At 43.0% G+C, this 254,213-nt stretch overlaps 2 protein-coding genes and 1 pseudogene across 3 annotated transcripts; 2 read left to right on the forward strand and 1 right to left on the reverse strand.

The window, feature by feature from the left end:
* The first annotated feature begins 11,757 nt into the window (after positions 1-11,757).
* On the forward strand, positions 11,758-110,614 carry C1QTNF12 (C1q and TNF related 12). 2 transcript variants are annotated; one of them, XM_033922972.1, is made up of 9 exons: positions 11,758-12,418; positions 12,678-12,954; positions 64,747-64,866; positions 73,604-73,715; positions 80,202-80,371; positions 88,619-88,727; positions 90,522-90,612; positions 107,605-107,683; positions 107,834-110,614. In XM_033922972.1, the coding sequence occupies exons 2-9, from the start codon at positions 12,790-12,792 to the stop codon at positions 107,930-107,932; spliced, it is 945 nt and encodes a 314-aa protein (XP_033778863.1). In that variant the 5' UTR covers positions 11,758-12,418; positions 12,678-12,789; the 3' UTR covers positions 107,933-110,614. The 2 variants fall into 2 exon arrangements, with proteins under 2 accessions (XP_033778863.1, XP_033778864.1); XM_033922973.1 differs by lacking the exons at positions 11,758-12,418; positions 12,678-12,954 and adding an exon at positions 21,145-21,371.
* A 98,703-nt stretch (positions 110,615-209,317) lies between these two features.
* LOC117349480 lies at positions 209,318-209,411 on the reverse strand (annotated as a pseudogene).
* Positions 209,412-230,694: 21,283 nt separating this feature from the next.
* B3GALT6 (beta-1,3-galactosyltransferase 6) lies at positions 230,695-233,439 on the forward strand. The gene has a single exon (XM_033921134.1). It carries the CDS (start codon positions 230,973-230,975, stop codon positions 231,969-231,971), a length of 999 nt encoding a protein of 332 aa, XP_033777025.1. The 5' UTR covers positions 230,695-230,972; the 3' UTR covers positions 231,972-233,439.
* Positions 233,440-254,213: the final 20,774 nt, after the last annotated feature.

The following is a 254,213-nucleotide window of genomic DNA, read 5'->3' on the forward strand; positions in this document are numbered from 1 at the left end:
GTCCCGGCGCGCCTTTGTCCCGGCGCACTTTTGACCTGACACCTAAACCCAGAGTTGTCCCTGGAAGGCAAGATTACCAGACAGAAATTGGTCTATTTTGGATGGGTGATGAGGGTGAATTCACTAAAAAAGGAGGGGCTACTTGGAATAGTCGGTAGTAAAAGGAAGCAGGGCGACCAAAGACCTGTTAGCTGGATACACGGGACTGAACATTAAGCAATTGAAAGAAGTCATGGAAAACGGAAGCATGGCAAGGACTGGGCTACAGCGTATCCAAGCTTTAATACAGACCTATGCAAATTGCTAAATAAACTAAACTATTTCTGACCCAGACTGACTAGTATGGACCTTGGTCTGATTCAGCAAGGCATATCTTATATTCTTATATTGTGTCAGGTCAAAAGCGCGCCGGGACAAAGGCGCGCGCAGACAACTGACCGCAACGCGGAGGTGCGCACCAAAGAAAATGACTGTTTTAAAGGGCTCCGATGGGGTGTGTGGGGGGAACCCCCCCCACTATACTTTATACAGATCGCACCGCGTTGTGGGGGGTTTGGGGGGTTGTAACCGCCCTCATTATACTGGAAACTTAACTGTTTCCCTGTTTTGTAGGGAAAAAGTGAAGTTTTCAGTAAAATGTGGGGGCAACATGCAGGAACATGCAGGAACTCCTAGAGAGATCTCTCAGTCTGGTGAGACTCCTATCGGCTTCCTGCAGGGGCTGGCGGCTAGCGACAGCATGCAGGACTTCCAGGAGAGATTTCTCGACCGGGCAAGTTGCAGTCGGGGGGGTTGACTGAGCCAGGATGTCCTGGAGGCTCCTCACCGGATTCGTCTGTGGATCCCCCGCTGCTACGCTCCGATGAGGATGGCTGCTGGAGGAAGATTCTCGGGCCTCACTTCTCTTCATGAAGTCTCTCAGTGCCCTCTTCCTTAGCTTGCGTGCACGTGGTGACATGTGCGCACAATGCAAGCCACACGGAAACCTCGAGCGCCGGATCCAATCAGTGGGCGCACAATTCATGAAGATCCAGTGTGTTCATCCTCCTCCTGCATCCCAGTTGTTTCTTTAGATGATTCAGGCATCTTCAAGTTGATGAGTAGAAAAGTTGTAATGGAGAGCTGTAGAAAAATCCGACCGATGGGAACGGGTGGAAATTAAAGACTGGGGATTAGGGGGAAGCAGGGGGAAATGGGTAGGGCTCGGGCATGCCCAGTGGGGCCCGGGCACTGCACATGCTCAGAAAAAAAAAAAAAAATCTCTCTGAGCTATTGGAGAGCTTATCCGCAAATTGGGAGGTGTTGGGACAACACCCATATGTGGCTGACTCATCCTGCTTGTCCTAGGAGAATTGCAGTTTTCCTTCCGGCTATCTTTGCACTCATCTCATTTACTGTATCTCTGGGACTTATGCTAGGAATTCACTCTACCACTAGATGTGTGTGCTATATAGGATGATTTTTTAAAACATTCTATATGGCTTTGCTAATATGTTTAATCTTAAACTTGGCAGTAGTATAGAGTTTTATATATGGTTTTAACTTCTGAAATTTTAAATTCAATATTATTTTAGTTTCCCACGTACTCACCTTTATAGGACCCCCAGGGTATGTATTCCTCATTCATTTTTTGTCCTATATAGTTCCCTTTCTGTCTTTCTAGCTTGTTTAAACACAAGTATTCACTGATCATTCACACGTCCACCATTTTTATAATACAATTAAGTTTTTCACTTCACTCTGCATTTTGCATAGATCCAAACATCTTCTGTTTTCACATTTTTATGACATTTATCACCAACTCATTTTTATTAGTGCCATTTACATCACTGTGTCCTTCATCACATATCTTTCATACTCTTTGCATGCCAGATATCATTCACAGTTTCACATTTTATCACCACTACTATTCATAACTTACATGCATTCTTAATGTACCCCTCATTACTTATAGGACCCCTGAAGAAGACTTTTTGTCGAAACGCGGACCGTGTTGGGTCCTGTATCCCTAGCAGACTAGGTCCTTTAAGGCTCTTATGTGGATGATTTACTTTTATATGGATGGAATTATTTTATGTGGATGATTTTAGTGTACCTTTGGAACTTTGATACTTTCAAATAAAGTCCATTTAGGAACATCGTCACTCCACAGAGTTTTTTTGGTTTTCTCTATATAGGATGCAAAATGTTTTCTACCTAATTATCAATTGAAATTAAAATGATCATGATTTCCATAGTGCATACTATGGGTGTCAGCTCTGTGGGTGCTAAACATGGCTGATATTGAGCAATGTCTTTCACAATATGTGTGAGGGGTAATTAGTGTTAAGTTTAGCTCTCTCGGTCATTTTGAAAAGTTGCCTTCTATGGTGCATGCCAGAGGGAGCACTATGCAGAGACACCGAAAGGAAAGTTCCTGCACACTGAAGCTTACAGTCTGATCAAGACAGAAAGAAACAAAAGATTAAATCTTTTGTTTCTTACGGGTCCCCTTGCATTTCTACAGCTCTTCTTTATATTTTCCTGTATCAGAGCATTCTGGTAAAGATCACATTAGTGTCTTACATGACTTAGATTTTAATAGCTTGATCAAGAGGAACAATTTCAAGTTTCAAGTTTAATATATCTCTTGATTGTCAAATTTCAAAGCGATGAACAATTTAAAATACATTCATTAAAAATTACAAAATAAACAATACAATACAAACTTTGAATAGTAACATTGGGTTAAAAACTAAGACATCATTTAAGGAACATAGGGAAGGAATTTCTCTTAAAGAATCAAGTTGCCCCTTCCTCAAATAATTCCACCTATTACCTACTTGGTTTAATTGCTCCCAATCAGGGCCTCATTGTTTTAAGACCCAACCTCTTATTTCTTTCTTGTCTCTGTGTCCCCCCTAATCTGTCTTGATCAGACTGTAAGCTTCAGATTAAAAGTTGCATCTTAATTGTAAAAAAAAAAAAAAAGTATAAAAGAAGCAGAGACAATAAACCATGAAGCTCCTATTCCAAGAAAATGACCTAGTGTTTCACATTTTAAAAGCATTGATGATAATTTTTTTTTTTTTTTTAATCTGTCTCAGGGGTTCTCCACCCAGACCTCAGGACACACCTACTCAATTGGATTTCCAGGATACCTATCATAACCCTCCCTCCCCCCCCCCTTTTAATAAGCTGTGGTAATATATTGGGAAGAATGAGATTTGGACTTTTATACCGCCTTTTTGTAGTTATATAACCACACTCTTAAGTGGTTTACGTACAGGTACTAAAGCATTTTCGCTATCCTGGTGGGCTCACACTCTAATGTAACGGGGGCAGTGGAAGATTAGGTGACTTGCCCAGGGTCTCCAGGAATAGCGTGGGGTTTCAACCCACAACATCTATATGCTGAGGCTGTAGCTCTAACCCCCAACTCACACTAACAGACCCTTCCCACACACACTTTGAACAAACCCTTTAAACTCAGTGAAAATAGCCTTGGCAAAATTTTGAATGCAAATTGATTTTTGAGTTCTTGGCATTTATGAGGGGGGTGCTGAAAAGTTCTCAGCCCAGCCAACTAGTCTCCTAAATTCTGAGCATCCTGCCACCGTAGCTGTGGCATTATCTTATTTCACTATGTGCCAATTTGCATAAACAATATTCTCTGTTTTAACATATCATTGATTGAACCATATCCATCTCATTCTTGGTTGGGCTGAGAACTTTTCAGCACCTCCTCATATCATCTTCATTTGTTCACATAAACTTTTCAAAGTGCCTTTATTATGTGAAGTTTGCAAAGAATATTTATCGTGCTACATGTTTATTGCATGATCATTTTCTGGATGAAGGCCTGCCCTTAGTAAGAGCTACAGTAAACCATCTTTGTTGCACTTAACCAGGGACTGGTCTTGGTTGTGTTACTGCTGGAGGATTAGTAAGAAATAGAATAGTGAATAGTAGATCTGACCTGGCCACAGGGTCGAGCTGCAGAGCTGCCCAAGACTGGATGGCATAGGGCTGGGGGAGCCAGGAACAGTACATTTCTATAGTACTGCTAGAGCTATGCGGCACTGTACATTAAAGCATCCAAGAGATAGTCCCTGCTCAGTAGAGCTTACAATCTAGCCAACAGACAAACAGGACAAATAGGGGGTTAGGATGTTTCTCAGGCATGGATGCTTTACAAGCTAGTGGAGGTAGTGAGAGTGGTGAATGACATAAGCAGGGCTATGGAGTCGGTAGATAAATGTTCCGACTCCTCAGTTTTTTGTACTTCTGACTCTGACTCCGACTCCCCGACTCCGACTCCTAGATAAATTTCTGTTAATTTTCAGATCGTTAAAATGGAATGTCACGTTGAGAGAAATGAGCATTTTCGACACCACCTTCTTTTTGCTTTTAATCAAGGTTCTACGGCCGCAGAAGCTGCTCGCAACATTTGTGCTGTGTATATAGTGGGTGCTATTGCTGAAAGAATCGCTTGTGATTGGTATGCCAAGTTCAAAAATGGAAATTTTGACCTCAATGACGCACCTCGTTCTGGCCGCCCAGTTGAGTTCGATGAAGAGCGATTAAACCAACTTTTGCACGAAAATCCATGTCAAACGACAAGGGAACTGGCAGAGAAAATGGAATGCTCTCACACTGCTATAGAGAAGAATCTTCACTTGATGGGAAAGGTTCAGAAGTGTGGAGCATGAGTTCCGCATGCTTTAAGTGACGACAACAAAAATCAACGAGCCACAATCTCCGCTGGTTTGCTTGCTCGTCACCGTTCAACTCATGGACACAAGGAACGATTTCTTTACCGAATCGTTACTGGCGACGAAAAATGGTGCCTGTACATCAATATGAAGCAGCGTAAGGAATGGCTTAGCCCCGGTAAACAAACGACCCCGCGCGTGAAACAAGATCTTCATCTGCGTAAAAAGATGTTGTGCGTATGGTGGGAGAGCTTGGTTGGATGAATGTTTCGAGTCTACACCAGGTGGTTTCTATCAACGAGGTATTGAAAACCTTGTTGAACGTTGGAAATAAGTTGTAAACAACAACAAGGGAGAATACATTTATAAGTATTGGTGCTCCGAATTGTGCGTTGCGTGCCATTTAGTGAAGCACGTGTTCGTTTTGCGGTTACGTGAGGCACTGCATGCATTGGTCTTTATTCTTACAGTAGAGAAGTCATTAATTATAACTTTTTGTGAATTGGGACATTTAAACTTGCTTTTTTTAAATTCCAATCTAAATTTAGTCGGAGTCGGAGTCGGTGCATTGTTTGGCGACTCCGACTCCAGGTACCTGAAATTTCCTCCGACTCCGACTCCTCGACTCCAAGTCCACTCCACAGCACTGGACATAAGAATATTAGAAGCAAGAAGTACATAAAAAGTTCCACCAGCCTTTCCTCTTTAGTTCTGCTTGTTTTTGTTATAGGTGCCAAGAAAGCTTGGGCTAGCTATAGAAGTACCTGTGAATGACCGAGCAGGGAAGGTCTTTCCTCCTCCCTTGGACAAAAAATATATAGTCAGAGGAATGGAGAATTTGAGCTACGAGGAACGTCTCGGTAAACTGGGACTGTTCGCCCTAGAGAAGAGAAGACTGCGAGGGGATTTGATAGAGACTTTTAAAATATTAAAAGGATTTGATAAAATAGACCAAGAAGCAGCATTGTTAACATTTTCGGAAGTCACACGGACACAGGGTCACAGCCTGAAACTGAGTGGCAGCAGATTCAGGACAAACGTCAGGAAGTTCTGTTTCTCACAGAGAGTGGTTGGCGCTTGGAATGCTCTCCCGGAGGAGGTTGTGGCGGAGACTACTTTTCTGGGTTTCAAGCGCAAGTTGGATGCACATCTTCTTGAAAACCATATCGAGGGATACGGGAAATCCGGGTCTCCCAAAAGATGTACTTAAAAGGGCCACCGCGTGTGCGGATCGACGAACAGGATGGACCTAGGTCTGATCCGGTGAAGGCATTTCTTATGTTCTTATGTTCTAGTGCCGATAAACGTATTATAGTAGTAATATCCATGTTCCCTTTACCATGGGATATCATGCGAAAGATGTACAGGTTTACAATATTGGTTTTATTCTAAGTAGCATGTATTTCCCTGTTACAGGACATTCCCCTAAAACGGGCTTTGGTGGAGACAGGAGTTCAGGGAAATTCACACTTAACATGAGCCTAACATGTAAGGAGTGAGTGAAAAGCTCACGAGGTGGGGTGTCAGATATGACCAGTCCAAGCAATAGTGCTTTCAAAGGTCTAGCAGTTCTTCATTCATCCCCCTCTGTCTTCTTATATATAATAATTTTTGAATTTTTTGAATTTTTTATATATTCATGTTTCTATTCAAAAGGCTTATCTTATAAGAACTTATCTTCAATTCATTATAGGCATTGATAGAACATGTCTTATGTTCCGACATTCACTTAGTACTCCCCTCTGCCGACGCGTTTCGCGGAGCTTTGTCAAGGCAGGGGCACTACAAAAAAACATAAGACAAAACAGCCCATTAGATAGGAAGACCATTCTTATACAAAAACGTAAAACTACAGATAGTACTGACCTGCATAATTGAAAATATCCTAAATGTCTTGAAGAGCGGCTTCTGAAAAATGGCCGCGGCGTCTGATTTCACTCACTAATAAAGGTTACCCCCCTGACGTCATGCCTAAAGGTTAGAAACTGAGGTCAACCTGCGCTAACCAATCAGACGTTTCATTTAACCCCTCCGGGGCCATGGAATTCAACATAAACAATGAAGAACTGCTAGACCTTTGAAAGCACTATTGCTTGGACTGGTCATATCTGACACCCCACCTCGTGAGCTTTTCACTCACTCTTTATATTTAAGTTTAGTTGTTCACTTTTTGCTTATTCACGAAACGTATTTAAAGGATAACATGTAAGGAGGCATCACTGCTTAAAAGGCAAAAATCACTTTTGGGGAGCGAGACTGAATGATGGTCCTTTTTGTCTCTGGCAGGACTCACACCAATTCCTGTGGTGTTAATGCTTAAAAGGGGTTTCTGGTAAAACTTTCTAGATGCCTGGTGCCTTGAGTCCATTATTTCACTTTCCCTGCAGTGCAACTTTTCTATGCACAAGTGAAATGACGTCCAGCTTCAGCTTGCCTGTCTACATTACAGGACGTCGATAGTGTTTTCTGTTTATGTTAATCAGCAACTTTGCAGTAAAATTGAAAGCCTTGCACCCAGCCTGAAACATCAAATTTTGTCCCCTCCCCCCCCTTTCCTACACGTCACCCACTACATTGGAGTTTCCCCGTTCCTCCAACACCGACCTTAGACATGGCAGAGACTCATCCTTCTTGCCACTTATCTCACATACTGCAGTGAAATGTCAATGGTCCCTCCCATCAATCTCACACCCTATTATGAAGTCTCCCTCATTCCTTCCATCACTGACATCATATGCTGCAGGTGAGCAGGACAGTAGCTGAAAACAAAAACAAAAAACTGTGGATACAGATGTTCTGGAGATAATTTATTATACACTGACATATAAAAACATGAAAATTCATTGAAAAAAGTACAATGATAAAAAATGCAATGATAAAAATCCAACCGGACCCTACACGGTCCGTGTTTCGGCGAACATGCCTTCCTCAGGGGCCAATGGTTTGCAAACTCATATAAAGAATTGGACTGAAAACTGTCTATTGTCTTTAAACATGTGAGCAATGAACACTGCAGACAAGCTGAAGTAGCAAAAAAAATGCTTATTCCTTCCATCACTGACATCATATACACAGGTGAGCAGGGCAGTAGCTGGCCATAATGGCGCTCCTCTTTGAGACTCCATGCTCACAGACTGACTCAAAAGGTGCTCCAGTCCCCTTCCTCAGCTTGGCACCCTCTGCAGATCTCCTTCTTACCCACCCCTTGCAATGGCACCAAGTGGAGCCGTTCTCATTTCTCGCAGCACTTGATCTTAAGCAAGAGCAGTGGATTCTCATTCATTTCTGCCATCAAATAATCCGCAACACTTTAACATTTATAAACCAGGACCCTGGGACTAAACCACTACCAAGCCAGGGAAGTCTCTCTGTTCCTCCTCTCAGTGATTTCACGCACTAGAGTGGAGTTTCGCTCATTCTTTCTATTGATGACCTCACAATGCAGGAGAGTCTCCCTCATTTCTCCCACTGCTGTCCTCCTGCATGTCACACCACAGGTCAGCAAAAATCTAAGCATTTGAAGTAGAGAATGACACGGTGACAAAATTCATCACCGTTCCCGTGGATAACTGTGGGAAACCATCTTCATGTCATTCTTTAAGGAGAGAGGGAAGAATCAGAGTGTAATTGGGCACAACCACTGACCCGCAAGCTTTGCTTTGAAGAATGCTGGTGTAGAAGGACTGAGGTTGAAACAGACACTACAGAATGACAGTCTCTGATATCCAGAGCAGATATTGTGATGTCATAATGCCTCATTCCACCAGTGCCTAAGAGCCAATCACATCAGTGATGTCACAATGGCTTCATTATCCTTGGCTCCAATAAGAATCAGAGTATGAATGGCCACAACCACTGACCCGCAAGCTTTGCTTTGAAGACTGCTGGTGTAGAAGGACTGAGGTTGATATAGACACTACAGAATGACAGTCTGGTATCCAGAGCAGATATTGTGATGTCATAATGCCTCATTCCACCAGTGCCTAAGAGCCAATCACATCAGTGATGTCACAATGGCTTCATTATCCTTGGCTCCCATAAGAATCAGAGTATGAATGGCCACAACCACTGACCCGCAAGCTTTGCTTTGAGGAATGCTGGTGTAGAAGGACCGAGGTTGAAATAGACACTAGAAAATGACATGGGATTATTTCCCACGGTTATCCGTAGGGACGGGAACGGTGATGAATTTTGTCACCGTGTCATTCTCTAATTTGAAGTCATGGGGAACACGGTTTAATTTAAAAAAGGGAAAATAAACATTGCTAGCCTATTTTTTTTTTTTTTTTTTTAAACCAAACTCTAAGCTCTATTTCTCCATATTTTGGATCTGAAGCTCTCTGTGGTTTATAAATGCATCGGGAGTCCTGTAAAACCGCCCGAGTCTGGGTATCGAGGATGCACCAACCCTGGCAAGGCTTGCAGCAGCAGGAGACGTCAAGAAAAAATATATATCTATATCTATATGTAAAGAAATTGCAGGCTCAGAGAAGGTAAATGTTTGCCACGGTCTGTGGATCTGTCAGTGCTGTTTAGCTGCTGTATGACAGATCATCCTATTAATGTGTCATCGAGTGTACTTTTAGCAAATTCATAGCTTGTCTACAGCTAACCTGAAAAGGAGGCTTAAGTAGTGTAAGGCGCCAAAGAAGGTTAAATGTTATTAAGAAATAAAGACTGGCACGTAGTTTGGCTGGAATGTGAGTTACTTGGGGGACGGGACGACGTGCTGTTAACTCTTCCCTTGCCCAGAAAAGCTTTTGTCGTCGTCGTTCGGAAATTAATAGACTGTGTATGAATATATGAGGAGGGGGGGGGGGTAGTTGAAAAATGCAGTCTCTCGGCTGCAAAATATAAATGTACAAGAAAAAACGTTGAAAACTCGTAGAATGTTTAGGGGCTGACTGAACAGTTGGACGTACTAGGTTAAATAAAGTCTCCACTGAAAACTCCTCTTTGTGTACTCGTAGAGATCGCTGAACTTGTCAGTCAGTTCTCTGAGAGACAGTCAGGGAGCTCTTTTGGTTGGAGTCTCTGAAGAGAGCGGGGCTAGTCACGTGTCAGCCGTTCTGTAATAGGCAGGGGACTGGCATTTTGTTTGGCCCCGATGAACCTGTTGGTCAGTTCTCTGAGAGACAGTCAGGGAGCTCTTTTGGTTGGAGTCTCTGAAGAGAGCGGGGCTAGTCACGTGTCAGCCGTTCTGTAATAGGCAGGGGACTGGCATTTTGTTTGGCCCCGATGAACCTGTTGGTCAGTTCTCTGAGAGACAGTCAGGGAGCTCTTTTGGTTGGAGTCTCTGAAGAGAGCGGGGCTAGTCACGTGTCAGCTGTTTTGTAATAGGCAGGGGACTGGAATTTTGTTTGGCCCCGCTGAACCTGTCGGTCAGTTCTCTGAGAGACAGTCAGGGAGCTCTTTTGGTTGGAGTCTCTGAAGAGAGTGGGGCTAGTCACGTCTCAGCCGTTCTGTAATAGGCAGGGGACTGGCATTTTGTTTGACCCCGCTGAACCTGTCGGTCAGTTCTCTGAGAGACAGTCAGGGAGCTCTTTTGGTTGGAGTCTCTGAAGAGAGCGGGGCTAGTCACGTGTCAGCCGTTCTGTGATAGGCAGGGGACTGGCATTTTGTTTGGACCCGCTGAACCTGTTGGTCAGTTCTCTGAGAGACAGTCAGGGATCTCTTTTGGTTGGAGTCTCTGAAGAGAGCGGGGCTAGTCACGTGTCAGCTGTTCTGTAATAGGCAGGGGACTGGCATTTCGTTTGGACCCGCTGAACCTGTTGGTCAGTTCTCTGAGAGACAGTCAGGGAGCTCTTTTGGTTGGAGTCTCTGAAGAGAGCGGGGCTAGTCACGTGTCAGCTGTTCTGTAATAGGCAGGGGACTGGCATTTTGTTTGGACCCGCTGAACCTGTTGGTCAGTTCTCTGAGAGACAGTCAGGGATCTCTTTTGGTTGGAGTCTCTGAAGAGAGCGGGGCTAGTCACGTGTCAGCTGTTCTGTAATAGGCAGGGGACTGGCATTTTTTTGGACCTGCTGAACCTGTTGGTCAGTTCTCTGAGAGACAGTCGGGGAGCTCTTTTGGTTGGAGTCTCTGAAGAGAGTGGGGCTAGTCACGTGTCAGCCGTTCTGTAATAGGCAGGGGACTGGCATTTCGTTTGGACCTGCTGAACCTGTCGATCAGTTCTCTGAGAGACAGCCAGGGATCTCTTTTGGTTAGAGTCTCTGAAGAGAGCGGGGCTAGTCACGTGTCAGCTGTTCTGTAATAGGCAGGGGACTGGCATTTTGTTTGGACCCGCTGAACCTGTTGGTCAGTTCTCTGAGAGACAGTCAGGGATCTCTTTTGGTTGGAGTCTCTGAAGTGAGCGGGGCTAGTCATGTGTCAGTCGTTCTGTAATAGGCAGGGGACTGGCATTTCGTTTGGACCTGCTGAACCTGTTGGTCAGTTCTCTGAGAGACAGTCAGGGAGCTCTTTTGGTTGGAGTCTCTGAAGAGAGCGGGGCTAGTCACGTGTCAGCCGTTCTGCAATAGGCAGGGGACTGGCATTTTGTGTGGCTCCGCTGAAGCTGTCGATCAGTTCTCTGAGAGACAGTCAGGGATCTCTTTTGGTTAGAGTCTCTGAAGAGAGCGGGGCTAGTCACGTCTCAGCCGTTCTGTAATAGGCAGGGGACTGGCATTTTGTGTGGCCCCGCTGAAGCTGTCGATCAGTTCTCTGAGAGACAGTCAGGGATCTCTTTTGGTTGGAGTCTCTGAAGAGAGTGGGGCTAGTCACGTCTCAGCCATTCTGTAATAGGCAGGGGACTGGCATTTGTTTGGCCCCGCTGAACCTGTTGGTCAGTTCTCTGAGAGACAGTCAGGGAGTCATGTCTCAGCCATTCTGTAATAGGCAGGGGACTGGCATTTTGTTTGGACCCGCTGAACCTGTCGGTCAGTTCTCTGTGAGACAGTCAGGGAGCTCTTTTGGTTGGAGTCTCTGAAGAGAGCAGGGCTAGTCACGTCTCAGCCATTCTTGTAATAGGGGACTGGCAGTTTATTTGGACCAGCCCCTTTTCTTTCAGTTTGATGGAAAGAGATCATTTATTTGTGGAGGGGTAAGCCTGGCTGAGCTCTGATTGCCAACGTGCGAGATAGGGGGGGGAGAGAGAGACGCAGAGAAATAGTTCAAGAAATGAAATAAACTATTAAAAAAAAAATCCTTCAGGCGTACTGCTGCAAAAAAAAAATAAAAAAAAGCCCCAGAAAAAAAAAAAAACCCAACTTCAGAGAAAACCTTAATTCTAAGCAGAACAAAGAGGCAGAGAGACTGAAGACCCGGGACGATGACAAGTATTTAGAAAAGTTGGATTGATTGCGTGTTCAAGCGCTAACGTCAAGGAGACCTGAAGCCAAGAGCGAAGCAGAAAGTGCCCCTGGGACAGCCTCGTCTGCTCCCACGGGATTTAAGAACCTTTCACTCATTGCTACTTTCATATGGAAGCAAACATCTAGCGCCGAGCGTGATGCCCTGCTCGGAAGAAGCAGCTCTAGAGTGCTAGATATTACTTGTAAATTCATTTAATCCGACTTTCAGTCGAGCAGAGAAGTTCTGGCTTTACTGTACTTCTGGCTTGACCTTCTTGATCTTCCATCACTGGTTATGGCAAAACAAGGTCCTCACCCAGCACGTGCAGAGATGAGCTCTCTTTGATGGACTTGCCACATCGCCTTCCTGACCTTGGGTGACCTTATTGACAGAAGGTGAAGTGGGATTATTTTAGGAGGAAAGAGATTGACCCAGAGAGCATTGATTGAGGGCTGTGCGATCCATTCTAGGGCTACTATTCTGAGCCATTTTTTTGTATGTAGCTTCCATAGCTGAGTGCTTTAAATACCTTTCTGGGGGGGGGGGGGTGGCTTTGGTGGGGGTGGCGGGTGCCTTTGGATTGCCTGGGAATGGGATCGCCATCTCTTTTGCCTACACTGAGCATCTGCCCTTTTTTTTTTGTCTTGTTTCCAGCTGTCATCCCTGCAAAGGGAGCTGTCACTGCAGCAGCCTCAGGGGCCAGTCCGAGGGGACGGTTGCTCTTTGGAAGTTCTTTGCTCTCACTTGCACACCCTTATCAAGCGATATGAGAGGCTGGATTCTGGCAATTGTGGCCACGATTCTATGCCAGCAGCTTGCCCTGTTCAGGGTGACGGCTGCCAAGAAAGAGCGAAAAAAGGGGAAAGAGCCCAGCCAGTACACAGAGCCGTTAAACATGACCCTCTCCAACAGTGAGGAAATCTACCCAGAGGTATGTAAAAAAAATAAAATAAAAAATCAAGCCTGCGTTCACATGCAGTCCGATATGTAGGCTAGAATAGATTATCTATGAATACACATAAATCTGTGACTACACATCCCTGTGTGCCTATATGTCACGTAAGTTTTCATATATCCTTTCTTTCTCTTAAGCATAAACTTGCACAGAACATGTGAGCTGCATACAGGATACATTTTTAATAGTAAATAGTTATTCCCCACTCCGATGGCTTGAACCTTTTCCTAAACCCATTGACATATTAGATCTATGTATCTTCCAAGTAGATGGCATGGATATGCAAACTAGATAAGCCATATGGTCTTCATCTGCTTTCATTTGTCTCTGTTTCTCAGTCACCTGTTTGTCATATGTGTGTGTGTGTATGTGCTTACTCAAATGCATAAGGACTGGGCAGAATTAACTACTTCAAACACTTTTTTTTTTACTACCTTATGATTGAAATCAGTGTGCATTAATAATAATAATAATAATAATAATAATAATATAATAACTTTATTCTTATATACCGCCAACAATCTTGCGACTTCTAGGCGATTTACAATGAAGATAAATTGCACAGACATCAAATTACAGAGTGTAGCAGTGAATATCTGATAGTAGCAACAATAAAAATAGTAACAACAGTTTATATATTGCGGGACCGTGAAGTTCCATGCGGTTTGCAATGAATTAGAAAAATTCCATAAATTGTGAGGAATAGTTAGAGATTAGAGGTTAACAGTTTACAGGATCTAAATTGGGGGGGGGGGGGGGATTGCGATGGGGGCTATTGTTCTGATTCGTTACCTAGGTATTTCGAGAACAGGTATGTTTTTAGGTGTTTCCTAAATTCACCATAATTGTTTGAGTGTGTAATTAGTTTTTCCAAGTCTTTGATCCATAAGGCTGCTTGGTATGATAGAAGTTGTTGATGGTGCCTCTTATATTTGCATCCTCTGGCTGGTGGGGAAACGAATTTCTGGTGTGCTCTTCTCTCATGTCTGTTGGTTGGGAATGAGAAGAGATCTGTAAGGCATTTCTCTTTCTGTTGCATTAATGTCATTTTTAAAGACAAAACTGCAGGTGAATCCTTTAGTGATGTTGCCAGTCACATGTGAGAGACGCGGGCACAGTGGTTGCCCTGCATCAGCCCATCCAGGGTAAATGGGCTAATCTATTAATTCCTTGTAGATGGCCTAGTAATCTTTTATTCTTATCCATACTATATACATTGCAAAGTGCTCTGTGCACGCCCAGCACTTTGAAAATGATAATCATTCCCACCCCCCCCAGTGGCACGCGCATAGTAAATATGTTTTATGAAGAACGGGCTGAATGTTTGATCGTGACAGGTCAGAACTTGCCAGTTATGCTGCACTTTTCACGATTGTATAGGTTCAGTATTAACACCTAGACACAAGCCCCGAAGCATTTCCCATCTGAGAAAATTTCCAGCCAAGTGGAAGGAATGCTTCTAGATTCTAACCTGAAGGTTGGATTTATAGTGGGGTTTTTTTTTTTTTAAGTCTTGTAAAATGTATATAGCAAATAAACTCCTAAAGTCTGGATAATGAAATCATAACAACGAATGGTGATTTCAACATACAAATTTGATTTAAGATGTAAGATACATTGAGTAGGTTTGAAGCCCTGGGGCCAGTAAGTTTGAGAGTTTATGGGTAGGCTAAAGGAGCTGTGGTGGAGGAGGAATTGAAGGGTGGGGGGGGAGGAGGGAGGGGGTGAAAAGTGCCTTTACTGCAGTAGGCCATGAGATTACAGAGAGGCTTTAGGATTTGGGATACACTTTTGGAATGGTATGTGATGCAAGACTAGGACAGAGCTTTCCCTGTACTTAACACAGTGCAGTTAAAACTTGCTTTAGTTGTGGAAAGAAGTGATAGGGCATAGGAAAAAGTGTAGGACACGGGTCCCACCTTAGGCTCCCAGAGGAGGCGCCAATGGTAAAACTCAGCAAACTGTAGAGAATGATACAGGGACAAATTTGTCCCCATCCTTGCAGGAACTCAATTTCCCCATTAGTTAGATTGTGAGCCTTCGGGACAGAAAGGGAATTTTTTAAAGTACCTTTATTATTTTCATATTTTTAATTTTAATGTATATTTTCTGTAAACCGCTTAGAACTTAACGGATGTAGCGGTATATAAGAAATAAATTACATTACATTACATTACATTACATCCTGTCTCCATGAGTTTTGTCACTCTGTCTTAACCACACAAGCCTCGAACACTTATGATTTTAAAGTGTTTGAGGTTTGTGCAGATGAGGACGGAGCTTAGGCATTGGTGGAATGAGGAATTATGACATCACAATCTGAGCCCTAGAATGTTGCTACTTATGATTTTAAAGTGTTTGAGACTTGTGCAGATGAGGCTAGAGCTTGCAAGAATGGAGCAGGGACAGGAAAAGAACTTGTGAGGATGGGACGGGAAAATGAGTTGCTGCGGGGACAAGAAAAAAATTTGTCCCCGTGTCATTCTCTACTGTAGAGCTACCTTTGGAGTAGGGTGCAGAAACTAAGGCCTCTGACCACAAGGAGCAATGAGCGTGCAAGAATCACCCTCCTCTTGCTGCATGCCTTCATCTCTGCAGGGTGAAACTCAATCTCTGGAAACAAAAAAGGGGGAAGAATTCCTGTAACCCCCTCCCAGTTCACAATGAAGACAATGCAGGTGGTTACACAGATGAATGACCACTCCCCAGGGAATAACAAGGCAGTCTTCCACAATAGCCCTCTTTGTTTTTTAAACAGTTTAAAACAAAAAAAAAAAAGTTGTTAGGTCTGAGGCAAGGGAAAACAGTGAGGACATGAATAGGAGTCATACTGGCATTTACCATTAATTGTTCTCTTAGGCTTCAGCGGCTGGCGTCATGATTGTTGCAATTGTCTGGGTCTTGCCAGGTCTGGGTAGGTAGAACCAATGTTTCAGCGATCGTGCTGTGGCTTTCTTCAGGGTGTGCAATGAGGTTTGCAGCTTGTCTTTATATATAGTGGGTCCTCAAACCTGATTGGCTGGGATTTGAGATGCTTGAGGTGGGAAAGTCCATTGGTCATGAATTTGAATTTTGGCAGGAAGGTCCTTTAGTCACAAATTTGAATGTATGGTGGGACCAAATGGTGACCAATGGACTTTCCCATCAAAATTTCTGACCAACGGACTTTCCCGCCAAAATTCAAATTTGTGACTAATGGACTTTCCTAAGAACATAAGAACATAAGAAGTTGCCTCCACTGGGTCAGACCAGAGGTCCATCCTGCCCAGCGGTCCGCTCCCGCGGCGGCCCATCAGGTCCGCGACCTGTGAAGTGGTTACTGATCATTTCTATAACCTACCTCAAGTTCTATCTGTACCCCTCTATCCCCTTATCCTCTAGGAACCTATCCAAACCCTTCTTGAAACCCTGTATAGAGTTCTGGCTTATCACCTCCTCCGGAAGCTTGTTCCATGTGTCCACCACCCTCTGGGTAAAAAAGAACTTCCTAGCATTTGTTCTAAACCTGTCCCCTTTCAATTTCTCCGAGTGACCCCTAGTGCTTGTGGCTCCCCACAGTTTGAAGAATCTGTTTTTATTCACTTTCTCTATGCCCTTTAGGATTTTGAAGGTTTCTATCATGTCCCCTCTAAGTCTCCTCTTCTCCAGAGAGAACAGCCCCAGCGTTTTTAACCTGTCAGCGTATGAGAAATTTTCCGTACCTTTTATAAGTTTAGTCGCCCTCCTCTGCACTCCTTCGAGTACTGCCATATCCTTTTTGAGGTACGGCGACCAGTATTGAACACAGTACTCCAGGTGCGGGCGCACCATTGCGCGATACAGCGGCATGATGACTTCCTTTGTCCTGGTTGTGATACCCTTTTTGATGATGCCCAGCATTCTGTTTGCTTTTTTTGAGGCTGTCGCACACTGCGCCGATGGTTTCAGTGATGTGTCAACCATCACCCCCAGATCCCTTTCAAGGTTACTCACCCCTAGCCGTGTTCCCCCCATTTTGTAGCTGAACATCGGGTTCTTTTTCCCTACATGCATGACTTTGCATTTCTCTACGTTAAAACTCATTTGCCACTTATTTGCCCAGTCTACCAGTCTCGTTAGGTCCCTTTGCAGGTTTTCACAGTCTTCCGTGTTCCTAACCCTGCTGCAGAGTTTGGTGTCATCAGCAAATTTGATAACCTCACATTTTGTCCCGGTCTCCAGATCGTCAATAAATATATTAAACAATAGAGGTCCCAGCACTGACCCTTGTGGAACTCCGCTCGTGACCCATTGCCAGTCTGAATATTGGCCCTTTACACCAACCCTCTGTTTCCTGCCTGCCAACCAGTGTTTGATCCATCGGTAGATATCCCCTTGCACCCCGTGGTTCCACAGCTTTTTTAATAGCCGTTCGTGAGGTACCTTGTCGAAGGCTTTTTGGAAGTCAAGGTAAATGATGTCTATGGATTTCCCCTTATCTATCTGGTTGTTTATTCCCTCGAAGAAGTACAGCAAGTTTGTGAGGCACGACCTTCCCTTGCAGAAGCCATGCTGGCTCGCCTTCAGTTGTCCATTCAAGTCATTTCAAGTCATTTCAAGTCCCAGCCAGTCAGGTATGAGAACCCACTATATATAAAGAGAAACTGCAGACCTCATAGCACACCCTGAAGAAAGCCACAGCATGATGGCTAAAAAGTTGGTTCTACCTATCCAGTTGAAGCGAAACCTGCACAACTGCAACAATTATTTACTGTTAAAGTTCAGGGCACATTTCTGCGGTATTTGGCCAGTTATACGTATTAATCACTCTTTGGGGGAAATTCTGTATAAACTAGGTGGTGGAATGATCCACACTAAGCCAGTGGCACAGCGAGGGTAAGAGGCGTCTGGGGGCAGTGGTGCCCCTCCCCTGCCCTCTTCTCTGCCTTCCTACCCCCATCTGCTCCTTCGCTGCCCCCTTCTGCTGTGCGTGCGTGCCCCTTCCCTTCTTCCGTACCTCTTTAACATTCCCAGCGTGAGCAGCAACCCCGACTTGCTGCTCATGCTAGTGTCAGCTCTTCATCTGATGTCACTTCCTGGACCCGCGCCAAGGAAGTGACATCAGAGGAAGAGCTGACGCTGGCGCGAGCAGCAGGTTGGGGTTGTTGCTCGCGCCTGGAATATTAAAGAGGTACGGGGGAAGGGAAGGGGCACACGCATGCGATAGTAGGGGGGTGGGTGGAGAGGAGGACCGGTGCTGGTGCCCCCAACAAGACGGTGCCTGGGGCAGACTGCCCCACCCCCTTATTACGCCACTGTGCTATGCAAATATTCTATAAAGTTTGTTCTGTGCAGTATGGCCTTTACAGAATACAGTGTTCCCTTGCGAATTCGCAGTTCTTGGACTCACTAATTTGCGATATTCTCCAACTGCCTTTTCCTGTACTAAAGTTGAGTTACACCAATCAGGAGCTGCGTGTCAGAGCAGTTCCTGATTGGTGTAGCCTTACTTTAGTAACAGGAAGAGGTGGTCGGAGCATACCGTAAGTGATTTTCTTCACTCGCCGGCGCTCCAGCTGCCCTCTCCTGCCTTATGACAGGCGAAAAACCATATTCGCGGTTTTTCAAAATTTGCGGGGGTTTCTGGAACGGAACTCCCACGAATATTGTGGGAGTACTGTATTAGCTTAGCATGCATTTTTATGCCTAACTTCAAGTTCTCTTATCCCTAACAGAGCTTCTCTAATCTTGTTGCTAAGGGAACTATCATCAACTGATGTCATCACCCTTGCTCTATGACATCACAATTGTCTTAGTAATGAAGCAGCAAATGGCGAACTGTGACAGCAGCAAAGGGCCAGCCATTCTATGAGAGGGTAACACGTGCCCTCTGAATATAATTTGTAAGCAGAATGAATTAAAACACTGAGAAGCTTTAGCTGCATGGTAGGGGGGGTCTCCTCTTTAGAACTCTGTCTGAGGTATCTATCTTTCAAGAAGTGTCAGGTGATCGTGTCTAATAACTCCATCCTAAAACTGCATTCACTTGCATGTCAGCTGTTTTGAGTTCCTTGATAGCCTTAAGTTAGTCCTTTGGGAATTCCCAGCGAATGACAAGTTGGAGGATGCTAGGATAAGGCAAGGAGGGGAACAAATACCTTAGTCTCCACTCAAACCATGAACTCCTTTCTTTGATGTAGACCAGTGGTCTCAAACTTGCGACCCAGGGGCCACATACGGTCCGCCAGGTACTATTTTGAGAACCTTGGTATGTTTATCATAAATCTTTCCTTTTGGCTAAGTCTTAATAATGATATTGTAATTTATAGCTAAAGAGACATATGATCAAGAAACTGTTTTACTTTTGTGATTATGATAAACATACTGAGGGCCTCAAAACAGTACCTGGCGGGCCACATGTGGCCCCCGGGCCGCAAGTTTGAGACCATTGCTCTGGAGAGAAGGTAGAAATCCAGCCCGTTCAAAGTGCTTGAGGGCAAAACGACTAAAACCAGCAACACTGAACTGCAGAGATAAACCAGTAAAATTAAAAGTTTCTAGAATGATTTATTATCCATTTTTGGTACCTCGGTGACTTGCAACGTTTAAATGACTTGGTTCTTTTCCTTTCCAGCATTTCTTTGCTGTTTCTGCATACACTCTAAGGGACCCTTTCATTAAAGTGTGGTAAAACTTTGCAGTTACCATGTGATAGGTCCAAAAATTAACATGCAATAACTGCAAGGTCTCTGTGGTAAGTTCTGCGGGTGGACTTAGCATTTTCCCATACAGTTAACATAGAGAAAAATATTTACCATTCGTTAACTGCTTTGCAGATAATGTAGATGCACTTAAGACTTGCCACTGAGGTGGCATTAAGAACATAAGAACGTAAGAAATGCCTGCACTGGATCAGACCCGGGGTCCTGTGCCTTCAAGGATGAGCTTTGTCCATCTCTACCCCTAACGAGCAGCTCTCCTAGCTCCCATTCACCTTGGTGACCCCCAGGAGATCCACCTATTTTTGCCCTGCAGCAGAGAGATCTCCATATGGGTTACATGCAACATAGCCAACAAAACAAAGGCATTGCCCCAGGGCCCAGCCATATGAAAAGAGGAAAAGGAAGGTATAGGAGAGGGTGAGCAGACCAGACACAAGGACAAGTAATAAAGGTAGCTGAGTTTAGTGAAAGCCGGAGAAATCTCAGACCTCGGGGAGCAAATATAAAGTCATCGAAAAGGCTAGAAAATGCTTTGCAATCCTTATAACTTCCGAAAGTATATTGGCACATTCCCCTCTCCTTAATCTGGTACCTATCACAGATATGTGCCATGCTGGATCATGTGTGTCTCCAGGACAGATGCTCGCTATGTGACTCATTCAGTGCTGATATGATGTAGATCCCATACAATGGAAAGAAGAACATGACGGGACAGGCTGCCTCTGAATGCGCCTGCAATTCCACACCTAGCACGGGGAAGAAGGTTCTGAAATATTGTTCTTACATTTATTGCACAATAGATGCAGGGATGATGGAATAAATAATGGCATAGTTTGTAATCCATTTGGGGGAGGAGAAGGCAGGAAGGAACTATATTTGTTTTGCTGTTCAAAATCCATTTTAAAATCCCTACAAATAGCTGCCGGTCCATAGTCATTCATCACCTTTCCTTAAGACAGTCTTCTTTTGAAACCCATATGGTATGCCTTAGTAATACATGTTCCTTCTCTTGCTGAAGACTACAAGGAAGTCTTCACAGAGACTGGCCTTCTGTGCCACTCTTGCCAAGAGGGGTGGTCCTTGGGGGACCCTTCCTCTGAGACACTCTTATGTATATAATGGAACTCCATCAAATAGGGAGGCGAATAAGGTAGGAGAACATAGGCTTTCTGTAGCTGAGGTGAATTTTAAACTAATCACCAAGAAAATGTACAGTTCAGTTTAAGTAAATTTTGGCTTTTAAGGAACTAATCAAATGGCGTCTAGTTATTGTAAATAAGGGAACACGGGAGCCCAGGGGAGGGCTGAGAGTGCTGGGCCAATCAGGGGCCAAGGCGGGCCTGCCAGAAGAGGAAGCCAATAGGAGAGGAGACAACAGACAGCCAATCACTCAGACTGGCGCCAAATTTGAACAAATTGAAGAAAGATGGAGAGTCACTGCCTAGCAACAATAACCTGCACCAATCGGACACCAAGGAGAAGAACCCCAAGGGAGACTGGGGCGGGACCAGAAAGCAGGTCAGTGAGGAGCCATGCGGCTGGAGAGAGAGGGAGCAGGCAGGCCCTGAGAGAGCAGCAAACAGTGTGGAATGAGAAGGACCAGCCCAAGCAAGTGGGAGAGAAGCAGTCAAGCTGGAAACAGAAGAAGAGCCACTGGCTGGAATGAAGAGAAGCTTGCAGACTAAAAAAAAAAAGGAGCTGCTACTGGAAGAGGTGAGCCTTTGGAGAAGCTGATGGGGCAGATGGGCTGAAGTGAGAGGGCCTGTTGGAGAGAGAGAGAGAGAGAGTGCCTAGCTACTGAGACACTGCTCTACATGGGAGAGAGAGAGAGCCCAGCTAGAAGCAGGGAGGAGAGCTGGGTGTGGGAGAAAGGAGAAGAAGCCCAGGTGAGCCCCAAGCAGCCACATCCCACTCCTTTGAGAACTTTGCTTTGAGCCTGCCCCCCACCACAAGAACTCTGCTTAAAGCCTGTTTTAGAGTCTGCCTCAGGGGGTTAGTGCTAGTTAGCCAGTGGTTGTAGTCAGCACGAAGGGTGAGAACAGCCAACCGAAAGGGACATAGCAGATACTGCTGTTGGGTGGGCTAGTTAGGAACCCCTTCTTTCTCAATTTTTTTTTTTGCATTTAGTCAACCCTCCCTTTCTCTGCCAAGTCCCCTGTTTTAGATCAGGGTTTTCCTTTATTGATTTGTTTATAGTCAGCCTAGTAGGTGCTCCAGAGTTCCTGAGTAGATGAGCTGACTTCAGTGGCCAATAGAGACGCAGACACTGAGGATCATGGTACTAGAGAATGACAGGGTGACAAAATTCATCACCGTTCCCGTCCCCACGGATAACTGCGGGAAACCATCTTCATGTCATTCTTTAAGGAGAGAGGGAAGAATCAGACTATGAATGGCCTCAACCACTGACCCACAAGCATTGCTTTGAAGAATGCTGGTGTAGAAGGACCGAGGTTGAGATAGACACTAGAAAATGACATGAGTTTATTTCCCGCGGTTATCCGCAGGGACGGGAACGGTGATGAATTTTGTCACCGTGTCATTCTCTACATGGTACCTAATGCAAGACAGCTGGGCAGAGGTGACAGACATGTAGATCTGTCTCATTAGAGATAGTTTGAAAACCTGATTGGCTGGTGGTTCCCAGTACAGGTTTGAGAAACATGACTGATTTATGAGATTGTCTAGCAGTGTCTCTCAAACTTTCTCAAGCCGGGGCACACTAAAGGTAGTGGCCACGGCTTAAGGCACCCAGAAGTACACTGACGTCGCTGTGATGATATCACGAGTATGCATGACATCATCACGACGACATCCATGCATGTGCAGAGGCCCTCCAGATGGGCCCTGAGATGCCAGTAGGGGGTGCCAGCAGGGAAGTGTTTCTCAACTACTTCAAGCTAAGTACCCCCTAAGTCTAACAAATATCAGTTGAGTACCCCAACCACAGACCTGCCTAGGCCCACCCAAGCTCTGTCCCAGATCCCATCTCCTTTACTAATGGTAATGCAACTTTTTCCATTCATTTTTCATATGCACGGCAGATATAAATTCTCAGAACTGACACATTTTAATCACTATATTGAAAATAAAATAATTTTACCTACCAGCAATCCTCTGCAGGCTGCTGTAATTATCTTTAAAGGTGAGACCAGGGGGGAACATGTAGGCCTTCGGCGAATCGGGCAGCACTGGCGCCGTACTGCGTAGGGAAGTCAGCTGGCAGGCGCCTCTCTTCCTCCTCAGTGTACCCCGTCACACAGTTTGAAATACACTGGTCTAGAACTACATTTGTATATACCCAAGATCCATTGTATGCAAATCTATCTCATGATGGGCCATTTGGCCTTTATCTGCCATCATGTTTCGATATTCATTGTGGTGATCCTGAAAACCTTCTCACAAATTGAGAAGCACTGGTCTTGAGAACCTAGGTTTCAAGTTCATTTCAAATTTCATATACCGCCCAATCAGCCTTCTAGGCGGTGCACACTGTCTTTAAAAGGTATATAAGATACCAATTAGAGATTGACACGGGACATAGCAGATACTGCTGTTGGGTGGGCTAGTTAGGAACCCCTTCTTTCTCAATTTATTTATTTATTTTTTTTTTGCATTTAGTCAGCCCTCCCTTTCTCTGCCAAGTCCCCTGTTTTAGATCAGGGTTTTCCTTTATTGATTTGTTTATAGTCAGCCTAGTAGGTGCTCCAGAGTTCCTGAGTAGATGAGCTGACTTCAGTGGCCAATAGAGACGCAGACACTGAGGATCATGGTACTAGAGAATGACACGGTGACAAAAATCATCACCGTTCCCGTCCCCACGGATAACCGTGGGAAACCATCTTCATGTCATTCTTTAAGGAGAGAGGGAAGAATCAGAGTCTGAATGGCCACAACCACTGACCCGCAAGCTTTGCTTTGAAGAATGCTGGTGTAGAAGGACTGAGGTTGAAATAGACACTACAGAATGACAGTCTCTGGTATCCAGAGCAGATACTGTGATGTCATAATGCCTCATTCCAGCAGTGCCTAAGAGCCAATCACATCAGTGATATCACAATGGCTTCATTATCCTTGGCTCCCATAAAAATCAGAGTATGAATGGCCACAACCACTGACCCGCAAGGTTTGCTTTGAAAAATGCTGGTGTAGAAGGACTGAGATTGAAATAGACACTAGAAAATGACATGGGATTATTTCCCGCGGTTATCTGCGGGGACGGGAACGGTGATGAATTTTGTCACCGTGTCATTCTCTAATACCAATACATAATTTAAAACAATAATAGTTATTAAGAACAATTTAAACATGAACAGAAACAAAAAAGGAAACCTACATATGCCTTTTCCTGCATTATTCTAGGTTCTAGTGGACTTTAAAAACTGTAGTGGAGAATTAGTAAGGTTTAGTGTTACTTTACTTGTTGAATCAGCTGACCCTGTGGTGGATGGGGATTCCAATGCTGGAATTAATGATGTAATAGTTTGGAGGATTGTAAGTAGTTCTGTGGAGGGATTTGATTCAATGAGAGTTGGCTCAGTTAGTGGTAGTCACTGCTTCAGAGTGGTAGGAATGTGCAATTTATCACTGCACACAAGTTTGCGGGGACGAGGGGGCCAGTGATCATACTAGGGATAATGGAGTAGAAAGATCATCTTTTTTGCCTAGCCACACATTTGAGTTAGGGAAATTACCATCTGCAGTGCATTTTACAACTTGTGTACTGAGTCCTGATTTTTCCAGGATTGTGAAGATACTATGAAATAGTATTTTATGAGCCCCTTCAACATAGGGTGGCCAGATTTCTTCTTTGAAAAAAAAGAGGACGCCTGGCCCTGCCCCGTTTTGCCCCCAGTCCCGCCCCCCAAATGAACCTCCCCGAGCTCGAAGGCCGCATTTGAAAGCTTTTGCACATGCGCGGATGTCGATGCAATGACGTCACACACATGCGTGCGTGGGTATAATGTCATCACGGTGACGGCTGCACATGTGTAAAGGTTTCCAGATGTGGCCTCCGAGCTCAGGATTTCCAAAACCTGGACAAACCGCCAGGTTTTGGAAATCCCTCGGGGCACCCAGGATCCTCTAAAAAGAGTCTAGGTCCGGTTCACCACACAATTGTTTCCCACGTACTCACCTTTATAGAACCCCCAGGGACCCCTGAAGAAGACTTTTTGTCGAAACGCGGACCGTGTTGGGTCCTGTATCCCTAGCGGACTAGGTCCTTTAAGGCTCTTATGTGGATGATTTACTTTTAAGTGGATGGAATTATTTTATGTGGATGATTTTAGTGTACCTTTGGAACTTTGATACTTTCAAATAAAGTCCATTTGGGAACATCGTCACTCCACAGAGTTTTTTTGGTTTTCTCTGGATTTTCTTCTTTGTGGATATTTTGGGGTCAATTCCTTTTGTTTTTTGCTACTCAGGATTTTAAAGTGTTTGAGGCTTGTGCAGATGAGGATGGAGCTTAGGCATTGGTGGAATGAGGCATTATGACATCACAATCTCAGCTCTAGAATGTTGCTACTTATGATTTGAAAGTGTTTGAGGCTTGTGCAGATGAGGACGGAGCTTAGACATTGGTGGAATGAGGCATTATGACATCACAGTCTGAGCTCTAGAATGTTGCAAACACAAGCAGTGTCTCACTTCCGGCTCACCACACAATTGTTTCCCATGTACTCACCTTTATAGGACTCCCAGGGACCCCTGAAGAAGACTTTTTGTCGAAACGCGGACCGTGTTGGGTCCTGTATCCCTAGCGGACTAGGTCCTTTAAGGCTCTTATGTGGATGATTTACTTTTATGTGGATGGAATTATTTTATGTGGATGATTTTAGTGAACCTTTGGAACTTTGATACTTTCAAATAAAGTCCATTTGTGAACATCGTCACTCCACAGAGTTTTTTTGGTTTTCTCTGGTAACCCTACTTCAACAGATTATCAGCCTTTCTTTGCAGACAGCTTCTATTCTTTCTTGGAAAAAAAGCAGTAATTAAATCAGTTCTGAAGTGTTGCCTTTTTATTAAACTATCTTATTACCAATATCAAATCTTGATTTTGTGGCCAAAACAGTAGAAAAAGCATGGCATTCAATTTGTGGCATGTATTGAACAGCGCTGGATTCTTCACATTAATCAGTCTGGGATAGGATTGGTCATGGCACATACACTTTTCTGCTCATCCTATAGATATGTGGAGACATATTGATTAGAGAATTGTATGATTGATTTTTTATTAGAAGTGCAGCAGCCTTTGATACTTTAAATCACAATTTGTTTTTGACAAAGCCTTTTGTTTTTTTACCATAATTGTCTCCTTTTCTATCAATCAAATTGCATTTCTTTTCCCATCCTTTCCTCGTGTTTTATTATGGTTGTAAAGTTAGTCTTTGATATGGTTTGTAAGGTTTGGTTCTTTGTTTTGCTACCCCCCTCAATTTTGTAATTCTACTGATATGTTCATTGCTTAGAATTTTGAATACGCGATTAATCAAATTTATAATAAACTTGAAACTTGTATGGATGGGTCACTTTTGGCTTGATTTGCCAACAGGATTTGCTGTGTGCAGTGGAATAGGGAACTTTCAGAGGAGGTGAATCATTATTGGGGTGTTTCTCAGTGTTCAGTTCTCTCCTCTTTTGTCTCTACTTGTTTAGATTATCAAACACTATGGACTAAGTCACATATATTCAGATGACATTCAGGTGGCAGATAACATTGGATTTTCAGTTGGGAATGATATTGCTAAATTAGGGGCTCTTGTACTAAATTGTGCTAAGAAATGGGTATAATGAGCCCAATATTCGAGGAGCACAGAGAAAGGGGGGACATGATAGAAACATTCAAATACATCACGGGTCGAATTGAGGTGGAGGAAGAAATCTTTTTTCTTACAGGTCCCACGGCGACAAGAGGGCATCCGCTAAAACTTAAGGGGGGAAGATTTCATAGTGACACCAGGAAATACTTCTTCACCGAACGGGTGATTGATCGATGGAATAAACTTCCACGCCAGGTGGTCAAGGCCAGTAGTGTACCTGACTTCAAAAGTTGATGGGACAAACTGGTGGGAGGGCTACAAAGATGTGCATGAAAGAGGGGCACCAGGGAGGGAGGGTTCTTAAGTGGGCATTGTTGGGCCGCTGGCCCTCTTCTGCCGTCATACTCTATGTTTCTATGTTATTCAGCCCATGGGAGGCGCACACTTAGCCTATCAAATCAATTTTCATTGGCTGGCTGGCTAATTTATTTGTTTACTTATAACATTAATATCTCATGTATCCAGAAATCTATGCAGGTTACAAAAAAAAAAAAACAAAACCCCACATATAAGCTAAAACACACAAACATAAAACACCAGAATGTTACATTCAAATTAAAACATCCTACCTAAAATATCATAAAAGTTAAATAAACTAAGGGTTCCTTTTACGAAGGTGCGCTAGCGTTTTTAGCGCAAGCACTGGATTAGTGTGCACTAGCCGAAAAACTACCGCTTGCTCAAGAAGAGGTGGTAGTGGCTAGCGTGTGCGGCATTTTAGCGTGCACTATTCCAAGCGTTAAGGCCCTAACGCACCTTCGTGAAAGGAGCCCTATATCTAATACTTTTCATAATTAAACAGACAATCCAAAACTAATAATACTAACACATCACAAATCGTGAAAAGCTTCCTAAAAATCAAAGGCCTTCACACACCGACGAAAAGCTAAGAATGATGTAATTGATGAAAAGTATCTGAAAGAGCATTCCACAAATGAGGGCCTACCCCACAAAAATTTCTGGAGGCCACATCTTGCTGAGAGTTGAGTCGGTTCAGCGAATGGCCACCAGGTTGGTCTCGGGGCTCAAGGACCTTACGTACGAAGAAAGGCTGAACAAATTGCAGCTATACTCTCTCGAAGAACGTAGAGAGAGGGGAGACATGATTGAGACGTTTAAGTATATCACTGGTCGCATCGAGGTAGAAGATGATATTTTCTTTCTTAGAGGACCCTCGGCCACAAGGGGGCATCCGCTGAAAATAAAGGGCGGGAAGTTTCATGGCGACACCAGGAAGTACTTCTTCACCGAAAGAGTGGTTGACAATTGGAATGAGCTTCCGGTACAGGTGATCGAGACCGGCAGTGTGCCAGATTTTAAGAACAGATGGGATGCTCATGTCGGATCTCTATGAGGGAATGGGTCATCAGAGTGCGATCTCTCAAAGGGTAGCTAGGGGGATGGGTCAATAGAGTGGGCAGACTTGATGGGCCTTGGCCCTTTTCTGCCATCACTTTCTATGTTTCTATGTAAAAATACAAGAGCCGATAGTTCCCCTAGCTATAAAAACATAGTGAAGTGAACGCAAAGGACGAGAATGTAAAACTAAAGAAGCCACTACATTTGGCAAAATTTGATGCAAAGCCTTGTACACCAACACCTAGGGTTACCAGATTTTCAGAAATGAAAATCCAGACCCATGGCCCTGCTCCCAGGCCTACCCTGTTCCGTCCCCCCATGTCCATCCCCCTTAACCTGTTCGCTTGTCACGAGGGCATCTGCGCATGTGCTGGTGTGACGTGATGACATCACACGCACGCCTGTAACGTCGCCGGGTTGCATCCGCACATGCGTAGATGCTGTCCCGACGTCGCTGCTAGCTGGAAGCTTTTCAAAACCCAAAGTGCCAGGTTTTGAAAAGCCACCCAGACCCCAGGATATGTCCTCGAAAAGGAGGGCATGTTCGGGGAAATCTGGCGTCTGGTAACCCTACTAACACTACTATTTTAATCTGAATTCTCTAAGCTGCTGGAAGCCAGTGCAAATCGGCCAACAAAGAAGACACAAGTTCCCTACGAGAAATATCACCAATTATTTATTTATTTAATTCATTTTTCTATCCTATTCTCCCCAACGAGCTTAGATCGGGTTACAGGTTAAAATACATAATACAATTTGCTAAACTTACTATACAATATTATACAATGTGTATTCTAATAGAACAGGCACCTAGAACCAACCCTAGAAGCATGCAAATGCTTGTGCACAAATTTATACCAGCTCCAAAGATATACAGTGTATATATATAAATATATATATCTCAGTGGACTCAAACTCACGGCCCGCCAGATACTATTTTGAGGCCCTCGGTATGTTTATCATAATCACAAAAGTAAAACAGTTTCTTGATCATATGTGTCTTTAGCTATAAATTGCAATATTATTATTAAGATTTAGCCAAAAGGAAAGATTTAGAAACTATAAAGAGTTTTTTACCTCATGCAAAATTGTCATTTCTGTAATAAGACATTAACTATTTTTTCTGAGGCCCTCCAAGTACCTACAAATCCAAAATGTGGCCCTGCAAAGGGTTTGAGTTTGAGACCACTGGCTTAACTGTAACCATCCTGACACTGGTAAAGGAACCAATTAAGCTACTTTAAATGCTTTTAACCTAGAGTAGTGCTCAGACTCCAAAGATGGATTGTAAGAACTCAATATGGGGACAAACCCCTGTAGAGATTCTTATGGTATCTATCATTGCACCATTTTGTGGTTAAAGGTAGTTTAAAGTACTGTTAAAGCCATGTTCATGATTGAATTAGTCCATAAAGAAGCGTATTGTCCAATTATAAATAAACTTCAAATTGATAATCTCAAAAATAGACTTAGCTTGAAAAATATCAACAGCAAGTGTTCAGCTGGGTCCTAGAATATTTATATACCTAGAATAGGACCCAGCTGAACACTTGCTGTTGATATTTTTCAAGCTAAGTCTATTTTTGAGATTATCAATTTGAAGTTTATTTATAATTGGACAATACGCTTCTTTATGGACTAATTCAATCATGAACATGGCTTTAACAGTACTTTAAACTACCTTTAACCACAAAATGGTGCAATGATAGATACCATAAGAATCTCTACAGGGGTTTGTCCCCATATTGAGTTCTTACAATCCATCTTTGGAGTCTGAGCACTACTCTAGGTTAAAAGCATTTAAAGTAGCTTAATTGGTTCCTTTACCAGTGTCAGGATATCATTGACCTTTAGGAACTTCCTTCTTGTATCTCCCCAGTCATTTATATTGTTAACTGTAACCATGACATCCTGTTTGTCTTTGGGAAGCAGAGCTGAGATTGTGATGTCATAATGCCTCATTCCACCAATAAGAGCCAACCCCATCAGTGATGTCACAATGGCTTGATTGTCCTGTTCTCCCCTCTGCCTTCCAACCCAGCCAGCAGATTAATTGTTCCCCTTAACTCAGTGGTCTCAAACTCTTTAATAAGACATTAACTATTGTTTCTGAGGCTCTTTAAGTACCTACAGATCCAAAATGCGGCTCTGCAAAGGGTTTGAATTTGAGACCACTGATATATATATATATATGTGTGTGTGTGTGTATACTAGAGCTATACTGAGTAACATATTTTACTAATTTGGCCGAATACGAAGAATGAAAAATTTTATTCAGACGAATATGAATAATGGGCATTAAGTTTTAACATAACAAATAATAAAAGAAGCAATATGAAATCAGAGATCAAGTGTTTATTTCAGTAGAGCCCTGGATTATTCCTATTTGAATTTAACCCCCTCCGTTACATTTTCCCACTGCTGACTTTGGGCGTCTAGCGCCATACAGCCAAATCGGACCTAGACTTATGTTTTGATTATGTGCCTCTACCTTAATAGACAAACAAAATACCATCTAATAACAAATATATATATATATATATATATATATATATATATATATATATATATATATATATATAAAATAATAATGTGCCCCTAGGGCCTGATTATATATTTAACACCTAAAAAATTGGGGCAGATCATAATAGCGCTTAGCGCAAAAGAATGGGCCACCTATAGAATCACTAACATTTAGGCGCACCCATCTAGGCCAAGAAAAACCAGGCCTAAATACCTACGCCTAAGTTGTGCGTGGATCAGGCATATTCTATACCTGCGCGCTTAGGCTTATATTTTATAAATGGTACTGGTTTTTTAGGTACTGGTAGGTGCCCAAGCTAAGTGATGCGATTCACGTCAAAAGTAGACACTAGAAATGCAGGCCTTGAAAACCCTGGCCTACATTTCCAGGGCCCACCTTTGCCCAAGACGCATTTCTCTAAATGGTGCCATCGTGTGATTGAAACGTGATCGGTGGCCACTTTTAAGGCAGCCACCAACAATGGCACCATTGAGAGAATCTAGGCCTTAACTTTTAGGAGGGCCCATCAGTAGTGTAGCGAGGGTGAGAAGCACTCGGGGTGGTGGCATCCCTCCCCCAACCTCTTCTCCACCCCCACCCCCACTCCTTCCCTGCCCCCCCCCCATGCTGTGCACACGCACCCCTTTCCTACCCCAGACCTCTTTCAACTTCCACAGTGTGAGCAGCATCACCAACTCGCTGCCCGCATCGGCATCAGCTCTCCCTCTGACATCACCCGGGACACGGAAGTGACGGCAGAGGAAGAGCCAACGCTGGTGCACGCAGCAGGTTGGAGTCGCTGCTTACTCTGGCGAAAAGGTAGAGGTGTGGTGGGGGGAAGTGAAGGCATGCGTGCGGTGGGGGGAGGAGTGAGAAAGAGCATGGCGGTGCCAAGATGGCGCCCAGAGTGGACCGCCCTGCCCCCATACTATGCCACTGGTGCCTAGGTTCACCTGTATGCCCCCTTTTTGAGATTTACACACTAGAACTAACATGCACCACTTTATAGAATTTGCCAACCAAGGTGCGCATGTAACTTCTTTTTCTTTTTTTAATTCTTTATTCATTTTGAAAACTTACAGCAAGCGTACAGGAATATATCATTAGTAACAACAATAACACTTGTAATTCTCATATAATTCTAAAAACATAAAAATTATATCCCGTCCCACCCACCTTCTTTCAAATATTATAATCAATTATATCATAAATATAATATAAACATATAATTTAGTGAAATTTTCAGAAAAACTCCCCCCCGCCCCCCATGTGTACATATATTCATCCAAGGAAAATGATGTTTACTCATTACAATATCGTTCCAATGGTCCCCAGATCTTTATAAAATTATTATAGTTCCCTTTCTGTTTTGCAATTGCTCTTTCCATCTTAAAAATATGGCATACCAAATTCCACCAAAATGTATAATTAAGATTAGTATAATTTTCCCAGTTATTGGTGATATGCTGAATAGCAACCCCAGTCAAGATTAATAATAGTTTGTTATTATGTGCTGATATTTGTCTTTTTTTCCTTATAGACATGTCAAACAGAATAGTATCATAGGATAATGCGACATGGTTTTCTAATAGACAATTTACTTGAGTCCAAATTGAATTCCAAAATAATCTTATACAGGGACATTGGTAAATTAAATGATCAAGTGTCCCCGCTTCCAGATTACAATGCCAGCATTTATTAGACTTAGAGCTATCTAACTTTTATAAACGAACAGGGGTCCAAAACGCTCTATGCAACAAAAAGAACCAAGTTTGCGCATGTAACTTCTAATTAGTGCCAATTAGACTCCATTACGAGGTGTTCATTGTCAATTAATCAATGCCGATTGGTCTTATTAAACAACTAAGTTGCGTATGCAAATCGGCTGTGCACAGCGATTTGAACGCCCAACTTATGGCACCAGAATTTGGGCCTTAGCATGCCAACAGGCAAAATATCATAAAACTCTTTAACACGTTTTGCAATAGACTTATTTTTCGCACACTAAGAGCATATTAGGGCTTAACACCCTGTAGTAAAATTGGTTCCTTTAATAAATATTTGGAAAAACAAATACAAAATTCACGATCTTTGTGGAGAAGTGATTTAAGTCTGGCTACTATTTCGGCTTATTCTTCTTGTCCTTTGCTACTGTTCAGTTGTAATAAAGATTGTTGTTGTAGCTAATAGAAAGCAATTTTTCAAAAAATAATGTTTGGAGTAGTAACTTTATGGTTTCATTATAATTGCTTGAAGTTTAAATCCAGCTAAGATGTTGAGTCTTTGGATAAGCCATGAATGATGGGGAGCTGGAATGTTACAACTATTGATTCTATTGTCATTCATTTGAAAGAAACGATAAAGAGTCTGGGTGCAATTTTAAATTAAAGCCTATGACGTCTCAGATTTCATCCATGGTTCAAGCCTTTTTTATTGCTCGAGACAGATTAAGCAGCTTTGAGACAGCACTGATGATTGCATAATTGGACTATTGCGATGCGCTTTATCAAGGGATTAAAGCTATTAGTCTCCATCGGTTTCAGATGGTGCCGATCGCTGCAGCTAAATTAATTGTGGATGCAAGGAAATTTGACTCAGTTAGTTCTAGTTTTAATGTTGCTTTTAAAGACTTTATTTTAAGGTATCCATGTTATTTATCTAAAGTAATGGTTCACAAACAGTGTATCAGGTCACCTAAATGGGGTCATATTGTCCATGGATGGGGTCACAGATAGAGGACTCTGCTTCCCCCTCCCTCTAGACCTCCATGGTGACCTATGCCCAGTATGGCAGACAGCATGGTGCCAGTAAGTCAATGAATGCTTCTAGGCCCTGCCCCCTTCTCCCATATGGGCCTCCTGTCAGACTGGAAACCTGCGCAGAGTACTGGCATCTGTGAGTACACACTGACACTGTTGCCAGCACTGGTGCTGTTGCTGCTGCCTTCATACTTTGGATAAGTGGGGGTTAGGGAAGGGGGAAAAGGACGGGAGAGTGGTAAGGAGGAAAGCTGAGGTCTGATACTTTGTTTTAATCATCATTTGGGACTACAGTGGTGCCTCACACAACGAACTTAATTGGTTCCAGGAGCAAGTTTGTTATGCGAAAAGTTCGTTATGTGAAACGCGTTTTCCCATAACAATACATGTTAAAAAAAATAATTCGTTCTGCAGCATAAAATATGCTAAGATGACATAAAAAAGATAAATTTGTCAAAATGGTGAAAATGGTGGTCTTGCTGAGGCCAAACTCTTTGACGAGGTCACACTGTTTTACCCCACATTCACTCCTTCTAATTATTTCCCGTTTCATTTCAACAGAAATCACCTTCCTGCTTTTTTTAGAAGCCATGATATATAAAAAATATTGAGTTTATCTTAAAAGGACGACTGTATACAGTGAGAGAGGGCAGTTAAGCGCAGTGACTAACGACTGCCTGCAGTGCCTGCGCGGAAGGATGCAATACATCGGCAGCTCGGGCGACTTCGTTGTGCGAAACGAAGTTCGTTGTGTGAAACGAAGTTCGTTGTGTGAAACGAAGTTCGTTGTGTGAAGTTCGTTGTGTGAAACGAAGTTCGTTTGTGAATCAAGACATGAAGTTCGTTGTGTGCAGCGTTCGTTGTGTGAGGCGTTCGTTATGCGAGGCACCACTGTACTTGGATTTTTATGCATTAAATTGGGGTCAAAGGTTGGGAAGCACCGATCTAAAATGTTAATTAGCTATATAGTTATAGGACCTCTGTGGTCCACGAATCACATTCTTTTAACTGTCCTATCTGAAGCCCAGCTTTACTGAATAGCATATTATACTATTTGGCTGAATACAAATAATGGAAAATATTATTCGGCCAAATAAGAATACTGAAAACAAATAATAAGCTTTAACATATCAGAGACTAAGGGCTCCTTTTACGAAGGCGCGCTAGGACCATGACGCGTGCAATAGCGCGTGCTAAAATGCCGCACGCGCTAGCCGCTACCGCCTCCTCTTGAGTAGGCGGTAGTTTATCGGCTAGCGTGCGCAAGGTGCGTGCGCTAAAAACGCTATCGCGCCTTCGTAAAAGGACCCCCAAGTATTTTTTCAGTAGTATTTAGCACAGTAGAACCCTGAATAATTCGTATTTGGATACATTATTCATATTTGGCCGAATACGAATAATGTTGTCCGAGGCACTATTCAAGGCCAAATTGAATCGAATTTGAGATGGTATTTAGCTTTATATGAGATGGTATTTAGCTTTTTAGGTCCTCATTGGTGGGGGAATACATTTTTTCTGTTTTAATTAGAGGTGTTTATTTAATATATGAATATAACAGTGCCATACTGGGACAAATTGAAGGTCCATCAAATCCAGTAATCTGTTTCCCAACAGTGGCCAACCCAGGTCACAAGTACTTGACAAGATCCCAAAAGAGTAAAACAGATTTCATGTTTTCCTAGACATAAGCAGTGGATTTCCTAGAAATAAGCAGTGGATTTTCCCAAGTTTTTTCTTAATGACTTATGGACTTTTTTTTAGGAGAGTATCCAAACATTTTTAAACCCTGCTGAGCTAACTGCTTACACCAAATTTACCACAAATTCCAGAGTTTAATTACACACTGAGTGAAGAAACATTTTCTCCAATTTGTTTGTACAGCGCTGTATATGCCTTTCAGTGCCATAGAAATGATAAATAGTAATAGTAGTAGTAGTAGTTATGCCCCCTAGTCCTAGTATTTTTGGAAAAAGTAAATAAGCTATTCACGTCTACCCATTTCACTCCACTCAGGGCTCGATTCACTAAGCAAACCAATCGGTTCGCGCCCCGATTTCCCTCCAACCTGATTCACTAAACTCGTGGCCGATCACCTCCGATCCGATCCGCGCATGCAAATGAGGGAAACGGCATCCAAAGTAGGAAGGGCTCCGATTCAATAACAAAAAGCAGGCACACTGACTGAGCTGGCCGATCCAAAATCAAGCAACTGCTCAGGACCAATCGCTTGTGTAAAAACTCTGCTCTCTGCCCAGATTCTCCTGCTCTGACCGCCCTGCTCTCTGCCCCGTTCTTCTGCTCCTGTCTGCCCCGATCTCCTGCTCTGGCCACTCTGCTCTTGCCCCGAATCTCTCCTGCCTGCCGTCCTGACTTGCCACCCTGCTCTCGTCCCGAATATCTCCTGCCGCCCTGACTCTCCTGCCCTTCCCCGCATTGCGAGCCTGTGGTTTTAACCCGCGGGTTTAAAGCGGGTTAAAACCAGGGGCTCTCAAAAAAGTTAAAAAAAAAAAAAAAAAGATTTTGTGCTGCTCTGCCGGGCACGGAGCGCCAGCGCATGTGCAGACCATCTTCAGATGGTCTGCTCATGCGTCAGGGTTGCTAGAGAGCGATCTGGGCGTTCTGTTGGGGGCGTGATTCCGATCAGCCTCATTTACATGAGGGCAATTCGTGAATAAGCCCCCTGGACACGGATCGGATCCCTCATGGATCGGATCCCATCCGTGCCCTTAGTGAGTCTAGCCCTCAGTATTTTATAGACCTCTATCTTATCTCCTCATACTTCCACTTCTGGAAAACACTTAAGACAGGGGAGCCCCTTCAGATGATTCAGACAGGTTGTGATCTGTTTGGGCCGCCGCGGGAGCGGACTGCTGGGCAGGATGGACCTATGGTCTGACCCGGCAGAGGCACTGCTTATGTTCTTATATCTCTTTTCCTTATAAGATAAGATGACTTGCCAGTATAGATGCCTTTACTGATTTCTCATGCCTCATACATTGATCCTACTGTAAACGCTGTATAAATTCTTTGGTTAACCACACTGAATCCTCGTTGAACAATTGCGAGATATAAGACCTGTGTAGTCTCATATAATATAGTATTATGCTTTTATAGATAACTTTCATTTTTGTAATTACATGTGATGCCGATATATATAGGTACTGTATTGTATTGTTTGAATTAAGGACCTTCAATCCTAGTCTGTGCATGCTGTCCTATCGATTTTGGAGTTCTGTATTTATTTTAATCAATTTATTTTATTTATTGTAAACCACTTGAATTGCCTTGATAGTAGAGTGGTATTACAAATTTAAATTAAAACTGTAAAACTATAAAAACTATAATAATTGGGTGGTAATAACCAATTGTTGGCGTAAATTAGCAAAAATTCAGATTTACATGATGCATTTTATATTTCATGCATTTTGCACTGTACTTTTTGCGCAGCAGAATGTGAAAAATGTACCAGCGTGTGAAGACTTTTACAAAGCAGTGTATATTTAACCTGTAGGTAGATGCCGGTCTGGATAAGGCAGACATTCTGGCTACGGAAGCATTATATCTTTCAGCGGGGTCAGCTGTGCAGAGAACAGAGGGGAAAGCCTTTGTTTTGAAAGCAGAGGCTTATAAAGTCGAAAAGCCACTCTGAAAGGCCAGTCCCACAAACGCAGCTTTGTGAAAATGGGCTCCATAATTATAAAGTGATTATTTTCAGAGGGAGAATTATTCTTAAAATCTCTGGTTGCTGCTGCTCAGCATGGTCGTTTTACAGGTTATTACGGAATCCACCGTTCTAGGATTTAAGGGTAAACTACACTTCCCCCTCCCCATTCGCGGTTTCGGTAATCGCGATTTCACATATTCGCGATTTTGTGGGGAGGGGGAAAAAAGAAAAAAAAAACCCATCCTTAAGTCTTCCCCCCGGCATCCAGGCCTTACCTGGTGGTCTAGTGGGCTTTCGGGGCAAGAGCGATCTTCCTACGCTCCTGCCCCGTGCAGATCGCCATTAGGAGTTCCCGTCGTAGTCTCGAGAGACTACGGGAACTCACAGCAGCCATTTTCTAATGGCGATCTGCACGGGGCAGGAGCGTAGAAAGATCGCTCCTGCCCCGAAAGCCTGCTAGACCACCAGGTAAGGCCGGGAAGGAGGGAGGGATGCGGGGGTGGGTCAGAGCCGGATATTCGCGGTTTTTCACCATTCGCGGTCCGCCTCTGCCCCTATCCCCCGCGAATCCAGAGGGAGAAGAGTAGATGCACATCTCCTTATGAGAGGAGGCATAGAGTAATACGGGTGACTAAAATTATGCCAGGGTACACCTGGCGGGGCCTCCGCGTGTGCAGATCGCTGGACTTGATGGACCTAAGGTCTGATCCGGAGATGGCAGCTCTTATATTCTTATGTTCAATGCAAAAATTCACTGCCCCTATGTTCTCTGGCCCAGGAGATGGAAGGGCAGAAAACCCCCAAAACCTGAGGATGAGCCCAGTCAAAGTAAACACAAGAGCCTCTCCCATACACATACAGCCTTTGCATGTTACACAGTACCTGAGCTGGTAGGAGCTGATTACCGCTGGAACTGCCAAGACAAATAAAAGACTGAAGGAGCTGCTCGTTCTGCATTGCTGACGCATGACATAGTAATGAAATAATCGCACCACTCAGACAGAGCCTTTCTTTCAGTTGTCTATCAAGGGAGGCAGGAGGATGTGCTGGCTTGTCTGGTCTGTCTGTCTTCCAGCCCATGGGTACCACCATTGTCTGCCTGCCTTCCAAGACAGCTGTCAGTGCTTGTTTTGGCTACCATTACTGCTCTCACTGGCTGCTGTAGCTACCATTACTGCTAGCCTTCCTGCAATGCTTAGGGCCTATACCTACCTGCTTTCCCTGCTCATCTGCTGCTTTTACCCACCTGCCGTCAGTGCTTCTTGCTTTCACAACCTGGCATGGCCACCGCTAGAACCCGATTGCCATAGGTGGGTAGCATCCATTATCTCTGCAAACAAAAGTAGCAGCGCAAACCAACCCGTGGCCATAGACTCCTGCAACCTTATCAGGAGAGCAACCTCTAATAGCCGTGCATGTGAATATTGTCTTTCCATTATAGATGTTACAGTCGACGCCCAGTATGTTTCAGCAATCAAATCATCAGGGGCACTGTTAAACACCGCTGCTAGGATGCACATTACACCTTAAAACATTACTCTAGTTCAAAGGGTGCCTTTACTAACCCTCTCCTTTACTAACGTGTAGCGAAGGTTTTAGCGCCGGCAGCGGCGGTAACTGCTCCGACGCTCATAGATGAGCGTCTAAAACCCGTGCTACGCGTTAGTAAAAAAATTCGCAAAGCCTAATAGGAACCGCTCCAAAACTGAATCAATGAGAATAACCACTGATGCAGGCACACGATTGACGGAACATGCAGGGCATCGATTGTAACTTCTAAATGGCAGGACAACACACTGCCATCAGAGATTGCTCTCCTAATAGATTTGTGCGCATCTACAATCACTGGTCAGTTTAACATAGAAACATATAGAAACTTAGAAGATGACGGCAGATAAGGGCCATAGCCCATCAGGTCTGCCCACTCTACTGACCCACCCCCAAGTCTACTATCCTAGGGATCACACTCCTGGTGACAGGTTCCCTTGGCTTAATCCTCTAAGGCAGGGGTGTCCAATGTCGGTCCTCGAGGGCCGCAGTCCAGTCGGATTTTCAGGATTTCCCCAATGAATATACATGAGGTCTATTTGCATGCACTGCTTTCATTGTATGCTAATAGATCTCATGCATATTCATTGGGGAAATCCTGAAAACCCGACTGGATTGCGGCCCTCGAGGACCGACATTGGACACCCCTGCTCTAAGGGATCCCACCTGGGCATCCCATTTGCTCTTAAATTCTTGCACGCTGTTTGCCTCGATCACCTGCACCGGGAGCTCGTTCCAAGGATCAACCACTCTCTCGCTGAAGAAATATTTCCTGGTGTCGCCATGAAATTTCCCACCCCCGAGTTTGAGCGGATGCCCTCTTGTGGCTGAGGGTCCTTTGAGAAAGAGAATCTCTTCTTCCATCTCGATACGGCCGGTAATATACTTAAACGTCTCGGTCATATCTCCTCTCTCCCTACGTTCCTCGAGTGAGTACAGCCGCAAATTTTTCAGCCTTTCCTCGTACGATACTTCTGTTTTCAGACCTGTGACTTGCTGTGGCTGTTTCATCTCTCTTCTTGCTGGTGCTACTCCATCGGCAGCACTGTCTCCTCACTGCCTGAGACCAGCTTGGTTCTAATCCCACTTTGGCTCTTAGTGACCTTGGGCAAGTCACTTACCCCTCCATTGCCTCGGGCGCAAACACAGATTGTGAGCCCTCTAGAGACAGAGACAATACCCACTATGCCCGAAAGTAACTTGCCTTAGAAAAAGATGTGGGCTAAATGATTATGCAAAAATATCAAAGAGGCAAAAAAACTTAAAACATTTGCTCCAGGAATTTATTTATTTATTTTAAAAATTTCTATACCGTTTTTATCCAAAATGGTTCACAAGAGGTTACATACATAAAATGTTAAAAGTCTCTACAAAATAAGAAAATAAAAAGACATATTCAATATAGCATAAATCAATTGCTCAGAAAAATGTATTAACAAATAGTTGAGTCTTCAACATTTTCTTCAAAGAATTCCTCTCTCCACATTTTCGAATCTGGCCAACAAGACCATTCCATAGCTTAACTCCTGCACGTGTAAAAGTCACAGCGTTTGAATCTACATGTGTAGGGTTGGCCTTTGCTTTCAACAATGCAGAACCTGCAGAACGCAGGGACCTTTGTGGTTGATAATGAGACATCATCTTCTTAAAAATTTCACATTTAATCACACGTCGGGTGAGCCCGAGGATGATTCACAGTTTATGCTCATATGGGCACATTGTTGTGACAGCTGGCGCATCAGGGGCCGTGTATACCCCGCTGCGAGCTGTGTGACTGAGGGCTCCCCGTTTATCACACAAATAATTTTCGTTTTGAGCTTTTTTTGTGGTGTGTAACTGTCTCTTCCCCTCACCCCTGTTGTAGGGTTAGGGAAGATTAGTTTTCTGCTTAAAAATTTCAGGCATTGTACCAGGCATAGTTTGGGGTGGACTTTGGGCAATGACTACCCCCCCCCCGCCCCAGTATCGTGGGTACTAATGCTGAATTTGCCCCTCCCCCACTGCCAATATGACTTGCCTGACAGAAAAAAAAAAACCAATCTGCATCGATATGTGGAGGGGAATTTTCAATAGAACGGCTAAGCCCGACGTTGGACATTTCCTGCAAGGTGCCCAAAGTTGCAGACAAATGGACATTTTTGAAACCAGCAAAACTGCTAGACATTCAAATTATTATTGTTTTTTGGGGGGGTTGTTTTTGTTTGTTTTTTTTAATTGCCTACTTAGATGTTTTGGCCGCCAGGCCGTCCAACCTTAGTAAGCCCAACTTTATTCGCCATTTTCGACCACAGAAACATCCAAGTGCAAAATGTCCAAACCCAGGCCATTTGGATATGGAAAGGGCCAGCATTACATTACATTACATTACATTACGGATTTCTATTCCGCCTATACCTTGCAGTTCAAGGCGGATTACAAAAGAATTGACTGGACATTTCCAGAGATGTAAACATTTCAGAGGAGATTACTGGACATTTTCCAGTGAGGATGCAATTTTTTTTTTTTTTTTTTTGGGGTAACTGGAATTTTCTGGATGAAGGTGAGAGTTGGTGAAGTGAGCTGGTGGTAGGTAAGGGGGTTAGGATTTTTGGATGAATTTTTTGAAGAGCAGGGTTTTGATTTGTTTGCGGAACGTTTTGAAGTCGTCCGATGTTGTCAGCAGGTTGTCAGCATTGTAATGGACTGGCCACACAGACATACCAACAGAGAGCAGTGGGCCACCTTAGAGGGCACTGCTGTGAACTTCACAAAAAGGGTGCCAGATGTATATCTCACCAGATACCCCTTATAATATATGCTCCAAAACCTCCCCTAAACCTACTATACCCACCTGTCTATCACCCTAAAAGCCCTTATGGCTGCAGGTCGCACTTATATGGATTTTGGTGGGCTCACACTTTCCACCATAAATGTAGTGGTTAGAGTGGCTTATGGGCCTGGATCCTCTTCTCTATGGCTCACTAGCCCATTCACCAGGCTATTAAGACACCTGAGTGATGCTGTACTTGGATTTCCCATATTAAGTGCTGCTGTCCTAGAGAGAGGCATGTACTGTTTCTTTAAGATTTTTATTTTTTTTTTGAGGGGGGAGGTCAGAGGGGGTCAGTGACCACTGGGTGATTCTTCTGGTCTGTTACCTTTTTGGCACTTAGACGCTTTTAAAACAGGTCTAACTTATAACGTCTAAGTTCCATCCATGACATCTTGGGAAATGTTCAATTATCGCTGCAAGACATCCAAGTCTAAGCCAGCCCGGTACACACTTCCAACATACCCCCTTTTGTCTTGGAAGCACAGAAACTGGGATACCTCGCAAGACGTCAATACTTGGACGTTATGGCAAGAAAGATGTCAAAGTGCCAATATATGCCTTTTTTTTTTTTTTTTTTTTTTAGATGTCTTAGAGTTCTGAAAATGTCCCTAATTGAATATTACAGGTTCAAAATCCTAGTCCATGAAGGAAGGACTGGCGCTTGCCTTAAGCAAATTAGGTGGTTTTCTAGAACAGAGGTTCTCAATCCAATCCTCAGGACACACCCAGCCGATCGGATTTCCAGGATGTCATGAATATAGATGAGATAGATTTGCATGCAGTGCTTTTGTTCTATTCAGGTCTATCTCATGTGTATTCATTGTGAATATCCTGAAAACCAGACTGGCTAGGTGTGCTCCAAGGACTGGGTTGTGAAGCAGTGGCCTCGAGCCCCAAGATTCTGGTAGCAGCAAAAGGCAGTAGGCAGGAATTTTAAACACTCTCCCTCCTCTGGAGGTCCTGCTCCGGCACTTACCCCAGTGCAAGGGTCCTTAAATGCAGTCTTCGTGGTCCACAACCCATCTTGGTTTTCAGGCTTTCCACAATGAATACGGACGAGATCTATTTGCATGCAATGGAAGCAGTGAATGCAAATAGATCTCATATATATATACATTGTGGAAATCCTGAAAACCAGGCTGGGTTGTGGACCTCAAGGACTGGATCTGAGGACCCCTGCCCCAGTGGCTCAGCCCACATGGCTGACAGGAAGGAAGGAACTTAATAATGCAATCTCCTCACTGGCACAGGACCAATCTCATGGCATAAGCCATGAAAACCTATGACCTTGTGGTTCATATCATCAGACTGGCTTCATATAGCCCTTTTTTTCCCTGCCAGCCATAAGGGCCGAGCTGCTGGGGTAGGGACTTTTTGGGCATAATAGAGAATGATATGGGAACAAGTACCTGTGGGGTGGGGACAGGGTCAGAGCACGCGGGGATGGGGACAGGGACGAACTTTGTCCCCATGTCATTCTCTAAAAACTTGAGACTAGTATCAATATGTAAAAATTTAACATATCTTAGACAATTGGCAACTGAATTCAGCCATGAAAAACTGCAGAAGCTACTTTTGGATATCAATGAACTACTGTTAAATGACTTCATTTGTGTCTTTTCTGCCATCTGCAACGTCCTTCCATCATGTGCCCAGCTGCTCAAGTATCTTACTGTTACTGCAACACATTCATCCATCGTTGCTGGCATCAAGGAACATTTCTAATTTTAACATTTTAATAGACACTTATTTTCCTGATCATCCACTACACAGTTTAGTTTCTCTTCTGCACCCATATCTGAAAGACAATTTAATTACTGCTACTACTATTAATTATTTCTATAGCGCTACCAGACATACGCAGCGCTTTACAGAGTCACAAAGAGTAAGAAAACAGTCCCTGCTCGAAAGAGCTTACAATCTAAACAGGCAAGGCAGACAAACAGGATGTCATGGATACAGTTAAGTGGAACGGTTACTCTATTGGCTTGGTTGATGGGCAGTGGGGAATGCAGGTCGGACAATCAAGCCATTGTGACATCACTGATGAGGTTGGCTCTTATTGGTGGAATGAGGCATTATGACATCACAGTCTCAGCTCTGCTTCCCAAAGACAAACAGGATGTCATGGATAGTTATGGGGAACGGTTAATCAGCTGGCTGGGTTGGAGGGCAGAGGAGAAAGGTTAAGGATTGAGATGATGTAAATACATAGGCAACTGAAACTTTGCGAAGGTTGTACCAAAACCAGATCAAAATGGAAAGCTCTGTTTGTGATTTATAAACAATTGTACAGAATATTGTCTCTTTTTATACTTTAATAAAAAGATATAAATACAAAATCATATGTGTTCGAAGCTTGTGCAAATGGGGGCAGAATCTGTGGGGACAGAGATGGAGCCTGCAGAGACAGGGACAATGCCCTTGGGGATGGGGACAGAGCTTGTGGGGATGAGGACAAACTTGGTCCCTGAGTCATTCTCTATGGCATGAGTGTCCTACTCGTATTTCCGGTGTTGGGTAGAGGAGACAAGAGAAATTGAGGAATGTCCTGACTGCCTGTTATGCTCCTCTTCAGAAGGTCCTGTCACACCCACATCAGAAAATGCTTCTTCATGCAATAGGTGTTAGGTGTCTGGAATACTCTCACCTTGGAAATGGTGGGGACAATAGCCGTGACAGAACTCAAAAAGACTTGGGATAAACACAGAGGATGGAATCAAAGCAAATCTTAAATGACTTTCACATTTCAAAAAAGGCAGAGAGGGGTGTAACCTTCAAGGACCAGCAGGCACAACTCTAGCCACCTTACTTGGCATAGTAAGAGGGAGGGGTTTCCACCCCAGGCACCATGTTGGTGGGGGCTCTCACACCCCTCCTCTCCACATCCGCCTCTTCCCACTCCTCCCTTTGCCATGCATGCACCCCACTTCCTTTCCCCCGTTCCCTTAGTCGTTCACCGCCACAAGCAAGAAGAAATTCAACGTGCTCCTTGGGACTGCATCGTCTCTCCCACTGACATCACTTCTGGGTGCCGCACATAGGAAGTGATGTCAAGAGGAGAGACAACGGGGTTGCGAGGAGCACGTTGAAGTTCTTGCTCGTGGCAGTGAACGACTAGGGGTACGGGGGGAAGGGAAGGGGGCGCATGAGGCAGGGGGGATCGGGGAAGGAGTGGGGGGCAGAGACCTCTCACCCTTGCTATGCCACTATCAGTAGCTGTACTAAATATTTGTATGCGATTCAATTTGGCCCAAATAGTGCCCTGAATACAATATTCATATTTGGCCACGTAGTGATTTACATTCAAATGTGAATAATCTGAGGCTCTAGTTTAATATAACATAACACAAGACTTTATTTATATACCCCTAAATGCCTTTCAGGGTGACGGGACAAAAGCGCGTAAGACACCAGCGTGCTGACAATCGAGCGCAGACAATTTGACGCAAGACACCAGCGCGCTGCGGGAAAACTTACTTTTAAAAAGCTTCGACGGGGGGGGGGGGGGAACCTCCCCACATTATAGAGAAAACTGAACTTTTTTCTGAAAAAATTGGAAAAAGTTCTGTTTTCTCTATAATGGAGGGTTCCAACTCCCCAACCCCCAACAACCCAACCCCCTTCCCCCAACAGTATGAAGTAAAGTGTGTGTGTGTGGGGGGGGGTTCCCCACTCACACCCCGCTTTGGAGCTCTTTAAAAGTAAGTTTTCCCATGGCGCGCTGGTGTCTTGCGCCAAATTGTCTGCATTCGATTGTCGGCGTGCTGATGTCTCGTGCGCGAATGACTATGAACCGCCTTTCGGTTCAATGCGGTTACAGAAAAATAGGTTCAACAAGGAAGAAGAAAAATTTTAACACTGAAAATTAACAGAACCACTTATATGTACAGTATAATCTCGTTATAACGGACTCGCTTACAACGGAATATCGTCTTTAGCGGATGAGGTCCGCTGGTCCTGGCTGTGCACCTTTACGAACATGCAGAAAAGCACCGCATATAGCGGACTCACATATAACGGAATTTCGCATATAACGGACAAACAATTTGGTCCCCAGAGCCACTTTTAGCTGTAGTTTTGTTCGGCTATAACGGACATGCAAGCTCCGCCTACAAGGCGCGTGGCGTGCCAGTGGTATAGTATCAAAATGCAGCTCAGAAGAAAATGACAGTTTTTTCTTTCCAGTACAGTGCGACATAATGCTTTAGAACATCTTTTATTCTGGTTTTGCAATCATTTCGTGCCAGGCCAGTGTTTTGTTGAGTTTTGTTCTTGATGTTGCTGATATGCTTGTGTTTTCACAGTCATAAGCGAACGAGACAAATGCGCGCTGACATTTGAGAGCGGACAATTGAGCGCAAGACTTCAGCGCGCCGCTCTAAAAGCTTATTTTAAAGGACTCTGACGGGGGTGGGTGGGGGAACCCCCCCACACACTTTACTTAATAGTGTTGGCTCTGCCGTTGGGGGTGGTTTTGGGGGGTTGCAACCCCCTATTATACAGAAAACTTAACTTTTCCCTGAAAAAATAGGTAAAAAGTCGAAGCCCTTTAAGCTTTTAGAGCGGCGCGCTGAAGTCTTGGGCTCAATTGTCCACTCTCAAATGTCGGCGCTTTTGTCCCGTCACCCTTGTGCAGTGACTGTTGTTCATTGATTGTACGTTGTTTCAAACTGACCAAAATAGAGTAAAAAAAAAAAATAAATAAAGTGCAACTCTGGATATAACGGACTGTTTTGCCAGGTCCCTTGAAGTCCATTATAATGAGATTATACTGTAGTATTAAGGCATATGAAGTTTCCTTGTCTGTCCCAATTGGGATCACAGTTTAAGTTTCCAAGTTTCCAAGTTTATTAAATGTCTTGATTTATCGCCTATTCACATTTCTAGGCGATGTACAAATTGTTCAAAAAATTAATTAATATATCATTTACAATAAAAACAAACCCAATAAAGGAAAATTAAACCTTAAATGGGATTTAACTGACAATACTAAAACATAAGGAAAGTTATTTAATTCGAAGGTTACATACAGTTATTATGTTTAAAAATTCAAGGGAAATACATTAGGAGGGGTAAACAATAAATTCAGAGAATTAAATTGACAAAGCAGAGAGATTTAGTCATTAATATACTTAATCATTAAATGCATCTGTAAATAAGAAACTTTTAAGATGAGCTTTAAATTTCCCTAAATTTTTTTCTAGTCTTAGGTAAAGTGGGAGGTTATTCCAGGACTGAGGGGCTGTTATAGAGAAGATTGTAGTACGTCTTGTGTTAATGACTTTCAATGAGGGGATAGCTAAGAGATGTTGATCCTGTGATCTGAGAGATCTAGAGGAAGTATATGGTATTAATACTCTGTAGATAAAGGCCGGAGTTTTAGATTCTAAAGTTTTATGTGTAAGTAGGCATTGTTTGTAAATGATACGGTGTGCGACCGGAAGCCAATGTGCTTTCTTGAGTAAAGGTGACACATGGTCAAATTTTTTGGCATTATATATAATTTTAATGGAGGCGTTCTGTATTATCTGTATTATCTGTATTAGCTGAGTGCCAAAGAAGTAAATGGTATGAATTATGTATAAAAGAAAAGAAAAATAAATAAACGGGGAAGAAAGCTATGTTAAGTCCTACTGAAAGAAACATGTATGGGAGATTACATTAGATTAGTGATTTATATTCTGCCTTAGCCTTGCAGTTCTAGGTGGATTACAAAAGAGGTAAACCGGACGTTACCAGAATAGATACAGGGTAAAGTATTAGTTACAGGAATAGAGAAAAATGTGGTGCTGAGTTAATCTGTGCTATTAACAGGTATAGAGATGAGTTACGGTCCTGCGTTACTTTGTCCTGACAAATTTTCTTTAGCAGGGTTTTTATTTCCCTTCGGAAGGTTTTTGTAATTGGTTTTGCTGCCTGAGACTACTGCAATGACATCGACTTAAGCCTACCAAAAAAAAGTCTTCCAAGACTCCAGCTAATCCAGAATACATAGAAACATAGAAACATAGAAATAGACGGCAGATAAGGGCCACGGCCCATCAAGTCTGCCTACTCCAATGACCCTCCCTATCTATCTTTGCGGATAGATCCCACATGTTTGTCCCATTTGGCCTTAAAATCTTGCACGCTTCTGGCCTCAATAACCTGAAGTGGAAGACTATTCCAGCGATCAACCACCCTTTCTGTGAAGAAGAACTTCCTAGTGTCACCGTGCAGTTTCCCGCCCCTGATTTTCCACTGATGTCCCCTTGTTGCCGCGGGACCCTTGAAAAAGAAGATATCCTCTTCTACTTCGATGCGACCCGTGAGGTACTTGAATGTCTCGATCATATCTCCCCTCTCTCTACGTTCCTCGAGTGAGTAGAGCTGCAACTTCCCTAACCGCTCCTCGTACGGGAGCTCCTTGAGTCCCGAGACCATCCTGGTGGCCATTCTCTGGACCGATTCCAGTCTCAGTACATCCTTGCGGTAATGTGGCTTCCAAAATTGTACACAGTACTCCAGGTGCGGTCTCACCATGGATCTATACAGTGGCATAATGACTTCCGGTTTACGGCTGACGAAACTCCTGCGTATGCAACCTATGATTTGCCTTGCTTTGGATGAAGCTTGCTCAACTTGATTTGCAGACTTCATGTCTTCCCTGACAATCACTCCTAAGTCTCTTTCTGCTTCAGTTTTTGTCAAGATCTCGCCATTTAGGGTGTAAAGTTTGCGTGGATTTCGGCTTCCCAGGTGCATGACTTTGCATTTTTTGGCATTGAAACTGAGTTGCCAGGACCTAGACCAGTGCTCCAGTAGAAGTAGGTCATGCATCATGTCATCTGCCATTGAATTATTGTCTGTTGTGCTCTTGTTCACTACATTGCTTAGCTTGGCATCATCGGCGAATAAAGTTATTCTTCCTCGGAGCCCTTCTGTCAAGTCTCCTATGTAGATGTTGAACAAGATCGGGCCCAGGACGGAGCCCTGTGGCACTCCACTTATCACCTCTGACATTTCTGCAGCCAATACTGCAGCCAAGTTGATCTTTGCAAAACGCAAGTCTGACCACGTCTCCCCACTCCTAGCCAAACTTCACTGGCTCCCAGTGATTTCCAGAATCCATTTCAAATGCTCTTGCCTGGCTTTTAAGATCATTCATGGCATACCTTCCTCCCTTAATTCCACTCTCTTATAACTCCTCAAGTCCTGACTCTACCAGACCCGCCCATAGCGATTACCGTGCCTGCATAGCGATTACCGTGTAGAGAGGGGAAGGATAGTTTATACCAGTGGTTTCCAAACCTGTCCTGGGGGACCCCCAGCCAGTCAGGTTTTCAAGATATCCCTAATGAATATGCATGAGAGAGATTTGCATATAATGGAAGTGACAGGTATGCAAATCTCTCTCATGCATATTCATTAGGGATATCTTGAAAACCTGACTGGCTGGGGGTCCCCCAGGACAGGTTTGGGAACCACTGGTATAAACTATCCTTCCCCTCTCTACACGGTATTCGCTATGCAGGCAAACTGGGAAAATCCCTTCTCTTCAGAATCACAGGTCTTTGGAACGACCTTACTCCCCCGCTGCGGAACCTGGGCTCCCTCCAATTATTCCGCAAGCAACCGAAAACCTGGCTTTTCCCTAAAATGTAATTCTATCCCCCCTTTACTCTTCTCTTCTATATATAAGTTCATGTAAACCTTTTTTTTCCCTTCTCTTCCTATATTTTAAGTTCTTGTAAACCGGGCCGAGCTCCACATCCGTGGAGATGATGCGGTATATAAACTTAAGGTTTAGTTTAGTTTAGTAGGCTAGCGTACATTTTTTTTGTGCCATGTGCCTTTGATTGGGGGGGGGGGGAGCGTGAGTAAATGGAGTCTGATGATGGTGAGATCTTCTTAGGGCAGATATGGCGATGTCTGTGAACATTAGTTACGGCTGAAGTCAAATGATTTTGGGCAATATTTGAGCTCAGGATTTTGGCTTTTTATATGTGCTTTTGTGTCAGTTCGTATATTTGATTATGTATGCTTTCTTGTGCTTCGCTTTGTACAAAGCGAACAGGAAATAAATAAACAAACTTGGGGCTCCTTTTACGAAGGCGCTTTAGGGCCTTAACGCGTGGAATAGCGCGCGCTAGCCGCTACCGCCTCCTTTGGAGCAGGCGGAAGTTTTTTGGCTAGCACGCACTATAGTGTACGCTAAAGACGCTAGCGCGCCTTCGTAAAAGGAGCCCATGGTCTTTGATTTCACGTTGCTTCTTTTATTATTTGTTATGTGAAACCTCAATACCCGTTATTCATATTTAGCCGAATAGTAAAATGTGGTGTTTGGTACAGTTCTATTTACTAGGCAGACTAGATGGACTACAGGCAGTCCCCGGCTTAAGAACGAGTTATATTTTTAAAGCTGTTCTTGTCGGATTTTTATGTAAGTCAGAACTTGTAGATTTTAAGATGCTCGCTGCTTACCCTTGCTCCCAGCTGACAAAAGGGCCAAATGTCCCTACCAGTGTTCCCTGTACGTTACAGCATGCACAACCACACACTGTTCTTAATGTGGCCATGCATCATTCCTGAATCTGCTACAGGAGAAGTGTAGGAGTCTAGGCCACTGGAAATACTGCTCAGTGAAATCAAATGAAGCTGTGACCACGTTCTTAAGTACGAGTCGTACTTAAGTCAGGCGTCTGTAACTCAGGAACTGCCTGTCCTTGACTCACATAAGAACATAAGAGTTGCCATACTGGGACAGACAGAAGATCCCTCAAGTCCAGTATCCTGTTTCCAACAGTGGCCAACCCAGGTCACAAATGCCTAAGAAGATCCTAAGGAGTAGCAACATTCTAGAGCTGAGATTGTGATGTCATAATGCCTCATTCCACCACTGCCTAAAAGCCAACCTCATCAGTGATGTCACAACGACTTGATTATTCCTATACAGGCAGTCCCCGGGTTAAGAACGAGTTACGTTTTTAAGGCTGTTCATAAGTCGGATTTGTTTGTAACTCAGAGCTTGCAGATTTTAAGGTTCTTGCTGCTTAACTCTGCTCCCAGCTGACAAAATGGCCAACTGTCCCTACCAGTGTTCCCTGTAAGGTACAGCATGCACAACCACACACGGTTCTTAATGTGGCCATGCATCGTTCCTGAATCTGCTACAGGAGAAGTGTAGGAGTCTAGGCCACTGGAAATACTGCTCAGTGAAATCAAATGAAGCTGTGACCACGTTCTTAAGTACGAGTCGTACTTAAGTCAGGCGTCTGTAACTCAGGAACTGCCTGTCCTTGACTCACATAAGAACATAAGAGTTGCCATACTGGGACAGACAGAAGATCCCTCAAGTCCAGTATCCTGTTTCCAACAGTGGCCAACCCAGGTCACAAATGCCTAAGAAGATCCTAAGGAGTAGCAACATTCTAGAGCTGAGATTGTGATGTCATAATGCCTCATTCCACCACTGCCTAAAAGCCAACCTCATCAGTGATGTCACAACGACTTGATTATTCCTATACAGGCAGTCCCCGGGTTAAGAACGAGTTACGTTTTTAAGGCTGTTCATAAGTCGGATTTGTTTGTAACTCAGAGCTTGCAGATTTTAAGGTTCTTGCTGCTTAACTCTGCTCCCAGCTGACAAAATGGCCAACTGTCCCTACCAGTGTTCCCTGTAAGGTACAGCATGCACAACCACACACGGTTCTTAATGTGGCCATGCATCGTTCCTGAATCTGCTACAGGAGAAGTGTAGGAGTCTTTGCCACTAGAAATACTGCTCAGTGAAATCAAATGAAGCCGCAACCGCGTACTTAAGTATGAGTCGTACTCAAGCTGGGTGTCTGTAACTCTGCGACTGCCTGTATACTGGTCTTTATCTGCCGTGTTACTACGTCACCCTTCCTTCTCATCTACTATTACCCTGTTGGCAGCTCCTTTGGTGAGTGATTGACCCAGCTTTGTCAGGAGGGATGCGAGTGTGACAGCTCTGTCTTTGACACCAATTACTTAATTACAGTGGAATGCGAGTAAAATGGCTAAGATTATGTACATTTTGGTTTCAGACAGGACTAGGTCCTGGAAGGAGGACAGCAAGTACAGGCAGGAAGGACCAGGGATAGAAAGAAACTCTTATCATGAAACAGATTATCTCTGGATACAGACGTTCAGATAAATGAGGCAGCCATGAGCTCCCTCCTTTCCCCCGCCACATTAAAAACCACACAGACACTTTGTTGCTAGGCAAAACAAGGTTTCAGCCTTATTGATCTAAACAGTGACGGCATAATCCGAACCAGTCTCTCCTAGTTAGGGTTACCAAACGTTCGGATTTCCCTGGAGGTCGTCTCCTTTTGAGGACGTGTCCGGGGGTCCGAACAGCTTTTCAAGACCCAGCACTTTGTCCGGATTTTGAAAAGCCTCCTCCCAAGCGCATGCGCTGATTGCCTCCTGCCCGACCAAAGCAGGCAGTGGGGCTTTCTTGACGACTCAATACCTTACTCCTAGACACATGCAACACTCAACACAGAGCAGGATCAATATTTAAGATTTGATTCATTCTTTCCAGCATACTCTTTTATTTTATTCACAGGCCTGGATTCCAGGCCACAACTCGTTATTCTCACTTTATTTCAGTGAAGGCCATGAGCCACAGACTACCAGTGACAATTAGGGGGGTAATTCCACATTTAGGTGCCAGACACACAAGAATACCAGCATATGGCTGAGGTGGTGATCTGGGGGTAGGAGGGAGATTATCAGTCCAGATATTCCTGAACGCCTGGTATCCCTACAATTCTTTCTCTCTCTCCTCCAACTGGTTAGGAAGACATCTCCAGATAACTAATTCAGATACCCAGTTTCAGGAGGGAGACCTTTTGACCGGTTCTGATTTTGAACTTACATCTTAAAACAGCGGGGCAAGTCCAGCATTGAATTTCTGGCCATAATGCCGATGGCCCTTTTGTTGGGTCGATGGCCCTTTTCTGCCGTCATATTCTATGTTTCTATATATGCACATATTCAATACACATGTGCTTATCTTTGACTTTGATAGCATGTAATTTGAGGGTGGGTGCAATGCTGGCCCACCCATTAGGCAGGTAGGTGGCTGCCTAAAGTGGCACAATTAGGGAAGCATCAGCATTTCATCTCTCCTTCCCTTTCCCCTCCCCCCTTCCCCAAGGAGTTTAGGCCTTATTTCTCTTTCTCCAGGGCAGCGACACAGCAGTTAGCAGCTTTAGAAAATACGTGGTGGCCAGTGTGGGGAATTTACCATGCTTAAGCCTTGCTCGTTCCCACCCCCTTTGAAAGAGAAAGTTCAGAGGGGGCAGAAGCCAGCAAGGCTTTAGCAGGTGTCAATGTTCAAGGCCCTGTGCTAGCCATGATACATCTTTTATAGCTTCTGCTGATGTTTTGCTGCACCTTATATGACCAGAGGAAGGGAGGGAAGGAAAGAGAGAGATATGCTGGAGACTACGGTAGTAGGGGAAGAGAAAGATGCTAGATAATATTTGGGGGGGGGGATTGTTGGGTTAGAGGAAAAAGATGGTGGTGACCATGGGGAAGGCAGGGGAGTGGAAAAAGAGATTTATTGGAGACCACATTGTAGGTGGGAATGTGGGTAGGATGGGGATGGAAGAGAGAGATGCTGGAGATCAAGGGGGGAGCATAGTAGGGAAAGAGAGAAATCCTGGACACCGGGAGGCACATCTGAAGGTTCACTTAGGGCATCCAATACTCTTGAGCCGACCCTGGGTGAATGTACACATAGGTGGAGGCTGAGCGGGGCATGAAGTTACACACATAAATTATAGAATACTATAAGTAATGAGGGGCATTATCGATAGGATGTCTAACTCTGAGTCTGGTAGAACCCAAAAAATAGCTAATAGGTATGGGTGGAATCGTATAACTTGGTGTTCAACTATACATTTAGAATTTTTTACCTAGGGGAAAAAAGATGTCAAGTGCCCGCGGTAGCAGCTATCATTAGTGAAAATCCCTTATTTTAGGTATATCCATTCATAAATTATTTAAATATATGATGCTTGAAACAGGTAAGCATAAATTAATAGTGATTGTACTTAGCTTAGTATCTAAATGTCCAAGCTTGATGTTGGTGATCAAGGGTACTGTTATAACTTAAATCTCTCAACAGAGCGTCCCCATTTCACTCTTCTTAGAGCTTCGTCAGGAGTGTAATTACCCTGTTATTGGCCTACTACGCTGTTGGAAAAGAAACCACACATTTAAAGAAGGTCCCCAGTTACTGCTCAGAATGTTTATCCCACATTTCCTCAATGTATCTATAAAACTGACCTCCCTTCCAAGAAAACCTTTAAATACGTTTTCGTTTTCCAATACTGTATATCCAAATTATTTAAAATTCTATTTAGAGCATTTGGTCTAAAAGTTTAGTACTAACCTTAGGAAAGAATCTGGATATCTTGGCAAAGATGTCCACAAATCCAGGAGAGGAAGGGGAAGTCCCGCCATTCTGAAGAGGTGGCCCTATTGGCAGGAGGGAATGGGCTTCCCTTCTGCCAATTTTTCATCAGAAGGTACGGGGGTGTTAGTTTCCCCCAGTTTCTAGTTTCAAAGCTGCTGTATCTCCTTTTTAAATGTTGATGCCAGCAGCCTGGTTCCACCCTGGTTATTGTGGAACAGGGTTTCCCCTTCCCCAGTATGTCGCCCAGTTCCTAACAAATCTAAAACCCTCCTCCCTGCACCATTGCCTCATCCATGCACTGAGTCTCCGGAGCTCTGCTGTACAATTACCTTTCACGTTTTTGCTTCCCAGAGGAACTGGCACACTGGAGGTGTTGTGCAGAATGGGCAGCTAAAGCGGCCTCTCTGAATGGAACTCGGCCTTGCAGAGCAACAAATATTAATGTCACTTTCAGGCTTGGCCAAGAGGAGAACTGCAACATCCCTTACTGAAAACAATTGTCCTTAGCACAAATGTTTCCTGACCTACTGTGTCAAGCGATGGTAGGAAATGTGTTTTTTGTTTATGCAGGAGGTTTAATTTTTCTGCTTTGGCAATAATCCTTACATCGGCATGTCCTCAATGGGATGAGGTGGCTGGGTATTAACTGCCCGTACAGATTATCAGTCTCAGCCAAAAGCCAAGAAAGGAAGGTCCTCTGCTCATGGCTCTGATCCCTTGGATCTGGCCCAGAATGTTCAGATGCGATCTTGCACGCTACTACTTTTAAAATGTATTTTTCTTGGGTCAGTATCTCCAAACAGGTTTATTTTGAGTGTGCATGTTTGATAATTCCAGCTACTATATAACCATGTTAGATGCTTAAAATCTGAACCTAAGTATCTGTCCTTACATTTAAATTTGTATAATACACAATTGACTTATAGAGATATTTATAATTTTGATTTGATGTTACTTTGAACATGGTTTTACTTGTGGAGATTTAACTGACTTATTATGGTGATTCCTCCTATGGTCATTTATGTGAAATCTTTTTTTTAATTATTGTTTCTAAAAATCAAATTCAGAACTTACCAAACAACAGTCCAATATATAAAACATAACAAACATTCACTTAAATCAGTGGTCCCCAACCCTGTCCTGGAGGACCACCAGACCAATTGGGTTTTCAGGCAAGCCCTAATGAATATGCATGAGAGAGATTTGCATATAATGGAAGTGACAGGCATGCAGATCTGCTCCATGCATATTCATTAGGGCTGGCCTGAAAACCTGATTGGCCTGGTGGTCTTCCAGGACAGGGCTGGAGACCACTGACTTAAATCATCTCTTTGCCAGACACAAATCTCCGCATTATCTATCAAAATTCCCAAACCCCTTAAGACTCAAGACAAGCAACCTTAGCCCAAATTCACTAAGGGCATGGATCCGATCCGTGAGCTATTCGATCCATGCCCGGGGGGGGGGGGGGGGGGGGTGGCTGATTCACAAATCGCCCTCAACTGAGTGCCCAGATCGCTCTATAGCGATCCCAACACATGCGCAGACCATCTGTAGATGGTCTGCGCATGTTTAAAGAGCAGAGACCTTTTTTATTTTTTCTAACTTTTAACTTTTGCGAACCCAGTGAGCCCGTGATTTAAACCTGCGGGTTAAAACCACGGACTCGCACTGCGGGGGAAGGCCGGGGCAGAAGCAGGGCAGCGCTTGGGGCAGAGAGGGCAGGAGAGTCGCAGCAGAAGCAGGGCAGCGCTCGGGGCAGAGAGCAGGAGCGACTCTCCTGCTCTCTCTCTCTCCGTCCTGACTTTGCAGCAGAAGCAGGGTGGTGCTCTGGGCAGAAAGAGTAGGAGAAGAGAGCAGGAAAGTCAGAGCAGAGAGCAGGAGGAGATGCAGTCAGAAAATAGTGAACGACTGGTCCCCGGCAGTCACGTAGGGAGATGGGAGACATGATCGAAACATTTAAGTACCTCACGGGACGTGTCGAAGTGGAAGATGATATTTTCTTTCTCAAGGGACTCTCGGCCACAAGAGGGCACCCGCTCAAACTCAGGGGCGGAAAATTTCATGGCGACACCAGAAAGTATTTCTTCACAGAGAGAGTGGTTGATCATTGGAACAAGCTTCCAGTGCAGGTGATCGAGGCAGACAGCGTGCCAGACTTTAAGAATAAATGGGATACCCATGTGGGATCCCTACGAGGGTAAAGATAAGGAAATTGGGTCATTAGGGCATAGACAGGGGGTGGGTAAGCAGAGTGGGCAGACTTGATGGGCTGTAGCCCTTTTCTGCCATCATCTTCTATGTTTCTATGTTTGTTGATCGGTCAGTCCAGTCAGTGTTGCAGTTTTTGGTTAATGAATCGCTGCCTGCCTACATTCGAATGCTGTTCCCTCTCATTTACATGCGCGGATCGAAGGATGACAGAGGTTAGTGAATCGGGTCGGAGGGAAATCAGGTCACAAAGGGGTCACAAACCGATCGGTACACAATTGGTTTGCTTAGTGAATCTAGCCCTTGTTTCTTATAGCCTTTCATCAACTCAACAATTGTCCCCTCAATCCCCACAGAATCCCCTAATCCCCTCATTAGCTCTGTCAATCATCAGCTTCAGAAGGGATGTCCATAAATGACACAGATAAAGTAACTAAGTTTGGCAATATAATCTCTGATTGCAATCAAGATCTAAACCGAATATCATACAAGTATGCAATCATATTAAATGTAAACACTTTTAATGGTCATTTCATCCTTTTTAGGATCCTCAGAACTGAGCGCAATAGTCCTTCATAATTTCTTAGAAAAACTGCTCAAATCGTCATCGATCCTTTTTTGTGTGTTTTTGTTTGTCTTTAATCATAATATCAGTATAAATACTTTCCCCTTTTATTATTTAAATAATGCTTAAAACGCACCCAAAATCAGGCACTTATCTTTTTGTATTACAGTTCGGTCGGTTCAGGACCTGCCGACATGTTTCGCTTCCTCAACTGTATCAATGCTGTCCTCTAAGCGTAAAAAAATATACAAAATTACTACACTCTGCCCCTGTTTGTTATTATAATTATGTTGTATAATCAGATTTTAATTCATATAGTCATTGGTCCTGAGAATATTGAGTCTTAATTTTAAATAAGCCCCAAATGTAACTGACAACATGCATTTGATAATGGATGAGTTTTACTTTATCTTTGTCCAGAGTAAATAGCGGGCTTGATGGTGAAGTATAATACCGCAAGGTAAGAGAACAAATAAAATTACTGTAATGCAGGGGTAGGGAACTCCGGTCCTCGAGAGCCATATTTCAGTCGGGTTTTCAGGATTTCCCCAATGAATCTGCATGAGATCTATTTGCATGCACTGCTTTCAATGCATATTCATTGGGGAAATCCTGAAAACCCGACTGGAATACGGCTCTTGAGGACCGGAGTTCCCTACCCCTGGACTATACATACAGGGTGAAGAAATACAAAAGTAACCCCCTACGGTTTTTTGCCTTTTTCTCAGCAACCGCTTTGAATTTCAACAGGAAATTCTGCATACGTATTTACTCATCATACTTACATATTACTATTAAACTACATTTAATTATCTTAAGCTATGTTGATGAGATTAACATTTTAGCGTTGCTACCTAGTGATTTTCGGTTCATAGACAACGGCGCAAAAGACAAAAGCGTGCGCCGACAATTGAGCGCAGTGCGCGCCGCCGCGCCGCTCTAAATTACAGTTTTTAGGGGCTCCGACGGGGGGTTTTGTTGGGGAACCCCCCCAGTTTACTTAATAGACATCACGCCGGCGTTATGGGGGGTTTGGGGGGGTTGTAACCCTCCACATTTTACTGTAAACTGAACTTTTTCCCTAAAAACAGGGAAAAAGTGAAGTTTTCAGTAAAATGTGGGGGGTTACAACCAGTGCTCCCTCTAAGCGGGCGGGTGTTGTGAGCAAAATTTTTTTCGCTGTGCGCTACAAATATCGGGCGCCAGCAAGTTATGAGCCAACTCGCCCGATTCTCCTCTCGCCGCCCTGCCCGCCATGCGCTGTGACGTGAAACTTGTGCGCTGGATGTAAATATTTTGTGCGCCAGCGCACGCCAGCGCAGCTTAGAGGGAACACTGGTTACAACCCCCCCCACCCCCACAACGTCCCCAAAACGCGGCGCGATGTCTATTAAGTAAAGTGGGGGGGTTCCCCCCCACGCCCCCTATCATAGCACTAAAAACAGTAATTTAGAGCGGCGTGGCGGCGCGCGCTGCTCTCAATTGTCTGGGCGCGCCTTTGTCCCGGCGCGCTTTTGACCTGACACCGTGATTTTGACCTGACACCGTGATTTTCACATGTTAAAAATGTTTGAGCTAAAACACAGGAAGATAACATCATTCCCTTTGGGTTTAATTGGATCTAACTGCAGTAGTGTAATAAGGGAGGGTGGCAGGCAGCAGATCATTCTGGGTGCCATCTTGGTGGGAGTGCTGGCACCTCTCTGCTCGCCGTGACCACTCTCGCGGCCTCCCTTCCCCTCGTAACTCTTTAAATCTTTGCCAGCACGAGCAACTTCTCCGGCCTGCTGCTCACGCCAGCCTAGCTCCCCCTCTGATAACCCTTTCTGGTTGTGGGGCCAGGAAGTGACATGGGTATAAAATCCACAGTTCTCAAATGGTTTGAGTCCTATTCCTCAAGACATTCGTGCTCAGCACATTTGAAAAGCATTCTGTCTCCTAAAGGTCCCCATGTTTCAGGCTCCCCACAAGGATGTTTACAATCTCCAGCTCTCTTTAATTTGTACTTGGAACCTTTTGCGAGACTCCTGAGGAAAAGACTTTAATTTCTTTGTGTATCACATCCAGATCCTTGTGTTTTTGGATGACAACCAGGAGGTAGCCATGTCTGACTTTAATATCTGACTTGGTTAAATAACTGACTGGCTGTCGGCAAATAATCTTGTTTTAAATGTTAGTAAATCTTCAGCACCGTGGATTTCTTGGGGGAAAAATGGGGTTTGAAAGTTCTGCCTGTTTTTTTTTTTATTTTTAGGATTTTTTTTTAAATGTATAACAATTTTTATTGAAAGAATCAAATAATCAGTACAATAGGATAATACAAAAATACATTCAATACAATAAGAATTACAATAATATTTCATACAAATTTAAATCATTCTTTCAAATTTAATTTCCTAGGAACTAATTCAATCTTATCTACACCCCCCTTAATTCCATCCCCTACCCACTATCTTCCCCTAAATGAAATCCCTCACCCTGGATGAAAGTTGACAAAAATAAAGAATTAAAATAAATAACTGGAATGTAATTATTAAACCTAATTTTCATAATAAATCATTGATAACCAAACTTCGTATTTTTGGTGAAAGATTCTGAATATAAGGATCCCAAACCTCCATAAAAAGACGAGTTTTTTTTAGGCGAACCTCGAACCTCCCAACTCTCAAATAAAAATAAGCGATGTAATTGATTCCTCCAATGCCAAAAACTTGGAGATTCTTTCTGCAACCAAAATTGCATAATACATTTATGCCCAATCATACAGGCTTTCTGAAATAAAAGACATTTTAGTTGGCCAAAAACCCCACAAGCTGATGCTTTACCAAAAATTATTCCCCTACGACAACCCACTATCGAATTACCCCATAAAGAACCCAAAAATAATAGGATGGCAGACCAAAATGAGTTGATCAAAGGACACAACCAAAAAGCATGAGATAATGTGCCAGGATCTTTATTACATTTAATACAAATTGTGGTATCTATTAAATTTGCATGAAAAGCTTGAATTTGGGAAAAATAAGCCCTATGTAAAGTTCTATAAGTACATTCTCTCCAAACATACCCTTTTATAATCTTTGGTAGTCTATTAATAGATTGAGTAAAATCAAGAAGAGAAATCTGAATTCTGCCTTTCTTGTTCTTCTCAGTTACTTGGGGAGTGCGGTGTGATGACCAGTTGAGCTTCAAGCCCCAAATTAGCCATGTAGTAAGGGCTTATTGTTATCACTTACGCTTGTTACGTCAATTAAGATCCCTTCTGACCAAATTAATTCATGCCTTCTTGACTAGTGTTATAGTCTTTTATTTGGTCTTAGTAAAAACAATCTGCAACGTTTGCAGGTTGTCCAGAACACTGCAGCTAAATTGCTTCTGGGGGAGGGGGGTGGGTTAAAAGATAAGAGCATATTTCCCCAGTTCTGTATGACCTGTACTGACTGCATATTTGTAAACGTATGAAATTCAAATTGCTCTACCTGATGTTCAAAGCGTGTAACATTGACCCAGTGGTGTAGTTTGAGAGGTGGGCGCCTGGGGCAGTAGCGCCTGGCATCGCCGGTGACAGATCAAATGCGCGCAAGACAATAGCGTGCAGACAAAAACGCGATGACAACTCAGCGCAAAGACAATAGCGCGCAAAGACAATAACGCGTGAGACAATTGAGCGCAAGCATAACTCAGCGCAAGACAATTGAGCGCAACGATAACTCAGCGCCCTGCCGGCGCTCAGTTGTCTCTTGCTCAATTGTCTTGCGCTCACCTGCCGTCGCTCAGTTGTCTCACGCTCAGTTGTCTTGCGCTCAATTGTCTTACGCTCACCTGCCGGCACTCACATGACTCTCGCTCAGTTGTCTCGTGCTCAGTTGTCCCACTCGTGCATATTACAGAAAATAATTTGCGCTGAATTGTCTTGCGCTCAAATGTCTTGCGCTAGGTTGTCTTTGCACTCAGTTGTCTTCGCGCTCAGTTGTCTTTGTGCTCATTTGACTAGCGCTCACTTGTCTTGCGCTAAGTTGTCCGCGCGCTATTGTCTTGCACGCAATTGTCTATGAACCGGCATCGCCGCACTGTGCGCCCTCTACTCTTCCCCACTGCCTCTTGTGCCCTCCACCCCTCTCCCCTCGCCACATGAGCGCCTCCCCAGCCCCCATCTATCTGTTGAAGTGTTCACCAGGGTGAGCAGCATCTTCCACCTGTTGCTCACGTCAGCCTTAGCTCCCTTTTGATGTCGCGATCAGGAAGTGACATCAGAAGGGAGCCGAGACCGGCACCGGCAGCAAGTGGAAGATGCTGCTCGTGCTAGTGAACATTTCTAGAGGTATGCGGGAGGGGGCAGAGAGGAGGATAAGCGCCGGCGCCGGGGCCCCCAGAGAGACAGCACTCAGGTTGTCCGCCTCCCCGCATTGGTCAGCCTGAATATTTGTCAAATAAATTGTCAAGATATCCACCAGCTAGACACTTGCGTTCTTCGCAAAGGGGTCTATTCGAACTGCCAGGTATGAAATTAATTAAATTGTCATCTACAAGACGTAGGGCTTTCCCTTATGCTCCAGCTCTTTGAAATTCATTATTAATGAGCTTTCATGGCGATTGCTCTTATTTAACTTTTCATAAGATGATTACATCTATCTTATTTTGGCAGTATTTGACGTAATTGCTGTTTTGATGGCTGCTTGATTATGATCTAAGCTGTAGACTGATTTTATTTGTTTGTTAGACTAAGGCCCTCTTCTATCAAACTGCGCTAGCGGTTTATAACGTGGGGAGCCGCGCTGAATGGCCTGCACTGAATGAGCTTCGGGAGCAGCGTGGGCCATTCAGCACGGCTCTCTGCGCTTAAAACTGCTCGCGCAGTTTGATAGAAAAGGCCCTAAGATTTTTTTGGGTTTGTATTTGTCTTTTACTAATGTAATATTTTTTTTATCGTAACTTGATTATATTGTAAACTGCTTAATACCTGGTTGTCAATAATGGTATATCAAATTGATAAATCCAATCCAATCTATTCAAACAATGCAATTAACAATGTCAGAATTTCACAGTCACTGTGAATGCTCAAAGTATTCACCTTGAGTTTTTAACCCAGGCCTTCACTCGTTTTGGGAAGTTCTTAAGAGATTTGTTGATCAGTCCCTGCGACAGGCATCTGAAGTGGCTTCCTTGAGTTTGGAGATTGTTTGTGGCTTTAGGTGAAGCCCGTGATAGGCTTCCGCCATTGCTCCATAGACTAATCTAATCTAATCTAATCCTTAGGTTTGTATACCGCATCATCTCCACGTTCGTAGAGCTCGACGCGGTTTACAGTAGGAGAAATAGGAAGGAACTACAACAGAGGGTTAGAGGTAGAAGTGGGAAGAAAATTTAGAGGACTTGGGATGCCAAGATATAAGAGTTTCCTTGATTCCTAAATTGGAGGGAGACTTACATTTTTTGAGAAAAGCCAGGTTTTCGGATGTTTGCGGAAAACTTGGAGAGAGCTCAAGTTCCGAAGAGGGGAGGTAAGGTTGTTCCAGAGCTCAGTGATTTTGAAGTGGAGGGAGGTCCCTAGCTTTCCTGTGTGGGAAATGCCTTTTAGCGAGGGGAAGGATAGTTTTAATTTGTGGGAGGATCTGGTGGTATTAGGGTTTGAGGAATTCCAAGAAAGAGGGATAAAGGGAGGGAGGATACCATATAGGATTTTGAAAGTTAAACAGGCGCATTTATAGTGGACCCTGGCGATTATCGGAAGCCAGTGGAGCGAAGATGAGCTTGGCCGTGGCATTCTGAATCTGTTGGAGTCTGTGGAGGTTTTTTCTTAGTTAGGCTTAAGTAGATAGAGTTGCAATAGTCCAATCTGGAGAGGATGATGGACTAAAGTTCATATCAATGTGATGTCATTAACACAAGCTGGCATCCCCTTTTATTTTTTCCAGTAATGGTAGTTTTACAGTGCAAACATTTTTGAAAGCATTAAAATCAGGTGGTCATGTTAAACAGTCTGTAACGTTGCCACTTGGCACAACAAACAAAAGCTGTAAAGTTTCACGTTGGAATTCCAAGTAGTTGCTAAGAAAATGCAAAAAAACTGTAGGGGGTTACTTTTTTTAGCCTCACCTTTCAGGTTTGCCAAATTAAAAGAAAGCATTTTTTTGTGGTTTGTTTTTTTTTTTAAAAAGGTTGCCTCTCTGGCTTCCCACATCATACGCAGGGTGCAACTGATTCATAAATTGCCAAAACAACAGAGTATCTCTTTGCACCCAAAGCTGGACAATACATTTCTTTTCCACCAAAGTGACTCTCTGAACAAAACTATGGTGACCTTTCCCCTTCACCCCCAAGTCACTGACTTTATCCAACCAGGGCCAGTGTTAGGGGGTAGGCAAACAGAGCAGTTACCCTGGGTTAGGGTTACCATATGGCTCCAGAAAAAGGAGGACGGATTAAGACATCCGGGTTTTAGTTCCATTACTTTCAAAGGAATTAAAATCCGGATGTCTCAATCCGTCCTCCTTTTTCTGGAGCTAAATGGTAACCCTACGCCTAGTTCCCCATGTAACAGGGGGCCCCCAAACCATCAGGAAGTCAAAGGAGCCACAGCCTGCATGCGAGCTTTGGGACCCCTTTCCTACATCTGCCCTGGGCCCCATCGTATTTAACATTGGCCCTGTATCCACTGAAAAGTATCTTCCTTACTATGCCTGGAATAAATTACCCAAGTTTGTCCATCAATCCCCTTCCCTTCCCGTGTTTAAAAGTAGACTGAAAACCCACCTTTTTTATATAGCCTTTAATCCTTAACCCTACTCTTGTGCCCTCCATCCCAGCCAGCTGATTAACCGTTCCCCTGAACTATTTCCATGCCATCCTGTTTGTCTGTCTTAGCTGTTTAGATTGCAAGCTCTTTCGAGCAGGGACTGTTTTCTTCTTTGTGACTCTGTACAGCGCTGCGTGTGTCTGGTAGCTCTATAGAAATAATTAATAGTAGTAGTAGTAGTAGTGGTAGTGTGAAGAGTTTCAGTCTTTGGGAAGCAGAGCTGAGATTGTGACATCATAATGCCTCATTCCACCAATGCTTAAGAGCGAAGCTCATCAGTGATGTCACAATGGCTTGATTGTCCTGTACTCCCCACTGCCCACCAACCCAGCCAGCAGATTAACCGTTCCCCTTTACTGTATCCATGCCATCCTGTTTGTCTGTTTAGATTGTAAGCTCTTTCAAGCAGGGACTGTTTTCTTCTTCTTTGTGACTTCTTTGTGACTCTGTGCAGCTCTTCGTGCGTCTGGTAGCGCTACAGAAATAATTAATACAGTGGTGCCTCGCATAACGAACGCCTCGCACAACGAACGCTGCACACAACGAACTTCATGTCTTGATTCACACAACGAACTTCGTTTCACACAACGAACTTCACACAACGAACTTCGTTTCACACAACGAAGTCGCCCGAGCTGCCGATGTATTGCATCCTTCCGCGCAGGCACTGCAGGCAGTCGTTAGTCACTGCGCTTAACTGCCCTCTCTCACTGTATACAGTCGTCCTTTTAAGATAAACTCAATATTTTTTATATATCATGGCTTCTAAAAAAAGCAGGAAGGTGATTTCTGTTGAAATGAAACGGGAAATAATTAGAAGGAGTGAATGTGGGGTAAAACAGTGTGACCTCGTCAAAGAGTTTGGCCTCAGCAAGACCACCATTTTCACCATTTTGACAAATTTATCTTTTTTTATGTCATCTTAGCATATTTTATGCTGCAGAACGAATAATTTTTTTTAACATGTATTGTTATGGGAAAACGCGTTTCACATAACGAACTTTTCGCATAACAAACTTGCTCCTGGAACCAATTAAGTTTGTTGTGTGAGGCACCACTGTAGTAGTAGGTGATTATTACATTCACTGAAGTCTTTTTCTCCTCTTATATTTTTCAGTTTATATTGCATCTGACTGGTTTGTATTAATAGTTTGCACATAGATTTTGGGGGGGTCCTGATTTTTCTTCATTTTCCACATCTCATGAAAATAATGAACCTCACTCCTAAGCCAGGTTATGCAGCTGTTTTCAGTCTCTCGAACTTTCTAACATTCACTGCATTGTGCCAAAGGGAGCTTGCTGTGAAGATCAGGAGATGTAACATACATGGGCAACTTATCACGGTGTACTTGAAAATTCCTTTTAATCAAACCTTATGGCTCCCGAAATGATGGGAAATATTATGTATCTGTCTGCCACATTTTCATGGTTTCCGATTGCATTTCTTCATACTTCTCAGTCTCCACATGATTCACAGTTAGCACTGAGATTCCTAGGCTGGTTTCGTTCTCTGATTTCAGCCGTGTGCTATTTCATTTCTGGAATAGTTAGATCCGTTTAATGTTACCACATTTCTGTTCACAGCTTTCAGAAGACCCAGATCCAGAAATAACCGACCCTCGGAAAACATGGATTAGTTTTGTCCATCGACCTGATGATGGCAACAATTCCAAAAAGAAATGCAAAGGAAAAGACAAGAAATTAGTAAGTTTGTTTAGGCAATGTCAGCAAACAAACAGGATTGAGACATGTGTACCATTTGGATTTTTTCACTAGAGTTAAACGTGTAAGTGTCCACACATGTAAGGTGGGCATGATTTCTGCAACTTACCCTTGTATTTTATAATATAGGGGCTCATTTTATCTGCCATCATGTTTCTATGTTTCCATTAGAGAGAGGAAGAGATAATGGTTACTGCGGGTGGGCAGACTGGATGGGCCATTTGGCCTTTATCTGCCATCATATTTCTATGTTTCTATTTTGAAATAAGAAAATATCCAAAACAATACTTTGTTAATGGCTCCCAAATATCTTGAAATTTCCTGAAACAACCCTGTTGTATTGCAATAAGTCTCTCCATTTTATAAATATGACATAAGGAGTTCCACCAAAAATTATAATTTAATCTATTCCAATTTTTCCAATTATATGTAATTTGTTGAATGGCAACCCCAGTCATTATAAGTAATAATTTGTTATTATTTGTAGATATCTGACTTTTTCTCTCATTGCCATACCAAACAGCACAGTATCATATGATAATGCCACAGGGTTATCTAATAAACAATTAATTTGGTCCCAAATTGATTTCCAAAAATTCATAATGAATGGACAATAGAATAATAAATGATCTAAAGTCCCTGCTTCGAGATGTATTGTAATGATTAGAAAAATCTTGTTTCCCTTAAATTTACAAGTTCAATTATGGGGTGGGAGGGAGGGAATTTTTATTGTTACATGTTGTATAAGTATTGATTATATGATAGATAAGGGTGGGGAGGGGGGAGATAAGAGAATATTATATGTATCATTGTTGATTATTAAGTGATATATTTATGGTTATTTGTATGGATATGTTATCACACTTATTATAAGTTTAAAAATGAATAAAGATTTTAAAAAAAGAAAAGAAAATATCCACAACGTGGCACAACAGGGCAGATGGACGTTTTTCTTGCCAAACACTTCCAAGTTGCTATTTTTCAAAACCTATTTTTTTGATGGATTTCAATGGTGTTCATCAGTAGTTTGTCTAAATCTCAAAGGGGTGTGTGTTAGAGGTGTGGTAAGGGCAGGCTTATGACTTGAATGCTTTTCTGCCATAATCAAACATTTAAGGATATGTCTGGGGCACAATTTGGATGTTTGGGGACAGACTTGTTCTAACAATGAATAAGTGCCAAAAAGGTGCCCAAACTGAGCAGATGACTACTGGAAGGATATAAGAATGATCCCCCCCCCCCCCCAAAGATGTGAATGAAACAGTACATACCTGCCTGTATGACAGCTTCAAATGTTATCACCAGTCGTATTAGAGCAGCAAGCAGGTCTCTGGAGTAGCCTGGCGGTCAGTGCAATGGACGACAGAGAAGGGGACCCAGGCCTATGTCCCACTCTAATTACTACACTTGTGGTGGAAAGCGTGAGCCCATCAAAACTCACCTAGAGCGTACATCATATAGGTGACATCTGTAGGCATAAGAGCTATTGTTGTGGTGTACAGTTGGGTACAGTGGATTATGGGTGGGTTTAGGAGAGTTCAATATACAATATAAGGGGGTTATGGTAGGGTGTGATCCTGGGACCTAGGGTTACCAGACATCCTGATTTCCCCGGTCAAGTCCTCCTTTTGAGATCCGGGGGTCCAGATGGCTTTTCAAAACCTAGTACTTTGTCCAGGTTTTGAAAAGAAATCACATCAGGAGAGGGCCACCCTACCAGGTTATACGGCAGGCCCAACGGAGGCTTACAAGTCTGGGAGGGGGGTGGGTGGGTGGACGCTGACCCAAATATAAGCCGAGACCCCCATTTTTGAGCCATTTTTTTGGCTCGGCTTATATTTGAGTATATACGGTATATGAGCCCCCTTACACAGAAACACCTACTGTACCTGAATTTATAAGACACCTGAAAGTGTGATTGCTCTTGTACTGGTGTACTTTTAGGTACAAGTAGGTTTTTATCTGTTCTTGGAGAGCTAACAATAACATATAAAGGAATTAAGGTGGGATTAGTACTTGGGTCCCAATGTTTAAAGTCCATTGCACTGACCACTAGGTTGCCCATCTGCTCTGCAGGGACATCTGTGTGGACACTTTTGTATAAATGATGCCAGATGAATGTTTTTGGGCCTGCTTTTTCTGGCATTCATATTTTGGATATTTCATTTTGGAAAATGACTGTTTATTTTGGATGTTTTCAGTGCAAGAACGTCTTTCTCATGTATTTTCGAACAGGAAATCCTGACCTTTTTTCCTGTTCAAAACTGGCTGTGAGATGGATATGTAGAGAATGACACGGGGACAAATTTTTCCCCCATCCCCGCGGGAACTCATTTTCCCGTCCCGTCCCCACGAGTTCTTTTCCTGTCCCTAACCCCATTTTTACAACTCTGTCCTCATCTGCACAAGCCTCAGACACTTTAAAATCATAAGCATTTGAGGCTTGTGCGGTTAAGGCAGAGCTTACAGGAACGGGGCAGGGGCCGGGACAAAACTCACAGGGCCGGGCCGGTGAAATTGAGTTCCTTTGGGGACGGGGACAAGTTTGTCCCCGTGTAATTATGTAATGGATAGCTTCTTTTAGACTTTATGAGCAAGATGTCCCAATTCTGACTTGCTTCTTTTAAACCCGAATGGTGCTCAGAATCCACGGGATGGATAGGAAAAAGCTTAACGTGGGGAACAAACCCCTAAAGCATTTTTCACGGAATCTATCATTGCACCATTGATTTTGGTAGAAAGGTGATTAAAAGTGTTTCTTAAAAACCGGTGTAATATTATTATATGTCCATAAAGTGAATAAATATCCAATGCATAAAAGCTTCAAAAATGGTGAACTTAATCAGACTTAACTTAAATAGAACCCTGCCGGACCATCGCTGTATGGACATTTAAGTTAAGTCTGATTAAGTTCACCATTTTTGAAGCTTTTATGCAATGGATATTTATTCACTTTATGGACATATAATAATATTACACCGGTTTTTTAGAAACACTTTTAATCACCTTTCTACCAAAATCGGTGGTGCAATGATAGATTCCGTGAAAAATGCTTTAGGGGTTTGTTCCCCACGTTAAGCTTTTTCCTATCCATCCGTGGATTCTGAGCACCATTCGGGTTTAAAAGGTGTTAAAAATTTCTGTGCATTGTTCCCTTTTTGTTTTTTGTGATTATCAAACTTTGGAACAATACTTTGTTTATTCTACACCCAGTTGTTGTGCTTTATTTATTTGTTTATTTGACTTGGACATTCTTTTGAAAATGCCCCTCATATGTCTTTAGCAAATAACACCTACTTAACCTTTTTAAACTAGGCATCCCCTTATAAAGTTACCCTTCACGTGTCTATTGATTGTGAATATTATTGTTGGCAGGATGTTCTTGTTCACGAGTAGTACAAACCCTGATACCTGACTTAGTAAGCATGGTCTTATTTTCCAGATGTAATAATTATTTGGTTAGGCTGAAAAAAGAATAGTGGTTCTGCCAGTCCAATTTTCTAATTAAACATCAGTGAAATCCATAAAACTCCCGCCTGCTTGCCACAGGGGATATAATTATGTAGTTTAATTGAATCTAATTTAATATAGCAGTTTATACGTTGCCAAATCAGGCCCAAAAGTCCTTCCTAGCAGTTTTTAAGCGTATGCACTGGACAATTTTTCATATTGTTTAGTTTTTCGCTCCAAGAAGTATTTCATTTTTGGCATTCTCTTTGTTATTAGGGGTTGCCATTCTTAAATACTGCACATTGTGTAAGAATGCATGTTATTAATGACACAAGGAAAAAAAAACCAAAATATCTAGGGTTTTTTTCTTTCTTTCTATTGTTCTATTTTGAAAAAGACAAGAAGCAACACATCTCTAGTGGTTTGCAATTTACACAATGTAGAGACAAAAGAGGAAAAAAAAACAAACCAGCCGACAAGCCTTACTTCCACCCTTCTAATATGACTGCAGATCAAATATGCCGCCAGGATTAAGCACAGGGAAATAGGTTTTCATTTTCTTTTGAAATCATAAGTAATTCAGCTATGACTGAACATCTACAGATAGATGGTTCCATACTAAAGGTTCCACATCAGAAAGGCCCTGATTCTATAAAGTCTGCCTAAATTTAGGCACTGATATTGGTGCGTAACTTACCCCTCCTCCCCTTTTTACAAAGCCACGTTAGGCTTTTTTTTATCACCGGCTGCAGCGGTATTACTTCCGACGCTCATAGGCATTCTATGAGCGTCGGAGCCAATAACTAGGGTTAGAGAATGACACGGTGACAAAATTCATCACCGTTCCCGTCCCCGTGGATAACCGCATTACTCTGATACCTCCGTTGAAACCTGTCCGCCTTGGGAGGCCCTGCTGGTAGTGAAACTACCAAGGACATAACGTTCAGCTTCTCAGATGCACGGAAGCCCCAGTGGCACAACAAGCCCATGTACCATGATTGGGGTTTCTTCGGTTTATATTCAGGGCAGTTTATGTTCAAGAATATACTGTACAGTAGGCAATGTTAAGTGTGATTCTATAATGGCCGTATACATGTTATAGAATTGCTGCCTATATCAGCACTTAGTTTTAGCTGGACTTTACAGAATCAGGGCCAAAAAGCCCTTGCCTATGTCCTGGTCATCTTCTAGAGCAGTGATTCCCAACCCTGTCCTGGAGGAACACCAGGCCAATCGGGTTTTCAGGCTAGCCCTAATGAATATGCATGAGAGAGATTTGCATATGATGGAAGTGATAGGCATGCAAATTTGCTTCATGCATATTCATTAGGGCTAGCCTGAAAACCCAATTGGCCTGGTGTTCCTCCAGGACAGGGTTGGGAACCACTACTCTAGAGAGTAGACTTCAAATTCCTTAAAGGGATATTCCATTCCATTCAATTTGACCCTTTTAATGATGTAATATCAAGGTTATCAACATGAATTGTGCATGGAGTTTCACAGGCAGCCAGTGTAAATGCTTGAGCAAGGGCATTACTGTATCTCATCTATTTTTCTCATGAACCATCTAGCTTTTAAGTTCAGCTGCAATCTTTTTGTCAGCCTGTCTGGTAACCTGAGAAAATATTTCAGTAATCCAGTATCGGTGAAGAAATTGCTGCCTTTAGGGTCTTCAGTTAAGGCAGTTAACTCTTTAATGGGCATAGGTCCTGGTGAAAACTGAGTTCTTTGCATTTTGTGATATTTTACATTTGGCCAACTATATGAGCTTTTGCGACCTCCTAAGTCCCTTTTTGTCAGATGCTAAGAGTTTCTGGAGCTCATGCTGCAATGCTATGAATCTGGAAAAGACTGATTCGTTTCTTAAGATGTTTTCTTCATTCATGGGTTTTGCGTTGCGAGTCTGATCTGGAGAAGTCAGGGACTAGTTCCAGGTCCTCCCCTGAAGTGGAGAATAATGATGCTAGAAAGTCTTAGCTACATTTAGTAGACGAAGAACAGAGGGAAAAAGTGACTTTCTTAGAATATCTATTACGTTACAGAGATTTGGAATTATAGGGGCTGCATGGTCCGGATGAGTTATAATAGGTAGGTTCCACCCCAAGGGGCCTTACAGCTAAGTCAGTACTTGGGGTAATGTGAATTGTCCAAAGTCATAAGCAGTGGCATATCTAGCATATGTGACACCCGGGGCCCATCATTTTTTGACACCCCCATCTATATCAAAAATATGATTTTTAGTAACAATCCACATATTGCACAAGAGTGTACCTAGGAAAAGGCAGCATCTTAAACACTGCAGTGAGCACTAGAACACCAATACATACATTGTAAAACTAAACAAACCAGATCCTGCACAGTCAATTGATCCTGTACAGTCGATGCTATCAGAAAGCCATGTCCCTTTCATACACACAGACAGATACACCCTTGCCCAATATGGAATAATCACAAACTAAAAATAAAAATATGTAGACAAAAGTTAAACTGAACTGCCTAGAAACCAGACTCTGCATACAATGCAACACCACAAAAACAGTAATACATGTCCTCTAATACTGTGCAAAATATAAAGACAGTAGATGTAAATTTGAAAAAACTGATACATAACAATCACCACTTTACAAATTAACAAATAAAAATAAAACAAATAATGAGAAATAAGAAAATACCATTTTATTGGACTAATCCATTTTTCAGTTAGCTTTCAGAGGCCAAATCTTTCTTCAGAACAGTACAGTATACTGCTGTTATGGTATCCTGTCCTGAGGAAAGGGGTTTAGTCCAAAAAATTGCCTTATTTCCATTTCCTATTTATAAACTTTTATCAATACAGTTACAATACTACTTGATCCTAAGTAAAGCAACAAAAAAAATCTTTCTACCTTTTGTCGTTTCTGCTTTAATCATCTTCTCTTTGCTCTCTTCTTTCTATACAGCGTTTGTTTTCTATCCCTTCCATGCAACATCTGCCCTCTCTTTACCCTTTCCACCCAGCTTCTGCCCTCTCTCTCTACCCCTTCCATCTACTGCCCACCCTCTCTCTCTTCCATATGGCATCTTCCCTCTTTCTATTTCCCTTCAATAAACTGTATATCTGGGGTCCCTTCTCTCCTTTGCACATGATTCATTTCAGCTTTATCCCCTCTCCATTTTTCTGTCTCCACCCCCTCCCCTATGCTTTGGCATCTCTCTCTTTCTCTTCTCCTTTCCTTCCTTTCTTCCCACTCCACACCATGGTGTGGTATCTCTATCTCCTTCCCTTCCCTCATGCTATGGCATCTCTTCCTTCCCCTCCATGGTCTGGTATCTCCTTTCCTTTTTTCCTTTCCCTCCCTCCCATGGTCTTGGCATCTCTTGTTCCTCTCCCTTGTCTTCCTTTTCCCTCCTTCCCTCTCGCTCCCCAATTGGGTGCTGCTGCAGCATTTCTATCCCCCTTCCCTGTGCAGCAGCAGCATTTCTTCCCCCCTTGCCTTTCCAGCATTTCTACCCTCCCCCTTCCCTGTGCAGTATTTCTACCCTCCCCCTTCCCTGTGCAGCAGCATGTCTCTCCCCTTGCCTTTGCAGCATTTTCCCCCCCCCCTTGCCTGTGCAGTATTTCTACCCTCCCCCCTTCCCTGTGCAGCATTTCTACCCTTCCCCCTTCCCTGTGCAGTATTTCTACCCTCTCTCTCTTCCCCGCCCAGCATTTCTACCCTCCCCCCTTCCCTGTCCAGCATGTCTGGCCGGTTCCCCTGCTGAAAGCCACGGGCATCTACACCTCACCAATCCGCGGCTGCATTGGAAGCCTTCTCTCTGACATTGTGACATCAGAGAGAACACTTCCGATGCAGCCGCTGATCGCGTGAGGATTGGACGACTGCGGCTTTCAGCAGGGAAGCCAGCCAGAAGCTGAGCAACGTCGGTGAGCACCCGCGGACACCCCTGTTTACTGCCGCTGCTGCTGGTTAAGGAAAGGCAGCAGCAGCAGAATAGGGAGAGTGGCCAGCTGTGCACTCCCTTGGGGCGTGCACCCGGGGCGGACCGCTCCCCTCCCCTCGCCCATCCTTGGTACGCCACTGGTCATAAGGAGTATCAGTGAGTGAAATGAGATTTAGACAACTGTTTCCTGGCTCTCAGCCTCCTGCTCTGACCTCTAGGCCATTCCTCGCTAATTTTCAATGTTGAGATCTTCATCTAGGACAGTGGGTCTGAACCCAGTCCTTGGGACATACCTAGCTATTCTGGTTTTCAGATATCCACAATGAGTAGATAGATTTGCGCATGCTGCCTCCATTATATGCAGATCTAGGTCATAGATATTTATTGTGAATATCATGAAAACCTAGTAAGATGAGTTGAGAACCACTGGTTCAGTAGGGTTGGTATGTTCTGTGCTTCTTGTACTTGCATACTGCTGTCCTTACACCTTTAGTGTCACTGGTGACCTTCAAAAGGCTACAAGCCAACCTAGTATGGAATCTAAGGCCCTGATTCCATAAAGTCTGCCTAAAGTTAGGCACCAATATCAACACCAATTCTGTAAAACATAGGTGCCCATTATAGAATCACGCTCAGCGTAGGCGGTGCTCAGCATCCTAACATGTAGGCATCTTCAATTTATGCCAGTGTTTTCTATGGCTAAAGTTAGGTGCCAATATCAGAGCCTAACGGCACCTGATTCACAAAGAGACGCCTAACTTAAAAACACACCCATGATCTGCCCTTAACTTGGCCCACTTTTATTAATAATAATAATAATCATAATAATAATAACTTTATTTTTCTATACTGCCATAATCAGATGACTTCTAGGCGGTTCACATCGAAAGAAGGCTGGACATTCAGCAAATTACAAATGCATGAGAGGAATGTTACAGAAGAAAAGGGTTGTAGGGGAGGGAATGTAAGAGGGATTGAAAGGGGGAGGGAATTGCCTGAAGATTGCTTCGGGTTTGTAGGGGGAAAAAGCATATTGTAGGCACTTTGGCTAGGCGCCTACTTTTTATAGAATCACGTGTTTTTGAGTTAGGTGCCTTTCAATTAAGTCCAATTAAGGCTGATTGTGAGGTGTTGAGTGTCGATATCAGCACCAATTAAGCCCATCACTCAATTAAAGCAGGCATTGATATCAACGCCTAAATGTAGACAGACTTTATAGAATCAGGACCTAAATGTCTAACTATTGAAATAAATGATATATCAATGGAATGAGGGATCAGAGGTTATAATGTAATGTAGACTGCTGACTGGATTTGACTCTTATGGTTTCTTTTGGCTGCTTTCTAAGCGTGGCCTTACAGGACCACCAGGGCCCCCAGGTCCCCAGGGACCTCCAGGACCAGCTGGAGCTGAAGTCACTCATGACGTCTTACTGCAGGAGTTCAAAGAGATGTTAAAAGGTGAAGTATGAACCATTAAAGTTTTTCTTTGCCTTTAAAAAAAAGATTATTGAAGGTCCTACATTTAACCCACTGTGGTCAGCGATCTTTAAGGCACTGATCCTGTGGGCAGAATTTGATTTGGATATTCTATTCTATTCTTTCATCTTCTATACTACAAAATTCCCTATAACAAGACAGGATCAACGAGGTTTACAGAAAAGCATATAAAAGGATAATACAGTAGCTCTCCTTTAAGATTGAGCTTATGAGGTTTGAAATAACAACCCCCCTCCGTTTTATGAAGCCGTGTCAGGTTTTTGTATCACCTGCTGTGACGGTAAAAACTCTGAACCCCATAGAATTCCTATGAGCATTGGAGCTAATACCGCCACGGCCGTCAATAAAAAAAGCCTAACGCAATTTCATAAGGGGGGAGAATTAAAAATTTTTTTTAAAAAAAAACAAAATAGGAATTACAGCCTCTTAGACAAGGAGGAAGATTTTTCCAGTGAAATATAAAATATAAAAATATTCAGTGGTGGGCCTAATCTGGATACTGGCACTGAATATCTGAGACATGCCTGGCAGCTGGAAATGCCAGTCAATATTCAGCACTGATATTCGGATAGCTACCTGGAAAAAGTTAGGACAACCTTTTGCTGTCCTAACTTCAGCGGACTGAAAAACTGGGTAGATCTTGGCTCTGCTCCCTAACCTCTCTGGCACTAACTGGATAGTGAAATCCAGGGAGCACCCAGTCATTGAGAGATAATCAGCTAACAGTCTCTCCTACCTGAATATCAGCACCAGACTGTTTAAAACGAGGTAGGGAGAACGAGAGGGCACTCTCTAAAGTTGAAAGGGGATAGATTCCGTACAAGCGTAAGGAAGTTCTTCACCCAGAGAGTGGTAGAAAGCTGGAACGCCCTTCCAGAGGCTGTTATAGGGGAAAACACCCTCCAGGGATTCAAGACAAAGTTAGACAAATTCCTGCTGAATAAGAATGGGCGCTGATAGGGCTAGTCTCAATTAGGGTGCTGGTCTTAGACCAGAGGGCCGCCGCGTGAGCGGACTGCTGGGCATGATGGACCACTGGTCTGACTCAGCAGTGTCAATTCTTATGTTCTTATTCAAAGAAGATAGAGCCATTTTTGGTAGAGCTAACGCATATTTTCCAGCTCAAGGTAGAATCACTCACAGTCTTTAGGAACCAATTAAAAACATATTTGTTCAGGAAAGCCATGGTATGATACGAGGGGGTGCTGAAAAGTTCACAGCACAACCAATCAACTTCCTAAATTCTGAGCGTTACGGTGCCACCGTAGCTGAAAAGAGCGTTATCTTATTTCGGGAAGTGCCAATTTGCAGAAACGAAATTCTCCGTTTTGACATTGTTTGAGATCATTGATTGAACCCTATCCACGTCATTCTCTTCTTGGTTGGGCTGAGAACTTTTCAGCACCCCCTCGTATGTAATAAAAGCCAAGTATAGGACAATCAAGCCATTGTGACATCACGGATGAGGTTGGCTGTTATTGGTGGAATGAGTCATTGTGACATCACAATCTCAGCTCTGGTTACTAGAGGCTGAAACTCTTCACACTATGAGGCGGGTGCTGAAAAGGTCTCAGCCCAACCAACCAACTTCCTAAATTCTGAGCGTTATTGTGTTTCGTTAAGGGCCAATTTGCAGAAACAAAATTCTATATTTTGACATTGTTTCAGATCATTCATTGAACCGTATCCACATCATTTTCCTCTCGGTTAGGCTGAGAACTTTCCAGTACCTCCTCGTACACTTTGTATCAGATGTGTTCTGATATTTTGATGATGGAATTGGATGTTGTTAGTCATGTTTGTTTATTTTTCTTATGCCTATCGAATAATGTATAAAATATGTTTGCTCACTTTCAAATCTATAATTTTCAAAACCCCAGCATTTATTTATAAAGTTTTAATTCCCTATAATACTTCTAGAATATTACGGTCAACAGAACAACATCTATTGGTTGTTCCTTCATTAAAAGTTATTAGTACACGATGTCATTCTATTTTTTCAGTTACGGCTCCCCTAGCTTGGAATGCCCTGCCAATTTATCTAAGAGAAGAACGAATTCTTGACAAATTTAAGAGCAAACTTAAGGGCTTCCTTTTTAAAGACGCTTCTAGTGATTAGCTGAATTCTTTTCATTTTTAATATTTTATATTAAATTTCTTCCCCTTTTCCCAATGTTATTTTACCTTAATTGTTTCTTTTATATTGAATTGTATTTCTTCCTTCAACTTTCCCTTTATTTGATCATGTATGTTAAACAGTCTTGTTAGTTATGTTTAGTCAAGTTATTTTATGTTATGTATTTTTATGATATTTTAATATGTTTATTATTAATTTTGTTAGTTATGTATGTTTCCCCAAATTTGTAATTTTTAGCTGTACATCGCTTAGAATCTGGAAAAGGCGATTAATCAAATCATATAATAAGCTTGGAAACTTGGATAGTTGGAATCCAACTAGAACTGTGAGATTGCGCAGAATAGAATTAAAAAAAAAAAAAAAAATCAATAAAAATCAGCTGAACTCTGGCTCAGAAAATGCGACGACCTCATGAATGATATTATGCATTATGGGAAATACAATGAAATCTCATATGTATTAGCTTGATTGACCTGTATAGGGATCAGAGATAACAATACTGTAGTTAAGTCCAGCACCTTTACTCTGAAAATTCCTGTGAGGGGTTATGAAGTATACTGTATGTTGGCAAAGATTAAAGTTACAGTCACACAGCACAGTCTCAGTGATAAGAAATATGGTCAGTTGATGGCAATATCATTAGACAAGACAAAGCGATCGAGTCATCCCTTTGAGCAAAATATGACGATCCCTGCATTTTTTTAAAAAAAGTGTATGAACTGGTTAACCCTTTCAGGACCAAGGGACCTATTTGTCCCATAACTTTAAAATCCTATAAATTTTGATTGGGATAGTCTACAGTTCTAAATTTGATATGTACGGATTCCATATGATACTGCCTTTATGTAAACAAACTGGTTCCGACATTCATTCATTAGCGTCGTTGCCAGATTGACGAGAAGATTCACTTGCCACACTGTCCATAAGCCAGAAGTGTGATTTTTTTTTTAAATAAAAATAATGATATTTCACAAAAAAAATCAATTTTTTGGCATCTGCAAGCCTTTTTACCATAAAAATGTCGTCAAAACCACAAAAATTGGCCTACGATCCTTATGGTCCTGAAAGGGTTAAGCAGCGTTAGTTAGTATCACTATTCAAATGACCGTTTGGGAATTTATGTAAGATTTTTTTTTTCATGAAAATGAAAGCCTTTACTTCTTGCAATCGGCGGAAGAGTTGGTCATGATTCTGCGTGATCCAAGGAGAACATCTTTCCTCCTTCCTCCTTTCTGATTAGTTTCCATATGGACAGAATTGCATCTGTTAAATTTCATCGCTTATGCCATGTCATCTTGTTGTAATTCAGGCAAGAAAGACAGTGAAGGCACCTTTGGGTGCTCAGTTTCTTTATTACCGTATATCTATTTTGGATTCAACACATATGTATTTCGTCCCTATGGCCTGCTTCAGGAGTCTGAATGATATTTTTGTGAAAGAAATTGAAAAGTGTCAACTGCTTATTGCCTTTCATCAATGTCCTTAATATTGAAATACTAAATGTAATGTAATTTATTTCTTATATACCGCTAAACTCCGTTAGGATTCTAAGCGGTTTACAGAAAAATAGACAATAGGGTGCATTAAAATTATAAGTAAAATAGGTACTTAGAAATTCCCTTACTGTCCCGAAGGCTCACAATTTAACTAAAGTACCTGGAAAAATGACAATTAGTAGAGTAATGAAGAAATAAAATAGAGAATAGATGAGAAAAATAAGAAAATAAACATTCTAATAAGACTACATTGATCTAAAGGACTTTGAAAGGTTGAAAAAAGAGGGGAGATAAGAATAGATGCAGAGGGAGAACCGTTGAAGCAATAGAATTCTGGGGAAATTTAAATGAAATTTGAATGATAAAATAAAACAAAATAAGTGGTAAAACAATAAGTGAGATTAAAAAATATATCATAAACTAAAAGGAATTGAAAATAAAATCAAAACAGTCAAAACTGAAGTCCAGCTTGAACGGGCCCCCGAGCCAACCGTTGGTCCGATGGCCGGACTGCAGCCCTCCTCCGTCGGCTCTACCCTGCTGGAATGGGGGAGGAGCGAAGACAGTGTCGGGTGCCCCGCTGGAACGGACCCCCAAGCCGACCGTTTCTAAAGAGAAAAAGAGTGTATGCTCTTGCAAACCAAATTTGTCTGCTGCTGAACACTCCAAAATGGCGGGCCTTCTACTTCCTGGTGCATTCTGGGATGCACCAGGGAGAGGCCTAAGGCTCTGATTGGCTCAGATGCCTAAGGTTCCTCCCATAAGAGGGGCCTTAGGCACCTGGGCCAACCGGAGTCTTAGGCCTAAGTAGGAGTGGCCTAAGTCTCCGGTTGGCACAGACTCCTATGGGAGAATCCTTACGCATCTGAGTCAATCAGAGCCTTAGTTCCCTCCCTGGTGCATCCCAGAATGCACCAGGAAGGGGAAGGCCCGCCATTTTGGAAAGATGAGCGTATTTGGTGGAGGGTGTGAGCATTCCTCCTGCTGTACATTCAACTGAAAGGTATGGGTGGGCTTGGGGGTAGAGTTAGGGGTGCAGGGCCTGAGCCTTGGGGGGTGTCAGGGGGGATTCAGGTTTAGGGGGTTTGAGTTCAGGGGGAAGTGTGGCAGCAGGAGGGAGTTAGTATCCCTCCTGCCCAGCTTGCCTCAGAGGGTTCCGGGGTAGGAGGGAGTGGGCATCACTCCTGCCAGCTTATTTCATGGGTGGGGTATTCAGGGGTTTCAGCAGGAGGGAGTGGGCATCACTCCTGCCAGCTTATTTCATGGGTGGGGTATTCAGGGGTTTCAGCAGGAGGGAGTGGGCATCCCTCCTGCGGGCTGACTTCGTGGTGGTGGTGGTGGTGGTGGGGGGTTATCCTGCCACAGTTACTCAGCTGATCGTGTCAGGGAGATTTCCTTGTTGCGATCAGTTCAGTAACCACGTCTGTTTGAAATGTAGGCCTACATTTCAGACATCTGTTGCGGCTCTGGGGAGACACCTAGGGCTGCCCAAGGCATCTCCCTAGACCCGCGAAAATGCCTACAGTGTAGGCCATCTGCCTACCGCTACCTACAATCAGGATGTCTGTTTATAGAATCAGCCCTTTGCTGTTTAACAATGTGAAAAAATGCAACTAAAAACTTTGTTTCCTTTCAACACGGAAATGAAACAAGAAACTCTCAAGAATTCGGTTTTATTTTTCCTTTCCTTTTTTTTTTTTCTTTTGGTCAACATGAAATAAGCCCCAGACATTTAGAACTGAAACCCCCCTCCTGGACCGTCTCCTATCCCCACCCCATTGGACCCCATCTGTGGAGTTTCTGTAGTCATAATAGGGCAGAAGTGACTGGAATCCTGCTTTGCCAGTTCCCATTTTCAAAGTAACTCTGGTTAAGAACATAAGAATAGCCTTACTGGGTCAGACCAATGGTCCATCAAGCCCAGTAGCCCGTTCTCACGGTGGCCAATACAGGTCACTAGTACCTGGCCAAAACCCTAAAGAATGGCGCCATTATACGAGCATTTCTGTAAGATGATATGGGCCATGTGAACCTTTTGAGATTTAGCTCCGTTGTTGCAAGTACGTATGTGTGGTCTGATTCTCTGAAGAAGATACTGCGAAACGGGCTTGTCCGAATTAGAATGAGTTTCTAGAACAAGTTGCCTGATACCACTAAGATAAGTGGATTTTTACATTTTGATATTATTTATACATTAAAAGTGTAATTTTGCACAGCATGATATTTGCACATTAATTGGGGGTGATGGAGGAAGGCCGGTGATTGAAACTGTTGTCCGTATTGGCTGAACAGCCATTGGGCTGGTATGTGAAAACGGACATATGGTCTGAGGCCTTTCTTCTTTGCCACCGACGATCTAACCTTTAAGGAAATATGCCAGATAATTGATGTATTTATTCAGTCTTACATTTGAAGAATATTTTTGTTTTGATTTTTGTAACTGTTGTTGGTTGTGAATTTTTGAATTTTGTTTTTGGGCATACGCTAATGCTGCCATTGGCACATGGGCATTATTAAAAATTGGCATATGAGCCCTTACCAACACCTATTTTGTAGGCAGTAAGGCCCCACGTTCTAATCCCGCACTAGTCAGCTAGCACAAAGCAATGTAGCTATGCTGATTAGGGCAGAAACACCCACTCTCTGACCCAGGCCTGCCCCCTCTGCACAAAAGTAAAATTTAATTTTTCATATGTCGTTTGTGTAAACTCAGTGTACGCAGAATGCCTTGCATAGAGTATCCTTGTACTTGCCCTGTCTAGATAAGGTAAAGGGAACTGATAGATGATTTTTTTTGTGTGTGTGTGTGTTCAGAAGCCACAGAGCGACGTTCAGCCGAGCACCCCAGTGAGCTCCCTCCGCTGCTACTGTCCTTGGAAGATATTGCGCCATACAGACCCGTGCAGGAGGCCTTCCACTGCAAGCTGAAGGGGCAGGTCAATGTGGACAAGAAGACTTTGGTAGAGCTCCACAACTTCCAGACGGTGAGAGAGCAGAGGGCAGGGGAAAACAGGGGTGAGCAGCCTATACCCAGAGGGCATTTTCTCACTAGGAGCCAAAGTCAGGAGCACAGGGATCTGAAAGGATATCTCAGATGACTCCAAAGTGGAATCATAGAAAAGTATTCTGCTCCTGCACTCCTGATGTGATGGCGCTACTAAGTAGCAGATGTAAAGCAAACCGGATAAAATATTTCTTCACACAGTGTGTAATTAAACTCTGGAATTCGTTGCTGGAGAATGTGGTGAAATCAGTTAGCTTAGCGGGGTTTAAAAAAAGGTTTGGATAATTTCCTAAAAGAGAAGTTCATAGGCCATTATTGAGATGGCCCGGGGAAATCCACTGCTTATTCCTAGGATAAGCAGCATAAAAGCTGTTTTACTACTTGGGATCTAGCTAGGTACTTGGGACCTGGGTTGGCCACTGTTAGAAACAGGATACTGGGCTTAATGGACCTTTGGTCTGTCCCAGTATGGCAAGTCTTATGTTCTTATGAAAGTCTCTTGAATGGTGGCGGTTTAAATTTTCTCCTGTTCTCCTTACGGGCAATAAGTTGTGACCATGTCAGCTTGAATGTGGCAGGGGGTTAAAACCGGTGTGAGACTGGAGGAGCACTCACTGTGATTCTCCCTCCTACCTGCTTCTACCATTCCACCCTCTCCCATTGTTTCTTGTCGTTGCAGAAGCCACAGGAGACATGAAGAGGCAAGCTCCTTTTATCGGAGATAATTTACTGCTGCCTTCAGTGTTCTTCTTCAATCAGTGGTTTTGGAATTAAGTTGCATCTTTTCTTAATTTTAATTACTTTAATTGAGAAAAGAATTTCAGGAACTTCCCTGCATACTTAATTATATTTTTGGAGCGGTGTTTTTACATTGGAATTGGAAAAGGTTCGTTTTAACCAGGGTTTAATTTGTAGTTAAGAAGGAAGTGGAACTGTGGGGTGGGGGAAGGGGGGGACTGGAGCAGGGTCAGATCACGCACACACATGCACGCACACACACACTCTCTCTCTTTCTTCTCTGTATCCCTCATGGAGCACTAGTGGGAGAAGGATGGCTGGAGACAGCGGTGAAGTAAGGGTAGGCGGCGCCTGGGGCGGTGATGCCCCCGCGCCCTCCTCTCCGAGCCCCATCGCTCCTCCTGGCCCCCCACTCTACACTCGTGCTCTCCCTTACCTCTAAATCTCCAGCATGCTCCTCGCACCAGCTTTGGATTTCCCTTTGATGTCACTTCCTGGCCCCTTGACCCAGAAGTGATTCAGAGGGGAACCAAGCTGGTGTGAGCAATAGGCTGGAGAAGTTGCTCGTGCTGGCGAAGATCTAGAGAGGTAGGGGGGAGTGGAGAGGGGGGAGGGATGGCACCCCTGCCCCTCCCCCCTTACTATGCCACTGGCTGGGAATTGATTACTAGTGGAGCAAGAGATGACGGATCACTGGAAATAAGGAAGAGGAGGAGAGTAGAAAGAATAGAGCTCTTTTTCGCTCCTCTCCTCTTTCTTATGATCCCAACTATTCATCCTGAGCTCCCGAGTCTCAAGTTCCAGTTCTTGGTGGTCTTTAGGCCTCCCTCCTGCAAGATGATCATAAGAACATAAAAACCATACTGAGTGAGACCAGACTCTATCCAGCTCAGCATGGTCGTCAATTCAGGTCACAAGTACCTGGCGGATCCCAAAAAGTAGATCTGTTTCTTGTAGCTTATTTCAAAGGAAAACAAATGACTTTCCCAAATTTACCTGAGGAATTATTTTTTATAGACTTTTCTTCCAGAAACTCATCCAAACCTCTTTTGTACCCTTAATTGTGATAAAAATGCTTTCTGCAATTAGTTTTTCAGTTTGCTCATTGTTTGCTGGAGAGTCCTCCCGTTGTAATGCTGTTTGAAGGGTTACATAATTATTCCCTGTTTAATCTTTCCACCTCACTTGTGATTTTATAAACTTTTATCATATCCCATCTCTGTAGTCTCTTTTCCAAGTTGAAGAGCCCTAATCTTTAGCTTTCTTTCATACAGAACTGTTCTAGTTCTTCAGGGTGAGGGGGAAAAAAACCCCAATAACCCCCTAGAGGTTTTTTTTTTTTCTGTTTTCTCAGCAAATGTTTGGAATTATAATGTGAAATTATAGAGCTGTATTTATTGTTACTATCTACATTTATGTGCAGAATGGAATGAGATTAACCTTAAACATGGTGAAATTACAGACTTTTTATGTGATCATCCAGTGATTTTCACATGTTCAAAAATGTTTGCACAAAACTACCATTATTTGAAAATAAAAAAATGGGGTACACAGTAACTTAGGCCTAGATTCACTAACCTTCCCGATCCTATCCAATCCGTGAGTGATCCGTGGCAGACCGACTGATTCACCATGCGTCCTCATGCAAATTGGAACGATCGGAGGCATGCCCCCCCCATCAACTGCACGGATCGCTGGAGAGCAATCCTGACGCATGCGCAGACCGTCTTCTTTGCCTGTAGATGGTCTGCGCATGCTCTCCGCGCAAGGAAGAGCTGGAAACTTTACTTTTTCATGAGCCTGTGGTTTTAACCAGTGGGTTCAAAGCGAGGCTGCACTGCGGCGTGTTCTGGAACTTAATCTTGAAACCCGCGGATTAAAACCACGGAGTTGGGGCTGCAGAGAGCAGGAGAGTTGGGCTTTTGGTCCTCAGCAGTCGCTTGTTTTTGGATCGGCCAGCCCAGTCGGTGCGCCTGCATTTGTTTAGCGAATCGAGGCCCTTCCTACTTTGCATGCCGTTTCCCCTAATTTGCATGCGGAGATCGGATCAGATCGGAAGATGATCGGCCTTGAGGTTAGTGAACGGGTCGAAGGAAAATCAGGTCGGTACACGATCACAAACACGATCGGTGGGCTTAGTGAATTTAGCCCAAAGACTTTTGTCTGAGGAGCAATGTTGAAGGCCTATCACAAGCTCCACACAAAGCCGTAAACACTCGCCAAACTCAAGGAAGTGCTGTAGGTGATCTGGGACAGCTTGCCATAAGGAAAGATCAACAAGGCTGTTAAAATACTTCCCAAAGTGACTGAAGGTCTGTGTTAAAACTGGAGGTAAATACGTTCCCCTTTTTATGAAGCCACATTAGGCTTTTTTTTAAATAATTGGTTGTGGTGGTAAAAGCTCCAACACTCATAGAATTCCTATGAACATCGGAGCTAATACCCCTGTGGCTGGTGATAAAAAAGCCTAACGCGGCTTCATAAAAGGGGGGCCTTTGAGCATTCACAGTGACTGTGAAATTCTGACCAGTGGCGTAGTAAGGGGGAGCAGCGAGGGAGGCGGTCTGCCCCGTCACCCCTTCTCCTCCCGGCCCCCCCTTCCCCTGACACATACGTGCCCCTTCCCTTCCCCCGCACCTTTTTAACTTTGGCACGAGCTGCCCACGTCGGCTTCGGCATCCGAGACCCGTACGTGACGTCAGAGAGAGTGCCAAAGTCCACACGGGCAGTAAGTTGGTGGAATCTCACGCCAACGGTAAAAAGGTACGGGGAAGGGGCAGGGGACGAGGCTGGGGAGGGGCGCCATCGCCTCAGGGGCCACTCACCCTTGGTACACCACTGATTCTGACATATTTGTTTGTTTGAATGATGATATTTTACTGGGTTTTAGCTCAAACCTTTTTTATATCCATTTATTTATGAAAACCATTTGTACAATACTACTTCCACTGCAAAAGGCATAATTCTTCCCCAAATTCCTATCCCCTCCCTCCCCCCCCCCCCCCCCGTCATGCTCAGAACAGATTGGGTGAGGTCCACAAACACTGAATAAAGAGAGTTAGGCCTAGGTGCACTAAACAGACTGCATTGGGTCCGCTGTGCTTCGATTTGTGGCCGATTCCAAAAAAGTGACTGATGTTCAAACAAGTTTGCATGCACATGATTTGAGCGGAGGTTTGTCATAATTCCCATCCGATTCTGCTTATGAATCGCTGTGAGAGCAACTTTCACACATGCGCAGAACCAGCAGGGGAAGCCTGAACAGCTGAGAGGCAGAGGAAAACCCCGAAGCAGCCTCCTGTCATTCAGCTGTTTGGGGCAGGAAACCTTAAGGGGTTTTAAAAAAAATTTATTAATGGACACAGATGTTGTGCATCTTACTCACGCACAATATCTGTTCCCATTAAAAAAAAAAAAAAGTTATGCTGGCCCCCCTCCTGAACACAGAATTCGCACCCCCTCCCGATGATAACCGCGGGTTCCCGAATCCCCTGATGATGACGGCCACCCCCGCGACAGTGATGCACCCAGAGAGACAGGAAAGATGCCCACTCTCTCCTACCTCAGAAACCTGGTTGTGTATCTGGGCCATCCCCCCCCCCCTACATGTAGATCCCCCCTCCCACCACCCCACCAACAAGACCCTATGACAGTGACGCACCCAGAGAGACAGGAGGGATGCCCACTTCATCCTGTCTTAGCAACTAGGTTGTGCCTCCAGGCCACCTGGACACCCCCAACACTCCACCCCCTACTCTCCCCTCGGCACTCCCCCACACTCCCCCCAATCCTACACAAACATCACCCCACCCACCACCCCACCAACAAGACCCCAAAAGCAACCCTGGTGGTTAGGAGGGGGGGGAGTGCCGGGGGGAGAGTCAGGGGTAGAGTGTCAGGGGTGGGGTCCAGGTGGCCCAGATGCACAACCAGGTTGCTAAGGCAGGAGGGAGTGGGTATCCCTCCTGTCTCTCTGGGTGTGTTGCTGTCATGGCTGTTATCGTTGGGGGGGGGGGGGGGCGGTTGGAGACCTGCGTTTGTCATCAGGGTGGTGCAGCAGCTTGTCATCAGTGTGGGCGGCTCGGCCTGCGGTTTGTTTGTTTTTAAATGGGACAGATATTGTGCATGTGCCCATTAAAAAAAAAAAAAAAAAGTATGGTAAATGTTGTAAATATATTAATTTCAGGGCTGAACTATCGGTAGGACAGGTAAGTGACTGGTCTTGGGTGGTCCCTTTTTTTTCGGATTGCTAAAAGCAATCACTTTTTTTGTGCATTGTGAAGCGATGGTAGAGCGTCAGTCGCTCGGCTAGTTTACATGGCATTTCAATATTAATGACCTTATTTGCATGGCCGGATCAGATTGTGCAGAAAACCACACGGTGAGCCATTTTGTGTGTCAGGTTGGCAAATCCGATTGTCGCTAAACCAGTCAAAATCGGTTTAGCGACGATCATTAGACAATCGCTGATTTAGTGTATCTGGGCCTTAATTGTCACCTTTTCCTTCCAGTCCAGGTCATGCCTCCCCCATCCATGTTTGGCAGCAACAACATAATGGTGTCTCATACTCTATAGAAGAAAAAGTCAAACTGCTTCTATATTATGCCAAGAAGATCGATATAATAATAATAATAATAATTTATTTTCATGTATACCGCCCCACCAGTAGTTCTAGGCGGTTCACAACAGCAAAGAAACCAAAACATTTCAGTTAGAAATACAATCTTGAACACACTACATTCTAACACATCAATTAATATAACATAATAAAAATGGGATTTTAAAAATACACAGCTATTAATACATCAGCAACAAAAAACTGCTATAATAAAAAGTTCGGAGATAAAAACTGTTAAAAACCTGATAAAAAAAAAAGGCACCATAGTAACATATACTTTAAAGGAATCAGCATTCTTGTTTATCAAATAAATGAGTTTTTAATAGTTTTCTAAATATAGGGTATGAATAAGCTTGGACAATCAACGGACTCATCCAAGAATTCATCTTACCCGCCTGATATTCCAGTGTCCTATCCAAAAAAGTCCTATAACGACAAACCCTTGGAGTAGGGAAGATAAACATACCTGAATTTCTGGTATGTTTTTTTTTTAATATAACAATTTCAAATAAGAATCCAGGTAAGAGGGTAATAATCCATAAAGAGCCTTGTAACAAAAACACCCAAACTTAAAGAACACTCTGGCCCCAAAAGGCAGCCAATGTAATCTAGCATAAAAAGGACTAACATGATCATATTTTTTAAGACCATAGATCAAACAAACTGCAGCATTCTGAACCAATTGGAGTCTTAATAAAATATTGTGGTAGAGACAGTATAGTTACCAGCTTTTTAGGTGTGCTAAACCCTTGATAAATTACCTCTTCTTGGACATAATGAAGTCATTTGCTCAATACTTGGGGGTTCTGAAGCACCCAGGGCTGCTACACTGCTGGCACCTATGGTGGACAGCAAATACCCCTGAAACACTCCACAATGGAGATGCAGTGGTACAGAATATTTTTTTTATTGAGGCTTCATCTCTGTAATCTAATATGAAGGAATGAACCAAAACAACTTAAGATATTGCTAAACCTTGGATATTGGCCAGGTACTAGTGACCTGGATTGGCCACCGTGAGAACGGACTACTGGGCTTGATGGACCATTGGTCTGACCCAGTATGTCTATTCTTATGTTCTTATTGTCCTAAATTTCAAGGACTTTCAAGTTATAAATAATAATAATAAAAAAATGATGGTTCATGGTACTAGAAGACAGAAGTCTAGAAGGATAATTACAGAATTTTGCCATCTGTCCTGTCTATCAAGGTTCTCTTCTCATTCTGTGTCCATGTGAAAAATATCTTCCTGGATCAATCTACTGGCTCCAGGGAGACTTTCTTGAAACATCATATGGGTAGAATCTTTTATTCTGACCAGATCGTCACTTACTCATTCCTTACTCCAATATTAGAAGTAGAAAACATTGTAGGCCTTACTCTCATACTGTTTTATTGGAATAATATGCCCCATCTGTGAATAAATTTCTTATAGGGCAAAAGTCTATTAATTATTAGATTGTGGACAAAATCAGATTCTTGGCAACTTATGTTTACTTTTCATTAGGGTTACCATATGGCTCCAGAAAAAGGATGGATTGAGCCATCTGGGTTTTACTTCCATTGAAAGCAACGGAAGTAAAACCTGGATGGCTCAATCCGTCCTCTTTTTTCTGGAGTCATATGGTAACCCTATCTTTCATTGAAGCAACACATGGTTTCTCTAAAGGTGTTACGTGCATAAATTCTTCTTGGGTTCTGAAGTATGAAGGCATCTGCAGGGTCAGAATCTTGACATCCTGCAACGATCTTTGAGCTATTGTAATGAGCAGAGTCAGTGCTGAATCTGGGTTCTTTAGCAGGCAGCCTGTGCCGGTGGCATGTGTATTCCCCTACTCATAAGCTACTTGCTGGCTTTCTTTGTTGCAGCAGCTCAAAGACTGATGTGGGACACTGAAGCTGTTTGGAGCAGGAGTAGGTGAGGGAAAGTCAGAGAGGCATGAGATAGGTGGGAGGAGGATACCAGTTCCTGGGTGCTATGCAAAAGAGCACCCTTGGATCTTACATGCAGATGTGGGGGGTCCTCTGTGAAATGTTGACATGGGAGCCAGAAGTTGAATGCACACCTCTACCTTTTCTGGGTTCAAAAATTCCTGCACAGCATCTTTGGATAATTTTGATGTTAGTCTAATAAAAGTTATCACAGCCCTCAGTTAATTCTGAAAAGCCTTTACATGATTTTCATAGCTCATGCAAGGTGTTATTTAGAATATTATCTCTAAGTTGTGATAAATGGTTTCTCCTCAGTCATTTGACAGGAGAAATTCTATAGTGAATCAGGCACTAGTTATTATATGAAGTTACACTATCAGCGACTGTAGGCCACACTCGAGTAGCCTCATTGCTTTGAAGGACTTGAAGTCCTGTATCTGTAAAGAAAGTAGAATTACCAGTTCATACAGGTTAAACCAGGACTAGCCTATCCGCTCTTTGATTCTAACTGGAGTCATCCAAGACTGGCTTTGGGGCACATGGAATCATGAGTTGATGGTCCCTCCACCTCTCTCCCTCGAGAGAGATGGGGAATGATTATGGCACTTCTCTCAGGAGGCAAGTGTTGGGAGGTGATATTGAGGGACCATGATATAACATGCCTGTTTTGGTTTGTGTGACGTTGGGGAAAGTTAGATTGGTGGGAGACCATGGGATGCTCCTGATTTGCGCATGTACTTAGAGCCCCTTATCATGTGATGCTTACACTGACCTAAAGCTAACCCAGGGATCACCTGCTAATCCTAACAATGCCCTTTGATGTAAAGAGGATACCAACAGGTTTTGAGTAGAGAGAAACATTTGCATGTCTATTTCCATTGAGTTCTCCATGTTCTATTGTGTTTGTTTTTAAAGATATTTCTCCTTTCCCTCCACAGCCCCTGGCAAAAGGTGCTTTCCTCAGAGGATCTGGTATGAACCTTGCAACTGGACGTTTCACTGCTCCAGTATCTGGGATCTACCAGTTCTCAGCAAACATCCATATCGGTGAGTGTCCCATGGGAGCCTAAAGCTTTTATTCCTGAGAATTGGCCATAGGGCTCCTGGGATTTCAATATTTTTTTTATTTTGCCTGTAGTTGGTGGATGAAAGCTGCCATGTTTTCACCAAACTGAAGTATAAATCTCTGATATCAAAACCAAATGCAATTAAGAAAAAACAATCATAAGTAATGTTATATTAAGGTATTGTATTCCAAGTCATGCTGTAGTTGGTGGTTAACAGTACTTCATGTATTTCTACACTAAAAGGGACATTTTCAATAGGACATCTAAGTCCGACTTTGGGCATTTCCCAGCAAGACCACTAGATATAAAAAATCTTTTTTTTGAAAATACACTACATAGACGTCTTAGTCATCAGGACGTCCAACCTTAGGGATGTTTAACTTTTGAAATGTGCAAACTCAAGCCATTTGGACGTGGGAGGAGCCAGCATTATAATGGATTAATAATAGAGCAGTGGGGCACCTTAGAGGGCACTGCTGTGAACTTCATATAAAGGGTGTCAGGTACACTTTTCGCCACAACCTCTTATAATGTTTGGTGAGCTCTTCAAAACTTCCCCAAAGCTTACTATAGCTACCTGTCTCCCACCCCAATAGCTCTTATAGCTGCAAGTGGCAACTATATGGCAATACAGTAGAATTTTGATGGACTCACAATTTCCATCATAAATGTAGAGGGTAGAGTGGGATATGGGCCTAGATCCCCCTCTCTATCGTTCACTACATTGCCCACCAGGTAACTCCACCCACCTGGCTTCCCCATACCACATGCTGCTATTCTAGAGACAGGAATGTATTGACTGTTTTATTCAGATCTTTAGGAGGTGGAAGGGGTTCAGTGACCACTGGGGGGAGTGGGGGAGGGGGTCATACCTTCATGCATGCAGTGGTCTTTTGGTCAGTTTAGGTTCCTTTTTGGCACTTAGATGGTTTCATAACAGGTCTAACTCCGGATGTCTAAGTTCTGTCCTGGACATCTTGCGCGATACCTCCCCCCCCCTCCCCAACTATGCCTCTGTATATGGAGTCACTTCAGAGGAAGGCTACTAAAATGGTATGTAGTCTTCATCATAAAGCATATGGGGACAGACTTAAAGATCTCAATCTGTATACTTTGAGGAAAGGCGTGAGAGGGGAGCTATGATAGAGACGTTTAAATAGCTACATAATATAAATGTACATGAGTCGAGTCTCTTTCATTTGAAAGGAAGCTCTGCAATGAGAGGGCATAGGACGAAGTTAAGAGATGGTAGGCTCCAGAGTAATCTAAGGAAATACTTTTGTACAGAAAGGGTGGTGGAGACAGAGACTGTGTTTGAATTCAAGAGGGCCTGGGATAGGCACATGGGATCTCTTGGAGAGAGAAAGAGATAATGGTTACTATGGATGGGAAGACCGGATGGGCCATTTGGCCTTTATCTGCTGTCATGTTACAATGTTTCTATAACCATAAAGTTCTATGACATCACAATGCAAGTATAAAGAGGCTTAGCCAATAGGGAGAGGAGGAGATAGTGTATGCTGGGGATGGACAGCTGGATGGGCCATTTGGCCTTTATCTGCCATCATGTTACAATGTTTCTATAACCATAAAGTTCTATGACATCAGAATGCAGGTATAAAGAGGCTTAGCCAATAGGGAGAGGATGAGATAGTGTATGCTGTGAATGGACAGACTGGATGGGCCATTTGGCCTTTGTCTGCCATCATGTTTCTATGTTTCTTGCCCAGTTAGAATTGAGTTTATAGCTTTAACAGATTTTCATCTTTCTAAGACCACAGTGAGCTGAAGAGTAAAGGGCAGCTGCGTCTACGAGACAATGTGCGGGTGCTGATTTGCATTGAGTCCCTCTGTCACCGATACACGTAAGTATCTTGCTATCCTCGTGTATTTTGGTTTCTCTTCCGTCCGAATAAGTGTCTTGGCTTTTACTGATCGAGTGCCAAATAGAGGGTCTGGGTTCTGACTTAAGGGTAGTCCCTTGATTCTTTGGCTGAGATTGAGAACTTGTACAATAGTGGGTCAGATTTTTTTGACTCAAAGAAGACGGTATTGCCTTTGAAAGCTAGTAAAAAAAAAAGAAAAGAATTACCGTATTTTCACGCATATAACGCGCACACGTGTACAACGCGCACACGGGTATAGCGTGCGGGAACAAGGAATTTATGTAAGAAAATTTTGGTATAGCGCGTCCACGCGTATGCCGCGCATGCTCCTGTAACGCCTATTCTATTGTGGTACGGTGTTTTCTGTCTTGCTGGCGCCCTCCTCCATCTTCCTGCAGCGTTCGCTGAAAGCCGCGGGCAGCGGATCCTATGTGCCTCTTGCGGCTGACCCAGAAGTGTTCCTCTGACGTCACGACGTCAGAGGGAACGCTTCCCAGCCGCAGGAGGCGCATGGAAGCCGCTGCTGCGGCTTTCAGCGAACGCTGCAGGAAGATGGAGGAGGGCGCAAGCAAGACAGAAAACAATTGTATAATGCGCTCACGCATATAACGCGCATGGTTATGCTCAATTTGTAAAATCGTGTATAGCACGTGCGTTATATGCGTGAAAATACGGTACATTAGTCCAATAAAAAGGTGTCCTCTTATCTTATTATCTCTTAATACCTTATTATTACCTTATTACCTCTCCCCTTTACTATCATCTTATTAGTAATATGTAGAAATAAAACAAAAACATAAAGGAAAAAAATATATATATTTTTTATTGGACTAACATAGGAGTCCTTTTATCAAGCTGCGGTAGAGGTTTAACGCGCGTAATACCGCACCTTAAACCGCCTGCCACACTGGCCGCTAACACCTGCCTTGAGCAGGTGTTAGTTTTTTTTAGCCGGCCATGGGGGTTAGCGCGCGATGAAATATCCGATGCACTAACTCCGCTAGCGCGGCTGGATAAAAGGAGCCCATAATGTAGTTTATGATTCGCTTTTGAAGGTAACTCCTTCTTCCTCAGATCAGAAATAAGCAAATGCTGGGAAAACCAGTATAATAACATAATAATAGCCTTACTGGGTCAGACCAGTGGTCCATGAAGCCCAGTAGCCCGTTCTCACGGTATATATAAGGGAAACATGAAAGCATTTTAGTGGTAGTTGGTATTGTATTTCCTCCCATCTTCCCTTTCTTTCCTTCCCTAGTCTTGTCTCACCCTCTTCCTCCCTTGATCAATTTACTTTTGTAAACAGCTGGAACAATATTTGATAGGCGGTATATAATAAGCTACTAATTATCCACACTGCTCCTTGTGACCCTGGGCAAGTCACTTAATCCCCCCATTGCCCCAGGTACGTTAGATAGACTGTAAGCCCACCGGGATAGATAAGAAAAAAATGTTTGGTACCGGAATTCTGTGAGCATTGGAGTTCTTACCGCCGTGGCCAGCGCTAAAAACGCTAGCGGGTTAAACTTGAAACTATTTTTGTTTTGTTTTATTTCTATTTCTCTATATATATGATCGGATGTATGTGTGTGTGTGTATGTATGTTCTAGCATAACTCTGAAACGCATGGAGAGATTTCAACCAAACCTGGTATACATATGACTTACTATCTGTGAAGAAATACTGTGGGGGTGGGAAGTAAGGTCTGCACGGGCACGGGGATTGCGGGAATCCCGCAGGAATCCCCCCTAATTCATGGGGACACCCCTCTGGCCCACGGGACTCCCACGGGGACCCCCCTCTAGTCAATGAGACTCCCACGGGGATGGAAGGCTTTGGAAGCAGGGTTCGTCCATATAATATAATGGACACGTCAGCCTTAGTAAAAGAGGGGGTTTATAAGTTAATTACCTGAACAGAAAACAAAAAAAGGGTTCCACCAAAGAGATTCCACAAGGAAAACAGCAGCGCAAACACAAAAGAAACTGTGGAATTGATGATCCTGTCAGAAGTAATTGCTTTTTTTTTTATGGGGACGGGCAGGGATGGAGGTAATTCCTTGCGGGGATAGGTGGGGACGGAGAGGATCCTGGCGGGGACGGGTGGGGACGGAGAGGATCCTGGTGGGGACGGGCGGGGATGGGTGGGATTTCTCTCCCCGCGCAACTCTCTAGTGGGAAGGGGGTGACATGTAAAAATTATCAAACACGACAGATGATTGGGTTAACTAAATATCCACCTTTAAAAGTGGACTAGCTTGGTTACCACACTATTTCATGCACAAATAAATTCTCCTCAAAATGTTGATCATTCTGAATACAATTGCTGATATTCAGCGGAAGATAGGCAGCTTTCTCCTGCTGAATATCTGGCAAGTGACTGGCTATTGCGACCTTAGAATTACATGGTTCTAACTGTACCGAAAGTCATTCTCACAGTTAGGACCCTGTAATCCCATGCATAGACTAATTTCTGTACATAGAACCATGTAATTTCTTATGAAATGAAGGAACGGTTAAGTTGCAATAAATCCTCGTGAGTGTTGTAACATCTACATGTCAGATAGAACCCAGAAATCATCGGAGTTAAAAATACTGAAAATTGTCACTTAGAACCCTGTTATTTTAAGGTTGTGCTATGTCGTGCAACATAGCCAGTCACTGCCGATTTTCATTGGCTGGATGGCCAAGACGCGACCAGATAGACCTACCTAAAAAGTTCAGTTCAGATCAGTTTATTTGATATACCACTAATATAAAACAAAGTAAAATCTAAGTGGTTTGTAGATTTAAAAGCCACGGCCCATGAGAGGTAGCCAGGCTGCCTCCCATGGGCTGACTATCAGGCCCATATTGAAATTCTGCAAAATTCTTAATACTTTTTTATTTGTTAAAATAGCACAAAATAATCACTATGCAATACAAGTTTTAGAAAAATACCCATTTTGGCCAGGGCTTTGTTTGAGGGACTGAAAGGGTTAATGCTCTTAACCCTCATGTATTATTGGAACCCTTCCAGGAAAAACCTTTGCAGCTTGCTTTGCTAATTGCTGTTATATGCAGAGAGAGTCAATATTCTGCCGGCGGCACTTGGTGTTTTGCTGACCACTGCCGGTGCTATTCCTGGATATTCAGTGTTCCGCCCTGTTGAATTTCTGGGTTTTTGTAGCCAGCTAATGCTTTGTCGCTTAAGATATTCAACACTTAACTGGAAAGATAGGACTGACTTTTATGCAGTCCTATATATGCACTTAACCAGCCCGTACTGACTGTGCTCCCGGAATGTCCCCAAAATAGCCGGTTCCCAGTTCGGCACGAATCAGTTATTTTCAGCAGTACTAACCGGTTAAGTGGCACTGACAAGTGCCAACTAGAACCCTATGCTATTCCCACACCAGTCTTTTATATATGTTTCATCCCTTCGCCAGATCTGCCATGATTCTATTCGAACAAAGACTTTTAGCACCTTAGGCCCTATTCTTTGGAACTCCCCCCCATCACGAAATTAGATCCCTCTCCTCTTACTCAGATTTTCACAGCTCCCTTAAAACCTTTTTATTCAGAGACGTATTCCCAGATTGATGCTTCCTTTGCTCCTACTATTCCGGCAATGGTGGTGGAAATGTACTTCAGGGCACTTTCACCTTCTGCCTCCCTTCCTCCTATCTCAATTCTTTCTAATCCTGTCCTATCATTAATGGGGTTCTGTTTCCATTTATTTCCATATTCATCTTGCTCTCTTCTTTTAATAAATTTAACAAATTATAAACTGCTCTGACGGTCCTGACCCTGAGTGATATAGAAAGTCTTTTAATAAATTTGAAAATTAGCAGTTAGCTCTGAACAGGCAATTTAGCCAGCCAGGAGCTGTTTCTGGATGGTTAAATTGCTTTGAATACCCACCGTACATGTTTTTTAAATCAGGCATCTATATGTATAGGTGCTGGCACTTATACTTAGAAGTTGCTGAGTGGGGCTGTTCTTTTTTTATGCAAACTTATGCAAAATTACTCCTCTCACTGTACATATATTTGCCAGTGTCCTATGTATTTTACGAAAGGCTCTGAATTCAGCAGAGCCTTTTGTAAAATACTAAGGAAATTGTGAACATTCTGACCTGGAAGTTCCAATTCCTGACTCAACATTCTATGCAAAATAGAGTTTCACATGTAGAATCGCTTGCAACTGATCAGTCATACTATTGCTGCGCTCCCCATCTACCTGCTTGAATGCAGTGGGGATCTGATCTGGCTTGGTGATTACACCTAAGCAAATCATAAACTTACTGTTCAGATGTACTGTGGGTGACTCTCACTCATGTCTCACTGCCGGCTCTTTGTCTCTCACACACAATTACTGGTCTTTTTGCCCACCTGTCTGAGTTCTAAATGGTCTGATTTGGCTTGGAGACCTTTGCAGTCTTTTATTTATTTATTGGGATTTAATAACCGCCTTTTCAAGAAGAGATTCACCCAAAGCAGTTGATATATATCAAAATAATAATCAGGTACTCTTAAGAATTTTCCCTATCTGTTCTGGCAGACTCACAGTGGTCCTGAGGCAATTGAGGGTTAAGTGACTTGCCCACAGTCACAAGGTGACAGGTCAAAAGCGCGTCGGGACAAAGGCGCGCCCAGACAATTGAGCGTAGCGCGCGCCGCCGCGCCGCTCTAAATTACTGTTTTTAGCGCTCCGACGGGGGGACGTAGGGGGGAACCCCCCCACTTTACTTAATAGACATCGTGCCGCGTTGTGGGGGATGTGGGGGGTTGTAACCCCCCACATTTTACTGAAAACTTCACTTTTTCCCTGTTTTTAGGGAAAAAGTTCAGTTTACAGTAAAATGTGGAGGGTTACAACCCCCCAAACCCCCCATAACGCCGGCGCGATGTCTATTAAGTAAACTGGGGGGGTTCCCCAACAAAAACCCCCCGTCGGAGCCCCTAAAAACTGTAATTTAGAGCGGCGCGGCGGCGTGCGCGGCGCTCAATTGTCAGCGCGCGCTTTTGTCTTTCGCGCCGTTGTCTACGAACCCAGTCACAAGGAGTAGGTTGGGATTGAACTCACAACCTCCGGGGGGCCGAGGCAGCAGCTCGAACCACCAGGCCACTCCAGAGCTAAAGTCATTGCTTTGAGAAATAAAGGTGATAGTTTTTGCGAGATTAGAACATAGAAACATAGAAAGATGACGGCAGAAAAGGGCTACAGCCCATCAAGTCTGCCCACTCTACTGACCCACCTCATTAAGTCTGAGTGCTAATGACCTCGTTCCTTAACTCGACCCTCGTAGGGATCCCACGTGAATGTCCCATTTATACCAGCGTGCTCGACTTTAAGAATAAATGGGACATTCACGTGGGATCCCTACGAGGGTCGAGTTAAGGAACGAGGTCATTAGCACCCAGACTTAATGAGGTGGGTCAGTAGAGTGGGCAGACTTGATGGGCTGTAGCCCTTTTCTGCCATCTTTCTAAGGGCCATGGAGTCACAGGTTGGGGGGGGTTCGGAAGTTATACACACATGTTCGGGTGACTTGAAGCATTACAGTCCAGCAAGGTAGAGGAAGAATGGCTGGAGAATAGCGAGACTCTCTTTGCAGAGCTGCAACTCCCAGAGTATTCAAAAACAAGGCTACCTAGTCTGCCAATACCCCTTTTCTCTGCCCCTCCCTAATGCCACCTGCTGCCACCTACACCGTCCAGTGCTTGCTTTTGCATTTGTAATCTGTCACATTCTTTCCTCTCAAAATTATGGAGCTCTCCTGCCAGCTTCAATGTACTGGTTCAAATTTCCATCCAATGCCTCCTTTCTGTCAGTCTGCCTGCATTTCTCATATGTGCACCACAGCTATTGCCGTCACTTGCTGCCACCTGCCTGAGTTTTTATAATAGCTGCTAGAGACTTTGCTTCCAGCGTTAGCTCCCTAATTCTGCTTAGTTTTACATTAGGCAAACATCCTGGAGAAAAGCCTGTTTGATCAGTGGTGACAGAGAATGTCACAAAACGTTTGAAGTCAGACAAGCCACACTGTTGTATCCTTCATCCTTTGTGGTTTCCAATTAAGAATGTTCCTCTTAGATATCTTTTTTATGGCCCAAACCAACTGAACAAGCAAACAAGAGGGGGGTAAGACGATATTTGCCTCAGAAATAGCACAGAAGTACAATGGAAAGAGGCAAACGAGATGTCGAATATTCAATGAACAAGGTCTATATCCTAATGTCCATCTTGGATATAAAGTCTTATGAAGAGATCCAACTCCTGTGGTATAAAAGTAGGATAAGTCTAGGAATACCTAGACTGTTCCAACTAGGATCCCAGTTTCGGCATCCGTAGGTGCCTTTATCAGGGAATGAATGGACACTGCCGTAGGTGGAACAAAGCACAAACTGGCAAGCAATGTAGGTAACTGTGTTAATTGCGAAGTAGCGTCTTTGGAAACCTAGACGCTACTTTGCGATTACAATTACCTACATTGCCTTCCAGTTTGTGCTTTGTTCCATCTACGGCACTGTCCATTCATCCCCTGATGAAGGCAACTATTGATGCCAAAACTGGGATCCTAGTTGGGACATTCTAGGTATTCCTAGACTTATCCTACTTTTATACCACAGGAGTTGGATCTCTTCATGAGACTTTATATCCAAGATGGGCATTAGGATATAGACCTTGTTCATAGTTTTAGACCATTTTATTATTTATACAATAAAGTAGCTGTTTGGTTGAATATTCAACATCTCGTTTGCCTCTTTCCATTGTACTTCCAAACCAATTGAAGGCATTTCTTGAGAATAAACAACAAATACAGGTTCCGAGTGAGGGAAGTAAATGGGAATTAGTTTTTCTCTTTTTTTTCAATTAGAAGTGAGATGTTAAGCTGATTGGAAGCCTTTTTTAAATTGTAGGATTATGTTTTTCTTCTTAAGTGGAGCCTCTTTTCCTAAGGTTTTTTCCTTCTTTCATCCCTTATAGTGGACTTTTTAGTTTGCTTTAACAGAATCGATCTGTGAATTGTGTTACTTTTAGTATTATTGGTATTGCTATATGATTTCCATTTCCTAATGCATGGAATGTGCAACTGTTAATTAAAATTGAATAAATGATAATAATAAAAAAGAATGTTCCTCTGAGATATTAACCTAATGGGATTCTAGCTCTGTAGGAGAACCCAAAGTGTTTTTTTTTTTTGCATGTAATCCTTAACTAGAAAGCGTGGATGCATCTGCCTTCGTGGGAAGGCTAGCAAGATGGATGTAGCTGTTTTGGACAGCATCTCCATTTATGAATTTGTGACTAAACCACTGATCATAACTCCAACAAAGATCAGCTGTTCTGTGTCTCAAGGCTGACTCTTTACAAAGAACCTTCGTCCCTCACAATGAAAGATAGAATCACAGAAAGCATAGAAATTGACAGCGGATAAAAGACTGTTTCAGTGGTTCCCAACCCTGTCCTGGAGGATCACCAGCCAGCCAGGTTTTCAGGATAGCCCTAATGAATATGCATGGAGCAGATTTGCATGCCTGTCACCTCCATTATATGCAAATCTCTCTCATGCATATTCATTAGGGCTATCCTGAAAACCTGACTGGCTGGTGGTCCTCCAGAAAGAAAACAAAAGAGAAACTGCAGACAATAGTACAAGATGCAGGCTATGTTTCTTGTTGCGCATAGACAAACCACCTTATTCCAAATCAAAGGACCCAACATGGTCCGTGTTTCGAACAACACGCCTTCTTCAGGGGTCCCTAAGTAGTGATGGTTTTGAGCAGGGCCGTAACAAATAAACATAAACCTGGTTCTAAAAAAATATGAGAGGTCTGTACTAAGTGACAAACTGGACATGGTTGGTAAACACTGGACTATATGGCCTATTTAGTTTGCCCATCCAATACCATCTGCTGTTCTTTACTCTCCTTTAGAGATCCTAAGGCGTATTCCATGACTTCTTGAATTCAGATATAGTCTTCGTCTCCACCGCTTGCATCAGGAGGCTGTTCCTTGCATCCACCGCCCTTTCCATAAAGAAGTATTCCCTTAGATTACTTCTGAGCACGTATTGCAGAAAGGCTCAAATCGGCCGTCATTAAAATTCAGTTCCAGAATGCATTCTCGGAACTGTAGCCTGGTATGGTGACAAGCAAAGTCCCAGTGTGCTGTGCCGTGATGTCTAATTAAACGAGGCTTTGGTTAGGTGAGAAGGCTGTAAGTTGCAGATCTTCCCTGGCATGGAAATGTCTTTCTTTGTGATTATACACGCTATAAAGCTTAATCCATGAAAGAAATCACACAAAACATTCTAAAGCCCCTTGCTAACTTGAGGTACAGTATATCCTCTGCTTCTGCCTCACAGGGAAAACTTTAGATGACTGGTTTCTCTGTAAAACCTGTAAAACAAGGGAGTGGGGCTCTGATTTTTATATTTATTTATCCATGAGTGTATCAAAGATCAAATTATATCCTAGTATTAAGAGACTTGAACCAGTTCCCGCTATACCTGGACCAGGACAGCGTAAAGGGGTTTTCACGGGAGGCCTCCAAGCAGAGAATTTAAAGGCACTGTACGGCCTTAGCTTTTCCCTCGCTCAGGTCATCCTCCAGGTTCCACACTGATCTCATACTGTTAAAATGTTCCATTCATTAGGGCTCCCTCTCCACCCTCCTTTGGGCTGCAGGATATATCAAGGGGGGGCGGGCCTCATTTTGCAACATAGTCAGCAGCCTTTTGTTCAATTTTAACAAGAATTTGAAAAGAGATTTTTTTTTGTTGTTTTTTTTTTTTGCTGCATGACCTGCACAGTGATCTGTCAGGCTCCACCCATGCCACATTGCTGACGGTGAAACCTGACATGCCAGTACACCCTCAGGTGCCAGTCAGAAAGCAGAAAAATGTATTTATTTTAAGATGCTGTATTTAACAATTAGCGCAAAGAATTGTATTTCCAGCTTCGTGCCAACTGTGTGTCAGATCTATGATGCTATCTTTGGGCCTTGCCGGCGTTTTCCCGATGCCAGCCTTTGCTATCATGTTCCTTAAAATCTCTCAGCTCAGAGCAGGTGTCCTCTAGCATCCAGTCAGCCAGACCAAGGAACTTATACCCTGGAATTCTTTTTTACCTTTGGGGTATCGTTTTTATTTGCTATTAAGATTGTTACTTTTTATGTATATGGTCACGTTGGCGTTCAAAACAATAGGTGAGATGTCTAAGGTACACAGAAGAACAGAGAAAAAAAAAACAAAAGAGACAACCTGTGGTGCTCAGTCTTTCATTCATGTACAAGACCCGACATGTACGTGTTTCAGCCCTAACTTTTTTGTTTTACCGAATCTCTGCAAGTGTTTTCACACCACGTTTTGGGCATCAGAGCCCACCTTTTAGAATCATTGTCTGTGACTTTGAACTGAATTATTTCAATGTAAGACTCCTGAGGCAGGCCTTAGGACCGAAACACGTACGTGTCTGATACGTGAATAAAAGAGTGAACACCACAGGTCACCTCTTTTGTTTTTTCTACCTTGAGGAGGTAGAATCTCCTGTTTGGGTGTAAGGTACACAGATGACCATTCATGTTGAATCAGTTTTCAATACCAACTTTAGGTACTGGTCTGCCACCCATACAGTTAGGGAGGCCAGGAGCTGCAGCCACAGCTGCACAGGTGATAAGCTCCTAAACATAGAAACATGATGGCAGATAAAGGCCAAATGGCCCATCCAGTCTGCCCACCACAGTAACCATTATCTCTTTCTCCGAGAGATCCCACGTGCCTATCCCAGGCCCTTTTGAATTCAGACACAGTCTCTGTCTCCACCAACTCTTCTAGGAGACTGTTCCATGCATCTACCACCCTTTCTGTAAAAAAGTACAGTGGTGCCTCACACAACGAACTTAATTCGTTCCAGGAGCAAGTTTGTTATGCGAAAAGTTCGTTATGTGAAACGCGTTTTCCCATAACAATACATGTTAAAAAAAATAATTCGTTCTGCAGCATAAAATATGCTAAGATGACATAAAAAAAGATAAATTTGTCAAAATGGTGAAAATGGTGGTCTTGCTGAGGCCAAACTCTTTGACGAGGTCACACTGTTTTACCCCACATTCACTCCTTCTAATTATTTCCCGTTTCATTTCAACAGAAATCACCTTCCTGCTTTTTTTAGAAGCCATGATATATAAAAAATATTGAGTTTATCTTAAAAGGACGACTGTATACAGTGAGAGAGGGCAGTTAAGCGCAGTGACTAACGACTGCCTGCAGTGCCTGCGCGGAAGGATGCAATACATCGGCAGCTCGGGCGACTTCGTTGTGTGAAACGAAGTTCGTTGTGTGAAACGAAGTTCGTTGTGTGAAACGAAGTTCGTTGTGTGAAGTTCGTTGTGTGAAACGAAGTTCGTTGTGTGAATCAAGACATGAAGTTCGTTGTGTGCAGCGTTCGTTGTGCGAGGCGTTCGTTATGCGAGGCACCACTGTATTTCCTTAGATTACTCCTCTTAACTTCATCCTATGCACTCTCATTGCAGAATTTCCTTTCATATGAAAGAGACTCGACTCGTGCGCATTTACAATATGTAGGTATTTAAACGTCTCTATCATATCTCCCCTCTCCCACCTTTCCTCCAAAGTATACAGATTGAGATCTTTAAGTCTGTCCCCATACACCTTATGATGAAGACCACATACCGTTGCAACTCCATCCTTTTTATATCTTTTTGAAGGTGTGGCCTCCAGAATTGTACACAATATTCTAAATGAGGTCTCAGCAAAGTCTTATACAGGGGTATCAATACCTCCTTTTTCTTACTGACCATACCTTAGAGATGTTTCAAAGATAAAAGAAACATTGATGCACTACTAGACAATGACCTAGCTAGAGAATGATACAGGACAGATTTATCCTTGTCCCCACAGTTAAGCCTAAGCCCCCTAGGTTAGTTAAGATGAGGGCCTCTCTCAGGGCAATTGTCACATATCTTTCTCGTAGGAGGAGAACCCCCATTTCCAAGATGAGGTTCCTCTTCTCCCTTACCAATCCCCCCCCCCCTCCTGGTAAGGTCCGTTTTCCGTTCAAAATAGTAAGTTTGCTCTAGGCAAACTAATATGCAAATCACTCTCAGTTAGCCCCACCTTGAAGCCTACAGTCGGACCTAAACTCAGGCTGTTTTTTTTATATTGGTTCCCCGAAGAGACTTCCTCTCAAATTCCTTTATTCCTGGTGATAGAATGTATACCCCGTCACACAGTTAAATGGTGTATTCAGTTTAAAATCTTAACCCTTATTTTTAAAGCCATAAATAATAATGTACCATTTCAAATAGCTACTAATCTACATATTTAATGCCCACCAAGACCCCTACGCTCAGCAGATAAACTGTTATTAGATGTTCTTCCTTTCCGACATATTTGGTTAAAAAAATATTGGTCAGTAATGTTTTATGTGGAAAGAACAAAAGCTATAGAACTCTTTTCCATGTGAACTGTGTGGTATGAGTTATTTGCAATTTAGAAAACTTCTTAAGGATGTTTTGTTTACTGATAATAATTTAGGTTTGTCTTTTTATGGCATTTTTTTGTTAATTTTATTCTTATGAATGTTCAGTTGTAAACCACCTAATTATAATACATGGGACTGTGCAGTCTAGAAAGTTTTTTAAATTATGTGGCAATAACAGCCACTGTGATTCCTCAGAAAAATTCTCTCTCTCTATCTATATACATGAGGTCTCATCAAAAAGTTCCAGGACTGATTTTATAAAAATGTATTAAATAATCTTACAACTTATTCCATTGGGTCTCCTTCAAAGTACTCCCCTTCCCTACGTATACACTTTTCCCAGTGTTATTTCCAATTCTAGAAACAGTCCTTCAACACATCTTCAGGAATCGCTAAAAGTTGCTGCATCGAATTTTACTTTATGTCTTCAATGGTGTTGAACTGCTTTCCTTTCATAGAAACATGACGGCTGATAAAGGCCAAATGGCCCATCCAGTCTACCCATCCGCAGTAACCATTATCTCTTCCTCTCTCTAAGAGATCCCACGTGCCTATCCCAGGTTTTCTTGAATTCAGACGCAATCTGTGTCTCCACCACCTCTTCCGGGAGACTGTTCCACGCATCTACCACTCTTTCTGTAAAAAAAAGTATTTCCTTAGATTACTCCTGAGCCTATCCTGAGCATGGATTTAAGTGTAAGAAACAAGAAGTCAGCAGGGTAAAGTCAGGAGAGTAAGGTGACTGTGGAAGAACTGTCATCGTGTTTTTGCGTAAAATTTGCATTTATAACACCTACTACGACTCATGATATGTTCTCCATAAGCCACTTTCAACATTTCATAAGTTTCTGTAGCGGTCTTACCCAACTTAAAACAGAATTTCACTCTGTAGTACTGTTCATTGATGTTGCACGTGATGAAAAATAGCCAATCATTAAAACACACTTGCACAAAAACCGCTGGAGATGAAAACAGATATCAACAAACGGAAAAAAGGAGGTTACTCGTGAGGTGGCAAACGCTAGGAAGTTCTTTTTCACCCAGAGGGTGGTGGACACATGGAACGCGCTTCCGGAGGCTGTGATAGGCCAGAGCACGTTACAGAGCTTCAAAAAGGGTTTGGATAGGTTCATAGAGGATAAGGGGATTGAGGGGTACAGATAGGAGTTGAGGTAGGTTATAGGAATAGTGAGGTTTCAAGCTACTCAACGCCACCTAGTGTGTCTAAAAAGAACTTCCCATTGGCGTGCAGTTGAAACTGTCCTGGAAACTTTTGAACAGACCTCATATATATAAATATGCACGAGGGGGCTGCTGAAAAGTTCTCAGTCCAACAAAGTTGGCGCAGTCTCCATCGAGGGCTATACACTTAGTCCAGTGATTTTCCACTTTTTTTCATTCTGTCAGAAAAATATGGAATGAAGAAAGTGGAAAATTGCTGGTTGGGCTGAGAACTTTTCAACGGCCCCCCCCTCGTATATATAAATTTTTTTTTTACTAGTCAGACTGTTGATTTACTTTGAGATATTTTTGATTTATTAGACTCTTGAGGAGAGGGCACAGTTAGGCTGCCCCAGGCCCGAGTCTTCAAAGAGATGTTATTTTTAGACATGCTGGCGCTGGGGCCAGTGTCATTTAATACTTTTAAAGTGGGAGAGATGGGCAGCTGGTGCCACAAGTTTCACAAGAAGAATCTGAAAAAATAAACAGAGAGACCTTTGCTCTTATGTCAAAGACTCTGAAATCTCAACAACTTCTCTACTGAGGTGCTGAAAGTTTAAATCATAAAAGGACTTGTAGTACTTATCAGGGATGTTTATCATTCTTTATTTCACAGTTTTCTTATGTTCTTTCTCCATCAATTTCTCTTCGTCTTGCCCTTCTCCATCTTTCTCTCTCGTATGTCTTTTTCTTCCGCCTGCTCCTATGGTTTTCATTTTTTCCTCTAACAGGGCAGAAGTAAACGGGAAGTGCATGTGTTTTAGGCCTAAATTCACTAAATCTTCTGATCCTGTCCTGACGATCGCAAAACCAGTTTTACTGGTTTTGCGATTGTTCCCCAATCTCCACCTGATTCACTAAACAGCTTCCCGATCAATCTCCGATCCGACCCACCCATGCAAATGAGGGGAAATGGCATGCAAAAGTAGGAAGCCATCGATTCACTAAGCAGAAGAAGAAACACCGATTGGGTTTGCCGATCTGAAAAGAAGCGACTGCCGAGGGCCAGTCGCTTGCTATCCTTGCCGACTCTCCTGCCCTCTTCCGCCCTGAAATATCAGTATCGAGGTTACAACCCCATATAAAACAACCGTCAAAATTAAAAATAAAACTGTAAAATATCTTTACATATTCATAAGAATTCCTTTTTTATATATTCTGTAACAAGCACATTGTGAGCCTGTGGTTTTAACCCGCAGGTTCGATAATCTGGCTACACAAAATAATTCACTGCTTCGGTCAGAAATCATTCCTTTTAAAAAAGGTCCAGCTCATAGGGCCAGCAAAAATAAACTGCAGCCACGCCTTCCTCTTTCTTTTGAGCTCGCTTGTGCTTTGCTGCCAATGACGTGCGGGAATAAACCCCGCCCACTAACTATACAGTAAGGGTGAAGTAGTTAGCGCATGCGTAAATTGCGTCAGTAAACAACAAGGATACTCTGCGCTTGTGTTTCAATCACTCGTACGGCGGTCATTGGGATCACTATAGGGCGTGCGTCCGATCAGATCATTTGCATGTAGAATCTGTAGGGAATTGGTCGCTCAGCAAAGCTCGTCCAAGAATCACCCAACACCGATCCAGATCGGTAAGTTTAGTGAATCTAGGCCTTAGTCTCTTTCATAGGCAAGAACAAGCACTGGTTCATTGTATGATTCAGTTTGACCCCCATTAGAATGGAAACCTGTGTCAGGATAAATGTAATTGCAGTGTAGACCCGTATAAGAAGATTGGAAATGGCCATATTGGCAATTCTTGTTTATATATCAATCAATCAATAAATGTACCTTGGAATCCGAACTTAAACCATTCCAGAGCCCCATTTGAGTTCCAAGACAATTTTTCCCGTTGAAAATAATAGAAACTGGATTAATCCATTCCTTGGGCCCACAAACTCAGATTTTCAAATAAATTTAACAGCAAGATAAGGCCCAAATGGCAGAAACAGCAAGATTGGGTTCCCCTGGCAGAGGCAACAAGATCGGGTCCCCCTGGCAGAGGCAGCAAGATCGAGTCCCCCTGACAGAGGCAGCAAGATGAAGCCCAAATGGCAGTAACAGCAAGATTGGGCCCCCACCGGCACAGGCAGCAAGATCGGCAATGGCAACTACAAGCGGTGCTCAGCCCAAAGCTTCCCTCCCAGGTGGAAACAGGAAGCTGCGTCAGAGGGGAAGCTTTGGGCTGAGCAACGCTTGCAGTTCCCATACGTTCGGATTCCAAAGCAGCGTTCAGATTCCGGGGCAAAATTTAATTTAAAAAAAAGTTCGGATTCCAAGTTGTTCAAGTTCTGGAGTGTTCGGATTCAAGGTACTACTGTATATACATTTATCTTAGGATAAATGTAATTGCAGTGTAGACCCATATAACAAGATTGGAAATGGTCATATCAGTAAGTCTCCGGATCCGTGGAGTGGGTCCATGCCTTGGACTCCTCCTCCCGGTTGTCCGATGGAGGCAGAGTGCTGTATTCTTCGGGAGCTGCCCATGAGCATCCCGCCGCCCACCGAGAGCAGTGCGGCCCGGCGCTGGATTGTTCTCTCTCTGTGCATCTTCTGCCTGGAAGCGATGAGTCAGGGCTGCAGCAGCTGGAAAGCCCGAGCTGATATCTGCCTCGTCTGGACTTTTGCCGTTGAGATTATTTAAAATATGCTGAGGCAACAGAGCCGCTTCAGGAAATTGGACTTCTGCCAGACTTATTTGATTTTGGTTTTCAATTTTTTTCTTAGTTTATGAATTATTTTAAATTTTATTCCATTGTTTTTACCCCAATTCTTTTTATTTTATTAACTGAATTCTATTGTTTAACGGTTCCTCCCTTCTATTCCTTTTTACATATTCCTTTAATTCATTTGCATAGATGGTGCTCCTATCTATGAAATATTCTACCTGCTTCTCTCCTCTCCACTCCTTCCTGCCCTCCATAGCCCTCCCTACCCTCTTCTAGCCCCTTCCTCTGTAATGTCGTCAGACAGAGATTGTATCAGGGACTGGAGAAACATGTATATTACTGCTTGTTAAAGGTCTCATGTAAATTTCTGCATCTAGCCCATTATTTCTCAGACTTGGCACCTTCCCTTTAATCCTGCATTCAGCATGCGATCACCTGAGCTCCTCATCCTGCTGCCCATTTTTAAAGAACTGACTCATCCCCTTCAATGAAAGAAAAAAAAAAAATCCACCCTATTGGTACTTCATGTTCGCAGAAAAGAGAAGAGAAAGGCATGGAGCCCTCACTAACGCTAGCCATAAAATGAGCTAACCTATTATTCCTTCTCAGACTATGCACTAAAGCCCCAGAATTAGAAAACTATGTGCTCAGCCTTCAGGGCTTTTGTACACTTTTTAAAATCTGGATTTAATAACTAATACCTTCGTTACCACTGGATTTAACCAAGCAGAGCAGTGATAACTATGAGAGAGTTTGCACACAGCTTTGCTTTTTTTTTTTTTGGGCACTACTCTTTTTTTTCTGCACTGGGTAGGCCTTATTGGTTCAGAAAATTATGTGCAAAATCCACGCTTGAATTTGCACTAACCCCCCCCCCTTTTACAAAACCATAAGGCGTTTTTTAGCGCCGGCCACGGCGGTAACAGCGCCGACGCTCATAGGAATTCTGTGAACATCAGAGCTGTTATCGCCACGGCCGGCGCTAAAAACCATGCTACAGTTTTGTAAAAGAGAGGGGGGGGTTAAGTTTCCTATACTTTATTACATCAGCTCCCATGTGTAAATTTCAGTACTGGAACAAAAAAAGGATTCTTCAGGCCAGTGTTAGGTTTCATGGCTACCTGTGTTTGAAAATTTAGGGTCTTTGTACTAATGCTTAGCATGCGCTAATGGGTCTTAGCGACAATGGCAGAAAATAACGTTCTAATGCCATTTAAATAGCAACGTACCCCCCCTTTTACAAAACCGTTGAAGCGGTTTTTAGTGCAGAATGCTCTACGCTGCTCCCGACGCTCATAGAACTCTATGAGCATCGGGAGCAGCGCAGAACATTCAGCACGCTGGCCTGCACTAAAAACCATTTTTGCAGTTTTGTAACCGGGGGAGGGGGGGATAGTAAATGATGGCAGATAAAGACCAATATGGTCCATCTAGTCTGCCTGGTAAGGTGGCTAGAGTTTCTCCATGCAGGTTATATGTCCTTGTTTAGGGTTCTTCCTGCTAAGCATTAGTAAAAGTGGCCCTTAGTCTTGTCATCTTTCCTGCAAAAAATAGGGTTGTTAGATATATGAATTTTTCTGTGTTATGTTTCAGGTCATTGGAAGTGATTACAGGCTTGGAAAGCAACAGCAAAATCTTCACAGTCTGTGTCAATGGATTGCTGCAATTACAGGTAAAGGTGTTGTAAAAACAGGTCCAAAACAGAAATACAAAATAGAGTCATAAAGCAACAGATACATTTCTGCATACTTCACTATACATAATCTGTTCTATGTGTAGCCTCTTTTACGTCTAAATGAAAGGCCTGTGTTTGCATTTCTAGGCTGGCCAATACACGTCCATATTCGTGGACAACAGTGCAGGAGCAGCAATCACGATTCAGAATGGCTCTGATTTCATGGGCATGTTCCTAGGGGTATAACCCAGACATAGTGCGCAAGCGAGAACAAGAAACCTGAACTGAGGCTCCAGGCAACTAGGACTGCTTCAGTTTGAACGTTGGGTGCTTCGTCAAGTCAACTGCATTCTCAACCGATTGAAGAAAAACAAGTCCTTTGGAAACCTCTAAGCTGCTTCCATAGTATATTTTAGTTCAGCATCATTTACTTTAAATGTAATAAGAAAAAGAAAATCTCCTGCAGATTATTTAAAGTGCCAGAGTTTCACAAAACTTTACAGCCCATGCACAACACTTTGGCATGGGATCTGATTTTTAAAAAAAATATATATCTGTATAATGAACAGAATTTGCTTATCAGACAAGGATATCTCAGAACTAATGGTTATTGAAAGCAAACTTGAGATATTTTTAAACAAATCTTGCAGGGAAATGTGAATTTTGGACTCGGATGCTGGAGTTGGAGATTCTTTTGAGTGTCTCGCTATGGAGAACATGGATTTGAAGCTGATATGTGGCTTGTGACTGACCACTAGATGTTGGAAGAACTTCCTAATTTGGTGTTGTCTTGGAAATCATCCAGAAAAAAACCATCAGCAGTTCAGAACTGGACATTATCTGTCATATTTTATGACATGATAGACTTAAAGGGGACAGTACGCTGCTTTTATTTGGTCTACATGGGGCCCTGATGTCTTCATCAGAATTCCGACAGCGATATGAGAACATCTCAATTTGATTGCTGCATCGAGCATCACATGATCTGGCTTGAATGCCGTGGGCCAATGAAAATGGCATCAAAGACCCAAACTTGTGGTGGTGAACAAAAAAATTGTCACATTTGGGAAAAGGAGCAGAATGCTGGCCAACCAGTCAACTTCCTGATGGGATTGGGAAAATGAAGTGAGAAATACTAGGAAGAAGGGATAGAGGATGGATTCTGACCTGACAAATAAAATGAAAGCCTTTCTCCGGTGCCTCACCGGTTATCGCATCCTGCAACTTGATGGCTCAACATACCCTTTGCCCCGTGGTGATATTTTTTTTTTCCAGGTCATTCAAGTCACTGACTTGTAACCTTTTCTCACTGACCCAAAACCTTTCTGAACTTGCTTCCTTCTATCCACTGCACCTGAATTGAAAGGTGGAACCCCTCCTTATCCTGTGCAGTTGGTTTTTTTGTTGTTGTTTTTAAGAGAATTACCACTGCCTTTGGCTTCTGTATGCGTCATTTGCAGTTCAATAAGAAATAATGTATCCACCTTATAATGAAATTCAAGAAACAAGCAATAAACAGCAGGATAAGAACTGTCTGCAGGGGAGAAATTACTACCCTAAGTCCTAGACTTTCTGAGCTCCTATCCCATTATGCAACTTTCTGGAAATCTTAGTCCTTTTCCCAGCAAGAATTTCCATAAGGTCCTGAGAAAGGAGCTTTGTGAACCCTACACACTGACCAAATAAAGAGGGCGACCTGAGTTTGATTTACAGGGGGGTAAGACAAGATAAGAGATGATGACCATAAAACACAGAATGTCTGTAATATAAAACATTTAAAGCATATTATATAACAAAGCACTTGCTACCCATAAGATAAAAGAAACGGGTTCACACGGACCTGCTGTGTGAGCTGCAGCGGCCTTTAGCAATTTAACCCTGCATTCCCCAGCTCAGTTTCTAAAGCACTGCAATCATTGAGTAGCTTAGTTAAGGTAGAGTAACAGTGATGAGGCATTCTGGACTTTGTAGTTCATTTCCTTCACTTAAGGCACTTGAACTACAAACTCCACAAGGCTGAGACTGAGAGCATCAGGTCAGTCCTTCCATTTCCCTCTTTTGGGGGGAAAGTTCAAGTTGGGAACTCAAGGATTCTTCTGTTCTCTGAAACTAGGACATTAGCAGATGACAGAACACCTGGGAGGGAAGTATTTAAGCCACTGGTACTTACCAAAGCCCTCTTGCTCACTCTTATGAGGAGGAGAAAGTATACACAGGGGCCTTTGTGAACCTCTCTTTACAACTAGAATTATTGAGAGCCTAGAATGATACCTTTAAGATCTCCCTATGCCTTAAATTGTGGGTTTAGGAAGGATTGGTTCTTATTAGAGCTGGATTATGACGAACAGAGGACCATGCACTGTATTTGCCTTGCATGTAAATAGTAGCCCCGCTCACTGAATAGCAGCAAAGCTTATTTGAAGTAAAAGTATCTGGTGTCTGCAGTGTTGGACAAGTAATATATTACTAAGTAATATTGTATGGCATGTTGTGTATTATAATTTAATATACTTTCCTGAGGAGATAACAAAGCAGTGAACAATAGACAATAAAATCTGAGAGGAAAGAGTCAAAGGAAAGGAAATAAATTGAAGGAAAGGGTAAGAAAAGTAATCATACCAGTAATATATTACTGGCATCACAACACTGGTAATATATTACTTTTAAAAGTAACACGTAACCAATGTTGGGTAAATTACTTTCCAAAAGCAATATTAAAGTCTTTAGTTTCATTAAGAAACTGGAATATATTACAGTTACTGTGAAAAATAATGTATTACTTGTAAAAGTAATATATTACTTAGTGACATATTACGCCCAACTCTGGGTGTCTGTCTTTGCAACTGCTGCAGCAGCTCTCTGCTGTGTGTGTCTTTGTAAGCAACATGTGCAGCCCTTAGCTCCTGAATAAAAATATGTGTTATCATAGCCTCTGCCTCTTCTCACTGGTACTGTGTGACAACACAACAAGAGCAAAAATCATTACAGCTAGAGCAGTCAAATTATCTAGTTCCAGCAGACAGAATTCTGTCCGGTTCTAGATTTTTGACAACTCCATTATGAGACTTACGGCACTGATTTCAATGGGTAAAACCAGGGACTACAAATACCATCATATGTTGGGATACAAGTTCAAAACCAGGACTGGCCAAGAAGTCTCCCTCCTGGAACTGAGTACTTTACCAGCTCTGTAACTCAGTGGTTCCCAACCCTGTCCTGGAGGACCACCAGGCCAATCAGGTTTTCAGGATAGCCCTAATGAATATGCATGGAGCAGATTTGCATGCCTTTCACTTCCATTATATGCAAATCTCTCTCCAGGACAAGGTTGGAAACCAGTGCTGTAACTAATGTAATACTGCCCTTCCAATCCACTTCTAGTTTTAAAAGTCATAACCCTATTCCTGGAGCTGTTTTGCTCCAGATGAACAATAAAGCCTGAAAAGCATTTTTATAGCAAAGGTGCTGAGGTCAGCCTGGACCAAGATGAGTTAGAACAGTGGTTCCCAACCCTTTTCTGGAGGACCACCAAGCCAATCGGGTTTTCAGGTTAGCCCTAATGAATATGCATGAGACAGATTTGCATATAATGGAAGTGACAGGCATGCAAATCTGCTCCATGCATATTCATTAGGCTAGCCTGAAAACCCGATTGACCTGGAGGTCCTCCAGGACAGGGTTGGGAACCACTGAGTTAGAAAAGAAGACTTGAGCTTTTACATGACCCACAGAGATACTTTATACTAGTGGTTCTGAACCGTGTCCTAGGGGACCCCCAGCCAGTCGGGTTTTCAAGATATCCCTAATGAATATGCATAAGACATATTTGCAGGCCTGTCTCCTCCATTATATGCAAATCTCTCTCATGCATATTCATTAGGGATATCTTGAAAACCCGACTGGCTGGGGGTCCCCTAGGACACGGTTCAGAACCACTGCTTTATACCATTCCTGTATATCACACTGCCCTCTTGATGCATCTAATACAGGGCTGCCCAAGTCCGGTCCTCGAGATCTACTGGCAGGCCAGGTTTTCAGGATATCCACAATGAATATGCATGAGAGAGATTTGCATACCAAGAAGGCAGTGCAGGCAAATCTTTCTCATGCATATTCATTGTGGATATCCTGAAAACCTGGCCTGCCAGTAGATCTCGAGGACCGGACTTGGGCAGCCCTGATCTAATATATGTAGTATTAATTTCAAATGGAAGAAGTGGAACAAGTCCCATGATGTGCTGGAATGCAATTCAGTCTCACTGCAGAAACTAGGTGACATGACGGTAATGAATAAGATAGGGTTTGCAAATTTGATCATGTTTCCCCCACTTCTGTCCAAACTCCACTGGCTCCCAGTAATTCCCAGGGTTCATTTTAAATACGCCTGCCTAGCTTTTAAGATCCTGCACGGCATCCTCCCTCCCCTAATTCCACTATCTTGGAACTCCTTGAGTCCCGATACCACCAGGTCCACCCAAAAATTTAAAAGTATCTTCCCCTCGGTAAAAGGTATCCTCTATGCGGGAAGATTAGGGAAATCTCTTTTCTTCAGAATCACAGGGCTTTGGAATAACCTTTCTGCCCCACTACGGAATCTGGGCTCCTTCCAACTATTCCGAAAGCATCTAAAAACTAGGCTATTCACAAAAATGTAAGGCTCTCTTCCCACCTAAATTCAACCTCCAACCCCATTATGCTGTTCCTTCCTTATATTAAGCTTTTAGAAACCGTGCCGAGCTCTATAATTATGGAGAGAATGCGGTATATAAACTTAAGGTTTAGTTTAGAATAAAAATAAGACTAGGTAAAAGATGCATTTGCATGCACTGGAGACCCATTATACACAAATCTGTCTCTAATGCATGCATATTCCTCCCTTCCAGATTTTCTGACCGTCACAGTAGTCTGATCTTGCCGCGTCTGAGTAAGTGAAATAAATGTTTCAGCCATCATGTTGCGGCTTTCTTCAGGATGGCTGGGATGTCAGTTCCACTTACTCAGATGTGGCTAGACCCGGACAACTGCCAACAATCAATCCAGCTAGCTGTTTGGTAGAAGCAGGATAGATCTAGCAAACTCAGGTTTATTGAGTTGTTCTTGGACTACAAGGAATATATTTCATGAAGACAAGAGGACCTGTGACAGGTATACTCATAGCCAGTTTGGATGCAACTGGAATATCTGAATAGTGAGCCCTGATGGATGAGCGCTGCAAAATATTTTTTTAAATTCCAAAAACAATTGCAAAGCGCGAGGCAATAAATTTCATATTACAAAACAGAAAGGTGACTAAGGAACAAGGCTACACCCGTATACAATCAGAATATTTTGAAGGAAATTATCAGTGCTGTAGATGAAGGGGATTATGCATCTTTTCATTTCCTGTGCTGCCCTTCATGAGCAGATATCAAGGTGGTTTACAATCAAATCAAACTGCATTAAATGAATAGGAAAGCAGACAAGGGACATGAAACGATGCATCAGCACAATATGGTCCAGAGGGACCTCTATGCCCCATCCAGCTGCACTTACTAAACAGGGAAAGTGGAAGGAAAAAAAGAAGGGTTTTTAGACCTGCTCTAAAATATCTGTAAATTTCTCAGCCTCAAAGTCTCATAATGCAGGTGATTTCCATGTACTTGGTAAATGGGTTGTCTGAAAATTGCCCACTCTCCCTATAGATAAAGGATTGTATATTAGAGAATGACACGGGGCCAAAATTTTCCCCATCCCCGCAAATTCTTTTCCTGCTTCTTTCCCATTCCTGCAAGCTTTATCCTCATCTGGTCAAGCCTCAAACACTTTAAAATCAAAAGTAGCAACATTCTAGAGCTCAAATTGTGATGTCATAATGCCTCATTCCACCAATGCTTAAGCTCCGTCCTCATCTGGCCAAGCCTCAAACACTTCAAAATCATAAGTAGCAACATTCTAGAGCTCAGATTGTGATGTCATAATGCCTCATTCCACCAATGCCTAAGCTCCGTCCTCATCTGCACAAACCTCAAACACTTTAAAATCATAAGTAGCAACATTCTAGAGCTCAGATTGTGATGTCATAATGCCTCATTCCACCAATGCCTAAGCTCCGTCCTCATCTGGCCAAGCCTCAAACACTTCAAAATCATAAGTAGCAACATTCTAGAGCTCAGATTGTGATGTCATAATGCCTCATTCCACCAATGCCTAAGCTCCATCCTCATCTGCACAAGCCTCAAACACTTTCCAATCATAAGTGTTTGGGGCTTGTGTGCTTAAGGCAGAGCTTACAGGAATGGGGCAGGAGCAGGGACAGCGACAAAACTCATGGGGACAAATTTGTTCCCGTGCCATTCTCTACTGTATATACTGATGGTTCTTTGAGTTTGTTTGACTGTCAGGACCTATTTTGACAGCATCTGCTCTTTGCTGCCATCCTCAGAAACTGCTGCCATGGGCGACTGCATAATCTGCCTGCATACCAGCCCTCTATTTCCCTATGACTGTCTCATAAGCTCAAATAATCGACTGCAACTTATCTGTTGAGTTTGTATTTACTGTTCAAATATTTCTAAATCATTGAATGAACAGAGAGTTTAATCACATGGCTTAGCCTCTATTTCAGTCACAATACGTAGCTTTCAAAGTAACACGTTTCATGCCAATTTTGGATCATTTAATGAACACCTAGAGGCCGGTAGAACATTTTTAGCTCCGGGCTCAGGTTACTGAACATGATGCATTTTACATACCAGAAGAGACTCGGGAGGGAGGGAGCTGAGCTACAACTGTGACCAGAAATGTGATGAAACTTTGGGAGCCTGACCTTTTTGTACACCAGTACACCTTCGTTTACTAACTCCCTCTATTGTGAATGAAAAGGTTGGAGTGCCTTCTCTAAAGAAGACCATAGCTAGGGTTACCAGACATCCGGGAAAACTTGGACAGGCCCTCTCTTTAGAGGACTGGGCGCCTAGAGGGATTTCCAAAACCCGGCAGTTTGTCTGGGTTTTGGAAGCCCTGAGCTTGGAGTCTGCGTCTGAAAGCCGTTGCGCATGCACAGCCATCACCGCGATGATGTCATAGGCATGCATGTATGTGACATTGTGTCAACGTCCACGAAGGCTTCCAAATGCGGCCTTCGAGCTTGGGGGAGCAACGGAGTAGAGCCGGCGGTGGAATGAGGTGGGACTGGGGACAGAACGGGGGCGGGGCCAGGCGTCCTCCTTTTTCAAAGAGGAAATCTGGCAGCCCTAACCCTAGCCAAAGCGGTTGCCTGAGTATTTCGCTCACATTGGAGAAAAGATGCTGCAAAGTGGGATGGCAATGGAGGGAAAATGCTGCACTTCGGGGAGCGAGGAATAATTGTTGGACATGGGGTGGAAGAGAGGAAGGGACACTTGTCACAAAGGGGTGGGAGGGATAAATCCTGCATATGGCGAAGAAGACATGCATGGAGAAGGAAGATGAAGAAATGTTGGACATAGGGTGGAAGGGAGGGAGAGATGGTGCGTAGGGAGAGAGAAAGAAATGTTGCACATGATAATGGAGGGGAGGAATGGAGAGATGCTGCATGGAGGGGAATAGAGAAGTTTGACCCAGGACACAAGGCAGGGAAAGAAAGAGAGAGAGAGATGGTCGACAGTGGAAAAGAAACAGAAATATTGGATATGACAGTGGAATAGAGGGAGAGAATGCTGCATGGGGGAGGGACACAAAGGAGGGAGAGAGATGTTGGATATGGAGTGGATGAGAGGGAGGGAGAGAGGCACAGGAGATGGAGGGAGAGAAGGAGGGAGATGTTGGATCCAGGAGCAGAAGGAAGTGATGGTGAGATACCTGGCAATGGGTGTGAGGGAAGAGATTAGGAGAAATGCTGGACCATGGGAGAGAGTGTAGCAGGGAAGAGAGAAGGGTCAGGCAGATGTCAGGTTATGAGGGTGGAGAGGTAAGTAAGAGGGAAGCAGATGCTGGACTATAAGGGTGGAGAGAGAAAGAACCTGTGAATGGTGGAACCATGAGGGAGAGGCCAGGAGGGGGAAGAAAGGATGTAAAGGAAATGGATGAGAGGACAGTTATTACAGAGGGTAGAAATATGGACATGGGGAGTACATTGAAACTGAAAGAGAATGGAAGGTTAAGGAAGGACTAAGATGGAGAATAGGAGAAAAGATGGAAATTTGATAGGGAGCTGAAAAGTGTAAAAGAGAAGAAAGGTAAGAAAGAGGCAGAAAAGAGCTAAAAATGAATGATCAATATATCAGAGGTAGTGAGGAAATAGAAAAGTGGAGAAAAGACAAATGGATAGCAACATGAAGAAGAATAAGCAAACAGACAGGAAAGCAGAAAAGAGAAACTGGAAGCAACATGATAGAAAAATAAAAGGTCCAGACAACGAAGGTAGGGAAAAACCCCCATTTTATTTTGAATGTTTTAACTGGAATATGGATAATAATTAGCAAAAATATTGTTTAAACTTTGACAAATAAATTTGCAAAAATTTGCAGCATTTGCTAATTTTGTGCATAGAATTTTGAATTTTCTAGCGCAGAATTTTGAATTTTTTGTACTGAATTCCACTAGGAGTGGAATATGTAAATTATCCTCCGAATTGACTTAGAATGTTGGGAATATTCCTAGCTATGAGTTAGAACAGGGGTAGGGAACTCCGGTCCTTGAGAGCCGTATTCCAGTCGGGTGTTCAGGATTTCCCCAATGAATATGCATTGAAAGCAGTGCATGCAAATAGATCTCATGCATATTCATTGGAGAAATCCTGAACAACCGACTGGAATACGGCTCTCGAGGACCGGAGTTCCCTACCCCTGAGTTAGAATATGGAACTTGCCCTTCGTATTGGAGCTGGGATATTTAGCATGCTCCTAATCATGGGTTTGAATAGAGCAGGGGTAGGCAATTCCAGTCCTTGAGAGCTGGAGCCAGGTCAGGTTTTCAGGATATCCACAATAAATATGCATGAGATAGATTTGCATCTCAAGGAGGCAGTGCATGCAAATCCCTCTCATACATATTCATTGTGGATATCCTGAAAACCTGACCTGGCTCCGGCTCTCGAGGACCGGAATTGCCTACCCTTGGAATTGGGGAATGATGTTGCTTAAAATGTTTAGAAAGTTTCCAGGAATGGGTTAATAGAGAAAGTGCTCCCAGTAATGAGTTAGTTTGAAATGTTCCCAGTAATGGGGTAAAATGTGGGAAATGTTTCCATGAAAGGCTGTAATGAGGTGATGTTCTATATAAAAAAAAAAGTTCCTAATTTAATAGAAGTTTCAGTGGATGTAGGAAGGGAATGGTTTAAAGCAGGGATCTCAAAGTCCCTCCATGAGGGCTGCAATCCAGTCGGGTTTTCAGGATTTCCCCAATGAATATGCATTGAAAGCAGTGCATGTAAATAGATCTCATGCATATTCATTGAGGAAATCCTGAAAACCCGAATGGATTGCGGCCCTCAAGGAGGGACTTTGAGACCCCTGGTTTAAAGCATAGCGACTCCACCCACCCACCCCCGCCCTTCCCCCAGCCTCTTTTTTAGAAGTATGTCTGATGGTATGAGGAGCTGGCAGCATCTAGCTTAGCTTGTTTAACAAACTCCCCTCACTTGATGTCTTTTCCATCTTTTAATAACTAGTGATTCTTTAGGGGGGTCATTAGAACAGTTTGGCCACGCAAATGGAAACTGGGTTACACAGACTTCAGGGCAGAGCATAAAAGTAGTGAGATATCTCCAGTTGACAGCTGATGTGCTGCATTGTTTCATTACTGGTATTTTAAAAGGACTCTTCAGATTTCAGGTTGTGTAAATGGTTTTGCTGTCACACTCCAGACTGACTCCTCGCATATTTATATTGGATTAGTAGCTAATTGCCTTTCTTCGCTTGATACAAGCACACAAGATGTAAACTCCCTTTTCCCCCCGTAGTGCTCTAAACTTTCAACAAGTTACTCATTTGTCTTATAAAAACTCTGTTATGGAGAGAAAGCAAGGCTATAAATCACCCAGCTGGGGTGCTGAGATCATGCCCAAAATCAATGCATTTGCAAACATTTTTATGGGAAGCTGCCACTGAACTGCAGCAGAAAGTTTGGGGGGAAATGATCCTGTTTCCCCCCCCCAATTCCACCTACCCCATTATACACGCAATTCTTTGCACTCTCAAGGCCTTATGAACATTTGAAGAGGAGATGTGTGTGGTCTGCAAAGCTCACACGTCAACACCTTTGGCTAAGATTTATGCATAGTCTGCAAATAATACACCTACCACCCTCACCAAAAGGATTGGTTCACATGAGCACCAGTTTAGCCAATCATCAGACAGATTTGTCACATGGGTGCATGTTTGTGTATTATGGGTTAATTGCATTGGCTGAAATGCCACTACATGGGCAGACTATGCTGCTTTTCAGGAGCCAGCTATTAGTGATCTAGAGCCATTACACTAAGGTCATCTATGAATCTAGGGCCCGATATTTAAAATGATTTAAATGGCTTGGAGAGACATCTGGCCATTTATTTTGCATCTCTGGACTAGCCGGATGGTGTTATTGAAAATATCCAGCCAAGCCAAAACTGACTATGTTGGGGACATTTGGGGGTGGAGCCAGCACTTGTCCAGTTAAGTGCCAATATTCAACACTTAACCGGCCAAGGTAAGCGCATAAAAGTCAGTCCTATTTTAATGCAGTTCACTATATTCAGTGGAATGCTGAATATTGCACGTATTTCTCTGAAAATCATTCGTAGAATTAGAATTCTCGGTGTAATTTTAGATGATAAACTGACGTATCATGATCATATCAGTCAAGTCGTGAAATCTACCTTCTACAGTCTCCGCCAAATACGTTCAATGAAAAAATTTCTTTGTCCAAAATCTCTGAATATTTTGATACATTCTTTAGTAATTTCAAAGTTAGACTATTGTAATGCCCTATTTAACGGAATAGCACAAAAAGAAATCAAGCGGCTGCAGATCGTTCAAAATACCTCGATTAAACTGATTGAAAACGCTAAGAAATATGATCATGTTACACCATTACTCCGGAAAGCTCATTGGTTGCCAGTTGCACATCGAATTATATATAAATTAAACCTGCTCACCTTTAAATCAATAACATCAAAGACTCCAGCTTTTATTTATAAATTCTTAATTCCCTATAAAACTTCAAGAATATTACGATCAACTGATCAACATTTATTAGTTGTCCCATCATTAAAAATTATAGGCACACGACGACAGACCATTTTTTCTGTTACAGCCCCTCTAGCCTGGAACTCTTTGCCGATTTATCTGAGAGAAGAAAGAATTTTAGATAAATTTAAGAGTAATCTTAAAGGATTTCTTTTTAAAGATGCTTTTAGCGATTAATTAATTTTATATTTTAACTTTTTTAATCATTTTAAATTCACCTACCTTCCCCATTGTTCTTATCCTTAAATGTCTCTATTATATTAAAATGTATTTCTATACCTCATTTTACCCATTGTTTTCAAGTTTGTATCGTTATGTCATGTATTCTTCGGATACTTTAATGTATGTTAAATTACTATAAATTTATCTAATTTTGTAAATACTGATGTACATCGCCTAGAACTTTGAATAGGCGATTAATCAAATTTTATAATAAACTTGAAACTTGAAACTTGTAACCAGCTATGGGGCCCTTATATAAACCTATGGCAAACTGCCTTTACAAGGAACTTTCCCATGCGCTAATGGCCACGTACTAATATTGCCATTACCACATAAGCCCTTACTGCCACCCATTTTGTACATGGTAAGAGCTCACATACCATGTACATGCTAATCAGTTAACATGTGGCAATGTGCCTGCGCTAACTCATTAACAGAGACACACATGCTCTCTACCCTCCCAGATACCCTCCTTGTGGGGGAAAAATAGATGTTATTATTAGCATGCCAGTAGTGCATAACCACCACAAGTATTACGTAATGCCTCAGCATGCCCCATGGTACATCATTTCAAGTAGAGAATAACACGGGGACAAATTTTTCCCCATTCCTGCAGGAACTCATTTTCCCATCCCGTACCCATGAGTTCTTTTCCTGCCCCTGCCACATTCCTGCAAGTTCTGTCCTCATCTGCACAAGCCTTAAACACTTTCAAATCCTAAGTAGCAACATTCTAGAGCTCAGATTGTGATGTCATAATGCCTCATTCCACCAATGCCTAAGCTCCGTCCTCATCTGCACAAGCCTCAAACACTTTAAAATCCTAAGTAGCAACATTCTAGAGCTCAGATTGTGATGTCATAATGCCTCATTCCACCAATGCCTAAGCTCCGTCCTCATCTGCACAAGCCTCAAACACTTTAAACTCATAAGCAGCAATATTCTAGAGCTCAGATTGTGATGTCATAATGCTTCATTCCACCAATGCCTAAGCTCCGTCCTCATCTGCACAAGCCTCAAACACTTTAAAATCATAAGCAGCAATATTCTAGAGCTCAGATTGTGATGTCATAATTCCTCATTCCACCAATGCCTAAGCTCCGTCCTCATCTGCACAAGCCTCAAACACTTTAAAATCATAAGTAGCAACATCCTAGAGCTCAGGTTGTGATGTCATAATGCCTCATTCCACCAATGCCTAAGCTCCGTCCTCATCTGCACAAGCCTCAAACACTTTAAAATCCTAAGTAGCAACATTCTAGAGCTCAGATTGTGATGTCATAGTGCCTCATTCTGCCAATGCCTAAGCTCTGCCCTCATCTGCACAAGCCTCAAACACTTTCAAAGCATAAGTGTTTGAGACGTGCAGTTAAGGCAGTGCTTACAGGAATGGGGCAGGGACAGAGACAAAATTCATGGGGATGGAACGGGAAAATTGAGTTCCTGCGGGATTGGGGAAAAATTTATCCTCTAATTTCAAACTGCAGGCTTGTGGATTAAGCAATAAAAAATCACTCACTTTCACTTTTGAGTACATCTCATCAGCACACAGTTTGTATTACTTAATCCACAAGCCTACTTATAGGACCTATAGGGACCCCTGAGGAAGACAATAGTGACGAAACACGGACTGTGTTGGGTCCATATGTTTGCAGTGGTTCAGGCTCTAGACATTTTTAAGTGGATTACTTACTTGTTCTAATAAAGCCTTCATCTTGGACATCAACTCTCCACAAGCTCTAACCCCTGTGCCACACATTGCCATACCAAGAAACAGTAATGTATGTCATGGCCCTGTAGGAGCAGATCACTGGAGAACCTTACTGTGCTTTACATTTAAAGAATGCTTTTCTGTTTATTTTCTTCCCCCTACCTGTGAATGGAACAGGACCCCAATCTCATACTAATAATAAACAGTATTTCCTTTTACTTGCAACCACTGTGTCTTTCCTGGTGGGTCCAGGCCCTACACATTACCATATGCCCCTTATAAATATTTGGACCCTAGGTAGGGTTACCGGACGTCCATGAAAATCTGGACATGTCCTCTTTTTAGAGGACATTTGTCCGGGTTTTGAAAAGCCCTGACGAGCTCCGGCCGCGTTTGGAGGGCTTCTGAGCATGATGTCACCCACATCCGTTCATGCTCCAGACCCTCCCGACAAGGTTGGAGCTTGTCCGGAAGGAGGTTTGGGGGTGGGGGGTGGGTAAGGCTGGGACCAGAACAGGGTGGAACGGTGTGTGTGTGTGTGTGTGGGGGGGGGGGGTCATGTGTCCAGGGGTTCCTGAAGAAAAATATAGTAACCCTAGTCCTAGGCACATGCCTACTTTGCCTGTGCTTTAATCCTTTACTCGTATCTTCTAAAAACAGGGGTCTCAAAGTCCCTCCTTGAGGGCCGCAATCCAGCCGGGTTTTCAGGATTTCCCCAATGAATATGCATGAGATCTATGTGCAGGCACTGCTTTCAATGCATATTCATTGGGGAAATCCTGAAAACCCGACTGGATTGCGGCCCTCAAGGAGGGACTTTGAGACCCCTGTCCTAAAACAATAATTATAACAAGTTTGTTTGTCAGTCCCAATTTTCTCAGTTTCTAACAATGCACATTATTAGACTAGTCTTTAATAGAGACACAGAGCACAACTAGTAACATCAACTATACTTATTTGTATACCTGTGGGTGCTGGACAACCCCAAAGCCTTTCACATTGCTTGACAGCATCACAAGAATATCATAGCTGCCCTAATTGTCTAGTGTATTTAGCATCGGTAAAAGGGCCTCATTGCTCGAAGCAATAATGCTCAGATTTTGCAACAAAAGCATCCAAGTTCCACAGCCAGGGACTAAGCTAAGAAATGCCAGAGCAGAAGGCTTCTTATCAGGGATTCTTACAAGGAGACAAACTCCAGCAATAACTAAAATATTTTCTTTGTTTTAATAAGCCCTGCCATTTATATCAACGGGGCGCATAAGGAGACAGTAACTAAAAATACCCTTCAGATTTGTCAGACAAGAAGTCTCTGTGTGTCACTGAAAACTAAACAAAGCCTGTCTGATATGCTTTCTCTTCTAGTGCCAAGGGTAGGTGAGAGGGAGGATGTGGGGCTGAGAGGAGAGGTAGTGAGGATGTTGGGTGGGAAAGATCAGATGAGGAGAAGGATGTGGAGCCGAGGGTGAGGGGAAGGCAGGGTAGGGAAGTACCTATGGGCACATACTCCAGTGGGGCAGTCATCATTCTGTATTACCATATGTACTTGAATATAAACCGACCCGAATATAAACCAATCCGAATATAAACCGAGGTAACCTTTTCCCCCCAAAAAGGAGGAAAAAAGGTTGATTCAAATATAAACCGGGTGGGGGGGGGGTGTTAATATTCAAGTGCAGTGCTTTGCCTTGCCCTACCCTGCCAGTCTCGGCAGCCTGTTCCCCCCTCCCTCTCTGCTCTACCAGGCTCTGCATTCAGCCCCTTCACTCACTTCCTCCCCTGCCCTGCCAGGTTCTGTCCCCTGCCCCCTCTCCCTCTCGGTGCCTTTCAGACCTCCACCGGGCCTGCCATAAGTCCTGTGCTCCAGTGGTGGGCCGGGACAGCAGGGATCCCTCCCACCTCCTGTTCCAGCTGATTCTAAGAATTTTTACCTCCCTCCCGCCTCCTCCATGTACCTTTAGAATCCCTGGTGGTCCAGCAATGAACTGCAGCATGAGCGACCTTCCTTCACTACTGCCTGTGCAGAGCTGCTAGCTGATTGGCTGCCACTTTAGCATCACTTTGCTCCATTCTGCTGTGTTCAACGGCCATTAATCCATTACAAATCTGTGAGGTCCCTTGTAGGGATGTTCAAGTCATCTCTTCTCTACATACTGCTGCCTGCAAGAAGGTCACCATGGCCCTATCCAGGAGGACTCAAGCTATTGCACCATCTGGCAAGAGAAAGACTATCAAAAGAAAAAAAATTGTTTACGCAAAGACACAAATCTTTCTACCACCGAGGTTCCAAAATACAGAGCTTTTTCCTTATTGTAGTATAACAACCAGTGACTCAGTCAAGTTTCCTTATCAATCTTATTTGATCTCCAGCCTTCTCCTTATTTGTTTATAACTCTCCTAGGTTTGCTTTATTCATTAACTGTCTTTATGAAGATGTGGCATGACAGATCTTCCTGAATTCCGGTGCTAGCCTGGCACCTACCTATCTTTATTGGAGAATATTTAGCTGTAAAGTAGAGCTTATCTTTCTTGAATGGGCCCTTTCGGACACATTCAAATCACATTTGTCTCAGTTAATGATAACCCATAAACATGTTGGTCTCATGGCTACTTCCTTCAATTTCAATAAGGTTGTGTGGAAGAAGCAAGAAGAACTACCCTAGGGCAAGTCTTATGCCAGTCCTCAGGACACACCAAGCCAGTCAGGTTTTCAGGAGACCCTCAATGAATGTGCATGAAATAGATTTGCATATGATGGAAGCAGGCATGAAAATGTACCCATGTTTCATGCATCTTCATTGTAGGACTCCTGAAAACCAGACTGGTTAGGAGTGTCCCAAGGATTGGGTTAACAACCCTGATTGTTCCCAATTGTGTAGATCTGGGGTGCTGAACGGGTAGAAATTAGGGTTGTTTCAGGGAACTATCACTCTATTCCGTTGACCCATGGGTTCATGTTGGACAACCATTGGGACACTCATCTTACTCAGTGGCATAGTGAGGGTGAGAGGTACCCTCCCCTGCCCTCATCTCTGTCCCTCCTCCGCTCCTGCTTGCCACACCCCCCTCTTTCCTTTCCCTCATACCTCTAGTTGAAGCGCCCCCCCTCCCTTCCCCCATACCTCTCGTTGAAGTTGTTTGAAATGGTCAACAACATGCTCCTTGCAACCCCGTCGGCATTCCCTCTGACATCATTTCCTGTGTGCAGCACCTGGAAGTGACATCAATGGGAAAGCTGACGGGGTCGCGAGGAGTATGTTGTTGACCTTTCAAACAACTTCAATGAGAGGTATGGGGGAAGGGGGGGCGCATGTGTGGCGAGGGTAATAATGAGAAGAGGCAGGGGGTGGGGGGATGATGAGGAGGAGGGGTGCTGGCACCACTGATCTCACTTCTTTCAAATCAGCAGGAAGCACACTCAGGCTTCAAAAATGCAGTTGTCCAGTTTGAATGTCTGTTTAAATTAAAGGGAGTTTTTACTGAATGTTTGGGGGGGGGTTCCAACAAAGATATAAAAGCAAAAATAGACCTTGGTCCAGACCAGGGGTCTCCAAAGGTCCTCCTTGAGGGGCTGAATCCAGTCAGGTTTTCAGGATTTCCCCAATGAATATGCATGAGATCTATCTGCATGCACTGCTTTCAATGCATATTCATTGGGGAAATCCTGAAAACCTGACTGGATTCGGCCCTCATGGAGGGATTTTGGGGACCCCTGGTCCAGACAGATGAAAACACGAGAAAGCAAAGCTGATCCTTTGTGTTCTAAATTTTCTCCTACTCTTCTCTGGGTGTGCGTAGGCATAAAAAAATTTGTTTCGTCTTTCATATCATTTGTGAATTTTGTGTTATTGCTTTCATTTTAATTTCAGGGCTATTTTGTTAATAGTGCACACTACTAGTGACATGGGAACAAAACCCCTAGGTTTATGGTTAAGAACAATATGAAATGACATAGAAAAATATCACTGAGATTTGCTATGGAATTTCAAATGACTGACATCTCTTCTCTCCTCTGCGATGCCAACTCTTCAAACTTCAGAACCGTAAATCGCACCTTCTTAGGTCCCTGCAGTTTTCCGCCAAATGTCAAGACCTCTGCTGCCAGCCTTCTCCTCTTCTTTTTGGGAGGCTAAAAGGTCACTCCTTTCGCCTCTGGCTCCTGGGACCAATTAGGAGACACTTGCTCTCCCATCCCTAGACCTCTTTGCCCCCAACCCATGCATGTCCAAGGGAAACTGGATAGGGAAGAACCAAATCAACTCCCTCAGCACAAATTTTTATAAACCCATATTACATCATCAATCATGCCCCTATAGTTGGACATACACACCCACCACTCCCTTACTGCTAACAGAGCCAGTGATAATTCTGATGCCAAAGTAGAATTTTGGATGCTATATCACAACTGAAATGCTGAACTAGATGACAGGAAACATGGAAGATATATTTGTACAACTGAAAGAAAGGCCTGTATGGTATCAGAAATCCATGAATTACATCTATTAAGAACCTTGTTTTTTCTGTGGAAATACTGTTTTATTGTCATCTGGAATTCTGTATTACAGAAGAATCTATATCATTCTAATGTTGGTCCAGTAAAAAAGAATTGAGAGACCAGAATTATATCAAAAATGACTGCTCCATATAGTAACATAGTAAATGATGGCAGATAAAGACCTGAACGGTCCATCGAGTCCAGGAGTAGGCAAATCCGGTCCTCGAGAGCCGGAGCCAGGTCAGGTTTTAAGGATATCCACAATAAATATGCATGAGATAGATTTGTATCTCAAGGAGGCAGTGCATTCAAATCCATGGTGGAGATCCTGAAAACCTGACCTGGCTCCAGCTTTTAAGGATTAAGAATTGCCTACCTCTGATCTAGTCTGCTCATTTGTTATACCCAATAAAAATACAGGTACAGATACTTGTGAACATTTGGATATTTAGAGTAACTGGGTGCAACTATTAATCTAATTTTGGTGACTAGGCTTAGAAGCTTCTATCTAATGGCTCTACTGAAGCCATCTGTACAAAAGCCAGGGGATGCCTAAGAACAAGATAAAAAGATGGGTCTTTCCACTCACTGCTAATTTAGGAATTGGTTTACAAAATAATTTTCTACTCTTGTTTCAGACTGAAGATAAACCCATGGATTCTATAAAGGTTGTCCCGATCAATGCCTAAAATAATTAGTTAATTGACACCGATGATTTAATTATTGAGCTAACGAGCACTTAATTTGCACTATTATGGTTTGGGTGCCAATCCGGTGCCAATCTGGCTTTGAGGCTCATAATCAAGAAAACTAAAACATTAAAAAAAAAAAAACCCCCACCTAAGTCAGTACAAGTTCGTCCTAATCACTAGGACCTCCAAGTGCCGATAATCAAAACTGGTTTCTTGGATGTCTAGCAAGATGTTTCATCCGCTGTGTATCCAGAGTTCCGGGGGGGGGGGGTGTTAAGAGGCATGTTATGGACTTGTCTAGGGTGGGCTTGGGCATGCTTATCTTGGATGTCTTGCAGCGATAATTGAACCTTTCACAAAATATCCTGGGTGGAACATAGATGTTCAGAGCTAGACCTGTTTTAGATGTGTATAAGTGCCACAAAGGTACCTAAACTGACCAGATAACCACTGGACATATTAAAGTATGACCCCCCAACACTTCCCCACTGCTCACTAACTCCCTCCCGCCCCCCCTCCCAAATTCTGAATGAAAGAGTACATACCTGTCTCTAAAACAGCAGGGAAAGCCTAGTAGAGCATTACACAGGTATCTTAAGTAACCTGGTGGATGGGCTAATGAAAGCCAAGCAACCACAGTGGAGCTATGCAGTAACGTTGGTGTGCAATTTATTCAGCAATTATGAAAATCTGTGAGATAATGAACCATAGAGAGGAGGACCCAAGTCTGTTAAGCCACTCTAACCTGTAAATTTATGGTGGAACGTGTGAGCCCACCAAAACTCTACTCTACTGTCATATATGTGCCACCTGCAGCCATGAGGGCTACTGGGGTGGTAAACAGGTGGGTCTAGTAGGTTTTGGGGGAGTTTTGGAGGGCTCACCATAAATTATAAGGGGTATATGGTGAGATGTATTTCTGGCACTCTCAGCAGTGCCCTCTCTAAGGTGTCCCACTGCTCTCTTGGCATGTCTATGTGGCCAGTCCATCACAAAGATGGCCACTCCCACGCCCAAATGGTCTGCATTTGGACATTTTCAACTTTAGACATTTCTTTGGTCAAAAATGGGGTATAAAGTCAGGCGTCCTAAGGATTTGGATGTCCTGTTGGCTTAGACATCCAAGCAGGCAATTTTCAAAAATAAATTAAAAAAATTTGGCTGTCTCGTGGTTCAGCTCTCAAAATGGAAATTTCTGTGTTTCTGACTTTGGACATTTAATGGGAAACATCCAAGTCAGACTAGACATTCTTTTTGAAAATGGTCCTCCATGCGTTATTCTCTAGCAAGGAGTGATTATTTTGGATCATGTGCAACTCAGAAGGGGTGTAGCCATGAGAGAGGCATGGGCGGGTCAGGAATGTGCACAGGGAGTGCAGAGGATTAAATGCTGTCCTTCCCAAAAAGGGTAACAAGGCCTGAAATGACATTCAAGTGGAAATGGTGGAATTACTACCTTCATAAATTCTGGTCATGCTCGAGACTGCTATGGAGGGCAACGTTGTTTGCCAAGTTACCCAGTTCTAAGAGGAAGACTTAGGACCGTCTTGGCTTTCTGACAAGCCTATCACGATACATTATAAAGGACCTGCAGCATGACTCTCAATGGGTAGAATCAGGAACTGTAAATCCCATGCTGCTTTGGGGTGTAAGTTCAAAACCAAGATTAGCCAAAAAAAAAAAAAAAAAAATCTTCAAGAACTGGATAACTTCCTTAGCTGCCCTGAGGCACTGGTAGGAAAAGTGTTGACGGTTCATAAAGGCAAAAGGTAGGGGTGGAGGTAAGGGGAAATGGGTTTTTAGATTGCATGCATATCTATCTATTTATTTTTATTTATTCAGTTTTGCCAGGGGAGCTCAGAACGGTTCACATTAATTTATTCTGGTACTTTAGCATTTTTCCCTGTCTGTCCTGGTGGGCTCACAATCTATCTAATGTACCTGGGGCAATGGGAGGGATTAAGTGACTTGGCAAGGTCACAAGGAGCAGCGTGGGTTTGAGCTCACAACCACAGGGTGCTGAGGCTGTAGCTTTAACCATCGCACCACACTCTAAAATGCAGAAATATCAACTAGGTAGACTGGAGAGGCCAATAAGTTTCTTTCTGCGATTATTTACTATGTTACTATCCGGAATTAATCCAGCTACCTCTCCTCCCTTGTAACCAAAAAACAAACAAACAAAAAACCCAAAACTGTTGTAACTTCACTGGAAATGTCCAGTTAGCTCTTTTGTAATCCGCCTTGAACTGCAAGGTATAGGCAGAATAGAAGTCCCTAGTGTAATATAATGTAATGTAATATACTATGTATATCATGTGTTTATAATAAGTATCCACGTGTCTATGCACTTATGTATTTGTCTCTCTAGGAATGCTTCTTTAATAATATATATCTTTCTTTGTGTGTCTATTTGTGTTACTCCTACCTCCCTGTAATGCAAAATCTTGGTTGATATGTTAGCACTTGATTTGTTTGAGTAACCATCCAATCTAATTAAGAAAATAAGCTCACTGTGTGTGAGCATTTATCCTGTGGGGCACGTCTGAGAGAAGCAGGGAAGCCACACATACCCTGGGTGCCAGGGAAGAGGCCCTGTGATCTGCCCCCGCAGGGAAATGGAATCCTTTGAAATAAAATGAGGCGCTCAGATATAGTAACAGTATGTGTGTGTGTATGGGGGAGGGGGGAGGTTTAAGGGAAGGAGAGGGGCTTTCCACACACTAATGAGGAATAAACTGATCTCCTGTTTTATGCTTTGAAAACAAAGCAGTTACAACCCATGTAGAGAACAGACCGAGGAGAAAACAGATCATTGTAGCCTACTCCGTGCCATCTTACCCCACACATCATCCCATTTCACTCCAGTACATGCCATCCCAGTCTGGTGCACCGGGCATTCATAATTCCTTTCCACAGGTGCAGACTGATTCTTCGGGCCCTTGAGCCAGGAACCATGCACTCTTTAAAAATTAAAGTGAAACAAAATACACAAAGTACTTTTTCTGATGCCAATTACTGGCAGAGGCAGCCCTGTCTCTCCTTCCTGCTTAACAGCCAACCCAGCCTTTGCTAAACATTTCATGCAGACATTCTCTTTTGTAATAACAAGTGTTAGGAGCCAAGTAATTCTCTGCCACAGGAATGATCTCTGGTGCTGGAATTTTAAGGTGAATTGTTGGAGGTGATGATCAGTGAGTGCTTTCAGTAGTTGGTACAGGTATAAAAGCCCTTGAACACAGCCCCAGGGGGGTTAGTTCCTTCCAAAGTTCTAGTTGTCTGTAAGTAAAGTCCCCTTCAATGGCACAGCTACACATTAGACTAAAGCCGACCTAAAGATTTCAAGGAGCTTCTAAGGTTGTTATAGCAGCCGCAGTGGTATGAAATGCTGCCACCCCCATCCCTCTGACAAGGTGCCTCAGGCATTTGCTCAGCTCAGCCATACTTCTGACGGTCCTGCTTGAACATATATAAAGCAAACTCTGGACTGGATAGTCGTACCTTTAATAGTTTTTTTAAACACTTGTACCCCACTATAGCCCAGTATGACAGGATGAAGTTCCTGTCATAGGCCAGTGGAGGGAGCCTGAACAGTGGAAAAGGAGCTCATTTGCATATAAAAGCTGCAAAGGCACCTGGGAGCTGTCCACTCAGCCTGAGTGGAAAAGGGTACTGAAAAGAACAGCTCCAGGCCAGCAAGCTAAGAAGAACAGAAGTGCCTTTGGGAGATGACTCTCAAGGGGAGGAATGCTGACTTCAGCCTAACAGTGGCAAGTCTGATAGACCAGTCTGTTCAGTGCTAGCAGGAAAGAGTGGGTATTTTTCCTCCTGAGAATTTTTTTTTTTTTTTTTTTTGGGGGTGGTAGGAGGAAGTGGGCATTCTTTCTGTTGGCTGACTTGTGGTGGGATTTAGAGGTTCCTAGCTGTTTGGCTGATTATGGCAGGGAGATTTCCTTGCAGCGATCAGTTTAGTGGCTGCAGACTATTTGAAATGTAGACAAGCATTTCAGGTGCCTATTGTGGCTGTAGATGTTTCCCTAGGGCCACTTAAGCTTGCCTAAGGCCACTTCTGGGTGAACTTAAGCATTCCTAGGTGCCTCCCTGCACCCACAACAGACACCTATAGTAGATGGCCTGCCTTGGGTGGTTTTTTTTTTAAAATAGAAAATGTGTGTCCTAATTGGCTGGTTAGATAGCAGTAGGACACCTACTGCTGTCTACAGTTGGGATGCTGTTTATAGAATTTGCCCCACAATGTGTAATTAAACTCTGGAATTCATTGCCAGAGAATATGGTGAAATCGGTTCGCTTAGCAGGGTTGGATAATTTCCTAATCTCCCCTTTTACAAAACTGTAGTATGGTTTTTAGCATCGGCTGTGATGGTTACAGCTCCGACGCTTATAGAATTCCTATGAGTGTCAGAGCTGTTACCGTCAAGGCCAGTGCTAAAAAACACACTATGTTTTTTTATAAAAGTGGGGGTAAATGAGAAGTCCATAAGCCATTATTGAGATGGCTTGGGGAAATCCACTGCTTAATCCTAAAATAAGCAGCATAAAATCTGTTTTTACTGCTTGGGATTTGGTTCATAGACAACGGCACGAAAGACAAAAGCGCGCGCCGACAATTGAGCGCAGCGCGCGCCGCCATGCCGCTCTAAATTACAGTTTTTAGGGGCTCCGAAGGGGTTTTTTGTTGGGGAACCCCCCCAGTTTACTTAATAGACATCGCGCTGGCGTTATGGGGGGTTTGGGGGGTTGTAACCCTCCACATTTTACTGTAAACTGAACTTTTTCCCTAAAAACAAGGAAAAAGTTCAGTTTTCAGTAAAATGTGGGGGGTTACAACCCCCCACACCCCCCACAACGCCCCCACAACGCGGCGCGATGTCTATTAAGTAAAGTGGGGGGTTCCCCCCCACACCCCCCCATCGGAGCCCTAAAAACAGTAATTTAGAGTGGCGCGGCGGCGCGCACTGTGCTCAATTGTCTGGGCGCGCCTTTGTCCCGGCGCGCTTTTGACCTGACACCTGGGATTTAGCTAGGGACTTGGGTTGGCCACTGTTGGACACAGAATGCTGGGCTTGATGGACCTTCAGTCTGTCCCAGGATGACAATTCTTAGGTCCTTATGTCTTTTAAATTACCTCTTTTGTTTCACAGCTTTGTCATATTTTTTTTTCTGATTTTTTGGGATTTTCTGGGTTTTTTTCATCTGCTCAGACGTTCATAGCAATTCTACGAGCATTGGAGCTTTTACCACAGTGGCCGGCGATAATGCCACTAGTGGGGCATGTCATCTTCCCCCCTGAATGCAGGGGGAGGGGAATGGTCTAAAAGATAATAAAATATCCTTTAGCAGCTCTCATTTTCAGTTAATTGGGTGCTCTGAGAAGGCCTCCTTTCCAGCAAGGCAGGATGTGCCTGCTTTCCTAATACAATTCTTTTCAAGTGTTTCTCAGTCACATTCTTGGGCGCATTCCTGGGTGACAAGGTGAGAAGAGATGATAGTTCTGAAAATCCCAGGGTTTTTGTTTTGTTTTGAGTTAAAGATGCTGTTGACAAGTTGCGGCAAGCAAGGGAGATGCACACTATTCATTCCCTGGTCAGATGCAATGAAATAATAAAAACAAATCCAGCTGGAAACGTGACCCGATATCCAGCTACCATGCAGTGACAAAGTTGCGAGGTCAGCCATGACTGGAACTTGATGCTTTTGGTTTGGCTGAATGGATTCCCTCCCCCTCCCCCCCTCCGAGATCTCAGTTCTATTTTGCTTACGGTAGACGTCCAGACACAGCAAACATTAGGAGACTGAAAAGCTCCTCGCATGGAAGGTCATGATGGGAGAAACACCATCTTTCTCCAGAAGAAATCGTGAAACATCAGAATGACCTTCCTTCTATCCACTTTTCGTAAAGTACTGAAGACATATTTATTTTAGAAATTTACTAATGATCCTTCTTTTCCAAATAATCAATTATAAAAAGATAAAATTCTGGCCTAAAAGATTTAAGGCTCCTTTTACGAAGGTGCACTAGCGGTTTTAGCGTACACTTAGCACGCACTATAATGCCCCGCGCACTAAATGCTAACACCTCCATAGAGCTTGCATTAGTATTTTTCGTTTGCGTGCGCTAAAAACACTAGCGCACCTTAGTAAAAGGAGCCCATAATTTCTATTCTAATCTCCTGTATAATTTTATTAATATTTTGTTAACCGTTATAGCACTTAACTTTAAAATATATCTATTTATATTAAAATATGCTTTCTTCATTCATCCCCAAAATCAAACATACCATTCTACCATTCATGCATTTCCCCCTTTTATCATATCCTATTAACTTTAAGAAGCCTGGGGGAGTGGGCTAGTGAACTATAGAAAGGAGGTCCCAGGCCCATAAGCCACTCTGACCATTACATTCATGGTGGAAAATGTGAGCCCACCTAAAAAAATCCAAACCCTACTGTACTGCCATATAGGTGGCACATATAACCATAAGGGCTATTGGGGTTGAAGACAGGTGGGTATAATGGGTTTGGGGGGCTCACCATAACCTCTAAGGGAGTTCTGGTGAGATGTTTATGTGGCACCCTTTTTGTGAAGTTCACAGCAGTGCCCTGTAAGGCACCCCACTGCTCTATTGCCATGTCTGGGTGGCCAGGCTATCAAAATGATGGCCCCTGTCCATATGGTCTTGTTCTGGGCATTTGGAACTTAGACAAATTTTTGGTAAAAAATGTGGTATATAGATAGACATACTGGTGGCCTGGACGATCAATAGACTGGATGTCCAGAGAGATGCTTTTCTGAAAAAAAAAAAAAAAAATTCTAGATGTATTTTTTTGAGCATGGACATTTTTTCCACTGCTGACTTTGGGCATCTAGCGCCATACGTCCAAATCAGACTTGGACATTTCTTTTGATTATGTCCCTCCACACATCTACAAATTTCTTAAACAAGTAGGTTTTAAGCAGTTTTCTAAACTGCAGATAAGATGTAGAATTTAATTTTTTAAAAAAGAATGAATATCTGATTCCCAGCTTGCTTTCTAGTAAGAAAGCAATCTACCTTGAAATTTCTTAAACATGCACCCTCACCCAGAATGGAATAAGATATCACAAACTAAAATTAGAAATATGTGAACAAAAGTTAAACTGAACTGCCAAGAAGCCAGACTCTGCATACAGTGCAACACAACAGAAACAGTGATGCATATTCCTTTATACCGCCCAAAATATAAATATAAAAATAGCAGATATAAATTTGAAAACAATGACCAATAACCCCCCTTTTACAAAACCATAGCGTGGTTTGTAGCGCCGGCCGTAGCGGTAACAGCTCCGATGTTCATGAGCGTCGGGGCTGTTACCGCCATGGCTGGCACTAAAAAACATGCTACAGTTTTGGAAAAATAGGGGGGGGGGGGAACAAATAGAAATAAAATATAAAATGGAAAATAAGAAAATACCATTTTATTGGCCTAACATATTAGCTTACAGAGGCCAAAACCTCCTTCTTCAGGTCAATACAGTATACTGCTGTTACGGAATTCTGTCCTGAGCTGAAAAAGGGGGTTTTGGTCTCTGAAAGTTAATAAAAAATGTATTAAAATTAGTTCAATAAAAAGATTGCCTTATTTCCATTTTCTGTTTACAAACTTTTATCAATACAGCTACAATACTACTTTATCCTAAAGCAAAAAGAAAAGAAAAGAAAATTTCCTTTTTTACCTTTGTTTGAGATTTCTGCTTTTCTCATCTTCTCTTCATTCTCTTCTTTCCATCCTTTATATTTCCTCTCTCTCCCTTCCATGCAGCATCTGCCCACTTTCTCTGCCCCTTCCTTCCACTATCAGCCCTCTCTCTCTCTGCCACTTCCATCTACTGTCTGCCCTCTCTTTTTCTCTCTTCCATCCACTGTCCATCTTCTCTCTCTTCCATATGGCATCTTCCCTCTTTCTATACCCCTTCCATAAACTGTCTTCCTGTGTCTCTTCTCTCCTTTATACAATATTCATTTCAGCTTCACCCCTTCTCCATTTTTCTCTCTCTGTCTCCACCCCTCCATGCTCTGGCATATCTCTCTTCTCCTTTCCTTCCTTCCTTCCCACACCACTTCACTCTCTGGCATCTCTGTCTCCTTTCCTTCTCTCCCCCATGCCCTGGCATCTCTTCCTCCCCCCTCCTTATTCTTGCATCTCTTTTCCTTCCTTCTCCCTCCCTCCTTCCCCATGGTCTGACATCTCTCTCTCCTCTTACTACCCTAGTCTTCCTTCTCCCTCTCTCTCCCCCCCATCAGGTACAGCATTTCTCCCTTCCCCCCTCCTCCCCTCCCCCTGATAGGTACCTACCTAACTCTCTCTCTTTTTCTCTTTCTATGTCACCTCCCCTCCCCCTGTCAGTAGCACAGCCTTAACAACTTGCTGTACTTGCCGGCATCGGGTTTTCATCTCTGCAGGTCCCGCCTCTTCCTGCTTCTGCATAGGCAGGACCTAGCAAAGAGGAAGGCCCAATGCTGGCAGAGCAGCCAGGTGTGAAGTCTTCCATTGTGGGGAACATGTTCCTGGACCATGATGCTGGCTCTTGGAGCACCCCCCCTTATGGGCTGCACCCAGGGCAGACCATTCCACTTGATAAGCCACTGAGACTATGGACTTTTCCTCGAGGAACTCGTGCAAACCTTTTTTTTTTTTTTTTTAAACTCAGATATACTATTACTACATCCTCTGGCAATGAGTTCCAGAACTTATCTGTTGAGTGAAAAAATATTTCCTTCTATTTGTTTTAAAAGTATTTCCATGTAACTTCATTGAGTGTCTTTGCACTTTTTTGAAAGAGTAAAAAATGGATTCATTTTTACCCATTCTACACCACTCAGGATTTTGAAGACCTCAATCATAACCCCTTTCAGCTTTACCCAGTTATTCTCGCCTTAAATAATGCTCCAGCCTTGATGCAGATGAGAAGCTGGGTTCACTGCTAGTCACGCAGTCACTGTGGTTCTCATTAAAGGCCACTTCTCCAACACCATATTGTTCACCAGCCTTCACCTAAAGTTCAAGACTCTGGGCAGTGAAAGCAGGAGCTCTGGAACCAGATCTGGATCCTGCCTTTACTGTACTATTTCTCTTGGCTACAGCAAGACATAGCCCGGAATGTAAATTGACTTCAGAGAAGAATGTGCTTTCCAGTGCCAGCTGTTCCCTGATACCATCTGTCTGGCACCTTAAAAGCAAGGGAACTCATCCCTGGCACCCTTCAAGATATCTGACACTGGATGATTTTTGCAAATATTGGTAGAGTATCCTTAAGCATCACCATAACTGAACCTTGTGCATCCTTAGAAGAAAGTCACAGGCAAATCATGGGAATACGTTGCAACATTTGCACAGTTTTTAATACTCACTCTGTATTAATTAGAAATGTTACAGTCAGTTCAGTTTATTTGATATTCTGCACGTAGCTCTTCCTTCTAAGAACAAAACGGAGAGGTTTGCAACAATATCACAAATCACTTCACATGCTCTGGAATTAATTGCTCCACGTCGGTTGTGATGTCAGAAATGACGGCAAGAAATGAATATTGTGTAAAGGAGAGAAGGGACACAGGAAGACAGTTTATGGAAGGGGTATAAAAAGAGGGAAGATGCCATATGGAAGGGAGAGAGAAAGTTGGATCTCCTTCTAAAAATAGCATTGGATGTGTTAAAGAGCCCTGACATAAGAACATAAGAATAGCCATACTGGGTCAGGCCACTGGTCCATCTAGCCGATCCAGGTCACAAGTACCTGCCAGAAACTCAAATAGTAGCAACATTCAATGCTGCAAATCCCAAGGCAAGCAGTGACTTCCCCCATATAAGGATTCCCCAGACATGCCCTTCTTTTGAGGGCTCTGTCGGGCCTCCAAGCAGCTTTTAAAAATTTTTTATTCTGTTGTTGGGTTTTCGGTGTTACCTTGGCCTCTGTTCCCTCCTCTTGCTGCCCATTGATGCGGGATTGCTCTGTTGTGATTGTGACTGTTAGCTACACCGGTCCTCTGTCCTGGAGCAGGAATTGATGCTAGAGGGGGGAAAGGACCAGCACAGCTAACAGCATGTGCCTCAGCAGAGCGGTTTCACATCAGAAGCAGCAGCAGGAGGGAACAGAGTTCAAGGTAACACAGGAAGGGGAAAGAGGGGTGGGAATAGCTGGATGGAAGAGTAGGGAAAAGGGGAAGACACTGGATGGAAGGCTGGGGTAGAGAGACGGGGTCATGCTGAATGGAAGGATGAGAGAGAAAAAGAGGTCCCTGGATGGAAAAGGGGGAGATGCTGGATAGTAGGATAGGGGGGAGAGAGGGAGTCATTCTAAATGGAAGGATGGGAGAGAAAAGGGGACCCTACCACCACTACTTCTACTATTTAACACTTCTATAAGCGCTGAAGGGAGTACGTAGTGTACATTTTGACATTTGACTGTTCCTGCTCGAGAGAGCTTACATTCTAACTTGGAGAGACATGATATAGAGGGTTGGGAACACAGAACCCAAGGAGGAGACTTAGAACTTGAAAGCAGTCTCAAAGAGGTGAGCTTTTAACTTGAACTTGAACACTGCCAGAGAGACAGAGCCCGCTGTAGGGATTAAGGGAGTTTGTTCCAGGCATACAGCACAGCAAGACAGAAAGGACGGAGTCTGGAGTTGGCAGAGGAAGAGAAGGGCATAAATAGGAGAAACTTACCAGTTGAGCAGAGCTTGCGGTGGAGAACATAGGGGGAGAGAAGTGAAGAGAGATAATGAGGGACAGTTGAGTGAATGCATTTGTAGGACAGTAAGAGGAGTTTGAATTGAATTTGGAAATGGATGGGAAGCCAATGAAGTGATTTTAGGAGAGGGTTAACGCAAGTATAGCGGCTCTCACAGAATATGAGTCTGCAGCCAATTTCTGGATGGATCGAAGGGGAGAAAGATGGCAGAGCGGAAGATATGAGTGCAGCGAGTTAGTATTTCAAGATAGTTGTTTATGGTGTGTATGTTTTCAAAGAAGAACGTTTTTAATTTTTTTCAGAACCCTGAATAGAAAAGGGATGGAGAGGGAAGGGGGATGTGCTAAATGGAAAAGTGAGGAGAGATAAAAATGACATACTTGATAGAAAAGGGGCAGAGAGAAGACGCTGGATGGAAGAATGGGGAGAGAGGGGAGATGCTTGATGGAAGGATAGGGGAGGGGCATGTTAAATGGAAGGAAAAGGAAGAAAAAGGGGATGCTGGATGGAAGGGTGGGAAGAGATAGAGGGGAAATGCTGGATGGAAGTGAGGAAAGACCTGCGAGAGAGAAGGCAACACACTGGATGAAAAAGGGTAGAGGACAGAGTTAGTGAGAGATGGGAATAAGAGAAGGGAATGAGAGATGTGTGAGAGGAACAAAAAACAGGGAACAAAAATGTCAACAGCATGGAACAGAATACAAGCATAAAAAGTAGCAACACACTCCCACATCAACGCTGCCCAGTGAGCAACGACACATCTACTCAAGTGGAAAGACAGTGGTACAGGCAGCTGGGCAAGCGTTGTACAGAAAGATATAGCAGTCCCCATGCAGGAGATAGCCCACTCTCCCAGACCCGACTTTTCATATACCCCACAAGTCTCCTCAGCACACCACCGCCACAGAGAACCACACACACTCAAGCCAACACTCTCCCGGCAACCACGCACTAAGCAGGCATACCCCCACCCATCCCACCCCTATGCGAGAAACTAGAGGAAGATGGCAATACGCTTTTCACAGAGCTGTGCGAGCCATGGTGGGGCGGTGGGGGAATCCCATCATGAATTCTAATACAGCCTTTCATGAAATCCCTTTTTTTTTTTTCCAGGATAATTTTATGGCTGTTTGAACCAGGCTTACAGGTGGCCAGCACAGCAGAGTTAGAGTAAGGTTACTAGATTTTTAGTGGGCAAACGTGGAACATTTCTTTCCTGTATAGTAAGCCAGCAGTTCATTTGATGGGCATGGGAAAAGGAGGGCAGGAGGAAAAAAATCTGTTGTTTGGTGATGTACTGTCCCCATGGAAACTGTAATAATCTGCTCTCAAAATATAGCTCAAACGTATTATTCATGATTTGTTAGCATAAAACTATTTCACACCCAGTAGGAAAGCCTCAGTGCCAATGGGTATGTCCTGGATACAAGAGAATTAAATAGGCGCCAGAAAAAGTCAAATCCGTCAACAGACTCCAACTGTTCCTGATATGTACATTTTTGCTGCGATGCACATCCAGGTCAGAGACTCTGAATAGGCTCTCAGGATATTTTGCATGGATGAGCCGGTAATATTCTCTATAAAGCAATATCATTTATCTCTCTAACTTGATTTGCTGGAATAACGTGTCTTTTATTTTTCACTTGTTCTCTGGTTGTGAAAGTGTTCCTGTTTTATTTTCTCTCATTCTGCTTCTTTTTCTTTCCTGCTTCAGTTTTTTTGTTGTTTTTGCTTCTTTCTGTGTCTCTTTCCTTCAGACAGAACCAGTGACTGTGGCACTCTGAGCCAACTTTTGCATGGCTCCCCCTCCCCCCCCTCCACTTGGGATCTAGTATCTAACCCCCCCCCCCCCCCCATGCCAGGCAGCAACTGGGAAAGAGCCCTAAAGCTTGCTTGCAGGTTGTACCTCCTTCGACTTCAGGCAGGCTTACATTTATTTTATTATTTATATACCACTTATATCCTAAAGTGGTTTACATTCAGGTACTTTACCATATTTCCCTATCTGTCCCAGTGGGCTCAAACTCTGTCTAGTGTACCTGGGGCAATAAGGGGATTAAGTGACTTGCCCAGGGCCTTCTGTGACATGGGAGCTCAGCATAGGCATTAGGGCAATAGCCATGGTTGCCCACCCCCGGTGGATACCTGGAATAGCAATTTGAAGGAGGTGTTGGAGACGTAAATGGTAATAGAATTAAAAAAAGAAATGCGCATTGGGAAGAATAATCCAAATCGTAGTTATCAGATGTTGGGGTTCACTTTAGGGGTCAGCACTGAAGGAAAAGATCTAAGGGCTCCTTTTACGAAGCCACGGTAGCGGCTTTAATGCGTGTGACTTTTAATCACGTGCTACCCCCGCGCTAGCCGGAAAACTACCGCCTGCTCAAGAGGAGGCGGTAGCGGCTAGCGCGGCTTGCAGTTTAGCGCACGCTATTACGCACGTAAACCACTACCGCGCCTTCATAAAAGGAGCCAAAGGTGTCATTGTACCCAATTCACTGAAATCCTCTGCCCAGTATATGGCCAAAATAATGCAGCAGCCACAAAAGCAAACAGGATGCTGGGAATTATTAGGAAAGGGATAATAAATAACACCAAGAATGTTGTAATGCCTCTGTATTGCTCCATGGTGAGACCTCATCTTGAGTATTGCTTTCAATTCTGGTCGCTATATCTAAAAAAAAAAAAAAAAAGATATGGTGGAACTAGAGAAGGTTCAAAGAAGATCTACCAAAACGATAACGGAGGTGGAACTCCTCTCAAATGAAGAAAACTAAAGCGGTTAGGACTCGTCAGCTTGGAAAACAGACAGCCGAGGAAGAATATGATTGAGTGATGTAGAATGATTGAGTGATGTAGTGATTGAGTGATGTAGAATGGGTAAAAGTCAATCAATATTTTACTCTTTCAAAAATTACAGTACAAAGACTAGAGGATGCTCGATGAAGTTACACGGAAATACCTTTAAAACAAATAGGAGGAGATATTCACTCAACAAATAGTCAAGCTCGGAAACTCGCTGTCAGAGGATGTGATAACGGTGGTTAGTGTAGCTGGGTTTGGACAAGTTCCTGGATGAAAGTCCCGTAATCTGTTATCGAAATAGACTTGGGGGAAGTCACTGCTTGCCCTGGGATTGATAGCATTGAATGTTGCTACTATCTGGGTTTCTGCCAGGTGCTTGTGACTTGGATTGGCCGCTGTTGAAACAGGATAGTGGGCTTGACGGACCATTGGTCTGACCTAGTATGGCTCTTCTTATGCTCTTATGGGATAAACATGGAAGATCCCTTAATAGTAAGAAGATGGAAGCAAGTATTGATCACCTCAGCTCCAAATAGCAGTCAGATTATTTGTATGTGCTTCTGAAAAATGGGAAGGGGGAGAGTAGGAAGGTGATCTGCATGGAGCAGCAGTTACATGAACCACCTTACTCAGACTGAATGGTCATTTTGTGCATTTTATCTGCTATCACTTGCATTATGTCACTTTCTGAAATTTTTATGTTAGGTGCCGTTGACTTGTGTTCGAGTCCTAGTGTCTTGATGAATTACAGGTCTAAAAAGAAATCGATTTTGTGCTAGGCCATTGAAGTTTTCCAGCATCATCCCCATGGTTGTTTTCAATGTGTCCAGCCATCTGATTGCAGGCCATCCTCTTCACCTGGTTCCTTTGATTCTCCCAAACACGATGTCCTTCTCCAATGATCTTTCTCTTCTGACGGTGTGACCAAAATAAGACAGTTGTAACTTCATCATTTTGGCTTTGAGTGACATAGCCGGTTTGATCGATTCCAGAATCAATTGTTAGTTCTTCAGGCAGTTCATAGCATGCATGAAATCCTTCTCCAGCACCATAGCTCAAATGAGTCAATCTTCTTTCTGTCTTGTTTCTGTAGAATCCAGCTTTCGCATCTGTAATTAAACACTGAGAAAATGAGTGTGTGGACAAGTCTGATCTTCGTTTGGAATGTTATTTCAACAATGTTATCTTCACTGTCTTTTTTGTATAAATTTTCTGTATATTCTTTCCATCTCTTTTCAATGCTTTCTGTATCATTCAATATCATTCCATTGGCGTCTATAAACATCCCCAGTCAAGGTTGGAATTTCTGCTGCAATCTCTTAACATTCTGATATGCTAATCTGTTTTTTTTAATTACATGTTCCAATTCAATTTTCTGACAAATATCCTTTAGATCAGTGGTTCCCAACCCTGTCCTGGAGGACCACCAGGCCAATCGGGTTTTCAGGCTAGCCCTAATGAATATGCATGGAGCAGATTTGCATGCCTGTCACTTCCATTATATGCAAATCTCTTCCATGCATATTTATTAGGGCTAGCCTGAAAACCCGATTGGCCTGGTGGTCCTCCAGGACAGGGTTGGGAACCACTGCTTTAGATATTGTTCTTTGTCTTGCCAAACTTGATATTGAAAACACTTGGTTATTTCTGCTACTTTTTCTCTATCACTGGAAAGTTTTCCTTGTCTTCTTTGTTCTTCTACTTTTCTGGTTTCTTCTGAGATCCAAGGTGATTTCTTGGCTTTTTTTCTCTTCACCACTAATTACAATTTTGATGTCATTCCATAACTCTTTGGGTTCTCTATCTCCTATATCAAGACAGGCAAATCTGTTGTCTAGTTTTATCCAATAGTCCGAAGAAATATTTTCCATTGTCATATTTTGGGAGGTCTTTAATTATCTTCTTGTGAAGCTTTACTTTGATCTTGCATGTCAAAAGCTTGTGGTTGCTTCCACAATCAGCTTCCACAATCAGTCAAAACTTCAGATTTCCATATATGTTCCATGCAGATGCAGCCAATTTGACTTCGATACATGCTATTTGGAGAGATCCATGTGTACTGGTGATGTTTGTGGTGGTTGGAAATGCATATTCATGATTGGCAGTTGGTTCATTTTGCAAAACTGTACTAAGTTATCACCAGCTTCATTTATTTCTCCTATGCCATTCTTTCCAACCACTGCATCTTCAGGTGTACTTCCTACTTTTGCATTGAAGTCCCCCATAATGATCAGTAGCTCTTGTTTCAATGTTTGATCTTGTCCATAGAACAATTCTAAATCATCATCTTCCGCGTCTGTTGTTGGAGCATATACTTGGATCAAGGTGTCATAGATCAGCTTTCCCTGTAGACGGATTGATATGACTCTATCACTGATAACACTGTACTTTAGTACCATCTTTGAAAGCTTATTGTTGAGGATGAATGTCGCACCATTTTTCCTGTTTGTTTCATGACCAGAATGGCAGATCCAATACTCGTTTGATTGAAAATGGCCCTGGCCTGTCCATTTGAGGTCACTGATTCCTATCAAATCAATTTTGGTGGGTTTTTTTTTCCATTTGATCTTTAACAATTTCCAATTTTCCTTGATTCATGCTTTGTACATTCCATGTTCCTATGATGAGAATATATCTACAGCTTCTGATCTCCCTTTTCTGCCCTGCAACATCAGCATCAGGACGTCCTGGCAACTTTGATCCATCAGCTTCACAAACACTGGGCATACTCTGGGTTATGATCAGTTTTTCTCTAGTAGTATGGTGAGTGGCTTCCGACCTAGGGGGACCATCTTCCAGCACTATACGTTGATTCTTTATGTCTCACCATCATCATCAAGTTTTCTTGGCAGAATACAAAAGTGGATTGCTGGGTCTTTCTTCTGCACAGTATAAATTTGATGTTGTCGCATCAAATGTAATCCTCCACCTCCAACACTGCCCATCTGCTGCTGCCACTTTTATCATCATTAATATACTTATTTGTTAATTTATACTAATATGTGAATTAATACTGTATATTTTATTTTTATACCATTCCTTTCCCTTCTGTATCAAAATTTTCAATAAAAATTTTATGAACTGAAAAAAAATGTGAACTATACATATAAATGAAAGTAAAATATAATAAATACATTTCTGACACAGTTCTAAAATAGCTGATTCTAGACTGCATTATTCCCTCTAAGATGAGCGGTAGTCCTCCAGCTGCATTGCTACCAGAGGGGTGTGGTGCTTCAATATTGTTTTTTCAATTGCTAGGGACAGGCAGATTCCCTGTCTTCCTGCAGAGCTTGCTTGTCGCTCACTATTGAAAATGTGACAGTGAAACAGCGCCCGCCACTGGCAGGACTGTAGGTGGAGGACTCCTGCTCAGCTTAGAGGTAACAGTGTTCCAGAAGTTCATGGGAATTGAAAGAAAGCAGCATAACATGGTATTAATAAAGCTTTAGTTTAATCTCATAAGCATCCAGAAGGTTTGTTAAAGACAAGTACCATCTCCATTTAAAGTCCTACCCATCTGAAGCTAAATTCCACTGTAGGGTTGTCAACTGCTTCCATTTTTTAAGTCAGGTTGATCCAGTCCTGATTTTATCCCTATGCACACATAAACTTGTAATTCTACTTTTCATATCATCCACCAGACCAGTCCAAATGAATGGGTTATACCCCCTCCCAGCACATGAAAGACCTTATGCTGTATAAAGCACTATGCATCCAACTTCTCTTCATTTTTTTTCTGTCTTCAGCAGATGGTAGGCTGCTATCACTAGTGCAGTATAGGATTGGTACTGGTGTTTTCTCCCAGGACCAATTCGGCACCTTTTTGAGCTTAGGCAATCAAGGGATCCAAGCTCTTGACGCTACCTCAAAAATCCAGGTCTCTCCCTCTCTTCTAGGCTCTTCCAGTTCTGAAGAGAGATTTATGGTTGTCTCTTTCATCCCCCCTCAATTTACTGGTACTCCTAAATAAGAAAAAAATAAATAAATATGGGTAAGAGCAATGACAGGAAGCAATATGTCTGGGAGTAAGCATTCTGTGAAGACCCATAAGGAGTGAGACTGGGCTAGTCACAGAAGCAGCCATAGGTCTATTGCAGCCAGTTAAGAAGCAGAAAAGAACTAGCAGCAGTTCAGTCAAGGATGCATCTGGATGGTAAGTGCTTTGGGTGGGGGATGGGGATGGGCACCTGTGCTGAAGATCACTGAGCTAAGCATTGTAGGCAGTAGCCCCTGGCAACAAAAGATAGGGAGAAGGGCACAACAACAACACGGAAGTGCTGACGTTTGTACTGGAGTCAGGCTAGGTTAGCGCCAGGAGCAGTTTTGGAAGTAGCCCACAGCAGCAAAGGTTGGAGGGGAGAAGGAATTGCTCATACTGTGCTTGCTAGGTGTACTGGAGATAGGGGATATTAGCACTGGGAGAAGTGTTGGAGGGAACTTTATGGAAGCAGTGGCCATTTTGTGATATTTTTGTTATGAGACTGAAATTACTTCATCAGTTTGACATGTTTTGTTCGTGATGAAGTACTAATCAAACACGGCCATGTTGGATACCTGGTTTAGAGAAATCAAGTAAAGGGTAAAGTGGATGGGACTTGTATAATTTTAAAAACAAAACAAAACAACAATACCTCAACATTAGAAATATACTTATTAATGTGGTATTAGTATTGTGCTAGGATTCATATGAGGAACGACTGGGTAAGTTGCAGCTGTACTCAATCGAGGAACGCAGAGAGAGGGGAGACATGATCGAGACGTTCAAATATATCACAGGCCGTATCGAGGTGGAAGAGGTTCTCTTTTTCCTTAAAGGACCCACGGCAATAAGAGGGCATCCTTTGAAAATCGGGGGTGGGAAATTTCATGGCGACACCAGAAAATATTTCTTCACCGAAAGGGTGGTTGACCGCTGGAATAATCTTCCACAACAGGTAATTGAGGCCAGCAGCGTGCCAGATTTTAAGAAAAGATGGGATTGGCATGTGGGATCTTTTCATGGAGGTAGTTAGGGGGTGGGCCATTAGTATGGGCAGACTAGATGGGCCCTGGCCCTTTTCTGCCGTCATGTTCTATGTTTCATCTGTGAGTGTCATAATTTTTAGGTGTACCCATTTTAAGCCAAGGAAAATTTGGCCTAAATGCTTGCACCTAAGTAGTGTGTACATTGGTGCATGAGCGAAAAACTTGCACATAACTCAAAAGCACACCCATGATCCACCCCTAACCATGCCCTCCTTTAGATATGCACACTGGAAATAACATATAACAATTTGTGCTATGTGCCTACCAAGTTGTGCATGCAACTTTCAATTAACTCCAATAAGCATCAATTATGAGGTGTTAATTGCCAGTTATTGTTGCTAATTAGGCCTATTAATTAAATTATACACATATATCAGCTATGCGCACTGATGTATGAGGGGCCACTGAAAAGTTCTCAGCCCAACCAAGAAGAGAATGATGTGGGCATGAAGCTTACACTGTCATTCCACACTTCTCTTGGCACTTTTCGTTTCAATGAGGCAAATGCATCTAATAAATGGGCATAAGTATAGAGAAACCAGGCCATTGTGACATCACCAATAAGGCTGGCTCTTAGGCATTGGTGGAATGAGGCATTGTGACATCACAATAGGAGGAACTGCTGAAAAGTTCTTAGCCCAACCAAGAATCTAGTAAATGGGCACAAGTATAGGGAAACCAAGCCGTTGTGACATCACCCATAAGGTTGGCTCTTAGGCATTGGTGGAATGAGGCATTATGACATCACAATAGGAGGGGCCGCTGAAAAGTTCTCAGCCCAACCAAGAAAAGAATGATGTGGAGCCATGAAATGTAACAAGTTATTCCACACTTTTCTTGACACTTTCCGTTTCATGTCATGTCATTGAAATGAAAAGTGTCAAGAAAAGTGTAGAATACCTTGTAAGTTTCATGTCTCCACATCATTCTCTTCTTGGTTGGGCTGAGAACTTTTCAGCGGCCCCTCATACATGTGCAACTTTAGGCACAATATACAGAGTTTGGCCATCTATGATTTGGGTCTTTCTTTTCAATTGGGGTAATTTTTGGCTGGAAGTGCTATTTGCTTACAGTTGAAGCAGATGGTCATGCTTGAGGCATGTTGAAGTAGCCTATAAGTGGTCAAGGAGTGCTGGAGGTCTGATAGCCTGCTTGTCTTGCTTGAAGAAGTGAAGCAAGGTGATTTGATGTAGAGACTAGAGAATGACACGGTGACAAAATTCATCACCGTTCCCGTCCCCGCGGATAACCACGAGAAATAATCCTATGTCATTTTCTAGTGTCTATTTCAACCTCGATCCTTCTACACCAGCATTCTTCAGAGCAAAGCTTGCAGGTCAGTGGCTGTGGCCATTCATACTCTGATTCTTATGTGAGCCAAGGATAATGAAGCCATTGTGACATCACTGATGTGATTGGCTCTTAGGCACTGGTGGAATGAGGCATTATGACATCACAATATCTGCTCTGAATACCAGAGACTGTCATTCTGTAGTGCCTGTTTCAACCTCAGTCCTTCTACACCAGCATTCTTCAAAGCAAAGCTTGAGGGTCAGTGGTTGTGGCCATTCATACTCTGATTCTTATGGGAACCAAGGATAATGAAGCCAGTGTGACTTCACTGATGTGATTGGCTCTTAGGCACTGGTGGAATGAGGCATTATGACATCACAATATCTGCTCTGAATACCAGAGACTGTCATTCTGTAGTGCCTGTTTCAACCTCAGTCCTTCTACACCAGCATTCTTCAAAGCAAAGCTTGAGGGTCAGTGGTTGTGGCCATTCATACTCTGATTCTTATGGGAGCCAAGGATAATGAAGCCATTGTGACATCACTGATGTAATTGGCTCTTACGCACTGGTGGAATGAGGCATTATGACATCACAATATCTGCTCTGGATACCAGAGACTGCCATTCTGTAGTGTCTGTTTCAACCTCAGTCCTTCTACACCAGCATTCTTCAAAGCAAAGCTTGCGGGTCAGTGGTTGTGGCCATTCATACTCTGATTCTTCCCTCTCTCCTTAAAGAATGACATGAAGATGGTTTCCCGCGGTTATTCGCGGGGACAGGAACGGTGATGAATTTTGTCACCGTGTCATTCTCTAGTAGAGACTATTCTTAGCTTGCTGGAGGAGGAAATTATTCAGCCTAGATGTCCAGTGACAGGTGGTGTACTTGTATCTGAGGGCTTCTCTGCCACAGGCTAAGTAACTGTGGCCTAGATGCACTAAAGTCAGCGATCCTCTAACGATTGTTGCTAAACCGGTTTTGGACAGGTTTAAGGACAATTGGATTTGCCGACTCAATGCACAAAACGGCCTACCGCATGGTTTTCTGCACGATCGCTTATTCTCCGATCCAGCCATGCAAATAAGGTCATTAATATTGAAATGCCACCAATGGTCTAACAAGCCCAGTAGCCTGTTCTCACGGTGGCTAATCCAGGTCACTAATACCTGGTCAAAACCCAGAGTAGCAATATTCCATGCTACTGATCCAAGGCATAAGCAGTAGCTTCCCCCAGGAAGACCAGGGCAGGATTAAGGCATAAGCAAATTAGGCACATACCTAGGGTCCAAATGTTTAGGATGGGGCCTTCTCAGATTTGCTAATGCAATGGCAGTTTTTTGTTACGGGAAGTTAGCTTCTGGCAGAAAGAAGTGCGGGTATTGTGCACGGGGGTGGGAGGGTGGACAATCAGAGCCTGTGTTGTCCACAGAGGTCTTTTTCTTCGTCCCACCCCACATGTAAAGTCCTCTTTTCAGCAAGAGAAATTGGCAAACAGTATTCCCCATTTGCGAATGTAAAAAAATATTTATTTTATAGTGGGGGCTCAATGCATTTGTTTGTCCGTGGCCCACTAAAAAGGTTAATCCAGCCCTGCCCCTAGGTCACTATGGAATATGGAGGTAGGCCTAGAGGGAACCTTCTGAAGGTCTGCCCTTCGTAGGGGGACTGAGAGGGGCACTTTTCTTGGAGAGGGGGGCAGAAAGGGGTCGTTTCTTGCTCAGGAGTGGAAAAGGGGTGTAAAAAACAAGATTTTTTATTTATACTGCAGTTTAAATACCACTCTATCCCATGCCATATTAAGCGGTTCACGACTAATACACAACCTTGAATCTATGTGGGTATCAGCTATTATTCATTATTGGTACCCAAATAGATAAGTGGCCAAAGTTAGGAGTGCTTTCTGGATGGTCTTATCTGCCTTCTTAGCTATGTGGGCATCAGCAATGAATATCACTGGCGTTAGCATTTAGTGCATGCTAAATTGGCTCGCACGCCTTAGTAAAAGGACCCCAATGTTTGTTTCAACCTATGTGATCCGTTTAGCTTTTAAGCAGTATAGATGAAATTTTAAATAAATAAATAAATATTCCAAAGTCGTTAAAACAGTAGATGATTGTGCGGCTTTGCAGAAAAATCTTGCGAAACTAAGAGACTGCGCATCTAAACGGTAGATGAGCAACAATGTGGGCAAGTGCATAGTGATGCACATAGGGAAAAATAATCTCAAGTACGGGTACAAAATGTTTTTCTGAGTCGGGAGGAAGGAGTGGCCTAGTAGTTAGAGCTACAGCCTCGGGGGGCGCTGCTGAGCCCAGTGAAGATGAAAGCATAATGCTGTAGCTCAGGGGTGTCCAAGTCGACTGGATTGCGGCCCTCGAGGAGGGACTTTGACACCCCTGCTGTAGCTCCTCATCACTTCTATAAAAGAAGCCATTTAAGAATATAAATAGCTAGATTTTCATTGCGATATTAATCGATATCGACAGAAGAATATTATGGCTTCCAGTAAAACTGGAAAGAGACATAAACCGGAATCACCATCAAGCGCTTCATCGAGTGAAGCGGATGATCGCAACATTGGTGAAATTCTGGACGAAATAAGAACACTGAAGGATTTGATGACAGAATCCAAAGAGGAAATTAAAGAGCTACAGCCTCAGCGCACTGAGGTTGTGGGTTCAAGTCCAGCCCTGCTCCTTGTGACGCTGGGAAAATCATTCAAATCCGTAGATTGTGAGCCTGCCAGGACAGATAGAGAAAAATGCTTGAGTACCTGAGTGTAAAACCACTTAGACAACCTTCATTGATAGGCAGTATATAAATAATTAACAAACTTGGAAACTCAAAATAAAAAAGATATCTTGGAGTCACAGTGGAAGAGACACTGGAATTGTCAGTCCAGCATGCTGAGGCTGCTAAAAAAAAACCCAAAAACACCAAACAGAATGTTAGGAATTATTCAAAAATGAATGGAGAGCAACACTGAAAATATTATTAAGCTTCTGTATAGGTCCATGGTGAGACTGTATCTTGAGTATTGTGTCTAGTAGTTCCATCCCCCCAAAAGATATACAATAAGTAGAAAAGGTTCAAAGAAGAGCGACAGGTTGTCAGATAGCCTTGGGCTGGCCCTGACAGGAGACCTGAGTACCCAGGGTGAGTGTACAAAAGAAGCTTCTGGGAACCACATCAAACTTTGTAGAAAAGGAGTTCCTGAAAGCTAAGTTCTTGCACTTGTTAAAAATAAAAATAGGCATTGCAAGATTGTCACTGGTTGGTCTTGGGAACTTTCTCAGATGAAGTACAGAATTGTTATGTTGGCTGTTCACTCTTGTGGGAAATCTCCAAGTAGCTCTGTAATCATATAAATAAATTCATTTGCTCTTCTTCCAGGGTCATCGCTGGCATGTATGTAGCACTTATGTATGTAGATATGCTCAATTTGCAGATAACAAGGACTTCTCTTGGACTTTGGATGGGAGCAGCAAGTTTTCGAGACGCAGTATCTCAAACCCAGGCATTCAGGCTTGATACAAAAGAAGATGAAGTAATATCGAAAGAATGTTTTAATTAAGCCTCATGCATAGCTTTCTCCTTTATTATTCACAGCCCTGTAGGACGGCTAATTAATCTGAAACAGCAGCCAGAAATATAAACAGCTTTGTGCACCATATACATCAGCCAGTTGGAACTTGGGAAAGGGCAGGGATCGTCTCCAGAAATGTTTATGTACATAAAATGGGCACTTTTACTACCGCACTAAAAGATCCCCAGGTAGAAGCTTTCCTAATAAGGGTTAGGTTTATCATCTTATAACTGAAAGCAATAATAGTGTGCAGTGAATTTAGGGGTGAGGATAAGTGAAACTGAATTACCTTAGAAAGCAAAATGTGAAGGTTGTATGGTATACTAAAATATTAAAGTGTAAATGCTAAGGGTGTAAACTGTGATAACACCAGTAATAGGCTAAACGTTTAAACTTGGGGATGAAACATCAACTGTCTCTCTTCCATCAACATCCCAAGAATCCTCCTTCGTGTATGTTACTTATCCACCTTTCATTTCAGATAGGAGTAATCATTACTAATGGACCTCAGAACCACCCACCTCCAACCGTTAAATATACTTTCTTAAAACGGGGAGAATTGAGTGTATATCTCCTCACTGGTCCAATTTTCTATAACTTTTATCTAAAATTATTAGTCTTTTCTATCTTTACTTGTTGGATATGTACTTATCTCTTAAGAATTGCAGCAGTAGGACCCGACATGTTTCGCTTCCGCTTCGTCAGGGATCCATGCATAAGCCGCTTCACATCCAACCTTAAGAGATAAGTACATATCCAACAAGTAAAGATAGAAAAGACTAATAATTTGAGATAAAAGTTATAGAAAATTGGACCAGTGAGGAGATATACTCCTATCTGAAATGAAAGGTGGATAAGTAACATACACGAAGGAGGATTCTTGGGATGTTGATGGAAGAGAGACAAGGGTGTGAACTGTAACATAGACCAGGGCCAAGGGAACACTTCTTTGCTTGGGGGGGGGACCTAACTTCTCCCCTTCCATACCTTCCCATAGTCCCCCTCCAAGGTGTCCAGCATCTTTCCCCTATCTCTGAATCCTCCCATAGTGTTCAGCATTTCTCTCCTCCTCTACCTCTCAACCACCCCTATGATTTCCCTACCTTTCAACCCCTTGCCATGGTTTCAGCAATTTCCTCCTTCCCTACATCTTAACTCCCACTGCTTCCTCCCCATGGTGTCCAGTATTTCTCTCTTTTCCTACCTCTTGACCCCCCCCCCTCAACCCCCATACACACAGAGGGCTAGATTCAGTAAGTGGCACTCATAAATCTGCCAAACAAATTTGGTGCTTAATGCTGTTCTACAACACTGGACAACACATTTTTCCGAAAGTTTTGTTTCCTTAAAACAAACTGGTGATTATGATAGAACCCCTTTAAAATAAACACAAATATAATTTCCCACTGACTGGATCACATAGGAATTTTGAGAAACACGATGGTATCATTAATTGACTATACACTTCTCCCTCGTCATTCGCGGGGAATACGGGCAGAGCCGGACCGCGAATGCCAAAAAACCGCGATTATCCGGCTCTGACCCACCCTCACCTCCCTGCCACCTTCCCGGCCTTACCTGGTGGTCTAGAGGGCTTTCGGGGCAGGAGCAATTTTCCTACACTCCTACCCCATGCAGATCGCCATCAGGAAATGGCTGTAGGGAGTTCCCGACGTAGTCTCGAGAGACTACGGGAACTCCCAGCAGCCATTTCCTCATGGCGATCTGCACGGGGCAGGAGCGTAGGAAGATCGCTCCTGCTCCGAAAGCCCTCTAGACCACCAGGTAAGGCCGGGAAGGCGGCAGGGAGGAAAAAAAGATGGATTTTTTTTACATGAAGACTGTTTTTTTAATTTCCCCCCTCCCCAGAAAAAAAATCGCGATTATATGAAACCGCGAGTGCAGGAACCGCGAATGGGGAGGGGGAAGTGTAATATGTTTTAATGCACCAAGTTTCTGATATGCTGTGATAGTTGGCTTTGGCTAAAAGTGTTTTCCTGCTGATTTTCATTTGTACTCAGTGTCCGGTGCATCTCGTTGCAGTGTCTAACAGCATTGTTGGATTCCAGTTGCCCTGATATCTTTTTTCCCATAGCTTCTAAGTCCTGGTGAAACCTTTTGCCATGTTCGTCATGGACTGCACCAAGATGTGCAGGGAAGTACTCCAAGTGTGAATGTAAAAAGTGCATCTTCAGTGTCATAGAAACATGATGGCAGATAAATGCCAAATGGCCCATCTAGTCTGTCCATCCACAGTAACCATTATCTCTTCCTCTCTCTTAGAGATCCCACATGCCTATCCTATGCCTTCTTGAATTCAGTCTTTGCCTCTACCATCTTTACTTGGAGACTATTCCATGCATCTACCACCCTTTCTTTAAAACAGTATTTCCTTAGATTACTCCTGAGTCTGTCACCTCTTAACTTCATCCTATGCCCTCTCATTCCAGAGCTTCCTTTCAAATGAAAGAGACTTGACTCATGCGCATTTACGCCACATAGATACTTATAACATCTCTATCATATCTCCCCTCTCCCGCCTTTCTTAGTCTAAAGTATACAGATTGAGATCTTTAAGTCTGTCCCCATACGCCTTATGACGAAGACCACGCACCATTTTAGTAGCCTCCTCCATCCTTTTTATATCTTTTTGAAGGTGTGGTCTCCAGAATTGTACACAATATTCTAAATGAGGTCTCACCAGAGTCTTATACAGGTGTATCAATACCTCCTTTTTCCTATACATGATAGCATCCTTCTAGCTTTCGCCATCACCTTTTCAACCTATTTGGCCACCTTAAGATCATCACATACAATCACACCCAAGTCCCGCTCTTCCGTCGTGCACATAAGCTCTTCACTCCCTAAGCTGTAAGCAGTCAAGCAGCTCCGGTGCCTCTCCTCACCGGCATCTTGCGGCACACTTGGAATCTTAGAGCTACAGCCTCAGCACCCTGAGGTTGTGGGTTCAAATCCTGCACTGCTCCTTGTGACCCTGGGCAAGTCACTCTAGTCTCCAGTGCCCCAGGTACATTAGATAGATTGTGAGCCCACTGGGACAGAGAGGGAAAATACTTGAAGTACCTGTATGTAAATTGCTATGATTGTGGTTATCAAACCTTCAAAAAGGTGGTACACAAGCCCCAATTCCTTTCCCCTCTCCATGCATAAAGATGCACTTGAAAGCACAGTGATGAAGGTGAAGTGATACATGTTTACTGGGCTAACTTTAAAAGCTAGTCAAGAAATGGCATTACGCAATACAATAAAAAGTTATCAACAAAATATATATATATATATATATATATATATATATTTATTTATATACATATGGTGACGTATTTCCAGCCATGCTTACTGGCAGCAGGCCTAACTCATCATTCAGTACCAGACAGTCTTGCTGTCAGTGTCATGTCAGCTCCTGGCGCCTGGGCAAGGGCGAAAGCTCGCCACTGGAGCCCAGGCTGTCTGCACATGCCTGCAGATGTACGCTGTGGAAGTACTGAGCCTTTTATTTCAGCCAGTTATAAGGTGATTCAACACAGTCTGCTCCTGAAAATGAGTTAAACCGGCACAAAGTTCTGGGGTGCCACGATCAGGACTGAGGCAGGAATAATGCAACCACAGCAGGAGGGTTAAGGAACGAGAATTATTTACAGTGAAAGAGGAAGAGTCTGATAAAGGTTCTGCTGTAATTTGTGTGCCTTGAAAGCAAAGGCAATTCAGGACAAGAGGACATTTTTCAGAAGTAAGAGACACATCTTGCCTTAGAACAGGGGTCTCAAAGTCCCTCCTTGAGGGCCACAATCCAGTCGGGGTTTCAGGATTTCTCCATTGAATATGCATGAGATCTATGTGCATGCACTGCTTTCAATGCATAGTCATTGGGGAAATCCTGAAAACCTGACTGGATTGCGGCCCTCAAGGAGGGACTTTGAGATCCCTGCCTTAGAATGTGCATCTCATTGGACAATTACATTTTTTTATATCTTCTATATATATAAAACCCCTAGCCGCGCATGCGCACTCATGTGCTTCCATGATCTCTGATCTGTGAGCTGTAGGTCCGTGGCCGCAGGAGTGCGCATGCGTGAGTCCCCAGCCTCACTGCTTCCCAGCTACCAGCGTTGGACTCCCTGCTCGCCAGATCGCGGTGTCAGCTCCTCTCATGAGCCGCACCAGCGTCGGAGAAGGCTTCCGACGCTGGCGGGGATCGAGAGGAGCCCTGCGACACTCGCCCAGAGCAGGCCAGTCCGCGGACTGGGCAGGGAAGCGCCAAAAGAGACTCCAGCTGCGAGCCACTCAGTGGGACCAGGTAGGCAGCCACGTGAGGGAGGGAAACAGAAAAAAAACAAAAACGGTACATGCAGGGAGAAGCTGGGCCTGCCTGCGGGAAACACGATAAGGGAAGGGGGGGAGCCTTGGAGCAGGCAACACTGCGGGAGGAAAGGGGGAGGGGCCAAAAGGAGCAGGCCACATCGTGCTAAGAGTAGGGAAGGGGGGTAGGGGAAAATGCTGATACTGCTGCACAGGGACTTGGAGAGGAAGGGAAATACTTGGAGGAAAGACACAGGGAAAGGGACAGAAAGACAGAGAAAGGGGGCCAGGGAGAGAGACAGTGGGAGGGAGAGAGACAGAAAGACAAATATACATATATTCTAGCACCCGTTTATGTAACGGGTTTAATGACTAGTTTATTTATAAGTTTTCAAATATATTCACAAGAATACTTCTTGTTACATGAAATACAGGGAAAGGAAAATAAATTTTACAAATAAGAGCAATAGGAAATCAAAAGCTTTCCTAAATACATTTTTTCCCCCTTCTTAGACCACAATAAAAGGGGGAGGCCATACAAGATTATTGAAGATAATTAAAGAAACATTCTCATTAAAAAAAAGAAGGCTTAGTATGCAAACAGTTAAATCTCTCTTTCTACTTTTTCATTCCTTAATGATCTTTTTAACACCTATAAACTCCTTCAAATGAATTGGCGAAAAAAAGGTATATTTGACTCCCAGGCATTTACAAGGATATGCAAGCAGGAATGATGCACCCAATTTAATCGTTTCCTGACGCAAGGAAAGAAAATCTTTTCTCCGCTCCTGAGTAGTTTTAGACCCATCTGGATTTAGCCACACTTTATGGTCCCCAAATAGTTTCTGAGCATTCCTGAAATACAACCTTAAGATCATATTTAAATCCTGCTCGAAAACAAAAGAAACCAAGAGAGTAGTTCTTTCGGTGTCTGCTGTTAAAGTTTGTTCTAATAGAGCTGATACATTTTCAAAATCAATTTGGTTGTCTTACACTTTGTTTCTTTCCCCCAATTCATTAAAAAGAGTTGTTTTGGGGTTTGTTTGTTTTTAGGTAAATAGGAAATCCTATTAATAGGAGGAATATTATTGGAGGAAATTTTTAAGATCTCTGTCAAATATTTCTTGAAGAAATCAATAGGCATAACCCCTGGGGCAACAGGAAATTTAGGAGACGAAGATTTAATCGACAATTAAAGTTCTCAGATTGTTCCCATTTCCTATGAATCAATGTATTGTCCTTAATTGTTGCTAGCTTGAATTGCTGTAATTGTGGACAATTACATTTTTATATGAGGGTGAGAACAATGGGCGAACAAAGGTGTCATAATAACTCTGAGTCCAGGTATGCTAACTTTTCTTATTGACCAGCCCCAGCTATACAATCAAATTGAAATGATTTTTTGTCGTCAGATGATTGAAGTATGACTCCTAGAGATCTGCTGACGTACTTGGTGTGGTTGGTTATACTTTGAACAGGAATGGCATAGCTCAACATGGTGCTATCAGCAGAAGTCACTGTTATACGGCTGATGCAGCATGATAAAAGGGAGACCAGATCAGCCAGAGTTTGCAGTGTCCTGAGATTATTTATTTATTTATTTATTCCATTTGTGCGTTGCACATACCTATACAAGCTCTTGGCGACATTACAGAGGAAGGAGTTAGAAGAGGGTATGGAGGACAATGGAGGGCAGGAAGATACAGGAGGAGAAGAGGATACAAGTGATTAGGTGTCAAATAGATGAGTTTTCAGTTTCTTCTGGAATTTGGCGTGGTTAAGTTCCATCCTGGTCATTTCAGTAAGGTCATTCCAAGTTTTTACGCCTAGAAAGGTGAGATTACTACCTTAGATGACTTTACGTCTAGCTTAAAAACTCTGCTTTTCAAAGATGCTTTTGCAGTATAACCGTCCTTTTAAGGATGTTTTCAAACTCTTCAGTATCCAGTACAGTGTTCCCCCGGTGGTTCGCGGTTGGCGGTCCTGGTCATTTGCGGTATTTTCTGACCGCCAACCGCCGACAAGGAGAGGGCAGCGGGAGAGGCAGGAGAGAGCAGCCGGAGCACCGCGAGTACAGGAAATCACTCGCGGTACGCTCCGACTGCCTCTTCCTGCACTAAGTCGGGCCTTATCCAATCAGGAGCTGCTTTGATAGGGATATGATAGAGACTTACAAGATCATGAAGGGCATAGAGAGAGTAGAGAGGGAAAGATTCTTCAAACTTTCAAAAAATAAAAGAACAAGAGGTCATTCGGAAAAGTTGAAAGGGGACAGATTCAAAACAAATGCTAGGAAATTCTTCTTTACCCAACGTGTGGTGGACACCTGGAATGCGCTTCCAGAGGACGTAATAGGGCAGGGTACGGTACTGGGGTTTAAGAAATGATTGGACAATTTCCTGCTGGAAAAGGGGATAGAGGGATATAGATAGAGGATTACTGCACAGGTCCTGGACCTGTTGGGCCGCCGCGTGAGCGGGCTGCTGGGTGCGATGGACCTCAGGTCTGACCCAGCGGAGGCATTGCTTATGTTCTTATGTTTGTCTTGAATCCCTGGAGGGTGTTTTCCCCTATGACAAACTCCAGAAGAGCATTCCAGTTTTCTGGGTGAAGAAGAACTTCCTTACGTTCGTACAGAATCTATCCCCTTTCAACTTTAGAGAGTGCCCTCTTGTTCTCCCTATCTTGGAGAGGGTGAACAACCTGTCCTTTCCCTTCAGTACTTTGAATGCTTTGATCATGTCCCCTCTCAATCTCCTCTGTTCGAGGGAGAAGAGGCTCAGTTTCTCTAATCTTTCGCTGTACGACAACTCCTCCAGCCCCTTAACCATCTTAGTCGCTCTTCTCTGGACCTTTTCGAGTAGTACCGTGTCCTTATTCATGTACGACGACCAGTGCTGGACCTAGTATAGTTCTCTCAGTCTAACATCATTTGTACACCCCTGGCTCGGATCCTGGCTACCAGTGGCATAGTAAGGGGGTTGTGGGGGGGGGGGGGCGGTCCACCAAGGGCGCCTTCGGCACCTGTCCTCCTCTCTGCCCCCCTGCTGTGTGTGTGCACCCCTTCCCTCGCCCCCCTTTAATTTTCCCAGTGTGAGCAGTATCACGAACTCGCTGCCCGCGTCGGTGTCAGCTCTCTCTGACATCACTTCCAGGTCCCATGTCTAGGAAGTGATGTCAGAGGGAGAGCCGACACGACGCAGGCAGCAAGGCTGGGAAAATTAAAGAGGCGGGGGGGGGGGCAGGAAGGAGTTAGGGGGAGGAGAAGAGGGTGGGGGAGGAGCACTACTTACCCTCGCTAAGCCACTGCTGGCGATGCCCATGTGTGCCTTTCTAGACTATCAGTTTTGCTCTGTTTTCTTTTACACTACACTGGGTTTTCTACCGAGTTGCCCTCACCATTTCTTGTCGTGCCTCCTGTTCTTTAGCATTCTCCCATCTGAAGGACATAATCTCACCCACAAGTAATAAAATGTAGTGTGAGTAATAGAACTGCTGTTTTTGCTTCTGTTTAAAATCTGCTGCCACTGTTATTAATGCACAGATTAGAAGCGCCCTTCTCTCTCTGTTACTCAGAAAAGGATGGGGAGGCAAAATGGCTACAGAGAGGACATTGGAGAGGCCATATGTAACATTACCTGCTGCCCTCACCTCACACTAGATATGGGGCTGGATCAGTTTCCTGCAGAATCTAGGTAGCATTAATCAAGCTTTAGAGGCAAAGACTGGAAGCCAAAGGACGTAATAAATCAATCAAGCATGATGTAAGGCACTGGAGAGGAATCCAGCAGATTATCAACCTGCCGTTCTCTTTGGTGTATGTATGGGAAGGGAGAGCTGAAGCCCTGGACCATGACAGCAGCCTGGACGCCGGCTATCTGTGCCCGCCTCTCTGATTTACGAGGACTCAGCCCCAAAGCCTAGAACTGTGGGAGTCACAGAGGCAGCGGGTCAAGCAGTCACGTGCCTCTTCTGCTCATTCATCACAAGCATGGGAGGCGGACGAGGAGTCCAAGGCAACAATTCCAGAAGGGTGTTGGAAGAGGGAATCTCTAATGAGCTGCTGCAGGGAAGGATCAAATTCTGTGGGTGCCGAGAGGCGGAAGAAGATTAATAATGGATGTGGCAAAATCATAGGTCCAACCTGTTAAGGAAAAAGTACTATAAAATTAGAATCGCGGGTGGCTAATGACAGCGTTACGAAAGTTTTTTTAAAAAGTTGATTCAAATATGACTGAGGAATTCTTTTTTTTTTTTTTTCAACATTTTTATTATTTATTATAGTGTAATACATCATAGTGTAAAACATTATTTATTATAGTGTAATACATTTAATTCATAATAACAAAATATTACAAATACACTATCTCAAACAATAATATTCTAGAATCATAGCTATACCCAACCCCCTTCCATCAATTATTAATATTGACAATATTAAATATCTTTAATATGAAGAATTAATATCCATATTTTCAATACCTTTCCCTACCCTACCCCCATCTCATCCCAGATGTGTATTGAAAAAACTTCAGAAGACATTATATTATCTTGTAATGTGAACATAAGAACATAAGAACATAAGAAGTTGCCTCCGCTGAGGCAGACCATAGGTCCATCCTGCTCAGCGGTCCGCTCCCACGGCGGCCCATCAGGCCCATTGCCTGAGCAATGGTCTATACCTATCTATACCCCCCAATCCCTTTTTCTTCTAGGAATCTATCCAAACCTTCTTTGAAACCATTTAGTGTTTTCTTGTCTACAACAGCCTCTGGAAGCGCGTTCCATGTATCTACCACCCTCTGAGTGAAAAAGTGAAGCAGCAAATAAAGCCAATGGACTCCATATTTTGTTAAATAAAACATTAAACCCTAAACATTCTGCATTCATTCTTTTGACTATGAACTGAAATAAACATATAAGCTGCATTGGATAAAGGAGGCAAGGATAAGAGCCAAGCCAAACATCTACATTTGGTTTTGTTATTGATGTGAAAGGCTTTGTGAGCCTCTTTGCCATCCTACATTGGATTCCGTTGAGTGAGGATTGCTGTACTTTGGTTGTGTCAAAGTCCCTCCTCAATCCAGTCAGGTTTTCAGGGTTTCCTCAATGAATATGCATGAGATCTATTTGCATGCACTGCTTTCATTGTATGGTAATAGATCACATGCATATTCATTGCGAAAATCCTGAAAACCCGACTGGATTGCGGCCCTCAAGGAGGGACTTTGACACCCCTGCACTAGGGATCCAGGGAGGGAAGGGAGAAAGACTCAAAATGATGTAAGGAGAGCAAGAAAAGGTCATGGTAACAAGGTAAATGATGGGCACATGAAGACCCACACGGTCCATCCATTCTACCCAACATTTTACTTGCTGTGAAGGGGAAGAGACCTTGACTTACAGTCCTACTATATGACATGAATGTGATTTTTGTTCTTAATATTGTTTTTATAATGCTGTTATGTATTATCTTTGAAGTCTAAATGTTTCGCTATCGTGAATGTTTTGTGGTAAACCACTCAGAATAGTAGATGAATCGGGTTATACATTAAAAAAAAAAACCAAAACAAAAATGAATAACTTGGTCCTTGCTAATTTTTGGGTCACAGACCACAGAAGTCTGCCTGGCACTGGCCTTACTTTCTAATTGCTGGAGTTGCCATCGAAGCCCCCGCCGGCCCTCCAGATCGGTCTTCCTATAATCAGGACACAGACCGTAGGAGTCTGCCCTGTTTTGCCATAATTGGGACACAAACCCTAGGAGTCTGCCCAACACACAGAAAATACAGGCTGAACACACAAAAGGTTTCAACTCATTTCAGCATCCTTTTTCTGCCAGTGCTACCCGAGTCTGCTCAGCTGAGTTACACATAGCCCCCAACTTTCAGGATAGGAACATCGGACAAAAAGATCACATGCAGACCGCAAAGAGCCGGTCCTGTTCCTCTTCCATGTAGGCACAGTGGGAGACATGCTTTCCTCCTCTCTCTGTTTATCATTTACAAACAGCCAAGACACCCCGAAGGCGCCAAACCATTTGACCCAGGTTGGGCCCTGAGCCGAGTGCTTTCTGCTCGGATGCTTAGGACGGAGCCAAGAGCTTCCCTCCCATTCTCTGGCTGTCAATCCAGGTAATAGTCAAAAGGCCTTATCTATAATACGTGAAGACACTGTGGGTAGTCTGAGCTCCAGGCATTTCCTGCTAAACCCACTCATGTGTGTAATGTGGCTGGAGAGTCCAGCAGCCAGACTAGGTTTTTTTTTTAACACCCACCCGCCTCCTGCTCTCCCAACCTGCCTGCAAAGAATATTCATACCCTCTTGAAGCAGGCACACTCCACTTAAATACAGAGATCTCTACTACTATTATGATTAATCATTTCTGTAGTGCTGAAAGGCATACACAGCACTGTAAATTTAACATATAATAGACGGTCCCTGCTCAGAAGAGCTTATAATCCAATTTGGACAGACAGACCGCCTCTCACAGCGCTAACAGAAAGGCTTAAAAGTGGAAGAAGCAGCAGCGCGCATATGTCCTGCGTGCAAATGTTGCCGTGGGATTGTCAGCATGCCAAAGTGTGCCAAATGTGATGCTTTTTCCCTGGAAGGATAATCTAAAACTAAATTTTCCAATTACTATCAAGGGTTTTCCCTTACAACCAGTATGTAATATTAAGATTCTAGGGATTATTTTTGATCACAAACTATCCTTTCATGACCACATCAGTAGCATTGTTAAATCCTCTTTTTTTTAGGCTTCGTCAAATTCACTCTGTTTCTCAATTTCTCTGCGCTAATTCTCTCAATATTCTTATCCCCACTCTCTCGTGATTTCCAAAATAGACCATTGTAATGCCCTGTTCAATGGAATAGCTCAAAATGAAATCAAACATCTACAAATCATTCAAAATGCATCCATTAAGCTCATTTTCAAAGCTAAGAAGTTCGATCACGTAACACCCCTTCTTAAGAAAGCGCATTGGCTTCCAGTTGCCCATCGGGTAACATATAAACTATGTCTGCTCACATTTAAATCCCTTCTTTTTAAAACTCCGGCTTTCATCTACAAGTTACTAATTCCTTACACTTCCAATAGAACATTAAGATCCGCTGAACAGCACTTGCTGACGATTCCTTCCCTTAGAATTATTAATACTAGACGACAATTGATCTTTTCAGTCACGGCCCCCCAAACTTGGAATTCTCTCCCTAGCCACTTAAGGGAAGAACCCAATATAGAAAAATTCAAGGGTAAACTAAAGAGCTTTCTCTTTAAAGATGCCTTTGTAAATTAGTCATTTAGTCTTCTAACTAATTTTATTTTTTTTCTATAATTTTATTGAAGTAATTTTTATCTTCCCTCTCCTTATGTATCTCCCTTATTTGTTTCTTTAACTTTTAAACAAATTGTAACTCTTATCCATCTCCTACCTTATGTTCCTAGTTTCGTTAAATTTGTCAATAGTCTCGTTAGTCTTAGTTTTGTTATTTACTGTATTATTCCCCTTATTTTGTAATTTTATTATTATGTGCATCGCTTAGAATTTAGATTAAGCGATTAATCAAATTATTATTAAACTTGAAACTTGAAAGTCCGGCGCGCTTTTGACAGTCTACCCTCTGGGACAGCTCTGCTTAAATTGCAGTTAATTGGATGGCAGGTGCCTAACTTGGTAAGCGCCTAGTCCAAGACGCCTAGCGGAAAGCACGAAAGGTATAGTTAGGGACAGATCATGGGCATATTTGGTACATAGGCGTCTGATCAAGAAAACCCTGGCATAAATAAGGTGTGCCTATGGTTAGGATGCCTACTGGCATCTAAGCCCATTTTAGGCGCCACTAGGCATGGATCTATAAACAACGCTTAACTTATGATTGACGCACGCTTTGCCCCGTGCTCCTCAGTGCCTATGTTTTAAGGCACCATTTATTGAATCAGGGCCTGTGTAGAAGGGCACACCTAAATGTTGGCACATCAAGGCCAACTTGTGCTAGCATTCTAAAATGGTATATGGGAACTCATGCTCAACGCCAAGCCTTTTGGCGCCTTATTTTCGGCACACTTTCTAGAATCCCTCTTACGTTCACATACTCCCTAGACATAGTGCATAGAATTGGGCGCCCCCGTGATGTGCGCACAAAGTAAGAACATAATAATTGCCATACTGGCACAGACCGAAGGTCCATCAGTGGCCAACACAGGTCCCAAGTACCTAGCTAGATCCCAAGTAGTAAAACAGTTTTATGTTGCTTATCCTAGGAATAAGCAGTGGATTTCCCCGGGCCATCTCAATAATGGCCTATGAACTTCTCTTTTAGGAAATTATCCAAACCTTTTTTAAACCCCGCTAAGCTAACTGATTTCACCACATTCCCCAGCAACGAATTCCAGAGTTTAGTTACATGTTGTGGGAAGAAATATTTTCTCCAGTTTGTTTTAAATCTACTACTTAGTAGCTTCATTGCATGTCCCCCTAGTTCTAGTATTTCTGGAAAGAGTGAATTTCAATTATAATGCGCTGTGAAAAACATTTGCTCCTTTTAGTGTGCCAGAACTAAAAAAGAGATACTGCCATAGGGATTTAAAGTGCTTCAGGGCTTCTGCCATATGGCTTTGTAAAAAAAAAAAAAAAAAGAGGGAGGGGTTAAGTTTTGCACCTAAACAGCAGTAAATGCAAACACTTCGGGGTCCTTTTATCAAGCCGCGCTCGCGGGGTTAGCGCTTTGGACATTTCATCATGCGCTAACCCCCGCGGCCGGCTAAAAAAACTAATGCCTGCTCAATGCAGGCGTTAGCGGCTAGCGCGGCAGGTGGTTTAGCACATGGTATTACTTTTTTTACTTTTTTTTTTTTTATACCGCATCATCTCTACATTCGTAAAGCTCGACACGGTTAACAAGAGTTAGGGTAGAAAGGAACTCCAGTGGAGGGAAGAGGCAAAATGAAGAGAAAATTTAGAGGACTAGAATAACCAGAGAGGGAGAAGGAGTTACATTTTTGAGAATAACCAGGTTTTCAGATGTTTACGGAAGAGTTGGAGGGAGCTCAGATTCCTAAGAGGGGAGGTAAGGTTGTTCCAGAGCTGAGTGATTCTGAAAGGGAGGGAAGAACCTAGTTTTCCTACAAGTGAAACGCCTTTTAGAGAGGGAAAGGAAAGTTTCAGTTTTTGGGTGGATCTGGCGGAATTGGGGTTAGAAGAGTTCCAAGAAAGAGGAATGAAGGGAGGGAGGATACCGTGTAGGATCTTGAAAGTGAGGCAGGCACATTTGAAGTGGACTCTGGAGATAATCGTAAGCCAGTGGCGCTTGGATAAAAGCGGTGAGACGTGGTCGAATTTGCTTTTTTTGCGAAGATAAGCTTAGCAGCGGCATTCTGAATCCACTGGAGTCTTTGAAGGTCTTTGTTAGGCTAAGGTAGATAGAGTTGCAGTAGTCCAGTCTGGAAAGGATGGTGGATTGGACAAGGATGGCAAAGTGTTTATGATGGAAACAGGATCTCACTTTTCTCAGCATGTGAAGGCTGAAGAAATATTTTTTTACTAGGGAGTTGAGGTGGTCGTTGAAGGAAAGTGTAGAGTCAATGATGATTCCCAGAACTTTACTAGAATATTCAAGATGCAGCGTGAGGCCAGAGGACAGTGGGATGGAGGTGGGCAGTCGGTCCAATTTTGGGCCGAGCCAGAGAAGTTTTGTTTTAGATTCGTTCAGTTTCATCTGCACAGTGTGGGCCCAGGATTGAAGGTTCGATACGCGTGAGGATATGTTTGCCGAGAGGTTGGTGAGGTTCCGGTTAAACCCCTAGCGCAGCTTGATAAAAGGACCCCTTACTGTGCTTTAGTAAACATGCCCCTGAACTATGCATCTAGTGCAATTCAACTGCAATTAAGAGATCTTAGTGTGAGCTTACAGTACTCTAGTAAGGATCCATGCAATTCATAATAACAGATCAGAACTATTCTGGAGGGATTGTGGTGGGAAAGGGCTTCTATCTCATTCTCTATGCCTGTTCTATAATTTCAGGTTTCTGGAAGGAAATAAAAAGGAATCACTGAATTCATCTTGGAAGTGCCTCTACTAGAGGATGCAAGAATAGTCATTTTTTCTGTTTTTCCCACACACAGTTCAGTGGGGGAGAAAGGGATTATGCAGAGTTCACTGGTTACCCTTGGAACAAAGGATTGTGTTTAAAATACTGTGTATCATTTTTAAAGCTCTTAAAGGCTTGACATCTCCTGCGATAGCTTCAATGTTAAAATTATATTATCCATAAAGAAATGTACTGTACATTCCAAGGACAACCAGTTACTAGAAACTCCTTTTTTCCCGGCTCTTCCATTTGGAGATTTATAGAAAATCTTTATTTAGAATTGTTGGTCCTAAATTTTAGAACCTCTTACCAGTTGAGGTCCATCCACACTTTGCCCAGTTTTGATTTATTTCAGAAAGAGTTTAAAACTAGAAATACCAGATGTCCAGGAAAAATGACAGGTCCTCTTTGTAGAGGGCCATCTGGGTGCCTGGACGGATTTCCAAAACCTGGCAGTTTATCTGAGTTTTGGAAGCCTGAGCTCAGGGCCTTGTCTTCGGGGGCCCTCTGAGCGTGGGGGGATGTGAAGTGACATTTGCATATCGTAGTATTGCATCTGCGTATGCTCAAGACTCTCCAGACACAGCCGACAAAGGTTTGTGTGGGGGCGTGACTGGGGCGGAACAGGGCCAGGCTGAGGGTGGGATGGGGCGGGGCTGTGGGTGGAACAGGGTGTGACTGGGGGGGACGGAACAGGACTGGGCCTGTTTTTTAATGTTCAAAATCTTGTAACCCTACTTAAAACAATTATGTCTACACGTGCTTATGGTGCTTCTTTATGATCTGTGATTACATTTGTAAAAGTGAAGGTAAGACAAATGATTTTATGCTTTTGTCATTTTAACTTAGATCATTCATCCAGTCCCACACGCAGAGTTCACCTGTTTAACCACCCAACACTAAAGGCCTGCCGTGACAAAAGATACCTGAATAGGACACTTGCTTTCCAAGCAGGTCAACTGAACGATTGGCTGGGTAGCATCATGCACTCCTCATCCAGAAAACTAGTAAAAACAAACTTGTTTAACCGATTTGTAACCTAAGTCCTCTTAAGCCTTCTCTCTTCAACGCTAACCAAATTGTTTCCCAAGATCTAAGAACATAAGAAGTTGCCTCCACTGGGTCAGACCAGAGGTCCATCGCGCCCAGCGGTCCGCTCCCACGGCAGCCTATCAGGCCTATGCAGGGCCGCCATCAGAAATTTCTGGGCCCCTTACTGAGCAATCCTATTGGGCCCCCCCACGCACCCATTCCTCCCCCCCCCGACGCCCCCCCCCCTTCTTCCATGGGCTGAATACACACATACTTTTCTGCTAATGCTCCACCTAAGCCAGTCCCTTAAAATCTTCTCACGTCCATTGGGTGATTTGGCATAGAGGAGATATTCATAAAAAGAACGTCCGTCAAGATCTTTACTCATAGACTGTGCCATTTGCTTTAAATCATAACGTCCGTCAAGATCTTTACTCATAGACTGTGCCATTTGCTTTAAATCATCTTCCATCATTAATCCAAATTGCACAATTCTTTCTCTGTCTTTGTCCTGAATGACATCTGGCCACATTGCTGGATCCTTCCAGTCAAAAAATTTATGAGCAGGCGCGGAGAACGCATTTTTAAACAAATGTAGTTTATCCTTGTACTCCTTATGTAATTTTAATCATCTATGGATATGTTTGTATGTTTATTGTTCAAATGGTTTTATTTATTTCCCTAAATTTATTTTTGTTATACGCATTGAAAATATTTGATATTGCGTTTAAATAAAAATCTCAATAAACTTGAAACGAGTGCCTGCCCCCTTTCTTTCTTTCTCCCTGCCGTTCCCCAAGCCACTGCCACTGCCGCTGCCACTGCCATCGGGGAACAGGACCCACCAATAGATAACAGGCCCCAAAGCCGACGCCGACGCCGACTCCGACGCATGCTCTCCCTGCTTCGGGCCGATCAGTCTTCCTCTCCCCGACGTCAATTCTGCCGTCGGAGAGGAAATTCCGCCCAGCCAGGCAGCGATCGGCTGGCCCGAACTACCTCTCCGACTGTAGAATTGACGTCGGGGAGAGGAAGACTGATCGGCCCGATAGATTAGATCGCCAAGACAAAGTGAGTCCTGGGTGATCGACTCACTTTGCCTTGGCGAGCTACTGGCGCCCCTGCCTTAGAACACTGCCTAGGACCCTGGGGGAGCCCAGGCCCCCTGTCAGCTCCGGGCCCCTGAATGTAGGACCGGTAGTACTGCCCTGATGGCGGCCCTGGGCCTATGACCTGTGAAGTGGTCCCTGACTATTCCTATAACCTACCTCTACTTCTATCTGTACCCCTCAATCCCCTTATCCTTTAGGAACCTATCTAAACCTTCCTTGAACCCCGGTAGTGTGCTCTCTTATGCCTTACCTCAGTATCATGCTCACCTGCATTTTGATGATCTTATGTTGTACCTTTATTCGCTGATTGTCCAGCTCTTCTTTGTTGTAAACCACCTTGAACTACCACGGCTTTGGCAGTATATAAGAATAAAATTATTATTATTATTAAGTTTGTTTATGTATATTATTTTAATTATAAATGTACTTTTGTAACTTGCTAAGAATTTTGGATTATGCAGGATATAAATTTGATAAATAAATCAATCAATTACTTTGAAAGAGTGGATAGTTGTCTTTGCAGGCCAGTTCTCAGAACTCCCAAGGTAAAGCCAACAGCACAGATCCCAAACTACTGGAACAGAGTAGAAAAGTAGCTCTTCGATGCTCGAAGAAAATGATATTTAAATGATATGCATGCTGTAGAAGTGAAAATAAGGGGAAGGAACGTGCTTTGCACATATGCATAACAGTTTCACAGTAAGTGCAGCTCTTGCACACATATGCCTCTCTGAAATGGGCACAAGTATAGGGAAGCCATTGTGACATCACTATTAAGGCTGGCTCTTAGGCACTGGTGGAATGAGGCATTATGACATCACAATAGGAAGGGCCGCTGAAAAGTTCTCAGCCCAACCTAGAAGAGAATGATGTGGAGCCACGAAACCTACAAGTTGTTCCACATTTTTCTTGACACTTTTTGTTTCATTCTTTTCATGGTTGGGCTGAGAACTTTTCAGCGCCCCCCTTGTAAATATAAGTTTTTCAAATTTTTTTTTTTTTTTTTTAACTTGGAAGGCTTATACTGGAGCACAGAACACAGGTGCTAATGTTTGCTTTCAATTTCGGGTTTGCTCGGGCTCATACACATTTGTTTCTCAGTACTGGTCCTTAGAGGCTTGCGGGGCTTTTCTTCCACTTTCAAAAGAAATCAAAACCAGCAGATTTTAAGCTTTAAATCAAAAGAAATCCTCTCTTCAAACTTTCCACTGCCAGTTCTGAGCTGGTGTTATTTTTCCAGTGGTAAGATCAGGGTTTGGTTATACGCTGCTCTCTGAGCTTTGGGAAGGCATAGCAAATGACATTATTTACATACATTTGACTACATTTAAATATAATTTGCAGCTATCTCTGCAATGCATATTGTTTCCTATGCTAAAGCCTTCTGAGCATTCAGTGTAGATTTATATGTCTGCTATTCCCACACTAATTGGCAGTAGGTTTTGAGAATCAGCTTTTTGGAGAGATAGTAAAGATGGAAGTCCTGTCATTATTCAAGCTGGGGAGGGCTTCAATGGCTGGGAGGGTGTAGATGTGTAGAGTCATGAAATGGTTAACTGTTGTTTAAAATATTGCTCTGGCCTTCATAGCTGAAAACAGTGTACAATCTATTGACCTCATCTGCCTGAAATGTATGTCCCTGCCTTACCACATTGTAAGCTAAATAGATAAGAGTTTGAGCTATGATGTACCCTACCCTCCTGTACATGTAACATTTAGAACTGTAAGATTTAGATAAGCAGAGAAATGAGCTAGTTTCCTATAGAACTATAAGTTCCTATAGAACTATAAGTTGTATCCCTGAATAAGTGCTGGCTTAGGACCAATAATAATTGTAGAAAGTTATAGAAGTAACAAATGAAAATTGTAGTTTTTGCATATATTAGTTTGCATATGCTTAGTGAAAAGGGCATAAAAGTCCATGCATTTCCTGTTTCTAATACTCTAGTAGGCAGGTTGTTCACTGCACTAGAGTCCAGCATGCTGTACTAAACCTCTTGTATTTTCTTCACGCCTCTGACTTTGTGTGTCCAAGTGACCTTTCAGATGGACTGGAGTTAGCTTTGACGAAGACTTCAGTAGTTGGAACCTAAGAACAGTACTGGGCAGAGCTTTGAATTCTTGCCCAGAAATAGCTAAGAAGAAGAAGAAGAAGAAGAAAAAAAAAAAAATCCTCAACAAATTTTTAGATTGAATAGGTTGGGCAGACTAGATGGACCATTCGGGTCTTTATCTGCCATCATCTACTATGTTACTTTTTAGAAGATTGCCGGGCTTTCGGATGGACTTTCCAAAACCCGGCATTTGTCCTGGTTTTGGAAAGCCCCCTACAAGCTCCAGCCACATCTGGAGGTCCTCTGAGCATGCACGGATGATGTCACACACGTCCGCGCATGCTCCAGGTCCTCCAGGCGTGGCTGGAGCTTGTCAGGGAACAAAGGAGGCTGTGTGGGGGCGGGGCTGGAGGTGGAATTGGGTAGGGCTGGGCCAGAACAGGTGGAGTCATGTGTCTGGGGTTTTGCGGAAGAAAATATGGTAAACCTACATTAGGGGGCATTCCTGGGCTAATCAGTTAGAGCAGCTGCATTACCTTGAACTAACTGATTAGCACAGGATTACCAGCATGGTTGTCAATCAACTACTAAGCGCCGTTTACAGAATCATACCTAGCAGGGCCTAAGTGTTCTTACATACCAGTAGGCATTGAATCCTTAGGTGCACTGCCATTGCGTCAATCCATATCCTATTAGGCACTCTATAATATCAATCCACTCAAAGGTTTTTCAAAATATTGTTTAAATTGATATCATAACTCTCCAAATTCTTGTGAGACACACTAAAATCTTTAAGACTTGATTAAAACACAAGTCTACACCAACCCGAAACGGGTAGTATAGAGGGGTAATAGGGGTCTCAAGTGCTCACAGCTATAAGCCCGATATTTTTTTCAAGGCTAATAACTACAAAGTGAGCTATCATCGGTCCCATACATTCTCTTTTAAATGATTTTTGTAAATTTTTTTTATACTTGTTGAATAGTTTAGTGATTTCTTATGCAGACTCTTTACTAAATTTGTATAATATGCAGACTCTTTACTAAATTTGTAAATGTGACTTTGCAGCGCTGGTAGTGTGAACAGTGCTGCCTTGGGCGCTTGTCCTGAAGAAGCTCTTGTAAAAGTGATAGGAGCGAAACGGAGATCTTCCGTCGTTAAGAATATACATTCTATATTAGACACTAGAACGAGAGAGCATTGCATAAGAAATCACTAAACCATTCAACAAGAATAAAAAAATTTACAAAATTCATTTAAAAGAGAGTGTACGGGACCGACTTTGTAGTTATTAGTCTTGAAAAAAATATCGGGCTTATAGCTGTGAGCGCTTGAGACCCCTATTACCCCTCTATACTACCCGTTTCGGGTTGGTGTAGACTTGTGTTTTAATCAAGTCTTCAAGATTTTAGTAAATTGATATCATGCCTTATGAAGCAGCTTATAATACTTTTAAAAGACGCAAGGGGAATCTCAGAATGCCACTTGTCCGCTGTTAATTCCTGGCAGCACTCGTCACTGGCTCACCCAAATGTGTCCTTTATTCTAATCTAATCTCTTTTTTTTCTCTTCTTTTGTATTCTTCACACTGTTTCTACTTCCAATTTTTCATACTGTTTCTGTGCTCTTTAATAAATAAATAAATATACTAATAACATCTTCAAAGTCATTTCCAGGATCTCAGTTCATTGGATTTTTTTTTTTATCTCTTCCATATGTTTTCTTAGTCATTTCATTCATTTCAATACATTGTCATTCTTTCTAATTCATTTTCAAGTAGTATACTGAAAATTCCTTATCCCCTAGATAACTTAGCTTTGTTAGTGCAAAGTCGCTGTTACACTACGCCCCACCAACGCGTTTCGTGTCTTCCTCAGGATGGGGGAAGTGCCTTAACAACTACAAGTCATTCGCTTTCTCGCACTGCTTATTTGATGACCTATTGTCAGCAGCGCGAGAAAGCGAATGAATGAAACGTATACTGCTTGAAAATGAATTAGAAAGAATGATAATGACTAAAAATGAATGAATTAGAATGAATGAAATGACTAAAAAAACATATGGAAGAGATTAAAAAAAAAAAAAAAAAATCCAATGAATTGAGATCCTGGAAATGACTTTGAAGATGTTATTAGTATATTTATTTATTTATTAAAGAGCACAGAAACAATATGAAAAATTAGAAGTAGAAACAGTGTGAATACATAAAAAGAGACTAGAATAGAGGACACATTTCGATGGCTGGGATGATTAAAATGGGCTGGAGTGAGCTTTGGGGGAGACTCCAGTAGATGGGACCTAAGCACACTACTGGGCAGGGCTCTGGGTTTCTGGCCCAGAAATATTGAAGAAAAAGGACCATTGAAACTAAATTAATTTATGGAGCATGTATGGTTGGGCAGACTGGATGGACCACTTGGGTCTTTATCGGCCATCATTTACTATGTTACTATGTTAATATTGCCAGCCATGGCGGTACAAGTTCCAATGCTCATAGAATTCCTATGAGCATCGGAACTTTTACTACTTTGGCCGGCGCTAAAAATGCTAATGCAGCTTCATAAAAAGGGGGGTGGGGGGAGTGGAAGGGTAAGTTAGGCACCTAGATTGGCTAAGGCACTGATTTAGGTGCATAACTGTAGGTGTCTTTTATAAATCAGGGCCTTACCACCTACAAAAGGGGTAGCATAAGTGCTCATGAAGTTGTGTTGTTTTGGGGTTTTTTTGGTTAATGGCCACGTGCTAGCGGCAACATTAATGAATGGCTAGTAATACAAAAAAATGGAAAATCATCCATTTTATGGCTGCAGCAAAAAAAATGCTTTAGTGCACAGGAAAAACCTGTGCAAGGGTGCGCTATGGCCACTTTTTTTCCCCCTTAAGAAACCTACACAGTTATGGAAGTCACATGTCAACTCTTTAAAAAGTTGGCAGTAAAACCCACCTCATTTAGGTATGACTATAAAAAAGCATATTAATTCAGGTCAACTGTTTAATTTATGCTGGTGCAAAGAATCACTGTTCTGTATAGGGATCTTCAGATAGCCGTGGGTATAGTGTAACACCTAACAGCTGCAATCTTCATTAGTATCCAACATCACAGTGTTTTAAACTATGGGCTCCTTTTATCAAGCTGTGGTTGGGGTTTAACGCGTGGAATACTATAGAAACATAGAAAAATGACGGCAGAAAAGGGCCACAGCCCATCAAGTCTGCCCACTCTAATGATCCACCCACCTCGACTTTACCCCCCTAGAGATCCCACATGCGTGTCCCATTTACTTTTAAAATCTGGCACGCTGCTGGCCTCAATCACCTGCAGTGGAAGTTCATTCCAATGATCAACCACCCTTTAAGAAAGAAGATATCATCTTCCACCTTGATACGGCCCGTGATATATTTAAACGTCTCAATCATGTCTCCTCTTTCTCTACGTTCCTCGAGTGAGTACAGTTGCAATTTATTCAGCCTTCCCTCATACGGGAGATCCCTGAGCCCCGAGACCATCCTGGTGGCCATTCGTTGAACCGACTCATCTCTGAGCACATCTTTTTGGTAATGTGACCTCCAGAATTGTACACAATATTCCAGATGAGGTCTCATCATGGATCTGTACAACGGCATGATGACTTTGGCGTTAAATTGCCTGCCGCACTAGTCGCTAACGCCTCCATTGACGAGGTGTTAGTTTTTTGGCTTGCCGCAGGGGTTAGCGCGTGATGAAATGTCCCCGCTAGCGCACCTTGATAAAAGGAGCCCTATGTCTCAATCTTTACTTCTTGTTTTAGCCCTGGCGATGTTGAATTATGGTCAGCACTGACGCTAAGAGCTCCATCAGTAGATTGTCTTCCCTTATCTCAAAAATGTAATCGAAACACGTCGGAGAGAAAGAGGGGGGACCAGTCAATGCTGGAGCAGTATAATTACGTTAAGTTTACACTTTAAACAAATTTTTTTTATTTTTTTTTTATAAAAGTTAAAAAAAAAAGACCAGAAAAGAAGTAAAGATCGAGACATAGTGTAAAACAATGTTCTTCAACCACCGGTCCATGGAGCGGTGCCGGTCCACATAAATTTCCTGCTGGTCCACAGGGCTGGCATGTGCATCAGGCCCAAAACTGTGTTCTTTAACTGCCGGTCCGCGGTGCAATCGATACATTGTTAATAAGATTATATTGTGTGTATATATGAATGGAAAAAAATAGTGTTACAATTAGGACTATGTGGGCAGGGTCTGGGGTGGAGATTGGGTAGAGATGGGCAGAGTCTGGCCCACGACTTAGCCCAGTGTTCTTCAACCGCTGATCTGCGGACCGATGCCGGTCCACAAAATAATTCTTTCATTTCTGCCGGTCCATAGGTGTAAAAAGGTTGAAGAACACTGGTGTAAAACACTGTGATGTTGGATACTATTGAGGATTGCGGCCGTTAGGTGTTACGTTACACTCATGGCAATCTGAAGATCCCTATACAGAATAATAACTTTATTTTCTATACCGCCATAATCTTACAACTTCTAGGTGGTTCACAATAAAGAGAGCTGTACAATCAGCGAATTACAATCTTAAAGACCAATGAATAGCAGTGATTCTTTGCACCAGCATAAATCAAACAGCTGACATGAATTAATATGCTATAGTTGTGTTGCATATAAGAACTGGTAAAATTGATAACACTTGTGGGAGTTGTTATACAATAATCAATCCTTTTTTATCATGTAACACACTAATACCACTAAAGATAGGCTAGTGCTGGATTGAGTTTATCTCTAGTGAACTTCCTTCGGAGACTATGAATGTCAAGTGCCTGCAGCTATTTGCTGCTAGAACCAATCTTGGCTTATAGCCTATATGTGGACTGTCATCAGTCCAACCGTCTCTTTTCTGTTTTTTAATTTTTATTTTTTAATTTTTTTGTATGTTTGTTTTGTTTGTCTCTATGGACTTTTTTTTAAAGCTATATTCATATAAATAGTACTTCTTTAAATATATAAATATTCTATACTCTTTCGCCTCTTTTATTTTATATAAGACTTTTACTTATGAATTAATACTTAGCTGGGTTGTAGTTCTCTACCCGGCCTTCCAGAAGTGGTACGATGGAAGATCTCCGTTTCGCTCTACCCTTATGACCAGAGCTTCTTCAGGAAATTGTTTTATTCATTTATTGCGATTGCATATTCTCTTTTCTTTATACAATGGCACAAACGAGTATGAAAAAGCATGGCATTCCAGCTCAAAGATTGACAAGGATGAGCCTGGGGCTTGTGGGAAAGGGTTTCGTGCATCCATTTCTTGAGGTTTTGCCTATATGTTTATTGTTGTACAAGAAGCTGTGTTGTTAATTGATGCCGGATGCTTCTTTCTTTGTTTAAAATCCTAATAAACCATGCTCGAAGTAGATTTTTGAATATGTGAAGATGATCGCATGCTTCCTGAGATGTTACTGGACTCTATTTCTATATAGGTGGGGGGGGGGGGGGGGAGGGGGATTAGGGGGGGATTGGTTTGTGCACATGTGGAAGATTTTGATGAACCTTTCTGTATATTTTTCTAGCTCTTTGTTGGAAATTTAATAAAAATATTTGAACATAAAATCCTAACAAAAAAGTTAATTGAAAAAGAGCTTCTCCTTTTGTGCATTTTTCATGAGGATAAAAGTAACGATGGCTATAAATTGCACTTCAGAGAAGCGTCCTGCCTCCCTTTGGATAAAAGTGTACGTGCTGTGTAACTGTGTGCACTTTCACCAGCTACAAAAAGTACACATGTTCTGTAATTAGCACGTACACTTTTCAAAACAAGACATTTGAAATGAAAATGATCATATGCTTTGGAATCAATTAAAAAGCTTTCAAATATTTTAACTCACTAACAACTAAAGGTTCTTAAAAAGTCCCAATAAATGAAGAGATAGTTCTAACAGATCAAACCCCTCCTTTCCTCCTCCTCTTCCTCCCCCCCCCCTCGACTTTGCCCTTCACATTATCATTAGAATCAATTTTATGATTCACCTTAATTTCTGGCAATTACCTTTTGCTCATTTCATTTTCAGAGCAGAGGAAGGAAGCACTGTTTGCCAAAAACAAGTTGAGATATGTATGAAGTTAGTCCGATAAAAAGGTATCATCTTATATTGGTTTGTTTGTTAATCTTTATTTCTGTTAAAAAAAAAAACATCCATCCATTCATACATACATGGGTACATATTATCAGCAATAACCACTGACTAAGGAATATTAGTGACATCTACTGGTCCAAAGGTATACTGCAGTCCTTGGCCAAGTGATAGAAAACATTTAACTCCAGCCAAGAGCACTGCCAAGGCCTTACCTCAGGCAAAATCCTCATTCCCAGGATCTTTCATCTTTAAACACTCATTAACCATCCTTACCCAACTGTCTTGTGGTGTTTAAAGTACAGTGACACATGACACATCAAAGTTGTCTGCGCTGCTTCGTGGTAACATAGTAAATGACGGCAGATAAAGAATGATTCTTGCCGTTTTCAGAACTCAGAGCCAAGTCCATTAAGTAGACTTGGTAAGACCGCATGGGTCCACTCCGATCCGATTTTTGGCCAATTCTAAAAGAGCTTTTGATGCACAAAAAATTTTCCACGCAAATGATTCGTACGGAGGTTCATTGTAATCCGCGTCCGATTGATCACTGTGAGAGCGACTCTCACACATGCGCAAAGCCGGCAGGGGAAGCATGAACAGCTGAAAGGCAGAGGAAGTCCCAAAGCAGCCTTCAGCCACTCAGCTTTTTGGGGTAGGAAACCTTTTCTAAGTTTTTTTTCTTTTTATAATGGGCACAGATGCTGTGTGTGTATTACATATGTACAATATCAGCACCATTGAAAAAAAAAGGGAAAAAAAGCCCCCCCCCCCGTGATTTGGGTTGTTCTTCCCAATGTGCATCACTTTGCACTTGTCCACATTAAATTTCATCTGCCGTTTGGACGCCCAGTCTTCCAATTTCCAAAGGTCTGCCTGCAATTTTTCACAATCCGCATGCGTTTTAACAACTTTGAACATTTTAGTGTCATCTGCAAATTTAATCACCCCACTCATTGTTCCAATTTCCAGATCATTTATAAATTATCTGTTTGTCTATGCTTTATGTATGTCAACCTTGTAACCCGTTCTGAGCTCGTTGGGGAGGACGGGATATAAAACGAACCAAATTAATAAATGCATCTAGGTGCCTACTGGTGCCTAGCCCAAAAGTAGGGGTGGTTTGAGGCAGAGTTTGGGCATGGATTGAGTTGGGCGCCGGTATTTTAGGCTAGAAATATACCGGCACCCATGTTGTAGATGCCTGCCAGGGTCTAATTCGATTTAGGTGCCGCTTGGTGCGATTCCGTAAACGGGGCCTAACTTTGAATGAGCAGGTGACGTTTTCCTAGGCACCTACTGATTTAGGTGCTGTTTATAAAATCAGGCCCACAGTGGGCTTCTTAGCATTTGTTGTTGTTAGGTGCCATCGACTCGTGTTCGAATCCTAGCGACTTGATGATGATATCAAGTGTTCGTGGCAGAATACAGAAGTAGATTGCCGTGCCTTTCTTCTGCGCAGTATAGATTCAATGTTGTCGCCATTTTTGCGTCAAATGTGATCCTCCGCCTCTGACACTGCCCATCTGCTGCTGCCCAGACGGGTGGTACATCATTAGTCTTGCATCTCCGCTGAAACCTGTCTGCCTTGGGAGGCCCTAGGCCCTAGACGACATAGCATTCAGCTTTACAGATTGATTGATTTATTCTATTTGTTATCCATTTATAGTGTTATTTTATATGATGTGCATTATGCTTATGTATTTGTTGGATTGCACCATGAGGTTTGTTATGTTTTGATTTTGGTAAAACTCAATAAAAATCTTATTGAACTGAAAAAAAAAAAAAAAGCCTAAGTGGCTTACAGTACAAACATACATAAAATCCCAGCCCTAACAAAGTGTCCTATTATAATTCTTCAGACAACATATCTTTGAACAATATTAACTACAACTCATAAAGGCTGGTACAAAAAAAGGAGTTTTCAACAATTTTCTAAAGTGTTCTGCATCACAGTCATCAGATGATGTCGTCTGAATGTAGTGAAATCTTTTGCCTTCAAAAGAACATACAAGCCTGGGAACCGACTGCTGTTAATATTCATAAAAGCATACAAACCACATTTAGGTATAAGAGGAAATAAATTATTTTGCCTCACATTAGTTGAAAGGGAAGGAACTCAATGTTCCTCTAAACACAGCACCCGGTACAGAAATGCCAAGGAGTTTAAAATGTCTATTTGTCATTGCTTTATAAACAAAGTCACACAGGAAGTACAGATAATACCTTGGCGGTACCATCTTTGGAAATAAACCACAGTGCCCTGGGATCCCCATGTCACAACACTGGTAGTTCAGAGCAGCAGGAATCTGCTGTATTTCAAATCATGTCTCAAAGCAATAAACAAATGTTCAGGATGGGGTAATTTCCATTTGGTTTAACCAACGGCATAGTGAGAGTAGGGGCACCTGAGACGGAGGTGCACTTCTACACCCCCCTTCCCCCTGCCGTATGCACACTCCCTTCTTCCCAGACCCCCAGAAACCTCTGCAAATAGATTGCTAGGAACTCATTAGTATTTAAATGAGCTCTCCTAGCGATGCTTAAAAGGGAATTCCCCTCGTTTCCAGTGGCTAATTACTGGCAGCTCTGGAACTGACAGTAAGTGCTGTGCATGGCAAAGCAGCATTTAAAAAAAACAAAACACAGCTCTGCTGTCAGTGGGGCCCAAAACTGGGACCCCCCTGACACCCTCGACCTTAAGCCCCCCCTTCTGATTTCCTCAACCATTCCCACCACCCCTGAGTAGGGGGCATAGGTGCCTGAGCCAATAGGGGACTTAGGTTCCTCTCAGTGCATCACCAGCATGCACTGGGAGGGGCCTAAGGCCTACCTTGAAAGCAGTGCATGCAAATAGATGTCATGCATATTCATTGGGGAAATCCTGAAAACCCGACTGGATTGCGGCCCTCGAGGAGGGACTTTGACACCCCTGCATTAAAGCAACAAAAGTAAAACCTGGATGTCTCAATCCGTCCTCCTTTTACTGGAGTCATATGGTAACCCTACCCCACGTAATCTCACTTTTGTTTTTTTTCTGTCTCCCAGGCTTTATTGTCGGCACACTGACTGCCCGTAGCCAAACACTGTGTCTTCAAGGGCCTGATGCTAGCGTTCAAATCCTTGCATGACATGACGCCAGCCTACATGACGGCCAAGCTTCCTCATGCCGAACAGGTCCCTCCACTCCCAAGATGAAATATGCCTCAGAACGCCCCCCTGGTCGTGCTCTTCAACTGCAAACTGCCAAATGACGTTCTTACTCCCACTTCATACTGAGCCATTGGAACCGACTGCCCCCGCAGATCAGATCCCTTGAAGGACTCCTCAACTTTTAGAAAGCAATAAAAACATCTCTCGTCACCTAACTCTCTCGCCATGACCGATGAATCAAAAGATATGTATATTCGTACTAGATCCTCGGTATATGTCACATTAGGATAAAACTTGCGCCAGAAGACGTATGAGGAGAGACTGGAAGCCCTGAATATGTATACCCTAGAGGAAAAGAGAGACAGGGGAGATATGATTCAGACGTTCAAATACTTAAAGGGTATTAACGTAGAACAAAATCTTTTCCAGAGAAAGGAAAATGGTAAAACCAGAGGACATAATTTGAGGTTGAGGGGTGGTAGATTCAGGGGCAATGTTAGGAAATTCTACTTTACGGAGAGGGTGGTGGATGCCTGGAATGCGCTCCCGAGAGAGGTGGTGGAGAGTAAAACTGTGACTGAGTTCAAAGAAGCGTGGGATGAACACAGAAGATTTAGAATCAGAAAATAATATTAAAGATTGAACTAGGCCAGTTACTGGGCAGACTTGTACGGTCTGTGTCTGTGTATGGCCGTTTGGTGGAGGATGGGCAGGGGAGGGCTTCAATGGCTGGGAGGGTGTAGATGGGCTGGAGTAAGTCTTAACAGAGATTTCGGCAGTTGGAACCCAAGCACAGTACCGGGTAAAGCTTTGGATTCTCGCCCAGAAATAGCTAAGAAGAAAAAAAAAAAAAATTTTAAATTGAATCAGGTTGGGCAGACTGGATGGACCATTCGGGTCTTTATCTGCCGTCATCTACTATGTTACTATGTTACTTGTATTGAAACATCTTGAACTGTAACTATAGCAAATTGAACCTGTAACTTGTATGTTAGGGGCTCATAATCAAAAGAGAAAAAACGTCCAAAAACCGACCTAAGTCGGCATTTGGACGAACATTTCTCAAAAATGTCCAAGCGCCGATAATAAAACTGGGTTTTGGACGTATTTAAAAATGACCTAGGCCTTCATAGTGCCGCTCAATGTCCAAAGCTAAATGGGGTGTTTCAGGAGGCGTGTTGAGGGCGGGAGTTGGGCGGGACGTGGGCCAGCTTAGACTTAGTCGTACAGCATTTAAAACCGAAAGTTTAACAACAGAGCCTAGATTGAACCCACCTAAACTCACCAGATAAGCACTGAAAACACATAACACAGACCCCCACACACTACTCCAGTGATCACCAACCCCCCCCCTACCCCCATAAAAATTTCATTCACAACTTTAAATTTCGGCCTCCAGACCATCATCACCTGGCCGCCTGGCATAGGAAAGCCTAGTCGTCCAGCCCAGAGGCAGCTTAAGTCATCTTGGGGGTGGGTTAGGGACCCATAGAGAGGAGGACCCATGCCCATAAGCCCCTGTAATCACTGCATTGATACTTAAACACGTGCACTCCCCTATACACCCCCAAAACCCTTTTGTACTGGCATATAAGTGGCTCCTGCAGCCATAAGGGCTATTGGGGTGGTAGATAAGTGGGTCTAGGGGATTCTGGAGGTGGTTTGGGGGGGCTCACTGTCACCTATAAGGGAACTGTAGTGAGGAGAAGGCATGGCACCCTTTTTGTGAAGTTCACAGCAGTGCCCTGTAAGGTACCCCACTATTTAGGTGCCATGTCTGGGTGTGCAGTCCATCACTTTGCAGACCCCTCCCACATCCAACAGGGCTTGTTCTAGGCATTTTGGACTTGGACGGAAATGTGGTATAAAGATAGACGATTTAGCGGCTTGGACGATCAGATTGGCAGGACGTATAATTAGACGATTTTCGAAAGTACAAAAAAGTTGGACGTCTCTTTCAAAAATGTGTCTTAGGCTCTTTTTAACTTTGGACGACTTGCGAGATGGATGTAAACGGACTTAGACGTCCCTTTCGGTTATGCCCCTCTATGTATATTGGTACTAGATCCCTAGTATGTATCGAGTTAGGATAAAAACATGTGTCAAAAAACTTGTCCTGTAAGTATGGTAAATTGTTACCTGTTAATTGTATATTATGTATGCTAACCTGTAACCCATTCTGAGCTCTTTGGGGAAAATGGGATAGAAAACATTTGGGGGTTTCTTAATTTGGGGGTATTGTAAAAATGTGTGTACTCTAAACATAACCTCTTAGTAGACCTACTTCCAAGGTGATTTTTTTTTTAAATTTGCACACAACACTTGGGAGTAATCTATTTTAAATCAATAAATAAGTTTCAAGTTTAATAAAAATTCAATTAATCGCCTATCATGGATTCTAGGCGATATAAATAAGGTGATTGATCATTTTCTGGGGAATCACCTATGAATCAAACCCTCTCTTCTACTATATCGCGCTAGTGGTTTTAGCATGGGGAGCCGCGCTGAATGGCCCGTGCTGCTCCCGACGCTCATAGGAGCTCAATGAGCATCGGGAGCAGCGCGGGCCATTCTGCGCAGCTCCCCACGCTAAAACTGCTGGTGCGGTTTAGTAGAAGAGGCCCAAAGGCTGACACCTGGGCATATCCCATAGACAACGTGCATCACGAAGCATACTGTGGGTCTTACCCCAAAACATCATTTAAATCACCATTAATTTTGATACCAAAGTGTCCTGTGCAATAAAACTTTTAAAACATTTAATACAAATGTCACTGTGATTCTTTAAAAGTGTGAATCAAAAACATTGCTTTAACTTATCTTGGAGAGGATAGCAGCCGTTCAATCCATCTAGGGCAGTGGTTCTCAACCCTGTCCTGAAGGTCCACCAGCCAGTCAGGTTTTGAGGATAACCCTAATGAATATGCATGTGGCAGATTTGCATGCCTGTCACATTCATTATATGCAAATCTATCTCATGCATATTCATTAGGGCTATCCCAAAAACCCAACTGGCTAGTGGTCCTCCAGGACAGGGTTGGGAACCACTAATCTAGGGGGCCTTAGCGGATTGACCTACAGAGACCCCCCGTTTCGTGTCCTTCCTCAGGGGCAAGCTCAGAAGTTCAAACCGCTATCTCCAGATTTCTGTGTAAGCCTTTGATTCATAGGTAATTCCCCAGAAACTGATCAATCACCTTATTTATTGATTTAAAATAGATTACTCCCAAGTGTTGTGTGCAAATTAAAAAAAAAAAACCCAGCAACAACTTGGAAGCAGGTCTACTTAGAGGTTGTATTTAGTTTTGGGACCCCTTCTTACATTTAAAAGGTTTTTCGATTAATCTGAACTCTACACATTACAGATTGCCTTGGACTCTGCACAGGGCAGGATTTTAACCCCACGCTTTCTAGGAGTGCAAAATTTAAACGTGCCTGGGCCACAGACTTCTCTCGCTGATGAAGAAAAGGAACACACTGCTACAGATGAATATTGAACCTTACGGCGCAGTCGGGATAATCTACCGTTTCTAAAAACAGAGAAACAGTAAACATTTACCTCCCCCCTTCATCTCACTTAAAATCCGCCCAGAAAGTGCAATGAGTGTCCGACGTGCCATTTTCAAGGTACCAAGTGATCAGTGCTAGAGAACAGAATTGTTCATTTATGAACGTACTTGTTTACTAAATATTTGAGAAATCCTGAAAACCCGACTGGAATACGGCTCTCGAGGACCGGAGTTCCCTACCCCTGCTCTATACGGTTTACAAAAGAAAAAATGATTACAATTGAATTCCATAATTCATATAAATAATAGGATACCCCTGTCATCAATCTATCATTCTGTGTTCCTCGAACCCAGATGTCTCATTACCATCATCACCCAAGAAAATCTTCGACTTTATGATTACGTTAGCCATTCACCACATCATCTGTAGTTGGAAGGATAACTTTAAACTTAACTTTCATGAATGGTGGAATTACCTATGTGTCATTAGGAAATATAAGGAAATTACAGCTCTCAAGCATAATAACATCGCCATTGGGCTCCTCTTGACAAGTTTTGCAAGGATTTAAAATGTTAATATCACATGGCTCTATTATATATGACTTGATGTATGCCGCTAATTGTATCATTGCTTTGTTCATTTTCGTATGTTTGTATTTGTTTAATTTTTCAAAAAAATTTCAATAAAAAAATTAAATTAAAAAAACAATTGAATGGAATAGTTTAGTTGCTCAAATATTTAGTAAACAAGTACGTTCATAAATGGTTCATAGACAGTAACGCGGAAGACAAAGGTGCGCGCCGACAACTGAGCGCAAGATGGAGGTGCGCGCCGAAGAAAAAGACTGTTTTTAGGGGCTGCGATGGGGGGTTTTGTTGGGGAGCCCCCCCCCCACTTTACTTAATACAGATCGCGGTGGCGTTGGGGGGGGGTTTGGGGGGTTGTAACCCCCACATTTTAGTGAAAACATAACTTTTTCCCTAAAACAGGGAAAAAGTTAAGTTTTCAGTAAAATGTGGGGGATTACAACCCTCCAAACCCCCCAAATGCCCCCACAATGCGGCGCGATCTGTATAAAGTAAAGTGGGGGGGTTCCCCCCACACACCCCCATCATAGCCCCTAAAAACAGTCTTTTTCTTCGGCGCGCACCTCCGCTCTGCGCTCAGTTGTCTGCTCGCACCTTTGTCCCGGCGCGCTTTTGACCTGACTCCATTGAAAGCAGTGCATGCAAATAGATCTCATGCATATTCATTGGGGAAATCCTGAAAACCTGACTGGAATACGGCTCTCGAGGACCAGAGTTCCCTACCCCTGTTATAGAGCTTTACGGTCCTGCGGTATAAAAGCCAATTGCTATGTTCTAGTTACTACAGAGTTATGACTAGAGGTGTCACTGTCAAATGCTTTATTTCTGTTTATTTTTCCACACCTTCTCGCAACATGTGCTGATTGCAATCAGGCATTTATTAAGCAATTTCTTTTTAATCCCGGAGGAATGTCTGTGTCTCCGCAGGGTTTAGGCCCTAGCAGGCTTCCTGATCTCAATCTGCTGAGTTGGAGCATTTCCTATCTGTCTTGAGCTGAAGGCAGTGCTGGGCTGTTTTCAAAGGGGGGCTCACAGGTTTTCCTGTGGTTACAGCGATTCATAGAAGATTCAAGAGAATCAAGCCAATTGGATGCCTGAGTTATTTTCAGCAGAAGAGATGATAACAGACATATCCACAACCAAAAACACTCAAACCAAAAGTATCTAGAGGGTCCACATTTCAGGGAAGAAGGTCTAAACCACAAAGCGCTGATGCCGAGTGAAATTTTAGAACCTGCAATATATGCAATTGTTCAACTAAAAAGTTTTCCAGATTTGTATCGGCATGTAATTCATATGCATGTTATATCCATTGAAATCTATTTTGCAAGGAACAGATTAAAGACTAGTTTAAGGCAACAGTGTATTTAACCATTAGGGAAACTAGGTGGCTGCCTAGGGCAGCAGCGTCTGGGAGGCAGCAAATAGCTGCAATTAAAGCAGAACAATAAGGTCCTCACAGTCACATTAAAGAATCTGGTAGGAAATGTTCAAGGAGTGGAAAGGAAAGTGGAGAGGGACAGATTCTTCAAACTTTTGAAAACTACAAGAACGAGAGGGCAAACGGTACAATTAAGAGGGGACAGATTCAGAACCAATGCTAGGAAGTTCTTCTTCACCCAAAGGGTGGTGGACACCTGGAATGCGCTTCCAGAGGGCGAGATAGGACAGAGTACGGTATCGGGGTTCAAGAAGGGGTTGGATGATTTCCTGAAGGAAAAGGGGATAGAAGGGTATAGATAGAGGATTATACAGGTCCTGGACCTGCTGGGCCGCCGCGTGAGCGGACTGCTGGCCGTGATGGACCTCTGGTCTGACCCAGCAGAGGCACTGCTTATGTTCTTATGAGTCATTTACTGGGATAAAAGATTTTTGGGAATTGAGCTCAGTTTCTGATATCTATAAAAGTAGATATGTAGACACAGGTGCCAACATTTCTGAATGATCAGGGTGCCAAAACACAATGCAATCCACTCTTCCTTAGACATAATAAAGGAGTGTGCTCCATATTGGGGTACTGGGGGCATTCAGAAAGTTGGATCCTATGGATTTAGATCAATCTCGATAGATAGATAGATATCAGGGGGTGAGCAACATCTGTCCTTGAGAGCCACAACTCATTTGGGTTTTCAGGATTTCCCCAATGAATATGCATGAGGCAGTGTATACAAATCGCAGGTACCAGATGTTAGGGTCCACCTTCAGGGTTAGCGCCCAAGAAAGGGATCTGGGTGTCATTGTAGACAATACGATGAAACCTGCCGCCCAATGTGCGGTGGCGGCCAAAAAAGCAAAGAAGCTAGAAATTATCAAAAATGGATGATTAACAAGACTAAAGATATTATAATGGCTCTGTATCGCTCCATGGTGTGACCTCATCTGGAGTGCTGTGTTCAATTCGGGTCTCCTTATCTCAAGAAAGATCTAGTGGCATTAGAAAAGGTTCAAAGGGAAGAGCGAGGGGATGGAACTCCTCTCATATGTGGAAAGACTGAAAAGGTTAGGGCTCTTCAGCTTGGAAAAGAGACGGCTAAGGGGAGATATGATTGAAGTCTATAAAATCCTGAGTGGAGTAGAACGAGTACAAGTGGATTGATTTTTCACTTCGTCAAAAATTACAAAGACTAGGGGGACACTTGATGAAGTTACAGGAGGAAAAATATTTTCACTCAGAGAATAGTTAAGCTCTGGAATGCGTTGCCAGAGGTTGTGGTAAAAGCAGATAGCGTAGCTGATTTTAAGAAAAGTTTGGACAAATTCCTGGAGGAAAAATCCATAGTGTGTTATTAAGACACTAGTCTTATAGCCCGTTACATTAACGGGTGCTAGAATATATGTGTGTATGTCTGTCTTTATTTCTTTCTCTCTCTCCTTAGCTGCTTTTTGTATTTCTGTCTTTCTTTTTCCTCGGCTGTCCACCCATTCTCCCTTCCTTTTACCTTCCTTGTGTCCACCACCACTCCTTCACTGCTCCCTTATCCAGCAGCAGCCCTTCTCCCTTTTTATATCTCCCCCCTATCCAGCAGCACCTCTTTCCTGTCCCCCTGTCCAGCAGTAAGCCTCCCTTCCTTTTTCTCCCCCCCACCATCTCTTCCCCTGTCCATCAGCACCTCTTTCCTGCTCCCAAGTCCAGCAGTAGGCCTCCCTTCCTTTTTCTTCCCCCCTAGCACCTCTTTCCTGCTCCCCCGTCCAGCAGTAGGTCTCCCTTCCAAAAAAAAAGCCTCCCCCGACAAAACCCTCCCTCCCTTCCCCCCTCCCTGAACCCCAAAAAATTACAGAAGGAATGCCGACTCCCTCCTACCATCAGCGCTCCCCCCCATAGCGCTCTAAAATATGGCAGGAGGGATGCCGACTTCCTCCTGCCATCGGGCCAACTCCTTTCCTCCCCCCCCAAAAAAAAACAAACAACACAGGAGGGATGCCCACTCCCTCCTGCCACTGGACACGGACCCCCGCTTCCCCTTCCCTCCCCCTTACCTCTAAAAGTTGGGAGCAGGAGGGATGCTCAGTCCCTCTTGCTCCTCTGACGAATTGCGGGCCTTAGGCCCCGCCCCAGTTCATCATGTGCTTTCTGCCCTCCGCCGACAGCCGCCGCGGCCGACAGCCTCAGCGCCACCTGAAGCCAATAAAACCCTAAGCCGCGCATGCGCACTCCTACATTGCATGCGGGGACCTACATTGCACGGAAAATGGGAGCACGCAGTTAAGAGTGCGCATGCACGGCTTAGGCTTTTATTATATTAGATGGGGGAAGCACTGCTTGCCCTGCATCGGTAGCATGCAATATTGCTACTCTTTGGGTTTTGGCCAGGTACTAGTGACGTGGATTGGCCACCGTGAGAACGGGCTACTGGGCTTGATGGACCATTGGGCTGACCCAGTATTCTTATGTTCTTATTATGCATATTCATAGAGAGCCAAATGAGTTGTGGCTCTCAAGGACCGATGTTGCCCACCCTCTGATATATATATCTGATATATATATGGTTAAATGAAGATATTGTAATGAATAAAAAAAAATAATAATAATGCTTGATACTTGCTCTTTTATTACATGTATTAACTTTTCTACTAAGTCACCACCATGCACCACATATTTCTGCCAACAATGGACAAGTTTTTGAAACCTATCGCAAAAGAACGGTTCATAGACAATGGCGCGAAAGACAAAAGCGTGCGCCGACAATTGAGCGCAGCGCGCGCCGCCACACCGCTCTAAATTACAGTTTTTAGGGGCTATGACGGGGGGTTTTGTTGGGGAACTCCCCCAGTTTACTTAATAGACATCGCGCCGGCATTATGGGGGGTTTGGGGGGTTGTAACCCTCCACATTTTACCGTAAACTGAACTTTTTCCCTAAAAACAGGGAAAAAGTGAAGTTTTCAGTAAAATGTGGGGGGTTACAACCCCCCACCCCCCCCACAATGCCCCCACAATGCCCCCACAATGCGGCGCGATCTCTATTAAGTAAAGTGGGGGGGTTCCCCCCCATGCCCCCCGTCGGAGCGCTAAAAACAGTAATTTAGAGTGGCGCGGCGGTGCGCGCTGCGCTCAATTGTCTGGGCGCGCCTTTCTCCCGGCGCGCTTTTGACCTGACACCCAAAAGAACTGCCGATCTTGTCTCTTCAATCAGTTGATCACAGTCTTTCCCGCCTCTTCATTTAAACTGAGCAGATGTCCCTGGAGGTATTCCTTCAGTTTTGCAAAAAGTTTCAAGTTGTATTAAAATTTGTTATTCCGCTTATCCAACTTCTAAGCGGTGTACATTTTAAATGGTACCATAACTAAAGTGCACCGGACAAACCCGCGGTGACATTTGCGTGCAGGACTAATGTGCACCGCCGCTCCTGCCGGTTTCAGGCCTTCAGGTTTGCGCTCCCATTGAGGGGGGAAAACCCCCCCCCACTACACTGAAAACTCCCTTAAAACTCCCGAAGAAAGGAGAACAGGAGTCTTCAGTGTAGTGGGGGTTCCCCCCCTTACACACACACCCAATGGGAGCACCAGGACTTCTAAGTGTAGTGGGAGGGGGGGATTCTCCCCCACCCCCCCTCAGAGTGCAAAGGTGAAGGCCTGAAATCGTCAGAAGCGGCAGTGCGCGTTAGTTCTGTGCGCATATGTCGCTGCGGGATTGTCAGCGCTAATGTCTGGCGCGCTTTTGACGGGTCACTATTTTAAATATATAAAATTAGGTTACATAAACTATGACACACAGACTAATGAAGGGATGAAGGGGGAGAACTACATTGCAAAATGGGACAGAGAGCCATTGAATGGTAGTACAAAAGGGGGAGGTGCATCTGTAGGATAAGGTATTGAAAGAGATTAGATCAGTGGTTCTTAACCTTGTTGGAGGTACTGAACCCCACCAGTTTCATATGCGTGTTCACCGAACCCTTCTTTATTCCCTTAGTTTTTCCGGAGCTAGACTAGAATTACTCAACTTGGCATTGCAAATCATGCAATTAGGACGCTGACTCCCATCACGTTCCGTTATACATGTGAATCCATATTGTACATATTCGTCCGACCACTTTCGTATTTTGCTCGACATAGTTAGTAAGGGATTAAAATATTAAGATAAGTATCACACGACGTACCATCACAACAGTTACAATTCGACTACTGTGCGCATCAAATCCCCTGCAGCACAGATAGGCCAAGCGATGTTGCGTGATCACCTGCAGCCAATTATGGACAAGCGGGGCGTATCATCACGAATCATAAGCGCTTCGGTCACGTTCAATCATCTATCAGTTAAATCACAAATTTTGATCAGGAATTGATTGATGTATATAAGGCGTTAGTTATAGATTGATAGATCAAGAAACCGAGTACACGATCAGTCTTGATCAAAATCACTGAATAATTGATAGATGATTGAACGTGACCGAAGCGCTATATGAGTCGGAGGTGTGTTTTGACCTCCGCCGAACCCGCGAGACTGACTCACCGAACCCCTGGGGTTCGGTCGAACCCAGGTTAAGAACCACTGGATTAGATTAAATGAAATCCATCTTCACAATTGCCTCTGTGGTGGTTTGTTTTTGTCATGTAATGTTGCAACAAAATTTCCATATTGTGCTTCCGAGCGCTTCTCAATCGTTCTTTCAGAGTTTTCAGGGTTGTAATGCAATGCTTTAAAGTACAATCTCCAATTGTTCTTTACGAGGTCATCAACTTTTCTCATTTGAGATGAATCCGTTGCTGTCAAAGGTCATCTACTTCATTTTTGATCATATAAATCCTCCCTTCCTGGTCCAAAACAGGGGAGGACTGTCCATTGGGACAATAGGGCAGTGCCTGAGAGCCCACAGCAGTAGGGAGACCCACTCTCCTCTAGCTCCCATCTAATTTAATCATTTTTGATAGCTGGTTAGTTGCCCATGACCCTTAGTGCCTGGGGAACCACATCACTGTCAGTGTTCCCCAGCCCACAGTCTTTACATCTTTTGGCCCAGGGACACAAGTAGTCACATCAGCACAACTGTCACCATAAACAACTTGCATGAGGCAATGAATTTCAATTAAATTCTCTCAGCGAATGTTGCTTAAATTGCACAGACACTGAGGTAAAGGAAGAGATTCCAAGGAACAAGTGAACACACATGGCGCGTCAGTGCTGCCATCTGTTGATGAATTATGGAAGTGGAGGCATTACTTATTTAACCCTCATATGTGTGTGTGTATATAAGTTTAATAATGGAAAATATGATTATTCTGGGATGAGCAATGTTGGGATGATCATGATTGTTGAATTTAATTATTAAAATCTCATGAAAAGTCACCCTTGTAAACCACTTTGACTTAATCTTTTGTGTTAATAATTGCAGTATATTATATAAAGTAACTGCAACTGTAACCAAGGTGCTGAATGATAATGGGGGAGGGGGAAATACAAGACCAAAGGCTTGCTTAGGGCACATAAGATCTTTACACTGTCCCTGAGTATGGAGCAGTGTTGAAGAATCCAAGTTTGTCTAAAGTGGACCTATAGCCTGGTTTTGGAGTATGAAGCGTCAGTATCTCAAACAAAAGCAACACTTTTTTTATTTTTTTCTTCACTTTATAATGAAAGGAAAATGCTGAAAAGAAGAAACCCTGCATCAGAAAATTCTAGGGAACTAACAGCCCCAAGCTCCAAAGAAATGTGTCTTTGATCTGAGCTCAGGACAAAGGCAATGGCCTCATGCATATTTTAATTGTCATTTGATCTATGCTCTGCAATTTCTTTGGCTTCATCAATAAATAGAGAGACAAATTTAGAACATAAGGACATAAGAGTTGCCATACTGGGACAGACCAAAGGTCCATCACATCCAGTATCCTGTTTCCAACAGTGGCTAGCCCAAGTACCTGGCAAGTACCTGGCAAGATCCCAAGGAATAAAAGAGATATCACGCTGCTTATCCTAGGAATATGCAATGGATTTCCTGAAGTCCATCATAATAATAGCTTATGGACTTCTGTTTCAGGGAATTATCCAAACCTTTATAATGGTTACTGTGGATGGGCAATTTGGCTTTTATCTGCCATCATGATTTCTTTTTCTTTTTTTTAAACCCTGCTATGCTAACTGCTTTCATCACATTCACTGTCAATGAATTCCAGAGTTTATTACACATTGAATGAAGAGTTACACATTAATAAACAAATGTGGCTAGAACCTGGCATTGGGAGTTAGAACTTATAGCCTTCCCAGCTCTACCATTAAAAAAAATCAGTATATTCAAGCATAATATAGCAAAGATAGAAGATAGCATGTTGGAATATACTGCTTAATTTTGAACTTACGCAGATTATTGCTTTACTATTATGAAAAAAGGCCTAGTACCTGAATTTAACTCACTTTGAAATACTGCAGAAAAGGTGTTAGTTAAAGCCAAATCAATTAAATTAATTAATCTTATGTGCACATTTCATGATCTCTCTCATAGGAGTTTTACACATTGTATTCATTCTTCTGCTAAAGAATGTGCTAATGTACAATTCTGTAACCAATGATGAACATTAATCCAAGAAGACCCCACTCCTCTTTTCCTGACAGCTACATTTATTTGAATTTAATTTTAAAAGCACTTCTGTTCTGGTTTTTTTTACCAAAACTAGTCTGACTGCAGGGGGATTGCGAAGATCTGCAACATGACATAATCAGGCTCGAGGAATGGGCATCGACATGGCAGATGAGGTTCAACGTGGATAAGTGTAAAGTGATGCATGTAGGTAACAAAAATCTCATGCACGAATACAGGATGTCTGGGCCGGTACTTGGAGAGACCTCCCAGGAACGAGACTTGGGAGTTCTGATCGACAAGTTGATGAAGCCGTCCGCGCAATGTGTGGCGGTGGCAAAAAGGGCGAACAGAATGCTAAGAATGATTAAGAAGGGGATCACGAACAGATCGGAGAAGGTTATCATGCCGTTGTACCGGGCTATGATGCGCCCTCACCTGGAGTACTGCGTCCAGCACTGGTCGCCGTACATGAAGAAGGGCACGGTACTACTTGAAAAGGTCCAGAGAAGAGCGACTAAGATGGTTAAGGGACTGGAGGAGTTGCCATACAGCGAAAGATTAGAGAAACTGAGCCTCTTCTCTCTCGAAAAGAGGAGATTGAGAGGGGACATGATCGATACATTCAAGGTACTGAAGGGAATAGACTTAGGAGATAAGGACAGGTTGTTCACCCTCTCCAAGGTAGGGAGAATGAGAGGGCACTCTCTAAAATTGAAAGGGGATAGATTCCGTACGAACATAAGGAAGTTCTTCTTCACCCAGAGAATGGTGGAAAACTGGAACGCTCTTCCAGAGTCTGTCATAGGGGAAAACACCCTCCAGGGATTCAAGACAAAGTTAGACAAGTTCCTGCTGAACCAGAATGTACGCAGGTAGGGCTAGTCTCAGGGCACTGGTTTTTGACCAGAGGGCCGCCGCGTGAACGGACTGCTGGGCACGATGGACCACCGGTCTGACCCAGCAGCGGCAATTCTTATGGTCTTATGCATTATAATCAAGACAGTGTACAAGAAAAAAAAAAAAAAAAAAAAGCAGCATATCCAACTATAAAAATGTAGGCACTTTCCCACCCACCCAAAACCACAGCATCTCTCATTTGTATATCCCAAAGCCTTTTCCTTCCACATCAGCCATCATCCCATGACATCTGACATCTATCTATTTGTCTAAAATGAGAGGGCAAAACTGCCTCAGATTTGTACTGTTTCTTTTTATGAAACTGCAAATCTATAATATTCTAGCGGCAGAAAAATAAGAACGCCAATCTGTCTTATTCCCATCAACAACGGTCACCAGTTTTCTATAAATATACCAATTTTAGGCTGATCCTAAGAGGTTTTTATTCACCTGATTCACGATGTTTTGGCAGAAAATCATTTCATGATCCTTTTACAAATAAAATAATAAGATTCAGATGGCTTGCATATCAGAAAAACTATTACAATCCAATTTGCCCAAGCTTTTAAAACAGCCCTAATTATGCTGTTTCTTATTGGCTTCACTACATCATGTACAAACTTCCCTAGTCCTTTCCTCAGTGTGTGACATCGGTCTCCTAATATCAACAACTATACCTGAGCTACTATGTTATGTTAATCAGGTTTTCTATTCAGCCTTTACCTATTCAGTTCAAGGTCAGATTACATTACAAGAGGTTGGGTCAGTTACCCAGGAAGTTACAATGGACAATTTGACACAGAGTTGCTAGTACAAGTAGTAGCTAGTACAGGTAGATCAGTACAGTTATTAATACAGTTAGGTCATAGTTACAAATGCATAGTTATAAATTTAAGTAGGTCATCTTTGGCTCCTCATTATGTCCCCAAGTTGCATTGGACAGTTTAGAAATGGGCTTTTACAATTACAATTTCACTTACTTCTGGGTTGCCTTCCAATCTTGGCACAGAAATGTTTTAAAAAGTTTTCTGAACCCGAGATATTGGTCACAAGATCGTAGTGTAAGTGGTATTTGGTTCCAGCATTTTGCCAATTGATATTGAATGGATAAGGTAATTTGCCTTTAAACTTTATATTGTCACATATTACCTTAAGTGGAAAAGATTTCTGGTGGAATATCTGTTGGAGGCACCCTGGAGTAATAAAGTAGTTGGGGGCATTCTCTGTTTGGATGTTAATGGCAGCGATTTCTAATGTAAACTTGATCCTTGAGATTATGGGCAGCCAATGTAGTTTCATATAGTAGGTCTGTAGATGTTCCGAGTTCCATAGTTCGTATATGAGTCTTACTGCTGCATTTTGAACTAGTTGTAGACATGATAGCAATGTTTTAGAGCAAAGAACTAGTATTGCATTGCAGTAGTCTAGTCGAAATAGGATTAGGGATTGTACTAAAATTGAAAAAGCCACTGTTTCGAAGTATTACCTGATGCATTTTAACTTTCTCATCACAAGGAAAGATTGTTTTATTATTGATTTACGTGGCTCTTCATGGATAGGTGGTTATCAATTTCTACTCCTAAGATTCGGGATTGTAGTTCTAATGGAAAGTCTGTGTTGTCTACTGTAATCCTTAGAGTATAGCATGGGTCAGGTGAGTGTCCTAGGCAAAGGAATTTGGTTTTATTTTATTTTGAGATGGTGAGTTAAGATCCAGTTTTCTATGATGTGGACACATTTTTTGACAGTGACAGTGACATTTTTTGAGGGTGTTGGCCAATGCAGCCATTACAGGTAGTATGATCGTTATGTCATTTGCATAGGTGAAATGTTTTATTTGTGCGAAATCTAGGTTGGCTCCAAAGGATTACATTAGAAGGTTGAACATTGATGATGAAAGTGGGGATCCTTGGGGGACCCCGCTGAGAGGGTACCAGTCATCAGAAAGTACACCATCCTTACATATAGCATAGTGCCGAGTGGTTAGGAAGTCTTGGAACCAGGAGAGGACTGGGCCGCTAAATCCAAAATCACTGAAGATCTAGGACATTTGATCGAAGTCTACTAGATCGAATGCACCGCTTAGTCAAATCAGATTATGATTGCACCATGACCCTTGCTTAATAGTTCTTTGCCATATGTTACTAGTGCTGTGACTTTTCCTGAATCCTGATTGTGAAGGGTGTAGGATATTGAAGTGTTGTAAGTAGTATTCGAGTTGTTCTGTGACATATCCTTCCATCATTTTGATAAATAGGGTGATGGAAGCTATTGGCTGATAATCGGTCATGTATGAGGGGCCGAGTTTTGGGTTCTTGGGAATAGGCATTACGATAATTCCTTCCCTTGATTTGGGGAAAAGACCAGTTTTTAGGTGATAGTTCAGCCATTGGGTTATTTTTCCTATGGTTGTTGGGGTGGCTGCTTTGGTCAGGTAAGGTGGTCAGGTGTTGAGGCTGCAGTAGGCTTGGGAGTATTTTAGGAGAAGCCGTTTTGTTTCTTTGAATTTAATCTCATCAAAATCATTCCAAGCTCTGTCTGCTGGTATTTCCATAGGTGGTTTTATTGCAGTGAGTCTAGCTGGACTGGTGGGGGGGGGGGGGGGTAACTGGTCTCGTGTGGATTGAATCTTTGTTTTAAAATAGCTGAAAAAGGTTTGAACTTAAATCCAAATGAATAGCAATAATAATTATTATTTGGAGGAAGCAAAATTATGAGCTGCTATGACTGAAATGTTACAATGAAGAGCCACTGCTTATTCTGTTTTCTTATCCCCAGCTCTAATGCTCAGCATCAAAAACATCTGTAGAGCATAACCAGAGGGAGGCGGAGGAGGAGAATGTTGGCCCATCACCTGATAGAACTTTGTGCAGCTGACAGGGTGTCAGCATAGCAATGGCGTGAAACCAAGGCGGAGGATCCAAGGCCAATGGGGAGGGGGAGGAAGAAGGAGAAACAGAAGCCTTACATATTATCACTTTCCCAGGGTTTATTTTTCCTGTGAATTAAAGCCAGCTACGCTATCCACTCTTATCACATCCTCATTGGCTACCCATTTCTCACCATATAGCATTCAAAATCTTACTTCTCACTTTTAAATCAAGACTAGAACACTCTCCTGCTTTCATTGACACAATACTTATCATAAGAACATAAGAATAGCCTTACTGGTCCATCAAGCCCAGTAGCCTGTTCTCACGGTGGCCAATCCAGATCACTACTACCTGGCCAAAACCCAAGGAGTAGCAACATTCCATTCAGAATCCTAAAGATCAGCAAGATTCTGGAACCCCAAAGAGTAACCAAAGATTCCGGAACGCCAAAGAGTAGCAACATTCCATGCTGCCAATCCAGGGCAAGCAGTGGCTTCCCCCGTGTGTTTCTCAATAACAGACTATGGACTTTTCCTCCAGGAAATTGTTCAAACCTTTCTTAAAATCACCTATGCTATCCGCTCTTACCACAACCTCTGGTAGCTCGTTCCAGAGCTTAACTATTCTCTGAATAAAAAAATATTTCCTCCTATTGGTTTTAAAAGTATTTCCCTGTAACTTCATCGAGTGTCCCCCATATAATACACCAAGAATACTTTGTTCCAATCATCCAAATCTCTTGTCCATCCCCTCAATGCATCAAATAGTTTATGATACAACGTGTAAATCCATTTGTTTCTGTTACTGCCCCTCCTTATGGAACACTATGCCTTAACATTTTAGACAGGAAAACGCTATTCAAAGTTCAAATCAAACCTCAAATCATTCTTGTTTAAAGATCATTTAAAGTATGAGAAAATACCTCAAGAGAGGAATAATTGACACTCTCCCCTCCCTTTTGTGTTTTCCTCCTTCCTCCTTAGAGTCTGATTTTCAAAGCTTGGTCACCCAGAGATATCCTACAGTAGCATGGACAAAATTTGATCCCCTGTCAAGGAATGTTTAATTTGGAAGTTGCAAGGGAGGGAAGAAGGGACATGACCTCGCTAGCCAATATTTGGTTGTGTTGTACTGCGATACGGTTTGATTGGTTGTTTTTTTAGCCAAAGTATGTGTTTCTTCAAATGAGGTCTAGTTACCCTAATGCCAGGAAGACACAACTTCTGGGAGTCTATTTTAAACCCTCTTTTTAGTATGTGCAGAGCTGGAGAGGTTTTGAAATAAGATGATTACCAGTTTAACCCCATGGGAATATCTTAACTGTGTAATCTTCCACCAAAAGAAACAGCCTTCTGTACACTTAGGGAGTGGTGGAAACATTCAAGGTCATTCACTTCCTGACTCAGAATGAAAACACCTCATCCCACTTCCATCAAAAGATCCTTTTATGTGGTATGGAAGATTTGCAGCAAAACTACTGGGTTTTAGGGTGGGGGAGGGGGGTTTACTACTAAAATTCTTCAGGGATGGAAGAGTGACTGAACTATGTCCATGACTGGCTGGTAGCGCAGGTATCTGTTACCAGAGAAGCCCTGGTGACCAGTTGGTTCTGATTTGACTCCACGTTGAGATTTTATTACAGTACACAAAATGAGTGCCATCACCTATTAAAACTAAATAGCCCAAATACCTGTGTATACAGAGAGGCCAGGGCAGGATTAATTCGTTAAGGGCCCCTAGGCACACAAGTACACTGGGCCCCATGCCCCGCCCCACCCCACCATGCGCCCAGGCGGAAACAGGAAACTGCGTCAGAGGGAAGCTTTGGGCAAACAGCACTGCTTGCAAAATTACAGTTTCCGTTGCCTTTCTTACCCGCGTTGCTTGCTTGTCTTACTTTCCGATCGATGCTGGTGGGGCCCATCGCTGTTTGGAAAAAACAGTGTTGATGCCCTCCTTCATTAGGCCCCCCTGACCATTTCGGGCCCTAGGCATGTGCCTAATCCTGTCCTGAGAGAGGCTCAAGTAACATGTGCCATGTCAAACAATGAGAGGGAGTCGCTCAGTCTATACTACAGTAGTATCACAAAGAGAGACATGAATTCCTGCAATTTATGAGAGTCAGGTGGAAAACAGACAAAATATGAACACGATTCATGAAAATTTTCTCTCCTTCTGTCTGGAAAGAATAACTATTCATGATTTCTGGAGCTGTACACAGCACTGTACAGACACATAGAAGATAAAGCCCAGGAACAGAGTTAAGGGGTGGCAAACAGGGCTGCCCTGGGCCCCCAAGGGGCCCCAGCCTGCCTCAAGTTGAAGAAAGCATCCCATGCAGGCGGGCACTGGGGGGGGACCCTGTCTAACACTGATCCTGATGAAGCCCCTGCTCCTTGATGCTTACGTACAATCCCGCGAAGAGACACAGCCAACTAACGAGCTTCAAGAATTTTAGTATAGGCAAATGGTTAAAATCAGTTTTGCCAGGATAAGGGAGAACAAAAGATTTTAAAGCATTTTCAAAATGTTTGGACTTGAACACAGCTAGAAAAGGAGCGTGATCATTGAAATGACAGGACCTTTGGTATTTGGTGCAGCAGGGCAGGAAGCGTGGAACCAGAAAGTGGTCAGAGAGGAGAACAGCACAGAAAAAGGGGTTAGGTGTAGCGATAAGAAACATACTCAGTTGCAGAATGAAGGCTCTTGAAGGCAAATACAAGAAGCTTTAAGTATATGTGAAAGCAGACAAGGAGTCATATAGGGACTCGGCGAGATGGATTATGTGGTTACAGAGCCAGCATAGGGGAAAAGGGATGCATACAAGGCAACCCTAAATATAAGGGGGGTTATGGCAAGATGTGTACCAGGGTCTTTCTATGTGAAGTTTATTGCAGTGCCCACTAGGGGGTCTCACTGCTCTGCTGGGATGTCTAAGTGGCCAGTTTACTAAAAATGCTGGCCCCTTCCTATATCCCAATGGCTTATTTTGCGTGTTTTTCTTTTGGACATTTTTTCCCCAAAAAAAATGGTTCAGAAAGATAGACACATTGAGGACAAGCACGCTGACAAATGACCATTTTCAAAACAAAAAGATAGACTTTTTTTCTGTTTCGAAAATGGTCTCCAGTTTTTCTGTGGACACTTGTTTCTTGCTTTTACTATACTTTTCAATTCTTTGACCCAAGCGTGTGTGCTCATGGTGCCTACATTCGAGACAGCCTCTTGATAAAGGCATGTAAACTGAAACATTGCCAGTGTCGAGTCTCTGAGCTATTGTGACATATTCTCCAATAAAGTGATTTTTTTTTAACTATCCACCCTTGGCTGAACTTCTGACATCTTGTCCGCACGACTCCTCGCTGTGTGCAAATCCGAGTTTGGGACATTTTTGCAGAAGACATACAAAATTCCAGTAGCAAACATGACCATTTTCAAAACAGAAAAAAGTCTAGTACAGGGAGACTAGTACATGCACATATACTAAGCACAAAGTAACACATGTGGATGGCCATTTTCGATATAATGACCATCCACATGTGCTACTTTGTGTTTAGTATATGTGCGTGTACTAGTCTCCCTCTGAAATGCATCAGATTACTTTCTGCAGAGAACATTCATAAAAAGCATGAAGTCCCAGACAATTGACTTCCTAAAAAGAAAGAGTGGCCAACTCTGATGGTGGCTAACACTCAAACACTATTTGGAGTCATATCTTGGATCAAGGTACGAGAAAATCTCTTAAAAGTCATTTTCTTTTAAGGAAAAAAAAAAAACCCAAACATTGGCCATTTTTGTAAAACATAAGCAAGTAGAGCTGCTGCTCCAAAAGTTGGATTGTTGTCATCGCCAATCCTCTTCTCGGTTTGGAAACTGTTTCAAGATGATGCCTTTGGTCTCTAACTTTTTTCTGTCCTCACCAACCTGAATATGTCCCTAATTAATCTAAAAACAGCACAAGGACCCCAATCTTGAACTTCACCCCCCCCCCCCCATCTCTTACAAGATACATACTTTCAGCCCTGTGTAAGGAAGTGTCCTGCCCGCTCAGAATTCGAGCTCTATCCAACACTGCTCGTGTTGACTTAAGCAGAACATTAATATTGATGTAAGATTATGTTGCGTTTTTCCTGACCGTAAGGAGGATTAGGAGGTATGTTTATTAGATTTAAGAGATGAATAGAATGTCCCCACCGATTGCCATAAAGACCCCCCAGCCCAGTCTGCTTTCCATTAAATATTCAAATAGGAATGGAAAGAAGGATTTGGATGGAAAAAGGCAAGAATCTCTAAAAATCTGTCTGCTGAAATTATATAAAAGAGTTATTTAAAAAAATGGAAATTGGTTGGATACTTGAGCAGTATCTCTGTTTGCGGAAAGCCCTTCAGCTACTGTTATCTTGTCTTCATCTTCTGGGGTGGGGAAACATTTCTGGGAAGATATCAATTCACCATCCTGTGGGTGTATCTTTATCACATTGCTGATCTTCAGGGAAGCTTCTCTCCAAGTTAGCGGCGTACCAGATGTGTTCTGACAGATGTTATACTGCCATTGAGCAAGAACTGAGGATTTGTTAAGATATTTTAAATATTTGCATATTTCTTTTCTCTCTTGCTGAATTCAGCTATTAGATTGTTCTAATGTTTTCCATTGGTAAGCCAGCTAGATTTCATAAGGAAAAGGTGGATGGCCCAGAAGCACTCATTCCTTTCATCTCGCCGCCCTGTATGCCTGGAATAAACTATTTGAATAGAGAGAGGACTAAGGGGGTCCTTTTACTAAGCTTTGTTAGGCGCTAACACATGCCTAATATCAGGGGGGGGGGGGAGGGAGGGAGGGGGAAGCGCCAGACACAGGACATGCTAAAACATTTTGTGTCAGTTGTGAGATGTGCACATGCTAAATATTTTTTCTATTTTCTAAGGAGATATGTCAGGGGCAGGATAGGGCCTGATTCTCGAAACGCGCATCCCACTACCATCTGGAAGCCAATTGGGACACATGCTTTTTAAAAAAAGAGTGTCTGAGGCAGGACGCCTACATGGTAGGCCTATGTAGCACATCTATGGAGACATGAAGGACGCTTAAGCACACCCAAGGCGTGGCGTGCGCATGGCTTTGCCTGAAGTGGCCTTAAGCATCAGTACACGTCTCTGTAGACACGAGACAGATGCCTTAAAGGTAGGCCTGCAAAATGCTGGCCTACATATAAAGCATCTGTCCAGGAGTGTAGACACGATTCTGAATAGATCGCCAATGCGTGATTGGTGGCTGCTTCTTAGGTGGCGGCCAATATCAGCGTTACATACAGAATCAGGCCCATAGTAGGTAATTCTGCTCTATGCAGTTAGCACATCTATATTACTGCATGCTAACTGGTTAACACACAAATAACGACCCGTATAAGACCTGTGTAAGGCCATTTGTTACTGCAGCTTAGTAAAAGGGCCTCTTAGTTATCGAACGCTGACTTTCAGCCCCAGATGGCTACATAATTAGATTGCATGTGAGCCCACCAGAACAGATAGGGAAAAAATGCTTGAGTACCTGAATATAAACCACGTGGGCTATAAGTGGTATATAAATGCTAAAAATAAATTGCAGAATCCACCGTTCCTTAAGAGTGGCATAGAGTGATACGGGTAAGGGTAAATTAGATGTACATCTCCCTTGAGAAGCATACAGTGATATGGGGACTAAAACTATGCCAGGGTACACCTGGCGGGGCCTCCGCGTGTGCGGATCACCGGACTTGATGGACCCAGGGTCTGATCCGGAGATGGCAATTCTTATGTTCTTAATATTTGCATGTCCTCTCCCTATAGGCTAAGGCTCTTTACACCTGCATTGTGATGTCATAGAGCCTTATGGTTATTTAAACATAGAAAAGGAGAGGCTTTTTTTTCTTTTTTCGCGCAGACCGACAGATATTCAACCAGCGATTGAGGAACAGTGCTCTTCAATTCAAAGATGCTTGAATGCTTCTACCTTTGGCCCTGAAGCAGTGGACCAATTGCTCTATCCACGAAACGTTGGCAGGCAGTGGCAGTAGTCTGGCAGCAGTGAAGCGTATGACAGCACATAAAATAATGCTGAGATAAGTGCTTAGTTGCTAGTTTTTTCAAACTAAGGAAGTGATGCATCCAGTGTTATAAGAATATTTAAAACTATTTAAAAAAATTATTTAAACTATTTAAAACATTTATTATAAAAACTATCTGGAATTATTAAAGTCTACTCTCAGGTTTTTCTGGCCAATGACTGGAGCTAAGGAGGAAACAAAACTACGCTGATGGTTCAGTCTGTGATAGGACTGTGCGTAGGCTCCAATTCTGAGGCCTTTTCCTCCATTACAGGACTGGCCCCTCCCATGTCCAAATGGTCTTGTTCTGGGTGTTCGGGACTTAGACAGAATTTTGGTCAAAAATGTGGTATAAAAATAAACATCCTGGATGCCCAGATAGAGGTTTAAAAAAAAAAAAATAAATTATTTCTAGCCATATGGTGGTATGCCTTTCAAAAATAAACATTTTCTTACTGCCGACTTTGGACGTCCAGCGACAAACATCCAAATCAGACTTCGACTTATGTTTTGAAAATGCTCATGTCCAGCGATTTTCCACTTTTTTTATTCTGTATTTTTCTGACGGAATGGAAAAAAAATAGAAAATCACTGGACTAAGGCCCAGATTCTCTAAGTTTATTTAGGTGCCAGTGGGTGCCCAAGCTCAGTGGAAAAGCACCTTTTAAATGATGTTTTTCACCAATTTTCAAGGCGTCTAAAAAAATCGGCGCTGGAATCACGCCTCTGTAGGTGCTTTATGGCATCAAACACCACTGTAGGCATGGCAAACGCTGGAAGTGGTGTGAACTGCCATAAAGTGCATATGGAAGTGTGATTCACATCAAAAGTAGATGATGGAATTGGAGACCTGGAAAACCCTGGCCTACATTTCCAGTGCCTACCTTTGTTGGAGGCATGATTCTCTAACCATCGCCGTCACGGGAGATATTTTGGCCAATCTTGGTTTTGAAATTACCTCCTAAAGCAGCACAGTAATTATAGCCGCGCTGGTGGCTTTCTCCCTCTGGAGGCTTCTGTTCCTGTCGTTGTTGATGCGGGTGTTTTGTCGCTCCTCTGCTGTTGGGGATAGTGGTGTTGCTGGCTGGGCTCGTGGTACCGCTGCCTCCTTCAGCTCTTCGGCGGCGCAGTTTGGTCTGTCGGGCCTGCTTGGATGGTGTGCGGCCGAGTGGAGCCAGTGTCGGGGGAGGTTCCGCAGCTTGCCTGTCTCTTCGGATCCTGCCTTTTTCTGCTTCGTTTTCAGTGAGGGTCATATCCTTTAGCCGCTTTGGGGCATTGCTGTTGGTTGGAGACAGACTTTTCCAGAGACCTTAAAATTCGATTTTGTTTAATTTTTTTTCCCCTCCACTTCTTTATTTTCATTTTACTATTGATTTGATCTCAATTATGCACTTCTTTTGTGTTGTTTTTATTTTTACTCTTTTGAAATGTACCTTATACTTATATAGTTTTATACAGGTGCTTTAGCTAGATTGTGAGACTGTTGAACAGATAGGGAAGTTTCCAAGCACCTAATATTAGACATTTTATTGTTTGTTAACTGCATTGATTTGACTATAATTGTTAAGAAATGCGGTAGATCCAGATTTTTCCCACTGAGATCAGTACTGTGGGTCATATAATGCATCGGAATAAGGTTATCAGCAATCCAAGACTGGTCTACAATTTCCCTCCTGGAACTGCATAATTTGGCAGCTCTGAAGCGCTACTTCAAGTTACAACTTTAACAGGGCAAAACCAGGCCTGGCTCCACTTGTCTTTATGATTTGCAGATATCTGGCCTTTTAATAATAGTTTAGAAATGCACTGGGTGGAGCTGCAGCTTTTCTTCCCTTTCCTACATTATAACCCCCCCCCCCTCCAATATGTGTCTGTGAAAGAATCAAGGATTCTCCCTCAATAATTATGATATTATACCACCAGGCAGCAGGGGAGTGCTTATCAGAGAGAGAAGGAACTACAATCCCCAGGATGCCCTGGGCTCAGCAGCTTAGGGTTGAACTACCTGAGAAGAGGTGGAAGAGCTGCTGAGTCATGGGAGTGGGACTCAGGCACACATGAGTAGTGTAGTTACTCCATGGACAGCAGTTTTCCGGTATAAGATTCATCCAGGGAGGTCCCAGAGAGGAGGCTTCCAAATCTAGAGGCTGGTACAAACCTCAACAAACACTCTCCAGCAGAGTTCCCTAGCTGTGGGTTAAGGGGAACCATGGTACGTTAAGTCTGGATAGGACTGTTTGAAAGAGCTGACATTGTGAGACTTGGCTGGCTGAGGTAAGCCCAATTTATTATTCTGTGAACTATGGAATGTGTTCATGGGTCTGGCTGGGGCTGTTTCTTCTCCATAGTCTGTGAGGGAACAGGCTCAAAAGAGTTTGTAAATACAAGCTTTTCCTTATACCTTCCACGAGTGTCTATGGTGTTTTGAATACATGTGTGCAGGGCTCCAGGAAGGTCTGGACTGGAAACTGCTACAGTGCCATGCAGGGTCAGACCAAAGGGCCACCAAGCCAAACAGTCCAGATCACAAGTATCTGGCAGAATCCATTTCCATCCTCTCGAATTATGAGGGTATTTCTAATGAATATATATATACATGGAAGATCCGTACCGAATTGTGTCTCCACAGGACATCTGATTATAATTAGTAGTGATTCATTTATTTGACAGGAAGCAAGAGAAGAGATGTTGGTGGTCCCCATTCGGAGAGACTATCCATATAGCTCCATGTCAGGAGGGAGACGCTGAGTCAGTCCTGATCTGCGTGCATGGACTTGTAAGTCCTATTTTTTTGTAAGAATTGGAATTATAGATAAATAATAATAATAATTCTGTACAATTTGTTTATAAACCAAAAAAAAAAATGTTCTAGGTTATATAAATAAACAATAAATGTGATGGACCATCATACTGAAAGCAATAGCTATGTCCAAAACTTCAGTGTTTCTGTTCATGCTTACTAAAATTTGATATACAGTACTCCCCCGAAATTCGCAGGCGTTCCATTCCAGGAACCCCCCCAAATTTTAAAAAAACCACCAATGCAGTTTTTTGCCTGTCAAAAGGCAGGGGAGAGGGCAGCTGGAGTGCTGGCGGGTGAAGAAAATCACTTGCGGTCAGCTCCAACCGCCTCTTCCGGTAGTAAAGTCGGGCTGCACCAATCAGGAGCTGCTTTGAACGCAGCTCTTGATTGGTGTAGCCCGGCTTTACCACCGGAAGAGGCGGTCGGAGCAGACCGCGAATGAGTGAGTCCGTGATTCGCAAGCTGCGACTTTGCGACGGAACTGCAAGGATTGTAGCAGAACGGGACTTAGGGGTGATCATCAGTGAAGACATGAAGACTGCCAATCAAGTGGAGCAGGCTTCATCTAAGGCTAGACAAATCATAGGGTGTATACGTAGGGGTTTCGTCAGCCGTAAGCCTGAAGTCATTATGCCATTGTATAGATCCATGGTGAGACCCCATCTGGAATACTGTGTACAATTCTGGAGGCCTCATTACCGCAAAGATGTGCTGAGACTGGAGTCGGTCCAGCGAATGGCCACCAGGATGGTCTCGGGACTCAAGGACCTCCCGTACGAGGAACGGCTGGATAAGTTGCGGCTATACTCACTCGAGGAACACAGAGAAAGGGGAGACATGATCGAGACGTTCAAATATCTCACGGGCCGTATCGAGGTGGAAGAAGATATCTTCTTTTTCAAAGGTCCCACGGCTACAAGAGGGCATCCGTGGAAAATCAGGGGAGGGAAGCTGCACGGTGACACCAGGAAGTACTTTTTCACCGAGAGAGTGGTTAATCGCTGGAATAGTCTTCCACTTCAGGTGATCGAGGCCAGCAGCGTGCCTGATTTTAAGACAAAATGGGATCGTCATGTGGGATCTCTTCACAGAGAAAGGTAGGGGAGGGTCATTAGGGTGGGCAGACTAGATGGGCCGTGGCCCTTATCTGCCGTCTATTTCTATGTTTCTACCGCTTAACTTCTATGGAACACAAGCCCTCTTTTACTAAGCTGCGATAGAGCTTTCTACCAGGGCCTGGAGTGCTAAATGCTCTGATACTGCTCCGACGTTCATAGGCCTGTTGCTCACGCTGGAGAAGTTAAAAAGGGAAGGGAGCATGCGCACAGCGGGGGAGGGGTGCCAACCGCTCACCCTTACTACACCGCTGATAGATTCCCTACTAAACTACAAAGAACAGTGTTGGATTATTATTTTTATAAAATTCTTTCAGTCCTTTGGGCTTAATAATAATATAATAATAAATTTATTCTTTTATACTGCCACTACCAAAAGTTCTAGGCGGTTTACACCATAAGAAACTGGCCAGTCAGCGAAATACATTCATACCATGGAAATAAAATCATAAGATAAAAGTTAAAAACACGATTACAATCTTTAAAATACCCTACTTCTGTGCAAACAGCTTGGCACTTCCTGGCCTTGCAACACACAAACTGTTGCTAACATTATTAATATTATCAGATGTATACTGCTATACTCTTTAATTCATTGTACGTAAAGTTTCTCTTTATTGTATTTACATTTCCTCCATTGTATTCACAGTTTCTTTTATTGTAAACCGCCTAGAAGTCGCAAGATAGCTGGCGGTATATAAAAATAAAGTTATTATTATTATTATTATAACTATGTGATAAATTTATCAAACAGAGAAGACTTGACTAATTTTCAAAAAGAACAATAGGACATGGCTTGATCAATACATTCACCAAGCCAGAATTGCAGTTTACCTGCCTGAAACACCATGGTCCTATCAAAGAAGGTCTTATATCGGACACCATTTGGCTTAGGATAGGCAAATAAGTGAGAACTTCTTGCATTCCTTGATGGTCTAGATCAGTGTATTTCAACTACTGGTCCATGGACAAGTGCCGGTCGACAGAAATTTCCTGCCGGTCCACAGTGCCAGCACGTGCATCAGGCCCAAAACAGTGTTCTTCAACCGCCGGTCCACAGTGCGATCGATGCGGCGTTATCTTCGAGCCAGCTCCCTCTTCCTCACTGATTCAGTGCACAAAGCCACAGGTAGTGGCTTCTACAGGCATCCTGCACCTGAACTGGAAGCCTTCTCTCTGACATTGCAACGTCAGAGGGAAGGTTTCCAGATGAGGCACGGGATGTGCAAGGTGCAATTAGTGCTATTTGTGGGGGCAGGGTTTGGGGTGGAGATTGGGTAGAGATGGGCGGGGTCTGGCCCACAACAGCCCAGTGTTCTTCAACCGCCGGTCCACAGAATAATTATTTTATTTCTGCCGGTCCATAGGTGTAAAAAGGTTGAAAAACACTGGTCTATATAACTCAAAGTGAGGAGAGAGATAAACTGGAGACGCTCCTGATATCAAACATAAGAACATAAGCAATGCCTCTGCTGGGTCAGACCTGAGGTCCATCGTGCCCAGCAGTCCGCTCACGCGGCGGCCCAACAGGTCCAGGACCTGTGCAGTAATCCTCTATCTATACCACTCTATCCTCTTTTCCAGCAGGAAATTGTCCAATCCTTTCTTGAACCCCAGTACCGTACTCTGCTCTATTACGCTCTCTGGAAGCACATTCCAGGTGTCCACCACACGTTGGGTAAAGAAGAACTTCCTAGCATTCGTTTTGAATCTGTCCCCTTTCAACTTTTCCGAATGCCCTCTTGTTCTTTTATTATTCAAAAGTTTGAAGCATCTGTCCCTTTCTACTCTCTCTGTTCCCTTCATGATCTTGTAAGTCTTTATCATATCTCCTCTAAGTCTCCTCTTCTCCAGGGAAAAGAGACCCAGTTTCTCCAATCTCTCAGCGTATGAAAGGTTTTCCATCCCCTTTATCAGACACGTCGCTCTCCTCTGAACCCTCTCGAGTAACGCCATGTCCTTCTTAAGGTACGGCGACCAATACTGGACGCAGTACTCCAGATGCGGACGCACCATCGCCCGATACAACATTCTTTCGTTCTGGTTGTAATACCCTTCTTGTTTATGCCTAATATTCTGTTTGCCTTCTTAGCGGCCGCTGCGCACTTTGCCGTCAGCTTCATTGTCGTGTCCACCATTACCCCCAAGTCCCTTTCTTGGGTACTCTCATTTAATAACATCCCTCCCATCGTATAGTTGTACCTCGGGTTTCTGCTTCCCACATGTAATACTTTACATTTCTCAATGTTGAACTTCATCTGCCATCAACTTAAAACAAATGCAAGAAAATTTAAATAGTACTCTTGCTTCTAACGCTAACCAATGCAATAATACTGAATTAGACTGGCCTTCCTTAATCTGAGAACTCAATCGGTCTTCCTTAAGTTGAGAAACTGTTTTCTGTCTCTTTTGGCGCTTTCTACAGCCACGTTAAACATTTCCAGTTAGGAGCCTGCAGCATACAGATGAGAGGTTTAGGTAGGGTTACCAGATTTCCATTTGGAAAATCTGGACCCCCCTAGACCCTCCCCAGGCCCACCCAGTTCTACCCTTACCCACTGCCTGCTCTTGTCAGGCAGGAGGGCATCCGCGCATGCACGGATACCCTCCTGTTCGATGGCGATTTTATAGAAGCTTTTCAAAACCCGGACAAAGTGCAGATGAGGACGGAGCTTGCAGTGACAGGAAAATGAGTTCCCGCAGGGATGGGTAAAAATTTGTCCCCGTGTCATTCTCTAGTAGGGTTACCATATGGTCCAGAAAAATTAGGATGGATTGAGACATCCAGGTTTCACTTTCAGAAAAAGCAATGGAAATAAGGAGGACAGATTGAGACATCTGGGTTCTAATTCCATTGCAAGCAATGGAAGTAAAATCTGGATGTCTCAATCCATCCTCCTTTTTCTGGAGCCATATGGTAACCCTACTCAGTGGTGACAATTTCTATTTTTACATGGCTTGTAAATCCTAGAGGTTGGAAGAACCACTATTTGGGTCTTGGGTATAACTCTCCTTCTGAAGTCTAGATTAAGATATATAAAAAATATTTAACTTCTCAAGCAAGAACAGCTCTGGTTGGTACCATGAAACTTTATACTACCAGCCTCCTGTTTTTTTTTTTTGGAACTATGCCTTCAAGGATTTTAAATTAAGCAACATATGTAGAATAAAAGTTATCCAGATTTCTTACTGCATGCATTCTTACTAATGAAGCTATTTATTTCTAAGAGGGCAGAGATATATAGGGTGTATTTACATAACATACTGACTGCACCAGAATTACGGAGAGGCATGATGTGTATTCTGGCTCCATGTGATCTTGTTTATCAAAGAGCTTTAGCTCATTAAATTAGTTCATGGTTAATCCAAATTAATCCAGCAAAACAATGTGGAACCAATCCCCGGACTCCCAGAAGTTAAAACGATGATGTTTATTAATACAAAATAGAATGCAAATATTTGTTTACATCAAGTGACTTTATTATTTGAAGCCATTAGTTGGCTTTTTTTACATTCTGTATTGCATTCTATTTTGTATTAATAAACATCATCGTTTTAACTTCTGGGAGTCCGGGGATTGGTTCCACATTGTTTTGCTGGAACAATTTCATTGTTCTGGTACTAAGGTCCATTGCTGTGGGAGTGCGGAGCGTCCGTGTGGCGTTGACCACCCCACAGTGTTGTTCTGTACTTAGAATAATCCAAATTAATTTCACTCTGTCCATCCCAGAAATGGGGATTTCCTTATGCTTCCAACTTTTCCAGTATCCAGCAGGGTCCACCTAGCAACTGTTAAGCACAAACCAAAGACTTTTTTTTTTTTTTCCGTTCTTCATCTTCATCCATCAACTTCCATCCCTGCCCCGCTTGGCGTCTATCATTGATTTTTATGAGTTTCACTGCCAAAGTTAAGACAAAGCCAAAAAATAAACACATAAGCGACAGAATGTGTGAGGGAAGCACACTGATCAATTTTAAAGTTAGCTTCAGCTTTAGTGTCTGCTGGGGAGGGGGGTGGTATGTGGGGACTTTCAGAATATGCTGATGGCCTTAAGTCACGAAATCCAGTGTAACATCTGGAGCACCCAGTAAATTTGCTACAGAAGCAGAACAATGTGCACTGTCTTGTTTTCTCTAGTTTATATTGAGGCTGTGGAGGGGGATAACGGAGTGGGTGAAAGACATGAGTCCACTCATGAACTCCAGTGAGAAAAAGCCTTATAGACATAGGTACAAAAGCAAATTCGTTAGACCAGTGTATCGCAAACTGTGCACCGTGGCATACTAGTGTGTCTCCTGAGATTTCAGATGTGTCGCAGTGCACTGGGGAGGTGGCGAGGCGCCGGCTGACTGCCTTCCAGGACGCGCCTCTCATGGCGAGAGGCACAGTCTGTAGGCAATCGGCCGGCACCAGCACCTCTCCTTCTCTCCGGCCCTCTTCCCTGCTGGCATCTCGGGGCACGGACGTTGACGCGATGACATCACAGGCGCAGTGATGTCATCACGGTGACGCCCGCTCACTTCCGGGCGCCTCGAGCTGCGGCCACTGCCTTTAGTGTGCCGCAGCTCGAGAAAGATTGCGGGACACCTGCATTAGACAGTTTGATGGACTGTTTGCAAATGAAGAGCGAGGACTTTTCGGGTCATTTTTCAATGTACAGCACTCACAATGCAATTGAAAAGAAAAAAAAAATGTATCTTTAAATGTGGCTTGGAGATTGAGAGGGGACATGATCGAAACATTCAAGGTACTGAAGGGAATAGACTTAAGAAATAAGGACAGGTTGTTCACCCTCTCCAAGGTAGGGAGAACAAGAGGGCACTCTCTAAAGTTGAAAGGGGATCGATTCCGTACGAACGTAAGGAAGTTCTTCTTCACCCAGAGAGTGGTAGAAAACTGGAACACTCTTCCGGAGGCTGTTATAGGGGAAAACACCCTCCAGGGATTCAAGACAAAGTTGGACAAGTTCCTGCTGAACCAGAACGTGGTTAAGGGGCTGGAGAAGTTGCCTTACAGTGAGAGATTAGAAAACTGGGCCTCTTCTCCCTTGAAACGAGGAGACTGAGAGGGGACATGATCGAAACATTCAAGATAATGAAGGGAATAGACTTAGTAGATAAAGACAGGTTGTTCACCCTCTCCAAGGTAGGGAGAACTAGAGGGCACGCTCTAAAGTTAAAAGGGGATCGATTCCGTACAAACATAAGGAAGTTCTTCTTCACCCAGAGAGTGGTAGAAAACTGGAATGCTCTTCCAGAGGCTGTTATAGGGGAAAACACCCTCCAGGGATTCAAGACAAAGTTGGACAAGTTCCTGCTGAACAAGAACATGGTTAAGGGGCTGGAGAAGTTGCCTTACAGTGAAAGATTAGAGAAACTGGGCCTCTTCTCCCTTGAAACGAGGAGACTGAGAGGGGACATGATCAAAACATTCAAGATAATGAAGGGAATAGACTTAGTAGATAAAGACAGGTTCCACCCTCCAGGGATTCAAGACAAAGTTGGACAAGTTCCTGCTGAACCAGAACGTACGCTGATAGGGCTAGTCTCAGTTAGGGTGCTGGTCTTTGACCAGAGGGCCACCGCGTGAGCGAACTGCTGGGCATGATGGACCACTGGTCTGACCCAGCAGCGCCAATTCTTATGTTCTTATGCTTGCATACTAGAACTGGCTTTATAACCTTGTATCAACTGTCTCCCAGAACAGCTCCTTCTTTTTATCAAGTAAAAGGAAGAGAACAAGGTAAGGAGGACACCCCAATATCACAACTAGAGAATGACATGGGGACAAATTTGTCCCCGTCCCCGCAGGAACTCAATTTTCCCATCCTGTCCCCGTGGGTTTGTCATTGTCCTTCTCCCTGCCTCATTCCTGTAAGCTCTGCGTTAACCACACAGACCTCGAACACTTATGATTTTAAATTGTTTGAGGCTTGTGCAGATGTAGACAGAGCTTGCAAGAATGAGGCAGGGTCAGGAAAATAACTCACGGGGACCGGACGGGAAAATGAGTTTCTGCGGGAACGGGGAAAAATTGTCCCCGTGTCATTCTCTAATCACAATACACTCTTGTTGCAAACCTTGCACTGTGCCTCCTGTTCATGTAGTTGTTAAATTTAACCAGTTTGAAGGCCATTTTTAAACTGATAAGATCAGATACAATACTTGATCTTAACCAAAAGGCTGAGAAGTGATAGAGGGCCATTTTTAACCAATAAGGTTTAATTAGCTGACTTATTTAGTTGAAAGGTCCATTGCAGTAGAATGTCCTACTTTTGGAGACATATCGTTTTCTATGACCTTGGAAGGGTCAATTGAAAATATATAGTTAATTGGCTTACTAGTATTTAAACCCGTTACATTAATGGGTGCTAGATTTCTCCCCGACCCAACGTCTCCCTTCTCCTCACCCGCCATCCCACCTTTCAAACTGTTATTTAAAGTCGGCGACAGCAACAGCAGCCAAATCCCTCTGGTCGGGAGCGTTTACTCTACCCCTCCTGACACGACTTCCTTTTTCATGCCTGACAATTTCAAGGTAGGAAGAGAGGGCACAGCCGGAAACGGAAAAACGGCACTACCGGTTGAAGTTTATTTTTTAAGTTTATAGGTGCCGCGGCGGCTCCTCTCTCAATCGCTGCCTGCGTCGGAAGCCTTCTCCGACGCAGATGCAGCTCATGAGAGGAGCCGTGTCCCCGTGTCATTCTCTAATCACAATACACTCTTGTTGCAAACCTTGCACTATGAACCCTTATGGAAAACGAACATCCCTTCCTGCTTCCTGGTAAACTGCTGAACTAGTGCCTCTAGCTAATTGGACAAAGGTTTCCTCAGTCCTAGGGACTGTTGCCCATTCTTTTCTCTAAGTTGAAATTTAGGGTTACTAGATGTCTGAGAAAACCCAGACATATCCTCTTTTTAGAGGACTGTCCAGGGCCAGGACAGTTTTTTTTTTTTAAATGGGGGTTTAGCAGGCTCTTCCAACTCCCCTACCTACCTAATCCCCGGGCCCGGCCATATGTAATTGAATCTTTGGGCAGCTGGCAGCAGCAACAAAATAAGCCCCTGGAAGCCACCTCTCTGCAGGTCCCGCCTACATGAGAACAGGAAGTCGCTGCAGAGAGATGGTTTCCGGGACAGGCCAGTGATAGCAGGCTCACTTTGTTGCTGCTGCCAGCTGTCCGAGATTAAATTACACTTCTCCCTCCATATTCGCGGTTTTAGCATTCACAGTTTCGATTATTCACAGTTTTTTGACTTGCTGGCTCCTCCCCCCAAATTACATCAGCTTGCATAGAGAAATCGCTGATTCCAAGCATTTACAGAGAAAATCGCTGATTCCCAGCACTTTCTTCACCGTGTTTTGCCTCTCCTTCAGGAACAGGCCAGGTCTTCCACCATGTTATTCGCAGTTACACTATATTCACGATGGTTTTTCACAGAAAACAGCGAATAACATATGAAAAAGATATCTGCGTTTTTTCTGGTATTTGCGGTTCTGTTAATCCCCTGTGATACGGAGGGAAAAGTGTATAGTGGCCGGGCCTTGGGAGGAGGTAAGCGGGGCAGTCAGGAGCTAGAGAGGTCATAAAGGGAAGCAGCATCTTTGGAAGAGGGAGGGAGGGGGCTGGAAGAAACAGCATGGAGCTTTGAGTAGTGTGGGTGGGGTTATGTGTCCTTTTTCTGGAACCATAAAGTAACCTTACAAAGCAAAGGTCTATTACAGGGATGCAGGAAGTTCAGGTCTTGAGTACTGCAAAGAGGCCAGATTTTCAGGATGCCTTTAATGAATATGCATATGATAGAATCTGCATGGATACTACTTCCATTTGATGCAAAGCTATCTCATGTATATTCATTTGTGATATCCTGAAAACGCCTGCATCACTGGCCTATGATAACCTACTTTCATTAAAGTTTTGCCTTCCCCACCTCATTCTAAGAAGCAAGTGAGCGGCCACACCTTTGGACTGCGGAAAATTTGTCACATTTTTTTGCTGAACAAGCACAGGCAACCTGTGGTTCTTGGGGACATTTGCAGTTTATTTTGGCCTTTGAAAACAAAAGTCGCTGCCTGAACTCGCCACAGCCTAGTTTAGCCCTTTCCATGGCTTAAATCTGTGACCTCTCGAAATGAGACATCAAGGACATCCGTTGCGAAGATGGAACAGAATCTGAAAGCTGTATGGTGACGGTTACTGCTGTGTATACCTGGCACTAGATACAAGAACGGGAAGACAGTTTATCAAGAGAGAAAAAATGAGCAGAGCTGGAATTAGAATGGGGCAACTGAAGCCATACTTTAAACAATGCTTCCATTGCTGCTGTATATGTGATATCTGTCTGTCCAAGTTAGGCTGTAAGCTCTTCCGAGCAGGGACTGTCTATTTAATATCAAAATGTACAGTGCTGCATAGGCCCTTCAGCACTATAGAAGTGTTAAATAGTAACAGTAGGAGGGTTCTGATGGTGTGGAGGGAGAAAGGCGCAGTAGTCGGAGACAGGGCCCGCCCTGAGTCAAGCCCCTTTCAGTTTAATGGCTGGGCAGGGGAGGCCCAAGCCCTGCCAGCTGAACAGATCTCCCCCGAGTCTCAGCAGCACTTAAGTTGGCCGGCTCACATCAGCTACCGATGCCGGCACTCTCACTAATGCCCAGTTCTCCAACTGACACTGAACTGAGCATTAAGTGGCAACGCGGGCATCGGCGGTTGGAGCATGCGGCCAACTTAAGGGCTGGTCTGGCGGCTTGTGCAGGAACTTGCACAGGAGAGCACGTCAGCTGGTGGGGCTTGGGCATCCCTGCAGTGAGGATATGGTTTAATGCGGGAAGGGGTAGAATACGTGGCCCCCTCAGTCTTCCTCTGGGTCTCTTAACCCCCTCCCCCCCTCCGCCCTCAATGGACTTTTGGCTATGCCATTGGAGGCTTGCTGTTTTGTCCTATGCTCCTGGCATCAAAATAGCTCTTTCTAGAGCTTAAAAAGAGCAGAAGGAATCTGGATATTGAGGGTATTTACTATGGGGGTGTGTGTGTGTGGGGGGGGGGGTTCCTGGGGTAAATTGACTTAAGCTCTTAAGAATGACTTTTCTTCCCCTGTATGAAGCTCAAGAATTTTGCAAAGGAAACTTTTAAGCCTAGTCCTTCTAACTTTTCCTAGGTAAAAATAATAATGATTGGATTCTTTTCCCATAAACAGCAAACTTTCCAGGAGATTTAATTTATGATTTCACTGCGTGGCAACCGAAAACTAATGGGGTTGTTTTTTTTCCACAACTTGTAAAAGCTAATGAACTCCTTGCTGTGTCACTTTGGAAATGCAGTCTGGGTACGGCAAAAAAATAAAGAGATGAAAAATGCACTTGTTGGTCTATGCGTCATTTGGCAAGCTGCTTCATGTTGTCTTTGAAATGTTAGTTTATTTACTGAATAAGAGATGTCACTGGGGAGACTCCGGCATGGGATATTTCTTCATGCGAACCCTATGTCCCACTCCCAAGCGCAACACAGAAAGAAAAAGCAGCAAAAATGTTCACAGAGTCAAAGAAGTGTCTTTAAGCCAGTGCTTCCCAAATTTTTTGTGCCTGTGACCTCAGGACTGTGGCAAAATAAAATTATGTGACCCCCCCCCCCCCCCTTGGAGGTGCAGAATAATGACAAACATAGGTACAGCCCACCTATGACATGACACCCAAAACAGGTTTTCTGACCCCGTTTGGGATCCCAACCCACAGTTTTGGAAGCTCAGATTTAAGCATTTGCCCATCCAAACATCTCCAAGAGTGTTGCCTGAAACAAAAAGCAACTGTTACAGAGCTAAACATTAAACTATGTTAGATATATGGGAATTGAGGGAGGACCTTCGGCAATCCAGAATCTTCCATCTTAAATTTATTTATTTAATTTGTTTTCTAGCCCGTTGTACCCAAAAATCGTAATTTGTTATCCTAATTTTAAAAAAAAATCTTTTACAAAACTGCGCAAGAGGTTTTTGGCCCGCTGCTCTGACGGTCATAGGCACTTTAGGCCACCTAAAAAAAAAAAAAAAAATTTATGGATTTAGTTACATCCTAAGATTCTGAACTGTTCTGTAACATCCATCCCCGACCCTGAGGAAGATAATTGAAACGCGTCGGTGGGGATTAAGACAGAATTGTTCTAAGCTAAGTGGCAATTTAATAAGATTACTATGAAGTTATGACGATTTATTTATTATTAAGCACTGGCACTTTATCATGAATTAACACTACCAATATAAGAAGGTCCAAGTGAATAACTTCACCGTATATTGGTTCCTATGAGGATGGCTACCACACTAAAAAACGTATAGATTCAGTGTGGCTTTCTGAGGAACATGGTGTTGGTAACCACTGGACATATTTAAGGTGGAAACTAGAGTACCATTAAGTTGTTGATTAGAAACTTTGTGCTTATTTGAGTATTGTGAGACTTCTGGCATTAGCCACGCCTACAGTGGTGTTAGGCGGCCTAAAGGTTCTACGTAGGATTACCATGTGGCTCCAGAAAAAGGAGGATGAATTGAGACAGCTGGGTTTTCTTCCATTGAAAGCGATGGAAATAAAACCTGGATGGCTCAATCCGTCCTCCTTTTTCTGGAGCCACATGGTAACTCTAGTTCTATGGAGGTGCGATTCCGATGCCAGTAGGTGCCTTGAAACTTAGGGCCTCTTCTATTACACTGCACTAGCAGTTTCTAGCGCAGGGAGCCCCGCTGAATGGCCTGCGCTGCTCCCGACGCTCATAGAGTTCATAGCAGCTCTCTATGCTAAAAACTGCTAGCACAGTTTAATAGAAGAGGGGGTTAGTTAAAAATGTCATTTAAATGGCGTTTTTTTTTACTGAGCATGGATGCCTACCAGTGCCTATAAAAATGGCACGTTTAGAGAATCTGGGTTCCTGTGTCAAATCTTAAATAATAAGCCCTTTTATCAAGCTGCGGTAAATGCTCCGACGCTCATAGAATCCCTATTATATTAGCAGTGCAGGATTTCACAGTCAGCATGAACCTTTTCTTGAGTTCAATCTTTTTATTAAAATCCCTCCTCTCCCCACCTTTTACAAAACCATAGCGCGGATTTTAGCGCTGGCTGTGGCAGTAACAGCATGAGCGTTGGAGCTGTTACTGCCATGGCCGGCGCTAAAAAAACACACTATGGTTTTGTAAAAGGGAGGGTAAGTTTATAAAGAGTAGCAACGCATTTGTAATAACCAATGCATTAACAGGAAATAAGTAACATTGCAGAATCAAGAAAAAAACGAAAGAAAAGAAAAAGGAAAATGCTATATAAATAAACGATAAGAAAAAGAACCTATGATCTACAGACAGGAGGAAATTACCAACCAGAATTATTGTGCTAATCATTCGTATGTCAATGTGATAACAAATCCCTTTTTTTTTTTTTTTTTTTAAATAGTCTTCTAAAAGTTTCCAAATCCAAAAGGTAGCGAGAACATTTTCATAATAATAATAACTTTATTTTTATATACCGCTACACCACAAACAGTTCAGAGCGGTTTACAGAGGAAGAGACTGTATACAGACAGCGATATTACAGAAAACCTTTGAAATTACATGAGCATGTTAAGGTTGATCAAGTTTGTCTGGGAGTGTTTTATATTTAAATCATTTTTATTGAACACCACAAGTAGCAATACAGAACACAATAGAGAACAGATTTTTAAGCATAATTCAACTCCAATCCCCTGCCCCCCCAACCACCCACCCCACCCGGGCAGCAGCAGCGGCAATCAACTCAAAAAGTAATGGCAAAAGAATAAAACAAGGAGTAAACAAACTAAGTATTCCAAATTTGACTTTGAACATAAGGAGTAAAGGTTAGACTAAAGGGCTGCCAACATTGACAGAACAACCGGGCCCGCTTTAGCAGACATGTCCACAATATCTTTGCGTTCCAGTAACATTTGCTGTAACATTAATGCTCTCCACTGGGGGATAGAAGGAGGTTGTGGCGAAAGCCACTGTAACAAAATACATTTCCGTCCCAGCAACACAGTTTTCCGAAGAAAGGCCGCACAGCCTGGTCTAGGCGGGTGAAAACGAATCTGTAAGGTGAAGAGAAAGCTTGGATGCAGCCTCCAGGAACAACTCCAAAGCTGAGCCACAGAGGACACCAATTGTATCCAAAAGGAAGACACCAAGGGACAAGTCCAAAACATGTGTCCAAAGGATGCCATAGGGTGTGCACATTTACCACAGCAATGTCCCAAATTGATCCCCATCACATGCGCTCTCTTGGGTGGATAGAAAGCACGTAACAAAAACTTGTAATTTCGCTCCCATCTGGGAGTGTTTTAAAGATGCATCAGGCAGGAGGGGGTCAGAGAAATTTATCAGATAAGTTTGGATTGACTTCCTAAAAGTTTGATAGGAAAGTGCGTTTGAAATGAAGTTGGTTTAGCATTTGCTCCATTTGCCTGCTTGGAATGACAATGTTCTATCAAGGATGGAAAAGTGAACACGTTTCGGAAAAATGTAAATCCTTTTACATTTTTAAGTCCTGCTGTCTCGTTCTGTGATTAACATTAAGCTCACAGAGCTTGTCTACACGGATTTACTTCTGATTAGAAGCATTTACAAAGTTTGCAAAGGGAAGGAGCAAAGTGAGATGCTATGAAATTCTTTCTTCTCCCAGGCACCATCACTGACACAGGGGTTGGGTTTTCAAGATTTCCACATTGAATGTGCATGATATCTATTTATTCGCAATAGAAGCAGTACATAAGAACATAAGCAATGCCTCTGCTGGGTCAGACCTGAGGTCCATCGTGCCCAGCAGTCCGCTCATGTGGCGGCCCAACAGGCCCAGGACCTGTGAAGTAATCCTCTATCTATACCCCTCTATCCCCTTTTCCAGCAGGAAATTGTCCAATCCTTTCTTAAACCCCAGTACCGTACTCTGCCCTATTACGTCCTCTGGAAGCGCATTCCAGGTGTCCACCACACGCTGGGTAAAGAAAAACTTCCTAGCATTCGTTTTGAATCTGTCCCCTTCCAACTTTTCCGAATGCCCTCTTGTTCTTTTATTTTTTGAAAGTTTGAAGAATCTGTCCCTCTCTACTCTCTCTATGCCCTTCATGATCTTGTAAGTCTCTATCATATCCCTTCTAAGTCTCCTCTTCTCCAGGGAAAAGAGTCCCAGTTTTCCCAATCTCTCAGCGTATGAAAGGTTTTCCATACCTTTTATCATACGTGTCGCTCTCCTCTGGACCCTTTCGAGTAACTCCATATCCTTCTTAAGATACGGCGACCAAAATTGGACGCAGTACTCCAGATGCGGACGCACCATCGCCCGATACAACGGCAGAATAACTTCTTTCGTTCTGGTCGCAATGCCCTTCTTGATTATACCAAGCATTCTATTCGCTCTCTTAGCGGCCGCTGCGCACTGTGCCATCGGCTTCATTGTCATGTCCACCATTACCCCCAAGTCCCTTTCCTGTGTACTCTCATTCAATAATATCCCTCCCATCGTATAGTTGTACCTCAAGTTTCTGCTTCCCATATGTAATACTTTGCATTTCTCAACGTTGAACTTCATCTGCCACCTCGTCGCCCATTCCCCTAGCTTGTTCAAGTCCCTTTGCAATTCTTTGCAGTCCTCTGTAGATGCACACATGTATACGCCTTATTGAACTTTGGGACTGAGAAACACTCTCTGGCTTTAAAAGAGTCACCATGTCAAATATTTATCTGTAGTTTTGGATATCCTTGAACAAATTTGGTTTTAAGCTGAAAGGCATGGCATGTTTGTTTGAAGTTTGAATATTATAACTAAGAGCTCCATAGAGCTGGCGTTAAAGGTTTTCTGTGTAGCGCGGGGGTTAGCACGCGCTAAGAACGCTACCGCAGCTTAGTAAAAGGAGCCCTAAGTGTAGATTGTAAGCCCGCCAGGACAGACAAGGAAAAATGCTCGAGTACCTGAATAAATTCATGTAAACCGGTCTGAGCTCCCCTGGTCTTGCTTTAGGGCTGGCAAAAAGGACCACAGCCCAGCAAGGCACCTGGACTTCAGTAGTCCCAAACAAAGTCATCTTCACCAGGCCCTTGCATTCAATTCTTAACCCAGCAAACTGCTCAACAAAGGAAACAGTCCAGGTTCTCCAAGCCTGCCTATTACCAGCTTTTGGCAGATGGTTTTGCTCCTCAGAGCTGGTTGTTGGGGTTAAGGTTGCTGTGTAGCTTAATCACTTTTTCTTTAAATGATATAAGAGAAAAAGAGTCCCTCAAAAAATATCTCTCCCGGATGTCACAGCATACACATCCCCGATAACCTTATCCACTCCCCAACAACTCCAAAGCACTGCAGGGCTTTTAGGATGAGAAAAAAAAACATGGCACAAATGGCTACTTGCCCTCAGTGCACAGTTAATCTCCATGACCTCTGCCTGGTTAGGAACTGGCTCTGATTCAGCAAAGTCCATGCTTTCCACTCCTGGGTCAGGCTCTGGTGTCTGGGAATCCTCAGGACCCTGCCAGTCCATGGGGACTTCTGCCTGGACCCACTGCCTTGGCTGGAGATGTTTTCTCAGCCACTGCCCTGGCTAGCTTCTGCAAGCTAGGCTTAAAACTGTTGGAACCACGTCCAGGCCTAGCTGAGGTGGCAGCTGACTTCAGCTCTCTCTGGCTCCCCCGGTGGTCATGGAGGAGATTTTCCTCCTCCTTACTAAAAGGGTGCTGCCTCGGCTGAAATGGGGGATAGACAGCTCTAGGTGGTTTATACTGTGTTTTATTATAACCCTGCTTCTCTCGGTGGCCTGGAAGCACAGTTTCTTGTCTCCCCTGTGTGTCAGGGCAGACTAACGGGTCGGAACTGTCACAATATACACTAGAATAGATGACATGTACATCGCGTAGGCAAGAGTCTGTCAATGTGATGAGCATCTGTGTGCATAAGGATACAACTGCCCAGACAAGCATCATTCTTTGGCGTGATTGGTCCTTGAAAACTAATGGCAAGTAATTTTATTTTTTATGCAGCAGTTATCCTAACTTGGGCAACAAAGCAATGAAGGCTTTGTTACCGTTTGGATCTTCTTATCTTTGCAAACTTGGATTTTCAGCTTTGACAAATTAAATTAAAAAAAAAAAGAAAACAACTGCAGATGATGAATGATGAAATGCAGGTTTTGCTTGTCGACTATCAAGCCACATTTTGAGTTAATTTGCACTCAAAAACAAGCACATCCATCGCATTGATTAGCAATTCTATTCTACCTACTTTACCCCCCTCTTTTATGAACGCATAGAATGGGTTTCAGCGCCGGCAGCGGCGGTAACTGCTCCGACACTCATTAAATACCTATGAGCTTCGGAGCAGTTGCCGCCACTGCCGGCACTAAAACCCGTGCTACGCGTTCGTGAAAGGAGGGGTTAGTCTCATCATCGTTACAATTTCCCAAACACAGCTTTAAAGAACTTTAAATAACTCTAGTTTTTTGTTGGTTTTGCAATTTTATAATTTCAGTTATGTGCCGTGAAAAACATTTTCTCCTTTGACAAAGCCGCGCTAGGGCCTTAGCGCACGGAACAGCGCACGCTAAATTGCCGTGCGCGCTAGCTGCTACCGCCTCCTTTTGAGCAGGCGGTAGCTTTTCAGCTAGCGCGCGCTATAGCACATGCTAATCCGGTGCACGCGTTAAAAACGCTAGCGCAACTTTGTACAAGAGTTTTTTTTAAAAAAGTTTGAGAAACACTCCTATAAGGTGTTGCCTGCCTTTGTCAATTTTTATTGCTAAAATAGGTGCTCTCATTGTATGTGCCTGCACTTACAAGCGGTTTTCCCTTCATCCTTATGCGCGTTTTATAGAAAGCTCTGTTTTGTGAGCCTTTTGCAAAATACCTGAGGAAAGGGTGCACATTTTTACCTGATGTCTCATTCCTACCTAGATGGCCTATGCAAAACTGGGTTTGCCTCTGTTGCCTGATCTTTTCCTATTCCTGCCAATGCTAACCTGACTCACTGAAAGAACTGAAGTCTTGATTCCGTCCGAGGGGTGGCTACACAATGGGAAGATGCAGAAATAACAACTTGGTTTCTAAAAGAACTACAATTTCTTTCTTTCTCTTCCTTCCTTTGCTATGAAGATGAATCATACGGAGGAAAATGAGAGTCTTAACTCAATACTGGTGGTTACAGCCAGGCACTTGTCACACCCACTGATTATCTGATTTATGGGTTCATATTTTCATCCACATCAAATGCATTGACAGGATTAACAACTTGGCTGTGTCCTATTGTAGTGATTACAATTCCTTCCATCCGGTTTGTGTGTAATGTTTGTGTGTACATGCGAAACTCTACCGAGGCTCACAGATGTTACCAATATGTAACGTCCATGCCCTGCAGCTGGAAAAAATGCAGCAACTTTCAACCAGTTACTTCTGAAGAGCGTTGTAGAATCCTTGGCAACAGTCACAATAAGTGAAATGAGTCATTTCCAAATATCGCTTTATAGTAAAGTCTCTATTTAGGCTAAAGAAAATAGAATGGGGAAAGATATTCAGGGAAGGGTAAATGTATACCTCTTTCAGCCCTGAAGGTACTCTGCTTACAATTGGAAATGAGATGTTCTGACACTAGAGAGTAAGTTTTGTTTTATTTATGGATTAGAGGTAAAATGAATTGCTGTCAAATAGATCCAGCTGAGACTCAGGCATGGTTCATGCAGCCCACCATGTTCCCATCTAGACTCGATTTCTTTCAAAAGGTACAAATATGTATATCATCCTAGAACCTACCAAGTACCACATTCGGGGCATATATTAAATAAAATGTACAGAATGAAATAGAATCAAAATGCCTACCTTGAAAAGTTTTTGTTTCTGCTTCCAGCTAAGCCCACAGATCAGTTCTCTAGTCAGAAAGCTGTATGAACCAGGCTGCCTTTCATTTGGACAGATGAAAAGACTAGAAAATATAAGATTTATGATGTTTTCCACTGTGTAATTACTAGATTTCTCATTTGTTTAATCTAATCTAATCTTTAGGTTTGTATACCTCATCATCTCCACGTTCATAGAGCTCAACGCGGTTTACAGTAGGAGAAATAGGAAGCAACTACAGCAGAGGGTTAGAGGTAGAAGTGTGAAGAAAATTTAGAGGACTTGGGATGCCAAGATATAAGAGTTTCCTTGATTCCTAAGTTGGAGGGAGACTTACATTTTTAACCTGTTTAGCACTGCAGTGAAATCTCAATTCTGTGTGTGTGTGGGGAGGGGGGACGGAGGTGCGGGACTTTGCATAGGTCTTCTAGGCCAGGAAATAGTCTTTTGGGTTCATTTTTTTCAAAATTACACTTGTACAGTGGATCTCAACACAGAAGACACACCTAGCCATTCAGACAAAGAATTCGCTGGGAATGTAGGTGTGATTACTTATATCTGCTTGAGAAAAATTAGTGTTGCGATGCTGCCTGGCACAGACTGGAAGGTCGATCAAGCTCAAATCCTCATTCTCAAAATTTACCGTGCCCTTAAGAACATAAGCATTGCCTCCGCTGGGTCAGACCCGAGGTCCATCGTGCCCAGCAGTCCGCTCACGCGGCGGCCCAACAGGTCCAGGACCTGCACAGTACTCTTCTATTTATACCCTTCTATCCCCTTTTCTAGTAGGAAAATGTCCAATCCTTTCTTGAACCCCAATACCGTACTCTGCCCTATTACGTCCTCTGGAAGCGCATTCCAGGTGGGTAAAGAACTTCCTAGCATTCGTTTTGAATCTGTCCCCTTTCAACTTCTCCGAATGCCCTCTTGTTCTTTTATTTTTCGAAAGTTTGAAGAATCTGTCCCTCTCTACTCTCTCTATGCCCTTCATGATCTTGTAAGTCTCTATCATATCCCCTCTAAGTCTCCTCTTCTCCAAGGAAAAGAGTCCCAATTTCTCCAATCTTTCTCTATCTCTCTCTCTATTTCTGTCTCTCTCCCTTTCTCTCTCTCTCTCTTTCTTTCTCTCTCTCTCTCTATTTCTCTCTCCCTTTCTCTCTCTCTCTCTCTTTCTATCCCTCTCTACTCTCTCTATGCCCTTCATGATCTTGTAAGTCTCTATCATATCCCCTCTAAGTCTCCTCTTCTCCAAGGAAAAGAGTCCCAATTTCTCCAATCTTTCTCTATCTCTCTCTTTATTTCTGTCTCTCTCCCTTTCTCTCTCTCTCTCTTTCTTTCTCTCTCTCTCTCTCTCTATTTCTCTCTCCCTTTCTCTCTCTCTCTCTCTTTCTATCCCTCTCTACTCTCTCTATGCCCTTCATGATCTTGTAAGTCTCTATCATATCCCCTCTAAGTCTCCTCTTCTCCAGGGAAAAGAGTCCCAGTTTCTCCAATCTCTCAGCGTATGGTTGTTAAACCTGTCCCAGCCGGTTTAGCATGCATGTATTTTAGCGGTCGATTATCAAAACGGTTCGCTGTGGTCTTTTCTGAGCTTTCTAGCAGCCTCTGACTCTGCCATGCAAATGTAATACAATGAGGTCACTAATATTAAAATGGTAGTAAAATGGGCTCATCCATATTCAAAGAGCACTCCGGGCGATTCTCTATCATCGCTGTGTGATTCCCCCAAGTGTGGTGCTGGCATTTGGCGACCAAAAATCACTGACTGCTCTGGAGGTGCCGGAACTATGAAAATCACGTCTCGGGCATGTGTTTCTGGCTCTGGCTCATGATGAAATTTGACATTAAAAACAAAAATTACAAGATTCACATGAATTATAGTAGGTTGGGGGGGAGGGGTGAACAAAAGCACGCTTCTTGAGCATTTGTATTATAGGTGTGTTTCATGTGTTTCTGGCTGTGGCACATGATATAATTTAACATTAAAAAAAATTACAAAAGCCTGAGAATTATAGGCGTTTGTGAGTCGCACGTGTTTTGTACTACGATAGCAGACAGCATTATGGGTGGTGGTTTTTATACTCGCGCTTTCCATGTTGTCCTGATGAGAAGATATGTTGCTATGAGACCCAAAGATGATGATGACGGTGTTCTTTTCCCAATCAAGTAATAAGCACTATGTATAATATAATTTTTATGTTCTTTTCCCAGCAAATGCACACATTTATGCCTCTTTTCATGGTGTATTCTGCGCATGTGCAGATTGCTATCACCAGCGACTCATCACATGTAAATATATCAGCCCTTCGTGAAACTCTGCAAACCTCATTTGCATGTACGTTTTTGGGGTTTTTTTTAGAATGACTCGTCCTTTTGAAATCGTTACAATAATGGCTGCAACAGCGACCCGTCAGATTTTACTGAGAAAATTAGAGAATCTTCCCCTCAGTATCCTGTTTCCAACCATGGACAATCCAGGTCCCAAGTACCTGGCAAGATCCTAAAAGAATAAAAATGATTTTATGCTGCTTATGGCGTATGGGCTTTTCTTTTATGAAATTATCAAAAAAATTTTAAAACCCTGCTAAGCTAAAGGCTTTCACCACATTCTCTGGAAACAAATTCTAAAATGTAAATACATGTTGAGTGAAAAAATATTTTTTCTCCAGTTTTATATTTACTACTTCGTAGCTTCATTGCATCCCCGGAACTTTTACCACAGTAATCAGTGATTTTAAAAACCCCTAACGCAGCTTGATAAAAGGGGAGCCTAATTTTGTAGTTCCTTGCTTATATTTAAGCAGTAAATTGTGTACCATCTTGCTCTGCTATTGTAGTTAAAGGCGGTATAGTAAGTTCCAAATTTACCTGTTCCTTTACAAAGCTGCACTAGCGTTTTTAGCGCTGGCTATGGCGGTAACAGCTCCGACACTCATATGAGCTAGCGCGGCTTTGTAATGGAGGGGGTTAATTAATTCATTAATTGTGGTGCTGATTCTTGAATCTACTCATAGTATATTTGGTGGCACAATTTTATAAGAAAACCAATCAAACCCGAAATGAGGGAGAGAAAACAAATACTCTCTGAGAAAAAAAAATCTCCCTACACCCCAAGAAAAATAAAGGATGAGGGGGAGAGACAGCCCAAACCAACACCCTATCACTACCACAAGAGAAAATAGTTAATAATAATAATAAAGGGAGCCCTCAGTCACACAGCCTGCAAAGGGGAAACCCCTAAAGCTTCCGGCTGTCACTGTCTTACACCCAAAAGGGTGTTAACTGTGAAACATCCCCACCCTTTGTGTGAATTTTAGTGATAAACCAATACACAAATGTGTTAAAGGTGAAAACAATAAATGAAACACACTCAAAAAGTCATTAGGACTGTCTCTCTCTCCCTCATCCAGGGGGCCAAAAAACAACGTCCACATTCAGTAATGCTTAAAAGATGAAAAAACTACCAACTGGAAGTACTCTCTGTAGAAAAACCAGCCAGCGGGAAACAAAGTTCGTCCAACAGGACTCCGTTTCGGGAGTGAAAAACCTCCTTCCTCAGGAACCGGCTATGTTACACCACATGCCCAAGTCCGTTGTCATGCTCCATCCCTAGCCGTTTTCAAATCCAGACTAAAAGCCCACTTTTTCGAGCTTGCTTTTTAACTCCTAACCCTCATTCGCTTGTAAAGTGCCCATGCCTGGGAAACTCCCTAACCCCCTATTTGTCCTGTTTGATTCGATTGTAAGTTCCACTAAGCAGGGAAAGTCTTTTGAATGCTTTAATGTACAGTGCTGCATACATCTAGCATCAGAAATAAGTAGTAAAAGTGCTAAAATGAGCACTCTTTGTAATACACAGCAGGGAACGCCCACTTCCTACTGTACAAAATTTTCCAGCAAGTCTAGAACCACTGGTAACATAGTAGACGACGGCAGATAAAGACCGGAATGGTCCATCCAGTCTGCCCAACTTTACCCTCTCTAAATTACTGATTGTAATTTAAATTTTCCTTCTTCTTAGCTATTTCTGGGCCAGAACACCAAGCTCTGCCCAGTACTGTGCTTGGGTTCCATCTACTGAAGTCTCCGTCAAAGCTCACTCCAGCCCATCTAAACCATCCCAGCCATCGAAGCCCTCCCTGTTTGGGCATGTTCTGACCACGCCTATGGTCAGAAAGCAGCAGTTAGACAAGGGACACACACACTCACACAAAACACGCATAACAGCTGCATCCATATCGCGTGTGAAATAAATAAAAATAAAAATAAACTCGCTCGAGAGCTCCGGCAATCAGGAATTGTACTGGGCCGGCACACAAGAGCTGTGCCTATCACTTAGCTCTTATGCACAGGCGCCAGGCACAGTTCCTCCCCCTTTCACTAGGATACTCAACACAAATAGCGTGCATATCATTTATGCATATGCTATTTGTGCTGAGCATAGCCTAGAAAATCAAAATCATTCCCAACCTGGTGTTTACTACTGGGTTGCCGGAGCTTTCTTCTAGGAATGATTAAAAAAGGGATGGTTAACAAGATTAAGAATGTTATAATGCCCCTGTATCGCTCCATGGTGCAACCTCATCTGGAGTATTGCGTTCAGTTTTGGTCTCCTTATCTCAAGAAAGCTATAGCGGCACTAGAAAAGGTTCAAAGAAGAGCGACCAAGATGATAAAGGGGATGGAACTCCTCTCGTATGAGGGCTCTTCAGCTTAGAAAAGAGACGGCTGAGGGGAGATACGGTTGAAGTCTACAAAATCATGACTGGAGTAGAACGGGTACAAGTGGATCGATTTTTCACTCCGTCAAAAATTAGAAAGACTATGGGACACTCGATGAAGTTAATTATATCCAGTCAATACAGAGTTGAGACTGAAATTGTTGGCAAAGGACCTGATGATGTAACTTGTGGTCACATGTTTTCTGATACACAGAAAAAAAAAGTTGACAACTAAAAACAAACAAGCAAATGAAAATAAGCTGATACCAGAATGATAAAAGGACTAAAAAGGTTAGGGCTCTTCAGCTTGGAAAAGAGAAGGCTGAGGGGAGATATGATTGAAGTCTATAAAATCCTCCGTGGGGTAGAACAAGTACAAGTGGATCAATGTTTCACTCCGTCAAAAATTACAAAAACTAGGGGACACTCAATGAAGTTACAGGGAAATACTTTTAAAACCAGTAGGAGGAAAAATTTTTTTTCACTCAGAGAATAGTTAAGCACTGGAACACGTTGCCAAAGAATGTGGTAAGAGTGGATAGCGTAGCTGGTTTTTAACAAAGGTTTGGACAAATTACTGGAGGAAAAGTCCATAGTCTGTTATTGAGAAAGACATGAGGGAAGCCGCTGCTTGCCCTGTATCGGTAGCATGGTATATTGCTACACCTTGGGTTTTGGCCAGGTACTAGTGACCTGGATTGGCCACTGTGAGAACGGGCTACTGGGCTTGATGAACCATTGGTCTGACCCAGTAAGGCTATTCTTATGTTCTTATGTTCTGCCTTTAATCGGCTCTGATGACCCACATAAAGATAGGACTGACTTTTATAAGGTCCTATTTATGTGGTTTCCTTGGCTAGTTAAGTGCTAACTTAGTTCACATAACACTCCTCAAATAGATGATGTCAGTCATTTTCAGCAACATTACCTGATCAAGGGCCACCAAATATGCCCAGTTAGCCCTAAACAGGTGTTTTACTACTTAGGATCTAGCTAGGTACTTGGGTTTGCCACATTGGAAACAGGATACTAGGCTTGATGGATCTTCGGTCTGTCCCAGTATTGCAATTCTTATGTTCTTATGTGAGTTGAGTAGAGGACAATCAAGTCATTGTGACATCACTGGTAAAGGTTGATTCTTACGCATTGGTGGAATGAGGTATTATGACATCATAATCTCAGCTCTGGAATGTTGCTGCTCTTTGGGTTTCTGGCAGGTACTTGGGACCTGGGTTGGCCACTGTTGGAAACAGGACACTGGGATTGATGGACCTTTGGTCTGTCCCAGTATTGCAATTCTTATGTTCTTATGTGAGTTGAGTAGAGGACAATCAAGTCATTGTGACATCACTGGTAAAGGTTGATTCTTACGCATTGGTGGAATGAGGTATTATGACATCATAATCTCAGCTCTGGAATGTTGCTGCTCTTTGGGTTTCTGGCAGGTACTTGGGACCTGGGTTGGCCACTGTTGGAAACAGGACACTGGGATTGATGGCCCTTTGGTCTGTCCCAGTATTGCAATTCTTATGTTCTTATGATTTAAATATTGGGTCCAGAGTTTTCATAATTGTACGTAATTGTGGAATCACTTTTCAGCCCTGACATAGAAGAGCACGCTCTGTTCTACCTCTGCTTAATAAAGCTTCACTATGGTCACAAAGTGACTAGACCATAGAAGAAATTCCAAAGTGTGTTCCTAAATACGTTTTTAAAAGGGTTTTGTCTCAGTCTGAGGAAGACAGAGTTGTTCTCCAGATCACACAACACTTTGTTCAACGCAGTGATCATCTTGTAACGTTTACTTTATAACTGGTGTGTTGTGCTTCTGTAATCTCAATAAACTGTAAAATGTAATTTGCTTCAACTTAATCTATTACCAGCAACAGTATTCTGATTGCCTTAAATGTGGGTTGTTTTGTTTAAACAGAAAAGCAGTGCCCTCTTGCGTCCAAAATAGTGCATTACTTCAGATTAGAAAAGGTTAATGTAAATTGCATTAAAGCCTTCCTAGCAACAGAAATCCAAAATGGCTGGGGTGCTCAGGTCAGCACACATTCTATAAGGAACCATCTAGTTTTAGTTGGCAAGAACCTGAGTAAATCACCTCTAACGTGGTAGAATACCAACTAGCAGAAAAATATGTACCATGTCCGTTTGCATGTACGATTCCAGTAGGCATTCGCATGGGTGGAGCAAGCAAATAGGCCCATAAATTGCAGTATTCTATAATTTATGTGTGTTCTGACTAACATTTAGGCAAGTGCCTTATTAGCCATAGGGCTGGTGTAAGTGTAGCCTTAAATGTGGACATATTTTGTGCCACTTATGCTAGTATTCTCTAAGGAAAAGTAGGTGCCTCCTTTTCTTTAGGCTTGAAATAGGCTCCTGCTTACTCTCTTATGTTAGGCTAACCTATTTTGGGACCTTCATTTCCATACTCAGTTTATGAGACAAGTAAACCCGCATTGGAATATCAATAAAGGAACTGTTGGTTGATTTAGACATCTCACTTGCCTTTCTTTCTCTGTGTGCTACAATTTGAGGCAAGAACTCTCTTTCTGTTGTCTTCTTGCAGTCACCCTATTATACAAGAGCCTTCATGATTTAGAAGGATATGGAGGTGGGGCACCATCATTCATGGTGTCCTGCATAGCCACATAGATCACATATTCCAAAAACTATCCCTGAGCCAAGTCAGGCATTGATCGACTTTCCATGCCAACAAGACTCATTAAAGAAGTCTTACTGGCACGGAAGCTCTCCTCACGATATTCAAAGGGGTTCTCTGTGGCTGCTACTGATCCTCGTAGTAGCCACCGAGAACCCTAGGCAAAGGCATTATAAGGAGCTCATTAGTATTCCAATGAGCTCTCCTTGTGATGTACTAAAGGGAATGCTCTCCCTTTTATGGGGGAATTTTTCTGGCAGCTCTGGAGCTGCCGGTAGCTGTTGTAAATGTGTTGAGCACTCATACAACATATGCACAATAGCTGCACCTGCCCCAAAATAACCCCCAAAACAGACTGCAGCCACCGTTCTCTTTCTCTGATGGCGGCTACAGAGCCATGAAAAGCTGAGAGCTGACAGAGGGGAGAGCAATGGCTGCTGGCTTTCCCTGTCGGCTCCAGTGCCCCAGTTGATCAGGGCTTCCCCTGCTGGATGCTGCGATCAACTGATCAGGGCTTCTCTTGACAGCTCTGGAGCCATGATCAGCTGATCGGGACTTCCCCTGCCGGCTCCTGCACCCACTAATGTTCCTTCTCTGCTGCTACCGCTGCTACCATCACCCTCCCTGAACCAGGAGACTTTCACCAGCTGTCAGCACGCCCCTTGTTTCTCTGGGGCAGGAGAGATTCACACTTGCTCTTGCCCATGCTCTTTTAGTGATGAAAATGGTTGTTGAGACTCCAGCGGCAGTCTCACAAGTTGCAAAGTTAAGGTGTGATTCTTCATACAAGTCATTAGGTATTAGCACATGTGAAAGGCCTGATATCCACAAGGGGTTTAACTGGGGAGGCTCCTGCCTGGTTTAACCCTGTAGATATTTAGCAACATTTAACAGGACAGTGCTACTGAATATCAGCTCTGACCACCATGCCACTATCTGACTAGTATTGGCTGGTATGCAGTTAACTTCTGTGACCACTGTATCCTGAATATTCAATGCAAGTACCAGACATGGCTCAGCATTCAATATCAAGGTTCAATCCAGAGCTTAATAGCAGCTGACTGCCAATTGGCGAATATTGACCCCAAAGAAAACATCTAACTCAGTGGTTCTCAAACCTGTCCTGGGGGCTCCCCAGCCAATTGGGTTTTCAAGATATCCACAAAGAATATTCATGAGATAGATTTGTATATTTTGGAGGCTGTGCATGCAGATCTCTCTCATGAATATTCATTGTGGATATCCTGAAAACCTGACTGGCTGAGGAGCCACCAGGACAGGCTTAGGAACCACTGATCCAACTGCATTTTTAAGTTGTGTTTCTTACAGTGCCTTCTCTCATTTCTTGAACCAGACAATCTCTATGCAGTTCTGCAGACATGATTTCTTCCTTCTCTTGATTACTGTTGTTCTTCCTTGCTACAGTTGCCTGCATTTTTGCAAAGGAATTTACAATTGATTTTTCCATTTGGGTACTAACTGAATATTTGTATATGAAACATATCTAATGGATAATTAAGTTTAAAACAGTTTCTTTGCTATTGAGCTCCGTCTGTTGTGGCCCCATTGTAGCTTAGCAGCCCCGTTTTAGACAGAATATAGAAAAACATAAGTGAGATAGAGCCTTTACTAAGTGTTATCCGAGGACAGCAAATAGATAGTCTCCTATATCGGATGTTGTCACCCACAGAGCCCCAGTGGGTATAGTGAAAGAGTGCACTGTCACTTTAAAATTATTGAGACTGCCCGCAGTATGCATATGTCAATGCCTTCATAGCTGCCCTTGGCCTGCAAGACCTTCAGTTTAGTAACACAGCTAAGAAGCTCAGCAGGGAAGGTGGGCAGGTTTGTTAGAATATCTGCCTGCTGTCCTCAGAGGTGGTGGAGAGGAAAACGGTGACTGAGTTCAAAAATGCGTGGGATGAACACAGAGGATCTAGAATCAGAAAATAATATTAAATATTGAATTAAGGCCAGTACTGGGCAGACTTGCACGGTCTGTGTCTATATATGGCCGTTTGGGGGAGGATGGGCTAGAGAGGGCTTCAATGGCTGGGAGGGTTTAGATGGGATGGAGTAGGTTTTAATGGAGATTTCGGCAGATGGAACCCAAGCACAGTACCGGGTAGAGCTTTGGATTCTTGCCCAGAAATAGCTAAGAAGAAAAAATTTAAAAATTTTTAATTGAATCAGGTTGGGCAGACTGGATGGACCATTCGGGTCTTTATCTGCCGTCATCTACTATGTGCTTTATCACAGGACAAGCAAGCAGTATATTCTCACATATAGGATTCCCTAGTTGCCAGGATCATGTCTCCGAGAAGAGGATTATTGCCAACTACCATGAACCTGGTGAGCCTATTGCTGTTGGCCAGCCCCAGAAGCCTTCTCTCTGCAGCAACTTCCTGTTCCTGCGTAGGTGGGATGCTGCAAAGAGGTGGTTTCTGGGGCAGGCCGACAACAGCAGGCTCACCTTGTTGACGCTGCCAGCCCGCCCGAAGATTAAATTTCAGTGGAGGAGGCATGTGGGGGACAGGGGGAGCCATACCCCAGATAATTTAGAACGTTGTACCAGAAACCCTGACAGTCCTCTAAAAAGACGACATGTCCAGGTAAATCCGTATGTCTGGTAACCCTAATTAAAATGATGTTCTTTCGTCTCTTTTTTTTTCATCCCTTCTGCTTTGCATGATTTTCTTTTTCCTGCTTTTCTCCCTCAATCCATTTTTATTCTTTTACAATTCTCCCTCACTTCCAGTTGGGTGACTAACTGCAGGCCATGAATTTAAGGAAGATTTAGTCATGTCACTCCAGAAATGTTCATGGAATGGATAATATTAAACAAAGATCACAATATAGAATAAAAATTTACAAATTTGCATGTTTGTTAGTTCAAAACTATTGTATATATATTTGTCCACTGATGCTGCAGAGCTAAGCCCTCTAATAAGGGAGTTCCTGGGAAATAAGGGAGAGCTGGTCACCCTAGTTCCCATATTCACTCTCAGCTTCTCACTTTATTCCAAGCCTCATTCTGGTGCTCCTATGACCTCTTTCACTGTATTCTAAGCCTCATTCTGGTGCTCCTTATGGCTTCTCTCATTGTATTCCAAGCCTCATTCTGGTGCTCCTATGGCCTCATTCAGTGTGTTCCAAGTCTCACTCTGATGTTGAGTAAGTCCTTTTTGTCAGCTGCAGGGCAAACAGACAGGCCCCACCTCTTCTTTTCTCCTCTCCTGGCTGTCTGCTGTGTGCATGTGTGTCTCTGTGATGATTCACAGCAGGCATTTATTTCTCAGGCTGCTGCCCCGGGACAAAACAACATTTAAAAAGCTGCCCGGATCCTCGACAGAGCCCTAGAAAAGAGGACATATCCGGATCCAGACATACGGTAACCCTAATTTGGATCCCTCCCTCCATTATTTATCTTCAGTGCAGGTGTGCGCTCTGTTCCATTCCTTTTTTAATTTAATTGATAATCTTGCCAGTTTGCGCGCACCCAGCATGAACCTGTTGCGTCTGGTCTGCCGCCACAAAACGGCATTGGGCCTGGGCGGCCTGTCCATCTTCGTTGTGGCACTGCTCTACCTGGCCAAGTGCACATCGGAGAACCTGCGGCCGTCGGGTCTGGGTCTACCTCAGCAGCGAGAGCAGCGGGAAGCTGCAGAGGCACGGCGAGACAAGGCGGAAATCACCTTCCTGGCTGTCCTGGTGGTGAGTGGTCCTAAGTACGCCGAGCGCCGCAGCATCATCCGCAGCACCTGGCTGTCTGCCGCCCGCACACCAGGCCTCTGGTGCCGCTTTGTCGTGGGTACATATGGCCTGTCTGTGGAGGATGCGCAGAGTTTAGACCTGGAGCAGAGCCGTCACTGGGACCTGTTGCTATTGCCTGAGCTGCGCGATTCGTACGAGAACCTGACGGCCAAGCTGCTGCATGCGTATGCCTGGCTCGACCGACACCTGGATTTCAAATTTGTCTTTAAGGCCGACGATGATACTTTTGCTCGCTTGGATGTGCTGTTGGACGAGCTGCGGACCAGGGAACCTCGCCGACTCTACTGGGGCTTCTTCTCCGGCCGAGGCCTGGTGAAGGCAGCTGGCAAGTGGAAAGAGAGTGCCTGGGTGCTGTGTGATTACTACCTGCCCTACGCCCTAGGCGGTGGCTACGTTCTTTCCTGGGACTTGGTGCACTACTTGCGGCTCAGCCGCGATTACCTGGCCCTCTGGCAAAGTGAAGATGTGTCCGTGGGGGCATGGCTAGCGCCTCTGGAGCTCCAGAGAGTGCATGACCCACGCTTCGACACGGAGTACAAGTCCCGTGGCTGCAGCAATAAATACATAGTCACCCACAAGCAGAGCATTGAAGACATGCTGGAGAAGCATCAGACCTTGGCCAAGGACGGCAAACTGTGCAAGGAGGAGATCAAACTGCGGCTCTCATATGTGTATGACTGGAATGTGCCCCCCTCTCAGTGCTGCCAGAGGAAAGATGGCATTCCCTGACCCTTCTGAGCCTCCATTCTGCACCTTGCTAGGGGGAAGGGAATCTGACAATTTTATCAAACAAAAGCACCCTCCTGTACCTGAGTGACTTGTATAATCCTAGAGAATCTTGAACAGATTTCTGAAAGCTCTGGGAGAGGTGGGGTCATTGCGCTATCTGCTGTTAGCACTCCATATTATCTTGCAAAGAATGTAAACAATTTTGTCCATGCACTTTTTCCAAAATATTAACTTCAGTTTATAAAATTACTTTCCCTACCCTTCTTAGTTCTTGTGAATTTACACTAGTGCCCCAAACAAAAACTTTTTTTGCTACATTATGTGGCTTCTTTTACAAAGTTGTGCTAGGGCCTTAACGCGCGCTAACCACTACGAGGCGGTAGATTTTCGGCCACCGCACGGTAATTTTGTGCGTGCGCTAAAAACCCTAGCGCACCTTCGTAAAAGGAGTCCTTTAAGTCGGAAAATAAACTACCTAGTGTCGGCTTGCCACATTTAAGGCTACTATATCTAGTTGCAAATCCTCCTTTCCAGTGCAGAACCGTAGGAAACCCGTTTTCAGAATGAGTGGGGGTGTAAGCTCGTTACCCCTCCTTGGACAAAGTGAAGGCATTTGCCTCAGTACTGGAGGTGCTCAAGTATCCACAGAACCTACAAAACTGGCATTTATGTCCAGACCAACTTTGATGAGGGTTTTTGTACTGATTTTACAAGGCGGTTCTATTGTGAGGGGTTGGTGTGTGTGAATTTAGAGGGGCATAGGTAGTGGCATAAAATTCTTCAAAGGGTCATGCTTATAATGGGGTACTCGGGCAGAACTGTCCTTGATCTTTTGCCTTTATAATTAAAATTGAGACATATGGATTGCTTTTATGCATCTGAGAAGTTTTCAAGAATGCTGTTTTCACTAGTGTAAAATCATTTTTTATGTACTTTGTTGCTGCTTAGAATACCTGGCTGATAATTGTCAATAGTCATACAAACGTTAATATTATTATTTATTTAAAAATTTATATACAGCATACAACTATGCGGTTTCCATATCACATACTTAAAATCTTGTTTCCCTCTAGTTATCACATATAACATAGACATGTCAAGACAATATCGTTAATCGTCCTTGTTATAATAGGGATAGAGCACAAATTCAATCAATTCAGAAGTACAAACAAGCTTTAAATCATACATTGATGTCAGAAAAACTTGAAGGCAACTATCAACTGAAATATATCTTAGCATAAGACGGCATTGGCAAATAATTGAGTTTTTAGCATTTTCTTAAAATCCATCCTCCCCATACAGCTTAACTCTGCAATGCTCTTCCTATCTATGGCCATCATGAAACTTATTTAATTAGCTTCAAATCAGGACTCAAAACTTTTCTTTTTAAAGATGTTTATAATGTGGTAGTATAAGACAACTCTGATCAAAAGACCTCTGCACTCAAAAAGACAAAAATACGTGGAGAAAAGAGACCTCGGAGAAACCTTTCGCTCCTTATTTTCAGTACATATATGTCCTGTAAGGGAGCTAGTGCAGCTATTAGTCTCTCAAAAAAGCTCCACCAAAAAGTCACAATATTCTCAATTCTGCAATATCGGTACAGTCAAACCTTGGTTTGTGAGCATAATCCAAAGCCCTCGTATATATCAAAGCCAATTTCCCCATAGGAATTAATGGAAACTCAAATGATTCGTTCCATAACCCCAAAACTTTAATACAAAATACTATACTACACTTATATTACAAGACCTCGCTCATTTAGAACAGTCACTACACTCCTGCAGCGTCAGAGAGAGAACCATCGGCTCAGTTGTGATGTGTGTATACTGTATGTACTTGAATTGCAAGACATTGCTTGTATATCAAGTTAAAATTTAATAAAATATTTTGCTTGTCTTGCAAAAACACTTGCAAACCAAGTTGCTTGCAATCCAAGGTTTTACTGTATATCATATCCAATTTTTCATTATTATGCAGCAAAGTACTTATCCTCATAGTTGCCTGGGACGGTACTGGCGAGTCTGTATTGGGACAAGTTCTATTTCAGTAGCTGATTGTCGCTTTATTTATGAGAGGAGGTGGCCATAGCCCTTGATATAGCTCTATGCGCTAAAGGGCCACTGTCGGGTCTGGCTGAAGCATATTTCTGCTCAAACTGTCTCTTGTTTAAAAGTTTTTGCGATGTGATTACCAAGACTAGGGGACACTCGATGAAGTTACAGGGAAATACTTAAAACCAATAGGAGAAAATATTTTTTTCACTCGGAGAATAGTTAAGTTCTGGAATGCATTGCAAGAGGTTGTGGTAAGAGCGGATAGCGTAGAGCTGGTTTTAACAAAAGTTTGGACAAGTTCCTGGAGAAAAAGTCCATAGTCTGTTATTGAGAAAGACATGGGAGAAGCCTCTACTTGTCCTGGATTGGTAGCATGGAATGTTGCTACTCTTTGGGGTTCCAAAATCTTTTGTTACTCTTTGGGATTCTGGAATATTGCTACTCCTTGGGTTTTGGCTAGGTACTAGTGACCTGGATTGGTCACCATGAGGATGGGATTCTGGACTTGATGGACCATTGGTTTGACCCAGTAAGGCTATTCTTATGTTCTTATGTAATGTTCATGCACACCAGTGATTAACCGTCCCCGGCAATTATGAGGATAACTATACCATACCATACATTTTTCTTCTATACCACAATTTTCAGCTAGGATTCAATGCGATTTACAACAAGATTAAGAACAAGACATGAACATTGAATGAGGATAGGAGGTAGACTCCTGAGGATAAGTACCTTGCTGCATAATAATGAATATTTATTTTGATTTCTATCCTGTCCTCCCGTGAGCTCAGAATGGGTTACAAAAGAACATTCACAGTAGATACATTTAGTCAGAATAGATTAGACATGATATACTGATATTGGATATGATATACTGATATTGAAGAATCGAGACTATTGTAATTTTTGGGTGGAGTTTTTTTTGAGAGATCAATGACTGTGCTAGTTCCATTACAGGACAAATATGCACTGAAAATAAGGAGCGAAAGGTTTCTCCGAGGTCTCTTTTTTTTTCTCCACATATTTTTGTCTTTTTGAGTGCAGACTGAGAATGACACGGGGGACAATTTTGTCCCCCATCTCCGCAGGAACTCAATTTCTCTGTCCCATTCCCGTAAGCTCTGCCTTAACCACACAAGCCTCGAGCACTTATGATTTTAAAGTGTTTGAGGTTTGGACAGAGCTTAGGCATTGGTGGATTGAGGTATTATGACATCACAGTCTAAGCTCTAGAATGTTGCTACTTATGATTTTAAAGGGTTTGAGTCTTGTGCAGATGAGAACGGAGCTTAGGCATTGGTGGAATGAGGCATTATGACATCACAGTCTAAGCTCTAGAATGTTGCTACTTAGGATTTGAAAGTGGTTGAGGCTTGTGCAGATGAGGACAGAGCTTGCAGGAACGGGACAGGAAAAGAACTCACGGGGAACAATTTGTCCCCGTGTCATTCTCAAGTGCAGAGGTCTTTTGATCATAGTTGTCTTGTACTATATTAACTTTTGTATAACCATTGTAATTATAGTAGAAGTTTTTTTCACTTTGTTTGTTTAGTAATTTGTCAAAATATTAGTCGTTGCTATCTTGACCTGTCATTAGCGGAAATTGCACAATTTTGTGCCAGTTTATTTAAAGTCAATTGGGAAGGTGTTTATTGAAAGACTAGGGAGACGCTTGCTTAAAGTAGTTTAACTTCTACAACCTAATTTAAACCCCCCCCCCTCTACAAAAGCATGGAAGAGGTTTTTAGCGCCGGACGGCGTGCTGAATGCTCTTCCCAACCCTGTCCTGGAGGACCACCAGGCCAATCGGGTTTTCAGGCTAGCCCTAATGAATATGCATGAGAGAGATTTGCCTATAATGAAAGTGATGGGCATGCAAATCTGCTCCATGCATATTCATTAGAGCTATCCTGAAAACTCGATTGGCCAGGTGGTCCTCCAGGACAGGGTTGGGAACCACTTCTCTAAGCTGCTCTGACGGTCATAGAGTTCCTATGAGTGTCAGAGCAGCGCAGAGTATTCAGGGTGCTGGCCAGCACTAAAAACCTCTTCCATGCTTTTGTAGAAGGTGGTGGGGGGGGGGGGGGGTTATTGACTTGATGGAATACAAATGTCATACCTCTTACTCCCACTGATATTCAGAGCAGATCACAAAAAATGAATGAAGCATAATGAAAAGAAATATATCATATTTTTTTAAACACGTATGTCTTTAAACTTTTCTGAAAAGAACAATAAGAAGATATAGTTGTCAGATCATTTGGCAAAGAATGCCAATTTAGAACAGCCTGATAAGACAATGTACATTTGAATATCTTTTGACGGACACCTGAGAAACAGGGGAAGTCAAATAAACAAGCATGTCCAGGTCTGGATATCTATAATCAGAGAGAAATAAGAACAAAACAAAGCAGATATTCAGGACTGGAGCCATCAGATATTTTGAAAATTAACGTGCCGTTTTAAAGGCCGTGCGGGAACAGACCGGCAACCAGTATGGTTTTATCAAAGGAGTAACTCTATAAAATTTCTTAAGCAGATAGTCTTAAGAAACAGAATATCCTTAATAGGAAGTTATATTTATAATTGCATTTATTTCGTTCTGAAGCAAGTGTAATCAATTTACATTAAGGCCCCCCTTTTACTAAGCAGCGTTAGCGAGTGCTGCTCGACAACCACGCCAAAGCCCGTAGGGCTTTAAAGGGCTTTGGCGTGATTACCACGCCGACCCGCGTCACTCGCCTTAGTAAAAGAGGACTTAAGGGAGCAAACTGGTTTTATTTTCAGAGGAAGCAAATTACATTTTATTTCAGAAACAGCAGTTCTGCTGTTTTTACATCTGGTACTGCAGGGCTTTAATCAAAGGTAATATGGACCAGTTCAAAAGCATATGAATTAGGGAAAGTCTATAATATGAAATTGTAGTGAAATGTTTACCTTTGGTTACTTTCTGAGCTATCTGCTATTGATGATGCTTTTTGATTTGAGAATTTTTTTTTCACTCTGGCTCTAGCTAGGTTTTGGGGACAGAAACAAAACAAGGGTTAAATCTACAGAAGGAACTAACAAAGTTACGCCACAATAACAGGCTTCTCATATTGCAGGTCTTGTTTTATGCAGTAGGATCTCTTTATTAGGTGTTACCAGATTTTACGTTAGTAAAATCCGGACCTGCCCCCCGGCCCATCCAGTTCCACCCGTCCCTGCCCCATTATGCCCTAGTTCCGCCCTCAGCCTCGTCCCTGCTGCCAGTTTGTCGAGCAGGAAGGCATCCGCGTTTGCAAGGATGCGACATGATGACATCATTCGCATGCGAGGATGCCCCCCTTCCTGATGCGATTTCTTTTCAAAAACCAGACAAAATGCCGGGTTTTGAAAAGCCATTCGGGGAAATCCAGACATCTGGTAACCCTACTCTTTACTATTGTGTATTAAAGTGGTAGATTTTAGTTGATCTAGTCCAGGGGTCTCAAAGTCCCTCCTTGAGGGCCGCAATCCAGTCGGGTTTTCAGGATTTCCCCAATGAATATGCATGAGATCTATGTGCAGGCACTGCTTTCAATGCATATTCATTGGGGAAATCCTGAAAACCCGACTGGATTGCGACCCTCAAGGAGGGACTTTGAGATCCCTGATTTCTAGTCCCAAGTATGAAAGCTGCTGTTTACAAAGGGTCAGATTCTGAAAACGGCGCCATAATCGGCGGCTGCCTACATAAACACCACCGATCGCGTGCCAATCACGCTATGACACTGTTTGTAGAATTGTGGCTCTCATTAAAAGTAGGCACCGGTAACGTAGGTGAGGGTATTAAAGGCCTACATTGCCAGTGCCTGTCTTTGACGAGAATTGCGTCTACAGAGGCGCCTTAGGTCATTTCTGGCGTAAACCATGCCGGCTTTGACATTATGTGCCATTGGATGCCTCTGTAGACACTCCAGTGGCGTCCTTTTTTGTAGGTGCTTGCAGACCCCTACATTTTTTTTTTTTTTTAATGATTTTTAAATTGGTCTTAAATGACGCGGTCAGTTACCGCACCGATGGATACCAATTCCAACAATTAAGTTAAGCGGCAATAGGGCACCTACCGCTGCTTGACTTACGGTGCCGTTTAGAGACTTTGGGTCAAGTTTTCCGAAAGATCCTGCGGTTTTGCTAGCGCTTTTGTATGCTAAAGGCGTGTGAGCTTTTTTCTGAGAGGAGGGTAATCTAGGCACAAAACCTTTCATCATTTTGAAACAGTTCTGGAAGTGAGAGAAACCAGATTCTGTAATTCTTCCTTTAGGAAGAGAATTTTGAATATTTTTCAGGGTGTATGAGCGAGTTTGGCAACAAACATTTAACTTATTAGCTATTAAATGTTTTTACATCTCCATCTGGTAAATCAGTATAACATTTTCTGAAGGAACAGTGTTATTTCTATTGTAGGCAACTGTTTACTTTTCATGTGTGAAATCTGTGAAGTTTGGCAAGTAAGGTTTTGAACACGTGTGTGTTTGTATACTGTAAGTCACTGAGTTATACTATTCTTAAATATTGTAAATATACTGTATTAGGTAGGTTAAAATAGATACACGTCAAGATTGAATTTTTCAATTAAGGCAGCTATCAGTATTATACAGTAATTCAGCAACATTTATTATGTACAGTTTAAACCTTCAACATTCTCATGGTCTTTAACCCTTTCAGGACCATAAGGATCGTAGGCCAATTTTTGTGGTTTTGACGACATTTTTATGGTAAAAAGGGCTTGCAGATGCCAAAAAATTGATTTTTTTTTGTGAAATATCATTATTTTTATTTTAAAAAATCACACTTCTGGCTTATGGACAGTGTGGCAAGTGAATCTTCTCGTCAATCTGGCAACGACGCTAATGAATGAATGTCGGAACCAGTTTGTTTACATAAAGGCAGTATCATATGGAATCCGTACATATCAAATTTAGAACTGTAGACTATCCCAATCAAAATTGATAGGATTTTAAAGTTAGGGGACAAATAGGTCCCTTGGTCCTGAAAGGGTTAAGGGCCTCTTTTATAAAGCCGCCTGGCAACAGCCCCGAAGCCCATAGAGATTTAAAGGGCTTCGGGGCTGTTGCCACATGGCAGCCGCTAGCACGGCTTTGTAAAAGAGGCCCTAAGGGCTCCTTTTACAAAGCTGCGCTAGCGGTTTTAGCGCGTGCTAAATTGCCGTGCGTGCTAGACAAATACCGGCATTGAGCTGGCGTTCTAGCCGCGTAGCACAGGTTTAGCGTGCGCTAAAAACGCTATGGCAGCTTAGTAAAAGGAGCCCTAAGTGTACCCGTTATCTGCATGTACATTCCGATGAAGGTGGAATATGCATTCACTGATACTTATTAAATGGATGGCTAATAGCTCTTTTCTTGCATTGAAATATTTGTTGGCATACCTCATACCCTCAAGTAAGCAGAATTTCTTGGCATTGTGCATCCAGGCACTGTCACTGTATATTTTACTTTCCTTGGGTTAACGCAGGAAGATGATGTGTAATTCTACCATCAGGCTTTCTCAGTTTTGATGATTCTTCAGATTGTCTTACAAGAATGTACTTTTCAATGTACTATTCATATGCCATCCTCTACCTTTTCTTTTCTCCTCACTTCAAATGCTTAGTTTCTTCCTATATTTCTATATTTGATTAATTCTTAAAATTATTTTCTATTTAAATTAGTTTCTTTCTATTACTTTATTACTTTGATATGTACGCTTTGTTTTTAACAGTATGATATTGAGAGTTTTTATGTATTCTTGTTAGAAGCTCTACATCTCATTTCCGCTATCTTTATTTTCCTATCTACTACTTGCTAATTTATTTGTCCTTGGTACTTTAGTTAGATTGTGAGCCTTCGGGACAGTAAGGGGATTTCAAAGTACCCATTCTTTATTTATTTATCTTATTTTATTGTATCCTTTATTGTATATTTAATGTATATTTCTCTGTAAACCGCTTAGAACTTAACGGATTTAACGGTATATAAGAAATAAATAAATAACATAACATAACAAAAGCTGACGCTGAAAAGTGATACGTAGAATGTGTACCTAGTGAATCATTTTTTTTTTTCTGCAGGGTAATTCTGTAAGATTCTCTGGTTAAATCTGAAGAGAAGCTTATTTTCTGCCTAGCCAGTGTTAAGAGTGTTGCAGCATTCAGCTTTTAACTGTTGCATGTGGCTAGTTTTTAATTCTTACTGTAGAGCACTGGATATTTTACTTTTATCGAGAGAGAGATGTGCACTCTGATCATATTTATATTATGTATATAGGTAAGTCTCTAACTTTGTTTTATAAATATTTTCTGTTAATTTATTTTAAATTAAGCTTTTTAAACAATTTTGCATCCTGTTTGTGGTATCGTTTGAAAAATTGTCTTGTTGCAAGCTGGATTTGATTTACCACAAATCATAATTTCAAGTAATAGATAAAATAATGTGACTGTTGTCTTAAACTACTTGCATATATGGAAATAAAGATTAATAAAAACAAAATTGTAAGTTGATACCTTTTTCTGGACTAACTTAAGATATTGCTTAAGTAGCTTTTACAAGTTAACGTTCCCTTCTAATGAGCAAAAGCTAATCGTGCTAGAAAACAGTGAATTGGGGGGTAGCAGGTGTCACATGGCCTGTGGATTCTTTCCAACCCCTTTGGGGCCCATAATCAAAAAACATAGACGTCCAAAAGGCATCCTAAATCGGCACCTGGATGTCTTAATCGCCAGGACATCCAAGTGCGGATAATCAAAACCATCTTTCTGTACGGTGTCAGGTCAAAAGCGCGCCGGGACAAAGGCGCGAGCAGACATTTGAGCGCAGCGCGGAGGCGCGCGCCGAAGAAAATTACTGTTTTTAGGGGCTCCGACGGGGGGGCGTGGGGGGGAAACCGCCCCCACTTTACTTAATACAGATCACGCCGCGTTGTGGAGGCGTTGTGCGGGGTTTGGGGGTTGTAACCCCCCACATTTTACTGAAAACTTCACTTTTTTCCTGTTTTTCGGGAAAAAGTTAAGTTTCCAGTAAATGTGGGGGGTTACAACCCCCCAAACCCCCACAACGCCGCCGCGATCTGTATTAAGTAAAGTGGGGGGGCTCCCCAACAAAACCCCCCGTCGGAGCCCCTAAAAACAGTAATTTTCTTCGGCGCGCGTCTCCGTCTTGCGCTCAGTTGTCGGCGCGCGCCTTTGTCTTCCGCAATTATGTCTATGAACCTTCTGTACCTCTAGCGAGGTGTTCCAGTCTCTCTACGGTCAGAGCCCAAGATGGGCGTGGTGGAGGCATGTTATGAGCGGGCTTTGGGCAGTCTCAAGGGCAGGTTAGACATAGACGTCTTGCTGCAATAATCAAACATTTTGCAAGACATCCAGGACAGAACTTATACGTTTGGAACTAGATCTGTTTTAGAAGGATCTTAGTGCCACAAAGGTGCCCAAACTGACCATATGACCACTGCATGCATCAAGGTAAGACAGCCCCACACTCCCCCAGTGCTCACAGACCCCCCTCACACCCACAAAGATCAGAATACAAACGTACATCAGCACCTGGTATAGGAAAGCCTAGTAGAGCTGCACACAGATGTCTTAAGTAGCCTGGTGAATGGGCTAGTGAACCATAGAGAGGAGTAGCAAGTCCCATAAGCCACTCTAACCACTGCTTTCATGGTAGAAAATGTGAGCCCACCAAAAAAAAACCAAAACCATACTCTACTGCCATATAGGTGCCACCTGCAGCTATAAGGGTTATTGGGGTTGTAGACAGGTAAGCATAGTGGGTTTTGTGGGCTCACCATAACCTATAAGGGAGTTCTGGTGAGATGTTTATCTGACACTCTTTATGTGAAGTTCACAGCAGTGCCCCACTGCTCTGTTGCCATGTCTGGGTGGCCAGTTCATTACAGGACTGGCCCCTTCCACGTCCAAATGGTCTTGTTCTGGGCGTTTGGGATTGGGCGTTTGGTTGAAAATGTGGTATAGACGTCCTGGTGGTCTGTGCATCCTAATGGCCTGGACGTCCAGATAGAGGATTTCTTCCCCCCCCCCCCCCACCAAAAAAAAAAAAATTTCTAGATATATGGTGGTTTGCCTTTTGAAAATAGGCATTTTCTTACTGCCGACTTTGGACGTCTAGCGCCAGACGTCCAAATCAGACTTGGACGTATGTTTTGAAAATGCCCCTCTTTCTGTGTGTTTGTGCACTGGAAGTGGCAGCAGAAGGCAATTCCACATTGTGAGAGCAACAGAAAAGAATGCATAATTACATGCTGATTCCTAATGGGCAAGTGATGGTCTTGGTAAAACACAACAGTCGTGCAAAGCGTGGGGAAAGCGAGGAAAGCAATGGCCCGTAATGAGGTTATCAAGATACTGAGGAGAACCTACAAGCAGAACCTGAAATGCAAGAACGAGAACGTCATACTTTTACCCTAAATTCCAATGAAATTTGCTTGCATGTTCAAACTAAACAAATGGCTATAGTCTGCACACTGAGGGTGCAGGGCCACAATGGTGGAACTCCCTTCCCCATTACATCAGAATTGAAAGTGATATCCTAACATTTAAAAAGCTTTTAAAATCTTATTTATTTAAGGACGCCTTTGATTTATAATTTAACTAAAGGACGCCTTTAATCATTTTTTTATGCAAGAAAAACTTTGAAAATTTTACCCTACCTTTCGTTCTTTCCTGGTCTTTTGTTTTTGTCTTTTCTTCTCCCCCATTGTAACTTTACCCTCCTACCCTATCTTTCATGTGAGTCTTAATTGATTTTATTGTAATTAGGTTTAAGTCTCTATATTATATTATTATGTACATCGCCTAGAATTTCGAAATAGGCGATTCATCAAATGTGAAATAAAACTTGAAACTTGAAACTTGCATTCAAATTTTACACAATGCAATTGCTATCAATGCTCATTTTTTTCCATTTTAATACCATTTTATCTTTCCCTTTACACAATAGAAATGATGGAACCTCTTTTGCATATTCCAGGTATATGGGGGTTGCTATCTAGGCCCACGCAATTATTCGCATCATGATGCCTACAATCGATTAACCTATCTAAAGCTACTTTACAAGACCCTTCATTTCTTACTCCTTCCAATGACTTGTCATATTGGCTTATAAATATTAGATCTCTCAAAAACAAGCATTATTCAACAATATAATAAGTCCTCTGCCTTACTGAAACCTGGTTAACAGAAGGTAAGGAAGCTTACTTATCACAATCACGCCCTCAAGGTTTCTCTTTTCACTTCCACGATCGCCAAGGTAGAAAAGGAGGGGGTTTAGTGGTTATTTTGGACAAACTTCGAGTTTATATCGCCCACTACTTATGAGGAATTCAGAAAACGTCTAAAAACTCAACTGTTCCTAAACATAAGAACATAAGAGTTGCCTCCGCCGGGTCAGACCAGAGGTCCATTGCGCCCAGCAGCCCGCACCCGCAGCGGCCCATCAGGTCCATGACCTGCTAAGTGTCCCTGCCTTTCCTATACCTATCTCTATGTCTATCTGTACCCCTCAATCCCCTTATCCTGTAGGTATTTATCCAAACCTTCTTTGAACCCCTGTAGCGTGCCCTGCCCTATCTAGACAACTGACCCACTCATCTTCTTTCTCCTCCATAGTGATTCCTCTGTCCTATTATCACTTTCTCCTCAACAACGCATTTCTGGTCCTATTAACTCTCCTCTTCCCCCCTCTTAAATTCAATCAATTTGTACCTCGCTTAATCTATTGTAAACCGCATAGAACTTAACGGTATTGCGGTATATAAACTGTTATTATTATTATTATTATTTAGAATATCTCTTGACTTTTTACTTATGTACCTTCCTCCTCCTTTTACCAAAGACCGTTGATATCCATAGAAACTACTATCTTTGAATATTGTATTACAGTCACCAACCCAGTCATTTTAGGAGATTTCAACATACACTTTGACGAGGTAGCTCACACACATAACTCAGTTGTGCTTACGTTAACAACTGATCTTAATTTGATTCCCCTTATCCCTAGTCCAATGCACTTAGCAGGTCATACTCTCGATATGATCTTTATTCTTTTATCAGTAAATTCAATATTCTCTCTACAATCTAATATATTCTTACCATGGACAGATCATTCTTTGATAATATTTTCCCCACCAACAGATTAAAAATATTTCAAAACCTATTTCAAAAATCCACAGCTTTAGAAAATGAAATAAAATTGACTCATCTAATATCTCTTCTAACTTTAACCTTCACACTTTTAATGGAAGATCAGATTGACTTATGGGAAACTTCAATGAAAATCTTAAATAAGATTGCACCTATAGAATACTCTACTATTTCTACATCGCATTAAAAAGAATCCTTGGTATACCCCAGAGTTATCACTGACTAAAGAGTAACTACGTTCCATCGAAAGATCTACTTTAAAATCATATAAAGAAAGAGCTACCGGTACTTTCTATAAATTTTCTATAGAACAGGCAAGGTTCCTGCAAAAAAAAAATTACCGCAGGATGCAGTAAGTAATGAGCATGAAAATTACTGCTTTAGGGGCCATTTTTATAAATTTTTGGGAGGTGTGAAGGTAGTGGGGTAAGGGTGCCAATGCAAAGAGCAATTGGGGGTTTAGCTTCACTGGCTCCCAGTTATCCTCAGGGTTCACTACAAATGCGCCTGTCTAGCCTTCAAATCTCTACACGGTATCCTTCCTCCCATTTTTCCACTATCTTGGCTCTCCCTGAATCCTAACTCCACCAGATCCACTCAAAAATTCAAACTATCCTTCCCCTCTTTAAAAGGCATATCCCATACAGGAAAACTTGGGACATCCCTCCTCTTCAGGATCGCCGAGCTGTGGAACAGCTTTACTGCCCCTCTTCGGAGTTCAACCTCCCTCCAACGCTTCCGAAAACATTTGAAAACTTGGCTTTTCTCTAAAATGTAACTACTCCCTCCCTCTCCATTATACTAAGTCCCCTCTTTCTTTCTTTTTTACTAAGCCCTTCTTTCCATTGGAGTTCCTTTCTATATTAATTCCTGTAAACTGTGTCGAGCTCCACTTCTGTGGAGATGATGCGGTATACAAACTTAAGGTTTAGTTCAGTTTAGTTTAGGTTGGCCTATGCTGCCTGATAAAAAAAAAAAAATCCTCAAGGTAACTGAGTGTCAAAAGTCACTGCTTCTTTCTTCGCATTACCATTAAATACATAATGGCCTTATATGCATTCATTATAATGAATACTCCATGTGAGTTAACACCTGTGCTCAATCCCTTTCTACATTGTTCAGCACATATAACCCAAGTACAACTGGCGGTAACTGCACAACCACACTTGCGGTAGTTTTCTGCATCAGCTCCATGGCAAATAATGAGGCATACACCACGTGCATGGTAGGGAGATAAGGGTAAGGAAAGCAGTTCCCTTGCTGCCTCCATCACTGTTTATGATTATTGGTATTTATAAACCGCTGTTCGATACATCATCGTAGCTAGCCTTTATCCCTGCTAGGCTGACTCTGGCTGATTCAGATCCCTATTTTATTTTCTTTGTTGCAAATGACACCTTGCGGCTGAACTGTTTATTATATATAGCCCGCCTTTGTCCATGGCAGGGGATACAGCAACATACACAATTAAAAACATTCACATCAAAATCTACTGACAACAGTGGGCACTTTATGATAAGCCATAAGCTTGTTCAAGCAGGTAATGCTTCAGCATCAGTTTGAAAGCAGACCAGGGCTGGATTTTCCTATAAGCTAACTAGGCTTCAGCCTAAGGCCTCAAGATCAAGAGGGGCCTACATTCAAATTGTTAGCAAAATTTAAATTACACTATTCTAAAAACAGTGAACCCTAAAACACTAAACCGAAAATAAGGAGAAATTCTACGCTTCGGGATCGGAACCGGCTCCGGCCGCAACCGGGCACCGACTCGGCTTCTCCCTTTCTTTTTCTCGCCCTGGGAGGAGGATCGGGGAGGGAAAGACGTTAGTCCGGAAACAGCTGGGCAAAGCCCAGCCCTGTGGGGAGAGAGGCAAAACGTGGATCCGTCAGGACAGGGCGGCCCAGACTGGCATCAGGGAGGGGCGGGGGGGGGGGTTCAGTGGAAGGGGGATGGGAGGCAGGCAGGCTGGCATCGGAAGGGGGGTGGGGGGGTTAATGGAAGATAGGCAGGCAGGATGGCATGGGGGAGTGTTCAATGGAAGGGGGATGGGAGGCAGGCGGGCATCGGAGGGGGGGGGTGAGGTGAGGAAGGACGCACTGGGGGCACTATGGACATAGGAAGGGGTTATGTTTGATTAGTTATTGTTATAAGTACTATATATGGTGCTGAGAATAAATGTCCAAATAAGTGTTCTCAACTTTTTTTTATTTATTTTTTTATAAAGGTTAGTACCAATAACAACATGTTTCATTTAACATATTGATATATATCACAGTAATGATGTATTTTATTATCTCTCATGTAATTTACAAACTTAAAAATGGGAGGTAAAAGGGCCTCATAAGTGGAATAGCCTAGGGCCTCTTTTCATCTAAATCCGGCCCTGAAGCAGACACATTATTTTATTTCCTCAAATCTAAAGGCAATTAGTTGCATTCATTAGGGATTGTGACTGGTTTCTATGTCTATGGCTTCCTAATAGTGGAGAATCATGGTACTCATACCATCTGTTGCTTTGGGACAGTAGCATCATGCAGTTAAATTGTAAAATCTATCCTTTGAAATCTGATGACAATGGCATCTATTCATACTTGGTTTTATAGAAACACAGAAACATGATGACAGATAAAGGCCAAATGGTCCATCCAGTCTGCCCATCTGCAGCATCCGCCTCCCCTAAGAGATCCCATGTGCCTCGTCCACACTTTCTTGAATTCAAACAGTCTGTCTCCACCATCTCTACCGGGAGACTATTCCATGCACCCTTTTTGTAAAAAAGTATTTCCTCAGATTACTCGAGCCTATCGCCTCTTAACTTCATCCTATGCCCTCTCATTCTGGAGTTTCCTTTCAAATGAATGAAATTTGCCTCATGCACATTTATGCCATGTTGGTACTTAAACATCTCTGCGGGGTTTTTATGCTGATGAGAGGAGTAACAGCAGCTTGAAAGCTCTTGTTAATTGCTGCGTGAAAGGTTAATTTGAGTCTTTTTCTCCTCCCCTTTTTTATGTAAAATGTAGATCTTTGGGGGTTTTCCCACCTCTGCTGAGTGATATTTTGGAATTTAAACATCTCTATTATATCCCCCCTCCCGCTTTACCTCCAATGTATACATATTGAAATCTTTACATCTGACCCCATATGACTTATGACAAAGACCACTAACCATTTTAGTAACCTTCCTCTGGACCAACTCCATCCTGTTTATATCTTTTTGAAGGTGCGGTCTACAGAATTGTACACAATATTCTAAATGAGGTCTCACCAGTCTTATAAGGGTCATCAATACCTCCTTTTTTCTACTGGCTATACCTCTTCCTATGCACCCTAGCATCCTTCTGGCTTTTGCTGTCACCTTTTCTACCTTAAAATTATCACATACTGTCACACTGCTCCTCTTTCATTCAAAAAAAGTTATTTACTCCCTATTGCATTGTTCCCTCGGGTTTTTGCAGCCCAAATGCATGACCTTGCATTTCTTAGCATTAAATCTTAGCTGCCAAATTTCAGACCATTCTTCAAGTTTTGTTAGGTCCTTCCTCATGTTATTCACACCATCAGAAGTGTCTACTGCAGATTTTGGTATCATCCGCAAAAAGGTAAATCTTACCTGACAGCCCTTCAGCAATATTGCTTACAAAAATGTTAAAATGAACAGGCCCAAAACCAAACATTGAGGAACACCACTGGCAACATCCCTTTTTCCTCAGAGCGATCTTCACTATTCTCTGTTTTAAAACTGTTTCCATTAATTTACTTACCATAAAAGTCATTCTTACTGGCCTGTTGTTCCCTACTTCTTCCTTACTTCCACTTTGTGAAGAGGGATCACATCCGCCCTTCTTCAGTCCTCCATCATCTAGCATTAACTTTAAAGCAAATCGAATCATGGATGACTGAGTTCAAACTGAAACTCAACGCCGAAAAAACCAAATTCTTCCTGGCAAGCCCGAAAGACAAAATCAAAGACACTTCAATTTCCCTGAATGGACAGAACTTCCCTTTTGTCGACACCATAAAAATCCTGGGAGTGACACTGGACCGTCACCTCACTCTAGATACTCACACAGAGCTACTGATCAAAAAAGGCTTCTCGACACTATGGAAATTAAGAACCATCAGAAAGTTCTTCGACACAGCATCCTTCCGATTACTGGTGCAATCCTCAATTTTAAACCTGCTCGACTATTGCAACATCATCTAGCTGAGTTCTCTCAAGAAAACCATTCAAAGACTCCGAATAATACAAAATTCAGCAGTGCGACTGATCTTCGGTATAAAAGGGACCAAAAACTCCATTGGCTGCCCCAAGAAGCAAGAGTGCTGTTCAAATTTGCCTGCCTCTGTTTCAAATCCATTCTTGGTTTGGCCCCCCTATACCTGGTCACCCATTTTAAATTGGACTGTCCCACCAGGCCCACACGCAGAGTACATATGTTTAGCTACCCAATAATAAAAAAACTGCCGATACAAAAGATTCCTTGACAGAACTCTTGCTTTCCAAGCAAGTCAACAGAACGGCTGGCTAGGCAATCTCATCAAGCACTCCTCATCCTACCTTAACTTCAGAAAACTAGTTAAAACCAACCTGTTCAACCGATTTGTAACCAAGAACTCTTAAAAAGCCTCACCCCTATACTCTACTTACTTGCACTTGACGCCCCTACAATGTGACTCTCACTCTCTCTCTTCCTCCCTACAAATATTCAAAGACATCATTGTTATTCTAAGACTTCATTGTATTCAAGGACTTCATTGTTATTTCTTCGCTGACTGTTCAGCTCTTCTTGTTGTAAACCGCCTCGAACTACTTTGGCTTTGGCGGTATATAAAAAATAAAATTATTATTATTATTACCACTTCTGACTCTAGAGAAGCATTGAAAAGGTCATCTAGCGGAGCCGCCAGAACTTCCCTACATTCCTTCAGTAATCTTGGATGTACATCATAAGAACATAAGCAATGCCTCCGCTGGGTCAGACCTGAGGTCCATCGTGCCCAGCAGTCCGCTCACACGGCGGCCCAACAGGTCCAGGACCTGTGAAGTAATCCTCTATCTATACCCCTCTATCCCCTTTTCCAGCAGGAAATTGTCCAATCCTTTCTTGAACCCCAGTACCATGCTCTGCCCTATTACTCTCCTCTGGAAGCGCATTCCAGGTGTCCACCACACGTTGGGTAAAGAAGAACTTCCTAGCATTCGTTTTGAATCTGTCCCCTTTCAACTTTTCCGAATGCCCTCTTGTTCTTTTATTATTTGAAAGTTTGAATAATCTGTCCCTCTCTACTCTCTCTATGCCCTTCATGATCTTGTAAGTCTCTATCATATCCCCCCTAAGTCTCCTCTTCTCCAGGGAAAAGAGTCCCAGTTTCTCCAATCTCTCAGCGTATGAAAAGTTTTCCATCCCTTTTATCAGACGTGTCGCTCTCCTCTGAACCCTCTCAAGTAACGCCATATCCTTCTTAAGGTACGGCGACCAATATTGGACGCAGTACTCCAGATGCGGATGCACCATCGCCCGATACAACGGCAGGATAACTTCTTTCGTTCTGGTAGTAATACCCTTCTTGATTATACCTAGCATTCTATTCGCTCTCTTAGCGGCCGCTGCACACTGTGCAGTCGGCTTCATTGACCTGTCCACCATTACTACCATCACCCAGCCCCATCGCTTTATCCACCTTTAGTTTAACTTATCATTACTGTTATCATTATTTCCAAACATACTTTATTTTTAATATTTGAAGGGTAGAAGCTGGAATGCTGAAGGTAGCTGCATTGGTTAGTCTTTTTTGAATACAGATTCCCTGCTCCTTCAACTCAAAGCTGGCAATTACCTAACCTGAAACAAAAAAATCGTAAGGAATAAACAAACAGAATCCCAAATAGAAGAAAATGGCACAAACCCTGAAAGACACAAATCATAGGGTTCCAGGGCTATGTACACGGGAAAACATTTAAAATAAAAGGCTCACATTCATACTTCTGTATAATGGGGCCTTTTACAAAGCATACATTTAATGCTGAACTGCCCATTCTTATGAGTGGCATGGCAGCTCAGCTTTGTATAATGTAGTTTAAATGATCCAGTGAGGGGGGGGGGGGGGGAAACAAAAACCATGAAGAGGTGCTACGTCAAAGAAACAAGACAAAAATGAAAGGCACGTATCAATTTTCACAGACACACCATAAACTATTACAGGAACAAAGAAAGCAAGCTGTGGAGCATAGCTCATGGAATTCTTTCTAACGCCTTGGCATGCCTATGTGTTTGAATGCAGCAGTATCCAAGCACATGATCTCACCTTCAGTATTATGGCAATTCTGGTCACCATATTTCAAAAAAGATATCGCAGAATTAGATTAGGTACAATGAGGAGTGACCAAAATGATTACGAGAATGAAACTCCTCTATATGAGGAAAGGTTTAAGAGGTTTCTGGTCGTCAGCTTGGAGAAAATGGCTGAGGGGGATATGATTGAGGTCTACAAAATCTTGAATGGAGGGGAAGGGCTAAACACAAATCCAAAGTTTACTCTTTCAAAAAGTAAAAAGACTAAGGGCCACATCTTGAAGTTATATGGTAATACTTTTAAAATGAATAGGAGAATTTTTTTTCACTCAATGCATAATTAAGCTCTAACAGAGGTTGTAGTAAAAGCAGGTAACTTCCTGGAGGTAAATCCAGAAATCACTAGAAAGACAGACCTGCTGAAAGCCACGATGTAGTTAACATGGAATCTTGCTACTTAGCATTTGGGGATTCTGCCATGCAGGTGTGGCCCTCTTTAGGAGGCTGAAAAGTAGTGTATAAGGTGCCCTCAGTGTGAAGGAGCAGCGATGGGAGGCAAAGCTCCAATGCTTCACAGAATCAGGTAAAGGTAATAAGCCTCCACCCGCACACCATCACTGGGCACCCAATGTGTGCAATAAATCCACGGCACAATGCATTCTCTATTACGCTGCGTTGTGTGTGCAGGTAATTGACCTCGAGCGGCTACTCCCTGAACCCTTTGACTATTTCTGCCTTTTTGTGGTTTTCTAGTTTAGGTTAGTGGCAGTTTTTTCCGGAGTTGTATTTCGTGCCTCTTTAGGAGGCGGCAAACTTTTACTTCCCTCCTCTGAGTCTCTCCCTCTTTAATCGGGAGCTTTATCCTCCGCTGCACCCCTACCCAAGCATCTGTCCTTCCCTCCCGTCCAGCATCTCTCCTTCTCCTCCCCCCTCTCCCCCCGCTGCAGAATCTACCTTATTTGCATTTCAGAAGTTACCGGCAGCAGTGATTCACAAAGGCCACCAACCCCAGTCTTTTTCTACTATTGTCATCCGCCCTCTCTGACATAACTTCCTGTTTCCTCAGGGGCAGGTGCAGTAGTAGGAGACACTGGGGTCAGCAGCCTATGTGAATCGCTGCTGCCGGTAACTTCTGAAATGCAAATAAGGTAGATTCTGCGGCACAGACAGTAGAGAAGGGTCACAAAAATGATAAAATGGATGGCATGACTTCTCTATGAGGAAAGGGTAAAGTGGCTAGAACTCTTCAGTCTGGAGAAGAGATGGCTCAGGGGAGATATAATAAAGGCCTATAAATTACTGAGTGGAGTGGTAGATGTGCATCATTTGTTTACTCTTTCCAAAAATATTAGGACTTGGGGCGTGCAATGAAGCTAAGCAGTAGATTTTAAAACAAACCAAAGAAAATATTTCTTTACTCAATGTGTAATTAAACTCTGGAATTCATTGCCAAAGAATGTGGTGAAAGCAGTTAGCTTAGCAGGGTTTTAAAAAGTTTTAGACAATTTCCTGAAAGAAAAGTCCATATGCCATTAAGAGGGACTTGGGAAAATCCACTGCTTATTCCTAGGATAAGCAGCATAAAATCTGTTTTACTCTTTGGGATCTTGCCAGGTACTTGTGACTTGGGTTGGCTAGTGTTGGGAACACGATACTGGGCTTGATGGACCTTCAGTGTATCCTATTATGACAACTCATGTTCTTATGAGTATTGGTACAGACATTAATGATAGCCCATGTGGACTATTGTAATTTATGTACGATATGAGTAGAGCAGTAGCTTAATGGTTAGTGCAATGGGCTATGAACCTGGGGAACTGGGTTCAATTCCCACTGCATTGTGATGATTAGCGCAATAGGCTGAGAACCTGAGGGACTGGGATTGATTCCCACAGTTCCTTGTGACCCTGGACAAGTCACTTAAACCTGTTGCTCCATGTACGTAACTTAGATTGTTGTGAGTCCACTCGGAACAGAAAAAGTACCTGAATATGTACTGTGTATATGTAAACTGCTTTGATTGCATAGGAGCCAGTGTCCAGAGAGAGGTAATTTCCTTTGGGTTTAGCACCCCCAATAATTTTGAAAAGATGGCTCCTGTGTTTGATTGTACCATTAAAAAGGCAGATATATCAAATTCATGACCCTTTACCCTATAGTTCAAAAGAAGCCTCAAATGGCGTTATATTAAGTCACTAAGGGCTCCTTTTACAAAGGCGCGCTAGAGGGGTTAACGCATGCGACTTTTCATCACACGCTAATCCCCGCGCTGGCCAAAAACTACCGCCTGCTAAAGAGAAGGCGGTAGTGGCTAGCGCTTCCGGCAGTTTAGCGTGCGCTATTACGTGTGTTAAACCGCTAGCACGCCTTTGTAAAAGGAGTCCTAAATTTGAAAGGATCACTCCACTATTGGCAAAATTGTATTTTGCCATGTGAATCTTGCTGCATTTTTTAACTTAAGTTCATTTATCCGATCTTATAAGGCTTAGCCCACAGCTATACTGATGCTATTGTTGCATCTTTCATCTAGAAAAAGTACTACTTCAAGACATTACTTGATTTTCAATTATTATCCACCGGTGATCATTCGTGTGATATATAGTCACATAAAACTTTTTTCAGAACGCTTGCTGGTGGAACCAGTTAGGACGAATAGGTGTGCTTCAAGCTATAAATTGTTTAAGAAACTGTTGAGGACTTATTTATATAAAAATAATTTCAAAGCAAATCATTGATAAATGCTAAAAAAAAAAAATAAAAGTACAAATTTGAATTCACCATGCTCTGAACTGATAGAGCTAGCAATATTTAGTTTAAATCTTTTTATTAAAGGAATCAAAAATCCAAAGACCTAGGAGGCCCAACCTACTCAAATACAGTGCAAAAAGGGCAAGGCAACATTGAACCCCATTTTATATCCCTAGAGAATGACACGGGGACAAATTTTCCCCCGTCCCCACGGGAACTCATTTTCCGTCCCTGCCAGCTCCATCCTTATTTGTAGAAGCCTCAAACACTTTTAAAATCATAAGGGGCTCATAATCGAAAGAGAAAAACGTCCAAAAACCGGCCTAAGTCGGTACTTGGACAGACATTTCTCAAAAACGTCCAAGTGCTGATAATAAAAACGGGTTTTGGATGTGTTTCTAAACGACTTAGGCCTTCATAGTGCCACTGAACGACCAAAGCTAAACGGGGCGTTTCGGGAGGCGTGTCAAGGGCCGGCTTAGACTTAGTTGTACAGCAAGTATAACCGACAGTTTTACAACAGAGCCTAGACGGAACTTGGACGTTGTGACTTAGACCAGTGTTTTTCAACCTTTTTACACCTATGGACCGGCAGAAATAAAAAAATTATTCTGTGAACCGGCAGTTGAAGAACACTGGACTAAGTTGTTGGCCAGACCCCGCCTATCTCTACCCAATGTCCCCCCCCAGACTTCGTCCCCATAATAGTACTAATTGCACCTTGCACGTCCCTTGCCTCATCTGGCTTCCGGTTCAGGCGCAGGATGCCCGTAGGAGCCACTGCCCGTGGCTTTGTGCACTGAATCAGTTAGGAAGAGGGAGCTGGCTCGAAGGTAACACCACATCGATCGCACCGTGGACCGGCGGTTGAAGAACACTGTTTTGGGCCTGATGCATCTGCTGGTCCTGTGGACCGGCAGGAAATTTCTGTGGACCGGCACTGGTCCATGGACCGGT

The sequence above is a fragment of the Geotrypetes seraphini genome, chromosome 15, assembly GCF_902459505.1.
Source record: "Geotrypetes seraphini chromosome 15, aGeoSer1.1, whole genome shotgun sequence".
NCBI classification, from domain to species: domain Eukaryota; kingdom Metazoa; phylum Chordata; class Amphibia; order Gymnophiona; family Dermophiidae; genus Geotrypetes; species Geotrypetes seraphini.

Bases quoted from the DNA above. Each gene is read 5' to 3' on its own strand.
- B3GALT6 (XM_033921134.1), top strand. From the start codon at position 230,973: ATGAACCTGTTGCGTCTGGTCTGCCGCCACAAAACGGCATTGGGCCTG.
- C1QTNF12 (XM_033922972.1), top strand. From the start codon at position 12,790: ATGAGAGGCTGGATTCTGGCAATTGTGGCCACGATTCTATGCCAGCAG. The intron at 12,955-64,746 runs GTATGTAAAAAA...TTCTGTTCACAG, and splicing joins GTGAGGAAATCTACCCAGAG to CTTTCAGAAGACCCAGATCC. The intron at 88,728-90,521 runs GTGAGTGTCCCA...CATCTTTCTAAG, and splicing joins CTCAGCAAACATCCATATCG to ACCACAGTGAGCTGAAGAGT.